The sequence below is a fragment of the Pelmatolapia mariae genome, linkage group LG6 (genome assembly GCF_036321145.2).
Source record: "Pelmatolapia mariae isolate MD_Pm_ZW linkage group LG6, Pm_UMD_F_2, whole genome shotgun sequence".
In the NCBI taxonomy this organism is placed as follows: domain Eukaryota; kingdom Metazoa; phylum Chordata; class Actinopteri; order Cichliformes; family Cichlidae; genus Pelmatolapia; species Pelmatolapia mariae.
Genome location: NC_086232.1, coordinates 4623462 through 4911819, shown reverse-complemented (window position 1 = coordinate 4911819; position 288358 = coordinate 4623462). Strand labels below are relative to the sequence as shown.

At 41.6% G+C, this 288358-nt stretch overlaps 3 protein-coding genes and 1 pseudogene across 12 annotated transcripts; 2 read left to right on the top strand and 2 right to left on the bottom strand.

The window, feature by feature from the left end:
• Positions 1 to 66520: 66520 nt before the first annotated feature.
• Positions 66521 to 221811, bottom strand: kcnh1b (potassium voltage-gated channel, subfamily H (eag-related), member 1b). Of its 9 annotated transcripts, none has more exons than XM_063475686.1 (12): positions 219170 to 219779; positions 215855 to 215978; positions 215646 to 215752; positions 209113 to 209241; positions 205597 to 205715; positions 204525 to 204917; positions 180924 to 181353; positions 172402 to 172601; positions 171180 to 171432; positions 133589 to 133785; positions 75354 to 75501; positions 66521 to 66976 (listed from the first exon to the last, which is right to left on the bottom strand). In XM_063475686.1, exons 1-12 carry the CDS (start codon positions 219240 to 219242, stop codon positions 66789 to 66791), a joined length of 2361 nt encoding a protein of 786 aa, XP_063331756.1. In that variant the 5' UTR covers positions 219243 to 219779; the 3' UTR covers positions 66521 to 66788. The 9 variants fall into 9 exon arrangements, 6 of the variants coding, with proteins under 6 accessions (XP_063331756.1, XP_063331757.1, XP_063331755.1 ...); XM_063475687.1 differs by having other exon boundaries at positions 66854 to 66976; positions 75361 to 75501; XR_010094028.1 differs by lacking the exon at positions 66521 to 66976 and adding an exon at positions 128427 to 128685 and having other exon boundaries at positions 75400 to 75501.
• LOC135933184 (G2/M phase-specific E3 ubiquitin-protein ligase-like) lies at positions 102646 to 103999 on the bottom strand (annotated as a pseudogene).
• A 1318-nt stretch (positions 221812 to 223129) lies between the features above and the next one.
• On the top strand, positions 223130 to 247264 carry rcor3 (REST corepressor 3). 2 transcript variants are annotated; one of them, XM_063475680.1, is made up of 13 exons: positions 223130 to 223558; positions 223661 to 223717; positions 225210 to 225287; positions 225413 to 225465; positions 230106 to 230267; positions 230456 to 230580; positions 231115 to 231193; positions 233121 to 233219; positions 237096 to 237311; positions 240502 to 240579; positions 240792 to 240849; positions 241707 to 241951; positions 242183 to 247264. In XM_063475680.1, the coding sequence occupies exons 1-13, from the start codon at positions 223435 to 223437 to the stop codon at positions 242561 to 242563; spliced, it is 1755 nt and encodes a 584-aa protein (XP_063331750.1). In that variant the 5' UTR covers positions 223130 to 223434; the 3' UTR covers positions 242564 to 247264. The 2 variants fall into 2 exon arrangements, with proteins under 2 accessions (XP_063331750.1, XP_063331752.1); XM_063475682.1 differs by lacking the exon at positions 233121 to 233219 and having other exon boundaries at positions 223132 to 223558.
• Positions 247265 to 249706: 2442 nt separating this feature from the next.
• traf5 (Tnf receptor-associated factor 5) lies at positions 249707 to 272943 on the top strand. Its single transcript, XM_063475059.1, has 10 exons — positions 249707 to 249999; positions 250317 to 250380; positions 251972 to 252073; positions 253193 to 253357; positions 254465 to 254542; positions 256822 to 256896; positions 256982 to 257074; positions 257531 to 257671; positions 271508 to 271673; positions 272357 to 272943. Exons 1-10 carry the CDS (start codon positions 249707 to 249709, stop codon positions 272941 to 272943), a joined length of 1764 nt encoding a protein of 587 aa, XP_063331129.1.
• Positions 272944 to 288358: the final 15415 nt, after the last annotated feature.

Below are 288358 nucleotides of genomic sequence, written 5' to 3'. Positions count from 1 at the left end.
TGGATGGTATTGGCCAGCACCACAAGGCCTGGTGTAATGTGAATGGCCTCAGCCAACTCCACTGGCCCTTGTGAAATGTCGATGTTATTGTCATGGCCCTGTGCCTCCCCGGCTAGCCCAGTCTGGCTACAAGTGTTTTTGCCTCTATTGTCCCTTCTCTCTTCCCTCTCGTGCCCAGCGCTTCACCGGGGCGGAGTCTCTGTGGGCTCCCACCCCTGGCTCCCGCACCTGCAAACAATCTCTGGTGATCAGCGCTCACACTAGCTCGGTACTTAAGGAGATGGCTGGAGGTGCCTCGTCGCTGGATTATTGTGTAACACTCGTCAGTGTCATTGCAAGTCAAGCTTTCTCTGAGTTTCTCTCGTGCCGCAACTTACCTGTTCTCCTTTCCTGTGCCAGACTTATTGCCAGCCTGAGGATCACTGTTGGTGAGCTAAAGCCGGAGTCCGAGCTAGCCTGAGCGTCCGTGGAGGACTGTACATAGCCCGTGTGTTCCTTCCCCGTGCCTGTGTTCCTGGAGACCCCTCTTCCCGTGACCCCCCCTCCCCCTACTTGTATATATTCGCACCTGGTGTCTGTTGTAAATAAATTGTGAACTTTTGAGACGGTCTGCCTCTGAGTCGCTCCTGAGCCTGACAGAATAATCCAGCCACGAAATGGACTCCGCAGACCCCACACCTGCTGCGACAGCCGCGATCCCTCTGGAGGAAATACTGCAACGTAACGTCACGAACAGATGTTAATTCAACTTGGCGGACAAGTGGCAGCATTAACTCAGGCTCTCGTCCAACATATTCCGCTGCCGGAAAGCCCGCCTCCCGCGGCATCTTTGCAGGTAACTCCTCCTGCCGTCGCTACGCCTCCTGCTGCAGCCGCTCAGGCAGCTGGCGTCATAGCCCCGTTAGCTTCGGCCTTTTCACTAGATAAACTGTTGCCTACACCTGAGCCTTTTTCTGGGGAACTGGGGAAATGTGCGGGATTTTTAACACAATGTACTATGCAGTTCCAACAGTTGCCTAATATGTTCGGTGGCGATGGTGTCAAAATTGCCTTCCTGACCCAGCTGCTTCGTGACCGAGCTTTGACCTGGGCTCAGGCACTGCTGCAGGCCAGCCCCGGAATTTCTTATGGCAAGGCAAGGCAAGGCAAGTTTATTTATATAGCACAATTCAACAACAAGGTGATTCAAAGTGCTTTACAGAGACATTGAAAACAAAAACAAATAAAAAGCATGATTTGAAATTGATTAAGACAAGCAAACAAGCAAACAAACACAAACAAACAAACAAACAAACAAACAAACAAAACAGTATATAAAATGAAAAATCAAAACAGTAGATAAAATCAGGACAGTAGATAAAATCAGTAGTTAAAATGTAAGTTTTGAAATTTAAGCTTAAAAGTGTGGATTTGGTGCTTTATTCAAAAGCAGCTGAGAACAGGTGAGTCTTCAACCTGGATTTAAATAAACTGTGTGTTTCAGCTGATCTGAGGCTTTCTGGGAGTTTGTTCCAGATATATGGAGCATAAAAGCTGAATGCAGCTTCTCCGTGTCTGGTTCTGACTCTGGGAACTGATAAAAAACCGGATCCAGATGACCTGAGGGATCTGGAAGGTTCATACTGGGTCAGGAGGTCACTGATGTATTTTGGTCCTAAACCATTCAGAGCTTTATAGACCAGCATCAGAACTTTAAAGTCTATCCTCTGACGGACAGGCAGCCAGTGTAAAGACCTCAGAGCTGGACTGATGTGGTCCACTTTTTTGGTCTTAGTGAGGACTCGAGCAGCAGAGTTCTGAATGAGCTGTAGTTGTCTGACTGATTTTTTAGGTAGACCTGTAAAGATGCTGTTACAGTAATCAAGCCTACTAAAGATGAATGCATGGACTAGTTTTTCCAGGTCCTGTTGAGACATCAGATCTTTTATCCTTGAAATATTCTTGAGGTGATAGTAAGCTGATTTTGTTATTGTCTTAATGTGTTTTTCTAAGTTTAGGTCTGCATCCATCACTACACCCAAATTTCTCGCCTGGTTTGTGGTTTTTAGGTGTATAGATTGAAGTTCTCTGGTGACCTGTAATCGTTTTTCTTTGGCTCCAAAGACTATTACTTCAGTTTTGTTTTTGTTTAGCTGGAGAAAATTGTGGCACAACCAGTCATTAATTTCCTCAATGCATTTACCAAGAGCCTGTACAGGGCCTCGGTCTCCTGGTGACATTGTGATATATATTTGTGTGTCATCTGCATAGCTATGATAGTTTATTTTGTTGTTCTTTATAATCTGTGCCAGTGGGAGCATGTAAATGTTAAACAGAAGGGGTCCCAAGATGGAACCTTGGGGAACTCCACATGTGATACTTGTCTGCTCAGGTGTGAAGTTACCTATTGATACAAAGTATTTCCTGTTTTCTAAGTATGTTTTGAACCAGTTTAGTACAGTTCCTGAAAGACCTGCCCAGTTCTCCAGTCGTTTGAGTAATATGTTGTGGTCAACTGTATCAAATGCTGCACTGAGATCCAGTAAAACTAAGACTGACATTTTTCCACTGTCTGTATTCAAACATATGTCATTAAACACTTTGGTCAGAGCGGTTTCAGTGCTGTGGTTCTGTCTAAAACCTGACTGGAAGGCATCATAGCAGTTATTCTGTGTTAAGAAGTAATTGAGCTGTTGAGAAACTGCTTTTTCAATGATCTTACTTAAAAATGGGAGATTTGAGATTGGCCTGTAGTTATTCATTTGTGTCTTGTCAAGATTGTCCTTTTTCAGTATAGGTTTTATTACAGCAGTTTTTAGTGATTCTGGAAACACACCTGACATTAAAGAAAAGTTTACGATCTGTAACAGGTCTGACTCCAAAGTCTTTGAGACCTTTTTGAAAAAACTTGTTGGCAGGACATCTAAACAGTAAGAGGAGGAGTTCAGTTGGCCTAAGATGTCCTCCAGGTCTTTGCTGTTAATAGGGTGAAACTGTTTGATGGTGTTTAAACAGTTTTTTGGTGGACACAGTACATATCCTGGATCTGCTGTTGATGTACCAATTGCTTGTCTAATCTTTTGGATTTTTTCTGTGAAGAATTTGGCAAAGTCATTGCAGGCCATGGTCGAATGAAGTTCAGCTGCCACTGACACAGGAGGGTTTGTTAGTCTGTCAACTGTAGAAAATAAGACCCGAGCGTTATGACTGTTTTTAGTGATGATGTCAGAGAAGTAGGACCTCCTTGCACTCCTCAGTTGTAAATTATAATTGTGAAGTTTCTCTTTATAGATGTCATAATGAACCTGGAGGTTTGTTTTTCTCCATCTGCGCTCAGCTTTCCTACACTCTCTTTTTTCATTTTTCACCAGTGTGGAGTTTCTCCATGGAGACTTTTTCCTTCCAGAGATAATCTTCACCTTAATGGGAGCAATAGTGTCCATTACATTTAACATTTTAGCATTGAAGCTAGTGACGAGCTCATTGACTGAACCTCTGGACAGGTCAGGTGTTAATGGGAAGACCTGGTTAAAGATCTCACTACTGTGTTCAGTTATACACCGTTTTGTGATCACTGCTGTTGATATATTTGTGTGGGCTGAAATTTTACTTTCAAAGAAAACACAGTAATGATCAGACAGGCCCACATCAGACACAGTAACCTTTGAAATGCTCAGGCCCTTGGAGATCAGTAGGTCAAGAGTGTGTCCTCTATTATGTGTGGGCTCTGTTACATGCTGAGTCAGCCCAAAGTTGCCCAGAGTGTTACTCAGGTCTTTAGTCCCTTTGTCCTGAGGGTTGTCCACATGGATGTTAAAATCCCCAACAATAATTACACAGTCGAAATCAACACAGATCACAGACAGCAGTTCACTGAGGTCATTAAAAAAGTCTGTGCAGTATTTGGGAGGCCTGTAAACATTAAGAAACACAACTTTGGATGGGGCCTTCAGCTGTAAAGCCACACATTCAAAAGACTGAAAACTTCCAGGAGATAGCTGCTTACATTGAAATGATTCATTAAATAAGACAGCAACCCCTCCTCCTCTCCTGCTCACCCTGGCCTCACTGATAAAACTGTAGTTAGGAGGGGTCGTCTCGATGAGAACAGCTCCACTGTTACTTTGGTCCAACCAAGTTTCAGTTAAAAACATAAAATCAAGGCTGTGCTCAGTGATTAAATCATTAATTAAAAATGTTTTCCCAGCTAAAGATCTAACGTTTAATAAAGCCAACTTAAGTGTTTTAGAGGTATTATTTGCCCCCTCGTGTTTGGGAGCAGTCTGTGGCACACAAGGTATGTTTACTATATTTAAAGATCTTTTAGAGTGCAGCTCTCTGTGTTTTGACCAGGCCACACGTCTCCTTCTGTCACCTAAAAGTACAGAAATTTTAAAACCTTCTAATAAACAGGGTCCCAGCTTCTCCTGGGAAAAGTCACCACTGCCATAATCCTCGCAGCCCGGACCCTCCACACATCACACATCAGACTGCGGAGACAGAGCATGAAGGTGGTAAGGAGGAACTAAGGGGGGCGAGGCTGCGCAGTGTAACTTTGATTGCTCTGTTGAGGGCGGGGCTCGATGGCGAACCTTTGGCTGCTCTGGTGGGGGGTTTATGGGGGACAAAAAGGGATTGGGCCGGGGGGTAGATCTGAGCCCAGCATTGACCCGCTCCATCATCTCCTCAGTGAATTTCAGGTGTGGGGAGGAGGGAGAAAGGGAGGGGGAGGGGGGTGATGGCCTGTCAGGGGTTTGGGGGACTGGGGATGATTGTGGTCCCTGGTCCTGGTCGTTGGTGTTGTTGAGAGAGTTGGAGGCAAATAGGGACCCCTCTTCTTGCCTCTGATGTCTCTCCTTTCTGAGGCTCTTCCCGGGTGGGGGCAGATGGAGCTCCTCCTCAAGGTTTCTGCTGGGCTTTGTCTGTTCTTGGAGTACTGTTTGTTCCTCTTTATGAGATAACTCCTCGTTTATCTCAGCCTTGGCACCAAGCACAGATGGGTGACGTATGGAATAAAACAGGTTGGAGGTGAACAGTTTCACCCCTGACTTGTTAAAATTAAATCCATTTGCTTTAAACAGATGCCTGCGTTCCCAAAAAATATTAAAGTTGTTGATAAAATGCACTGAGTGGTCAGTACATGTTGATATAAGCCATTTATTCAGTGCAAGCAACCTGCTGAATCTCTCGTCTCCTCCTCTGACAGGCGGTACAGGCCCACTGATGAATACAGCTGCATTCAGAGAGTTTACAGTATTTAATAATCCAGTAAAGTCCCGTTTCAGAACCTCCGACTGTTGTTTGGACACATCGTTTGACCCTGTATGCAGAACAATATTTGTCACAGTTGGATATTCATCTGCAATCTGAAGAATTCTCTCCTTCAGGTTGTTGACCATATCCTTAGGAAAGCAGAGGACTTTAGTGTTCTTACCGCTCATCCTTTGTACATCCTTTACGACAGAGTCACCCACAATCAGAGTTTCAGGCCTAGCCTGTAGCTTTCCCTGTGACCTGTTACTTTTCAACAGATTTTCAGACCTTACTTCACTACTTTTAGATGGATGGTTGTCCGATATAGATCCAGGGTCCTTTGATAGTGGAGCAAATCTGTTCTGCAGTTTCACATTCAGTTGTTTTGGAGGTTTGTTGTTAACCTTCCTATTCACGGTTGTCCAGTCCTGTTTCCTCCCGTACACAGGGGTAGAAGAGCTTCTCTGTCTCGTAGGAAGTGAAGGCCAGTCGGTTTCAGAGATTTCAGCTCGCTGTGCTCTGCCTGTGATACGTCCTCCCCCTTCCAGGAGACATGATTTATGTCTTGGTTTTGCACCAAGACAGTCCAAGGGGGGATTATCGCTTGAGGATTTATAATAATAATGCACAGAGTCTACTTTCTTGGTCATGTTATCTGTGCTCCTTAGCTGTGTACTAGCTTGCTCATTGCCATTGCTTTGAATCAAAGGCAAGGTTGTTTCATTTCCACACAGTCCATTTACCTCCACGTTTACTTCTAAGCGATGAATTTTTGTCTCCAGTACTGCAATCTTCTGCAGAAGGCTGTGGTAGTCATCTGTGGAGAGGGAAGGCATCTTGTTGCTAGTTAGCCTAGCGGTTAGCACCTTTCCAGGCTATTGAGGCTGTTCGGTGTCCAGACGCTGTAATCAGGCTTCAGCTGTGTCTAGGCCACAGACACACGGAGCGCTGAGGATAAGGTAACTAAAAATGTTGCTGTTTCTGTTAAGAACACTTTAGTCCTAATGATCTATAAGTGTCCAGAAGCTCTCGCAGGTAAGCTCATACAGAAAAAAGGGAAAAAATCAGCATAAAAATCAATAAAAATCAATAAAAGAAGCAAAGCATTTGAAGAGCAAAGAGAGGAAGCGTCCACACTCACAAAAGGGGGGCGGAGTCGCAATGATGACTTTCTGGCCCATTTCAAGGTAGTGTTTGAGTCGCAATGATGACTTTCTGGCCCATTTCAAGGTAGTGTTTGATAAAGGCTCTAGTGCGGAGGCCGCTGGCCACTGTTTAATCAACCTAAAACAAGGTAGGCGCAGTATGGCGGACTATTCCATTGATTTTTGGACCCTGGCGGTGCAAGCTAAGTGGAGCTCTGAGGCTGTTAAATAACGTCAATGAGGAACTGAAAGATGAAATTATGATGCGTGAAATCCCTTCCTCTCTGGAGGCGCTTATGTCACTATGCATCCAGGTGGATGACCGCCTACGGGCGTGCCGCACCTTACGGAAACAGCTGTTTCGGGACCAGCCTGAGTCACGGGAAGCCCGGAGTACCAGGGAGGAGGAGGGGGAACAACCAATGCAGCTTGGTTGTGTGAGGATAAAGGAAAATTGCTTCATTATTACAATATATTTCATAGCTTTGTCATAGCATTAATCACACAGCTTATAGCTTTGAGATGGCCTTGAGACATTTAAACATACTGACACCATATTAATCTTTCACAGGTGCAGTCATAACCATTTTTATATTGTTATATCTTTACACACATATTGCAGCTCTATGGCCTTAAAGAGTTGAAGCTTTCCCAGGTAATTAAAGGTCACAAGCTTCATTCAGCGCTATGTCTGGGTGATCCATCGGTTAAGAAAGCTGGGAGCTTAAGAAAGATTGCACACATGCTTACGAAACACATATATACATTACATATAACCTAGAAACAGATTTAAGTAGAGGCCTGAAGGCACTCAGTTAACATACTGCACTGGAGCTTCTGTCTTGACAACAGGTGACGAGTGGAGAGGACCGGCCCCTGGAGACCACAGAGGCCTGAGTTATTGCCTTCTTTGGAAGAAGATGCCAAAAGAGGAACTTCTGTGTCTGCAGTTAATTCTTAAAATACATAAATGTTCTGTACATGCAAATTATGTGATTGTAAACGCAAGAGGGGGCGTCATAATACTCTGATGCTATAAAAGCAATCTGAAGTATAATTTTGGTGAAGACCCTTGCTGATGTATGCAGTGACTGTCTTCCCGCGCGTGAACTTCAATAAAGATTGCTTTGACTCAGACCTTCTGGACTGTCTTGGTTTTGTACTCTCCACCAATTTCGGACCCACAACAGTTGCTCACGGCTCTCACCTGCGGAACGTCATCGCCGTTTTGCAGCAGGTGAGTGTTTATATTGTGGCCGTAAGGGTCATTTCATCTCCGCCTGTCCCGCATTGGCAAAAGGGCCCGCCCACCAGTAATTGAGAGGGTACTGGTGGGCGACCTCTTCCACGTTTGTTACTGGCCGCTAGACTCTCTTTTCGGAATGAAGCGCATTCACTCTCCGCTCTGGTAGATTCAGGAGCGGAACAAAACTTTATTGATGCCTCACTGGTTGCTAAGCTTCACATTCACACCAAGTCTCTGCCTCACCCCCTCCGGGTGTCAGCTTTATCCGGTCAACGTTTGCCAGACATAACTCTTGTCACCTTACCCATCGCCCTCACCCTCTCTGGCAATCACACGGAGAATATTTGCTTTTGTGCTTTCAAGGCTCCCGTCACCCCCCTCGTGTTAGGCTACCCATGGCTCATGCAACACAATCCACACATTGATTGGCAAAAGAAGCAGGTTACGGGATGGAGCACGGAATGCCATATGAACTGCCTTCGGGCTGCCACACCACCCGTGCCTCTCTCCTCCCCAGGGGAGCCCCCTCTGCCTGCAGATCTGTCGTCAGTACCCAGTGTCTATCATGATCTAGCGGCGGTGTTCAGTAAAGATAAAGCTCTATCTCCCGGCTTCCGGTAATGGCGTTTACTGAGTAGACGTGTTTTAGGTCCGCTCCGCTACACGGCTCAGCATTTACCTAACGAACCTACTTCTTTGAGATTTTGATTCCCAGTTTTGGATGTCTTTTGCCTTTGTCGACTACCGAAGATTTAAAGAATGTCAAAGTCAAAGGGCAAACAAGAACGAGACCGAGAAACCTCGACACCTGTGGCGCCTGTAACTGCAGCCGAGATTAGCTTAATGCTCGAGGAGCATAGAGCTGCATTGCTAGCGGACTTCAAGTCATCCTTTCAGGACTTGTCCTCTAAGTTAGACACTGTGCAGTCTGCAGTGCAGGACCACGGTCAACGCATTAATTCTTTGGAATCGACATACACTGAATTTGACCAACGTCTGGACCAATTAGAGTCCGAATGCTCTACGCTTCGCAAAGACAACAACTGGCTAAAATCCAAGGTGGCAGACTTGGAAGGTCACAGCAGAAGGCAGAATATACGACTTGTGGGACTACCTGAGGATATTGAAGGCCCACGCCCGACAGCTTTCTTTTCTCAGCTCCTCGTCGATGTTTTCGGAGCACAGGTGCTTCCCTCACCGCCCGAGCTGGACAGGGCGCACCGGAGTCCAGTTCCGAAGTCGGCGAAACCACGGCCGGTTATTCTGCGATTTCACCGGTACCAAATAAAAGACCTTGTAATCCGTGAAGCTCGTAAGAAAAGTGAGCTCAGCTACAACGGCCATAGGATCCGGCTATATGAAGATTACAGCCCGGAGGTGGTGAAGAACCGAACTGAGTTTAAAGACGCAATGTCTGAACTTTATAAGCGGGGATTTAAACCTGCGCTCCTCTTCCCGGCTAAACTGCGCATCGTTCTGCCCACAGGGGAGAAAAAGTGGTTTACGTCTGCTTCGGAAGCTGATGCGTTCGTGCAGGGCCTGGGGAACGAGGCTGGAGCTCAAAGGCCACAGTGACTGACAGCTGCGAGTAAAGTGACTTGAATCCTTGTTGACTTACAGGCAATCGGACGATTACAGAGAAAGCAGGCAAGCACTGTATGTTTCTGTTATTTCATGGTATACTAGTTGTCACCGTTTTAACACCTGGTTCCTATGTTTCTTTTGTAATATTTTGAATTAATGTTCACAGATCCCTAGAAGGTTCGATTTATACTGGGATATACACTTAGTACTTCAAAGTTAAGGTTATATGGAGTTTCTATGTAGCAGGAGTTTGGGCTAGGAGGTTGAAGTTGTTGGGAATAAACTGCGGTCACCTTAGTTCAGAAATGGGACCTAGTGGGTGGGAATGGGAATTATGGCCCACGGATGTGGTTGTTACACCTTGAGTTATTGTTCCTAGGTTTGTTTGCTTTGGTTGTATGTGGGTTTGGCTTTTTTTTTGTTGTTGTTTTGTTTTGTTTTCTCGTGTCCCCTCCCATGTACGCTCATCTTGTCATTGTCACCAGATTTCAGTAAAACATACATATGGCTAGTTATAGCACTAACAATAGTACTATTAGATTTTTGTCTTGGAATGTGAAAGGCTTGAACGGTCCGGTAAAGAGATCTCGGGCTCTCAGCCACTTAAAACATCTCAATGCAGATGTAGCTTTTCTCCAGGAGACTCATTTGCGAGTCAAAGATCATAAAAGACTTAAACCTCCATGGATAGGTCATATGTTTCACTCAAACTTTGATGTTAGAGCCAGAGGAGTGGCAATTTTAATTAGGAATAAAATACATTTTTCTCTCACTAAATTGATTGCTGACAAAAATGGACGATATCTAATTGTTGTAGGGACCCTCATGAATAACCCAGTTGTCTTAGTGAACGTCTATGCCCCAAACTTTGACAACGCTCTGTTTGCTAATAATCTTTTGAGGATGATTCCTGATTTAAATACACACCTCCTGATATTCGGAGGTGATTTAAACTGTGTTATTGACCCAGCTTTGGACAAATCTGCCACTGGCTCTAAAGCATCATCTGCTATGTCCAGGGCTTTCTCACACTTTATGACCCAAAATGGATACATTGATCCTTGGAGGTTTTTTAATCCCCAAGCCAGAGAATATTCCTTTTTTTCAAATGTTCATCACACATATTCTCCCATCGATTACTTTTTTATAAATGGCTCCATGGCTTCTAAAGTTTGCAACTCTGAATATCTCCCGATTGTTATATCTGATCATGCTCCATTAGTCCTGGATATGGCTTTGTCTCATGGCTATAGACCTCAGCATCCATGGAGGTTGAACTCTCTTCTTTTGTCTGATTCAGCTTTCTGTGACCATATCTCATTTGCAATTGATAACTTTTTAACTACGAATGAGTCTGAGGACATCTCAAATTCTCTATTATGGGAAACACTTAAAGCATGCCTCAGGGGCCAAATAATTTCCTATTTATCTCACCTATCTAAATCAAAGAAAGCTAAGCAAAATGAACTTTCTGCCAAAATTCAAGCTCTAGACCGGCAGCACGCTCAAACTCCCTCACCTGAAATATATAAGCAGCGTCTTAACCTGCAATCAGAGTTCAGTCTCCTGTCGACCCATGATGCAGAGCAATTGTTATTACGGTCCCGTGGCAACTATTATGAACATGGTGATAAAGCCTCTCGTCTGCTAGCCCACCAACTACGTCACCAATCGGCATCTCGCCAAATTTCGCAAATTAGAAATGAATTGGGAACTTTGACTTCTGATCCAACGGAAATCAACTCAATTTTTAAGTCATTTTATAGTTCTCTGTATACATCAGAGTTCCCCTCTAATTCTATAGATATGAACCAGTTTCTTAACAAATTGGATACCCCTACAATTACAGCCTCAACAGCAGCAGAAATTGATGCACCGCTCACTCTGGATGAGGTTGTATCATCAATCACATCCTTACAGTCTGGAAAGTCCCCTGGTCCCGATGGGTTCCCTGCCGAATTTTATAAAAAAAATTCCACTTAAAACTGGCCCCTTTGCTGCTGTCGGTTTTTGAGGAGTCACTGAAACGCGGCTCTCTCCCTCAGACTCTAAGGCAGGCTTCTGTCTCATTACTGCATAAAGAAGGAAAGGATCCTACCTGTTGTAGCTCCTATCAACCAATAAGCCTTCTTAATGTAGACTTTAAAATCTTATCCAAACTGCTAGCAACCCGTTTGGAAAGAGTTCTCCCTTCTATTATATCGGATGAACAGACAGGCTTTATTAAAGGAAGACATTCCTTTTTTAATATACGGTCCCTTCTTAATATAATATACTCCAAAAATCATAGCACCGTCCCTGAGGTGGTGATCTCATTGGATGCTGAAAAAGCATTCGATCGAGTGGAATGGGAGTATCTTTTTGCAGTTTTGAGGAAATTTGGTTTTGGTGACAGTTTTATATCTTGGATTCATCTTTTATATTCTACGCCACTGGCATCTGTTTGTACTAATAATGTAAATTCTGAGTATTTTACTTTATCACGTGGTACACGTCAAGGTTGCCCACTCTTACCTTTACTTTTCACTTTAGCAATAGAGCCTCTTTCTGTGACTCTCAGAACCTCGCCTCTGTTTCAAGGGGTTATTCGTGGTGGTACGGAATATAGGGTTGCTCTGTATGCAGATGACTTATTACTATATGTGACAAATCCAACAATTCATTTATCCTCTATAATGAAAATACTTCTGAGTTTTGGCTCATTCTCTGGGTACAAGATTAATATACAAAAAAGTGAATGTTTTCCTATAAACCCAGCTGCAAAAGAGCTCAGGCAGACAGATTTTAATTTCCACCTAGCTTCTTCAGGTTTTAGATATCTAGGAGTGCATATTACCAGTTCATTCAAAGCTTTGCGAACAGCAAATTTTAACCCTTTGCTGACCTATGTAAGGTTGGCTTTTCAAAGGTGGGCAAATCTTCCTGTATCACTTCTTGGCAGGATTAATATTATAAAAATGAATATTCTACCTAAATTCCTCTATCTTTTACAGTGTATCCCATTGTTTCTACCTAAATCATTTTTCAAATCTGTGAATCGAATGATTTCATCATTTATATGGGCAAATAAGACCCCCAGGATTAGTATGACCTCACTACAACAGGGTAAGCTCAGTGGGGGTCTTGCTCTGCCCAACTTGATGTTTTATTATTGGGCAGCCAACATTCAGAAGTATACCTATTGGCTGAATGATCCTCAGGCTTCTTGGTGTTGCCTTGAGGCTCAATCATGTTTCTCCTCCTCACTCCCAGCACTATTATTTTCATCCCTTCCTGTTTCCCTGTTACGATTCACAGACAACCCTGTTCTAATTGGCTCTCTAAAAATATGGTATCAATTCCGGCGTCACTTCAATTCAGTCTCTGCTTCTGCTCTGACCCCAATCTGCAACAACCACCTCTTCCCCCCGTCCCTGGTGGACTCCTCCTTCCGTATATGGGCAAGAAAAGGTATCAAATGTTTTTATGACTTCTTCAAAGATAAAATTTTTCTCAGCTTTAGTGACCTTTGTTCTTTGTATGATTTGCCCTCGTATCATTTGTTCCGCTACTTTCAAATAAGACACTGTGCATCTTCTATCTTGCCAGAGTTTCCAAGTCAGCCTCTCAAGCCTTGGTGGGAAGACTTATTCCAGTTGAAGCCTCACAGTAAGGCTCTAATATCACAAATATATACTTTAATTATGGCATCGGGCGATTACTCAACCAAGAAAATTGCCTCGAGTTGGGAACAGGAACTGGGTCTTCAGTTTGTTGAAGGTTACTGGGACAAAGTAATTGACAGAATTCATTCCTCAGCCTCATGTGCAAGACTCTCCCTTATTCAGTTTAAGACGATATACAGATTACACTTCTCAAGATCTAGACTATCTAAAATATACCCCAGCATACCTGACCTGTGCAACAGATGCAACACCTCCCCCTGTGATTTAACCCATATGTTTTTTGCCTGCCCGTCACTTCAATTATACTGGACTTTTTACTTTGAAGTGCTCTCTCATGTTTTGAGCGTTACTCTCAAACCATGTCCACTAGTTGCCATTTTTGGTGTTTCTGAGGACGTCACCCTGAACCTTAGTCATAAGCAACTGGATATTATCGCTTTCACTTCACTGCTGGCACGACGTCGAATTTTGCTGTCTTGGAAAGCTCCTCACCCTCCAGCCCGATCACGTTGGCTGGAAGATGTTATGTTCTTTTTAAAAATGGAGAAAATAAAATTCAGACTCAGAGGAAATGTTAATAAGTTCTCACAGATGTGGCAGCCTTTTATCATTTACTTTAACTCATTGAAAACTCTTACAATAGACTAAACTTTTGTACCATGGGGTGACCCTTTTGTTATGGTTTTGGGAGGGAGTTGATTGATTTTTTTATTTTTTTATTTTTTATTTATTTATTTTTTTATTATTGTTTTTTTTTGTGTGTGTGTGTTTTTTTGTTGTTGTTTGTTGTTTTTCTTCCTTTTCTCCTTTTTTTCCTTTTCTTTTTTCTGTTTTATTGTTATCATCCAAATTTTAATGGCCTAATCTGTTTTGATATATGTCTTTATATCGGTTGGTACTTGCTGTTTTGGGCCTGTTATGTCAAATTACATGTGCAAAACTTTATAAATAAAGAGGAAAAAAAAAAAAAACAAGCTCTATCTCCCACCTCACCGGCCTTACGATTGCGCCATTGACCTCCTCCTAGGGGCTCCCCTGCCCTCGGCCTGCCTCTACAGCCTCACCCAGCCCGAGAGGGAGGCCATGGAAAAATATATCAATGACTCTCTGGCGGCAGGCATTATTCGCCCGTCATCATCTCCGGTGGGAGCAGGTTTCTTTTTTGTCGATAAGAAAGACAAGACTCTCCGTCCATGCATAGATTTCCGTGGGCTTAACAAAATTACTGTAAAAAACAAATACCCCCTACCGCTTCTGAATTCAGCCTTTGAATTGCTTCAAGGGGCCACCGTGTTTAGCAAGCTTGACCTCCGTAATGCCTACCACCTGGTGAGAATCCGTGAGGGAGACGAATGGAAGTTCAATACACCCCTTGGGCACTTCAAATATCTGGTGATGCCCTTCGGACTGACCAATGCCCCAGCAGTATTCCAAGCTCTCGTTAACGATGTGCTAAGAGATTTCATTAATCGATGATGGATGATATTCTGATCTTCTCCAAGTCTCAGGCAGAACACGAGGTCCATGTCCGACAGATCCTTCAACGTCTCCTGGAGAACAGACTGTACGTGAAAGGTGAGAAATGCGAATTCCATGTTGACACTGTGGCATTTCTGGGATACATCATCACCCGGGGAGATCTGAAGCCTGACCCGGAGAAGGTTCAGGTTGTAGTGGACTGGCCTCGACCCCCCAACCGTCTCCAGCTCCAGCGCTTCCTTGGATTTGCCTATTTCTATCGGCGCTTCATTATAGACTTCAGTAAGATCGCCTTACCTCTCACCAAACTCACCTCTCCAAAAATCCCTTTTCAGTGGGACCCACCTGCTCAGGAAGCCTTCGATCTCCTGAAGAAGAAGTTTGCCACTGCTCCCATCCTCCGTCAACCTAACCTCCAGCAGCAGTTCGTGGTTGAGGTGGATGCATCTGACACTGGGGCTGGAGCAGTTCTTTCCCAGATGTTTGAAGGTAAACTTCACCCTTGTGCTTTCTTTTCACGTCGCTTCTCGTCCGCAGAACGCAATTACGACATTGGGGACCGGGAGTTATTGGCAGTTAAGCTTGCCCTAGAGGAGTGGCGGCACTGGCTAGAGGGTGCTGAACAGCCTTTCATCGTATGGACTGACCATAAAAATCTGGAGTACATCCGGCCAAGTGCCTCAACTCACGTCAAGCTAGGTGGGCACTCTTTTTCTCTCGATTCAATTTATCTATCACCTACAGGCCCGGATCCCGCAATGTAAAGCCAGATGCGCTCTCCCGGCTGTACACCAACACTGAGGAGTGCACTGACCCTGAGCCCATCCTTCCTGCTGCCTGTGTGATCGGAGCTGTCACATGGGAGATCAAAACTCTAGTTCGCCAGGCTCAGGACACTGACCCCGACCCAGGTACAGGTCCCCCTGGCCGGCTGTTCGTCCCTACCTCCGTCCGTGCCCAAGTTCTTCAGTGGGCTCACACCGCCCGATTCACCTGCCACCCAGGGATCCAACGCACTGTCACCTTTCTTCAACGGTATTTTTGGTGGCCGACTTTGGAGAAAGACACTAGAGAGTATGTTTCTGCCTGCACCACGTGCGCTCGGGGCAAACACCCCAATCTCCCACCATCTGGACTGCTTCAACCTCTGCCCACGCCCTGCCGACCTTGGTCACACATAGCCCTGGATTTCATCACTGGCCTTCCACCTTCTTCGGGTAATTCCACTATTCTAACCATTGTAGATCGTTTTTCTAAAGCTGTCCATTTTGTTGCCCTCCCAAAGCTTCCGTCTGCCTTGGAAACAGCACAGTTACTTACCACCCACGTCTTCCGGCTCCATGGTATCCCGGCAGACATCGTTTCGGACAGAGGACCACAGTTCACTTCCATAGTGTGGAAGGAATCCTGCACACAGCTTGGGACAAAGGTTAGTCTCTCCTCTGGCTTTCATCCCCAGAACAATGGACAAGCTGAGAGGACTAATCAGGAACTCGAAGCAGCCCTGCGGTGCATAGTCTCCCGCAACCAAACCACCTGGAGTGAGCAGTTACTGTGGATTGAGTATGCCCACAACAGTCTTACCTCATCTGATACAGGACTGTCCCCATTCGAGGCCTCCATGGGTTATCAACCACCCCTGTTCCCCGCTGTTAAGAGATTTTATTTAATTCAACCGTTTAATGTTTTGTCAAGTTACATGCTTTCCCCAAACAGGTTTGCGAATGTACAATGATGTTCACATATTTTATACTACATGTATCTTGTCACTACATATGCACATGAGCCCTTGCTGACTTCTAAGAAAAACACGTAACCCTATTCTGCCGTTGGAAACAGGAACCAACTGGCTTCTGTTTCCCTTAAGATAGGCTGGACCAGTTCCTGTTGTGACAGTTGAACGTATATGTTTTATGCTTATCACCTTGTAAGGAGTTGTATGTTCTTCTTACATGTGTTTGTGACGCAAACATGCTTGAGTATAAATAAAGGCTGACAACTGCTGCAGGGTGTGAGTATCATCCGATCACTCACCCGTGCACGTAGCTCTGCGAACTAACTCTGACTGTCTTTGTATTCTTTCAATGTGTTTTAAAAATGTCTTGCCACTGACACCCGCTATTGAAGGTGAGCACACCGTTCCCTCTGTGCAACATCATCTCCGCAGGTGCTGCCGGGCCTGTTACGGACCAAGGAACGCAACAAGGTTCTTGCTGACCGCCGCCGGATCCCAGCCCCGGACTTTACGGTTGGTCAGAAGGTTTGGCTCTCCACCCGTTTTGTGCCCGTTCATACAGAATCCAAGAAACTCTCTCCTGCCTTCATTGGTCCGTTCGAAATCGAGGCTCTGATCAATCCTGTGTCTGTCCGGTTAAACCTACCTCGCAATATGCGTATTCATAACGTGTTCCATGTTTTGCAGATCAAACATGTGCTCTCCAGCCCGTTGTGCTCTCCTTCCAGGCCCCCTCCACCCGCCCGGCTCGTGGATGGGCAGGAAGTGTTTGACATCACCAGCATTATGGACTCTCGGCGGCGGGGGAGGGGTGTTCAGTACCTGGTGGACTGGGAGGGCTACGGGCCAGAGGAACGTTCCTGGGTGCCCCGGTCGGCCGTTCTGGCTCCAGGTCTGCTCCGTGAGTTCCACCGGCGGCATACAGGTAAGCCAGGTGGGTCGCCGGGAGGCTCCCGTTGAGGCGGGGGTACTGTCATGGCCCTGTGCCTCCCCGGCTAGCCCAGTCTGGCTACAGCCAGCTAGCCCAGTCTGGCTACAAGTGTTTTTGCCTCTATTGTCCCTTCTCTCTTCCCTCTCGCGCCCAGTGCTTCACCGGGGCAGAGTCTCTCTGGGCTCCCGCCCCTGGCTCCGGCGCCTGCAAACAGTCTCTGGTGATCAGCGCTCACACTAGCTCGGTACTTAAGGAGATGTGTTATGTGGATGGCTTCAGCCAACAGCACAAGCCCTGTTGAAATCTGGTTTGCTCCAGCCAGAAGAACAGGCCCTCGTGTAATGTGGATGGCCTCAGCCAACAGCACTGGGCCTGGTGAAAGGTGGATGGTATTGGCAAGCATCACAGGCCCCTGATGTAATGTGGATGGTATCAACCAGCAGCACAGGCCCTGCTGTCGTGAAGATGGCCTCACAGGAAGCACTGGCCCTGGTGGTATGTGGATGGTATCAGCCAGCACAACAGGCCCTGGTGCAATGTGGATGGCTTCAGCCGACAGCACAGGTCCTGGTGTGGTGAAGATGGCCTCACAGGAAGCACTGGCCCTGGTGTTATGTGGATGGTATCAACCAGCAAAACAGGCCCTGGTGGTGTGAATATGGCTTCAGCCAACAGCACAAGCCCTGTTGAAATCTAGTTTGCCCCAGCCATAAAAAGAGGCCCTAGTGTAATGTGGATGGTATCAGCCAGCACCACAGGCCCTGGTGTAATGTGGATGGCCTGATACAGCAACACAGGCACTGGTGTGGTGAAGATGGCCTCACAGGAAGCATTAGCCCTGGTCAAAGGTGGATGGTATCAGCCAGCACCACAGGCCTTGGTGTAATGTGGATGGCTTCAACCAACAGCACAGGCCCTGGTGTGGTGAAGATGGCCTCACAGGAAGCACTGGCCCTGGTGTTATGTGGATGGTATCAACCAGCACAACAGGCCCTGGTGTGGTGAAGATGGCCTCACAGGAAGCACAGGCCCTGGTGGTATATGGATGGTATCAGCCAGCACCACAGGCCCTGGTGTTATGTGGATGGCTTCAGCCAACAGCACAGGCCCTGGTGTGGTGAAGATGGCCTAAGAGGATGCACTGGCCCTGGTCAAAGGTGGATGGTATCAGCCAGCACCACAGGCCTTGCTGTAATGTTGATGGATTCAGCCAACAGCACAGGCCCTGGTGTGGTGAAGATGCCCTCACAGGAAGCACTGGCCCTGGTGTTATGTGGATGGTATCATCCAGCACAACAGGCACTGGTGTGGTGAAGATGGCCTCACAGGAAGCACTGGACCTGGTGGTATATGGATGATATCAGCCAGCACCACAGGCCCTGGTGTTATGTGGATGGCTTCAGCCAACAGCACAAGCCGTGCTGAAATCTAGTTTGCTCCAGCCAGAAGAACAGGCCCTCGTGTAATGTGGATGGCCTCAGCCAAAAGCCCAGGCCCTGGTGTGGTGAAAAAGGCCTCACAGGAAGCACTGGCACTGGTGTAATGTGGATGGCCTCAGCCAAATACACTGGGCCTGGTGAAAGGTGGATGGTATTGGCCAGCACCACAGGCCCTGGTTTTATGTGGATGGCATCAGCCAACAGCACAGGCCCTGGTGTGGTGAAGATGGCCTCACAGGATGCACTGGCCCTCGTCAAAGGTGGATGGTATCAGCCAGCACCACAGGTCTTGGTGTAATGTGGATGGCTTCAGCCAACAGCACAGGCACTGGTGTGGTGAAGATTGCCTCACATGAAGCACTGGCCCTGGTGGTATATGGATGGTATCAGCCAGCACCACAGGCCTTGGTGTTATGTGGATGGCTTCAGCCAACAGCACAGGCCCTGCTGTCGTGAAGATGACCTCACAGGAAGCACTGGCCCTGGTGTTATGTGGATGGTATCATCCAGCACAACAGGCACTGGTGTGGTGAAGATGGCCTCACAGGAAGCACTGGCCCTGGTGTTATGTGGATGGTATCAACCAGCAAAACAGGCCCTGGTGGTGTGAAGATGGCCTAACAGGAAGCAGTACTCCTGGTGTAATGTGGATGGCCTCAGCCACATACACTGGGCCTGGTGAAAGGTGGATAGTATTGGCCAGCACCACAGGCCCTGGTGAAATGTGGATGGTATCACCCAGCAGCACAGGCCCTGGTGAGGTGAAGATGGCCTCAGAGGAAGCACTGGCCCTGGTGTTATGTGGATGGTATCAGCCAGCACCACAGGCCCTGGTGTATTGAAGATGGCCTCACAGGAAGCACAGGCCCTGGTGGTATATGGATGGTATCAGCCAGCACCCTAGGCCCTGGTGTTATGTGGATGGCTTCAGCCAACAGCACAGGCCCTGGTGTGGTAAAGATGGCCTCACAGGAAGCACTGGCCCTGGTGTTATGTGGATGGTATCATCCAGCACAACAGGCACTGGTGTGGTGAAGATGGCCTCACAGGAAGCACTGGACCTGGTGATATGTGGATGGTATCCGCCAGCACCACAGGCCCTCGTGTTATGTGGATGGCTTCAGTCAACAGCACAAGCCCTGCTGAAATCTAGTCTGCTCCAGCCAGAAGAACAGGCCCTCGTGTAATGTGGATGTCCTCAGCCAAAAGCTCAGGCCCTGGTGTGGTGAAGATGGCCTCACAGGAAGCACTGGCCCTGATGAAAAGTGGATGCATTCAGCCAACAACACGAGCACTGGTGAAATGTGAATGGCCTTATCCCATAACACAGGCCCTGGTGTGGTGAAGATGGCCTGACAGGAAGCACTGGCCCTGGTCAAAGGTGGATGGTATCAGCCAGCACCACAGGCCTTGCTGTAATGTTGATGGCTTCAGCCAACAGCACAGGCCCTGGTGTGGTGAAGATGCCCTCACAGGAAGCACTGGCCCTGGTGTTATGTGGATGGTATCATCCAGCACAACAGGCACTGGTGTGGTGAAGATGGCCTCACAGGAAGCACTGGACCTGGTGGTATATGGATGATATCAGCCAGCACCACAGGCCCTGGTGTTATGTGGATGGCTTCAGCCAACAGCACAAGCCCTGCTGAAATCTAGTTTGCTCCAGCCAGAAGAACAGGCCCTCGTGTAATGTGGATGGCCTCAGCCAAAAGCCCAGGCCCTGGTGTGGTGAAGATGGCCTAACAGGAAGCACTACTCCTGGTGTAATGTGGATGGCCTCAGCCACATACACTGGGCCTGGTGAAAGGTGGATATTATTGGCCAGCACCACAGGCCCTGGTGAAATGTGGATGGTATCACCCAGCAGCACAGGCCCTGGTGAGGTGAAGATGGCCTCAGAGGAAACACTGGCCCTGGTGTTATGTGGATGGTATCAGCCAGCACCACAGGCCCTGGTGTATTGAAGATGGCCTCACAGGAAGCACAGGCCCTGGTGGTATATGGATGGTATCAGCCAGCACCCTAGGCCCTGGTGTTATGTGGATGGCTTCAGCCAACAGCACAGGCCCTGGTGTGGTAAAGATGGCCTCACAGGAAGCACTGGCCCTGGTGTTATGTGGATGGTATCATCCAGCACAACAGGCACTGGTGTGGTGAAGATGGCCTCACAGGAAGCACTGGCAATGGTGTTATGTGGATGGTATCAGCCAGCACCACAGGCCCTGGTGTTATGTGGATGGCTTCAGCCAACAGCACAGGCCCTGGTGTGGTGAAGATGGCCTCACAGGATACACTGGCCCTGGTCAAAGGTGGATGGTATCAGCCAGCACAACAGGTCTTGGTAAAATGTGGATGGCCTCAGCCAGCAGCACAGGCACTTGTGCAATTGTGATGGTATGAGCAAGCGCCACAGGCCCTAGTGAAATGTGGATGGCTTCAGCCAACAACACTGACCCTGGTGAAATGTGGATGGTACTGGCCAGCACCACAGGCCCTTGTGTAATGTGGATGTCCTCAGCCAACACCACCGGCCCTGGTGTGGTGAAGATTGCATCATAGGGAGCACTGGCACTAGTGCAATGTGGATTGCATCATCCAGTAGCACAGGACCTTGTGTATTGTTAATGGCATCAGCCAGCAACACAGGCCCTAGTGAAATGTGGATGGTAACGGCAAGCACCAAAGGCTCTGGTGTAATGTACACGGCATTAACGAGTAGCACTGGCCCTGGTGTAATGTGGATGGCTTTAGCCAACGCCACTGGCCCTTGTGAAATGTGGATGGTATTGGCCAGCACCACAAGCCCTGGTGTAATGTGGATGGCTTTAGCCATCAACACTGGCCCAGGTGAAATGTGGATGGTATTGGCCAGCACCACAAGCCCTGGTGTAATGTGAATGGCCTCAGCCAACACCACTGGCCCTTGTGAAATTTCGATTTTATTGTCATGGCCCTGTGCCTCCCCGGCTAGCCCAGTCTGGCTACAAGTGTTTTTGCCTCTATTGTCCCTTCTCTCTTGCCTCTCGTGCCCAGTGGGCTCCCGCCCCTGGCTCCCGCACCTGCAAACAATCTCTGGTGATCAGCGCTCACACTAGCTCGGTACTTAAGGAGATGGCTGGAGGTGCCTCGTCGCTGGATTATTGTGTAACACTCGTCAGTGTCATTGCAAGTCAAGCTGTCTCTGAGTTTCTCTCGTGCCGCAACTTACCTGTTCTCCTTTCCTGTGCCAGACTTCTTGCCAGCCTGAGGATCACTATTGGTGAGCTAAAGCCAGAGTCCGAGCTAGCGTGAGCGTCCGTGGAGGATTGTACATAGCCCGTGTGTTCCTTCCCTGTGCCTGTGTTCCTGGAGACCCCTCTTCCCGTGGACCCCCCCCCAATTGTATATCTTCGCACCTGGTGTCTGTTGTAAATAAATTGTGAACTTTTGAAACGGTCTGCCTCTGAGTCTCTCCTGAGCCTAACAGTTATAGTCTAGCACCACAGGTCCTGGTAAAATGTGGACTGCCTCAGTCAGCAGCACAGGCCCTTGTGTAATGTGGATGGTATTTGCCAACAACACTGTCCCTGGTGGATTGTATCACAAATCACCACAGGCCCTGGTGTAATGTGGATGGCCTGATCCAGCAACACAGGCACTGCTGCGGTGAAGATTGCCTCACAGGAAGCACTGGACCTGGTGAAATGTGGATTGTATCAGCCATCACCACAGGCCCTGGTGTAATGTGGATGGCCTCATCCAGGAGCACAGGCCCTGCTGTCGTGAAGATGGCCTCACAGGAAGCACTGGCCCTGGTGTAATGTGGATGGTATCAGCCAGCACCACAGGCCCTGGTGTAATGTGGATGGCTTCAGCCAACAGCACAAGCCCTGTTGAAATCTAGTTTGCCCCAGCCATAAGAACATGCCCTGGTGTAATGTGGATGGATTCAGCCAACAGCACAGGTCCTTGTGTGGTGAAGATGGCCTCACAGGACAGCAGCACAGGTGAAAAGTGGATGCATTCAGCCAACAACACTGGCCCTTGTGAAAGGTGGATGGTATCAGCCAGCACCACAGGCCTTGGTGTAATGTGGATGGCTTCAGCCAACAGCACACGCCCTGGTGTGGTGAAGGTGGCCTCACAGGAAGCACTTGCCCTGGTGTTATGTGGATGGTATCAGCCAGCACCACAGGCCCTGGTGTAATGTGGATGGCTTTAGCCAACGGCACAGTCCCTGATGTAATGTAGTTCGCCTCAGCCAGAAGCACTGTCCCTAGTGTAATGTGGATGGTATCAGCCGGCAGCGAAGGCCCCGGTGTGGAGAAGATTTCCTCACATGAAGCCTGACCCTGGTGAAATGTGGATTGTATCAGCCATCACCACAGGCCCTGGTGTCATGTGGATGGCCTCATCCAGCGACACAGGTCCTGCTGCGGTGAAGATTGCCACACAGGAAGCAATGGCCCTTGTGGTATGTTGATGGTATCAGCCAGCAGCACAGGCCCTGGTGTAATATGGATGGCTTCAGCCAACAGCACAGGCCCTGGTGTGATGAAGATGGCCTCACAGGAAGCACTGGCCCTTGCTTGATGTGGATGGCCTCAGCCAACAGCCCAGGCCCTGGTGTGGTGAAGATGTTTTCACAGGATGCACTGTCCCTGGTGTTATGTCGATGGCTTTAGCCAATGGCACAGTCTCTGGTGTAATGTGGTAGGCCTCAGCCAGAAGCACTGGCCCTAGTATAATGTGGATGGCCTCAGCCAACAACACTGGCAATGGTGTAATGTGGATGGTATTGGCCAGCACCACAGGCCCTGGTGAAATGTGGATGGACTCACATATTTATGGCTTTACCTTTTAGAATTCAGCATCCCCGTGCTGGGGATATAGGTTTTGCAGCTGTTTGAGCAGAGAGTTTCAAGTTATTCACAAAATGAAAACCTATACTTTGTTTTGGGCGAGAACTCCATTCAAATGCATGTAATAGCGAGAAACGCATTGACTCGGTAAAATAAAGCGTTTTTCTAAAACTTCATAAAGATACCTGTAACTTTTGATAGAAGACTCAGACTTACATATTTATGGCTTTGCCTTTTAGAATTCAGCATGCTTCTGGCTTAGGCGAACTACATTACACCAGGGACAGTGCTTCCTTTGAGGCCATCTTCACCACACTCGGGCCTGTTCTTCTTGCTTGGGCAAACTAGGTTTTAAAAGGACCTGTGCTATTGGCTGATACCCAGTGGCGGTCCTAGCCTGGGCAAACACTCCCTTTGCCCCCCCCCCCCCCCCCCCACACACACACACACACACACACACACACATATGAAGAGAGAGAATGCATAGTATGCAAACGGCTACTAAACAGACATCATAATTCTTCATACAATGAGAACAGGACAAATCAACAATTGACACTGACTAATTAATATTATATTATTGTATATATTGTTTGGAGTTTAGTCTGTTACTGTAACTATTTTTACCATTTCTTCTTGGAGGAACTGTAACCCACATAATTAAGAAAGGATACATGACCTGCCATTATCTAATGACACATCTGCTTGCCTGTATCTTTTGCTCGTTTCTCCTTGTAGGAGCCATAATTAAATGTATTGAATTTTAATGATCACTGGGTTTTCATTTGTTTGGTTGCTATGGTGATGTGTAACGGGAGTCACGTGGGTGCTAGCGGTGACATTAAGAGGGCGTTGTCAGTCTGTCTTTCACTGGTTTGATTTTGACAGAGAGGAGGGCTGGGTGGCAGTATTTTTTGTTGACCGCAGCACAACGAGTTTCCCCTTGTTGCATTAGAGTCTGTGATGTTTTAAGAGTTTGAATCGCGAGCCGATAACATTGCTCTGTAAACTTTTCAAGCACTTTAATAAACAAGCAAGCAATTCCACCTCTCGCATTATTGCGTAAAGTTGACAGCGCGTCAGGCAGGCTCAATCCCCGGCCTCTAGCGACTGTGGAAGTCGCTACACTCCTCCTCTTCTTTTCTCTTTATTTTAAACTTTAAAAACGGGTTGTGTGTGAGACTTTAAATAAACAAAATATAAAATATACATTTTAAATTGTTATTGATCCCTTTACCCCTAGTCCTAAAGTATATATTAATTTTTTTACTCTTAAATATTTATCGTTCGTTTACTTGCACTGCTGTAACTGGAGCCTCGTCGTCTCGTCTCTCTCTATACTGGACTGTATGTAGCGGAGATGACAATAAAGTTTAATTTGACTTCAGCAGCGAGCAGGCGCACCGAGGGCTCTCGCGCTCACTTTTCGTGTATTGATTGATTGATTATACTTTATTCATCCCGAGGGAAATATAGAAAAACATCGGTGCAAATTATAAGTCTGTATCATAATGTCTGGTGTTTTCGTGTTGTTGGTTTGTTTTTATTTTGTTTTATTTTGCGAGTTGGTTATTAGATGCTGCTCCAGCCAGCCAGAGAATCCCCCGCCGCCCCGCCCTCTCCTCCCTGTGCCGCAAGCATCAGGCGCACCTCGCAAACGGAGGGCGCCCTTACGCCCAGCAAATGGGCGATAGACAACCGATCGGCGCCTATGCCATCCCCAATATGCGCTGGCATGATGTCGGGGCAGCATGAGTACGAGCAATTTTTTTTTTTTTTTTTGCAGATGCCCGTGATGCCGCCCCCCACCACGATGCCGCCCCGGGAAACCGCCTGTGTCGCCCATATCTAAAACCGCTACTGCTGATACCATCCACATACCTCCAGAGCCAGTGCTTCCTGTGAGGAAATCTTCACCTCAGGAGGGCCTGTGCTGCTGGATGAAGCCATCCACATTACACCATTGCCAGTGTTGTTGGCTGAGGCCATCCACTTTTTACCAGGGGCCTGTGATGCTTGCCAGTACCATCCACATTACACCAGGGCCTGTGGTGCTGGCTGATACCATCCACATTTCACCAGGTCCAGTGCTTCCTGTGAGGCCATCTTCACCAAACCAGGGCTTGTGCTGTTGGCTGAATGCTTCCACATTACACCAGTGCCAGTGCTTCCTGTGAGGTCATCTTCATCACACCAGGGCCTGTGCCTTTGGCTGAGGCCATCCACATTACACTAGGGCCAGTGCTTCTGGCTGAGGCGAACTACATTTCACCAGGACTGAGCTTTTTACTGAAGACATCCACATTACACTAGGGCCTGTGGTGCTGGCCAATACCATTCACATTTCACCAGGGCCAGTTTTGTTGGCTGAGGCCATCCACATTACACCAGAGACAGTCCTTCCTGTGAAAACATCTTCACCACACCAGGGCCTGTGTTGTGGGATGAGGCCATCCACATATCACCAGGGCCTGTGGTGCTGGCCAATACCATCCACATTACACCAGTGCCATTGATTACTGTGATGCCATCTTCACCACACCAGGGCCTGTGCTGTTGACTGCGGCCATCCACATTACACCAGGGCATGTAGTGCTGGCCAATACCATCCAACTTTCACCAGGCCCAGTGTGTCCTGTGAGGCCATCTTCACAACACCAGGTCCTGTGCTGCTGGCTGATACCATCCACATTACAATAGAGCCTGTTCTTATGGCTGGGGCAAACTAGATTTCAACAGGGCTTGTGCTGTTGGCTGAAGCCATCTTCACACCACGAGGGCCTGTTCTGCTGGTTGATACCATCCACATCACACCAGGCCCAGTGCTTCCTGTGAGGCCAACTTCACCACACCAGGACCTGTGCTGTTGCCTGAAGCCATCCACATTACACCAGGGCCTGTTCTTCTGACTGGGGCAAACTAGATTTCAACGGGGCTTGTGCTGTTGGCTGAAGCCATCCACATAACACCAGGGCCTGTGGTGCTGGCTGATACCATCCATATACCATTAGGGCCAGTGCATCCTGTGAGGCCATCTTCACCACACCAGGGCCTGTTCTGTTGGCTGAAACCATCCACATTACACCAAGGCCTGTGGTGCATGCTGATACCATCCACCTTTTACCAGGGCCTGTGCTTCTTGTGAGGCCATCTTTACCACACCAGTGCCTGTGTTGTGGGATGAGGCCATCCACATTTTACCAGGGCCAGTGGTATTGGCTGAGGCCATTCACATTACACCAGGTCCTGTGGTGCTGGCCAATACTATCCACATTACACCAGTACCAGTGATTACTGTGAGGCCATCTTCACCACACCAGGGCCTGTGCTGTTGGCTGAGGCCAACCACATTATGCCAGTGCCAGTGCTTCCTGTGCGGCCATCTTCACCACATCAGGGCCTGTGCTGTTGACTGCGGCCATCCACATTACACCAGGGCATGTGGTGCTGGCCAATACCATCCAAATTTCACCAGGCCCAGTGTGTCCTGTGAGGCCATCTTCACAACACCAGGGCCTGTGCTGCTGGCTGATACCATCCACATTACAATAGGGCCTGTTCTTCTGGCTTGGGCAAACTAGATTTCAACAGGGCTTGTGCTGTTGGCTGAAGCCATCTTCACACCATCACGGCCTGTTCTGCTGGTTGATACCATCCACATAACAACAGGGCCAGTGCTTCCTGTGAGGCCATCTACACTACACCAGGGCCTGTGGTGCTGGCTGTTACCATCCACATTTCACCAGTTCCAGTGCGTCCTGTGAGGCCATCATCACCACACTAGGGCCTGTGCTGCTGGCTGAAATAGGTCTTGCAGTTGCTGTTGCAGACACACATATTTATGGTTTTGCCTTTTAGAATTCAGCATCTCCGTGCTGGGGAAATAGGTTTTGCAGCTGTTTGAGCAGAGATTTTCAAGTTATTCAGAAAATGTAAACCTATACTTCAACAGTCTCTGGTAATCAGCGCTCACACTAGCTCGGTACTCAAGGAGATGGCTGGAGGTGCCTCGTCGCTGGATTATTGTGTAACACTCGTCAGTGTCATTGCAAGTCCAGCTTTCTCTGAGTTTCTCAAGGAGACGCCTCTTCCCTTGACCCCCCCCCCCCCCCCCCCCACACACACACACACCCCCACTTGTTTATATTTGCACCTGGTGTCTGTTGTAAATAAATTGTGAACTTTTGAGACGGTCTGACTCTGAGTCTCTCCTGAGTCTGACAGAATAATCTAGCCACGAAATGGTCTCCGCAGACCCCACACCTGCTGCGGCAGCCGCGATCCTTCTCGTGGAAATACTGCAACATAACGTCAAGAACACATGTTAATTCAACTCGGCGGACGAGTGGCAGCGTTAACTCAGGCTCTCGTCCAACGTATTCCGCTGCCGGAAAGCCCGCCTCCCGCGGCATCTTTGCAGGTAACTCCTGCTGCCGTCGCTACGCCTGCTGCTGCAGCCGCTCAGGCAGCTGGTGTCATAGCCCCGTTAGCTTCGGCCTTTTCACTAGATAAACTGTTGCCTAAACCTGAGCCTTTTTCTGGGGAACTGGGGAAATGTGCGGGATTTTTAACACAATGTACTATGCAGATCCAACAGTTGCCTAATATGCCAAGAGCACATTCCCTGGTGTAATGTGGATGGTATCAGCCAGCACCACAGGCGTGTAATGTGTAACGTGGATGGCCAGAGCAAACAGGACAGGCCCTGTTAAAACATACTTTGGTGGGCCAAAAGAACAGGCCCAAGTGTAATTTGGATGGCGTCAGCCAACAACACTGGCCCTGGTGAAATGTGGATGGTATTGGCCAGCACCACAGGCCCTGGTGTAATGTGGATGGCTTTAGTAAAAAGCACAGTCCTGGTGAAATGTAGTTCGCCTCAGCCAGAAGCACTGGCCCTAGTGTAATGTGGATGGAATCAGCCAGCACCACAGGCCCTGGTGTGGTAAAGATGGCCTCACAGGTATCACTGGCACTGGTGTAATGTGGATGGTCTCAGCCAAATACACTGGGCCTGGTGAAAGGTGGATGGTATTGGCCAGCACCACATGCCCTGGTGTAATGTGGATGGTCTCAGCCAACAACACTGGCCCTAGTGTAATGTGGATGGTATTGGCCTGCACCACAGAACCTGGTGAAATGTGGAAGGTATCGGCCATCACCACAGGCCCTGGTGAAATGTGAATGGCCTCAACCCACAACACAGGCACTGGTGTGGTCAAAATGGCCTCACAGCAAGCACTGGCCCTGGTCAAAGGTGGATGGTATCAGCCAGCACCACAGGCCCTGGTGTAATGTGGATGGCCTTAGCCAATAGCACAGTCCTTTGTGAAATGCGGATGGCCTCAGCTAACAACACTGGCCCTTGTGAAATGGGGATGGCTTCAACCAACAGCACAGGCCCTGGTGTGGTGAAAATGGCCTCACAGGATGCACTGGCCCTGGTCAAAGGTGGATGGTATCAGCCAGCACCACAGGCCCTGGTGTAATGTGGATGGCCTTAGCCAATAGCACAGTCCTTTGTGAAATGTGGATGGCCTCAGCTAACAACACTGGCCCTTGTGAAATGGGGATGGCTTCAACCAACAGCACAGGCCCTGGTGTGGTGAAAATGGCCTCACAGGATGCACTGGCCCTGCTCAAAGGTGGTGGTATCAGCCAGCACCACAAACCTTAGTGTAATGTGGATGGCCTCAGCCAAGGGCACAGGCCCTGGTGTGGTGAAGATGGAATCACAGGAAGCACTGGCCCTGGTGTAATGTGGATGGCCTCAGCCAAGGGCACAGGCCATGGTGTAATGTGGATGGCTTTAGCCAATGGCACAGGACCTGGTGTAATGTAGTTCCCCTCAGCCAGAAGTACTGGCCCTGTTGTAATGTGGATGGTATCAGACAGCAGCGAAAACCCTGGTGTGGTGAAGATGTCCTCACAGGACGCACTGGCCCTGGTGAAATGTGGATGGTATCAGGCAGCAGCACAGGCCCTGGTGTGGTGTAGATGATCTCACATGAAGCACTGGCCTTGGTGAAATGTGGATTGTATCAGCCATCACCACAGGCCCTGGTGTAAAGTGGATGGCCTCATCCAGCAGCACAGGCCCTGGTGTGGTGAAGATGGCCTCACAGGAGGCACTGGCCCAGGTGATAGGTGGATGGTATTGGCCAGCACCACAGGCGATGAATGTAATGTGGATGGCTTTAGTAAAAAGCACAGTCCTGGTGAAATGGAGTTCGCCTCAGCCAGAAGCACTGGCCCTAGTGTAATGTGTATTGTATCAGCAACACTACAGGCCCTGGTGTAATGTGGATGGCCTCATCCAGAAGCACAGGCCCTGCTGTCGTGAAGATGGCCTCACAGGAAGCACTGACCCTGGTGGAATGTGGATGATATCAGCCAGCACCACAGGCCCTGGTGTTATGTGGATGGTTTCAGCCAACAGCACAAGCCGTGTTGAAATCTAGTTTGCACAAGCCAGAAGAACAGGCCCTAGTGTAATGTGGATGGCCTCATCCAGCAGCACAGGCCCTGCTGTCGTGAAGATGGCCTCACAGATAGCACTGGCCCTGGTGGTATGTGGATGGTATCAGCCAGCACCAAAGGCCCTGGTGTTATGTGGATGGCTTCAGCCAACAGCTCAAGCCGTGTTGAAATCTAGTTTGCCCAAGCCAGAAGAACAGGCCCTAGTGTAATGTGGATGGCCTCAGCCAGCAGCACAGGCCCTGGTGTGGTGAAGATGGCCTCACAGGAAGCACTGGGACTGGTGTAATGTGGATGGTCTCAGCCAAATACACTGGGCCTGGTGTAATGTGGATGGTATAAGCCAGCACCACAGGCCCTGTTGTAATGTGGATTGCTTCAGCAAACAGGGCAGGCCCTGTTAAAACGTACTTTGCCCACGCCAGAATATCAGGCCCTAGTGTAATGTGGATAGCCTCAGTCAACAACACTGGCATTGGTGAAATGGGGATGGTATTGGCCAGCACCACTGGCCCTGGTGTGGTGAAGAAGGCCTCACAGGATGCACTGGCCCTGGTTGTATATGGATGGTATAAGCAAGCGCCACAGGCCCTAGTGAAATATGGATTGGCTTCAGCCGACAGCACAGGCCCAGGTATTTTTATGAAGTTTTAGAAAAACGCTTTATTTCACCGAGGCAATGCGTTTCTTGCTATTACATGCATTGTAATGGAGTTCTCGTCCAAAGCAAAGTATAGGTTTTCATTTTGTGAATAACTTGAAAATCTCTGCTCAAACAGCTGCAAAACTTAGTTCCCCAGCACGGGGATGATGAATTCTAAAGGGCAAAGCCATAAATACGTAAGTCTGAGTCTTCTATCAAAAGTTACAGGTATCTTCATGAAGTTTTAGAAAAACGCTTTATTTCACCGAGGTAATGCGTTTCTCGCTATTACATGCATTGTAATGGAGTTCTCGCCCAAAGCAAAGTATAGGTTTTCATTTTGTGAATAACTTGAAAATCTCTGCTCAAACAGCTGCAAAAACTGTTTGCCCAACACGAAGATATTGAATTCTATAAGATAAAGCCATAAATCTGTGTGTCTGAGTCTTCTATCAAAAGTTACAGCATACTTTATGAAGTTGTACAAAAACGCATTATTTTGCCAAGACAGTGCGTTTCTTGCTATCCCATGCATTTGAATGGAGTTCTCGCCCACAACAAAGTATAGGTTTTCATTTTGTGAATACCTTGAAAATATTAGCTCAAACAGCTGCAAAAGCTGTTTGCCCAACACGGGCATATTGAATTCTATAAGATAAAGCAATAAATATGTGTCTCTGAGTCTTCTATCAAAAGTTACAGCATACTTTATGAAGTTGTACACAAACGCATTATTTTGCCAAGACAGTGCGTTTCTTGCTATCCCATGCATTTGAATGGAGTTCTCGCCCGAAATAAAGTATAGGTTTTCATTTTGTGAATAACTTGAAAATCTTAGCTCAAACAGCTGCAAAAGCTGTTTGCCCAACACGAGGCATATTGAATTCTATAAGATAAAGCCATAAATATATCTGTCTGAGTCTTCTATAGGGTTTTGGAGTTGATGTCACGCCACAATATATTAAAAGTAGTTTAAAAGAAAAAGGACGTTACAGAGACAGATTGCGTCCAGATTTAAAGAGACAGTACTTGCAGAAAATAGTGTGCATTTCCAATGCACACTATTGGGTATGAAACACGGCCGTGGAGTAGAAACCCTGAAGAACTCCCGCTATTGACTTAGCCTGATATATTTTCGTACCTTGTCTGTGGAGTCAGCGTATACAAGGTGAACCAGTTTCGCAATTACAAATCTCTGGAGGGACACATCCAATTCACCAAAGATTGGGTACAAGATTTGTGAGTACGTCGTCATTCAAACAAAGGTGAGTCAGCTCGAGTACTGTGAGTAAAATGCGTTTGATTTTCCCCCAAACATTCGAATTAGTGCAAGCATAAATTCAATCATGAGGGGGAAATTACAGTGAGAACATGTGGAGGCTCTGTTAGAGGGATAACATATTGAGTTCAGTGCATTGATGTGATATTGTCCTGAAGGATTTAGTTATTTTGTGTGGTTAAAGAAGTTGCAATGATTTATTAATGTTTATTATAAATAATCCTAATTATATATCTTGCTTCCGTGTTTGTGTCCTGTGTCACTAAAAATACATTTTATTTTAGTTTTATACATTGATTAATGACCTGCAGAATCTCCTTATCATAATTGTCGCTTAACGTCGAACTTTATGCTTTCTCCATCTTGAAAGTGATTACATCCTTGCATGACATACTTTAGGTTCATTTTCTGCAAGCGGGTTTCTGAAAGAGAACAGTCAGATTTAGAATATAACATGCAGCGTTCTATAGATGATACATTAAAAAAATGAAAAATTACATGTATGTGCTAATTTTCTAAACACTTTGTTACATTTATGATAAAGTAGATTAAACACATTTGTGTCGGCCTTGGCTCATTAAAGTCCTTGTCTTTAAATTAACTTTGTGTGTGTTTCAGGTACTGCAATGTCAAACACTGAATGAACTAGCATTGCAGCCATGGGTCATTGTGAGCATCACAGGGAAGGTTGAAGCCGCCCACTACACCTGTATGGCCGGAGTCGTGGAGACCTGCACCCATGTCACTGCTCTTCTGTTTAATGTAGAAGCACTTGTAGACTTCTCCTGTTAAGCTGCCCAAAAAAGGCTCTTGATCAAAACATAAACAGACCATCCGTAGTGACAGGTAAAAGGAGCCGTCCTCAAAAACGAAAAATCCCACCTGCTACTGTGGAGGAGTTGTCACCGCTATTGGATACTTTGCTGGAACACGTATCCAATAGCGTTGGTGGTGTACACTTCTCAAGTGTACACCACTTTGTATCATGTTTCACGTGGAATTCCAATAAAATTGATTCATGTGTGTGGCTGTAATGTGACAAAATGTGGGAAAGTTCAAGGGGGCCGAATACTTTTGCAAGCCGCTGTAACACTATAGATCAACTTACCTCAAAAATATATAAAGCATATAAACAATTACAGCAATGTGATGCAAAAAACTCAGCAGTACTACTAATCCAAAATACTCAAAGCTTCATATAACTGAAACAAACGTGGACATTTATTTTTAGGTCCATTCTGCTGCTGTAACATACTTTAGGTTTCTGAATATTAAACTTGTTTCTGCCTTTCATAGTGAAAGGCCCTTGAAGGCCCTGAGTACTTTCTCCCACATTGAAAACACTGGCATGATAAAATTATTTGAACATTAACTAATAAGACTGATTCAGGACAGACAATTAGTTATTTTAAACTTTTCTAGCAGTCCTTCACAAACAGGGACTAGTCTGTCTGTTCTCGCCATCTGTCAGCTGGTGCTGGCTCTTCCTCCTCCTCTTCCTCACACACTGCTGAGTTTGTCCTGGTGGATCATCAGGGGTGCAAAGCCTCACAGATGATGTGCAGCAGTGGGTCCCTCAGTCTGTCCTCACTCTGGACACTTGTGGACAGTTGTCACACATGGAAATCAAATGTGTGATAAGCTGCAGGATTCAAACACAAGTGTAACTTATAAATACATGTTCATACTTTTATTACACAATCAAAGAGAAAGAAAAGGAGAGAGAGTGCAGGACAGACAGACAGGTGACAGTATCAGGTGTATACACTGCTACAAAACAGCTCAAGAGAAGGAGGATTTAGTGTTTGTGTTATTACGAGTGCTAAACAAGAAGAGTTCCCAGATGGTACAGTGGACACATGTGTGACTCCTGTGATTAAAGCATCTTTCTTTCAGCTTAACGAGTGAACCGTCAGCTCGTTCAAACAACCGTTAAATTCTGACACCACGGAAAAGAGGCAGCAATATAACATAGCAAACATTAACAGTGTAGTGAATCCTGCTTGTGCCGTGATATTCAGGACCGCAAACCGAGCAGCATTCACTCACTTTCAGCTTGTTGTGTTTGTCTTTGATTTAGTCCGTCTTTGACTTTAATTATCCATAATTATCTTTAATTATCCATTAAATCATCACATTCTCTGCAAGATTAAGTTCAACTATTGAACAGCATATATTTTAATGTAAAGGCTTTAAAACCAAGTTAACCAAGTACTAATGTCACTAATGTCACATAACTTTGCCGACAGGGTGGCCAACAGTAATGTTTTAATGTGTTCATTATTAAACATTTGCACATAAATAAGTGACATAATATTCAGTACTTACTTTTAAGAGCCTACTCTTCGGCCACTCCGCTTCAGCTGTCCGCCGTTTTTTCTGGCAAAATTATCCACACCCACCGCCTCGTTATGAATTGTGGGATATGTTGGGCCATGAAGTCTACACCGACCCTTAAAATCCGGAGAAATTAAGGACACATTTGAAGGCCGCATTTCGTGCAGCCTTTGAATTGGGACAGCCTTCGTTGCGTCGCTGTGACGTAATCGGCCTTAAAATGCGGCCTTTAAGTCTGCAGACCCTGAATTCGGATATAGCCATTGTGTTGGAAAGAAGATTGATACAAACCATACTTAAAAGCAGCTTAAAATAAAAAGGACGGTATAGAGACAGATTGCGTCCGGATGCAAAGAGTAGTGTGCATTGGAAATGTGGACCCGTATGAAATACGGCAGTGGAGTAGAAACCCTGAAGACCAACCGCTATTGACTTAGCCTGATATACTTTCGTACATTGTCTGTGAAGTCAGCGCGTACAAGGTGAACCAGTTTCGCAATTACAAATCTCTGGAGGGACACATCCAATTCACCAAAGATTGGGTACAAGATTTGGCTATTTTTAAGCCTCCACGTCGTGAATACGCCGTCATTCAAACAAAGGTAAGTCAGCTCGAGTACTGCGAGTAAAATGCATTTGATTTTTCCCCGAACATTCAGATTAGTGCAAGCATAAATTCATTCATGAGGGAGAAATTGAGTGAGAACATGTGGAATTTCTGTTAGATAGATAACATAGTGAGTTCAGTGCATTGATGTGACATTGTCCTGATGCATTTAGTCATTCTCTATGGTTAAAGAAATTGCACTAATTAATTCACATTTATTATAAATAATCCTCATTATACATATTGCTTCATTGTTTGTGTGCTGTGTCACTAAAAATACATTGTATTTTAGTTTTATACATTGATCAATGACCTGCAGAATCTCCTTATCATATTAAGTGATTCATAATTGTCACTTAAAGTCGAACTTTATGCTTTCTCCCTCTTGAAAGTGATTACATCCTTGCATTACATACTTTAGGTTCATTTTTTGCTGGGAGACTTACAAAAGAAAACAGGCAGATTTAGAATACAACATGCAGCGTTCTATAGATGGATACATAAAAAGAAAAAAAAATTACAACTATGTGCTAACTTTCTAAACACTTTATTTGTTACATTTATGATAAATGGATCTGAAAGTAGAGCAGGGTGATATGACCAAAAATATTTATCACGATATACATTTGAAAATTTGCGATAATGATATAACTGACGATATAACTGACACTAGACACAATACTTTACAACTCCACAACTTTATTAGTGCAAAAAAACCCCATCAATGTATTTTCACTTAAACAAGCAGCTGTTTTTTATGTGCATTAAAGTTATATAAAAATTTAACAGTGCAAATGCAAATTCCTTGCTGACAGTTTAACCAAAAGGCATTTCTAGTGGAAATATCCTCAGCATAACCATGTATAATAACCACAAAACTTAAAAAGAGGTTATACACACACAATACGGTAATACTATGTTGAAGCACAGTAGGTATCACTCCGCGAGGCTCCTGCCTACGATAGCCGTAATGCTCCGATAATCCATCAAGCGGTGCGGGTTCGTAGCTTAGCAAAGCACATTTGACAGATTTTCGATCGCCATGTACCACATAAAATCGTTTTAAGGTCAGTAAACACAACCAGAATTCATGCCGTATTTTCCAAAAAACACGGTAATAACGACGGCCCGCTAGCATGCACTACCAAGAACAGTGCTTTGTTGTGTATCTAATGGACGAAAGCTAAACCAGTTCCACATCACTGAAATTGCAGCATTTTTACAAACCAATTCTGGTTCGTCCGTTTTATTCAACGATCCACTTTTGGCCTACTCATTCTCTGGCGCAGCCATGCTTTTTCCGTCATGTGCGTATGAAAACAAAGGCACTGCGCATGTGCGTTTTACCCATATTCTTTCGCGATATTTCATTTTCTTATCGTTGCCCATCATTATACCGGTATTACCATGAACGGTACACTGTTAAAAAAAAATCCTAGAAAAACAGTAATATTCCGGTAGCTGGGGTGCCAAAATAATACCATAAAATAACAGAAAATAATTTTCTCATAAAAATATGGTTATTTTCAATAATGACAATACAGTTTGTTGCCCTAATTTTACATGGGATTTTGCCTTTTTCAAGTGCTTTTAAACATTAAATTAGGAACATTTTAATGTGATTAAACAATGTAATTACCTATAAACAAGGTCAATGAATGTGGAAATATGAATAATAATACTTAAATGTACAGAAATATACAGTTAACAGTTGGTTTAAATAATAATGGATTGCATGCCCTGGGACAGACTGACAGAGGCAGTCGCACCATCGGGCCCATTACCAGTAGGCGGTAGGTGAAGTGTCTTGACCAAGGACACAACGACCAAGAGTGTCCGAGCCGGGACTCGAACCGGCAACCTTCTGATTACAAGGCGAGCTGCCAACTCTTGAGCCACGATCGCCCTGAATAGCAATAATAGTAATAATTATTTGATGTTAAAAAAGTTTATAAGAATCATTTCATATATTTTTCCATAGCATTACATTTGAATTTAACAGTTCAATCTTTCAAATAACGGACGAATATTTGTGAAATCATGATACATTTGTGAATGTATTTTAACAATCTAAATATGCATATGTACAGACAAATACATTTAAAAAACAAGAAAATTATGTTTTATTACATTACAGTGATTTTACGTTAATTTACATTTGAAATGTGAAATCACAGTCTATTTATGTAAATTTAATGATATTCTAGAAGAACAGAACAAAACTGTAAAATACACAGTAAAATACTTTTATATTAGGACTTTTTCTTACGGTGTATGATATGGCCCAGCCCTATTTGAAAGTAGATAAAACACATTTGTGTCTGCCTTGGCTCATTAAAGTTCTTGTCTTTAAATTAACTTTGTCTGTGTGTGTTTCAGGTACTGCACTCTCAAAGACTGAATGAACCAGCATTGCAGCCATGGGTCATTGTGAGCATCACAACTCTACTTCTGTCTTAATTTGTAACATTCCTGATGTGATTTTCCATCCATCTTTGGTCATAGTTTTACCTTTCCTTAGCTGTATTGTCATGCATTTCAGTGACAAACTGTGAGAAAAACAGGTAATTTGTATCTTTAGCAAATCTTGCATCAATGTTGAAAAGCCTTGACTTGAAGCCTTGACTCACTTGGTGTGAGTTTAAGATGTCTCTTTTCATCCAGTGTATTCTGACCAGTAGGAAACTGCACAGGAAATGCCATGGCTTCCAAATGAGGAGTTCTGAAGAAGCTAGCAGGATTGTTTCTTTCTGCAGGAGCCACACAATAGGTGTTATCAGTGAAACAGAGAATCTCTTCTGAAATGTCTACAGGCTGCAGGCAACTTTCTAGAGCAAAACCTCCATTGTTCAAATCACTTTCTGGTTCCTCTGGATTTTGTTCCTCTGGTTGTTCATCACAGGATGCCATACTAATATCTTGTTCTATTTCAGACTCGGTTTCACTCAAAAGGGCATCTTTTTCATAGTTGTCAATTTCCATTAAATCTGTTTCATTATAATCATCACTTGCCATGCTGGCTTCATCACTGATGTCATCATCAGGTAACGTTGGATCACAAAGCAATGCATCATCTCTGATAACAATATCTGTGTACTGTGGATGAATTTGTTTCAGTTTACGCAGGGCTTGGATCAGTTTAGACCAGGTGACAGTCTGGAACAGCTGATGGCCTTTGTAGCACAGTCGTCTTTTCAGCTTTATCCTCATTATCTGTGATTGGTTTCTGAGCCTCGGTAAACAGTCAACTGTTTGTTGGACTTCAGATGGTACACACACCACATTACCACGTATGAGTCTTTGTCTGCCCTTTGGAAGTGGAATAATCTTTGCAAATGGTATGCATTTGGCAATCAGATGTCTCTCCAGAATGTTGAGATCACACAGTTCAGCTGGAATATCCTGCAGTTCTAAACTGTTGACAGCAGCAAGCCTTGGCATGCGTCCACTTTTGAGGGAACTGTGACATGCGTGACAGATATACTCTTTCTTTCTCTCAACAGGAAAGCTGCAGTGATCATTACATGCTTCATCACACACATGAACAAATTTACCAGTTAGACACTGCTGAGCTACAGTTTGGTGTTTTGAGTAATTTTCTCTTTTGCAGATTTTCACCTGATTAGGAACAGAAGCTTTTAGACAAACAGTACAAACATAAGATGGTGCTGACTTAATGTTTGATCTGAAACGAGATATGGCCTTTCATTAAACTGTTATCTGGATGACACTGTAAACTTTCAGCTTGTTGATGCATCTGGCGATATTTTCTTTTTATGTTCATTGCACATCTGATATTATGCATCTGTCTAAAAGAAAAACTGTTCCAATATTTTACTCTCATTTGTTCTCTCATATTGTCCTTGTGTTGCTGCTGAATTTGTGTCTCTTCTCTATAACGTTTAGTCATGTAAGATCGTTTTTTCTGTTTAAATTCTTCACTTTCTTTATATACATTATATACATATGACCTGATGTAAGCTTTATGTTTCTCTCTGAATCCAGCACAAGTTCTGTAATTTCTTCTTATACGTTCCTTCTGCTTTTCTCGGAAAATGGGAGATTCTCTATATGTTCTTGTTATACGTTCCTTCTGCTTTTCTCTGAATAAAGAATCTTCTTTATACATCCTTATGACACGTTCTCTTTTTCTCTCTCTAATTTTAGCACTGTCTCTATAGATTTTTCTAAAATATTACACACTCTTTTTCTTACTGTGATCAGAATCATGAGACTTTCTACTAGAATCTTTTTTCTTTGCCTTAAAGCTTTCATCAAAAGTGTACATCTGTCTCTCTTTCTTTTTCTCATTTTCCTTTCTCTGTGGTAGTTTTTCTTGGACCAATAGTCGTCTCCTAATCTTTCTCCTTTGCTGTTTATTATGCTTCAACAGTTTATGTGAGAGTTCCTCTGTTGTCTTAGTTAAACAGGAGGCAGTGTTTAAATCATTCTGAGGAACAGAATCTTTTGTTACCTGAGTGTCTCTTACAGAATATGCAGAGGTTTCTATTTCTAAATAATCAGAAGGACGATTGTTCAGCTCAGCAGCTGGCTCATTTGAATAATCCACTCTGGATGACTTCACTTCAGTGGCTAAAGTGTCGGTCACAGTTTTCTGTGTCTGCTCAGTGGATTTTGGGGTTTCAAATTCAGGTTCATTTAAAGCTGGTGCTGGAACAGTTGTAGCTGTTTGTCTGTTTTCATCAGCATCTCTTTGGTCAGCAGTGTTTTCACTGTGAAACTCGACAGGCTGTAGCCCATAATTGCTGGTTGGTGCGATGCTAAACATTCGGTACAAGCGTTTGATCCTGTCAATCATGTCATTAAGACGTGTGAATTTTAACATAACTGCAGTTCCACCACTTACACCTAGCGACAATGGCATTCCTGTAGACTTACGTGGGTGAGGGTCAAAGTATGCGTATTCACCTGAAGTCAGCCTGCAAACTGCGATGACCGTTCCTCCCATGACTAGCAAAGCGTAGCGAACCTCTGAAGCCAAACACTGTAGTCCCTGTTCAAGGCTCGGAAGATGATCTGTACCATCAAATGTGCCATAACGAGCAAACTGAGACATGTCCACTTGATACTCATGTCTGCGGCTGGTGACCACTGTGGGAAGCTCATCACAGGCTAGAAACACGCTGTTCACAAACCTCTTTCTGGCATCTGAATACATGGCATGGCCTTTGTCCAACACACGGTTAAGATCTGCTCTGGTAATAAATTCATCCTCGTGTAAGAATGACAGGAAAGCCAAACTGTTCGCCATGCATTGCTGATTCCTGTACTTTCCATACTTAACAGAGGCCTGGCTTCGGGATGCACAGATGCTACTCACTCGTGGACGACTTTCACTGTTTGTAACCTGTACATGAGACGGTCCTGGAGCTTCTCCATCATGCTGCGTTTGCACAGTTACCTGGGGTTCAGTCTGGATTACCTGCTGTACTTTAGCATCTGGCACACATGCTGAGCGAACACCTCTCTTTACCACATCTGCATAAGACACTGCGGCTGTCTGAGCACTGCTCTGCACTTCTGGACTGGGAATAGTTGTAACAGACACCTTTACCTGCTCACTGCTCTGAGAAACATTTACCTGTTCTTTCTGCTTTTGCCATCTAAGCTTCTGGGACTGCGACCTTTGACCTTTTCTTGGCATTTTGTTGAAGTACAAACTGGACCTTATATGTATTTATACACAAATGTAAACAAAACTCAACCTGTAAACACTGAAAAACTAATGACTTTAATGACTATTAAATCAGAGATTTATCAGAATTGATGTAAAAGGCTGACTTAAATACAAACTCAATATAAAAGTTATTTAAAGTTCTTTGAAAACACTTTGGTCTGTTTTATTGTAGCCTTTTCAAAAACTGTATATTATTACTTCTTATATATTTTTTTTAACCAGACTGGATAACAAATAGGTCTATACTTCTGTAATGTAATATGCAGAATAAATCTCAACAATCAATCAACAGGCTATAATAAAACTCTTAGCTTTTAAGTGGACTTTGTGTAAATCTTTCAGATATTTAAAATTTAAAGCAAATATAAGGAGCTGTGATGGTGTGGTGATCAGATGACAGGCGATGGGGATTCTTCAGCTGGATGTTCTGCAGCAGTCAGGAAACAGGAAGTCTGGGTTCTCAGGGCAGCCTCTAGATGACAATTGTAATTGAATACTTACACTGAGTGACAAAAAAGGGTTTGTCCTTAAATAATAATAGTATAAACTTGTAGTCAAATGTTATAGCCAATGAAACAGACTTGAAAAATGTATTTGAATCAAATTTAATATTTATGTGAATATAGCACACTGAATATATTACAGAATAGTCAGATTATCTTATTACAAATAAAACTTTCAAAAGGTGTATATTTTATATAATGTATCAAAGTAATTGCACCAGTAAGCCAAACTATCAGTGTTTATTCCAAAGTGTAATGCCAAGTTAAAACTACAAATGTAGGGCTGTGTAAGTAGTTTCTACTATAAGTTCTATTGTACTGCAATTCTACTACTGTATATTCAACTTTCTAATTGTAATTTCCAGCAAAATGACTGGAGAGAGTTTAATGACAGGAAAGAAGGAGCAGTGAGAGCGGAGATCTCTCAGAATTCTGAATACAGATTGACAAAGTTCTGGTAACTTCAATTGCCAAAAACAGGGATCTGGGAAAACTTGGATTTCTGAAAACGAGATAGAGTGCTTGGGATAGATTGATACAAGCTTAGAATGGCTGTCAAATTAGATAGAGTCGGGAGAGTGATAGGATAGACAGAATTGCTTGATAATGATAGAGGGAGAGGGTTTTCTGCAGCAGGTCACCTGTAAGACACAAAAGGACTGGAATTAGTCATATTTCCAATATGCTTGGATTTACCATATTCTTCAGACTATATGGCGCACCTAAAATCCTGTCATTTTCTCAAAAATATACAATGTGCCTAGTGTATCGATTCTGGTTATGCTTACTGACCTTAAACTGGATTTCTGTGGTACACAGCGATCCAAATTCTGTCAAAAATTTTAGTAAAAACTTTGGTAAGCTACAAAGCTGCGCCGCTTGATGTATTGTCAGAGCATTATGGCTACCATAGTCAGGACCCTCGTAGAGTAATTCGTACGGTGCTTCAACATAACATTATGGTGTGTGTACAAAGACCTGGCACGTGTTAAGAGACATGCTTATGAAGCAGATTTCAAACTGATCAACCCATGCAGAGTTTGATGGATTTGTGGATGAGGAATGAACTGAAAAAGTGAGTGTATTGTTCTGTATTTTATGTGTTACAACTGAACAGTGTTGAGAGTTGTTGTGAATGACTTGAATAAAGTTTGACTTATCTGACTGTTTGTTTGGCTTAATGTGCCTTAAAAACAGACTTGTTTATTGACATTATGCCTTACAATCTCAAAAATACAGTACATGTAGGGCTTTAAATACTAAAGAGTTCTACAGTAAATTATTGGACTGAACAGAATGACAATGTTTAACAAATGATGGTAGAACTGTTATAAGGACATTTTTGCATTCTATTAAAACAATAAACTAAGTCTATAAACTCAAACCAAGACGTGCTGCTACAGTAACTTACTGTAAATATTATATGGTCCAAATAAACCCGCACACTGAGGTTACAGCAGACAGTTTCAGGCCTCCTGCTTTAAACACTTTATATCCATTAAACTCAAAATTTTTTATTGACTGGCCAAAAAGAACACAAAACCTTTCTCACATTTGCCTAAAAACATCTTGATGATCAGCAAGAGCTGTGCAGACTCACTGTGCTAAACTGAATCTTCTAAAGTGAGAGAAATATTTTAGAAAAACACCAGCATTAAAGTCAAACATAGTGCTGTTACTGTGATTGTCCAGAGTTCCTTTACTACTTCAGGACCTACATCAACTCATCAGGTCCTGAGCTTAAGTTTAATCACACTTGGGATTTGCAACAGGAAATTGATCTAAAGCACACAAGCAAGTCCAACTGACTAATCAGAATCTCGACTTTAATGAAATTGAGATCCTTGAAATGATTTCAAAACACTATTTCTGACCTTAATTAAGGCAACTCTGAAATTAAAGTGGACCAAAATCCCCCAGTGATGTAAATCAGTCATTACTAGTTACTATAAATGTTTGATGGTAGTTGTTGCTATCAGGGCTTTCACAGCTGGGTATTAGAGAACAGATAGCTCTGGTTTGGTTTTCTCTGCTTCATACATGAAATCATCACTTTAAAACTGCTTGTATTTATCCAGGTCATCCTTGTTAGAAGATTTGAAACATGTGACAAAAAAGCATAAACAAAATAAATCTGCAAGGAAGAAAGACTTTTCCCAGCACTGTACCTCAGACAAAACCTATACTTACCAGACTTGAGACGATCAGATCAGTAGTCTAGACAAAGGAAACAAAACATCAGATCACTGTTTAATGATTCAGACTGTTGAGCCTCTTCACACACAATCCAATTTACTGTGACATTAAATAACTAGTAAAATCCTCCATTTCTTCAAGCCTTTATGAACTCACTGTAGTATAAAGAGGGCACAATTTAATTGCAGAGTCTCAGATGGCTTTAACATGTTTAATAAAAACATTCGTACTACAGAATTGCAAAGAATAGGCAACAATATTTGTTGGCACAAATGCAGGATATACCAAATATTTTGTACACAGAAGCTTTGTGGCTTCAACATTTTCTATCACAAGTCAGTTCTAATAACATGTGAAGAACTTTTAATCTCATTTCAGATTAAAAATGTTGAATACAAATTAATTATTTAAATCAGAAGCAACAGAAAACCACAACAACAACAGTGGCACACCATTTTTTTTAATGAAAATTTCTTAAAATATTACACTAAAAGGTCAGTCCATTGTACTTGTTGCTAGCAATATTTATGTGTTTTGCAGTATATCCCTTTTTGGCAACATTTATATTTAATTTTAAAACATTGGCTTTAATGTACCTACTCACAACTGTACTTCTCTTACATTTTATTATTGCTTAAGTGTTTAAGCTATCACTTACAGTCACTCAGGCAAAATACTTCTAGTGTTTCGACTTCATGCTAATTCATAAGTGGAATGAAAGAGACAATAAAAATCGATGGCTGTGGTGCTTTTAAGTGTTTAAGGTACCACCTATACTCACCTAAAGCACTTTCATAGTTTTGTTTGATACTTAAATCCACAAACATAAGGAGAAATCAAACAACTGCATAAAGATATCTCTGACATTTAACTATGTTTGGACTTGATAAGCCATCAAAAATTAAAATCAGAGAAAAATGGGCTATTAAACTTCATTGACATTTTCAGGGGCAGTCAGTGGTCCTGTGTGGGGGCTTTGCTGCTACAGATTCTAAATCCTGACTATTTGTTTTTGCCCATGAGTGAATGGCAAGATGACACAAATAGCCAAACTACTGTAAGTAAATTACTAAACATTACCATTACTGTCTACTTACCAGCAAAGGCAAAACCAAAGATCTGTTCACTCTGTGTAACAAAAGACAAAGAACAAAAATACAGGATCAGACAACTCCAATCAGCATTAGAGTCAATACTGCATCACTCTCTGTAGTCAAAAAGATTCCGGAAACTTCTTTGTTTACCACAGCTGGAATACAAACAACAACTCTCCTCTGTTTTCTTTTTCTGCACCCTAATAAAGATTATCATCTTCATAAAGGTAATATGTAGTTTTATCCATTTGCAATAAGCCACACAAGTTTCTTAGTCATGTAATGCTCCAAAATTTAGGTTCGATTACTTAAGAGAGTAGATATCGTAAACAATGATTTGCAACACCTAGCACAGCACACTTTATCAAATGGTGATGTCACAATTTAAAAGTAGGCAACAATCACAAATGATAGCTTGTATGGAATGTTTGTAGGCTTTAACATTTGAGGTGGCCTGAATTCAAATTCTATTAACACAATAAAAACAAACAGAGTCTATAAACTTACACCAAGATGTGCTGCTACAATAACTTACTGTAAATATTATATGGTCCAACAAAACCAACACACTGAGGTTAGAACAGACAGTTTCAGGCCACTTACTTAAAATTTATGCCACATCACATGTTCCTTAATCCCCAAAGTTCTCAAATCCCTGTTTCTGTGTGTACTTACCTGGGACAACAGTACATCATAATATCTGGGCACACGGAAACAGGGATTTGAGATCTGTTAACATAAAAGTAAACAATACTTTATTCAGTATGACTTTTGGCAAAATGAGAAATTTGGAGATGGTTCCTACAAAGCAGTTTCTACATATTTCAGTCACATTTGGGGTATGTTTAATACACAGCCATAAGCACTCCACTGAATCTAGGACGTACTTACAATGGCCGATTTAAAGGCCTAATTAAAAATGTAGTATGATGATAATTTCTTTGTAGATCATTTAATCATAAAATACAGAAATGAGTGCTGTATCTGTGCTTTTGATTTTTTCCAGTCATCAACAAAATCTTTAATTAACCCTCTGGGGTCCAGGGTATAATTGGCCGTTTTTGACTACTTTTGATTTTACCTCTATATTTCACCTTTAAAATATGTTTTTCTTGCCTTGTTTGGTATCATTATTTTCAGCACAACCTCAAATATCTGAAATTTGAGTTATTTTTTCATTTTGGCATACTATATTAGCACAGTTGATCTAAATTCAGACAAAAAATTCAAAATCCGAGTAGAAAAAAGTTATATTTTTTACTGTAAAACCCACAAACATGTTTAACGAATCATTTTCATAACTTGAAATGCAAATAGAAATTGTACATTTCTAAAAATTATGCACAAGTTTTGCAAACAACAAAGTTATACGGTAGTATTTACCTAAAAATGCAGCAAAGGCCTCAGGCGTTTTTTATATAACCATTTAAATCTATTTACAGAACAATCAGGTGTGCTGCATCAAATAAGAAGGCACACAAATTATTTGTGCCAGTCCAAAAAATGTAGTTTGTGTTTAGTATAAGACAGAGGAGAACAGCACAGGCCTAAACCCTGCAGGTCTGACAGCAGGAGGTGCATCAGTCCAGTTTTCCATGTGGGAACAGCGTTTGCACTGGAATCTGCCTTTGACGGCTTTTTTAGAGCAAATATGAAATTTAGCAGTCTAACTGACACACAGTACAGGACAATAACTACACAACACACTAACTATAGCCTCCAAACACGCTAAACGTCACTAATGTCTCACATATGAAAACTCGCTCTCTCTCTTTCTTTCGCTCGCCCGCTTTCCGTCGCGGGTGTCACTCCTAAAAACGTCCCCTTCTCCCTAAACAACCAAGTGCCACATGTTGCCATATCATTTTTTTTGATTGGCTGACATGGTAAACTCTAACACCAATAGGGAAGGGGTATTTTTTCTTTTTCTTTTTTCACTCGCAAAGGGAGAGTGTATGCTAGCGCTGTCTGTAGAAAACTTCTTCCCGCTGTAAACACCACTGTTTTGTTCAGAAAAAAACATCGCGTGTATTTTTTATCATAACTCTGGTTTTACATGGCCCATCGACACAATTCAAAAACTGGTATGTAGTTTGAAGTCCGCACTTTCGACCCAAGTTGAAATGGAGACTCTGACGTGCTGCATCTTGTAGCTATGTCGTCTTAAATTGGTCATGTGATTTTGACGCGCCGGCGCGTCCAGCGACCCCAGAGGGTTAAAAGACTAATTCAAAGAGCAGTTTTCAGACAGTGACTTAATTATTGAAGGGAAAGAAGCTTTTGAAATCCACAAGGTCCTACTTGAAGACTTAATTGTACCTAAACTGCTGTTCATGAGCTGCTCTAATGTGAAAAAATATGCGCTGCTACAATAACCTACCGACCTCTGTAGGTCTGGAAATGTTTACACAGACTTTTCTAGGATTTGATGACTTTTGATGATCACCAATAGCTGTGCTGACTCACATCACTACACTAAATCTCCTATAATGAGAAACATTTCCCAGCACTGCACCTCAGAAAAACCTTTACTTACCAGACTTGAGACGATCAGATCAGCAGTCTAGAGAAAGGAAACAATTCATCAGATCACTGTTTGATGATTCAGACTGTTGAGCCTCTTCACACACAAGCCAATTTACTGTGACACAAATTAACTAGTAAAATCCTCAATTACTTTAAGCTTTTTTAAGTTTACTGCAGTCTAAAGAGGAGATAATTGAACTGCAGGGTGAAAAATAAAGTGTGAAAAACCAAAACTTTTAATGTCCTTTCAGGTTAAAAACATTAAATACAAAGTAATTCTTTAAATCAGAAGCAACAGAAAACCTCATCATGTTGGTTAGTCTGATATGAATATGCCTAAAATACATGTAAATATTGACATGTTACAATAACAGAGGTGCAGAATGCTTTGTGATTAAAATGAAATGTCTTAAAATATTACACTAAAAATTCCTTTCATTGTACCAGTTGCTAGGAATATTTATGTATGTTGCAATGTCCCTTTTTGGCAACATTTCTATTTAATTTTAAAACACATTATATTCACTAAATAAGTAATAAACTAATTCGACACATTGGCTGTAATGTACCTAACAATTTCCACTCACACCTCTGGTTCTCTTCGTTTTTATTATTATTATTTTCTTATCGTTTTTATTATTGCTTAACTGTTAAAGCTATTACTTAATAGCGAGTCAGGCAAAATACTTCTACAGTGTTCTGACTTTAATGGTAAATGGCCTGTATTTGTATAGCGCTTTACTAGTCCCTAAGGACCCCAAAGTGCTTTACACATCTAGTCATCCACCCATTCACACACAGGTGATGGCAAGCTACATTGTAGTCACAGCCACCCTGGGGCGCACTGACATAGGCGAGGCTGCCGGACACTGGCGCCACCGGGCCCTCTGACCACCACCAGTAGGCAACTTGTGAAGTGTCAAGTGCCCAAGGACACAACGACCAACACTGTCCAAGCTGGGGCTCGAACCGGCAACCTTCCGATTACAAGGCGACCTCCCAACTCTTGAGCCACAATCGCCCCATTAATGTAATACATCAGCAGAATTTGAGAGACAATATAAATCAATACCTGTGCAGCTCTTAAGTGTTTGAGCAACCACTTATACTCACTCCCCTAAAACACTTTCATTGTTTTGTCTGCTACTTAAATCCACAAACATAAGGAGAAAATGAACAACTGTATAAAGACATCTGACATTTAACTGTTTGGATTCAATAAGCCATAAAAAATTTAAATCATACATAAATGGGGTATTAAACTTCAGGGACATTTTCAGGGACAGTCAGAGGTCCTGTGTGGGGGCTTTGCTGCTACAGGTCACAAATCCTGTGTTTTTGCCAATCAGTAAATGGAAACATATCACAAAAATTCAAACTACTGTATGTAACTCGTCAAATGTGCTACGCAATGCCAGGTTCATACTGCTTCAGTTACAATCACTGTTTACTTACCAGCAAAGGCAAAACCAAAGATCTCTTTCACTCTGTGTAACAAAAAACAAAGCACAAAAATACAGAATGAGACAACTCAAATCAGCATCAGAGTTACACATCACTCTGTGTAGTCCAAAAGATTCAGTACACTTCTTTGTTTACCACAGCTGGAATATAAACAAAAATGCTTCTCTTTTTTTCCACACCTTATTAAAGATTACTGTCTTCATTAAGGTAATATGTGGTTTCATCCATTTGTAATAAGCCACACAATTTTCTCAGTTATGTGATAGCTCTATTAGTTAGGTGCTATTAGATAACACAGTATATTTCATAAGCAATGATTTGCTACACCTAGCACTGCACACTTGTTCAAATTCTGACATCGCAATTTCAAAGCATGAACAATCATAAATGAAAGCTTGGGTGATATATTTGTAGGCTTTAACATTTGAGTTGGTCTGCATTCAAATTCTGCTTCCTAAAAATATTATCACCTGCACACAGTATCATTTAGTATCATTTAATATGCTGTTGTTTTAAATATCTACATATCATATTAATAATATTAATGGCGCACTGCTGCATTTTATTTATTTGAAGGTGGCCTTTTTTATATTTCATTAATTTTTCACAAAGTGAGAAGTTAAACAGAGCTGCAGGTGTAGGTTTTATTTAAAAAACAACCTGCACAAACAAGTGTTTGTTAAACAGTTCTTAAAAATTTAACTAAAAAACTAAAATTAATTAATTAAAAAAACTTCTTCTTGTTAAGAGATGTTATTATTCTTATATTATGTGTTTTATCCTCACTCTCTCTCCCTTCTGTTAATTAATCCACAACACAGACACACCCGCACAGGCAAGTGAGTCTTTTTCTCCCGGCCTTCAGTCAGAAGCGGTAAAATGTCTCCTTTGAAGTTGCCGACCCTGCTGCTTCAGTAGCTAATCAGTCATTCTGAAATGGCGGCTCATTACTAGAGCAGGGCGATATGGCCAAAAATATATATCACGATATATATTTGAAAATTTGCGATAACGATATAACTGACGATATAATTTCTGCGAGACAAAATACAACTCCAACACTTTACTAGCGCAAAAAAAACCCCCATCCATTTATTTTACTTGAACAAGCAGCTGTTTTTTTTATGTGCATTAAAGCTATATAAACATTTAACAGTGCAAATGCAAATTCCTTGCTGAAAGTTTAACCAAAAGGCATTTCCAGTAGAAATGGGCTGACATATCCTGAGCATAACCATGTATAATATCCACTGAAGTTAAAAAGAGGTGCTTTGCTACATTAAACTGCAGTGTGCCAAATAAAAATGTCAAATATGTATTTTTCGGACCGTAAGGTGCACGGGATTATAAGGCAACAAAGCAGTCAGATAAATCAAACTTTATTCAACTCATTCTTCTTTCTTCCTCCACTTCTGTGCCATTGATTCATTAATGCTGTATTCTATCACAGCTGCTCTATTCCCGTGTTGTTGCAGTATATTAATGACTAACCTCGTATTGTGGAGGGATTATCTCAGTTGTTCTCCTGACTGAAGTTTGGTCCGTTTACAGCGTCCTGCCATGTGATTGCATTTGTCGCTAACCATCAGGAACCTTCACGTTAACTTTTATCGAGTGGAAAAGTGTTAGCGTTCATCCTCCAGCTTCACTGTTTATGTTATGCTAACATAGCTGTGTCGCTAGCGATCACGTAGCACATCATTAAATACCAGCTAGCCCAACTTCAGTAACCCTACAAACGTCACTGCTGTGTAGCTTCCTGTCTTCATTTATGTTGGAAGTGATAGCAGAGCTGTATGTTTGATTTTTTTCAGAAATCTCTCAGTCAGAACATGCTATATCATGCTTAGGTAACTAGCGAAACTAGCGAGCTAACTTCCGCTAACTTCCTGCTAACTTCTAACTCTGTTAAATGTAATGAATTCTGTTTTCATGGATGCCTGGATGTTAAACATCATCGTTACACCTGGTAAAGCAGCAACGCTGATCGTTTTATTAAAGATGGAAGAATTTAGACAGTTTTTAACTCTCAGTGATGTTCGTTTGACTTCGGGACCTTAAAGGACAGAGTTTAGGACCCAGATTACTCCCAGATTTACGAGCACCTTATTTCGACAAATACGGCAATAACGACGGCCCGCTTGCATGTTCTACAAAAAAATGTGCTTTGTTGTGTATCTGACGGACAAACACCAAACCAGTTAAGTTGCACCATTTTTACAAACTAATTCTGGTTCATCCGTTTCACTCAACAATCTGCTTTCCCCATTCTCATTCTCCGTTACCGCCGTGCTTTTTCGGCACTGCGCATGCACGTTTTACCCATATTCTATCGCGATATTTCATTTTCTTATCGTTGCCTAGCATTGTACCGGTATTACCGTGAACGGTATAATATGGCCCAGTCCTACTCATTACCTTACAACCTAAAGAATAAGGCCGTTTTAACTGACTGATTTGTGAAGAGGAGAACTAACTTCAGCTTCCCTAAGAGACTCAGAAAAACTAACACACCAAATGAACCAAATAAAACAACACAATAACTGTATTATACAATCAAATGAACCATATTCATTTCACACTGGGCCTATCCGGTCGTTCAGTGATGACGCGACGAATCCTACTTCCGGGCCTAAACGCTCCTGTGTTCAATATGCCGCAATGCTGTGTTCCTCGTTGTTTTAACCAATCTGGTTCAAAACAACAGTCTAATCTGTCATTTTACCGGTTTCCTTGTGAAAAGAGAGAGAAGAGGAAGTGGCTGAAGTTGATAAGGTATGTTACAACTCGTAAGTGAATGAATAAATTTGTAAGATAAGAGCAAGTGGGCTCTTACTTTAGTTAGCTAATGTAGCTAGTGATGAACAATTAAAACCCGCTACTAAAAGACAAACTGGCTTTTACCAGTAATTTTACTTATATTTACAATGGATTTTATTGTGTTTTTTTTACTACAAAGACTTTGTTGCATTTTTGAAGTCATTTTAATTTCTCCAAGCAAAGATTGAGAGCTAAGGGTCACTTCGCTATATATATGAACCTTAGTTAGCTTTCGACGCTCAGAGGAATAAAAATTACGTCCAAAAAGCGATGTCTATGTAAGAAAATACATTACAATCCCCAGCCTAAGTGCCAGTTAATTACCAAAATAAAGACCTAACCAACAAATAGCTAGCAAAAGTTGCCAGTACTTATCTTTCTGGTAAGCTTAAAAGCAAATTAATATAACGATGTGTAAGATTTGAATAATTCTGGTCACTGTCTGTGGCCAGTCATCCAGGTCATTGTAGTCCAAGGAGCTTGGAAAGAAAAGCATCTGGACTTCTTTAAGTTTCTTGAAGCTTCTCTCAACTGGATGAAAGAAGCTTCTCTCTATTATTTATCTCTATTTTTTTTTTCTATTAATCATAACTAATGGAGGGCTACCGTATGATCTGAAATTTCTCTCTGCCTTTTTAAACACTTCCACAGACGTGAAAACTTCACCCCAAACTGCAACTCAAGAGTCTGCAGTTGGCACTTCCCTCAAGGAAAAGCTGTGGGGCCAACAAGATTTGCATGGAACGACGGGAAGTCTTTTCAGTTCCCAGATGACCACAACCCTGTTAGAAAAAAGAAGAAAAAAGAGCAGGTCCCAGCTATTGGTGAAAATCAGAGTGAAAGATCAGATGAGCTACATCATTCCAACAATGCAGATACACAGACAGCTACTGCAAGTTCCACAAGTTCTTCCAAAAGTCTTCTGGTGCTAGAGATTCAGAATGACATACTAAGAATAGAGAATGAAAAACTTAAAAAACAAGTAGAGAAGCAGAAGCAGACTTTCTCATTCAGTCAAATATCTGACAATACTGAAAGGGTCCAGTACTATACTGGATTGCCTGATGCTGCTTCTGTCCTGTTTTTAGAAGCGCTTCTTTCCAGATTTGATCTTAAATATCATTCTGATTGGACTGTCCAAATGATGCCCCTAATTGACCAGTTATTTCTAACCCTGATGAAGCTCAAACTTAATTTTGGTCATGCAGACCTTTCAACAAGGTTTAACTGCAGCAGATCCACAGTAACTAATATTTTTACAACAATTGTTAGTGCACTGTATGACATTTTGTATGTTGGCATGCTGGAAAACAACATTCCCTCGAGAGCCAAGAATCAGACATCGCTGCCAGATTGCTTCCAACCATTTCCTAACTGCAAGATTGTGCTTGACTGCATGGAAGTTTCTGTTTCTAACACAGAGAGACTTGACACACAAAGTCATTTGTACAGCCAGTACAAAGGACGGACCACACTAAAGGCTCTAATTGGTGTGGCTCCTAATGGTGTAATAACCTTTGTAAGCAACTTGTACGGTGGAAGTGCCTCAGATAAGGCCATAACAGCTGACTGTGGAGTACTGCAACATCTACAACCAGGTGACATGGTCATTGCAGATAAGGGCTTCACAATTCGGGACATCCTACCAGAAGGGGTCTCACTGAACATTCCGTTTTTCCTCACCAATGGACAATTCACACAGGAGGAAGTGAACAACAACAGGAAGATTTCCTGTGCAAGAATACATGTAGAGCGTTCCATTCAAAGACTGAAACTTTTCTCAATTTTGCATCACATCCCACATCAGTTAAAAAAAATATTAATAAGATCTTGAAAGCATGTGTGTGTCTTACAAATTTACAAACACCTATTCTTCGTGAAATTGAATAAATTATACCTGTGAGAGTTCAGAGGTAAAAGTACATTGTGTCATTTTCTAACTATTTGTGGACCAGAAAATACAACTGTTGAATAAGTTTACTTTTATTATTTATAACTCCTAAGTGTTCTGGATTGTTTTATGTGTATACTCAGGATGTTACATCATGAAAACAACTTAGTTGCATAGTTTCAAATTGAGAATGGTCTCATTTGTGATTCGTAAAATGTTTTACTCTGTTTTTATCAATGGCTTGTTACATTTTTCATTCCATTCCAGCTTCCTGATTACTGCCTAGTTTTCTTGCTAAACATTTTCAATTAAAATGAAGAATACCAGATACATGTGTTACTCTTTATTTTCAGGAACAGTTTGTCCAAAACATTTTATTTTTTCAAATAAAAAATTAATATAATTTAAGAATTTATCTGAATATATTTACAAAGTTACAATGACAAAAAATGTACAATTTACAAATATTTACAAATAGTTTTAAAATTAACTATAAACATTTGGACTGATAAATTACTCATGCTGATATGAATTCAAAGCTGCGATAAAATATGGGGCAAAAAAACTTCCCGGTAGAACGTTTCCAAAGCTTCAATGTTAACAGCCCAAGTTTGTTCTCTATCCACATGCAAGATGAAAAAGTCACATGGAGTCCAAACAATAAAGTGACAGTTTTTCGCCCCTGTGAGATAGAGGTTGCCCTGGATCTGATGCCAGTAGTTGTGATTCTTTTTTAATACCAGGGAACCACTTGCCTCATCCAGCTGTAGGAAAAAGTCCTTACTTTCTGCAGCCTCCAATACAGTTTTGGTTCTGGCTGACCATGGGCATTTCACCTCAATGATGCACTCATTAGAGACAGTCCCATCTGGAGAACCACCAAGCAGGCCACTGTTAGATAAAAACAGTCCCCTCTCCTTGATAGCTGCACCAGTACAGTCAGTGTACAGCTGCTTGGCCTTTGGCTCATGAAGGATCCCCCAATCACATGCCTTTGGGGATGAAAATACAACTTAGTCATAAAGGAATTCTTAGATGCACAGACCCTTTTTACTAACAACTTACTTTAGATCCTTCTGTCAGGTTGTACTGTCCAAGCAGAGTCTTAAATAAGGAAGGGGGGTATGAGCGCCGCTGGACTGCACTCAGGACCATACCGAAGTTGCTGGCTGTGATTCTCTTCTTGCGATATGCTGACCTTTTATAAAGAAACACAAATTAAGAGACACAGTTAACTAAAATTTCTTACTTAACACTTAACAGAATTAATTTCAAAGCACTTTCTTACCACAATGCATTCTTCGTTTGCCCAACTGTTGCTTCCTCGATCTGTTTCTTCTCTTCGTCAGACACAGCCAGTGATGCTAAGAGATAACGAGCCTTGTCTTCTGCTTGGGGAAATCCCAGGTTCCTCAGCACTCCATCAAATGTCTTGGCTGGTTTAGTCTAGATTTAAAGCAAAAGGATTTTAAAGGTTTTAATGGAACCAAGCAATTTTGACCACAGAATAGACAAAGTCAGGTACAGAGTATATAAAATACACATACATCAGTGCGAGACACATTCTTCTCCACCCAAATCAACAATGCCGCCATATGATGGCACTTATCATTGCCAATCGGGCACTCACAGGAGCTGAACCTGACTGACTGACCCTCAACATGCACCTACATTGAAAGAAAGTTAATGCTTACCCTAAACATTCTAACAAACACTTGCAGCGCTGCTCTGTGTACTGGTACTAGGTTAACTAGGCTAATATAACTGGTACTAGGCTAACATTACTAACTCTCCAAAACCTCCATGTTATGTAGATTTTCATCTTCGTTTACTTCCACTGTTAAAGCATTGCTGTACGTGTGTGTGCTTTATGAAATACATCAGAATACAGAATATCTCATGTTTAATCGTCGGCTAGCTAGCTTACTCCTAGCTCACCTCAACATTGTAAATCTTCTTTTTCATGGATGCCTGGACACTTCCCTTTATAATTCCGCCTGGGAGAACGGTTACACTGACCACTTTACTAGAGTTGAAGGAATTAAGACCCTTTTTAACCCTAATTGGTACTTCGCTAAAGAAGAAGGTAATCGTGAACAAAGTCACTGGCTCCGCCATAGTTGTTTCTTGAGGAGCAGTTAGGCCCGGAAATACCAGCAACGTCATCCGTGACGCCTGACTGAATGACCGGATAGGACCGCTAGGCGTTAGCGCTTAGGTTGTTAGGGCTAGCTTACCAAACACTCCTTTTAAATACTAAAATTACAACGTTTCACTAAAAAAGCAGCCATTGTGTTACTTTAATATGACTTGTACTTCAACTGGCTTTATAAGTCACTAACAACAACTCGGTAAATGACTCAAACAGCTTATAGACATTTAATTTCAGAGAAGAGAAGCAGAGCAGCAATTCTTACCGGCAGTGATCTGTGAGAAAGTGGGCGGAGATGCAGGAGTGAGCCGGAGATGTAAAAAAAGAGGCATTCATGGGTAGTGGGAAACTCCGGTATTACACAAAATTGGCATTGAAAACGTGAAAAATATATGTAAATTTAAATATTATTATACTAGAATTCTTTGCAACAGAAAACAGCTAGCAGAAATTTAATTCTATAAGTTGAATAAATATTTCAAACAGGATTATTTGAATTTGAAATAATGGTTAAAAGTCATAAATGAATATAAGGTCATTATGTTAAAATGTAGTGTATTATGATAAATTTATTTAACTGGCTGGAGTAATAAGAACCGTCTTCTCCTGAACACCAACACCAAGGGGCTGGTGTTGGTGTTCACCTAAGCATCCTCACAGGACAATAGGAGCTGCAGAGGCTCACCTCACTGCACTGCAGGAGTCAGAGGTTCAGGAGGTCCTTTAACCCCACTGCCATGAGACTTTTTAACAGTGACTGCTGACATGTTCATTGCACATTTATTTATTTTATTCTAATACGTATTGGTTGTAATCATATGAATTGCAAAAAGAGAGGTTTCCTCAAAAGATTATTTGTTGTTCAACTGTGAAAAATTAGCAGAAAATTTAGAAAGTTACAAAGGAACTAACAGCAGATACACAAAGCTAAGGCAAAGATGAAATGCCTAGCAATGTTTACAAATAGGGACACACACACAGAAACACAGTGACACATAACCCATTTTCAGAAAACAATGTGTACAAACATGGATGCAAGCATAAACACAGACATACAAACATACACACACAAGGGCAAACAGAGCATGAAGTGTCCTGTGTGTTTCTATGCCAGTCAATCAGTCTGAATCTGGTCATGTTGAATCCACTAATGGGATGCTGGTCACCAACGAATAAAAACTGAGTCACACACACACACACGCACACACACACACACACACACACATACAGGTGCTTCTGTAAAGTTATTAGAAGTTCAAAAACTTTTTCACATACTGACATCGGCTTCTTCAGGTTCTTTCAGCTTTATATTTTCTGCTGTATCTATGAGAGTCAAAAAGCCTGGATGTGCTCAGTTGGAATCCACCAATCAGAGCTGCCACTTCTGTCTGCTTCATCAGGCTATATAGTTGTTCCTGTAAATGCAGCTGCATCACTCGCTCACACAGACAGAGACATGGGCTTTCTGTAATGTTTTTCAGACATGGAGCATTAACATAACATCTTAGCAAAAAAATTGTGACTTAAGAGAAACATAAAAACATAGCAGAAATACTATGATTTGGTCAAAATACTATAATTAAGCAGAAACACTGGATTTCGCACAAATCGTATAAAATAGCAGAAATACTATGATTTGGTAGAAATACTATGATTTAGCAGAAATATTATCATTAAGCAGAAATACTATATTGAGCACAAATCCTATAAAAAGCAGAAATACTATGATTTGGTAGAAATACTATAATTAAGCAGAAACACTAGATTTCGCACAAATCGTATAAAGTAGCAGAAATACTATGATTTGGTAGAAATACTATGATTAAGCAGAAATACTATATTTAGTAGAAATATCATGATTTAGCATAAATATTATAATTAAGCAGAAATACTATATTGAGCACAAATCCTATAAAAAGCAGAAATACTATGATTTGGTAGAAATACTATAATTAAGCAGAAATACTATATTTAGCACAAATCCTATAAAAAGCAGAAATACTATGATTTGGTAGAAATACTATAATTAAGCAGAAATACTATATTTAGCACAAATCCTATAAAAAGCAGAAATATTATAATTAAAAAGAAAAAATATATTTAGCACAAATACTAAAAAGTAGCAGAAATACTATGATTGAGCGTAATAGTAATAACTTAAGTAGAAATATTGGAAAAGCAAAACGGACAGCTGAAAAAATGCTGAACATGGTTAGGTTCTATCAAGTGTACTTGTTCAACTGTGAGAAATTCACAGAAATTAAAAAAAACAAACAAAAAGAAATAACAGCCAGCAGATACACACAATTACAAATATGGACACATATGGCAACACAAATGCACAGAGGAACACACACACAAGATGTAATCCAGTCAACCAGTCTAACTATAATGAATTTGAATCCTACAATGAGATGCTGCCATAAAAAGGGTCTCTTTCTCTGTCTCTCTCTCTCTCTCTCTCTCTCTCTCTCTCTCTCTCTCTCTCACACACACACACACACACACACACACAGCAGCAGCAGCAGCAGCAGCAGCAAGTGAACAGGGGCTGTTAACAGCATGTTTCTAGGTCAGTCAAACAGCTGCGAGCTGCTCAATTTGAATCCACCAATCAGAGAGGTTGCCTGTTTGCCGCCTAAACAGCTACTACTGGTGCAGCGTTTTACACACACACACATACACACAGAGAGACTGGCTTTTTGCAGTCTATTTCTCATATTGAGGATTCCTCTCAAACAAATGGCCATAATTTCCTAACCGTATGGGCTAGAACTGTCATTCTTAGACCGTTTTGTTCAGAAGAGATGGGGGAATCCTTAAGTGCTGACTATTTAAAATACAAATATGAATTATTAGAGATATATGACATAGATGATTGGTTGGCTTAGAAGCCATGAAGGCCTCAATATGCAAACTTGGATGTCTCAGCCCTCAGATATGATTGGCTGGTTGGGAAGCCGTGCAGGCCCTGATATGTAAATTTGAATATTACAGTCCTCACAGAAGATTGGCTGCCTGGGGACCTGGCAGAAATATATAGAAATACTATGATTATATGATTATTATTATGACTATGTTTTAGCAAAAATACCATAAAATGGCAGAAATACTATAATTAAGCAGAAATACTATATTAAGCATAAATCCTGTAAAAAGCAGAAATACTGTACTATGATTTGGTAGAAAAACTATAATTAATCACAAATACTATGTTTGGTAGAAATACTATGTTTTAGCAGAAATACTATATTTAGCACAAATCTTATAAAATAGCAGAAATAGTATGATTTAGCAGAAATACTAAAAAGCAGCAGAAATGCTATGACTTAGCACAATAGTAATAACTTAAATAGAAAAAGTGGAAAAGCAAAATGGACAGCTGAAAAAATGCTGAACATGCTAAGAGTCGCTCAAATATACTTGTTAAATGAAAAAAATTGGCAAAAAAAATATAACAGCCACACAATCACAAATATAGACACATATGGAAACACACATGCACAGAGAGAGACACACACAAGATCCAATTCAGTCAACCAGTCTAAATATATTGAATTTGAATCTTACAATGAGATGCTCCCATAAAAAGGCTTTCTCTCTCTCTCTCTCTCTGTCTCTCTCTCGATCTCTCTCGCACACACACAGACACACACACACACACACACACACACAGGGAGAGAGAAGCAAGTTTCTAGGTCAGTCAAACAGCCTGGAGCTGCTCAATTTGAATCCACCAATCAGAGAGGCTGTGTACTTTTTCCCGCCAAAACAGGTGCACCTGTTTTTACACACATGCAGCACAGAGAGAGACAGGATTTTTGCAGTCTATTTTTCATAGTGAGGATTCCCCTCAAACAAATGGCCATAATTTCCTAACCGTAGGGGCTAGATCTGTCATTCTTACACCGTTTTGTTCAGAAGAGATGGGGGAATCTTCAGGTGTTGACCATTTATCATTAAAATATGAATTATCGAAGATATTTGACTTCTACTGCACCATAACTGAGTAGAGGCGAAGCAAAAACTGCATTGACTTGCCTTCAAACAACGCTTTGTAACTCTACATCTATATGGAGTATCGATATCATTCTTTCACCGTAAGACACAGCAGGCTTTGGTGAACAGTCATGGAAATTTTCAAGTTTCTGTGGAAATCCATCAAAAAGATATGATGAGAGAAAAAATTGCCTCATTTTCAGAGTTTGAAATCTGAAGAAATCTGAGCGAAGGATGTATTTCCTACCCTCAAGCAAACCCAATTCATGGCCAAACGGTAATAGGTGAGAAAAAATTCTTGAATTGTGAGCGTCAGGAGTGTCTGAAGATATATTGGCACAAGCCTCATGTTTTAACTTCGCTTCGTTAGGGAGATATGACGATTCGAAAATGCCTCTCATTAGAGAAATCCAGCGGTGATTTTGAACAAACTCTCCATTCACTTTCCATCGGGAGTTTTGAAACTTTGCATTGCTCTGAGGAGATTTGCCAGAATTCTTTAACTCCCACAACAATGATAGTGACATTTTCTGAAAGCCAGCAAAAATATCTACGTTTTGATATATAATTTGTGGGGGTTGAGTGAAAATTGAGCAAGTAGCAAGAAGTTGTTCGGACAATAAGAGAATATTGCGAAAGGATCTGTGTCTCACTCAAAGCCCACTGCATAGCAACCTTAACAACGCATGTATTTTCTGAAAAATCACAATTTTGCAACTCAAAACTTAAAGAGGGATAAGATGAAAATGGTAACAGATATGAAAAAGCTGAATCATAGATGAATAGCCCAATAATTTCAGAACATTTTAAAGTTTGAATGGTTGTTCTAGGTGAAAGTATGAGGAAGTAGTTAAGTTTCAAAAACAAGCAAGTTTTAGCAGAATTTTGGAAATTTTCCATTCATTTCAATGGAACAAAAAATTGCATAAAAAGCTTAATATTTTAAAAAGTATAATAGCAAAAAATACCAAAAGTCATAGCCATCATTAGCAGAAATAGCAGAATAGTTTAAAATTTGAACGGTGAAAATCGGCTGAAAATTGTGGAAGTAGTTAAGTGCCAAAAAATGTACGGAAGCAACTAGAATAACTAGAAAAATTTGCATTTCCTGCGAAAATGCTGTGTGGATGCCTTAACGCCGAAGCTGCCTGCTGAAAATAGCTGAAAAAGATGAAAAGTTGCAAAAAATTGTATGGCGGTGAAGAACTGAAAATTCTACTGAAAACAGGTGAAGAAGCACACATTTTTGCTGAAAAGTGGTGAAAAGCCAAATATTCTACTGAAAAGGGATAAAGACAGAGAAATTTTTGCTGAAAAGTGGTGAAAAGAAATTTTGCCGTGAGCAGGATTTGAACCAGGCCCTCCTGGTCTCAAGGCAGGTACGCATCTCACTGAGCCAAACTCATTCTCTCAAAGAAGAGGTGGATAGACTGACAATTCTGCTGAAATTATCAGAAGCTGCTGAGAATTGTGCTGATAAGAGGCGAAAAGGATGAAAATTTTGCAGAAAAGAGGCAAAGAAGCAGAACGTTGCGGTGAAAAGAGGGGAATCAGCAGAGTTTCTGCTGAAAAGAGGTTTTTTTTTTTTAAAACAGCCAAAAAAGCTAGATTTTGTGCTGAAAAGTGGTGAAAAAAATGAAAATTTTGCTGAAAAGGGGTGAAGAAGCTAAAGTATACCAAATAAAAGTATTTGTGCCAAAACATAGTATTTCTGCCATATTGTGGTATTTGTGCCACAAAAGTTACTACATTACAACATGAACATTACAACCAGTGGCGGTCCTAGCCTGTTTGGCGCCCTGGGCGAACACTCCCTCTGGTGCCCCCCCGCCCCCCCCCCCCACACACACACACACACACAAAAAAAAAAAAAACATATTAAGGATTGTACATTAACAAAAAACTGTTGTAGGAACCATACTGAATTTCGCTAGAGAAACACACACACACATGAAGAGAGAGAGAGTATGCATCGCATGCAAACGACTACCAAACAGCCATCACAATTCGTCATACAATGAGAACAGGACAAATCAACAATTGACAATGACTAATTAATATTAAAATCTGTAACATAATGTATTGTTTGGAGTTTAGTCTGTTACTGTTACTATTTTTACCATTTCTTCTTGGAGCAACTGTAACCCACATAATTTCCTTAGGGATTAATAAAGTATTCTGATTCTGATTGTTTCAGGATGATCTGCCATTATCCAATGACACATCTGCTTACCTGTATCTTTTGCTCGTTTCTCCTCATCTTCTTTTCTATTTTTTCTAAACTGAGCACCTGATGGCTTTGAACTTTTCTTGTCCATCTTCCATTGGTTTTAATTTTGCACTCCAGTATGAACACACATCCCCCAACCCGAGGATCACCACAACATAACCTAATAGACCTACACCTTAGTTCACAGATTCAGTTTGTCAAGGGTTTATTTCTGGGATTTCGCACAACCCAGGATTCAAATCATGGACACATAATGGGCTTGGATTTACAACATTATGAATGAAATGTGCTCTATTTGGAAGCAGCCGCCCCCCCCCCCCCCCCCCCCCCCCCCCCCCCCCGCTTTCTACGGGTTGTGTGTGAGACTTTAAATCATCAAACTGTAAATTATAAATTTTAAATTGTTATTGATCCCTTTACTCCTGGTCCCAAAGTGGGTATTTATTTTCTTACTCTTCTTATATTTATTGTTTGTTTACTTGCACTGCTGTAACTGGAGCCTCGTCGTCTCGTCTCTCTATATACTGGACTGTATGTAGCGGAGATGACAATAAAGTTTACTTTGACTTCAGCAGCAAGCAGGCGCACCGAGGGCTCTCGCGCTCACTTTTCGCGTATAGAATTTCAAAAAATCATCGGTGCAAATTATAAGTCTGTATCATGATGTCTGGTGTTTTCGTGTTTGTTGGTTTGTTTTTATTTTGTTTTATTTTGCGACTTGGTTATTAGACGCTGCTCCAGCCAGCCAGAGACTTCCCCGCCGCCCCGCCCTCTCCTCCCTGTGCCGCAAGCAGCAGGCGCACCTCGCAAACGGAGGGCGCCCTTACTCCCAGCAAATGGGCGATAGAAAACCCATCGGTGCCTATGCCATCCCTAATATGCGCTGGCATGATGTCGGGGCAGCATGAGTACGAGCAATTTTTTTTTTTTTGCCGATGCCCGTGATGCCGCCCCCCACCACGATGCCACCCCGGGCTACCGCCCGTGTCGCCCGTATCTAAAACCGCTACTGATTACAACACATTACAACATTACAACAGTCAGCCTCCTACTTAGCCACTACGTAATACAGCGATATTACAGTGTACAAATTCACATAAACTTGCAGGGGGAACAAACAAAGCAGGAACAAACCCAAAACAATCAAATAACTGGGCTGCCATAGCTATCGCTAACTAGCACATACGCTAAAGGTAACTAAAACCAATACACACAAGTAGCAGGGTAAACATCTTAAGCATGGAACATTAACTCACGTTTATGTGACACACACCATCCCCAACAAATACAGGATGGGCTATTTGCTCCCCTTCCCAGCAGTTCTCTCCTCAATCGTTTGCCCAGGAACGAACGAAGACCATCTAGCTCAGAAGTCCCATGAATTCCCTCACTGCTCAGAGGCTGCTGGGTAATGTAGCTCACAATAACACAGGTTTTTATACAAGCACAAATACTATAACAGTGGTTATAAGTAGGGATGGGTATCATTTAGGTTTTATCCGATACCGGTGCCAAACCGGTACTTTTGAAACGGTGCCGGTGCTTAAACGGTGCTCAAACCGGTGTTTAAAGAATGGAGAACACAAAATTGGTCCAAAAACCTCTCATGTTCAGCTGTTTTTTTTTGTAAAAAGATAACAATGTTAGCCTTTTCTGCAGCTATAGGGCATGTATGGTATCACTCTTGGCTGGAAGCAGTGCTTAATCAATGGAAAAAACACAAACTTTGTCCAAAAACCTCTCATGTTTAACTGTTTTCCACTTTTTCTTTGGTCATTTTAGCCTTTTTGGCCAGGGTGAAGGGAGTATCTGCCATCAAACAAGAAGACAGCCGCATGTAACTACGACGGTGTTTGCTAGTTCACCTTACATGCATTAATGTAATAATGTGGTTAGCGTACTCAACGTAAATTACACACGAACAACATTAAGCTACTTACGCAGAGAAGAACGGCTGCTGCTGCCATCATCATCCGTCATCATTTCTGCTACACTGGCAGGGCTAGGGGCCAGGACTCTACTCTTCGGGTTTTTGGGGGATGTTGCTAACTCCGGGTCCGATAACAGGCACCACACCCGCAGTAGATGTGCATGGTGTGAGGTCTCGCAGCAAGCTATCAAACACGGCGCATTTCTCGGCTTTAAAAAAAAACGCTATGCGTCGCCAGGTGTTTCATCGGATTTGAGGTGTTACCTCCTTTGACAGCATCACAGTATCAGCTTAAAGCACTTGTTGCAGGCTGCTGAGTTTGCATCTTTTGCTGTGAAGTACAGCCAGACTTTTGACCGCTTCGTCTTGGGCATTTTTAATCTGTAGCTCTGCTCTAAAAGAACGTACGTACCTGGACCCGCCTACTATCCTCGGAAACGTAAAATGATTGGCTAGAATTGGCTCAGGAAAAAAAAGCACCGAAATAAAGGCACTGAAATGTGCGCTGCTTTTCGGTCTGGTTACTACCGTTTATGTTAGAACCGGACACCGGTACCCATCCCTAGTTATAAGTGGTTGAAAATTCTGCAGAAAAGAGGTAAATCAGCAGAATTTCTGCAGAAAAGAGGCAAAGAAGCAGAACATTGCACTGAAAAGAGGTGAATCAGCAGGATTTCTGCTGAAAAGAGGTGAAAAAAAATGTTTTCATCAGCAGCATTCAAACCTGGCCCTTCTAGTCTCGAGGCGGCTACTCATCACACTAAGCCAAAGTCACTCTCAATGAGTCAAAGTAATTCTCACAAAGAAGAGGTGGAGAGCAGAAATGAGCAGAAGCTGCTGAGAATTGCGCTGATAAAGCGCCGTTTTTTGGAGTTACAAAACGTCATGTAACTCAAAAACTAGGAGGGCTAGCAGCATAATTCTTGTACCGGGTGAATCAGCGGACTTTGGTGTATTTTGACTGCGATTTTCATAGCTCTTTGTACCTCTGTTACGGAGATATGACGAGAGAAGAAACGGCTTCATTTTCCGAGGTTGAAAACTGAGAGGAGGACAGATTTCCGCACCTTAAAAAAACGTAATTCATTGCTCAACGGTAAGATAATTGTAAAAACTGCTTCCACTGTGAGTGTCAGCAGTGTCTGAAGATATATTGGCACAAGCCTCATGTCCTAACTTTGCTTTGTTATTGAGATATGACGATTTGAAAATGCCTCCTGTTACATAATTTCAGCTCTGAATTTCAAAACCTCCCCATAGACTTTGAATGGGGAGTAACCAGACCATGTGTCACTTCGAGGTGAATTGCGAAAAAACGGTAAATCTCACAATAAAGATAGTAACATTGTCTGAATGCCAGCAAAAATACCTACGTTTTGATGTATAATTTGTGGGGGTTGAGTAAAAATTGAGCGAGTAGCAAGAAATTGTTCAGACATGAAGAGAAAATTCAGAACAGACCAGCACACATTCTGAGTTAATTGCATAGCAACCATAGCAACGCATGTATTTTCTGAAAAATCACAATTTTGGAACAGAAAACTTAAAGAGGTATAAAATTAAAACGGTAGAAGGTCTGAAAAAGCTGAATCACACAGGAATAGCCCAATAATCTGAGAACATTTTAAAGTTTGAATGGAGTTTCTAGGTGAAAGTATGAGGAAGCAGTTAAGTTTCAAAACCAAGCAAGTTTTAGCAGAATTGTGGAAGTTTTCCATTCATTTCAATGGGACAAATTAAAGGAAAAAAGTGTAATTTTTAAAAAGTATAATAGTAATAAACACCAAAAGTCATAGCTGGAATTAGCAGAAAGAGCAGAACAGTTTAGAGTTTGAACTGAGAAAATCGGCTGAAAACTGAGGGAGTAGTTAAGTGCCAAAAACGGGGGAGCAACTTGAAGAATAAAGTTTAAAGAGAAACAGGAACTCAATAGTGTGGATGCCTCAGGCATCCACACAATAAAGTATAAAGAAGAAAGAGAAACAGGAACTCAATAGTGTGGATGCTTAATCAGCATCCACACAATAAAGAGAAACAGGAACTCAATAGTGTGGATGCTTTAAAGAGAAACAGGAACTCAATAGTGTGGATGCTTAATCAGCATCCACACAATTGATAATAACTAATAATGGCACACAGTGAGGTGAAAAAGAGGACTGAAGAAAAAACACTTAATGCATCCCCAGCATGGGGAATCCCCCAGCAGATGTATTCCAGAGTAACTGAGTGAGGATCTAGGGTCACCTGATCCAGCCCTGACTATATGCTTAATCAAAAAGGAAAGTTTTAAGCCTAACCTAAGTATAGAGGGTGTTCTATATCCTAACTGGAAAGCTGGTTCAACAGAAGAGGGCCCTTAAAGCTGAAGGTTCTGCCTCCCATTCTACTTTCTCCCATTCAAATTCTACTTTTATATACTCAAGGAACTACTAGTAAGCCTGCAGTCTGAGTGGGAAGTGCTCTAATGGGGTGATATTGCACTATAAGGCTATTATGACAAGATAAGGCCTGATTATTCATCAGCTTGTATGTGAGGAGCAGGATTTTAAGTGCATTTCTGTATTTTTTCTGCTCTGTCTTTTTAGCCTGTCAGTAGTCTTGCTCCAGCATTTTGGATCAACTAAAGGCTTTTCAACACATTTTTAGGACATAATAACACATTCCAGAATTCCAGCCTAAAAGTAATAAATGCATGAACTATTTTTTCAGCTTCATTTCAAATTTGAGCGTTATTGCGCAAATGGAAGAAAGCAGTCCTAGATATGTTGCATTGAAGCACATATCCTTTTTTTAAAACCCATTTACTGAAATTTTTTAAGTAAGCACATCACTACACCACACTTCAGTAAGACCATTTCTCAGAGCTCATACCTTCTACTGTTTGATATTTTATTTCTGAATGGATCTGTTGTTACAATAGGGACTGTACACTTATTATCCAAGCAGAGAACACCTCACAAACTTTAATTTTCTGATGTTGTGAGAGGATTTTATTATGTCAGGAAAAGTAATTCAATTTAATTCCATGTTATTCCATATAGTACCAAATCACAGCAAGTTGCCTCAAGGTGCTTGTGTAAGGTTCCAAAACTTTTTCTATGGAAATATGAAAAAGAGTTGTCCTCCCAAATTTGCCTAAAACCTATAGGCTGTAGTCTGAAAATGTTCCTCTAATAGTCAGGTAACAACTTAATGTTACTTGAGTGCATGTCTTGCAATGACAGCACAAGTAATTAAGCAACTGTATTATTTGCAATGTTGTGATTATAGACATGACTAGTAAATGTATTTTTGCTCCTGTTTCTCAGTCTAGAAACTGAGAAATTTGTAAATCACCTATATATGAATGTGCTGATGTTCATATTTTCTTGGTTTGTAGGGCTCCGTACTTTGTGGAAATTAGCTAATTGAAAAGTTTTAATCTGACATAAGAATGTGAAGCAAGAGTTGATGCCCATCAAAAAGTTTAGACAGCAGGGTATGAACACAATGTCAGCTGTATTTGTTCTACTAAGAGTTATTCTCTGGACAGGAATAATGTAGAATAATTTAGAAGCTACCACCATTAGCGTCTCATGAGCCAAAACAGATGCATATTTGAAGAAACAGGTGAAGTTGGTAGTCCAGGTCTGGGTCTAATAACGATTAGTCCGGAGGTTTCAGTCTGTGTGGTTTATCCTCTAGCTTCATTCTGTTTTGTGGTTCTCTGATATTAGTTCGTTGCTGGGGCAAAGATCCAACACACAAGTCTTCTTTTTCTTTCTCTTCCGTATCCAGGAAGTACATCCTATCCTTTAAGGACTCAGGTGAAGTGGGGCATTCGGCTGCAGGTTCTGGAAAAAGAAAAGATACCTCATCAAAGTTTGTCATAGCTAGTATTCTTTTTTCACAAATACAATCAGCAAGATGAACAGAAATTACTGACAAAAAAGTAAGAAAAGTACATGCACAATCAGTAATGAACACATGAACCCCATTAACATCAAATAAAGAATAATGGAATGACTGTGTTGGAAAAATGTAAAAATGGAGCCAGGCCAATGAAGGCTGCATGAGAGAGAGCGCCTGGTAGCCAGGCCAGGCTGAAGAAGAGACAAGGGCCCACCCTCCTGTATGCCCACTACCCACTGGAGACACCCTAGGGCAGGGGTGTCAAACTCAATTGCACAGGGGGCCAAAACTCAAGGCACACTTTAGGTCGCGGGCCAAACAAGATAAATATTTATTGAACACACTAAAACAATGTTTTTTAAATATAAATATGAATAAAAACAGACAGGAATATTATTCCAGAATAAATAAACTTAGAAAAAATAAACTTTAACTTCAACTTTAAATATTTTGCTCTCTATAAAAATATATCCTGTAAAAATTATAATATGTAAAAAATAAATTATAGAAATATGAACATGCTGCCAAAAAACCCCAGAAAAAAATGAATGAAAATTGTGCTTTTAAGTAAACGCTAAAATAACAACAAATCAAAAAAATCAAAACAATGAGATTTTGTTGCTATTATGCCATATATTAAAAAATAAAATAAACTTAAAATATTTTGCTCTTCATAAAAATATCTCCTGTCAAAATGATACAAATTCAAACTATAAAATATGAACATGATGCAAAAAACAAACTGTAAATATAAATAAAATTTCTGCTTTTCAGCAAAAGTTAAAAAACCCCCCAACAAATCATAACATTCAATTTTCTTTGCTCTTATGCCATTTTGTCAGAGCTAGATCAGGAGCTGGCATCTTTTAAGATGACAAGCTCGTTTAAGTTTGGTGTGAGGTCTTGTGTTGTAAAGATTCTCAGGATGGACTGCAGGTGTTCATCAGTGAGACGACTCCTGTGTGCTGTTTTGTTAACCTTCAACACTGAAAACAGCTTCTCACAGAGATATGTGCTACCAAACATACATAAGGTTCGAGCCGCATGTAGACGGAGCTGGGGCATTGCTTCAGGAATGGAACAATAAACTGTGCGGGCCCTTCAGTGTCGTACTTTGCCTTGAGTGTGTCCCATTACACTGCAGCTCCATCTGAATCTGCACAGGTGCAGTTTCCATGTCAACTGTAAATGGGTTGCGAAGCAGCTCGAAATTCTCTTTTTGTGCATCAAAGTCACCAAAGTGCCGTGCGAACTCAGTGCGCAGTGCACTCAATTTATCAGCAAAGTCCGCATTTGGGAACACTGTTGCACTGACTTGGTTCAACATTACTTGGCTACAGGGAAAGTGAGGGAAGTTGCACTGGTGCATTTGTGACTCCCATAAGAGCAGCTTCACTTGAAATGTCTACACCGCATCATACATGCCATGTCCATGAACTGACAGATTTCCTTGCTGAGCTAAAAAACTCTATTGAGAACTTTCCCCAACTCAGCCAACGGACCTCTGTATGATGAGAAATGTCGGCAAACTCTGAATCTATTTCCCCCATAAAAGACTGAAATTGCTCGGATAAAATTTACAGTTTGTGTTATGGTGCTCATTACATGCTCCATTTTTAGGACTTTACCACACAGCGTTTCCTGGTGTATGACGCAGTGATATGCTGTTAACTCACCAGTACAGTTCTCCTCCTGCATCTTTACTTGCATCCTGCCGACTAGTCCACTTTTTTGTAAGTCCAACAAGTTTGTCCCAGGGCAGTTTCATGTCGGTTACACTTTGACATATGTTTTCAAAAATGTATTTTCCTGTCATTGTCCAGTGCATTGATTTAATGTCCAATATTTCCTCTGTAACGCGCAAATTGGAGTCCACTCCACGGATGAAGATGGTCAGCTGTGCAATGTTCATCATGTCTGTACTTTGTTTCACAGCAAGAGAGTATGCAGTAAAGTCTTTGCTTCTTTCATACAACTGTGTTCTTAAATCAGTGGCCGTCTCACAAACCCAATTAACAATCATATTTCTGCTCAGGCTCACATTTGCCAAAATCTGCGTTTTTTCTGGACACAATACGTCGCACACCTTCATCATGCAGCTCTTCAGAAACTTTCCCTCGGTAAATGACGGGGTTGATTTGGCTATCTCATCTATCACAGTAAAACTTGCTTTCACAACAGCTTCACTTTGCGATTTTGCTCTGGTGAAAAACATCTGCTGAGATGTCAGATTACTCTTTAGTTCTTCTACTTTCTGTATTTTCTGCCCTGCATTTAGGTTTTTTGGCTTATCCCGATGTTTTGTCTCAGAGCACCATCTTATATTAAATTCCACATTAGCACACAAATAAGACACGTGACATTAGGTACTGGCCGATAGGTACTGGCAGGCCAAGCGGAACATGGCTTGGGTAGTGATGAAAACAAAAACGCGAATTTGGGAGGAGGAGCAGGCCAAGGAAAAAGACTTTCAGGCTGCCTCAAAGAGATTTTGGCAAACTGTTAGGTGACTTAGGAGTGGAAAAGTTCCAACTGAGGATATTGTCATGTAATGTAAGGAATACTGTGAGGACCTCTTCCCACAGACATGTCTTCCATAGAGGAATCCGATTATCTGGGGACAAGGGGTAAGGCTCGTTTATCACTGGGGATCAGGTCACTGAGGCAGTTAAACAACACCTTGGTCTAGAGCCCCTGGGTTTGCCTCTACAATGTTCATGGAGATGGTGAGTCCCATCTTCAGAAGGGCATGCTCCAACCATCGGCGGACCACACTTCTATGCCAGGGTGCTTGAAAGGAGAGTGTCTGTTAGTTGAACCTCAGATACAAGAGGAATAATGTGATTTTCATCCAAGTCACGGAACATCGGACCATGTCTTTACCTTCTCTAGAAAATTTGAGGGTGCATGAGAGTTTGCCCAACCCCTCTACATGTGTCTTGTGGACTTGAAGAAGGAATTTGACAGTGAGTATTCTGTAGGAGGTGGTTCAGGTTAGGTGCTAAGGACATTCAGCCCTTATGTAAATGTTGCAAGAGCTTGATGAGTATTGCTGGCATTACGACAGACAGATTACTGTCTGCTTTGGCATGTCCTAGTATAGGTGTATTCTAAATATAAGGGCAGTTTTGTTTTGTTCCCATCTTACTGTATTTACTGACTTACATTTATCAGAAATATGTGGTAAGTTATTATCTTAGTTCCATAGATTCTATACACCGCGTTCCAAATTATTATGCAAATTGTATTTAAGTGTCATAAAGATTAAATAAGTTATTTTTCAATTAAACCCATGGATGGAATTGTCCTCTTTGGATGATTGAAATCAATCTTAGACACCTATGATCATTAGTTTGCCAGGTGAGCCCAATTAAAGGAAAAACTACTAAAGAAGGATGTTCCACATTATTAAGCAGACCACCATTTTCAAGCAATATAGGAAGGAAAAATGATGTCTCTGTTGCTGAAAAGCGTGAAATAGTTAGATGCCTTGGACACGTAATGAAAACCTCAGATATTTCACGAAAACTTAAGCGTGATCACTATAATGTAAGAGATTTGTGGCTGAGTCACAGCACACATGGGTTCGTGCAGATAAAGGCACAACGAGGAAGGTTTCTGCCAGACAAATACATCAGGTTAAGAGAACAGATGCTAAAAGGCCATTACAAAGCAGCAAATAGATATTTGAAGCTGCTGGTGCCTCTGGAGCCCTGCGAACATCAAAGTGTAGGATCCTCCAGAGACTTGCAGTTGTGCATAAACCTTATATTTGGCCACCCTAACCAATGCTCACAAGCAGAAACGGCTGCAGTGGGCCCAGAACTACAAGAAGACTAATTTTCAAACAGTCCTGAGTGCCGTGCAACCCTGGATGGGCCAGATGGATGCAGTGGTGGATGGTTGGTGGACAGCTAGCATGCCTCAACAGGGCTGCAACATCAGCAAGGAGGTGGTGGAGTCATGTTTCGAGCTGGAATCACGGGGAGAGAGCTTGGTGTGAAAAAGACCTTTGCAAAGTATGTGGAGTTTCTGACTGACCACTCTCTTCCATGGTAGAAAGAGAAGAACTGTGCTTTCTGCAACAAAACCATCTTCATGCAAGACAATGCACCATCTTATGCTACAAGGAACCTCTGCATCTTTGGCTGCTATCGGCATAAAAGGAGAGAAACTTATGGTGTGGCCCCCATTCTTCCCTGACCTCAATCCTATTGAGAATATGAGGGTGGGAGGCAGTTCACATCCAAACAGCAGCTCTGGGAGGCTATTCTGACATCCTGCAAAGACATTCAAGTAGAAACTTTCCAAAAACTTACAAGTTACATGGATGCAAGAATTGTAAAACTGATATCAAACAAGGTGTCCTATGTTAATATGTAACTTGACCTGTTAAGATGTTTTTGATTGAAATGGCTTTTGATTTCAGTAAAATTGATCTACTAATGCTGCAAATTCAATAAATGACCATTTGCAATTCTTTACAACCTATAAAATGTTTTGAAACTCTGTGTGCTAAAAAAAAATCGACTGACTGTACTGCTGTCTTTATTGGCCTAGATTCTTAAAAAGAGAGAGTTTTAATCTCACAAGTCTTATTTTTTCCCATTGGCCCGTTGGTATGTGTAATCTTCAGCAAGGCTGAAGAATCCATGCCGGCAAGGGTGAGACTTTATTTTCATGGGCACACTATGCGGCCAATCACATCCAAAGACAGACTGGTATCATATCATTATGTGAAAGAAGGAAGGGGAGCAGACACTCCAAGACTGCAAGTGTAGTGATACAGGCTGAGTACACAGAGAGAAATGGGAGCAGGGCCATTTTACAGTTCAGTATTGAATATTACATAAAATACAGTATCCCAAAAAGATGATTCATCTGGACATAGTGTTTTCAGTGGGAGAAATGTTTCGTCACTCATCCAAGTGACTTCTTCGGTCTCAGCTGACTGCAGGTTTCCCCAACCTTATAAACAGTACATTTGCATAACGACAAACTAGAACCACTAGGGGTGGAGTCAAACCCGAATACGGTATTCGGAAAGGCACAAATAATGTGTGTTTTTTAAGAATACTTATTTTGAACAAATACTTTAAAAAATATTTGTATTCGGGAACGACTGCAGTCGGGTCTCTCATGTTCGTTTTGTTTACGTAGCTCTGTTAGCTCGGTAATTTACAAATAGGCTATTGACAGAGTAACGTTAACGTTCGGTTTAAAAGGTTAAAACGATGCTTGTGTAGTTGTGTTGAATTTTATGCACTTGTGGGAGTTATATGGTACGTTTAAGTTAGTTTAAGTTAGTTTTGCAGACAGCAAGATGTAGGCTATAGAGTAATTAACTTTAGCATAGCTTCCCGTCACTCATTAACTTAGCTGAAACTCCCCACATGGATTTGGGTAATCAAATAGAAAAGAGTGTTGCTGTGTGGAAGAATTTTACAGTCAGTACTGCAGATTAAACCAAAGTGATATGTAATGTGTGCAAAAGTCAAATCAGCAGAGGCAGATATATCAAACATCTGTCAACATCTGCTATGCATAATCACATGCACTTAAAGCATCCTCTCCTGGTACTGTCTGCCAACTCCCCCCACAAGCATCAGTCCCCCCACCAGCACCAATTCATCATCACAACCATGTCCTGCCCCTGCAAGTCAGTTTCGCTGTCTGTTCAGTGTCCTTCAACAAGGAGGTGGTGGGGTTCATAATCTTCACAATGATATTTTATCAGTTGGTGGTTTAACCATGGATGAGGCAATTGCTGTTATTTTCTTTTCGATGATGTTCCTTGTTACATATTCATTGCTGGATTTATGGAAAAACATCAACTAATATTGCATATCCATAATTATTATAATGGATATAATTAAAGAATACTTACACTATAAAGTTAATTCGAAGTTAAACGCAAAAAAACTTGATTTTTATGCCTATTTAGAATTTTACTCGAATGCAAATACAAATCCTTTCCCCCCCCCTTAACAAATACAAATACAGATACAAATACGCCTGCTTTGCACATCTCTAAGAACCACTGAATGAACAATGGGCTGGGAGGTTAGTTCCTTGATCATTAGTATGCAGATTGTCATGACCGTTGATGAACAACCACTGATCAACACTCACTGATTAATGCCACTGATCAGTGGCCATGAGTACCATTCACAGAGAGTTGGGGAATAGCTGCAATCACAGCATTGTAAGATGGTGAAAGATGTACCCTTAGGTCCCCTCCTCGATTCAGAGATGGTCTTTCCTTTTTCACGTAAATGGCCTCCTTGACTCCGCGCTCAAACCAGCGTTCCTTCCTGTCCAGGATGTGTACATCCCCATCGCTGAAAGAGTGTCCACTGGCCTGTAGGTGTAAATAGACTGCAGAGCCCTGGCCTGACGAGGTATCTCTTCTGTGTTGTGACATCTGCTTCGCTGGAGGTTGTTCGGTTTCCCTGATGTACAAGCCAGTTCTCAATAAAAGGCACTATAGTTTGCAAAAGGTACCCGAAGGAATCTTAGACCAAAACAAAATGTTCAGGTCTAATGAAACAAGAATTGAACTATTTAGCCTGAACGCAAGCATCAGATCTCTAGGAAAGTCAAAGTCAAAAAAACTTTATTTATCCCCAAGGGGCAATTAAGAGAAGAGAAACCCACTCATCACCAACAATGAAGCATGATGGTGGCAGCATCATTTTGGTTTTTTGTTTTTTTTTTTGGTTGCAGTAGCTGGGAGACCAGTCAAGGTTGAGTGAAAGATTAATACAGTGTAGTGGGGTTTGGTTTGAGGCTCAGCTGCAGGGGAGGGATACAGCAGCGTGTTCAGAGGACAGCTTCATTGCAGGTTGTGCAGCAGTGTTGGTGGTGGGGGCAGCTGGGACATTTTCCCCAGGAATACACGCTTACAGAGGTCAGGCAGGTGTTCTGTGTTGCTGAGGGATCAACACCCTCCCTCAGTCCAGGAGGGACGTACAACATTCTGGTAAGATGCTAGGTGGTATGGGCTATGGTGGATATAGTGGATATAGCCGCCAGGCTATGATGGAATTGGGTTGCATGCAGACCCTGGTTCACCAAACCATGGTTTGGCCTGGGACATTGTTGGAGGCGGAGTGGGTGAAGGTTAGATTTATGTATGGAGACATTCATGAAACAAATATTAGGGCAAAAGCTAGTTGTGAAGGCTGCACATAGCCCGTGCCTGACGCTTCCTATAATTCGGGGAAGAGATTCAATAACTTGTTGTGGTAGTGCATGGGGATGCTTTAGCAACCTTTAGTGGAGTGTTTGTGCTGCTCACAGCATCAATGTGGTGTTGTGCGACGCTGACTCTGAGGAGGAGGAGACAGCGGGGCCTTCTTGCTCCACAGAAGATTTTCGACTAGAGCAGTCTTGACAATACCCTAGGCTCAGCCTTCCACCAAGTGATAAAAATTGATGGTCACTTGGTGCGCCCTGAAGCAGCACGCACCTACTAGCACTTTATATTGATTAAAGATAGGCTGTTTCAAGTGAGTTGTGACACTCGCACAGAAGAACATATAATGTTGTTGGTACCTAAAAGTCGCCAGGAAGTTAACCTCTATTTTTTTTCTATTTTTTCAGTACAACCATACGGCAAGGCACATTGGATATGTTAAACACACATAGATATCACTTATTATTTGTTCTGGTAGACTTCTGATATCTGCCTTTTTTAATGAAGGACCACAATATTCATAGCTCTATGCAATGAGGATGTAACACTACTTCTAAAATAATCTGAAGAAGCAAGATTTATGTAATTGTTCTGCATTATGTTGGCACTGAAAAAGACAATAGTGCCAGAATAACTTCCTTAAACTTGCTTACTTTACATAGATGCACTCTAATGACCTTTATTTCCCACTGCTGTGTAGTCAATTACTGTAAATTTACATTTTATTATTAAATAATCAGCCAACAGAGGATTTACAGGGAATATTGTTATAGTAAACCACTAACCAACCAATAATAGAAAACCTGCTCTACCTCCTGAGCCACAGCTATGCAAAAAAAACAAAAACATGTAACACATGCACATGTAACTACTGGTCCGATCAGCGAGAGAACCAGAAAGAATAATAGATTACAACACTGTTTTAGCAATAGCCAGTCTATTGACATTTATTTCGACTGATAAATGAAAATTGAATGAATGACAAAGATAAGAATGCTGTCACCTGATTGGATCTGTAAAAATATAATCTTATTTTGCTGTGATATTTTTTCAATTTTCAATTTTCTAAAATGTCACCGGTTGGTTCCAGCATTTCTCCATGCAACATAAACTATATTTACCGCTTACGTGGCCTTTGCTACTTTTGTGCGCTTCATCCTTTTCCGCCTCATGAGGGTCACCTGAGGCCTCTTCAAGCCTGCGATCAGCAGCAGCAACCTGGGCCGCGACTTGGTGAGCCAGCTTCTCAGTAGCGTCCCCTTGGGAAACCTGTAGAAATAGCAATACATTACAGCATGGAGAGCCACACAGCACTTTTTCATGCTTTCTGATTTTTTTCTTCTTTTTAATACATAAAAGATTCACAAAAAACACAGATAGTATAAACGTTTTTCCAAATCTCTTTAGCAGCATTTATTTAGTATACCTTAATTCATAGATGGATAGATAGTAAAGCATGTAAAATTTATTCATATTGCACTTTTCGCAGAAAAAAAATCAGTGTTACACATTTATACCAGAAATGAAATTAGAATATATCATCACATTCAATGGAGTCTGTAGAGCGTAAAGATAGAGGAAGAGAATTCCACAACGTTGGTGCCACTGCCTGTTCCCCACAAGTTTTGAACTTGAACACAAGTTCAACTCACAGCAGAAACTTGTGAGTTGAACAGCTCAGGATGAAAACTGAGGTTTCAGCAAATCACAGATATACTGGAGAGCGTGACCATGAAGTACCCTAAAAGTTAAAACTAAAAATTGAAAGTGGAAAGTAATATTTACTGGCAAACAATGAAAAGAAGCGAAAACTGGAGTAATATGTGATCTTCTGTTGGTGCAGTTAAAAATATTGCGGCAACAAAGTTGACTTGTTTAAACAAGTAACAAGAACGTTACAATAATACAAACAGGAAGATATATGGTAAATGGTAAGCTCTTTACACAGCAAGATTAACTTCTTGTCTTTTATGCAAATATCCACGTGTGGTATTCAAAGAAACCTTAGCATCTCAGCTAAATCCTCATATAAACCATTTTTCTACAACCACCAATCACAGCGAAAACTAACAATGAAAAGTCTACTAAACACAAACAACCAAGCAACAAGCTCTCCCAACTTCATGTAATTGGGTATGTAAAGCCTGGTTAGCTAGTTGAGCAGATGCCAAAGTGAAATGTAGCAGATAACAGATTCCAAAACACCAAGTTTCACCAGGATCTGACCAAAATACAAGGAACAAGGCACAAAAGAAGACTACAAAAACACAAGCGTTGCATATCTGCTAAGACAAAAATTTACTTATTGGATCAGTTTCCTCCGTTGTTTTTCGGTAGCCGATAACCACTGTAACTCCTGATAATAGTGGCGCTAACAGTACACATCTTTGGCAGTTCCATCAGCAATCGACATTTTCGGCCCAGTTACAGACATGTGACTGGATTACGCAGCGCATCGCCTTGCAACTTCTGATTGGTGGAACCGACATGAACACAGCATCATTACTGTGATTCTATTGGCTCAAACAACTAAAAAGCAGTGTCAAAGATGCAAATTGGCCAATAGAAGCCGAAGTTACAGCACCCTCAAAATTTTAAGCACCAGAGTCCATTTAAACTCTATGTGCTAGGCAGAAAGGGGAATGTGTAGTTAATTCTTCAAAAATATTCAAAAAACAAGCATTTTTTTAGGCATGATAATGAAATCAAATAATTTCTGCTGTTTAATACCTAAAAAAATTCAATTCATATATGGTGTCCAAAGTGTGCATTTATTTATTAAAAGTGCTGTAATTTTTCACTGTTTCACTTTAGAAGCACAGACATTGTCTGTGCAAAGACAATGTTTATATGTTAATTAGTGATTTTCTGTGAACTAAAATATATTTATGAAGGGGCTACATGCTAAAAAAAAATACAAAGATAATTAGGCGAGGAAAAAATCTACTTACATTGTACTGAGGCTGCATTCCAGCCTCAGTAACTATGACGCAGTAACATCTGCTGCAATATTTACACCTCTATGTAAACAATTTTGGTATCAAAATAAAGCTAACACTTGTGAGATTTCATCAGTTTGTAATTGCAGAGAAATATTACACTCATTTTGGGCATTTCATTTTTGAGCAGGAAGCTCTGAAAGCCCTTTCATCATCTTAAGTTCAGTCTTTTACACTAGTATCCTGAGTTGAGAAATATTTCTCAGATGATAATAAACAGTTCAGAACCAGTCTTGATGAATTCTCAATCGTCCTGGTAAGGAAACCCCCCAAAATTTATTCTGTTCATCTGGACTTACGCTTTCATTGGGAGAAATGTTTCGTTACTCATGCAAGTGACTTCTTCAGTCTCAGCTGACTGCAGGTTTCCCCAATCTTATAAACAGTACATTTGCATAATGACTGAAACCAGCCCACTGAAGGAACAATGGGCTGGGAGGTCAGTTCCTTAATCATAATTATGCAACTTCTCATGACCATTGATTAATAACCACTGATCAAAGCCCACTGATTAATGGCCATGAGTACCATTCACAGAGAGTTGGGGAATGGCTGCAATCACAGCATTGTATGATGGCGAAAGATATACCCTTAAGCCCCCTCCTCGATTCAGAGATGGTTTTTCCCTTTTCACGTAAATGGCCTCCTTGACTCCGTGCTCAAACCAGCATTCCTCCCTGTCCAGGATGTGTACATCCTCATCACTGAAAGAGTGTCCACTGGCCTGTAGGTGTAAATAGACTGCAGAGTCCTGGCCTGATGAGGTATCTCTTCTGTGTTGTGCCATCCGCTTCGCCAGAGGCTGTTTGGTTTCCCCAATGTATAAATCACAGGAATCCTCCTGGCGCTTAGCATCGTACACTGTGTTACTCTGTTTGTGTCGGGGGGGCCTGATCCTTGGGGTGGACCAATTATTTGGCACGGTGTGTTTTGGGGTTTAAAAGCCACAGAGACGCGGTGTTTATAAAAAATGCGTCTCAACTGCTCCGATACTCCTGACACATTACGAGATCACTACAGGTTTTCGTTTAGGCAGCGGTTGTCCTTCTCTCCTGGATCAGCTGGAGCTTTCTTTGGTGCCTTCCCAGCTTTGACAAAAGTCCAGCTGGGATAACCACATTTACTCAGGGCCTTCTTGATGTGCTGTTCTTCTGCTTCCCTGTCCGCTGTGTCTGTGGGGATGGTGTTCGCTCTGTGTTGTAGCATCCTGATGATACCCAGTTTATGCTCCAGTGGATGATCAGAGTCAAACCTTAAATACTGATCCGTATGTGTAGGTTTCCGGTACACATCGGCTTTTAGATGTCCCCCATTACTGATGGAAATCTCACAGTCTAAGAAGGCTAACCTGCCACTTTTCATATCCTCCCTGGTGAATTTGATGTGTCAATCCACGGAGCTAATGTGATCCGTGAATTGTGGTATGTCCTGAGATTTGATTTCACCCAGGTGTCACCCACATACCTGAGTCAATGGCTTGGTGGTGTTCCAGGGTAGGATAGCAAAGCCCTCTTTTCCACTTCTTCCATGTACAAATTGCCCACGATGGGTGAAACTGGGGAACCCATGGCACACCCATGTTTCTGCCTGTAGTACTGACCCTTGTATGTGAAGTAGGTGGAATTAAGACACAGTTCCAAAAGCAAACACACATTTGGTCGGTGCTGAGAGTGGTCCTGTTGCTGAGGTTGGGGTCATCCTGTAATTTCTTATGGACTACCTTCAGTGACTGGAACACAAGTGAAGAGAGATGTAACATTGTCCGAGACCATAGTTTCATCTGCCACCATAATGACACCTCTCACCTTCTCAACAAAATCCAACGTGTACTGTTGCTATGTCCAGATGAACAGAATCAATTTTGGGGAGTTCAAAACCAGTTTTTTTAAGTAATGCTCAAGCGACATTGAACTGTCAAATGTGACATCCAGTTTCCTGAGATTCAAAAGAACCCAAGAGCCCAAGAAGCTCGGTATCACGATATGACTGAATGTCATCAGCATAGAGATAAGAAATATTATTGTAACATCAAACTATTCAGACAACATTTAATTAATGCAAACAGTAACTGATAAAACAAAACGACAAGTCCTTAAGTTTGTCTATCATGATAATGTGATCAACAGTATCAAAGCAGAGGTGAGATCCAGTAGAAACAGAACTGCGTACTCTCCAGAGTCTAATGCCATCAAAATATGAGTAGGCATCTTAAGGAGTTAAGTGGTAAGTGGTTTCGGTGGAAACGGGAAAATATCCTAACATTTTAAATTGTCCTGATTTTTTCTCCAAGAAATAGTTAAGTTCCTCTGCTACTTGTCTTTCCAAAATATTTGACACAAAAGAGAATATGGCTGTTGGAACAGATGGAACCAAATTAATTTCTATGATGTTGTCTTAACAATAGCTGCTTTAAAGAAGCTAGGAATTAAGCCATAATAAAGAGAATTCTACAAATACAGGAGTGCATAGTGTCAAACGCACTCTATTGAAAAAGAAGAAGTACATCAAGGGGGCTTGAAGTTGGTTTGGTTGACCAAGAAGAGCATAGATGTCCTGTAAAGCAACGGTCCCCAACCTTATAGACCTTTTAGTTTCTTTTAACGCTTCAATTCGTGATGCAAGGGCTGCTTATTTTTCAAAACTAGTCTCTAGGAGCAGAGGTAACCCTATGGTTCTATTTGACACAATTAGGGATATTGTTGCTCCGGCTTCTGCTGCTGTCCCTATTTCTTCGAATGAAGACTGTGAAAATTTTCTTTCCTTCTTTGTTGAAAAGGTTAGCAATGTAAGGAGCAACATCTCTCCCTCCATGTACCATTTGCCTGTTCTGATTTTACTTAAGCCTGTCATATTTGAAAGATTTTCACCAGTGTCTTTACCTGAGTTGTTGAGGCTGGTTACTTCAATTAGATCATCCTCTTGCCCCCTTGATATTTTATCTGGGTCTTTATTTAAAAATGTTTTTGAGTCTATTGGTCCTAGTGTTCTTAAAATTATTAATGCATCTCTACTCTCTGGTCAGGTCCCTGTTTACTGTAAAAGTGCTGTCATTCAGCCACTTAAAAAAAAAACTAAACTTGATCCTTCTTTGCTTTCCAGTTACAGACCCATCCCAAAATTGCCTTTTGTTGCCAAGATTTTAGAAAAGGTTGTGGCCAAGCAACTCACGGTTTTTCTAGATGAACACAACGTTCTTGATAAATTTCAATCTGGCTTTCGTAAGGCTCACTCTACCGAAACTGCACTTCTTAGAGTGTCTAATGATATTTTGATGAATTATGATGCTGGAGAGTGCACTGTTTTGATGTTGCTGGATCTGACCTCTGCTTTTGACACCGTTGATCATCTTATTTTGTTAGATAGATTAAACCACTGGGTGGGTGTATCGGGTACCGCATTGGAATGATTTAAATCCTATTTGTCAAATCGATCTTTCTCTGTGGCTACCTCTAAGTTCAGATCCTCCGTCAGCTCTCTTGCCTATGGGGTGCCTCAGAGCTCTGTCTTGGGACCGTAATTGCTTTTGTTGTATTTACTCCCTCTTCTGCAACTTCTTAGCTCTTTCTCTGATATTTCATATCATTGTTATGCAGATGATATTCAGCTATATATCTCTTTTAGGCCACCTGATGTTTCTAAGCGCCAAATCTTGCAGTCCTGCTTAGATTCTGTTAGAGATTGGATGGCTGGTAATTACCTTCAACTAAATGCTGATAAAACGGAAGTCATTGTCTTTGCTCCTGAGAAATTTGTTCCCCTTGTGGTTAAAAATCTAGGCCCTCTTGCTTCTTATATTAAATCATCCATTAGGAACCTTGGTGTTACATTTGATCCAGCTCTGATGCTGGACACACACGTTAAATCTTTGGTTTCGCTCTTGTTTTTACCATTTAAGAAATATCGCTAAGCTGAGTCCCATTGTGTCACGTTCCGAATTGGAAATGATTATTCATGGTTTTGTTTCATCTCGCTTAGATTATTGTGATTCCTTGTTTACTTGCTTAAGTAATGCCTCCCTAGAATGACTGCAGGGTGTTCAAAATGCTGCTGCTAGGCTTCTGATAAAGCATCACAAATACTCCCATGCCACTCCCCTGCTGATTCAACTGCATTGGCTCCCTGTCAAGTTCAGGGTCCATTTTAAGATCATAATCATGACTTATAGGGCCCTGCACGGTGTAGCTCCAACTTACATAAGTGATCTTCTTCTTCCTTATCACCCCAGCAGGTCCCTGAGGTCTTGTGACCAGGGGTTGCTGGTTGTCCAGCATACAAGGTTAAAAACAAAAGGTGACAGAGCGTTTGTATCAGTGGCTCCCAGACTCTGGAACTCGCTCCCTTTGAGTTTGAGATCTGTGGACTCAGTCATGTCTTTTAAAAAGCAGTTAAAAACGTATCTGTTTAAACTTGCATTTGGTTGATTTTGTTTTGTTTGAGATTTTAATGTCTGTTTTCTGCCTCTGTAAAGCACTTTGTGATTTTATCTTGAAAGGTGCTATATAAATAAAATTTTACTTTTACTTTACTTACTTTTTTGCGCCACGACCGGTTTATGTCTGACAATATTTTTACGGACTGGCCTTTAAGGTGTCAGGGATAAGTACAACAAAATAAAATCAGTACCGGTACCAAGAAAAAGAAGATTTATTCATAACACATTGGGAAAAGACCAGGGGAAATTAGTTAACGATAAAAACGATAAAACCCTGAAAACCATAAATTTCATACCCAAGCCTCCACTCTCGCAGGCTGGTACCAAACAGCTCATAGACCGGTACCGGTCCGTGGCCTCTCAGCAGGTGTGTCGTTAAGTGACAACCCTAACCCCTAACCCATGTCTGATTAGGTCTATGCTTCCTTGTCACCATCACTCAGCTATCCTGTTTTCCCTGCTGCTTGGGACAATCTGCTGGCGAAAGCTCTCTGAGGCTACACTACTTTCAGCTGCACCTTCTAGTGGAGCCTGGCTAGCTACAGGTTTTTCAAGGGTGTGGAGCCGGGTCTCCAATTCTTGTGTCTGTGAAGGTCCTCAGTCATCCAGGTCATAGTAGCCATAGGAGCTTGGAAAGAAAAGCATCTGGACTTCTTTAAATCCTCCATACACGGTAAGGGGCTTTCTTATGATGTCAGTGGCATCTTCTTTGCCCATCTTATTATCCCAATAGGGGATCTGATGCCTGTCAGGGCATAGGTATTGTCCAGATCTTGTTCTTCCCAGGACTCAGGACTTGGCTTCCTCTCTACACATATATGGTTGGTGCAGTCTCTTCATGATTTCCTTTTGCCTACAATGATGCCGTTTGGTAGAATGATCCATTAGACTACACAGTCTACAGCAATGACATTTCAGTGTTGTCTCATTTTAATGTGACATTTGTTGTATTCTGTATCCATCTCTAATAATCGGCTGTTTACCACAGACCTTCAGAGAGCCCTGATGAAGGCTCTTAAGTTCCTGTTGATCTTGTACAGTTTTATGCATTCCAGGATCCATGTGTGAGACCCACAGACTCAGCTTCACTGCTTTTCCTTGGAAATGTGGTGCCATTTACTGAGTGGGTCTTTGTTGTTTGGCCTAACTGGACTAAAATAAGAAAAATCTACCTGTTAGCTGTAATGTTAGGGTTTGTAGAAGACTATAAATGAGGACTGTGCAGATGAGAGTCTGTGTAGGTCACCAGACTGACAAGTTGGAGTCTGACAGTATGATTTTCCCCCCTCGGGCCGGGTATACTGAGCTGCACAATCAGCTGGCAAACCACATGTTCGCAAGACACACTCAGAGCTGTTTTATGCAGTAACATAGTCTTGTTTAGCAAGCAGAACCAAACAGTACACAAAACAACAGTTTACTACATGCACATCAAACAAAAAACATCACTATATTTCCTAACATCCATCAGCATGTTCGCAGGAAAAAAAATCTCAATGTTACACTCTTCTTCCCTTACATTTGGGCTTTGCTTTTCCTCATTTCTTATATCCAGTAACCGTGTCAGTGAAGTGATGTGAGAGAAAAAAAAGGTCTCCAATAAGTGTAGCATCATTTTCTCTGATCTTCCGTTTTGTTTTTGTTTTTTGTCCATCACACACATCAATCGTTTTTTCTTTCATACATGCTAACAACATCTGTTGTTAATTTCATTAACACCAAAGCAGCTGAAACTGATTAACAACCCCCTCTGCTGCAAAACTGGCCAGATCAATATTCCAGAAGTTTGACTGACTTGATTAAAATGTGTTATTTTTGTTATTATTATTATTATTATTATTATTATTATTATTATTATTATTAATAATAATAATAATAATTTATTGACAAATTACCCAAAAATTTGTTTGAATAACTGTTTTCTCTTTTACTTTACTTTACTATATATATATATATATATATATATATATATATATATATATATATATGTATGTCTTCTACAGTTCTTATCTTTCACTTTGTTTGTAGTTCAACACTTTGGACAAATAACCGACTGACCAATCCCATTCTCACCTAATGGTATATTACATATAAACTGGCACAATTCAGAGAAATCTCTGTTTTTCTCTGAGTCAGAAATAGAAAATAGGGCAGTACCTTAAAAAGAAACACTCCTCACCGAAGTACCATCATAGCAAAGGTTTTAGCATCCTTAAGACTCCAGCTTCACATTCTTGACAATCAAGCAGCAGTTTGTCAATATAAGAGCTGTGCAGTACCATGAAGCACCTGCAACCTTTGTGTCTTTATATGAGTTGAGACCTGCTGGGCACAATGGAAAACAGGAAAAAAAACCTCCCAATTGTTTTAACTTTGTGCTGCCCAAGCACACTGAAATCAGCCAGAGAGAAATCTAGAAACGTTCAGACCGAGAAGAGTCTTGCTGACACCATTGTTGTCGCCTGCTGGGCTCAATGTTAAATGTACCGAGGGTAACTGTTTGTGTTGTCCCCCCCAATCTTTAGTCTTCATCCATTTCATTGTCTTCATCTGATTATTTCTTGTTTAGCTTCTTTCTCTCTTCAAGTGCTCCTATAGGCTTCAGAAAGTGAGGGAAGTTGCATCTTTACTTTAAAATGAGTTATGTAAAGCGATCTAACTAAGCAGCTTCAGTACAAAACCTCTTGACTCATCTCAATCATTTCTCCTGTTATTTGTTTAATCTTAAATTGTAAATTATTTTAATCCCTACCCAAGCCTACTACATCTTCCTCCTTCACAACAGCTGTTTTTTACTGCCTGGTTGCCAGCATACTTAAGAAATCAGAGGAACCAGTTAATATTCTCCTTGTTTGTCCAGGATGTAGCAGATAGCAATAGCAGCTCATTATTATCTGAGAATAATCTGGCTGGGCAAATCATGAGCAGCAATGTCACAAAAGCTCCCTTCTGTCTGTTACAGCATGAAAAGAACCATTCATCTTAAAGAGAGAACTATTACTAAGTTGTTTAAAATTTATAAGCAGATCTACAAGTTTACAGGACTGTCAAACCAGAACACATGCGTCAAATTCATCAGGAGTTCTCACTCTGAATCTCTTAAATAGTTTAAAAGTTAGCAGTTTTAAACTGCAGGAATCCCAGTCATTGTTCATTCATATCCAAGCAGTTTCTTACCTAATCATTCAACCTAGCAGTATTCCCTACTTCTGCATTACAAACACAACAGAAATAAGTCCTTACCAGTTGACCCCACACATTTGTTAGGTTATGCCCCCGGCAGCCCTGCAGAGGTAGATATATGATCCCCACTGCAGTTTTTTCCTCACACACCAGAAGGTTCAGCCAGGATGCAAAAACAAGTCTGATAACAAACAGAAGGCCTTGACCTGTTCAGGTGGTGTGTATGTGTGTTGGGGTGGGGGACAGGGGGTAGTGGCATACACACACACACACACACACACACACACACACACACACACACACACACACACACACACACACACACACACACCTCTGTAGGGGCAAAGGCGTACTTTAAAAAGGAGGGCCCACTCAGCAATTCTGACTGCAAATGGCAATGGGTGATCCCGAGCTCAGCTAGCCTGTTGACAAGTTAAGCCAAATATGCAGGTGAAATGCTGCCTTTCCTATTTTTAACCTGAAAATAAGTTTGAAGTAGCGATGGACTGAACTGAACTCTGCATTCATTTAACTGATTTCAATGCATTTGGAGAGTTTAAAAATGAAAACTGTTCAGCTTTTTCTGTGCTCTTTGTGGAATGTGACGGTTATCAGGGCCAGATACAGTGAAACTCCAGAAGAAATATCCACGCCGCTGGTAAGCTAAAGATGAAAGTAATGAAATGTGAAACCAATTAAATTGCTTGTTTCAAATATTCAAAACATTTGACATCTAAGTATTTTTGCATTTAATTCCTAATTGCTTAAACAGATTGTTAAAGTTTAATGTCAAGATGACTACAATGACTATGTTATAACATAAGTTTCACTAATTACTATGCGTTTAGGTAGCAGCCTGATTACTAAAGTTGTGAAGCAATAGCAATCCTGAGTTTAATGAGTTCAAAAACACTCAAATTTAAGCTCACTAGAATGTTGTGCTGTAGACACTAAAGTATCTTTTTCAAACTATTGCCAATGTGTACATTCTTATTTCCATATGAGTTATTGTGTTCATGTTCATGTTCATCTAGCTAAAACACTTTTTCAAGTTAAAGTCAAGGAAAATGTCACCACTGTTAAGATTTCATCAGGGATTTATTATTTACTGCCAAATATTCTTACCAAAGCAATACATTTTAGACCTGCACTATTCAGTGTCTGTCTTAAAATTAAACAATAAACTTTAAATATATTTTTTGGTACTGTGAAACTACTAATTTTATTTATACATCTTTTTATTTATCCATCCATCCATCCATCCATCCATCCATCCATCAGACCATCCATTTTCGTCTGCTTATCTGGGACCATATCATGGGGGCAGCAGCCTCAGCAGATAGGCTCAGACCTCCCTCTCCCCAGGCACCTGAGAAACATCACAGCAATCCCAGACCAGGCGAGATATATAAACTCACCAGCATGTCCTGAGTTAGAACACCACACAGGAGGAGCCCAGGTGGCATCCTTGTCATCCTTTAAACATATAATAAGCTTATTTTCCAAGTGTCTAATTGATTTTTAAAATGTCCCTGGTCTAAGAAGAAGTAACCTGCAGGAAGTGGAAGCTGTTTATTTGTAGCCCTCTAGACCATGCTATGGCATGAGTATAATACAGAAAGGATGGAAAAACGGGAAGTTGGTTGCAGATGTATTTTTTCTTCTCAGTCTGAGAGGATGACCCTCTTGTTTGTTCTCTGCTGCAGTGAGGAGGAGGACTGGCACTGCAATACAGATCATCAGTTGAGCATGGTGTCCCTGAGGCATATGTCAAATGGATACAGCTGCTCCATGACAACGTCACCAGTTCAGTCCGATGCGCCGCTGGACTATCACCTCCCTTCCCAATTAGTGTTCGGGTCCACCAAGGATCAACTCTGTCACCCCTCCTCTTCATTCTATGTATGGATACTAGGGGTTTGTATTGGCAAGAATCTGGCGATACAATATGTATCATAATACAAGGTAGACGATACGATACATTGCGATACTAAAAGCCAGATGATATTTGTGTTTAGTAGGACTGAATTTAATTAGGAAAACTCACAGTAAACAGTCCAAACTGTTAAATGCTTGACATGAAACATCTGAAACAAAAACACTCTCTCTCTAAGTTCAAAATGAATGGAGAAATTAACATCTGCCTTATTAGAAGTCATGTCAAATAAACAAACAAAAACTACTTTACTGAACTATCAAGTATTTTTTTTAACATGAAAAAAGTAAACATGTAACACTGAGGTCTTTCTAAGTACTATGATTGTAAAATACTTATCCAAAATCTGCTCTATGGAGCATCAAAACAAAGCACTTTTTATGTGACCTTAACATAAACAAATATAAATCAAAAATGAAATTGCTTGAAGAATCAATCCAAGTAAACATTAACAAACAATGTAAAGTGCTATTAAAATTAAGTGTTAATAAAATAAAGTACAGCTCTGCAGTGTCCATCAATGGAACACTTTTAGTACAACCTGAAAAAAGGAATTTACTCATCTAAATAAAAGTGCTTATGAGACTCAACCAAAATGTCAAACATTCTCATATCAGAGATTTTACATGTTGTGTTTTCTCAGTGGTTATTTTTCAATTTCCAGATTTTGGTGCAGGAATACAAGCTGATCGACATGGTCAGCTCTCAGGACACTTCTCTGTGCATTTACTATGTCTCCTGCAAAGGAGAAAACTCTCTCTGCAGAGACACTTGTTCCAGGAATGCATAGGAAACTCCTTGCTACTTTGGATAGCTGAGGGTATTCCTGTTCATGGTCCTTCCACCAACTGAGAGGATTTCCTGTGAGAGGCAAAGGGGTCTCATCTCTATACCTCTTGATCTCAGCTGCAGCAACATCATGCTCTGATTTAGGTGCAGTATTGTCACTAGTAGAGGCAAACGTAGCTCCGAGCAAGTCCACCAATGCACATGAGGACCTCTGTCTCTTTAGGGGTGGCCGAGGAATGGCGTCAAAGCTGTCTTTGATATGTAGGTGATGAGCCTCCTCTGTGGCATTCTCTTCCTCCACCTGTTTGTCAGTCTCCTTATTCTTTTGCTGCTGAAAAATGTCAGAAAGTCAAAATTCAAATCCAAGATTCACCCTTTTTTTCACTAATATTTGATGACAAATGTCATCAATATGCATTTTTTTTTTGTTTTTACTTTATTCACTTGCTTATAACTTCAGTTGGATTTTTCCAAATAAATTAATTTATTTACTTACATTTTTTTCCTTCTTTATCACAGTCACCACAGTGTCCAACAGTCTGGAATAGGTCTCACTGGTCTCTGCTTCAGACAGGAAGGGCAGGTCCTTAAACCAAGGATCAACAGTTGATGCCATCCATAGTGTCTCCCTCTCATTTACATATCTCTTTCCCAGATCTTCTGCTATGGCAGTCTTAATGTCCCTTACTGTCGGTGTATCATCAACACTTTCTTGTGCACCCATCACAAGCTTGGCATGAAGAGGAGCAATGATGGACAGGGTTGGCATGCTCTCCTCTGACATCACCAGGGTGGCGTCCTTCATAGGCTTGAGTGCCCTGACAACTCCTTCTGCACATGTGATGTCAGACTCACTTAATGTGAAAATTTCTTTTTCACTCTTCCTAACTTCTGCAGAAAGCAGAGCTGCACAGATGGCTGGTTGCTGTTCTAAAAATCGTTCTATCATATCATAGGAGCTGTTCCATCTTATAATTATGTCCGTGATCAATCTGTGAGCTGGTAGCTGAAGGAGGCACTGTTTCTGCTTCAACTGATTGCTGGCTGTGGTGCTGCGCCTGAAAAAGGCTGTTACACGTCGGATCCTCCCGAGAAGTCGCACCACGGATTGTATTTTCAGTGCTTTCTGTGATGCGAGATTGAGACTGTGTGCAAAATATTGTATGTGCGTCATGCCTGCAAGTCTAGCTGCGAGAGCCATGTTTGGTGCATTATCGGTAACAACAACAAGGTCCTTTGCGTTCAATCCCCATTCAGCCACGCTGCAATGTGCTCACCTGTGTGACTGTTATGCATGGCTCGGATTTGTAGTACATGAGACTGAAGGTTCCACTGGTCCGTTATGTGATGTGCTGTAACAGTTACGTACGATTCAGTGGCTCTCGAAGTCCAAGCGTCGCATGTCAAAGCAACTGTCTCTGCCGAGGTGAGAGAGTCCAGCACTGTCGCTTTGACTTCTTGGTACAACTTTGGCAGAGCGATGTCCGTGATGTGTTGTCGAGAAGGAACGGTGTAACGGGGCTCCAGCGTTTTAATCATATTACGAAATCCTTTATTCTCCACAACACTCAGAGGGCGCATGTCTTTGCAAATAAAAACAAGTACTGACTGCGTTATTTTTGTTGCACGAGTTGAAGTTGCTGGTAGTTTCTAAAAGTTAACTTCTTCAGTTGTCGGTTGAGCGGGGTCACCTCGTTTCGTTTTAAAATGAGCATTTGACGCTACGTCGCTATGGTGTCTAGACACGTGTGTTCGTAACTTTGTTGTGTTACCGGAATATTTGACTCTGGCGGTGCACATTTTACAGACTGCATAGTTCTTGTCATAGTCTTTACTGCCTTCTTTTGTCCTAAATCCAAAATAAGTCCACACATCAGCTTTGAAAGCTGCGGGGGCCGGCTGTATCCTCTCCTTTTCAGTCATCAATTAGCTAGCACAATTGGCCACACATCCACTGTTCTACTTCGTTGGTTTTGGCAAACTAGACGCTTCTACAGTTATCGCGAGACCTCGTTTTTACGTCATAGTAAAGGCGGTAAAAACTGCAAACCAGTGGCCGGAATTTGAATTGCAACATACAAAAGAAATAAACAGTAAATGCATGTAATTTTTCAATTACAAAAAAATCGATAACACTGATTTTGAATATCGATTCAGTATCATTGCACAAAATATCGCGATATTTCATTGTATCGATATTTTCTTACATCCCTAATGGATACCATCACGGCTGACCTCCAGTTACCTCATCCATGGTCTCTCCTCTTTGCTCGCCAGCAAAGACAGAGAAGAGACCCAAACGATGACTCAACTCTGGAAGACCCGGCTCGATGAATATGGAATGCAGCTCAATACGAAAAAGGCCGAATACCTGGAAGGAGGCCCCCAAACTGATGGCACCATCATAACTGACAGCGAAGAGTTGAAGAAGACAGAAGACTTCCGCTACTTGGGGTCAGTCATCAGCTACGATGGAAATATCACCTCCGATGTCTGAGCTCGAATAAATGCAGCCTGGTTAAAATGGCGACAGGTCACTGGTGTCCTTTGCGATACAAGAATGCCAGATCAACTCAAGGGAAAAATCTACAAAACGGTGGTCCGCCCAGTAGCCCTGTATGGCTCCGTATGTTGGCCCGCATTGACCACACATGAACAGGCCCTAAACACCATGGAGATGCGCATGCGCCGATGGAGCTTGGGAATTACAAGACGGGACCGTGTTACGAACAAAGACATATGGAAGCAACTAGGCGTAGCCCCAATTAAGGAAAAGATGCTTGAGTCCCACCTGAGGTGGTATGGACATGCGATTCGAAGCGATGAGAACTCTGTAGCAAAAACGGCTATGATGATCGACCCAGAAGGATGCACCTAACAGGTGGGACTAAATGTTTGGTCACACCTGGTGAGACCAAAGGTGGGAAAAAAACCATAATGTTCATCAACGTCAGAAAAAAATTATTTTGCAAAGTGAATAATCAACAAAAATAAATTGTATTGAAACATTCAACACAATAACTTTTATACAGTTATCTATTTAAAGTTGGTTTTGTCTTTTTACCTTTAAAGATTTTAACTGAAATACATTAAGTCGCAACAAAAGGTTTCTACTTCTATCTGTGTCTGTTACTGTGAGCAACAACGTTCTTCTTCCAAAAAATAAACAGCAAAGATACAAGTACAAAGTGTCTTGATGACATTTGATGTGATTTTATCACACATTTATTTTCTTTGTGCTGATACAGTGTTACTTCATAACAAGTGAAAAAATGGAAACAGACCTAACAACAAACAAACAAAAACAAAACAAAATCTATCTATCTATTTATTGTTATCTATCTATCTAATCTATCTATTTAAACATTTAGGTGGTCATCATGCACAGGTGACAGTCGCAACATATATGTGACTAACAGAAAATGGTAACGTTTAGAGAAGAGGCTTCAGAGATCCAGCCAGGTAACAAGTAACAGTAGTGAAGTAACAAGGCATTCAGCTAGATTTAAGCATTTCCTTTAGAAAAACACATTTCAGACACAAGCTTCATGCAGGGATGACAATCAAAATGCATCAGTGTTGATAGCAGTTCCCCCGCAGGACAACATGACCTTCACAACTTCACACAAATAACAACCAGTCTCTCCATAAACACAGCATATATGACAATAGTTGCATATTATGACATATTATCACACTGAGAGAGGACACACCAGGTACCAAGTTGGGATACATACATCTCAGGTTATTATTTAGACAAGTCAAGAGGGTACATTTTTGACATTTTTTGAATGACACACTTTATTTTCTGTGCTTATAATTAATACTTTATCAGATTTGTCATGAAGCCTGACATTTGAAATTTTACTGTAAAGTTTTCAGTTAAAGTTTATAGTTGGTACACTTTTAGTGTTTTCTTCATGCTTGCAGACAACACAGAGCTTACATAATTTACATAATTTCCTAGGGATTAATAAAGTATTCTGATGCTGATTAAAGTTGCAGAACAATATGCATGATGCATTCTTTAATAAAGGCAATATGTCTATGTTGGTTCTCAATCATCCAGGTAATGGTAGTCTAGGCAGCGTGGAAAGAAAATTAAAGAAGTCCAGTTGCTTTCTTTCCAAGCTAATAGAGACATTTAAATGATGTGAGGAAAAGTTCAGTGAATAAACACCTTCTACAGCTTAGTATGAAAGAATGTACCACATGTACATTCTGTTTTGTCAGTGGAGACCCTTGTTTACATAAGAAGACAATACAGTTTACAATTTATGTGGACACATGATGTAAAGCTTATACTTCAATTTGTTCAACTGCATGGTCCTGTGTGCTGTAAAGTCCATATTTCTTCAGATATTGATCAAAATTTGTATAATTAAAAGTTAATTATAGAAATAATTTTACTAGGTAATAGGTGATAATAGGTGTCCCTACCTACCATAGTAATGTGCACATCTAGCTAAGGTTTGGCCCATCTTTGGCCATATTAGGACTTTCACTAGCTTACAAACAGTAATTGATGAGAAAAAGAGATGAAATCCAAACTGGAAGCTGGCTCCATAGTTGAGGGGCATGAAAGCTGAAGGCTCAGCCTCCCATTCTTCTTTTAAATACTCTAAGAACAACAAGTAAGCCCACAGTCTGAAAGCGAAGTGCTCTTATGGAGTGGTATAATACTATAAGACCATTAAGATAAGATGGGACCTGATTATTCAAGACCTTGTATGTGGTGAAAAGGATTTTAAATTTGATTAGGGATTTAACAGGCAACCAATGAAGAAAAGCCAATATAGGACAAATATGCTCTCTCTTTCTAATCCCTTTAGGTACAGTTCCTTCAGCAGTGTGGATAAACTGAAGGGTTTTCAGGGAGTTTTTAAACATCCTGATACGAACGAATTACAGTAGTCCAGCCTAGAAATATTTTAGAGATATATTGTGCAAATGGAAGAAAGCCGCTACATATTTGTTCAATATGCGCATTGAAGGACGTATCCTGGTCAAAAATTACTCCAAGGTTCCTCACACACACACACACACATATATATATATTTAAAATTCTTGTATTTTTAATGTTTTTAAAGTTAAGCACTTCGATCAGTCCTTGACCTTCAACAACCATGACCTTCACCTTTAGCACAGTTTAGATGAAAAATCATTAGCGCATTAGTGTGTGTAACTTGGCCTCCCAAGGAGGGATAGCGATTCTTATGAATTGTTAAAGGATGATGGACACTTCGCAATGACATAAATTTTGTCTTTTGGCTAGATAATCTAAAATGTTATTGTGGCCTGGAATTTTTCCACTGCTGTGAACACACCTTAATATTAGTGAACAAAAAAAAAAGAGAAAGAAAGAAAAAAAGAAACTAATGAGAGTTGATGAACTGTCTTTGCTAAAGTAAGGTAAAGTAAAAGAATATCTGGCAAGTGATTTTTTTTCATAGGAACTGTTTTAAATTACATATTAAATAGTAAATTTTAAAAAATCCAACAAAGATTTAGGGGTCAGAAGAGAGAACACACGTCTCTCCTGAAGGAGGCACTGACTGACATACACAGAAATATCTTATTCAATAGCTCTAGTAATCTAAATGAAGAGACATTATCTAAAATCTTTCTGTCAAAATGGTGTCAAATATGAGTGAATGCAGCTTTAACTATTTGTGTGATATTAATTGCATAAGACCTTAAATTTAATCCTCATTTTAGCTTTTTAATATTTTGTATAGTATGTTATTCTATCTTATCTTATTCTATTCTATTGTTTTTTCTTTTTCTTTTTTTAATTTTTACTGCTCTTAACTTGTGCTTTCTGCTGTGACCAAAATATTTCCTACGTGTGGGACTCATAAAGGTTTATCTTATCTTACATGTGGATTGCGTTTTCTTTTTAAATTAGTTTTAAGGCCCCTTGCTGCTTGTGAGGGCATCTACTCATTTTAATAAATCCCTTGAAGCAACAACACACATAATCTACAGTAGGTTGAGCAGGTTTTATGACATAAATGAAACGTCACCTTCAGAGTGTGAACCATCTAAAGACAACAGATAGCATTTAGGCAGTAAAAGCCTAACTTTGTTACCATTCAGTGTCCAGTACCTCAGCTTCTTTACAAACAAATCAGTAGTTTAATAAGTGTACAATACTTGCCAAAACGTGGTTCTCTGCATATATTTTAGAAACACATAGGATTCTACAAAAAGTCAAAGACAAAGATTATGACATAAGGTCAGTTAAAACCAGCTCAGAACAACAACATCATATACTTTATAAAAATCCTATCTTTATCTATTTTCTAGAATGAAAAAAAGTAACCAGAAACAGAAAAGTTGCCTCCTACACCACCCTAAATACAAGCTACAGTGAGGGCCTTTCTAAGCAAAAGGGAAAAACAAAGTGTCCTATATTGACAATATTGGTCAAGATAGCACCAGCATTAGCAAGTTGGCTCTGATCATCTCGTTATAGTAAAAGCTTACCAAGTTAACTTTTGTGGCCCTTGCTTTAAATATGATAGCTGTCTAGAGTATTCTGTACCACTTCACTTTTTTTGTCTAATTTGCATCTTGAAGTCACCTCACATGCCACAGGTAAAACTACAGCCTTGTGATGCACAAACAATATGTGCATCATTGTAGGTGAGATTATTAGTAGGTGGGAATAGGGTGGGAATAAAAAGACGCTTAGGTTTCTGTGTGTCAAAGTCAACAATCAAGAGAAGACTTCACCAGTGTGAATACAAAGGGTTCACCACAAGATGTAAACCATTGGTGAGCCCCAAAAACAGAAAGGCCAGATTAGATTTTGCCAGACACCCTCTAAAAATCCTTCACAGTTCTGGAACAACATCCTATGGACAGATGAGACCAAGATCAACTTGTACCAGCGTGGTGGGAAGAAAAGAGTATGGTGCAGGAAAGGAACTGCTCATGATCCTAAGCATACCACCTCATCAGTGAAGCATGGTGGTGGTAGTGTCATGGCGTGGGCATGTATGGCTCCCAGTCGAACTCGTTCTCTTGTATTTGATGACGTGACTGCTGACAAAAGCAGCACAGGTTAAAATATGCCTTTGCCTTTTTAATATAAAATAAAAAGGCAAAGGTTAAAATATCAATACTACAGTCTAAATATTAAGAGAGCAAATCAATATGCTTTCAGATGTGTGGCTACATGTTGGTGACCTTTGTTTCGGGCAATATTATCTGCTCATATTCAGCCAAATGCTTCAGAACTCTTTGGACGGCGCTTCACAGTGCAGATGGACAATGATCCAAAGCATACTACAAAAGCAACCAAAAAGTTTTTGAAGGGAAAGAAGTGGACTGTTTTGCAATGGCCAATTCAATCACCTGACCTGAATCCGATTGAGCATGCATTTCACTTGCTGAAGACAAAACTGAAGGGAAAATGCCCCAAGAACAAGCAGGAACTGAAGACGGTTGCAGTAGAGGCCTGGCAGAGCATCACCAGAGATGAAACCCAGCGTCTGGTGATGTCTATGTGTGTGCTGTATTTGACTGCAAAGGATTTGCAACCAAGTATTAAAACGTGAAAGTTTGATCTATGATTCTTATTCTGTCCCATTACTTTTGGGAGGCACATATGCAAACTGTTCACCTGATTTGGATGTAAATACCCTCAAACAAAAGCTGACAGTCTGCAGTTAAAGCACATCTTGCTCGTATCATTCCATTGAAATCCACTGTGGTGGTGTATAGAGCCAAAAATGTTAGAATTGTGTCGGTGTCCCAATATTTATGGACCTGACTATCTCAAAAAGAAACGTAATGCTGAAAACATAAAAGGTGCTTTTGCTGTCTTTATGTCCCAGGTATCATATGGTATATGATACCATACAGACAGCATAGGATGAGTATGCTGAGTATGATATGACAATGATGAATCATCACTAACCACAATTATGTATGTATCCGAGCCATCTAATTTAATTGAAGCTGTCCTTATCAGAGTCAGGAGATGGTGGCCGAGAGAACTCAAAAAAGGACCCAGATGATTTCCTTGATTTAAGAAGTCGTAGCACCTCTGTAAGCTGTGTCTCCAGCACTGTCATGCGACTGTTCAGATTTCTGATGTCTCCTTTTAATTCTTGTTTGAACTCGAGGATAGACGCTTGCACACTCTGCTCTGGTATTGGACAAAAGACCCTCTTTTCATCAGACTGGACTGGGCTCCGCTCCTGTGGTGTTCTGACACTGCCAACATTATCTAAGCGGAGATCACTCTTTGTGATGCCACTGTCACATGAATCTGTTTTCCTTAGAGACACCTCGTTGTGACACTTAGTTCTATCAGTCAGCATTTCCATGGACTCAGCCTTGGAGACACTGCTCCATGACTCAGCTTTCACAACTGACTCTTTGAAACGTCCCCACCCTTTAGCTTTGGGTGGCTCTGCAGATTTGCAACCAGTTAGGCTGCCATTTTGGATGCCGGGAACATGAAACATGGCTTGGCTGGATACCCTGGATGATGAAGATGTGGAAGAACTGGTGGTTGCAGCTTGGTTCTCAGTTACTATGACAATACTAGTAGAGGCAAGCCTCTCTGGACCTCTGGATGGCTCCAGGTGAATAACACCTTTCTCGACATCACCAGTGGCCTGACTACCCCGCTCAGCAGCGAGACGGGCTTCCTTCTGCTGCCGGAAACGCTGAAAGAGTCGTCGAACTGGGTGGTCTGGTGGGAGGTTGAGAGGAGCCTCATTCTTCCTTTTCAGCATCTCTTCCTCTTCACGTTTCACATCACTGATCTTCCGAAAGATAATCTGTTAAGAGATAGACCATAGTTATTGCAGCTCAAAGAATCAGTACTGTGGTACTGATACTGATGAATCTTCTTTGTTAGCTTTCCTATCTGGCTTTAAAGGTACTTTATTTATAACGATTTTCCAGTCTTACTGACCACCTAAACCATTTAAATGACACATAAATTCACTCCACTCCCACATCTAAAACACTTACACTGTCACTTTATGCTGCAGTTACTGTGTTGTTTTAACCTATAATGTGTTTAAATTCTTTAGACTTTTCTACTATTACTTATTTATTTATTTATTTTTAGAAACGCAATGGGCAGTAGACTTACCCATTTTCTTTATTTTGCTATTTTCTTGGTTATATTTTGCCAACGAACTGTTTTATACAAGGCAGCTTATCAGAATCAGAATCAGAATACTTTATTGATCCCTAGGAGAAATTATTTTTCGTTACAGTGCTCCATTATAAACAAACATTAACAAAGACAGACAATACACTAACTAAGAATAGCACAATATGTACAGGCATATATATATACATAAAAGTCACTATATATACATAAAAGTCACTTATTAATAAATAGCTGAAAAAGAACATGTGCAAGAAGGGTGTAGCTGTTGCAGTAAACAGTGTGTTAGATGGAGGAGTTGTACAGGGAGATGGCCACAGGCAGGAATGATTTCCTGTGTCGTTCAGTGGTGCTTTTCGTCCAGTGATACATGGTTGAAGTCACCCGAGATCGCAATAAAGGCACTCGGGTGCTGAGTCTGTAACCGGGCTATGGCAGAGTGGATAGTGTCACATGCAGCTGTGGGATTAGCAGAGGGAGGAACATAAACAGCCACCAAGATGACATGAGATAATTCCCTGGGTAAATAATACGGCCTGAGTCCAACAGCACACAGTTCAATGTCCGGGCAACAAATCCTTTCTTTGATTGTTATGTTGGCAGGTTGACACCACCGGTTGTTAACTAAAACAGCAAGCCCACCTCCTTTCTGCTTACCGCTAGCAATGCTGTCCCTGTCCGCCCGAAGAGTGTGGAAGCCTTCCACGGAAGCATTCTCGTCGGGAATGTCCTGGTGCATCCATGATTCAGTGAAACACATCAGGCTACACTCTCGGTATTCCCTCTGACTCCGTACCAGTGCTGAGAGCTCGTCGATTTTATTTGATAACGATCGCACATTTCCCATTACGATGTGTTTTTCTCCAAATTTCAGCTGGTACTTCTGCGGGTCTGGCCAGCGAGCCGGCCGGCATCAGGGCGATTAGCTGATCTCTGGAGTAAACAGTCAGTGCGTGTAGAAGATGTGCCGCGGCCCCGTTCCTTGATAAAAGTAATAGTTCCACGGCCACCAGAAGAACAAAAACTCTCTCAATCCACATGACTGAGTGAAAGATAATAAACAGATGAAAATACAAGTCAGAAAAAAAAAGAATACGTAAGAAAACAGAGCTAAACTAAGAGAAAAAGCAGGAGCAACTGTAACAGACTGCACGCTGGTTGGCGCATGCGCACTCTTATAGCTAGAATTGTAAACTCGTTGACTCATTGGGTTGTCTAGAATGATTACTGAACTGAAGCCAGATGACGAAAAGATATCCTGGGTATAGCAAACTTGTTTTATTGTACAGGCCCCATGTATTAAACTGGAAAATTTATTAAAATTCCCCAAGAATTTAGGTTTGTCTTCATACAGTTTTCTCGTCAATGAACAGGAAATGTAAATTATTGAATAGCCTATTTAATATCAGCCTTTGTTATCAACACAAAAAGAAAATTTGTGTTTAGTCAATTATTTATTTGCTGTAACAATGCTTCTTTGTAATAAATTTGTTTCCTCTTAAATGATGCCACAGTTGTTGGAAAATGCATTTGTGGCTTCAGCTGCAGAGTTGAAAAATAAAAAAACTTGCAAAATATTTTCTGCCAGTGCCACAATATGGCGTTATTTTTGTGCTACTATTCTGAGTGCACGTAAAAATAATTTGAGCGCACGTAAAAAAAATAATTGCAGGTGCAAGTGTTGCATTTTGAGGAGAAATTTATTTTGAGCGTACAAAAGCTGAATTTGAGTGAGCGAAATTCATTGCTGCATGCAAAAAATATATTTCAGTGTTTGCGCTTATCCATATACACACACAATAGCAGCCCCTCTCGCTCAGTTTTTTCATTTGCGCTTGCTCGCAATGTGTTGCTTGCGCTCACAACATTCTCTGCTTCGTGCGCGCTCAACTCTCTGTACACCGTTATAAGTGTGCCACAAAACCAACCACAGACTTGGTTTCAAAAATTCTGATTGGCTCTTACGGTCTCCAATCAGCTCGCTAGCTACTGCATTCCGGAAACACTGTCCGAAATGTAGCTAAATCCAGCTAAACTCTATTAAACCCCAATTTGCGGATAATATCTTTAATTATTTTATTTTAAAATATATTATTTTTTAAGACTATCGTTGGTGTAGTATAATGTAGTTGCGTCATACAACCATGCCAACTGACTCGTTTTTCCAAATTATATTTGAGTAGCTCTCTTTTATGTCGTTGAATACTGAACAGCAGCACGAAAACAGCATGTCCCGGCCACATGTAAGTAACATAAAATCATTTTGTACATTATTATTCGCTTGATAACTGACGTTAGCTAGTTTGCAAACTATGCAAACTTGAAAAATGATGTACCTCATATGTATTTCGTTTTATGGGTTGTTTATTTTTGTCTGAGATACATCATTTCATTGTATTTTTCTAACTACTTGTCCATGTTCTTTGCTGCTTTTAACAGGACATACTGAGACAGCAAATGATGCATAGACTCCTCTCTAAACTGGAAGCTGCTTTAAACTAACAACCACTAAATCTGGATTATTTGGAGTTCTTGACTCGTTATGAGCTTGTTCTGTTTGAATCTTTCTCTGAGCAAATAGGCGGTCTGTCAGAGATTACAGAGGCTCTACAAAACGTTCATCATCTGGTTCAGTGTGAAATTAACATCAGCTCTGTGGCCATTATTGAACTGGAAACAGAAGTTAGTTTGGGACCTGGCCACCCCAAAACCGTACTAAAGAGAGAAAAACTGAAGAACTTGTTGGACACTCAGCTGCCAGTCAGCTGCATTGCTAAATGTCTTGGTGTTTCAAGAAGAACAATCTTCAGGAGGATGCAAGAATTTGACTTGTCTGTGAGAGGAACATACAGCACAATGAATGACCAAGAGCTGGACAACATCATATCGGCTATCAAAAATCAGATGCCAAATGCTGGCTATCGAATGGTTCAAGGACATTTGGTTTCTATGGGTCTCCGTGTTCAGTGGTGGAGAGATGATGGCCTCCATGCATCGAGTTGATGCTGTAGGGATCTTCACACGGATCACAGAACTAGGCTGTGTTGTGCGAAGAAGCTACTCGGTGCGAGGCCCTCTCTCCCTGGTCCACATAGACACAAATCACAAGCTAATAAGGTAAAATACCCACTTATATAGCTCTAACACAAGTTGGGCAGAAAGATGCACGTTATACTTTAAATCTGCTTTAATCAACCTTATCTGATAGGTCTTTCAGTGTATTTATAATATTTTAAAAAGCACTTGATAGAGTAATATTAAGTAAAAGGATTACAGGATGTGTAACAAAACCAGTAATATTGTTAATTGTAAATTTTCTTGAGCAATTATTTAGACTTTGTATATCGATATTTTCCATGATAACAAGCCTATCAACACATAATATGGTAAGTGCTCCAGAAAAACAAAATTCATTACAAGAGAACTAAAATATTTAGTCTCATTAAACTTATCCACTTTCACATATAAAAATGTTGGTATTATTTTCAGCACACCTGACAAGTGTCCAGTTTAAATCAGTGGCAAGTGTGCATACTGAAAAATGTATTTTCAATGTCTTACATGTTCTGCAAATCAAGCCTTAGTGAGATTGTTTTCCCTCTGAAACAGGTGCAATGTTGTGATCTTTGGTGGAGTGGATGGCTACTCAAGGAAGGTAAAATTTTAACTGTTATGTAGAATATTTGGTAGTTTTGAAATGAGAGCTTTATTAGGTTATTTTTTTATGAACATCAATTATTCAGCAAGCCAACATAGTGGACGATTTGCAATTTTTAAAAAAATTTATAATCAGTTCTTTACAAAAAAAGGTTCAACTAAAAGGCCATTTTTATTTTTTGATAAGTACTACCAATATTTAGGTATAGACTACTCAAGCTTTGAATTATGGTTATGAACATAGAACCGTACAATATTCCTTGAACACTTATTATGAAAGTGCATTATTAACTGAAAAACTATACATGATCTGAAACCAGATCTTTAATTTTCCATTTGCTTTTACTGCAGGTCCTGTACTTGGATGCAGCAACTAACAACAGGGCAAAAACTGCATTCTCATTTTTCCTGAGATCAGCCCAGCTTCACGGCTTGCCATCAAGGTTTTATGCCCTGATTAAATTTATATGCTAGCAACAAGTTTCATTAAAGAAAACTTTAAAAATTCCTTAAAAATTAATTTTTTATCATAGGGTTAGGGCAGATCAAGGAGTAGAAAACCTGGACATTGCACATTTCATGTTTGCCACAAGAGGAACAGGAAGAGCGAGTTTCATATCTGGAAAGAGTGTCCACAATCTTTTGATGTTTTTTATATTATTATTGACTGCATGGGTAGATTGTTGTAGCAGTTCTGATATTGATTTGAAGCATGAAATACCTGAAATCCAAATTCAAATGTATTTACAGAGTAGAACGACTTTGGCGTGATGTCTGGATTGCAGTCACTAGCAAATACCATGATATTCTTCACTCACTCGAGGAGGATGGCCTGCTTGACATTTCAGATGTCATTCATCTCTTTGGTGTCCACTACATCTTTGTCCCTCGACTCCGAGCAGATCTTGTCACCTTTGTTGGAGGATGGAATAATCATCCCCTCAGGACAGAAGGTGGTCTCACTCCTGAACAGCTCTGGTGTATGGGACATCTACAAGAGCTGGACGAGGGCGAGAGACTTGAGGTACCAGATCATAATCAGATTTTTTTTTAAAATTTATTTAAATGTTGAATTTCAAAATTTTAGTTAGCAGTTAACTCTTCTGAAATTAACAAATTAAACACTTGTAGCACATCTGGGAGATGCCTCTGGTGATTTTATACATTCTTGCTTTTCAATTACCACTAATCTAAATTACAGTAAGAAGAACATGAAAACAAAGGCATTCTTTTTAAATTGTTGTATTTAATGGAAAAAAACGCTTACACAAAATAACATTACTCCCAAAAGTACCTATTCTGGAATAAAGACTATTATATATGTTTGTGGATTTGAAGGAGCTTCAGGATCCAGGCATTGACTGGGAGAGTGCTGTACTGCAAGAAGAATCTGACAGCACAGTTGTGGTTCCTGAAGTTAAATGCCCACTGGATGAGGACCCCTGGAGGGACTTCAGAGAACAATTAATCCCTTGGAACATTCTGAGTCACACGGTCGTGACCTGTACATACAATTCTTGCTACAGGTGTCAAACCAACAGTGACATTTAACATGGACGTGAAAGTCAACGCTCTTTTAAGTTCTGAAATACTGGATTTCTTTGCTAAAACATTCAGATTACAAGCAAGCAAACAAAGCACTTGCTTATTATCTATCAACGTAGGACCCTACACAAAGTTTTGAAGTCTTGTCATTTTCATGAAACAGCTACGAACATCTTAACAGCTAATGTTTAGAAACATTTTTACTCATTTAGTTTCCAAATTACAAGACAACAATGTGTTAAACTCTGTGGAATCCACCACCATATCTAACTGCTGCACTCATTATGGTTCTAAACACTGTGTAAGTGTCCAGATGCTGCACTGGAAAAGTCACAGTACAAGTGCATGCACTCGCAACTGGGTAACAAATTGAGTGGTCTCCCAGCCGCTCCTTACATTCATGGTCAAACTTGCATGTTATTTTGAAATGTCTCTTTTCATCAGGAAGGATGGGAACATGGGACTGGCCGGTCATCCACTGGAACACATGCTGGACAGCAAGAGACTCTGATTTTTCACCACCTGCACCGCCTGTGTTTCCATCTGTGATGTTTGAAAATGTTTATGAAGTCTTTTCTAAATAAAAAGAAATCTGGATTACAATGTTTTAAATTAACAACTAAGAATACTTCCTAGTGCCCTGCATGTTAAAGCAAAAATATTTAACAGATGCATATGGTATATATACAATACTATAGGTATATACAGCTAAAACTATATAGTACCTGATACTTCAATCTCCTTGCAAAAAATTTATGATCTTCCTCTCAGTTCTCTCCCTAGATGTCCCCTTTTCACTGAAATGTGGTTGGCAGCTCATCATAATGAAATCAGCGTCTGGCTGTAAATACGGAAATAAAGTAGATTATATTATAGATATATTGTTCATTCAAAACTAATAAACAAATACAGGATAACTACAGTACAGATAAGTGGACTGTCTTCGGATCAGACTGAAGGTGCTATGTTAATACTTACTTTGAGGATTTTCCCAGGAACAAACAAACTGTGGCAAGCTTCAGGATTTACAGCCATCAGGTTTACAAGACCATACAGTTCCATGCCCTTTCTGAGCTGCTGTAGCATTGGAATCAGTCTTGTTGTTGAGTGTAAGACAATAGCACTTAAAAAAAACAAACAAAAAAAACAAAATGAAAAAGTAGTTGGGGATGGGTTAATGATCTCTCTGACTTTTTCTCCCTTATCGGATCATGCTTTCCTTACTATCCATCTTTATCTGGTTTGTGTATCCACAGCTGACAATTTCATCAGCCCACATCATCAGAGACTGTATGTCTGCTGCATCTTCAACCTGGAAATGTATAATGTGAAAGAGGAAATACAGAAGGTTAAAAGTGTTTAAAAACACCATACTCATAATATATCATGTGCCAGAGCTAAACCAGGTGCTCACTTTGCTGATGAGCAGGGAAGATTCCACATCTGCAACATCCTCCTTAGACAGACAGCTGAAATCAACCTCTCCTGAGCAGAGGACATTGTAGCACCATTCTTTGAAAAAGGCAGGAGATGGGCCTCCTTGGGTGAGGCTGACTGCAATTATTTCACCAACAGTTCTGTGTAGACAAATGATTATAATTCATTTTCAGGTAACATTTACAAAAATATCGGATGCGTATCAAATGTAATACACAAAGCTCGTATGTAACCAACCTGAAGTTTTCATTATCAAGATCGGTCAGAGAATACTTGGGGGTTTTGCCCTTGTTCTCAGGTCCTTCAAAGAATCTGCTTTCAATATCTGAAATCATGTCTTTCATACAAAAAATATCCGCATTTTTAAGTTATCCATTATTTATTGACACTAGGACAAAACAGGTAATAGGCAACTCACCACTCAAAAACTCTTTCCTAAGTGCTCCTGTATCCACGCCTGCCTCTCCAATGAAAACCACCCTAAGAACACTGGTGGGAGATGCAGCTTTTTTTCTCTGTCACTGGAGAATGCCTCTGTCTGGAAGGTCTTCTCTGTCCACACACAACTTAAATTCTGTTGTGGTGTCGACTTGTTGTTCAAGGCAACGCAATACATCTTCCACGCTTAACAAAACCAGGGTAGAAAACATCCTAAATTCTCAAAGAAAAATAATCATCTTTAGATTAAAAGAGGCTACCACATTAAATGTGATTAGAAATTATTGCAGCATGTTCTGTGCAACAACCTTTAACAATAATTTAAAGTAGTGTGATCATAAAATGTTTTATATGAAATTAAACCCGAGTTATTGTGTAAAAGATCTTACACATAATTTTAACAAATGGTTCTGCATAATAGTGTGTATATGAACTATAATAGAGCAAAAAGTACCTGTCTGTTGTGCACACTGAAGTTTGAGCTGGTGTGCATGTAGTTTGGTCATTTTCTTCAGGCACCATGCATTGAAAGCTGTTGACGAAACAAAGTTAAACAAAAAAAAAAAACTACATATGTTTGCGTGGACTGTTACTGATTAACATTTTTTCATAAACGGCTGAAAAAAGATTAACTATCCCCACACAGACTCGCGTGGACTGTGATCTCATCTTCAGGAAAGTCCTTAGTGCATATTGGACAAATAACCTACAATTTCAAAAAAGGGGTACATGTTATGCATAGTGGGAAAAAGATCATTACCGATACAAAATTCATTGTAGTTACTATGGTTTTTAGTAATGTGCTAGGTTTACCTTGCATTTGCTTTTCACAATGCATAACTCAGATTCCTGCAGAATTAAAAAAACAGTAATTGTGATACTACATTATTTAATCAAAATTGCTCATTTTGATTTCATCAAAATTGTCTCACCTCATCATCAGTCTCATCAGGAGAGAATTTTCCTTTGCACGTATTGATGTGTACTGCAAGCATCTGCAGAGGCATAACTTCATTACACTGGTAACATATCTTCTTTGGCATCTTTGAAAAGTGCTGTGAGTAGAGGAGATGTGTCTAATGTTTCCTGAAGAGGTACAATGTAAAAAGTGGATTTGCCACCTCCTGACACAGCTTTCAGTGTTTTGACAGAATATCCTTCTGTTTCAGGTGGAATTACAGTGAGCTTTCGTCGACCACTCCCACCTTTATTGACAGAAAGATAGCACAAACAATCAAGTAGCAAAAGTATCAACTACATAATCATAATGCAGTATGACCACGCAAGAATGCCAAAAACACACATAAAAACTGAATTAACAACAAACCTGTTGCCTTATGCAAGAGCCATCCTCGACAAAGATATTCCATTTTTGGAAAGGTTTCTTCCAGAAGTCTAGAAATCTTAGTTAAAAACACAGTTAAGCAGAATGGAACACTAAATGGACTGTGGCATATGATTCAGGCTAAATGCGTCTGCCAATGACTTATTTTAATACTGACTATACAAACTTACCTCTGCATGGTCACCATCTTCTGGAAGAGACACTGTTTGTCTCCCCATGCCAGCTTGTAGGAGTTCAAGCTCCTCAGCTGGCAAAGGTGTGTGGGATGTGTTTTTTGACAGCAAATAAAAACTGAGGCCTGTGGTCTTACTGTCTGCCTTAACAAGCTGCTTAGTAGATGTTAAACATCTCTTTTTACCACAGCTCAAGTTTGATTTGAAATATCCTGGAAATGATCTGTGGGATGAAAATGCATGAGTTTAAAAAATGCAGTGTTGCATAACATAAGGGTTATTGTTTAATAAAGTTATTAAATATGACATCAGTCCTTAATAGCACATTTTAATTTAAAAATCTATGTTGATAAATCGACAAACCAAATAACTTTAACAGAAAAGATTGCAAAAAGTTTAGAAAAAAAAAACACACAAAAAAAGCAAAAACCTTGTCATCTCTTGCTGGATAGTCAGATTTCTAGGCTCCGGCTGCCCACTCTCTGTTGGCCTCCCTGAAGGATTTGTGGATATGTTGTTAAGCAGCAAAGACACCAGATTTCTTACTGCTGACTCAACTGCACCATTACCCTAAAAAACATGGTTAGGATACACTGCCTCAGTAAGACAACTACGCTGGTAATTACCCATAAGGTTAGCTTAAACTCTACAGCTGCATCTGTAACTACAATTTCACAGCATATTAAACAGAAAGGACAGCAAATTACTAAATTCACAAAAAAAAAAAAATTAAACTCACCAGATGCTGTGGTGTAGTATTATTGGAGCCATTGTTTGATTCTGCCATCTCTTCTTTAGCTGCAGAGTAAATCAAAAATCCCTCTATCTGCAAGAAGCGAGGCTGAGTGGACAGTGTTTCTGGTGTCCGGGAGGCAGTAGCTAGCGAGTTGATTGGAGACCGTAAGAGCCAATCAGAATTTTTGAAACTAAGTCTGTGATTGGTTGGTTTTGTGGCACACTTATAACGGTGTACAAAGAGTTGAGCGCGCACGAAGCAGAGAATGTTGTGAGCGCAAGCAACACATTGCGAGCAAGCGCAAATGAAAAAACTGAGCGAGAGGGGCTGCTATTGTGTGTGTATATATGGATAAGCGCAAACACTGAAATACATTTTTTGCACGCAGCAATGAATTTTGTTCACTCAAATTCAGCTTTTGTACGCTCAAAATAAATTTCTCCTCAAAATGCAACACTTGCACCTGCAATTTTTTTTACGTGTGCTCAGAATAGTGGCACAAAAATAACGCCATACCACAACAGACTGATCTGTTCGATTATTCTCTCAAACATAAGGATTATGAAAAGTTACATTCAAGCTGTCAAAGATCACTCAGGTAGGAAGGATGTGTACCAAAGTTCAGTGCATATTAACACTGAATTCAAATCAAAAACAAAAGACCAACACCAGTGAAGATTCCACAGGGCAGGATGCTAATCCAAAGTACAAATGCTATTCCAGTACAGTTTGTGTCTTTGTCCCATAAACAGAGACATACACACAGAGAAAGAGAGAGAGAGGAGATAGAGAGCACTAAAGGAGAAAGAGCCAGAGAGAAAGTGGTGAGCTGACACAGAGAGGACCATAACAGTATCTACCCCCACCAACAGGACCAGGAGACTGCCAGTGACCCACTGACCTTGTGAGAATGTTGAGATGTCTACAGTACGGTGTACATTTTAGGACATCCTCAGGTCTCAGGAAAAAAGCTGTCAGGTCTAAGGTCTCAGACAAAAAAATGTCAGGTTTCAGGAAAAAAGCCATCAGGTCTCAGACAAAAAGTCATCAGGTCTCAGGTCTCAGACAAAAAGTCATCAGGTGTCAGGTCTCAGACAAAAAGTCATCAGGTGTCAGGTCTCAGAAGTCAGGTGTCAGGTCTCAGAAGTCAGGTATCAGGTCTCAGGTGTCAGGTCTCAGAAGTCAGGAGTCAGGTCTCAGAAACCACGTGTCAGGTGTCAGGTCTCAGGTGTCAGGTCTCAAAAGTCAGGTGTCAGGTCTCAGGTCTCAGAACACAAGCTATCAGACAGAGAGAAGCCTCCTTCAGGTGGCACTTTTGTCAGGTCCCAGCCAATGACTGTAGAAAACATGGACGACACTACAGCACTTACTCCCATTGCATAAAAATGAAGCCAAAATATCCCGCTTGTAGACGCTGCCATGTTGCACTTTTGGAGCCAGTCTGCACAGTAGAGACTTGAGGTGGCGTGACGCTCCCGTCCACACACCTGCTGGATGTGACCACAAACAAGTCCCCTACACTTTTTACGTAGCCCGGCTGCTCCAGTTTATCTAGTGATGGGTTTACCGCGACTGACGACTCGTCCAATTAAGGTAAATACAACCATGTCACTATTATCAAAAAACCACACAGCTTATCATCTTATAGTTTTACAGCATCTAAAATCACTCTGTTGTTAATTCGTGTGCTAGATTAGCCGCTAGAATATACAATGCAGGGCTCTAGACTAACTTTTTGCCATGGGCGCACTGGTGCGCCTAACTTTAAAAACTCAAATGGCACTCAAATTTTTCAACCGCATTGCTTAACACCGCAGTTTTACATGTGCACTTTTTGGGGGGGAAAATTGCAGTCCATACAGACAATATTCATTTCTAAATTATTATTATTAATAATAATAATAATTAATTAATAATAATAATGGATTGCATTTATATAGCACTTTTCGGGGCCCTCAAAGCGCTTTACAATTCCACTATTCATTCACTCTCACAATCACACACTGGTGGAGGCAAGCTACAGTTGTAGCCACAGCTACCCTAGGGCAGACTGACAGAAGCGAGGCTGCCATATCGCGCCATCGGCCCCTCTGGCCAACACCAGTTAACTAACAATCTTGTGCTTAAAGTGCTTTGTCAATATTGTAGAAAATGTTAAACTTAATCATCATCTTGTCCTCCTCTGATGACCTGTTTGCTGTTGCATGCTGCTGAAAGGCAGTGGGGAGAGGGGACACTTGGGCAGTGCATTTATTGCAGCATATAATGTGTTTTCTGGATACACTGTGCTTTTTCAGCATTCAAAGATTGATGGCACCGTGTCAGAGCTGGCTATGAATTTCAGACGGATCAGGCAAAATCCGTTAAATACTTCACAAAAAAGTTCTTTTCATCTATTCTTATTACCCACAGCTACATTTACTTCTGTCGGGCCTAGGTTGCTCACTAGGGCTGGGTATCATCACTGATTTCTATAATCCATTCGATTCCGGTTCTCAAAGTCCTGATTCGATTCAATTTAGCCTCAGACAGTCAGAAATATTATAATTCTAATCATTCATCAGTACTGATACATGTGAGACTTCATCAGAATTGTGAACATCACAGCAGATGCCTTTGTGTCAAAGTAACTGAGAATAAAACACAGAAAAACATGAAGGAGATTTTTCTGGTCTGGCTTTTTATAGCAGATAACCTTAAAAATATTCTGCAATATTCTGCATAATTTTAAAAAGTTTAAATTTCTTCAGTATTGAACAGCAGAAATTAGGCTTTCTTGTCCGAGGTCATTTAAGTGTAAAAAGAAAAAGACAGCGCTGTAAACAACGGTAGACTGGTGGGTAATAAGCGAATGAATAATGCAGAAAACAGAGATTTGAGACGGGAAACTGTTCTTGAAGTAGACTGAGAGAGAGAGAGAGAGCTGTGCATGAAGTGTGATTTTTATCGTGGTGGAAGCAAAACAGCAAAAGTAAGAGGGAATTCATGACGATATTTATCAAATGTGAAGCGTAGTTTGCTGCTTCTTTTAATGCTGGCTCGGCGAATTTTGGTTGGAGAGAGACAAAACCTGCAGCTCAGAATCAGCGCAAAAAAGATGTAAACACAGCGCGGACCCGACGCATCAGAATCGGTGAGCCCCGACGGCGTGTCCGTCTACGGGCCGTCGGCTGAGAAAGCCGAGAAAGACGAAGCTGATTCTGATGCGTCGGGTCCACTCTGTATTTACGTCTTTGTGTGGAATCCGTGTACCTGCTCTCATTTGCTGTTTGGTGGTTGTTGAAATAGTTTTGTGAGCTTTAATCTGAGAATCTGGCGTTTCTGGCAAAACACAGTTATATTTAAAAGTCAATTCAGGATTTAATGAATCGATATCGCTTTATTCAAGCTACTCACCTCCCTCTTCCAACTGCACTTTCAACTGGACCACGGCCAATCAGAGAGGTCCCGCCCCTGACTGATTGGTTTAGTCCACGATAGGGGCATAATGTGTGTCTGTTGTTGACCACACGGAGAGTTGCAGAGATTTTTTTTTTTGTTACCCGAACAGTTGGTTGCACCGGTGCGACCAAATATTTTTTTTAGTCGCACCATTGAAAAATTTGGTCACATTTGCCACCAATTTGGTCGCACTCTAGAGCCCTGCAATGTGCTGGAGGCTTGTTGCTAGCTAGTTAGCGATGCTACACACCTGTTACTCTAATAGTCTGCAATAGTCTGCAAAGTGATTCAGCACTCCTTAGTTTTTGTTATCCAGTTTTAGACAGAGATTAGATCAGCTGCCCAATCCACAGAGGCCCAGGGTTACTGTTAATATAAAAAATGTAATGCTGTGAAAAATGCTGTGAAAACTGTGAAAGAATTCCAGATCGGACGTTTTTAGTTCAACATACAAGTGACAACCTTTGACCTTCATCAGGTTTTATTTAATTGTGTCAGAGAAAATCTCATGTGGTCTTCATGCAGCTGAGTACATTCAGTGTTTAAAACAGAAGCTGTGCAGGTCTGAGATCAGCAGCTTTCTGAAATACTAAACTGAGGTACTGTTAATACTGATATTTAGTGACACAGTTACATGGGTGATCCTTTTGACTTTTTGTCTTTAAATTTATCAATAAAAACAGCTGCAGCTTTCACTGACAGCACATGTGGTACTTGAACCTTTGTACTGTTTTCATCAGTTCATTTTGTACACTGTTCCAAAAAATAGTAATGTCAAAGTATTTTACTGTGTATTTTACAGTTGTGTACTGTTTTTCCACAATATCATCAAATTTACATAAATAGACTGTGATGTCACATGTGAAATGTAAAATAACATAAAATCACTGTAAATGTAATAAAACATAATCTCCTTGTTACCCAAATCTATTTTTCTGTACATATGCATAGTTAGATTGTGAAAATACATTGCACCTGGGGTGAGGGCGCGGTCATGAAAACAATGTGACATGCCATTGGATGTTCGGACACATAACGACATGACCATAAACATCGGCCAATGAATTAGAACTGACAACCACAAGGTCGCGGGTATGGCTGTGGAAAGCGCGGTGGAAGAGAGAGATTGAAAGATCATCCACGCAGTGCTGCAAGGCAAGTATATCAAACTCAGCTCAGTAGAATTAACTTGGCATTGCTTGACCACTATGGCTCGTAGTTTACTGAGACGGTAAAAGGCATGGAATCCCTAGCTATGAAGGAAAAGCACATTGTCTGTCAGTTTAAGGTGCAGTTAGCGGCTGGTCTAGCTCTACACTAACTAGAGTTGTTTTTCGCTGATTTGTCAGCTGCCCGCTTTATGTGACCGTGTAAACACAGCAGTTGCTACGCGGATAGTTTCTACACCGCTAATACGCGTTAGGCGGCCCGCAACGAAAGCTGTCACTGATACATTTGTCTCAATGTGAAATGAAGTGTGCAACATAACAGCTAATAGGCGAGCTGTTCCACTCCAGCAACACACCTGCACTCCTGTAGAGAGCTCGTGTGCGCCTAGATGTGCTGCGTGATGAAGTGAGAGAAATAGGAAGTAGAAGTAGCCCACTGTGCTAGCTTTGCCCTGTAAAATGTAATGGACATGTAAAGGATAAGCCAAGTATTACCTTTTATTTTGTGGAGAGGAAGTAGGCTAAAGCACCTGAGGCGAATTATTAGACTACATATAAACGTACATTGCATACATGCAGCATACAGTGTGTGAATGTGTGTGTGAATAACTGAATGTAGTGTAAAGCGCTTTGGGGTCCTCAGGGACTAAGTAAAGCGCAATACAAATACAGGCCTTATTTTGTTTTTTTTTACCATTTACATGTATTTTGATTTTGGCAGGTTTCATGATTCATAAGGGGTTTTTTTCTGTCTCTGCAGATTAGTGGCGTGTGTTCTCAGATTTACTCAGTAAGTTGTAAAGGTGAGTATTGTGCTGCATTTAAGGATGTCAAAACATTACACCTGTCGCAGTTGTGGTGCTTCAATGAGAACCCTAAAAGGGTATGTTCAGCATCAAGGGCTCCATAAAAATGAGCCACATTATCAGTTTGTGTGTTGTATAGAAGGTTGCAAGTTTCAGTTCAGAAATTATAATTCTTTTAAAAGTCATGTTTACCGCCATCATCAACGGTCATCTGCTGTGTCACAGTGTCCGACTTTGCAAGCACCCTTTATATGTGAACAACCTCATTGTCAGAAACAGTTGATTGATCTGAAAGACCTATTCTGTCATCTAAAATCGCACATTTCAAGAAGAGAGGAAGTGCGTTGCCCTTTTAAAAACTGTGAAAAAGCTTTTTCAGTGGTGTCGTCTTTCACAGCCCACTTATCTAGAAATCACAAACACTCTACAGCTGTCCATGTCTGTGGTTCATACTGTTTCCCATCAGTTCCTAGTGAAGTTCAGTCCCCTGTTGCTGAAAGCCAGTTAGATGAAGGGTCACAGGATGATGTCCCTGAGGAGGAGGATGTACTAGACATTGCACAAATGAAAAGTTTGTACATGAAGAATCTGTGCATGTTTTACATGAAATTGCAGGCAAAACACCTCATCCCTTCCTCTACAATACAGCTGATAATAGAAGAAATTAATACTCTCAATGGAATGTGCCTGCAATACACCAAGAATCAACTTAAAACAGTGTTACAAACAAGAACCGAACTATCTGAGACAGAAATGAAAGATGTGTTCAAGACCCTAGATGAGATAGATATCCATGCATCCTGCAGCTCAGTCCTTTCCACAGAGTACAAAAGACAACAGTATTTCGAGGATAATTTCCCGTATGTACATCCACAGCCCATATTTTTGGGGTTTGACGAAAACAGAAAGGAGCAATATGCTCAATATGTACCCATAAAACATACATTGAAAGCTCTGCTACAAGATGTTGGTATGCTGGACCAGGGTTCTACATCAATGAATGAAAGTGCACCTCATATTTTAAATGATGTATGCGATGGATCTGTATTTCAATCCAATCTTCTTTTTTCTGAGTCAGGTCTCACTTTAAAAGTGATACTGTATCAGGATACTTTCGAGGTGGTCAATCCCCTTGGATCAGCAAAGAAAAAACACAAAATGCTGGGTGTCTATTTCACTTTAGCAAATTTTGATGCTTTTCATCGATCCACTGTTGACAACTTGCAGCTTTTGCTTTTGTGCCGAGAAGCTGATTTCATACGTTTTGGCCATGAGAAAGTTTTTTCTGAATTGGTAGCAGATCTTAGAGAACTGGAGATAGATGGACTGAATGTTCATGGAAACATTGCCAAGGCAACTGTCTTTTGTATTGCTGGTGACAATTTGGGGTCACATAATGTCGGTGGATTCACAGAAAATTTTAGTACCTCTCACCATTTCTGCCGTTATTGTCTCATAACCAGAAGTGAGCTAGAAAATTCCCTGCCCTATGCATAGCCAAGAAAACAGTCCTCATGAACTGGAAAAATAAAAATAATCTTAATTCTAACCAGTATAGAAATTATCTATTAGATTACATTAGTCTTGATACAGCCTCTGCCACCACATCAGATCAATTGCTCTGGGCTCCTTTGATCAGCTCCATCACCTAGTGGGGGTGGGGGGTCATAGTTTGGTCCCACCTTCACTGTTGTGATTGGTGTGGGGGTAGGGACAGGCTTAGGGCGTCGGGGGGTTCCCCAGGAGCATCTTCCTTGGGGGGCTCAACCCGGGGTAGCGGTCATGGCCAATTAAGGGCTCTGTTGGCTCTTAGGTGACGGTTTCCTCATGGCTGCGTGCAGCGGGGCTAGGGGAGGGTCTGTGCTGACGGACGTGGGTTACTGACCTGGTAGCCTGGCTGCCCCTGGGTGGGTCCGGGACAGGCGTGAGGTTCTGGGGGCGCTCCGTCTCTGGGCTGGGGCCCTGGCCGGGCCTCGGGGGCTCGGGTCCTGGTTGGTGTGTTGCTGGGGTTGTGGGCGGGTGGGTATATGGGGGCCCAGTCCTGGCGCAGGGCGCCGCCGGTGCATCGAGCCACCTGGGGGACTCTTCAACTGGTGGGGGAGGTTGTCACATCTTGCAGGAGCTTTCCTCTCCTCAGGAATTCTCTCTGCAGGAGGGGGAGATATAGGAGAGGTGGAGGAAGATCTCAGCCTGGGCGTCTATTGTCTTGTGTAGTCTGGAAGATGAGTGGATGATGGGGTGGGTGCAGTTTTCTCTGTAGTGGGGTCGGGTGGGCTGTCCCGGGCTCTGTGGGGCCGGGCGGCGCTGCTGCACTGGGCCCTGGTCCGGATGGGCCTGGGCCCCCTTTCCCTGGCGGGTTGCAGAGCATGGGGGTGCCTACTGGGGTCAGCGGGGGAGCTGGCCCCAGGGAGGGGTCACTTGCCCCTCCCTTTCTTCCCTCCCCATCTCCAGCTGCCTCCCTCTTCCCGCTCCACCACAATCACCCACACATGCAGGGCCTTGGGGTAGGGGTGTGTCACCAGGGTGCAGAGGAGGCATCCCCCCCCTCTGTCCCCTTCTGGCTGCCTCTGCCTCAATTTTATCTCACAACTTAGACATTCACATTACTCACACTCTCATAACACATACATATAGGATCTTGGGGGTGGGCTCACAACACGGACTCCAAATTACCATCAGGGTGTACACCGCACCCCTGGCGTCGTTGCCCACCTCTCAATTTTAAATACACGTAGACATTCAGGGCTATCAGGAGGGGCTATGCGCTTACCTGCTGCTCTCTGGCAGGTAGCTCCATGCCCTCCTGGGTTTTAATTGCACCTTAGAACACATATACATCAACACTACATATGAGCGGGTGGAGGGAGGTTTGGAGTCTCCTCACACCCCCAGTCTCTGCGGCCTGCTGGAGCGGGGGGGCTAGGAGGAGGAGTTGGCCGTCCGACTGGGGTCTGGTGTGTGGGGCCTCCCTGCTGCTGCGGAGTCGGGGCAGTCTGCTTCTCCCCACTGCAGGGAAAAGGGTAACACCACCTGGGTCTGGGTGCAGTTTCCCCCTCCAGGGGCAAGGGTACCTAGACCCGGTTCTTAGAGTACGCTTGGGGAGTGTGATTGTGTGTACAGCGTCTCTTTATGTCTGTCTCCACGTTGGTTGAGTGTGGAGTAATTGCCTATGAGAGCATGAGGGTGGGAATGGATGTTTGTATTTGAGTGTGCCTGTATGTCTGTGTCTATATGTCAGGTTGGGTATCAGACGCCACCTCTCTGGGGACATCTCAGGCCCTCCAAGGTTTGGAGGCCTATCTCCCCCCACCACTTCCCCTGCCGGTGGCAGACGCCCTCAGACATCGATGCGTTGGTGGTTCTTTGTGTCCGGGGGTGGGCGTCCGGGTACACACCGGCTCACTCCTTGGTGGCTGCTTATCCGGGCCTGGAACCTGGGGCTCGCTCGGGCCACTTCGGGGGTGGGGTGCCCTCGGCCTCTCGGCCTGGGGCTCGGTCACTCAGGCACAGCTGGCTGCCGGCGGAGCTCACGGGCACGTCACTGCAACCCCCCCTGACTTCTGCTCCGTGGCTGCTGAGTGATCCCTCATCTGGGACTCTCCTCAGCTCTTTCTGGGACAGTGGCGCGGCTGCCCCTCTGTTGGTCTTCCTTGGTCTCTTGTGTTCTGGGGGCCTCTGGATGTCTGGAGTTTTGATCTCCTCCATACCTGCTTCATGCCCTGGAGGATGGGACTGTGGCCCCCCACACCCTCTAGCAGATCATTACATTAAGGAACCTTTTAAATACAAGCGCGCTCATGCTCACAGGTGTACACACAGGTGATCACACACACAAACTACACCCTTTTTGGCTCCTACCTCAAAGCACACTGTGCGCTGTCGATCTTACGTGCTGCACAATAATGTTTAATATTAAGTATTTAGTGTTATATTCCCATATATCATTGTGATGTTGTTTATTCTATTACTCTCGTTTTCTTCTGCTTGTTTTCTTTTTTCTTTCTCAACAGGTGATCCAGGTGATCGATATATGTATTTTTTGTCTGCTTATTTTGTTGGTTCTTGTTTTTTGCCCTTTATCCCCGTCCCTCTTCTCCGCTGTTTTTTTTGTTTTGTTTTGTTTTGTTTTGTTTTTTCCCCCCTCTTTCTTTCTCCCTTTTCTTTTCCCCTGTCCCGTATCTAGCAAGTAAAAAAAAATAAAATAAAATAAAATAAACAATAAAAGGTAAATCAAATGGACCATTACGGCAAGGCTGGGATGGTCCATTTGGTAAAGTAAATCCGTTGGGCATCTTTCTTCGCCTTTAGACAATAATTCTGATGGCAAAAGAACCAAACGGGACAGGTTTAAAAAAAAAAAAAAGAAAATTCTGAACACCATGCCCCAATCCGTACAGTACAGGAGTACAATGACACTGTTCAAGAACTGCAAAATGGTGATGCAAGTGTAGTCAGAGGTTTGAAATTTAACTCTGTCTTTAATTCACTGGCATTTTTTCATGTTTGCCAGCCAGGCCTCCCACCCTGTATTGGCCATGATCTGTTTGAGGGTGTAGTGGCATCTGACCTATCCATTTACCTGAACTATTTTGTCAAAGTGAAGAAACTCTTCACATATTCACAGCTTAATCGTAGGATCAGACAGTTTAGTTACCAAGGATCTGATGGTAGCTCTAAACCAGCTGAAGTTCCAGAAAAGGGTGTAAAAAGATTAGGTGGCCAGGCAACAGAAAACTGGTGTTTGCTGAGGCTCCTCCCCATTATCATTGGTGAAAAGATCACAGACACAGAGAATCCTGTTTGGCAACTGACTGTCCAGTTGAAAGAACTAGTGGAACTGATTTGTGCCCCAACCATATCAGTATCTCAGGTTGCTTTGCTAAATGTTCTAATTGGTGATTATCTGGAGGTAAGGAAAGAAATGTTTCCTGCACAAAAACTAAAACCAAAGCATCATTACCTCACTCATTACCCTGCTTTAATACTAAAGTTTGGCCCACTCATTCGACTGTGGACGATGAGGTTCGAGAGCAAACATTCCTATTTCAAAAGATGCCTGAGAAGGACACAAAATTTCAGAAATGTATGTCACACGCTTGCAAAGAACCATCAGCTACTGCAGGCGTACCTACATTCTGGCTCCTTTTTTGCACCCTCATTGGTGGTTGTGGACCCCACTCCTTTCCATGCTGAACTGTATAGCGAAGCAGTGCGCACTGCAGTTGGACATACTTTAGTCAAAGAACCCAATGTTTTGTCAACTACTGAGGTGCAGTGGAAAGGCACAAAATACAAAAAGGGACTCTTTCTGTGTCTAAACCAAGGTGAGGCACTTGAATTCGGACAGATCGAGCTCATGCTGGTGAAGCAGGATCAGCATGTTTATTTTATTGTTACACCTCATGATGTGTCCTATATGCCAGAATTTGGATTGTATGAAGTGAAAAAAGCAAGGCAGAGCATGACGTGTTGTAAACCTGGGCTGAGACTAGATTATTATCCTTTGCCTGTGTACAAGCTGTGTAGGACAAGAGTAATTTCACTTAAGCATAGCATTCTTGACCCAGAGTAAAGATCAAGTTTCTGACATTTCACACCCATGCTCCAAAAAACAGTCTCTCATCCCTTCTAGTCCTCCTAGTCATGGATACAAAAAGTGCGCTTCTGTCCTTCATCGAGTCAAGTCTACCTAAACTGAAAGACCCTGAGCCTTTGCTTGAGCGTCTACAAGATTTAGGAGTTGAGGGACTGGAGGACCTGAGCTATCTGCAGGAAAGTGACCTCCTACCTGTCCTTCGGCCAGTTGAAGTGAGAAAACTTCTCTTACAGTCCAAACAGACAAGTATGTATTCCAAGTCAGTATTTAACAAAACTTCCATGTCAGAAAAATATGCATAGTCAAATAAACTTACTGGGCACACTTATTGACACAGTCAATAGTGGATGGTAGTTGTGTTTTACTGCGCGGCATCATAGTGAGAGACGAACACTTCGAAGTGTATCAATTGAGCTGAGTGTACAATTGCCTTACGTATTGATATTCCCAGATTGAGCTTTGTGATGTCTGTGTACAAATGTAATTCCAGTACAGTGTCCCTTATTAGGCCATCAAGATGTGTTTGACAGTCCTCCAACCAACCAACAGTACAGCAGAGCTAGTACCAGTACAAGTCCAGTGACACGGTCTGACGAGTTGCTCAGTTCTGGTGAGTACAAGCCTCTGTTTAACAGAAGGACCCTCTTGAAGTGTCAGCATAGATAGGTTATGAAGGCTGTAAGATCACTCATGAATGTTTTTAGTGTTCTTCCTTGTGGCTGCAAGCAGCGGGGCTGGGGGAGGGTCTGTGCTGGGTAACTGACCTGGTAATCTGGCTGCCCCTGGGTGGGTCCGGGGCGGGCGTGGGGTTCTGGGGGTGCTCTGTCTCTGGGCTGGGGCCCTGGCTGGGCCTTGGGGGCTTTGGGCCTGGTTGGTGTGTCGCCGAAGTTGTGGGCGGATGAGTGCATGGGGGCTCAGCCTTGGCGCAGGGGGCCTCTGGTGCATCGAGCCAACTGGGGGCTCTTCAACTGGTGGGGAGGCTGTTGCAGAGGGTCTCTGGTCACAGGGACTTCACCCTGCAGGTGGGGGAGAGACTACAGGAGAGGTGGAGGAAGAGCTCAACCTGGGTGTCTATTGTCTTGTTCAGTCTGGGAGATGGGTGAATGTTGGGGTGGGTGGAGTGTTCTCTGTGGTGGGGCCGGGCAGTGCTGCTGCTGTGGGCCCCGGTCCGGATGGGCCTGGGCCCCCTTGCCTCTGGTGGGTTCCAGAGTGTGGGGGTGCCTACTGGGGTCAGCGGGGGAGCTGGCCCCAGTGAGGGGCCTCTTGCCCCTCCCTTCCTTAACTCCCCATCTCCAGCTGCCTCCCTCTTCCACCACAATCACCAACACACGCAGGGCCGTGGGGTGCAGGTGTGTCACCAGGGTGCAGGGGAGGCATTCCCCCCCACCTCTGTCTCCTTCTGGCTGCCTGTGCCTCAATTTTATTACACATCTTAGAGATCCACATTGCTCACACACTCATAACACATACATACAGGACTTTGGGGGTGGGCACGCTACACGGCATCCAGAAGATCGACAGGGTATACAACCTCACCTCTGGCGCCGATGCCCACCTCTCAATTTTAAATGCATCTATACACCATGCCCCCACTGGGTTTTAAATGCACCTTGGCACACACATGCATCAACACTACACATGAGCGGGCGGCGGGAGGTTTGGAGTTGTCACACACCCGTGCTCTGTTGCCCGTCGGGGCGGGGGGGCTGGGAGGAGGAGTTGGCCGTCCGATTGGGGTCTGGAATGTGGGGCCTACCTGCTACTGCAGAGTGGGGAGCGGTCTGCTTGTCTCCACCCCAGGGAAAAGGATGACACCTTCTGGGTGTGGGTGCAGTTTCCCCCTCCAGGAGCAAGGGCACCTAGACTGGGGGTATAGAGTAAGTTTGGGGAGTGTGATTGTCTGTACAGTGTCTACTCCTGTAGACACTGAACAAACTACTTATGTAGGGGAAGAGGAGATGGATGTCCGTATCTGTGTGTGCCTGTTTGCCTGTGTCTATATGTCAGGTCGGGTATTAGACGCCACCTCTCTGAGAACATCTAAGGAAAGTATGGAGGCCTAGCTCCCCTCACCAATCTCCCTGCCGGTGGCTGATGCCCTCAGACATCGGTGCGTTGGTGGTTCTTGGTGTCCGAGGCTGCACGCTCAGGTATGCACCGACTCACTCCCGGTGGCTGCTTGTCAGGGCCTGGCACCTGTAGCTCGGTCGGGCCCCTTCAGGGGGTGGGGTGCCATCGGCCTCTGGGCCTGGGGCTCGGTCCACTGTGGCACAGCTGGCTGCCGGCAGAGCTCACGGGCACGTCACTGCAACCCCCTTTAGCTTCTGCTCCGCAGCTGCTGAGTGATCCCTCATCTGGGGCTCTCCTCAGCTCTTACCAGGAGGGTGGCATGGTTGCTCCTCCATTGGTTGTCCTTGGTTCCTTGTTCTCTGAGGGTATCTGGATGTCTGGAGCCTGGATCTCCACCATGCCACCTTCATGCCCAGGTGGACACGGCTCTGGCCCCCCACACTCTCTAGCAGATTATTACATGAAGGGACCTTTTGAATACAAGCGCGCTCATGCTCATAGGTGTACACACAGGTGCACACAGACACAAACTACACCTCTTTTGGCTGCTACCTCAAAGCACACTGTGCGCTGTTGATCTGACATGCTGCACAATAACATCCAATATGTAGTATTTACTGTTGTATACACAGATTAGCATGATGATGTTGTATATTTTATTGCTCTGTTCTTTGCTTGTTCCCTCTGCCTTTTTTATTGTCGCCCAACAGGTGATCTGTGTGTGTGTGCGTGTGTGAGTATGTGTGTGTGTGTGTGTGGGGGGTATAACTAAAAAGGTCAATGAAATGGACCAAAACGGCAAGGCCGGCACAGTCCACTTGGTAAAGTAAATCCGTTGGGCATCCTTTATGGCCTTTAGACACTAATTCTGATGGCAAAAGAACCAAACGGGACAGACTGGAAAAAAAGGAAACCCAAAGTACAAAATAATGGAGGTCATATCATATGAATTGCTGGCTTCAAAGTGTTGTATTATTACGTCCAAACAGCCTCTGTTCTATGTTGCTACTCGTCAGGTGGTTCTAGCTCAGCAAGTACACTCTCACCACAGTCAAGTGGTTCCATGGATGTGGCTTTCAGACCTCGTCGACTGCCTGACAACAGTTGGCATTTTCAATTTCAAATTCCTTGGCAGAAGACTCCATCTGATGTCATCAGGAAGCTGGAAACAGGGAAACGGCCAACAAGATGTGAGAGACTTGAAATCATCCGACTCATTGTCAGTGAAATTTTGACCATATGCCCAACACCTGGGAAGAAACACCTCAGTGAGATAGCAAGACGGATGACAAAGACCTACCCTGTGGCATTTACTGATGTAATTGAAGGGGAAGTTGTAGGCAGTGGGTATGACGCTCTCACCAAACAGATGGTCAGCAGAGTGGATAACCTTAAGAGAGGAATGACTTCACTTGCCATAAAGAGACAGCTTATTAGCCGCAGTGGAGGAGAGGGTAGCGCCACTCAAAAGAGAAGGCTAGACAGTTATGGATGCATAAACTGGCAACCAACACTGCTTCCGCCTGGTGAAACCCCTGGGTCCCAAAAATGTGGAAAGGAAGAGTTACAAAAAATGTACAGAGAAAGATGCTGTGACTCCAAGGCTATTGAGAATATGATGAGGGTCACATTCTTCACTCAGAGACAGGACATTATTAGTGGAACTGAGACCTCTGACTTGACGGAGGAATGGCCATATCTGTTTGAGATAACTGGCATGAAGATTCATTTTGAAGAGCTCACCGGCATGGACATAGATGAGCATGACATAGCAAATAAATGTGCCAGAGTTGTTTCATTCCTTAAACACAATGACAAGACCGAGAGAATGGCAGCCATATTCAGAGAAATGGAAACATCTAGCAAGAATGTTGCAGACATCAATGTTGCAGTGTTTCTTCCACTACTGCTCAAGTACTTCAATGAAGAGGAAGACCAGATGTTCTTCAAAATGGATCAAACAACCCTGCCCTCTGAAGTGGACTGTACTGAACTCCCAAGTACACCATGCATTGTCCTTTGTGGTATTAATATTTGTCTTTATCTATTTAAACATTTTGTGCATGATACCTCTTTATATTTTGGTCACCTAAAACTTAGAGTTTACACTTCTGAGTTGCATTGTGGTCTGATTGGTTGTTGTGGCTTTCCTCCATTCCATAGTAATGGTATAGTATAATAAGACCATTGACATTTGATGTGATTATTATACTGCTAATTTCTGTCTGATTGGCTTAAGCATTCCTGGGATTTCCCTATACACAAAAGTTTGGGCACCTTGCAGTTGACCGGGGGGCCCAAGCTGCGTGCCAGTGTATGTAATTGATATACATCAGTTGTAACACAGAAGTTGTTTGAGTCATGTGTGGATTTGTTTTTTGTCTTTTTTAAATGTCGTTGTCCCCTTGTCTCTTGTTCGTGTACACAACAGGAAACTCTACTTTGGCGGCAGAGCACTACATGTTATCTGTGGACCAGATCATTGTGAATGGCCGTATCACTGTCTTCAGCAAGGCACTTATCCTGATGTTTGGCTCTTACTATTGCATGAACATTTCCTATCCAGCAGGCCAAGCAGCAACCTTGGAATTCTTGCAAAGGTAAGGCGGCACCAGTCAATTTTATACATTGAAACATCTCCTTTCATTTGCAGCTAAAACGCACATGACTGAGCAATGCTAGAGTGTTGGGAAGATTTGTAGATTGATAAATCAACATATGCTCAATATTTGCTTTTCAGATGGCTGTCTCTGAAATATCCTTGAGTAATGCTCATGTCAAGTTATAGAGAGAGACCTTTGAGTAGTAGATGTTCACAGATGTTTCACTACCCTGAAATAGTATTTGCAATGGATACTCACAGGTTAACCAAACATCGTTGCATCACCCCTCTGTTCCACAATGACCTGTATGTCCAAACACACACTCAAAAGCAAGCTCAATCTACACTTAGATTATTTGCAAACGTAAAAAACACATACAGTCCAGTCCTGTGTTTTTTGATTAAGTTGTTGTTTTTCATTTGACAGATGCCTCTTTAAGATAAACCCCGACAAGGGATCCAAAGTGGTGCAGAACACATCTAAGACACACCTCGCGGTCAATCCAAGGGTCCTGACGTTGATAACCAAAATTGTGGACTACGAGTGGAGAGCCTAAAAAGGTCTTATTTTCATCCTGTGGTTGACATAATCTGGTGTTCAGTAGCACTGGTCTCTGGTTCACAGCCAGTGTCAACAGCACAGGTGGTCCACTTGATAGGGGAAGAGTGAAATATAAGCTGCAACTCCTATTCACATTTAGTTTGCATTCGCGCTAGCCAGTTTGTATGTTACTGTCTGCTGACAGGTATCTCTGTTCATGCTTCAGGTGTAGCATTGTCTTAAGTATTATCTTCATTTCAGTTTATTTTAAAAGGCTATACATTGACACTTGTGGTGCTTACTCTGCAAACACAGTACCATCCGTTCAGTTATTTTCATGAAAGTTTGTATTACAGTGACAACTTACAACATATCAATACTTATCAGTTTATAATCAGCATAACACTGAGGCTTTTGTTTTACTCTATTTGTTCTTTGCATATAATTCCATTTCACAATTCTCCAGGGGAACCCAAATGGCCAGCAGAATCCCTAACTGGGAGACTTTATGACAGTTTTTTTTTTTCAATGTGCCTTTGTTCAGCACAAGTGGTAGTTCTTGGGTTGTTCCAGGAATGGTTGTTTTTTTGTCATTAAAATTCATGTTACTGATTGAAACAATGTCTCCTGTCTTATAAGTAAGATACACATCTACAGACTGCTCATACACAGCCAGTGATGGGAATAACGGCGTTACAAGTAACGGCGTTACTAGCGGCGTTACTTTTTTCAGTAACGAGTAATCTAACTAATTACTATTCCTATCGTTACAACGCCATTACAGTTGCTAACAAGGAAACGTGGTCCGTTACTATTTTTCAACAAACAGACGGTTGAAGCTGTGTTCAGCTTACCGCATCTTATATCAGTAGCACGGAAGTAGCTGACTACGTAAGTAATCTGGACGCTACAGCTTTAAGCAGCTGCGCGCGCTCCCGCGGACGGCAATCACGATCACTGTCTAGCACAACACCTGGAGCTAAGGGGGCAAAACAATCGCATGAGTGCTGCTGTTTGACTGAGGAAGAATAAAGTAGTCGTGGTAAGCCAATCACACGACCACTTAAAGACAAAGCAACAAGGTGATATATACCAGTTTATAAATTATGTTGATAGGCCACGTAAAACCAGAGTCGTGATAAACAATATATACGCGGCGTTTTTTCCTCAATAGTTTCGTCACGTTTACTGTCTAAGGACAGCACTAGCAAGCACTCTCTGCTTATGACCAAAACAAAAAAAAAACAGCGGAAGTTTTAGGAGTAATGGCGAGAGAGAGAGAGAGAGCAGAAAAAGAGAGAGAGAGCGAGTTTTGAGATGTGAGAGATTTGTGACGTTTAGCGTGTTTGGAGTGTGTAGTTAATGTGTTGTCTTGTGTAGTTAGTGTGTAGTGTTGTGGATAGTTTTGTGTTGTGTGTCAGAACAATAAGGTGACTGCTGTCTCCAGGGAGAAAAAGGAGTGATACACCTGCTGCTGTCAGACCTGCAGGTATCAGGCTGTGATGTTCTCCTTTATAGTGGACAGAAATTATTTTTTTGGAGTGGCACAAATAATTTGTGTGGCATCTTATTGAATGCAGAACAGCTGATTGTTCTGTAAATAGTTTGAAATGGTTACTTAAAAAAAAGGGTAAAAGTAAACTTGTGCATAGGATTTTAAAATTGACAATTTATATTTGCATTTAAAGTTATGAAATATGATTCATTAAAGATGTTTGTGGTTGTTACAGTAAAGAATATAACTTTTTCTACTCGGATTTTATGGTTTTTGTCTGATTTTAGATCAATTGTGTTAATACATTATGTCAAAATGAAAACATAACTGTAAATTCAGACACGTGAGGTTGTGCTGAAAAGGATGATACCAAACAAGGCAAAGTAAATAGTTTTTAAAGGCAAGATGTGGAGGGAAAATCAAAAGTAGTTAAAATGGCCAGTTATACCCTGGACCCCAGAGGGTTAAACTTTTTTTTTTAAAGTAACGCAATAGTTACTTTTCAAGTAATTAATTACTTTTAGAATATTGTAACTCAGTTACTAACTCAGTTACTTTTTTGAAGAACTAGTAACTATAATTGAATTACTTTTTCAAAGTAACTTGCCCAACACTGTACACAACATATGATAGAGAATTAACATAATCTTGATGTAATTATAATCAGGGGTTGACAGATATGACCCACAATCTTACAGTGAGTACACTTAATCCAAACTGAAAGTCTAGTAAGTATTCAGGAAATTTATGTTAAATTACACTTAAAATCTAAATTTACATGTGATATTATGTAGTATTGACAGTGAATTGTAGTTTTGAAGCCAATATCTAGTTTTTTGACATGTTTTGACAGATAAATCAAATTATTTTGTGCTGTGTAATGTAGTATTACATCAAATATGATTGAATATACAACTTTTTTACATCAAATTATGTTATTTAACCCAACTGTTAACTGTATATTTCCGTGGCTTTAAGCATTATTATTCACATTGCCACATTCATTGACCTTGTTTGTAGGTAATTTCATTGTGTAATCACCTTAAAATGTTCCTAGTTTAATGTCTAAAAGCACTTGGAAAAGGCAGAATCCCATGTAAAATTAGCGCAACAAACTCTCATTTTCATTACAGAAAATAACCGTATTTTTATGGGACAGTTATTTTCGGTTATTTTACGGTAGTATTTTGGCGCCCCAGCTGCCGGAATATTACCGTTTTTTTTTCCTATTTATAGATGATTTCAATGTTTAATCACATTAACATGTTCCTAATTTAATGTTTAGAAGCACTTGAAAAAGGCAAGATCCCATGTAAAATTAGCGCAACTAATTGTATTTTCATTACTGGAAATAACCGTATTTTTATGAGGAAGTTATTTTCGGTTATTTTACGGTAGTATTTTGGCGCCCCAGCTGCCGGCATATTACCGTTTTTTTAAGATGTTTTTTTTAACAGTGTAGTTAACATGTGAACATGTTGGATGATCTGTCTGCTGTCACTGGATGGTGCTGAGGTCTGAATCTGAGGGCAGCTCCTGTAATCACAATGAGAACAGAATCATCACAAACGGAAATATAAAGTTTATCCCTCAAAATTGAAATAAAAGTGATCCTTCTCTGTCTTCACACTCAGGATCTGAAGTTCTATTCTTACATTTTTTCAGTTCTACATTTCTGCAGACAACAAACATTAATGCTTCAAATGATTTATTTCAAAGGTGTACTGAGTACTATACATTTAACTGTGAACAATACTTCATTAAGAATTACCCAGACTGTTTTTAACCTGAATATTTAAAACTTAGTAAGAAAAAAAAGTCAGTGCTAAGAAAGTCATCAGTGGAAAAATTAAACATAAATATTAAGCTGCCAAACGGCCGTAGATGGTTTCAGTGCATAAACGGACTTTACAAAACAAGTTTCCCCGACAGCCGAGTGCTCATCTTAGCTAGGTCTCAGGAACTAGCTGAGGACGGTAGTTACGGATTAGCTTACAAACATGTTTAACTTACCGAAAAAGTGCGGCGGGGCCTCGGGTTCTTCTGTCGGGTAGTCCAGTTTACTGAAGAACACCTCAGGCTGTCAGGTTAAAACAGTCAGCCGTGGTTTTGTAACGTAAACGCTGGAGCTCCTCTCTGCACCCCCGCTCTGACACCTGACTTTTGAGACCTGACACCTGAGACCTGATTTTTGAGACCTAAATTCTGAGACCTGACACCTGAGACTTGAGACCTGACTTCTGAGACCTGACACCTGAGACCTGACTTTTGAGACCTGACACCTGAGACCTGAACACTTTTTCTCTGAGACCTGACGACTTTTTTCCTGAAACCTGACATTTTTTTGTCTGAGACCTGAGGATGTCCTAAAATGTACACTGTACTACAGTGGAATTCTTTTACCATCCCTTTATCCAGGATGGCAGAATGAGTAACCTGCCGTTATAGTTTGACTCCACCCTCCCAGTCCACTAACTACTAGATGCCCCTCCCAAGGTGTCTAGCTTCCATTTTGCTGGCCACCAATAAACTGCACTGATGGCAGGGTCCTGGAAGGATGGCACAAAGGACTCGACAGGACAAAGGATAACTGGGAAATATGAAAAACTTTCTGAATTCTTTGTGACTCCTCATACTTATTTCAGGTGAGCAGACACAGGGTTGATCGTGGACTTGATTTCAATGGACCAATGAATTTAGGAGAGAGATTCTTAGATTCAGAATGTAATGCGAAGTTGAAACGGGTGAAGGATACCTAGGTTGATGAATGTTCAAGCGCTTAGCTGACTGCAGGTAGACAAGGTTTTTGTGACTGGACAGGTTTTTCGCCCCCTGCAACCAGTGTCTCCATTCCTCCAATGTCAGTTTTATACTGAGTAGCTCATGGTCTCTGATATGATAATTCCTTTCTGCGGGAGAGCGATGGCAAGAACAAAATGCACATGGATGCATTTTACCTGTGTCCTGTTGGGAGAACACTGCTTCTAATCTGGAGTCAGAGGTGTCAATTTCTACGATGTTTTGACAGATCTGGTTAATTAAGGATCAAAGCTGTGGAAAAATGTTACCTGAGGTTATTAAAGGCCTCTTGGGTGGGGGGGTCCCACTGAAACACTGCTCCAGGAGAACTGAGATTAGCCAAGGGTAGGTGTGATGCCTCAAAGGCATTTATGTCATTTATCTTTAATGTTTGCTTTAAAATAATTCATTTGTATGTATTTAAGTTAGGAAGAACATTAAAAAGATTAAAAATGTTAAATAAGAAGATTTTATTTTGAAGGTGAACTTGCTAATAACCTCACTTCCTGGTGGGTTACCTGTATTGCTTCATTTCCTGTTTACTTCCTTTTCCTGGTTGCTCTAAGAGGGAGAGTGACATGCGGTCATGCTCTGAGGCTTATCCACAGCCATCCACTTGGGAACATTGTTCAGGCAACGCCGTAAGTGTATATGAAGGTGTTAAAAAAGCATAAATAGCGGTATTTGTTAAAAACTATATTTTATTTGCAGTTCATGAGGGTTGATTTGTACATGTTAAAAAAGGCATTAGTTTTGATGATCATTACTGTTGCTCAAGCTAATATGAAGATGTAAAGTCATATTTTGAGTTATTTCGTGATGCAATATTTATGTAAACATGGTCATTTTTTCTATTTTGTATTTCTTTTCAAGTACAGTTTTCACCACTTGTCAAATGAAGATTCTGAGAGTAAAAAGTCAACTCTACTCGGACTCCTGTATTCATTGACAAAGGTTTAGCTTGGTGTTTAATCAGAGTTGCTACACTCTGCAACAGAACTCTACAGTAGGGCTATTTCGCTGAAATTGCAACTGAATCAGTGGTAGAAATCTGGAAAACACAGAAATCCCTGACGCTGTTTCCTATACACTTAGGACGTAGAGAATCCCCCTCCTTTATTCACACCAGATGGTATGCACTATGCAGGTCCAGTTTGACAAAAATAGTAGCCTACTGAAAGAGCTCAAAAACAGAGGACACCAGAGGTAACTGTAACTTTGTAAAGTTCTGAAATAAATACTAGAATAGTGACTTATCTTTCCTTTCTTGCTGCCTGTACATTGGATTTTTTTTCCAGTGAATGTAAAAAAAACCCTGAAAAATTAAACTAAGTTTGTTCCCTGTGGCTTTCGGATAAGGAAATATGTCCATTATTCACTTATGTTCAGCGCATAAGTGTTGTCTGCACTTATGCGCTGAACAACATTTCAGTATCTGTCCTGGGTTCCTGGGTGGGGTGCTCGTGGGTGTTCCACCTGGAGACTCTGTCATCCTACTGGGAAACCTCAACTGAGCTGTCAAGTGATCACCACCTAGTAGTGAGTTAGCTCAGGTGGTGGTGGAGGAAGCTGGACAGGACATCTAAACATATAGACAGGGTGCTCAGGTAAAGCCTAGCAGAGGCTCCGGTCCATGAGATCTTCAACTCTCACCTCCGGCAAAGCTTTGACAGCATTCCAAAGGAGACTGGGGACATCGAGTCCAAATGGACCGGAAGGCCATACAAAATTGGGGCTCAGGCAGTGTCTTCAGACAAAAACTTAGGTTTGGCAGGAGTCCCCAAAGCAAAATCGTCAGGTGACTAAGTAGGGTAAAGCAGTGGTAGGAGTGCAGTTGATTTCTGTGGACGAGTGGGGACAACTCACTGCATCACTGACGATGAGGTCACTAAGGCAGTTAAACAACTCCTTGGTGGCAGGGCTCATGGGTTGGATCGACCTGAGTTCCTGAAGGCTCTGGATGTTGTAGCACTGTCTTAGTTGACACACCTCAACAATGTTGCGTGGAGACCTGGACTGGTAGACTGGGGTGGTGGTTCCATCTTTAAGAAGGGTTAGAAGGGTGTGCTCCAACTATAGGGGGATCACACTCCTCAGCCTCCCCGGGAAAATCTATGCCAGGGTGCTGGAAAGGAGAGTCCATCTGTTAGTTGAAAGCTTAGACCACTGGATCAACTCTTCACCCTCTTGAGGATATTTGAGTGTGCATGGGAGTCCAAGCAGTCTACATATGTTTGGAGAACATGTGGATTTGGAGAAGGCTGACTGTATTCCTCAAAGTATTCTGTGGCAGGTGCTTTGGGAGTATGGAGTGTCTCGCCTGTCACAACAGCCATTCAGTTCTTAGGCAACCATTGCAGGAGCTTGGTCTGCTATTGCCAGCAATAAATCAGACTTATTCACATGGGTGTTGGATTTTGCTACGGCTGCCCTTATAAATAGATATAAATACAAATAGATTTGGAAACTGGTCAGCTTGAATGTGAAGTAAACCAGGCTATAACAGATTATAGTATAGGAACTGAAGGTTACTTTACAACTGCTCATGCTGTAAAACCTTAAGAATGTTGGTAAATGACTTTAATGTACAATAATGCTGTCTGTGGACTACTAGCTACCAGTCACTTGATGTGACATCTGACAGCCCTTTAAGAGTGTCTTTATTATTCAGAGACACTGCATGTTTGTGGCTGTTTACAGCTTTTCTTACGGCAATGTCATCACTATGTTGGACACAAAGCCATTTAATGAACTCATGAACTCTGGTCAATGTCACTGGACAATTCTGTCAGAGAGCTCTCAGATGAATAGATTAAGTGAGAAAACTAATAATGTTTAGTCGCTGCTGATTAGTTTCTTCTGATACAGTATCATAAAAATCATTTTGCCATATTATTTCCATCAGTACTGTATACTTAATTCCTGTGTTCATTCAGAAACTCCAGTTTGCAGGGATTTTAAAGACAAATCTAGACTTTTGGACATTAAATGTTCCTTAACAGGTTGCAACTTGGACATATAATTTTAGTTTGACCACTTTTTTGGGAGAATTAGTAGAATTGGTTAATTACTACACACAGCGATTCATTACATCACAATTAATCATGTTAATTAAGACAGTTATTATGAAACACGAATAAGAAGATAATTAAAGACTCATCCATCTGATATAACTATGGGTTTCATTTATTATATAATAAATAGACTGATACCGGCACTTTCTACTACATTTAAGCACTAAATGTGGTTTCAGTAGCACTTTCTATTACAGCTCAGTAATAAAAAGGTAATAGTAAGGTAACAAAGGGAAACTAGAACGTAATAATGTAATAATAATAATAAAGTCATTACCATACAATTACCAAAGTAATAACTACTAAATAGTAATATCATGGTAGAAACAATGGTAATAATTACGTAATATTACGTAATATGAATAATACTAAGTAATATGAAATTTATGTAAAAGGAAAATAAGAGCCCAAATATTTAGGGTAATAAGATGAAAATACAGCTTAAATAGAGTGGTAATAGTAGGGCAAAAAGGAAAAAACAAGAATGTAATATTGTGGTCATTTTAAAAGCTATTAGCATTAAATTACCCATAGTAGATTCTGTGTAACAAGCAGGAAACAGAGCTGCAAAATGCAAAACTGCCTATTTCCACTTAATAACACATTAATAACTTATTAAAGCAAAATCTTAAAAAGTGTGTTTAGTACTGGGCAATATCTCTGGTAGTATCTGTGTCATAAGCAGAAAACATATTAATAACCAGGTAATAATCTATTAAAACAAACATAAAGAACTTCTAGGACTGCTTTCTCCCATTTGGGCAATATCTCTAAAATTAGAAATATGCTACCTCAGAGTGACGCTGAAAAACTAGTTCATGCATTTATTACTTCTGTTTTCCTTCTCTCACCCCAACCGGTCGCAGCAGATGGCCCCGCCCCTCCCTGAGCCTGGTTCTGCCGGAGGTTTCTTCCTGTTAAAAGGGAGTTTTTCCTTCCCACTGTCGCCAAAGTGCTTGCTCATAGGGGGTCACATGATTGTTGGGTTTTTTTCTCTGTATTATTGTAGGGTCTACCTTACAACATAAAGCACCTTGAGGTGACTGTTGTTGTGAGTTGCCACTAATCAAGGATTGACAGAGGTGATTATAAATAAATATTAAGAGTGTTGACAGGAATATCTCTTGGCTGAACACGGAACACACACACACGCACACATATGCATGTACACTGACACAGACCTACACTCACCCAACCTCCCCAAACGCCTTCGAAGCTTATGTCTTCTATGTTGTGAGATGTGATGATTCAAGTGCTATGTGTTTTTTTCTGTTCTCAAAATGATCTCCCTGTTGGAGCTCAGTCTGGGGGGAGTTCTTTTTTTTCCCTCGACTTTCCTCATGTTGTGCATTTTCCATTGTTCGGTTCCGGGTCGCTGTTCGTGCGGTCAACCGGCCAGTCAACTGAGCAGTTTTGTGTTCTTCAACGTCATGCTGCTCTGTTGTATCTTAATTGCCCCATGGGCATAAATAAAGTCTCTCTGACCTGTATTACAGAGTAGAAAAGAGCGTCTGCAAAAGGATGTAACTATTGCAGTGTTTACAGTGTATTATAGTGATGTGTCGGTCGCGAACGAAACGGCTCTTAGAGCCGACTCTTTGAAGTCGACGCGAGCCGGCTCCTTATTGGGAGCCGTGGTTTTTTTTTTCTTCCTCTCACCCTCTCTCTCTCTCTCTCTCTCTCGCACTTTTTTTTTCGCTTCACTCGGCACGCGAGCCTTGTGCTTTGCGATGGGAAGAGGGGGGAGGGGCGGTAGTTACACTTGCAGTAGCACAGGAACAGAGCCGGAGGGAAAGAGAGAGAAAGAGAGCCAGGGACAACAACGTCACATTAGAAAGGTATAATAATCATCCACAACTGAAAATAGTTGTGGATGATTCAGAAAGTTTATTCATACAGGCCCATATGACAGAGAATGTGCATCTTCTTTTTGTTTTCATATTTTTTCATATTTATATTGTGTTGTGGTTTGCAGTGTTTTGTGTTGTTTCACTTTAAATTTGTTTAAAAGGAAAAAGCTGAAAATTTAAATAGTTAAAAGTTGAAATGTAAATAGTTGATTTTTGTATTATATGATTTATTTATTACATTTCATGTGGAGTGAATAAATAAAAGTATATTTACGGTGGCCTCTAGAGACAAAACACGTACACACTCCAAAACACTTACAAACTCTGAAGCATGTACAAATCCCGAAGCACGTACAAACTCCAAAACACGTAAAAACTCCATAGCACGTACAAACTCAGAAGCACGTGCAAACCCCGAAGCACGTACAAACTCCAAGACACGTAAAAACTTCCAAAACATGCAAAAACTCCGAAGCACGTACAAAACACAACAGAGGTGCTCCAGGATGCTAGGGGCTGTGTTGAGCTTTTGTTACCTAGTGGCTACACAAGCCAGGAAGTACCAGCGAACGGATTTGGTGTGTGGTAGTAACAGGTAAATGAACATTTTTTTTTAAATTATTTGAATATATATGAGTGCTTGTGAATAAATACACAAACAATACGCATATGCTTTCAATTGTGTAATTTAAGTGATCTATTTAGCTCTGTTTTGGAAGTTCAGTTAACGTTAGAAATGTGTTTTGGAGTTTGTACATGCTTTGGAGTTTGTACGTGCTTTGGAGTTTGTACGTGCTTTGGAGTTTGTGTGTGCTTTGGAATTTGTATGTGCTTTTTGGAGTTTGTACGTGCTTTGCCTCTAGGGGCCACCGTATATATTTATATATAAACATATATAAATAAAACCACGTTTTTTAGTAATTCCTTTTGTGCATAATTTTATATTGTTGTTAATAATAAATTAATTAAAACAACAAAACAACCTGAAGAGCCGATTGGGAGCCGAAGGAGCCGGCTCTTTGTAGTGAGCCGAGCCGAAAGAGCTGGTTCTCTAAAAAGATCAGTTTTTAAAACCTTACTATGTAACTATAGCCCATCCCATGCAGCAGTATATTAATGACTAACCTCATATTGTGGATGTATTATCTCAGTTGTTCTCCTGACTGAAGTGCTGTCCGTTTACAACAGCCTGCCATGCGATTACATTTCTCCCTAACCATCGGGAACCCTCACATTAACTTTTATCAGCGGAAAAAATTTAGCGTTCATCCTCCGACTTCACTGTGTTTATAATATGCTAACCATAGCTGGGTAGCTAGCCACCACATGGCACATCATTAAATACCAACTAGCCCAACATCAGTAACCCTACAAATGTCACTTCTGTTTAGTTTTCTGTCTTCATTTATGTCGGAAGTGATAGCAGTGCTGTACATTTTCATTTTTCAGAAATCTCTCAATCAGAACATGGTATTGTGGTGTGTTGGGAGCGGCTAGTTATCTTCGATCATGCCTTAGGAACATGTGTTGATGAGGAAGATGAGGAAACTGTGTTATTTACATCTGTTATTGTTATGTGACTCTTAACTGTACCTGTTAATTTTACAGTGTAAATTTACTGGCAGTTATTGTTATTGTATATGGAAATAGATGTTTATACCATGAGTGAGTTCATGTGCTTGATCATTAAGGCTCTGAAGCATCATGTAATGCAGTGAGTATCTCACAAAAGGAGTCCTCCCTTCTTCTTTTTGGAGTGGAATAGCTAGCTCAACCTCTACGTGGGCTTTTTATAGTAAAGACGCTTCACCCCACCACAGTATATTATTAATGTGGAAATTGTTTTGAGAGATTTCCTGTATACCACTAGAGGGAACTCAAGTACCACAGTTTAAGAACCACTGCTGTAAAGAAAGCCTGAAATTCATCCAAAATGATGTGAGAGTTTTAATTTCACATGCTTAAGGAGCTTTTACAATGTACTGAATCACGTGGTAAATTAAATTTTTCTTAGGACTGCATAAAGTCCTGTGAAAAGGTTTTTTTGGCATGACTTAAAATAAATGTCATAGATACTAAGTATACATCAGTAAAGCAAACTCACCCTTTTCCTCAGGTTGTAAGTAAGCACCAGGTTCCTGGCAAAGTGGTTTGCAAAGTTGGCGTAAAACTCCAGAACTTTTTGCAGCGCATCTCTTTTGATTATATGGAGGTCACAGTAGGTCAATGCTCGGACATTAGCACAGGACTGAGCCAGTGTCATCTCCTTCCAGAACACGTCACCAAACACATCACCTTTACCTGCAAAACAAACACAGTTAGGGCCACAAATATTTTTTTTTTTTTCATGTTTTGGATGGACAGAAACATTAACAAATATACAACAGGAATAATCATATTGTCAGTTCTCTGTCCGTTTCTTAACAACAACCAACAAATAAGGGCTAACAATAACTAAAGAAAACCAAAAGGGAGACAAACAAACAAACAAACAAAAAAAACACCAGGAGAGACAAAATAAGAAACCGCCTCCTGGGAAACACCAGCAAAAACAAAAGCAAAGGGGGCAAAACACCCAGGTGCCTAAAAACAAAACATAACCTTGACCACTGATAACATTAGACAATTTCTTCCCTCTACTGGCTTTCAAAGTAAAAGAACAACAACAAAGATACCAACGACACATGAAAAACAACCCCCCCCAAAAAAAGAACACTTATCACAATATCTAAGAGACATTGTCGATGTACAACAAAAAAGGACCCCAGACCTGCTCAAAAATATCTTCTCTCCCCTTAATTCTGTACATAACCCGTTCATATAATGCCATCTTAGACATTTGTTCAGTCCATTCCCTGAGAGAACGGGCTGGATGACTTCCAGTGCCTCAGTATTATCCTGCATCCTGTTATGAAAGCCAGACGCGTCCACAGTCTCTGTCTTTTGGAGAGGATACTGTTGTCTGGTAACAGGCCCAGGACACACACAGCTGGAGACTTAGAAAGATTAAGTTTAAAAATATCATTCACCAAGTTAATGATCCCGTCCCACAAATAATCATTTTTCCGGCATGTGTACAACATATGAACTAGGGTCCCGGCTTCCTCCTGACATTTCCAACAGGTGTCATTATCCACAAGCTTCAGCCTGACTAATTTACTGGGAGTCCAGTAATTTCTGTGAAGCAACTTGTATTGGATAAGTTGAGACTGTGTTTCAGGTGAGCAAACATACCATGATGAAACCAGCTTCTTCCAACTATCCTCTAAAATCTGAATACCCAGATCCTTCTCCCAACACTGCCTCAGCCCCTCCAAATTGGGAGAGTGCGCCTCTCTGAAGATCCCGTAGAATTTGGATGCCCTGATTCTATTAATGCCAGGAGCTGCAAACATCTCCTGAATACTAGATGGAGGGTCTGGGTTATTATTCAAAATGGTTTTAATACAGTGTCTAATTTGAAAAAACCTCCAAATTTCCCTTGGATCCAGATTAAATTCTCGTCTAATTTCTGCAAACGATTTCATGCCAGTCTGCCCAAATAAATCCCCCATCTGATTGATACCTGCCCTAGCCCAAGCCTCCCACCTGACCGGTTTCTTACCAATTAATATTTTCTTGTTATGCCAGATAGAGGCTCTAGAGGTAAGATAGGGGCTAATGTTGGTATATTGGTGAGCTCTAAACCAGGTCTCTTGTACGAAAGCCAATACTGGATCTTTAAACGGTACTGGTCTTCCCCTCTGAGTGAGGAAGGCCTCTAAAGACGAGGGAGCCACAAGACTTTCCTCAATCGCAACCCATGATGGCTTCTCCGTAAGGGAATTATGTATCTTAACTAACTGAGAGAGGGAGAAAGCATAGTGATACCAGACCATCTTGGACATTGCCAACCCGCCACTATCTTTAGCAGCATATAGTTTGGACCGATTAAAAGATGGCTTTTTGCCTGCCCACACAAAACCCTCCACACATGTATTATAAAGCTTTAGCAAATTATGTGGGACTGCTATCGGTAACATGTGAAGAAAGTACTGAAGTTTAGGGGCAATAATCATCTCCACCAAGTTAATTCTGCCCAGGGGGGCCACAAATATTTCAACAGATACAACTTTTTTCTAATTTTGGTTCTGTACATTACAATGAATTTTAAATGAAACAACTCAGATGCAGTTGAAGTGTAAACTTTTACCTTTAATTCAATGGGTTGAACAAAAGGATTGCATAAAACGTGAGGAATTAAAGTATTTTTTAACACAATGCCTTCATTTCAGGAACTCAAGGGTAACTGGACAAATTAAATAACTAAAAAAAAATTAAATAAAATGTTCAATTCTGATACTTGGTTGAAAACCCTTTGCTACCAATGAAAGCCTGACATCACCAGATTTCCTTCTTTTCCGTGCTCTGCCAGACCTCTACTGCCGCGGCTTTCAGTTGCTGTTGGTTTGTCGGTCTTTCTTTCCAAATTTTAGTCCTGAAGTAAAATGAATGCACATTTGGGTAAAGATCAGGTGACCGACTTGGCCTTTCAAGAATATTGCACTTCTTTGCTTTAGAAACTCCTGGGTGGCTAGGTTATGTTTTAGGTCATTGTCCTTCTGTATGAAAGGCCACCCAATCAATGTAAATGCGTTTAGCTGGAATTGCTGTCCTGTGTCACATCATCAATAAACACGAGTGTTCCACTTCTACTGGTAGCCATGCATTCCCAAGCCTTACCCTGGCTCCACCTTGTTTTACAGATGATGTGGTATGCCTTAGATCATGAGCTGTTCCACGTCTCCATACTTTTTTCATTTTGGTAGATGTTGATCTTGAATTCTTTCCAAAGAATGTTTTTCCACAACTGTGCTGGCTTTTTTGGAAGTTTTTAAAAAAAAAAAAAAATATGAGTGGCTTGCGCTTTGCAGTGAACCCTCTGTTTTTACTTTGTGGGAGTCTTCTCTTTATGGTAGGTGGATATTGATATGCCTACCTCCTGGAGAGTGTTGTTCACTTGGTTGACTGTTTTAAAGGGGTTTCTCGTCACCATGGAAATTATTCTGCAATCATGCACAACTGTTGTCTTCTGTGGACATTCAGGTCTTTTTGCATTCACCAATACTTTCTTTCTTTCTTTTTCAGGATGTACCAAAGGGTAGATTTTGCCACTCCCACTATTGTAGCAAATTCTCAAATGTTACTCAAAGAGTATTATACAGAATAGACACATGTATTAAGTTATAAAAAACATAAGTTTAGAGAACAATGTTTAGAACACAGATAAAAAACAAAACACACATAAACTTAACATCAGTACCTGCTTATATAAATGCCTAAATGTGTGAGTCAACAGGAAGTTAATAATAATAACCAACGGCAATAACAACATGCTGCTTTCTAGTTTTCACACTAAGAGACACATTAAAACGACATAACACTGAAATACGGTACAGGAAAACATTTTTAAGGGAATTGCCAGTTAAAATTTAAATTTTCTTTGCAGCACAATTCAACCAAAATAAAAACACTACATGTAAATGTACAAAAAAGAAATTTCCTTCGTGAAAATAAATGAATTCTACCACAATTACTGATTTGATTTACAGCCAAAATGGCCTGTAATTTGAACTCAGTGGTTCTTCTTAAATAATAATGTATAAAATGTGCTTGATTTTCTGTAGCTTTTAACAGTTTCTGTTTACACTGGAGTGAATGATGAAATAACTGCACCTTAATTACTTTAATACAGACAAGAGCACTGGAATTCTTAGGTTGGATCTTTTTGGCCATAGGGTATATGCTGCTTTATCCAAAGGGCTATGATTTCCGAAAACAATAATTTCAGTCTTGTTTTCATTTAGGGTTTAACTGTCATGTAGACAGTTAAACAGAGGCTGCAGTGTGACAGAGGCATCCCATTTCATCAGGAAGTAAATTTGGATATCATTAGCATAACAGTGAGAGGGAATATTATATTTCCTGAAAATCGTTCCCAAAGGCAGCATGTGTAAAGATAACATAGCGGACCACAACAGACCCCTGTGGTACATCACAACTAATAGGGACAGAAGAAGAGGAGTACTCCCCAGTTGCAACAGAAAAAGACCTCTCTGACAGATATGATTTAAACTGTGATAAAACTGTACCTTTAAAACCAACAACATGTTTGTGTCTTGATAAAAGAATGTTATGATCGACTGTGTCAAAGGCAGCGGTTAGACTGGAACTCTCCACAAATCCCAGAAAGTTCTCACAAAGTGCAGAGGATGTTCACATGAACAGCATCACAGGGGTTAAATAAAAAAATTCAAAATATTAAAAAGAACTCGGGGCTGGTGACTGTTGCTGTTGCTACTGATTTTATAGCTTTAACAGTCAAGTGATATATTGATGAGTATTGTATCAAAGGTCAGCTTAGGGTTATTGCTTTTGTTAATCGAGGGCTTTCCAGAAGTCAAATCTAGTATCCAGCCTGAATTGGTGTTCCTCATTTCAAAATGCTCGGTTACATTGAGTGCCGGTTTAGATCACTAGGATGAGCTCTCAGCCATATGGCCATGTGACTGGGATCATACCTTTATGTGAAAGAAGGAAGGGGGGCAGACATTTCAAACACAGCATTTATAGTTAGGTACACAGAAATACAGGGGAGTTGGATTTAAATGAAAAGTTGGGAAAAAAATGAAAAACCAAGCGAAAATGTTAAATGAGAAGCATCTGGCTGCATCTCAAACATATTGGAGAACTGCAAAGCTGAGTGCAGAATTAGTATCAGGAGCTGGCTAAAGTGATGCCGGTTTTTATTTTGAAAACTAAAAACTAACACGAACCTTGTTTCAGAGAACAAACATGGCTTACTCACAATTCCTTCATTGTCTTATCCTGAAATAAAGGATAAACAAAGATCTGATCCAACTATCAGAGAAGTCATAGCACAGATTGTACTGGAAGAAACACCTCACCCCACCTCCAGCAAAGAGCTCCCTGATTTCCCATTTTTGCTGTGGGAGTTAAATCGCTTAGAACTACACAACGAGGTAAAATACAGAAAAAGGCAAGATGCAGGACCAAGTGACCTATCAATTGGTTCTCCCTGAAGAGCTCAGAGCCCTAGTGGTTCACAATTTGCACATGGACCAACTGGGTATTCCCAGAACCCTTGTTGGAACTAGGTTTTATTGGCCGCTGCAGAAAGAGTCCTCTTGAAAAAGCAGCTGCTCTGGTAAACATTAAACTTCTCAACCATTAGAACTTGTCCATATGAACTTTCTCAATCTAGAACCAGACAGCAGTAACCCAAAGAACATCCTTGTAATGACAGACCATTTCACTAAATATGCAGTTACCATGCCTAGACCCAACCAGAAAGTTAAGACTGTTGTTTGGGGGATAACTTTATTGTCTTCTATGTTGCCACGCAGTGATCAAGGGCCTGATTTCGAATTCACACTCACAGTATACACAAAATCTCAGGTCAACTTTAGAGAAAAGTTACAATCTAGCTTCTCGAAATGCACAAAAAGCAGCAGATTAAAAAAAGGCCCATTTGACGGAAGGGTAACAATTTCACATCTTGAACTTGATGACAGAGTCTTAGTGAGAAATGTACAGTTACATGGCAAACACAAATTGGCTGATAAGTGAGAAACTGAGATCCATGTTGTAAATGGTAAATGGCCTGTATTTGTATAGCACTTTACTTAGTTCCTACGGACCCCAAAGCGCTTTACACTACATTCAGTCATTCACACTGGTGATGGCAAGCTACATTGTAGCCACAGCTGCCCTGGGGCGCACTGACAGAGGCAAGGCTGCCCGACACTGGCACCACTGGGCCTTCTGACCACCACCAGTAGGCAACGGGTGAAGTGTCTTGCCCAAGGACACAACGACCGCGACTGTCCGAGCCGGGGCTCGAACCGGCAACCTTCCGATTACAAGACGAACTGCCAACTCTTGAGCCACGATCGCCCACTCCAGTAGTTAAACCTGCTGGAGACCTCCCTGTCACTATGTCACCCACACGTGACATAGTGATCTCCTGCTTCCCTATGGTTTTCCAGCTGTCAATCACTAGTTTTTATATAAATAACCAATGTGAATAAAGGGTTTCCAAAATCAGGGTAAGTTATTGTTTCAATGATTAAGACAGCCCAGTAGAAATAGAGAACCATATTTTATTCGATTTTGTTTTCCTTAGTATTGTTATTATATTATAATGTTATATAATATTATTATATAAGAAGAAGAGTAACACCTTTGGATTACAAGATAATTTATTAATTTATGTATTGTCTAAGTTGACAATTTCTTGGTTTAAACGGTTTTATTGGAATGAGGGAGGAGACTTCACCTGCCCCTTCCTAGCATTCATGGTCAGCCAGAGCAGGTAGAAAATGCAACGCATGCAACACGAGAACTGAGAATTAAGTTCGCAAAAAGAAGGAGAAAGAAAACCAAGCATTTAGGATCTCTGAAAGTATTTATAAGTAAAAGAAAAAATGTCTGAGCTGACAGGCAATCACCTTAATAAAGTTGAACTACTTTCTGACCACCTTAGCTGGATTTTTCTTGGACACCTTTTAAAACTCCCCTCCACGAATCGCTACCTTATCATGGTGGAGGGGTGTGTGTGTCCCAGGGATCCCAGGGGGTATGTTGTCTGGGGGGTTTTTGCCCCCTGGTAGGGTCTCCCATGGCAAATTGGTCCTGGGTGGCAATTCAGAAGACCCCTATGGGAAGACCATCGAGGGAACAGTTCACTCTGACCGGAATAGAGTTACCGGGGCCCCGCCCTGGAGCCAGGCCCGGATAGGGTGCCCGAGGACGAGTGTCTGGTGGCCGGGCCTTAGTCCATGGGGCCCAGCTGGGCACAGCCCGAAAAAGGGACTTGGACAAAAAGGGAGATCTTCCTGAAGTGGGTTGGATGCATTGTGAGCAGGACAGTGGCCAGGAGCAGGGGTCCAGGAGCCTGAGTTAGTGCGTGAGCGGTACCGGCTAGATATAGTCGGGCTTACATCAATGCATGGCTTGGGCTCCGGAACCAGTCTCCTGGAGAGGGACTGGACTCTGTCTCAGTCTGGAGTTGCCCCTGGTGAGAGGCGGCGGGCTGGGCTAGGTATCCGGGTATCCCCCTGGCTTGCTGCCTGTATATTGGGGTTTCTCCCAGTGGATGAGAAGGTTTTTTCCCTGTGCCTCTGGGTCGGGGAGTCCCTGGATGGGGAATTGGATGGTGCTCCGCCTGGGGACTCTGCTGTCCTACTGGGAGACTTCAAACCTCACGTGGGCAACGACAGCGAGACCTGGAGGGGAATGATTGGGAGGAACGGCCTCCCGGATCTGAACCCGAGCGGTGTATTGTTTTTGGACTTTGGCAAACCACAGTTTGGCCATAGCAAACACCATGTTCGAACATAAGATTGGCACCAGGACGCTCTGGGCTGCAGGTCGATGATCGATTTTGTAATTGTATCACCAGACCTGCAGCCATATGTTCTGGCCACTTGGGTAAAGAGAGGGGCTGAGCTGTCAAGTGATCGTCACCTGGTGGTGAGTTGGATCAGGTGGCAGGGGAGGATGCTGGAGAGACCTGGCACACCTAAACGCATAGTGAGGGAATGCTGGGAATGCCTAGCAGAGGCCCCAGTCCGCGAGATCTTCAATGCACACTTCTGATAGAGCTTCAACAGCATTCCGAGGGAGACTGGGGACATTGAGTCCGAATAGACCATGTTCAGCACCTCCATTGCCGAAGCTGCTGCAACTACCTTGTGGCCGCAAGGTAGTTGGTGCCTGTCGTGGTGGTAACCCCCGTACCAAGTGATGCACACCAGAGGTGAGGGTTAGCAACCAAGCTGAAGAAGGAGTCCTGTCGGGCTTGGTTAGCCTGTGGGACTCCAGAGGCAGCTGATAGGTACCGACAGGCAAAGTAGAATGCAGCGCGGGCAGTGGCTGAAGAAAAAACTCGGGTGTGGGAGGAGTTCAGAGAGGCCATGGAAAAAGACTTTTGGACTGACTCGAACAGATTCTGGCAAACCGTCAGGCAACTCAGGAGGGGAAAGCGGTGCTCTACTTGTACTGTGCATAGTGCCAGTGGAACGCTGCTGACTTCAACTGAGAAAGTTGTCGGGCGGTGGAAGGAATACCTCGAGGACCTCCTTAATCCCATTGGCACATCTTACATGGAGGAAGCAGAGTCTGGGGATAAGGGGATGATCCGCCAATTTCTGGGAGTCAGGTCATTCAGTCCTTATACAACCGTTCCAAGAGCTTGGTCCACATAGCCAGCAATAAGTTGGACTCATTCCTGGTGGGTGATGGGCTCCGCCAGCCCTAGCCTTTGTCACCAATTCTGTTCAGAATTTTTATGGACAGAATTTCTAGGCACAGCCAAGTGGCGGCAGGCTTTCACTTGGGTGGTCTCAGAATCTCATCTGTTTTTCGCGGATGATGTGGTTCTGCTGGCTTCGTCGAGTCGAATGACCTCCATCTCACTTTGGAATGGTTCGCAGCTAAGTGTGAAGTGGTGGGAATGAGAATCAGCACATCCAAATCTGAGGCCATGGTCCTAAGCCAAAAAACGGTGGAGTACCCACTCGGGCTAAGAGACGAGTTCTTGCCCCAAGTGGAAGAGTTTAAGTATCTCGGGGTCTTGTTCATGAGTGACAGGAGAGGGAGCGGGAGATCGACAGATGGATTGGTGCTGGGGCTGCAGTGATGCGGACACTGTACCGGTCTGTTGTGGTGAGGAGAGAGCTGAGTGTGCAAGCGAAGCTCTCAATTTACCGGTCGATCTACGCCCCTACCCTCACCTGTGGTCACGAGCTGTGGGTAGTGACCGAAAGAACGAGACTGCAGATACAAGAGGCAGAAATGGGCTTCCTTCAAAGGGTGGCTGGCCTCTCCCTTAGAGATAGGGTTAGAAGCCCAGCCATCTGGGAGGGGCTCAGAGTAGAGCCACTGTTCCTTCACATCAAAAGGAGCCCGTTGAGGTGGTTTGGGCATCTGACAAGGATGCCTCCTGGGCCCCTCCTGGGTGAGCTGTTCCGGGCATGTCCCATCGGGAGGAGCCCCAAGGGCCAGACCCTGAACATGCTGGAGGGATTATAACTCGGCTGGCATGGGAACGCCTTGGTGTTCCCCCGGACAAGCTGGAGGAGGTGGCTGGGGAGAGGGAGGTCTGGGCTTCTCTACTTGGGCTGCTGCCTCCGCGACCTGGCCCTGGATAAGTGGAAGAAGATGGTTGGATGGATGGAAGTTTTGAAACTCCCTGGAGTTGGAAGCTGGATTTCTTAATTGGCCTAGGAGGTGGTAAGCTGCCAAGAACTCACTCTTTCCATCTAACAGAGAAGAAACCCACCAATTCCTTCGCCTCCATCAGTGGAATGCTCTAATATAGCAGAACTAACACAGCCCACATACTGTTACTGACTATTACTATTGGATGCACCCATGAAGAAACAACTGAATTGAGATCATTTATATATGATGTCGCTCCACGGGACAAGACTCAGCAGTCCATCTGCACTTAAAGGACAAAGGTCACTCTTTCGAGGATGCCAATGTTCACATTTTGGACAGAGAGGACAGATGGTTTGAAAGAGGAGGGAAAGAAGCCATTTATGTCCACTGTGAGCGACCATCTTTGAACAGAGGCGGTGGTTTACGACACCAACTGTTTGCCATCTATAATCCAGTTTTGAGATCCTTCCCCAGATGCCTTAACGCCCACTCACACCCTGGGCCATCTGACCTCAGGAAATCACATGATAGGGTGGGGCCAGGTTTCACAATGAGCTCACCCGAAACCCTGGCTGATTGTGACACACACCCGTTTTCACACCTTGGCTCATGTGATTAGATAGAGAATCATCAGGGGGTCCTTTGTCCCTCTTTGGGCGGAAACTCCCACTGGGTTTAAATCTGGGACTCTCCACCATTTGACCCTTAAAACTGAAGAAGCTTCTCGGATGAGAGGTGAACGTCTTCAAGCAACTTAAAGAAGTCCAGACGCTTTTCTTTCCAAGCTCCTTAGACAACTGAATTGAGACTTGACTCTACAGTTTGGAGAACCAAACAGCGATGCAGTACTGACTAACCCCTTCTTAGTTGTCAGACTAAAGAAGTATTGACTGCAATGAAATTTGTAATTAAACTCTAAAATCTAATGTAAGACAAAGAACTTCTAAAAGTCTGTAATGAGATAATCTGTTAAGAGCTTCCAAGCTACTAATATCTTGCAGAAGGCACAGACCTGCTGCTATGGGTTAGGTCAACTGATAAACTAACATGTGAGACAAATTTTACTTGATACTTTAAAATCAAAAGAGGAGCAGATTCAACAAAAATTTATATTGCGTTAGATGACAAAACTCTTCAAAAGGTGACTGAATTCAATGAGAAGGCCTATCTAGCACAGCAAAAAGTCTAAGACAAGGAAGGAGAGGAAGTCTGATCTATTTGTTGTGCACCAGAAACATCTGCACACTATAGTGTCCAACCCATCAAAAAATAGCCAGAAAATTCAGATTTTTGGAACTGAGATGTTTATTAACTCTTATAACAACATCCCCAAAACTTTTTTGCTCTATCATGTTATGTATGATATATTTTTATTATATATTTATAATATATTTTTTGTATCGCATTTGATTGTTTTTAGCAAATTTTTGTTAACAACAATGTTAATTTTGGGCAAAAAAATAGTTTTTCCATAACATTTTGAAATTACGGCAAGTATAGATCATGTTGATTAGATAGAGGTCTCAGAAACCCATGTACCAAAATATGATACGAAGGGCATAATATGGTTAAACTGCTAATAGAGGGATCGATATCAGACACACACAAAGAATGTAGACAAGTAGGTGAAAAATCTGTCTGACAGACAGAGGGAGGCATCCTTACAAAAACCTTGAAGTTTTCTGTCATGCTGAGAAAATTTTTGCTACTCAAAATCATCACAGCCACAGAATCAGAAATTGGAAACAACATTGCAGATGTTGTTGCAGAAGTGTGACAACTACAGATGAACGTTTTAGCCTGTCTCAGCAATGCAAAGCACCCAGCATCCAATATTACCATCAAGGAGAGCATCAAGGAGTGGAAGACACTTATGCACCACAGTAAAAAACAAAACAAACAACAACATCATTGCTTACTTATTTTTTTCTGAGCCATTCAGAGGTGGATTGGTGTGTTTCGGGTCATATTCCTACTGCATAATCCAAGTGTGCTTGACCTTCAGGCCTCAAACTGATGGCTGGACACTCTCCGTCAGGATTTTCTGGTAGAGAGCAGAATTCATTTATATATGATGTCGTGTATAATGTTAAATATGAATACCGGTCAATAGTTTTAGAAAACCCCAATTTTTCCAGTTTTTTATTGAAAATAATGCAGTTTAATGTCTCATTATGAAAATGACAGTATAGTACAAATAAGAAATTGGAGTTAGAAAAGAAATCATGGATTCAATATATAGACCTAAACTTATTGTATTCTAAACTTTTGACTCATGCAAGTAGCCACCTTTGGCAGATAAAACAGCTGAACAGCTCTTCTCCTATCTTTTGCAGAAGTTCCCATAAATGTGTGGCCCTTGGCTTTCACTCTGCTGTCCAGTTCATCCAAAACAGCTCGATGGGGTTTAAGTCTGGAGACTGTGCTGGACACTCCATGTTTTCAAGCTCACCATCTTGTTCTTTTTTCCTGAGGTAGTTCCGGCAAAGCTTTTACACATGGCTCTTTGCCTTATTCTGATGTAATCCTAGCATTGGCTTCCTTGCTGCAACTCGTTCTGTCACACCTGCAGCTCGAAGCTTTCTCTTCACATTTGAAACTGAGACTTGCTTACTATGACCACTATTAAGCTGTGCTTGAAGCTGTTGTCCTGTGAGCCACCTATCACACAACTGTTAATGTTCAGAAACTTGCCCTCTGATTCAGTTGTGGCTTTGGGTCTGCCAGACCTCTTCCTGTCAGAGGTTGCCCTCAGTACTCACTGACGCCTTGACTTTCTTTGCAAACTCTGGCAGTTCATCGCTTACCTTTGTACCATTTCATACTCTTCATTGGACTTTTGAATTGCAATGAATAACTAGAAAAATTGGTGTGTTCTAAAACTTTTGAACGGTAGTCAATTATTGTCTAACAAGAAAAAACTGCAAACATGAATATTTTTTTTTCTTTCTACTCTTAACTAACTGAAGCCTTTAATTGAAATTCCAAATAAACAAATTGATACTCTCTTTCTAGCCAGACACATGGCAGCACTTCTGCTCTAATTTTGTTCATATTTAACAAAATTTTGACCTCCAGCAGAGATGTTCCTCTATACTATGCCAGCCACTTGGTTATGGCATTCTGTGTATGCCCTGTCTACCAGCATCTTGCAGCTCCTGTTGTGTGCTGGATTGTCTCAGGAGCAATTCATTCTGCACCTGGGGTCTTGTGGTGTGGTAGACCCCAGCCTCTAAGGATCTTGTGCTCACTGCTCAGAGCATGTTCCTGTGCTGCCATGATTAGTGCCTCTGTGCTGTCTTTCAGTCCAGCTTACTCCTGCCACTGGCAGGAGCCATGTGTGGGGCACTGAGACATAGACCTTCTTGTAGCCATTTCAGGCAGTGCACAGGTTCGTCACTTTGGTCTTGCAGTCTTGGGCGACTGCTCTGTCTAACAGGAGCTGGTGTTTTGCTCCTCTTATATTGCTGCCAATTCCTTTCTGTGCCCCCCTCATGCATTGAGCCATGTGCCTGTTCATCTTAGCTGCTATGATCCCTAACAGGACCTTCCACGTGGTACTGAGGCAGATCCTTGGGGATCAGGAGTGTGAGGGACTTGTACTGTTCAACTCTTCATACTGGAGACCCGTTCTTGGATGTATGCCACTGTGACAGTTACTTGACCCTGTTGAGGGAGGTTGCTATCGTCTGGGCTTAGATCCACTAGCTACTGAGCATTGTGGTTATGGGTTGCGTCCTTCTCTCATATGCTCCATTACTGCTCCGTCTCCAGTCCTGGTGGGGCTGTTCTCATATTGTTCCCCTGCCAATGAGCATATAGCTTGGATGGTTCCATGGAATACAGCTGGTTTATTCTCCTACCTTCTATTTTTGTGGTATACCCCAGGACTGTTTCTCCGGGCACATGGCTGGTCTCTGACTAATTTTGTTTTGGTCTCCTGCTCCTGGCATTTTGACTTTTAGATTCTGTTTTTCTAGACTCCAGCATTTTGTTTGTTGCGAACTCTGTTTTTTGTTTGTTTCTGGACTTTTGACTGTAGTATTGAATGATTAAATATTTTTAATCCTGGGTTAAGGCAGTTGACACCCTTAAAATGTCATCAAGGAAATTTGGTTTAAGGCAGTTGATGCCTTTAAAATACAGTCAAAGAATCGGGTGGAGGTAGGGGACGTCCTCTAAATGTCGTGCGGAAAAAAAGAGAAAAAAAGTTAAAGTAAAATAATGTTAAAAAATTTAAGATGGGAAGGTGACTGCCTCAAGTTTATCATCAGCAGAAGCAGGTAGGTGATGGACTGCAAATACTGTCAGGAAAAAAGCAAGCCTAAGAAATTTTTATATGTATAAAAAGAAAAGATCAAATAAGAATGTCAGTGAATATTTTAAAATAGAGATTATGGGTGCTGACCCATGCAAATTCTTAGGTTACTTAGACAACAACTGTGTCTGTAAGCATGTGTGAGATCAACTGAAGCCTGGAATGTGATATTGTGTGGAGATTTAAAGTTGCTGGTAGATATTAACGGTGTCTCAGCTAAGGCAGAAGACAGCAAACACTGCACAGTGTCAACAAACTGTCTTGGCTGTGGAAACTGAAGCAGTGCCTAGCTGATTGGGTCAGTTGCTGAAGTGTTCTGCCAAATAAAATGACTGGCTTTTAAGGAAATATTGATTATTGCAATTTAAACTGTATGAGAGCATGATTGTGAGTGTCCTGAGTAAAGCTGTGATTAGAGTGTGAGGGGAGAAAGGATCAACTGCCCTGAAGGTGAAAAAGAAGATGATTGAAAAAAAGGGGGAGTAATTTAATGCAGTGTAAAAGATTCTTTTTTGACAAAAAAGAAGAAGAAGAAGAAGAATCAGAGAGGGAAAGTGTTAACAGTGTTAACAGGATGAAAAATTATATTTTTTAAAAGTCTCAGTGTGTCAGTAGCAGGTAAACCTGGACCTGGATCAACCCACCTACCCACATCACTAACATAATTAGAACTACACTCAGGCTCAGTTTTTGGCTAAACATTTCACAGCTTCAGCTTGTATGAACAATCATGGATAAAGAGATGCCCTCCAAATTACAAGCTGGCAAGTTGACCTGCAATATCACTGTGTGTGAAAGGACTTGGAAAGAATGTTCAAGATTTGCCACACAAGGAGTAAAGTTTCAGAGGAAGAGACTGAAAAATATGACAAGGCTGAAGAAAAACTGCCCATGGGACAGTTGAGAATGTACATGTCACAACTATGAACTGCTGCAGGATGTGGGAGAGGCAGACAGCAGTGGTGAGAAGGAGGAAGAAGATAACAACGAGGGAGAAAAGAACATGGAGGAATAGCCTGAGCAGGGATAACACAGTAGGTAGACTGGTCAGGGGTTCGAAGGCAACGAACGGCTACTCTGATGTATCCTTGAGCAAGGAAGGTACCGTCTCTACACACTGCTTCCCGGGTGCTGGATCGGTAGCTGCCCACTGCTTCACTGAGTGAATGGGTTAAATGCAGAGGACAAAATATCCCGCGCATGGGACTACACGGGGTTGAGAAATATTGAAGGCTGTTTTTAATGTGGGAACACATAAAACCTGGATGATTAAGCATTCAATTCAAAGTGTTTATTGTCATGTGTACAAAGAAAAGCATTTCTCTGTGCAACGAAATGCTTTCTTTGTTGTCCACACACAGATGTCGGGTTAATATGTACAAACAGAACTAGAACAGATAAAATAGAAATACAGGGTGGGCCATTTATATGGATACACCGTAATAAAATGGGAATGGTTGGTGATATTAAAGTCCTGTTTGTGGCACATTAGTATATGTGAGGGGGCAAACTCCTCAAGATGGGTGGTGACCATGGTGGCCATTTAGAAGTCGGCCATCTTGGATACAACTTTTGTTTTTTCAATAGGAAGAGGGCCATGTGACACATCAAACTTACTGGTAATGTCACAAGAAAAACAATGGTGTACTTGGTTTCAACGTAACTTTATTCTTTCATGAGTTATTTACAAGTTTCTGACCACTCATAAAATGTGTTCAATGTGCTGCCCATTGTGTTGGATTGTCAATGCAACCCTCTTCTCCCACTCTTCACACACTGACAGCAACACCGCAGGAGAAATGCCAGCACAGGCATCCAGTATCCGTGGTTTCAGGTGCTGCACATCTCCTATCTTCACACCATAGACAATTGCCTTCAGATGACCCCAAAGATAAAAGTCTAAGGGGGTCAGATCGGGAGACCTTGGCGGCCATTCAACTGGCCCACGACGACCAATCCACTTTCCAGGAAACTGTTCATCTAGGAATGCTCGGACCTGGCACCCATAATGTGGTGGTGCACCATCTTGCTGGAAAAACTCAGGGAATGTGCCAGCTTCAGTGCATAAAGAGGGAAACACATCATCATGTAGCAATTTCAAATATCCGGTGGCCTTGAGGTTTCCATTGATGAAGAATGGACCCACTATCGTTGTACCCCATATACCACACCAAACCATCACTTTTGTTGTTCCAACAGTCTTGGAGGGATCCATCCAATGTGGGTTAGTGTCAGACCAATAGCGGTGGTTTTGTTTGTTAACTTCACAATTCACATAAAAGTTTGCCTCATCACTGAACAAAATCTTCTGCGTGAACTGAGGGTCCTGTTCCAATTTTTGTTTTGCCAATTCTGCAAATTCTGTGCGCCGATCTGGGTCATCCTCGTTGAGATGCTGCAGTAGCTGGAGTTTGTAAGGGTGCCATTTGTGAGTAGCTAATATCTGCCGAAGGGATGTTCAACTAATGCCACTCTCCAGTGACATGCAGCGAGTGCTACGCTGTGGGCTCTTGCTGAATGAAGCTAGGACAGCCACTGATGTTTCTTCATTAGTGACAGTTTTCTTGCATCCACATTTTGGAAAATCCAACACTGAACCAGTTTCACGAAACTTAGCAAGCAGTTTGCTAACTGTAGCATGGGAGATGGGTGGTCTCGTAGGGTGTCTTGCATTGAAATCTGCTACAATGACCCGGTTACTGCGTTCACCAGATATCAACACAATTTCAATCTGCTCCACACTCTTCGACATGTCAATGGCTGTGAACAAAGAGAAACTTGTAAATAACCCATGAAAGAATAAAGTTACGTTGAAACCAAGCACACCATTGTTTTTCTTGTGACATTACCAATAGGTTTGATGTGTCACATGTGTCACAGTTTACATTTCCTGTACATTATTATGTTCACCCTAGTGAGCTGTTTCCTCATGTGTCTCCACTTCCCCTGATAACCTCATGTGTGTATTTAAGTCCTTTGTCTCTTACTGTTCATTTTCAGGACATCTACCAATTTCCCTCATGTCACCTAGTCACAGTCATAGTTCCTGTCACAGTCATAGTTTTACCTTTTGTTATCATGGTCAGTCATAGGCTCGTCATAGTTTATCATAGTTATGCTTGGTGTTTCATAGTTTCATGTTTTCAGCCGAAATAAAGGCTCGCCTTCAGTTTGCAAACCAGCTCCTTGCCTCCATTTCTGCTTTTGGGTCCACTCCAACAAACACACCGGCACACCCCGCCGTGACAGTACTTCCTGACCATGACGGACCCAGCGACACATAGCAGAGAAGTAATCCAGGCAGTGGAGTCATTATGCTGCCAGTGGAGGCAAAGCTCTAGAGAGGAGGAGAGGGAGGAAGTTACTTCACTCATTGCGGGTAAGCGTCAAGGCTTTTCCCTAGTTATAAGAAGCGCTACCCCCTCTGATCTCGGACTACTTCCGCACCATCCTCCAACCCCGTCCACGGCAGCATCAGTGGCCTGGTGCGCGGGCTGCATCACCACAGCCCCGCGGCTGCGCAGCCTCGCCACTGCCAGCTGTAAGCGTGCGAGTTGGCACGCTGAAGTTCGCCACGGCGCGACACTCTTCTGCGCCCGCACCGCCCCTCAGCTCGCCGGTTTCCACTTCGCCGTCACAGGATGCTGAGGATGCTGTGGAGGTCATGGATTTCGACCTCGAAGAGCAGCAGCATGTTGCATGCGCTCAACTAGAGGAGGAGCTCCGGTGGAAGCCGTGGCTCACTCCTAACTATGAAGAGATTTTCCTGGGAACTCGCCTGGCTCTTGGGGGTCCCCTGAGCTGCCGGGAACCTACCGCTCCGTCAGCACCCAGCTCCCCAGCCTCTGCAACACCGCCTGGTGCCCATGAGACACCGCTGTCTGGGTCATCGGAAACTACCATCAAAAAGAAACAGCGTTCGCATCGCCGTCACACTGTGCCTGACCGGAGGTGAGTGAATGCAGTCTTTCATCACCAGCCTCCATTGAAACATTAGAAGTTGAACTAGATTCAGAATTACAGATTCAAAAGTCAAAGTTAAAAGAGACTCATAGTGTGAAGATGGCTGACTCTAGTACTGAGAATGGTGTGGTCTGTTCGTCTGGCTTCTATGAACAAGGAGTAAGACCCACACGGCCTGTGAATTCTAGCATTGGAGAGTTTCAGCCTGTGTTCTTGTCACCGCCACCCGAACAGGTGTTTGACTGTCCAGCCTCTAAGCTGACCGGGGAATCCCCTGTTTCGTGTGTTTCTGTTAGTGAAAATAAAGACACTGTTTCAGAATTAGCCAGTGCTAACTTTAACTGTAGGCTGAGTAATGCTCTGCTAACCGAGCCACAGCTAAGAGAATTTGTTTCAAAGATGATCATGGACAAACCTAGTAATCTTGTAGGGACCTCTGACGCTACACTTAGATTGAAAGAGATTTCCACAGGCCATAATGTTAATTGTGTGGGGAGTGGGGTGGAAGTGTTTTCTTCTGTGTCATTTAATGTGCCTGGGGTTCCATCAAAGACTGAGTTATCTGTGGCTAACGCCTCCCTTCCTGACTCTGCTCTGCTCACCAATGAGCTACTTGGAGAAGGCCCCTGTGCTTTCATAGCAAGTAAGGATATTTCAGAGGAGGCAGGTCATGAAATAAAGTATGAAAAGACTGAGTGTGAGATAATGTTGCTGTTCCTATTTTCAATGAACTGAAAATTGAAAATGCCGATCATGAACTCCAGTTGAAACTTGAAGATGACAATATGGATTCAAATCATGGTAACATGAACTGTGAAACGTCCCAACCTGACTTCTGTTTTCCTCAGAATCTTAAGCAGGGTGTTTTTGGACTGTTTACCTCCAGCACTGCCACCTCCAATCAGAAGACTGTGGCCCGGGCTGCCTCCACGTCGCCGTCCACACGGTCGGCTGCCCAAGCTGCTCTGTTATGGACTGTTGAGCCGTCGACCTCCGGGTCGGCCCCCGGAACCTGGTGTTTATGGACTTTTGTGCTATCGTCCTCCGGGTCAACCCCCTGAATGTCCACATCGTAAACTGTGTTCTTTGGACTTCTGGAGTCAGGGTTCTGTACCTTTTCTGTTTCTGTTTGGGATTCCAGGTTATTTGTTTTTTGTTTCTTGTGTTCTTGGTCTATTTCGGACCAAGTAAGCATCATTAAGCCATTAAAGCCAGAAGCAGTGAATAGAGACCCGCACTAGCAGACACAGAGACAGTTTCTACCCACAAACCATCAGGCTTTTGAACTGTTGACATTCTGCACATACCATTACACACTCACTTCAACTACTGGACTCTACACATTGTCACTTAAACCACTTTAAGTCCTCACTTCACAGTTTTGCACAAACTACTTTAATACTTTTAGTGCGGGAGATCATATGACCGTGCAGCATTTAAAAGCGTGGAAGTACTGACCTTACTTTGAGTTTGATTCTGTAAAAAGTGACAAAAACATTGGCGTCCACTGTACGCTGCGTGGGAAGAAAACGTCTTTAAGTTAAAAGTTAAAAGATTAAAACTAATAAAACAAGTTTTAAAATGAGACTTTTTCATTTGATTACATTTTATATGATGGATTATGCAGAAAAAGTAGAATTGGGCTGAAAGATCTATCGCTTTATTACCTATTCAGGTTGTAAATCATGTTTTTAAAAAGTAACTAAGTAACTAATTACTTTTGAAAATAAGTAATCAGTAAAGTAACAGGATTACATTTTTGTGGGAAGTAATCAGTAATTAGTTACTGATTACTTTTTTCAAGTAACTTGACCAACACTGGGTACATGTGACTAAACAGAAGGTTTAGTAAACACGTCGCAACGATACTCCTGTGTGAGGCTCAGTCATTTCATTTTTGTTTTTTGAAGATGCAACACTTAAGAAAAGCAAAATACCTTTATATTCATTACATGACATAATGAATTTACAGTCGCATCTCCCTTTAAACATCAATCAAACAAACAACAACAAAAAAATAATTTTATTAATGCAATAATTTTGAATACTGCAATGCATGCCTTAGCATAAGCATGGACAGAGAAGGGAGAGGAGACGGAGGAGGGAGAGGAAACAAAAGCAGGGCTGCAGGTCCGGTGTCATGCTAAGGAATCAACCACACAAGCCACCTCTTCCGAGCCTATATCTATTCAGTGCCAGATCCCTTGTGCATAAAACGGATGACCTGAAATTGCAACTAGTGGGAAATTGCTATGTTCATGACTGCTGTGCCTTGTTCATCATCGAACCCTGGCTTAATCCGGAATACCCGATGCTAGCGTGCAGCTGGTCTGCTGGGGCAGGATAAAGGACTCCGGTAAGAGCAGACCAGAGTGCGTCTGTATTTATTTGCAGGAAAGCTGGTGCAACAATGGGACAATTATAGACATAAACTGCTCCCCGAACCTCATGTACATATCTGAAAGATGCCAGACTTTTTTTCTAAACAGAGAACTGACAGTAGTGATCATCACGGCTTTGTACATTCCACCCGACGCCAGTGTAAACATGGCGCTTCCCATCCTGCTGAACACCACTGACAAACAACAGTGGGCCCTGATGGTGCCTGATAGTGTTCACATTGTTGCAGGTGATTTTAATAAGGTCGACATGAAAACTGTACTCCCAAAATTCTATCAGCATGTCAAATGTCCCAACGGGGAGAGAACACCCTAGATCATGCTTACTCCAACATTAAGCATGTATATAGAGCCATACTGACTGGGACAAAAAATCGGCCCAGGCATTTTGACTAGAGACTGGCTCACCAGGCATTATAGGAAAAACCAAAGAGGCCTTTGAATGAAAACAAACACTGTTGTGACAGTGATGTACACTGTCTTGTTGGTATATATGTATCAGTCTAATAAACTTAAACCTACACCATTCTCCCTATTCTGGTATTCAAAACAGTACTTAGCTGAAACCCAAACACTGCTTGGTCGAGTTAACCTCCTGAACTATCTACAACACATAGTGGAAACCTGACATTAAGACAGAGAAGACTACAGGTGAGACATGATCATTACTGAATATTAAAAATAATAAATGACAGATTTAGTGATATTTTATTTACCACATCAATAAACAGCATGGCAGGCAAAATATGTTTTCTAACATGGCAACCTTTAAAAAGTGAAAGGAGACAGAAAACAGGTGAGAAAGAATAAAACCTAATTGACTTTTTGATGGCATTTTACACACAGTACTGGTACAGAATCTAGAAAATGTGGGAAATACTGGCATCATATACTGTACTGACTTCTGAAGAAATTATGATGGGACCCTGAAAAAAAATTACTATGTACAATAATGGATTTCTATACATTTTACATCAGATGAAAACATTGGTTGTAAGATTCAGATAATTATTCATTAAAAGCTAGACATTTTAAATGAAAATAAGAAAGAAGGGTATTTTGTTTATGCCCCCCTTTTCCTGTTAATGCCCTACCTGGCCCCCCTGGCAAAACTTTGCTAGACCCGCCCCTGCACAGTTACCAGCTGTAAGCTACAGAGGTGTTATTTGTCTCTCAGAAACAGTTCATAACTTCCCTTCAACTCATTCATGTCACCAAAAGGTAAACCTGTTTCTCCATCACCTGTTCAGCTCTGATGATTCAGTAAGGACATCTCCTGGTTTCACCTTCATGTTTCTCTCTCACCACATATCCAAACCGACATCATGACCAGCAGCTTTTACAGCTGTGGCTCCAGCAAACATCAGCTGATACTAGAAAGTAATATTAAATAAATTCTAACAACAGCTGATCAAGCTTAAACATGCTGCTGTTGTTTAGCACGACATCCGGTTTCCTTTTTCTGGTGCAAAATGGGTGATAAACAAACAAGAGAGACTGGACTTGTGACAGAAAAGCCGATCACCTGATTGTTGATCAGTTTCATGATTGAAGTAGCAACAGGAGAGGGAGGGGAGAGAATGAGAGAAGAAGCAGCTGTACAGCATAAAGACAGAATAACTCCAGCTTTGTGTCTTGTTTTCATTCTAGCTTAAGTACTGGACAAATCACGTTCCTTTTCAGCTCAATACGAAAGGCGTAATATTTTCTCTGAATACGGGACGATTCCGTTTTTTACGGGACGGTTGGCAACTCTACTAACTAACCTTATGAACAAAATAAAGTTCACTATCAGTAACATCATATCACCCGCCCAGCTGTATAGAAACTCTGTCATGCTAGCTAGTACAGTCAGTCAGTCCCCTCCCAATGATACATGGGAGGGGACTGACTGGACATGACAGATTACAGCGGACTGATGACACCCAGACAAAACTTTTACTGATTTAAAACTACAGACTCCACCTAGTTTAGAATTACCCTTTTGCTGTAGGAGCAGGGGGAATGACAGAGAACAGACGGTCAAAAGACATTGTAGGTTCACATGAGTTGTGGGCCATTCAGACTCAACCCTTTAGCTCCCACATTATATTCTGTGTCACTGATTAATGTAGAGAAAAAATGATGTATTTACTAGCTGCATGTTGGTTATGGTATCACTTTGTGTTTATTAAAAAATATCACAGTTAAAGGTCATTGCTTCTCCCACAGCAGCAGATGGTTAACCACATGATTTTATAGGAGCCATTTCGGGAATCTGCGCATTCAGAGCTGACCCATAGGACGTGCCGCTGGCTAACTCTGAGGGTCTTTGTGGATGATTCATCATCATGCAACCCAAAAAATAAAGCAGGATAGCAATGGTCACAGATCACCTTAGCATGAGGGGATGCTCAGGTGGCAGAGCAGATCACCTACTAACCGAAAGGTTGGTGATTTGGTTTCCCTGTGTGCTCCAGGTTGCATGCATGCAAGTTGCTCTCCAATGCATCCTTCGGAGTTTGTGAGCGAGGCAGGTTGTGTAGAGTGCTGAGCTTATATTGACTCAAAGATTCTATTTTTCTGCCAGTTATAGGGTGGATCCAGGGGCAGAGCAGGAGTCAAACAGAATATGGAAATTAGACCACAGAATTAACATGAAAACCACACTAACTTCATCTCTTAACATAGATTTACAGGCCAAGAGTCAAGATACCCAGGAGGAGAAGCCCTGATGTTGCCCAAAAGACAATTCATCTAACTTTTTTCCTTTACTCATTCTCCTTATGATGGCAAATTGACACATGGGAAGACCCATGTGGGGGAAGACCCCACATAAGCAACTGAAGTTCGTAAATACAGGTAACAATGTACAGAACTATGTATATAAAAATTGTATGGAGATATGTATAAAATGCAGTGATGGGAATAATGGCGTTACAAGTAACGGCGTTACAAACGGCGTTACTTTTTTCAGTAATGAGTAATCTAACTAATTACTATTCCTATCGTTACAACGCCGTTACAGTTGCTAACAAGAAAATGCGGTGCGGTCATGTTACTATTTTTCAACAAACAGACGGCGGAATAGACTATTATAATTATAGTATGCAAATTTTACAGCTACTTCACTAACAAATTACTTGTGCACATTCTGTATAGCTAGACTCTTTAATATGGTAATGCCAATTCCTGACACCTTACAAACCTGCACTTCAAATCCCTCCCTTGACCTCCCTACTCATTTCCCCAGTAAATATAACAACTACCTCTGTGAGCTCCTTTGTGAATTCTACTGAATTCTAAAACTCTAAAAACAGAATTCTATGGTCTGTCTGTGAAGGTTCTCGGTCATCCAGGTCCTTGTAGTCTAAGGAGCTTGGAAAGAAAAGTATCTGGACTTCTATAAGTTTCTTGAAGGCGTTTCACCTCTCATCTGGGAAGCTTCTTCAGTTCTAAGAGCAATTGGTAGAGAGTCACAGATTTTTAAGCCCTGTTGGGAGTGTCCATAAGAGGGTTGTGGACCCCCTATTTATCCTCTGTCTAATCACAAGAGTCAAGGTGTGAAAATGGGTGTGGGTCACAGCCAAGATTTCAGGTGAACTCATTGTAAGAGCTAGCCCCACCCTATTATGTGACTTACTAAGAACAAATGACCTAAAATGTGAGTGGGCATTAAGGTGTCTGGGAAGGGAACTCAAAACTGGATTATAGATGGCAGACAGTAAGCCCTGTCCTCTGTTCAAAGATAATTGTTAACACTGGACAATAGCTTCTTTCACTCCGCTTTCAAACCATTTGTCCAAAATGAGGACACTGGCATCCCCGAAAGAGTCCTTTAGATGCAGATGTACAGCTGAGTCTTGTCCTGTTGAGGTGGCTCTTCTATGTTGTGCCATGCGTTTATGAAGTGGCTGTTTGGTCTCTCCAATGTAGAGGTCTGAGCTTTCCTCGCTGCACTGCACAGCATATATTACGTTGTAATGGTTTTTGTGTGGGAGTTTTGTCCTTGGGATGAAGCAGTTTTTGTCTCAGTATATGGCTGGGTCTGAAGTACACTGGGTGGTCGTGCTTGAAGGAGACTCTCCTGAGTTTCTCTGATAAACCTGTCACATAAGGGAGGACAATACTGTTCCATTTTGTCCATCTGATTCTCCTTAGTTGGTTCTTTTCTGTGCCTCTTTGCTGATTTGATGAAAGCCCACTTAGGATGACAACGTGTTTTAAGAGCTTTCTTTACCTGTGTGTGTTCCTTCTTTTTCCCTTCAGGCTTAGAGGGAACATTTTCTGCCCAGTGTTGTAGGGTCCTGATTACTCCAAGATGATGGTGGGAGTCAAAGAGTAGGGACTGGTCTGTGTGTGTGGGCTTCCATTAAACTTCCAGTAACATTCTGTGGTCATTTCACTTAATCAAGTGATTTGAGTAGGCCACAAACATGATCTGAGCCATCAGAGGATGAACTGTTCTTTCAGAACTAAATGGAACTGACTGATTTATTTTGCTGAGTGGCACCACTGATGTGGGCACAGTAAATGCCAATTAGGATGTTTGAAACTGCTATCATAATGATATTGATGCTGTTATATCAAATTGATTACCATACTACTACTAACAGCTATATTAATAGGAAAAACTTAAAACTACATGAAACTACAATCTTTTTAAAAGAAGAGGTGAGCCAATGTGGTGAAATAAAATGCCCCTGTCCCAAGATTTCGTTTTTAAAAGATGTGTGTCATAATAATAACGCTTTTTAAAAAAAAAAAAATTTAAAAATCAGCCGCTGTTTTTGAGTCATTGAGTGTTTGTACACAAATACATGCATGAGGATGCCTGAGAGCCTCTATATCTCATCTTCCACAAACACGCTGAAAAAAAGGAGTCACATGACTCATGATTAGCTTTTGCCAAGGAGACACTGTGGGGAGTGTGGAATGTCATCTGTCCCTGATTGTGCCTGAACCCTTCATTTCACTAATACAGACCTTGGTTTCTTGTCTAATTCTCCCTCAGATAAATAGGTTTCATCACGGGCAGAACAACGTTACTCCGCGTAACACAGTGAGGTCAGAATCTTATGTGTTAATCACCGGTAAGAAAATCACAGTTGTGCTATAACTATGAACAATGTGTAAGTCTGCCCATTACAGTATACTACATTAAGCTACATCAATGTATTACACTTCAGTAAAAATCACAAAACACTGTATAGGTAGAAAAGGGACCATCTGTCACTCTGCTGCAAAATCCAGATCTTGAAGTATCTGATGTATGGTGGCTATGTGGAAACACATGGCTGCTTCTGGTTTTACCTCAAACTGTGAAAAGCACTAGTATCAAAGTTAGGTCCTGGTTTGTTATATTAATTTATCCACAGGTTCAGTCGTAGGCACCATCCCCTCACTGATTATAAAGCACAAAATCAAATTTACTTTGAGTTTTTCATTTTCTGAACATGTGATAAAAACCGACAAAAGCACAAAGAGGATAATTGCATGTAATATGTTCAGTAAAGATTTGCTGATTCCACTAGACGTAGACATTTGCTATGAGAGCAAATGGAATAGAATAGAATAAACCTTTATTATCCCATGGATGAGAAATTTGGGGGTTACACAGCTCCTATAGCAAGAGGAATATAAAATATAAAACGAAAACACAAAGTGGCCCCACATAAGCAACTGAAGTTCGTAAATACAGGTAACAATGTACAGAACTATGTATATAAAAATTGTATGGAGATATGTATAAAATGCAGTGATGGGAATAATGGCGTTACAAGTAACGGCGTTACAAACGGCGTTACTTTTTTCAGTAATGAGTAATCTAACTAATTACTATTCCTATCGTTACAACGCCGTTACAGTTGCTAACAAGAAAATGCGGTGCGGTCATGTTACTATTTTTCAACAAACAGACGGCGGAAGCTGTGTTCAGCTTACTGCATCTTATATCACTTGCACGGAAGTAGCTGACTATGTAAGTAATCTGGACGCTACAGCTTTAAGCAGCTGCGCGCGCTGCCAAGGACGGCAATCACAATCACTTTTTGGCACAACACCTGGAGCTAAGGGGGCAAAACAATCGCATGAGTGCTGCTGTTTGACTGAGGAAGAATAAAGTAGTCGTGGTAAGCCAATCACATGACCACTTCAAGATGACAAAGCAACAAGGTGATATATACCAGTTTTTAAATTGTGTTGACATGCCACGTAAAACCAGAGTCATGATAAACAATATATACGCGGCGTTTTTTCCTCAATAGTTTCATCACGTTTACTGTCTAAGGACAGCGCTAGCAAGCACTCTCTGCTTATGACCAAAAAATTTAAAGAACAAAAAACAAAACAAAAAACAGCCTGATCGTGTTGGTGGAAAAATGTACAATGTCGACCAATCAAAAAATGATATGGCAACATGACATTTGGTTGTTTAGGGAGAGGGGAAAGTTTTAGGAGTGACGGCGAGAGAGAGAGAGAGAGAGAGAGAGAGAGAGAGAGAGAGAGCAGAAAAAGAGAGAGAGCGAGTTTTGAGATGTGAGAGATTTGTGACGTTTAGCGTGTTTGGAGTGTGTAGTTAATGTGTTGTCTTGTGTAGTTAGTGTGTAGTGTTGTGGATAGTTTTGTGCTGTGTGTCAGAACAATGAGGTGACTGCTGTCTCCAGGTAGAAACAGGAGTGATACACCTGCTGCTGTCAGACCTGCAGGTATCAGGCTGTGATGTTCTCCTTTATAGTGGACAGAAATTATTTTTTTTGGAGTGGCACAAATAATTTGTGTGGTATCTTACTGAATGCAGAACACCTGATTGTTATGTAAATAGTTTGAAATGGTTATTTAAAAAGGGGTAAAAGGTAAATGGCTGCAAATAACTTTGTTGTTTGCAAAACTTGTGCATAGGATTTTAAAATTGACCATTTACATTTGCATTTAAAGTTATGAAATATGATTCATTAAACATGTTTGTGGTTGTTACAATAAAAATATAACTTTTTCTACTCAGATTTTATGTTTTTTGTCTGATTTTAGATCAATTGTGTTAATACAGTATGTCAAAATGAAAACATAACTGTAAATTCAGACACAGTGAGGTTGTGCTGAAAAAAATGATACCAAACAAGGCAAAGTAAATAGTTTTTAAAGGTAAAATGTAGAGGTAAAATCAAAAGTAGTTAAAAATGGCCAATTATACCCTGGACCCCAGAGGGTTAAACATTACGCAATAGTTACTTTTCAAGTAATTAATTAATTTTAGAATATTGTAAATCAGTTACTAACTAAAGAAAAGGAAAGGAAAAAACACCACGTATATATTGTTTATCATGACTCTGGTTTTACGTGGCCTATCAACACAATTTAAAAACTGGCACCTTGTTGCTTTGACATTTGTTGCTTTTTAAAGTGGTCATGTGATTGGCTTACCATGACTACTTTATTCCTCCTCAGTCAAGCAGCAGCACTCATGCGGTTGTTTTGTCCCCTTATCTTCAGGTGTGGTGCCAAAAAGTCATCATTTGCCAGAAAGTGATTGCCGTCCGCGAGAGTGCGCGCAGCTGCTTAAAACTATAGCGCCCAGATTACTTACATAGTCAGCTACTTCCGTGCAACTGATATAAGATGCGGTAAGCTGAACACAGCTTCAGCCGTCTGTTTGTTGAAAAATAGTAATGCGACTGCACCGCATTTTCTTGTTAGTAACTGTAACAGCGTTGTAACGTTAGTAACATCGTTACTTGTCACGCCGTTATTCCCATCACTGCTGATCAGTAAGATAACCTGTGTTATAGAGTCTAAAAGCTGCTGGTAAGAATGACCTGCGGTAGCACTTCTTCCAAGACTGTGGGTGTAAAAGTACACTGCTGAACGAGCTCCTCAGTGTGAGGATGTTGTCTTAGCTTAGACAACATCCTCTCCTCCCCAACCTGCTCAATGGACTTCAGCGGACAGTCCAGGACAGAGCTGGCCCTCTTGACCAATTTGTTGAGTTTCCCCCTGCCCCTCTCTGCCATTCCACCACTCCAGCAGACCGCAGCCTAAAAGATGGCAGAGGCCACCACAGTGTCGTAAAACATCCTTAGGAGTGTTCTGTTCACCCCGAAGGATCTCAGCCACCGTTGCAGGTGGAGACAACTTAGACCCTTTCTGTAGAGTGCATTTGTGTTTGTGGACCAGTCCAGTTTGTTATTGAGGTGAACAACGAGGTGTTTGTACTCCTCCACCGTTTCAATGCCGAAACCCTGGATGTTCACTGGTGTAATAGGGGTTGGTGGTCTTGCTGAAGTCAATCTGTGGCATTGATGCTGTTACGCCCCTAGTCTAGGCGTGTAGAGACGCACATAAAGGTCGGAGGAGAGAGAGACAAGTACCCGCCCTGATTCCCAAGCCAAACATCCAAGACCAGTTGTGAGTAAAAAAGTGATTTTATTAAAGGTAATGAAGCATAGCTCCAGGGTGAACCCAGGCCAAAATAATAAACAAAACCAACTAAGTCCCACCAGAGAAAACTAACAAAACCCTAAGAAAGAAACAGAACAAACAAATGACGATACTAACCCTCGCTCCCTAACCCGGAAAACTGGAGAAAACTGTTCCAAAGAAAAAGGCGGCTCACCCCTTCCGCTTCAGTCTATGGGTGCCTACGCACTAAGTTAACACACCAGGAGCGGCTCTCACAGAACACACTCACACAAATACACAACAAAAGTATAGGCTGGAAACCAGGGCCAAAACCGCGTCGGCTGTCACACTGCTCGCTCGCTCGCTTCTCTCTCTCTTTCTCCCCCGACCTTTATGTGCGTCTCTACACGCCTAGACTAGGGGCGTAACATAAATGGGGGCTCATCCCTTTTTGTTCGTGTGGTTGGTTCGTTTCCTTTTCGCGTTTGTGGTGGGGGGGAAGCGTCTTCGGGTGTGACAGAGGACGGAGAGTTTCATTCGTCTATGCGTTAGCCGCGAGTGTTGCGGCCCTGGAGTGAGTGGATGCGGTTAGTTGTCTGTAGAGTTGTGTTTTTCTTTGTTGCTTTGCTCGTGATGTCGTTTGACATGGATGATTTTGCGCGACAGCCCTCCATTGAAAAGTTGGAGCGGTGCACAAAAGCAGATTTGTTAGTAGTGGCTAATTTATTCAATGTGGATGTTCCGTTGCATTCTAAAAAGGCGGAAATTAAGACGTGTTTGATAGAGAAACTGGTGGACAGGGGAGTGTTTGGGAGGCTGAGGACTTCGCCAGGTGGGTCTGGGAGTTTGGAGACGGCAGTGGGGGCGGAAGCTGCTGGGGCCGTCCCGAAACCTTCCAAGGGGCGAATGACGTCGGGGGCGGAAGCTCCTGTCGCCGTTCAATCTCCTAAATTTGACCCGACTGGCCAGGTTGCGGCGGGTTTGGTGACGGAAGATCTCAAGCTTGCCCTTCGCTTGAAGGAGGTGGAGCTGGAGGCTAAGGCTAAGGAAGTCGAGCTCATGCATCTTCGCATACGAGCTATGGAGCTGGATCCTTCTCAAGCGAAAGACGCTGTTCCCGTCCCTCTAAGTACAACCCCCGACACTTCCATCGTAGACCAGTTTAACGCTAGCAAGCAAATTGTTTTGGTACCTCCTTTTAGGGGGGGGAGGTTGATTCCTATTTCACTGCTTTTGAGCGCATCGCAACCACTTTAAAATGGCCAAAGGATGTCTGGAGTCTGTTGTTGCAATGCAAATTAGTAGGAAGAGCGCAGGAGGCTTGTGCGAGTCTTTCCATTGCTGACAGTCTGGATTATGAGATTGTCAAATCCACTATTTTGCGGGCTTATGAATTAGTCCTGGAGGCATATCGGCAAAAGTTTCATGCCTGTAGAAAATCCGACAGTCAAACGTTTGTGGAGTTTGCACGCGAGAAAGCTGTCTTATTTGACAAGTGGTTGGCTGCCAGTAAAGCAGAGAACTTCACTCAGCTGAAAGAGTTGATCCTGTTGGAGGAGTTTAAGACATGTCTCCCTGAAAATATTGTGGTGTACCTTAATGAACAGAAGGTGGGGTTACTGTCTAAAGCCGCTGTCCTTGCCGATGAATTTATGTTAACTCATCGTGCAGCGCTTTCGACGGCGCGGCGTGAGTACGCTTCTGCAACTCATTATGCCAAAAGTTATAGGGTTTCTCCTAAGCGACAGACACGTTCTGCTGCTATTCCCGTGTCAGATCGCAAATGTTTTTATTGTCATGAAATCAAGTCGCTGCTTGTCCATCACTACAGCGCAAGGAGCAGGCTCACACTGTAAGGAAGCCGAAAAGTGTGGGTTTCGTTCATTCTATGTCTGCTTCCACTTCACCGAGCAATGAAGTGAGAAGTGACAGCCTTGATGACAGCTACCTTCCCTTTGTGTCGGAAGGATTTGTTTCTTTGAACGGAAAAGAGGCGGTGCCGATCACGATTTTGCGTGACACTGGAGCCGCGCAGACACTCATTTTGAGGGGTATTTTACCTTTTTTTGATGACTCTTTTTGCGGTTCGGATGCTCTTGTCTGGGGAGTAAAAATGGATGTGTTGTGAGTGCCACTACACAATGTGTTTCTCCAATCGCCGCTCGTTTCGGGTTCGGTAATGGTGGGAGTACGCGATCATTTGCCAGTGCCCGGAGTTGCAATGATTCTGGGGAATGACTTAGCGAACAGGAAAGTGTTTTCTACTCCGAGAGTGGTTGAGAATCCTGTGCCTGATACTTTGTTATCTGACCCTGCTGCTGAGTGCTCACTCTCTGTTTTTCCTGCCTGCGCCTGTAACTCGCACGCACAAGCGCAAGTATGGTGATGTTGATTTGTCTGATTCTTTTCTCTGCGCTGATGGTGAGCCGGAGTCTGAATCTAAAACCTGTGACCCGATGACGGGCGACTCTGAGGTGATGCTGTCTATTAGCCCATCAGTGACATCTCAACTGCCTTTGGAAGTTAACAAAAAAGGATTTTGTTTTGGCACAACACAGTGACCCGACTCGTGTGGGTTGTTTTTCAGCTGCCAACTCTAGTGACCAGTATCCTCGTGTTTATAGTGTTGAGGATGATGTGTTGATGCGTACCTGGTATCCGCCTACAGCTGGTGATCTGGGCTGGAATGTGTCTAAGCAGGTTCTGGTGCCTCAACAGTACCGACACAAAGTTCTTAGTCTTGCCCATGACAATTTTTCTGGACATTTGGGTATTAGGAAAACCTACCATCGCATTCTGCGCCATTTCTTTTGGCCAGGACTGAAGAATGACGTTGCTAAGTATTGTCGTTCTTGCCATACCTGTCAGATTAGCGGTAAGCCTAACCAAGTCATTCCACCCGCTCCATTACACCCGATTCCAGTTTTAGGGGAACCTTTTGAACACATACTCATCGACTGTGTTGGTCCACTTCCTAAAACAAAATCGGGCCACCAGTACCTCTTGACTTTGATGTGCATTGCTACACGTTTTCCTGAAGCAATTCCGTTGCGCACCCTCAAGGTTAAATCAGTTGTTAAGGCGTTGGTGAACTTCTTTTCTACTTTCGGGTTACCAAAAGCTGTCCAAACGGACCAAGGCTCTAATTTCATGTCTAAGATTTTTCCTCAAGTTTTGCAATCACTTGGTATTAAACATCAGAAATTTTGTGCCTATCATCGAGAGTCTCAAGGTGCACTCGAGCGGTTTCATCAGACATTGAAATCTATGATGCAGAAATTTTGCCTTGAGTCTGAAAAGGAATGGGATGAGGGGTTGCCACTGCTTCTTTTAGCGGTGAGGGAAAGCGTGCAGGAGTCGCTAGGATTTAGCCCTGCTGAGCTGGTGTTCGGTCACACAGTGCGTGGCCCGTTGCGACTGCTCAAGGAGAATTTTCTGTCCAACACAGATGCTCCTAAGGAAAATGTGTTGGATTATGTGAGTTCTTTTAGAGAGCGTTTGCATAAAGCATGTGCAATCGCACGCGATGCTCTTGTTGCAGCGCAGGGCAAGATGAAAAGGAAGTTTGATAAGAAAGCTGTGCAAAGGAAATTTGAGGTCGGTGACAAAGTTTTAACACTGCTACTGGTCCATGGTTCTTCTCCTCAGGCAAAGTTCAGTGGTCCGTATACAGTGCAGGCGAAATTGAGTGACACGGATTATGTCATAGACACCCCAGAGCGAAGGAAAAAGTGTCGTGTGTGTCATATTAATATGATGAAGCCCTACTTTGCTAGTGGTGTGTCAACAGTTGCGACTGTGGTGGTGCCTGGTTCCGAAGCCCGGTATGACCCAGTAAGTGACGATTTAGTTTTCGGTTGTGCGGAGGACCATCCTCCAATCAAACAGCACGCCTATCGGGTGAATCCCACTAAACGTGCTCTTTTCCAGACAGAAGTTTCTTATCTGTTGGAAAATTGTCTTGCTGTTCCTAGCTCTATTGCGTGGAGTTCCCCGTGTCTCCTAGTGCCTAAAATGGATAAGACCCCACGGTTTTGTACAGATTTTGTATAGAATGGAAGATTGTGTCGATAGAGTCGGTTCTGCGAAGTTTGTTACTAAGCTGGACTTGTTAAAGGGCTATTGGCAAGTTCCTCTAACATCACATGCAGCCGAAATCTCTGCCTTTGTTACTCCTGACCATTTTCTTCAGTACACTGTCATGCCTTTCGGGTTGCGCAACGCCCCCGCCACATTCCAACGGCTCATGAATATTGTGCTGGGAAGCGTTCGCAAGTGTGAAGTGTATCTCGATGATATTGTCGTCTACTCAGACACCTGGTCAGAGCATATGGAAACACTCATCGATGTGTTCCATCGCCTGGAAAGGGCATCCCTCACCCTCAACCTCGCCAAGTGTGATTTTGGTAAAGCCATGGTGACATATTTGGGGAAACAGGTGGGTCAGGGCCAAGTGCGCCCTATCTTGGCCAAAATCCAGGCCATACTGGACTTTCCTGCCCCTCGTACTAGGCGTGAGCTCCGCCGTTTTCTTGGCATGGTGGGCTACTACCGGGGTTTCTGTCGAAATTTCACGGAAGTGGTCGCACCCCTCACTAGCCTCACTAGTGTGTTGAAACCTTTTGTGTGGTCCTCTGCGTGTCAGAGTGCGTTCCTGGTTGTTAAAACTCCCCTGTGCAGTGCGCCAGTGCTGGCTGCCCCTGATTTTGCACGCCCTTTTAAATTAGTGCAAACGGAGCAGGTGCCCTATTGCTACAGGAAGACCAACATGGTGTGGATCACCCAATCGGCTATTTCTCAAAGAAATTCAACGTCCATCAGCGAAGGTACAGCACGATTAAAAAAGGAGACGAATACCAGAGTGTAGGTGAGAAGAGGGTTTTACTCTTACAATGGCATCACAGGTTGGCTAAAATGGCTGGTGCCCCCAAAGCAAAGACAAGTGAGCTCTCTGGACGCTTGCCTCAGGTATGCTTTTATCCACACCTGACTAGGTGTGGCCAATTAGCACCAGCTGAACACATTGAGATGATTAGGGGCTGCAGAGGGACGTAACAATGCGAAGTTCTGTTCACAGCAGCTGACGAAGTCATTGATGACCCCTCCTGTATTCCAGTTTGTTTCCCTTTGACACCTGACCCGCAATGGCGGTGTCGTTTGAGAACTTCTGGAGATGGCAAGTGTCCGTGTTATAACTGAAGTCTGCAGCGTACAGGGTGAAGAGGAAAGGGGCGAGTACTGTTCCTTGTGGGGGCCCGGTGCTACAGACTACCACCTCAGACACACAGTCCTGCAGCCTCACATACTGGGGTCTAACCCACTGCAGCTTCCCCCTTAGCACTGAGGGTTGGATTGTGTTGAAGGCACTGGAGAAATAAAAAAACATGACTCTCACAGTGCACCTGGTGCTCTCCAGATGAGAGAAGGCCCAATGCAGCAGGTAGATGATGTTCGGCTGGTAGGCAAACTGCAGCGGGTCTAGGTCTCTCCCGACTAATGGGCAAAGGTGGTGTAGTATGATCCTCTCCATGGTCTTCATCAGGTGTGAAGTCAGTGCAACTGGTCTGAAGTGGTTCGGCTCCTTGGGGTGCGTTGTCTTTGGGACCGGCACCACGCAGGAGGTCTTCCACAGAATGGGGACCCTCTCCAGACTGAGACTGAGGTTAAAGATGTATGTGATAGCCTCATAAAGTTGATCTGCACAGTCCCTCAATAGTCTGGAGCTGATTCCATCCGGACCTGTGGCCTACCTGGTTTTCATCTTCCTCAGCTGACTCTCTCCTCATTTCCTCTCTGTTTCCAGATCTGAAAGCCCTCCAAAAATTGTGGCATAGGCACATTTTTTTCAGGTCATCTCTGAATAAGCCTATGATTCAGAAGTTCATTCATGAGGATGATTGCAATTGGGTTGCTGGTGAGACCTGTTGACAGTGTAGGAGGTGCCCCAGGCATCCACAGGATTTTCTCCCTTTCTCCCGGAGTTACTGTCCAGCAGAAAGCTGTGGGGTTGTTGGACCTGGTTAAAGAGAGCTGGGAGGAAGGTCCAAGCCTGGCTAAGAATACGATTCAATACATCCTGGACCTGAGAGCAAAGCTGCACACATTGGGGAGGTTATGACCTTTAGTGGTCACGTGGCAAGTGGGTGAGGTAGACTACGAGGTGGTGCGGTGAAACAGAAGTGGAGCCGCACAGGTATATCACCTCAATCTCCTAGAAACATGTAGAGAGGCTGAGAGGCTTCTCTGATGAGTCTGAAGGAGAGAGATTAGTTGGGGCCAGAGGTGCCAAATTCAATCATTCCCGTCTTCCTCCATTGTGATGACCATCTCACACAGGTCCAGAGAGCAGATGTTGCTACACTGCAACAGGAGTTTGTAGATGTGTTCCCCCCTGCCCAGCCATATGATTCCCATGGAGTGCCACTTTGAAACACAGCCTGGTGTGACCCTGCATTCACAACCTTACAGGTTACCTGAGCACAAGAGACAAATGGTTCAAAAGGAGTTGGCTGAAATGCTAAAGCTGGGAGTAATAGAAGAGTCACACAGCACGTGGTGTAGCCCCATTGTTTTTGGAGTAAAGAAAGATGGGGCTATATGGTTCTGTGTTGAATATCCCAAGGTGAATGAGATCTCACAGTTTGATGCCACGGGTTGACGAGCTCCTGGACTGGTTAGGCACTGCTCACTTTTTTTACAATGCTCGATTTAACCAAGGGCTACTGGCAGATTCCCTTGTCTGTAGAGTCTTAGGGAAAATTGTACCAACTTTTCACACTTCCGTTCGGCTTGTGTCAGATCCCCAGCCACTTTCCAGCTCCTCATGGACTGCATACTGTGTCCACAAGCTACATATACTGCTTCTACCTGGATGATGTTGTCATCCACAGTGAGACCTGGGTGGAGTATGTGCAGTGGGTGGCAGGGGAGACTGGCTTTCGCAGCTGGTGAGCATCTTCTAATCATGCCTTCCCTATTTCAGTAGTGGCCATGCCGGAAAGGAAAAAGGAGTTGTGAATTACAACTCCTTTTTCTGTGTATTACACAGACAGATTTTATCTCATCAGTCCAAAAAATATTTTCCCAAAAGACTAATCAAGATGTTTTTTGGGCAAATGTGAAATGAAACTTTGTGCTCTTTTTGGTCAGCAGTACATCACAAGGTTTGGACAGCTGATGTGTGACCTTTTTCTATATTCTAGTGGTAGATGAATAGTAATAATAGTGGTAGATGAACATTTGACTCTAAAATGTATGTTTCAGGGTTCCTGGGTTGTTGATCCAGTGTTTTCAGTTTGTTTATGTTCACTGTTTATAGTCCATGTGTTTCCTGTCTTAGTGTGGTAACCTTCTGTCTATGTGCATTATGTCTAGTTCCACGTCCTGTTGTGATTAGTTACATTAAGTTCAGCTGTGTACTCAACACTCTCTTATCATCATCATCATTAGCCTGTGTATTTAAGTCCTCAGTTTCCCTCAGTTCCTTGTCTTGTCATTGTAGTTGTCAATTCCGCATGTGTATTTCAGTTTAGTTTGTCCCTGCTTCGTCTCCGCTGCCAGACGTTTCCGCACCTGCTGGTCCTGCTTCATCTCCACCACCCACAGCTCCCACGCCATCACCTGTAGCTCCTCCACCCGCGACTCCCATGTCGTCACCTGCAGCTCCTCTACCTGCAGCTCCCACGCCATCGCCTGCAGGATCCACCTCGTCTGGTCCTGCATGCCAGCCACCTGCCAAGCTGCCCAACAGCCTCCATTCACAGCTTGCCCTGTGTTACCGCCATTTTCTATGCGGGCTGTCCTCTGGATCGGCTCTAGCGCTGCTGTTGGCCACGGGGCTGCCCGACTGAACTGATTCAACTCAGCCGCTGGCAACGGTGCAGTCCTACTGAACTGATTCATCTCAGCTGCTGGCCATGTGGTTGCCCACCTGAACTGATTCTTCTGGCCACGTGGCAACCCACCAGAACTAATCAATTTTGGACAGCCTTCTTTCTCATCATGCAGAAAGTAACAAATAATCTGCCAAGTGTGTGTGTCTAACTAGAAGCAATAGCGTTTGAAAGACACCATTGATCTGTTATTTATATTTGGTCCACATAGTGGAGGGTTAATAGCACTACTATGAGAGCGTACAATGGACAATAAATCATTTTCGTTTCAACAAATGGGCTATAAAAAATGTACAAATTAGTTACTTGGCAATGGGGAAGGTGTAATATAATTAGCTGACAAATTAGCCTATAATTACCTCATTTGCCTAATTATAGGCCAACTTCCAACTTTCCTTTCTATCTAAAAAATTTGTGAAAGAGTAGTGGTAAAACAGCTAACTTATCATCTGAAGAGGAATGGTTTCTTTGAAGAGTTTTTTCCTATCTGTGCTAGGATCAATTCTGTTTCCATTATATATGGTTCTCTTACGCAATATCAATAAAAGGCATAGCATACATTTTCACTCCTATGCAGGTACCCAGCTTTATCTAGCCACAAACCAGATGATACACATCAATTAGTTAAACTATAGGACTGCCTTAAGACACAAAGGCCTGGATGATCTCTAATGCTTCTAAATTCATATAAAACTAAAACTCCTAAATATCTTTGAATTTTTGAACAGGATATGGCCTGCAATTTGCATATTAAATTAACATGTAGGATTCCTTTCTTTCATATACACAATGTTTCTAAATTAGAAACATCTTTTCTCAGGGTGATCCTGAAAAACTAGGTCAGGCAAGGTTAGACTTCTTGACTACTGGAATTCATTATTATCAGGCTGTCCTAGAGACTCCTTTAAAAGCCTTCAGTTGATCCAAAATACTGCAGAAAGAGTAGGGGATGAGAACTAGAAATGGAGAGCATATTTCTCCCACACTGACTTCTTTCAATGGTTCCCCGTTAAATCCAAAATCGAATTTAAAATCTTATTCTATTACTGTATTACCCCAATAGAGCATTTAGCGCTCACACTGCTGGTTTACTTGTGGTTATTAGGATAATTAAAAGTAGAATAATAGTCAGGCCTCTCTTCTGTGGAACCAGCTCCCACTTTGGATTTGGTAGACAGACTTTTTAGATTAGGTTTAAAATTTTTCTTTTTGACAAATCATAAAGTTAGGACTAGATCAGGTGAACATGAATCCTCCCTTAGTTATGCTGCAGTAGCTCTAGGCTACTTAGATACCATTAATTGCTGCCTCTCTTCCACAGCATGTCTCTTGTCCTGTCTTCCCCACTCTCATCCCCTATGGTCGCGGCAGATGGCTGCCCCTTCCTGAGCTGGGTTCTGCTACAGGTTTCTTCCTACTTAAAAGCAAGTTTTTCCTTCCCACTGTCACGCTGTCCTTTAAAAAGACTAAAGCTTCATTTTTTAACAATCTTAGCCTTATTCTCTAACTGAAGACCCTCACCTAAAATGGCCACCACCTCATCGTCCTGGATGACCTCCAGCGATCCTGACACAACGAAGCAAAGGCTGTCCACACTCTCTCCAGCATGATAGATAAGGTCACCAGGGGCACTGTGGATGGTCTGAAACTCCATGGCCAGAGCCCGCAGGCAGCCATCACTGGCCAGGCGAAATGCCGGGTGTTCCTTAAACACCTTCCTGTTGAGGTGGACACAGATGTCTGCTCGCATGTCCTTTGGACAAATCTGCAGCACCTGCAAACAGAGTTAGACCAAGGTGAGATCACATAGAGCCAGATAAATAATGATCATTGCTAAAATGTCAGCAGTAGTTATATTCAGGATTTCCTAGGCTGACGTGAAAACAGAAATACAGTTAATGCAGACATAATGATGCTGCCATTTTTATGCTTCATTTCCATGCTGATGAACTACATTCTACTTATTGTTCACCAGCAGTTCACCAGCAACTTTTATTTGCCAATATTCAATTTTTGAAACATATGAAATCCTTGTGATTGTTTTTCACTGTATCATCAAAACATTTAAAAACTAATATCAATAAAAACTGAAGTTGCACATGGAATAAACATTGTTCCACTGCCAAACCTTTTGGTCATGACTGCCTGAAGTATTGACTAAATACAGGATTGACTGTGGCACCTTCCTGATGTATTCATGGATCTTTGTTGTTTCATCCTGGACAACAAAGACACTAACTAGTTCTTGGCCTCCTTCCTTCTCTTTAGCATACAGTCTCAAGATGCTCGATTTAGGGTTTATACCCTCCATGCATGGTAATCAGCTTCGTTGTCTTGATGTCAGTGGCTTCTATGTCCTCCTTTGGCCATATTATTATTCCAGCAAGGTATCCGGTGGCCAGTGGGGCATAAGTGTCAATTTGCCAGATCTTGTTCATTTCATTCAGCTGACTGCTCAGGACTTGCCTTACTCTTTGCAGGTATTTAGTGGTTGCAGTTTTTGTAGCGGCCTCTTCATGGAAATATATTGTGATTTATTTGTGCAGAAGAGTATGAATGGTTCCATTTTTTCAAAACTAACTTAAAACTTTAAGAATTCTGGTTTCAGTTTGGTTGGGCAGTGATGCCACTGCTAAAACTGTAGCTATAACTGTATAGAAGCAAAAATTCATAATAAATAAAAATACAACCACAACCAGCTGTTTCACTTCCAATAACACAATGATTTGGACTGAATTCTTACCTTGTCAGTATCAATGCCTCTTGACATGGACCAGGTGGACACAATGTAGTCCATCACACGCTCACTCAGGCCTTTAGGGACCTGGTAGAGCTTGAGGAAGTCTCTCACGCTGTTGAGCATCTCATGGTACCTGTTGGTGTTGGCATACATCTGCTGGAAGATGGTGGTGACGTTACCAAAAATGGTGGCATACAGCAGTGCTGTAAACAGAGGACAAAAAACATTAAGTTCTTATACTTCTCTACAAAACCTACTGTTACATTGTAGATGTTATATTGTCAAACCTGTCTTTATTATTCACAGAACAGAATTTCAGTGTTGCAGCAATCGCTTCAGTCACTTGTAGATGTGGTCAAATACCATATTATAAGCTATGAAATACTTTATTTAAAAACTTATTGTGTTACAGAATAAGTTTAAACAGAAAATACAAAAATGTGAAGACCATACAAAAGTCCAGTATGAGGTGCATGAAATGCCTTTATCCATTAACTATCTAATTCCATTGACCACTGCCACAGTCATGCAAATAAACTCTGCTTAAGCTGACAGAGGACTCTGAAGAGTCTTTTGATTCAAACAACGACAAATTACTCTGATAAATAATATGAAGGCGTCACATCAGACCACAGAAGATCTAACTCATCAGGCCAGGAATCTGCAGTCAATTTTCACTTACAGCCCTGTGACTGCTCTTTCAATGATGAGGATGCACACATCCTTGACAGGGAGGAATGCTGGTTGAGGCCATTTATATGAAAAGGGAAAGACCATCTCTGAATCGCAGAGGGGGCCAAAGGGTACATCTTTCACCATCTCCCAATGCAGTGACTGCATCCTCTCTGTCAATGGCAATCATGACCATTGATCAATGGTCATTGATCAATGGCCACTGATCAATGGTCAGTGGTCACTGACATATTAATGACCATGAAACTGACCTCACGGCCCACTTTTAATCAGTGGTGCTAGGTTGGGTAGGAAATTTCTATCCATAGCAATGCTAGAATACTTGTACAAATTGTCTGAAATTTCTGAAACTCCTTATTATATCAGCTACAAATAGCTTCTCATTTAGCTCCTAGTTCAAAGAGATTGAAGTGAAAGATAATAAAAAGTGACAGGTTTTTGAAAGGTTTTTTGAAATCAACAGCAGAGAAAAGACCAGATTTGTAAAAGCACATCAACATGTTGTGTGATTCACTTAATAGACCTCAAAACACTCTTTGAAATAACAATGACAAAGAAGTGTTCCAGAAAGAAACATAATTTCAGTTTTATCATCTGTTTACATTCTGTTAATCAGGCACTTAAATGTAAATGCTCAATAGTTGCAACTGATTTTTTATGGTTTAAGGTTTTTGTTCAGTGAAATCACAGTAGAGGACAGTGCAGAAGTTTAGTAATCTTACAGCATGAAAGGTTTGAATCTCCTTGTTGACTCTGGCCTTTCTTTGTGGAGTTTTAATGTTCTTACTGTGTCTGTGTGGGCGCTCTGACTTCCTCCCGCAGTCCAAACATATGCTTATAACAAATACCAAGTTAACTGGGGATTCTAAATTGATCATCATTATGAGGGAGATAAAAACTTTTTGTTATAAAGCGCTGTGTGACTGTTGTAACTGTGGCTTGTGTACTACATTACAGGACTGGGATTCATTTTGTGCTGTAAATCATACAGAGACATTAATTTCCCACCTCTGAAAAATCTCTGATTAGCTATTCTCACCTCATGCAAGTGATCATTTGAGAGGTGCTCTTCAAAGCGACTTATAGTTGGCTATAAGCAAGAGGACATTTCTAGCAAAAAGGCAATTTTTTTTTACTCTAAAGATGTTTCTTTGGAAAGTTCTGTTGTCTTTCCTACAAGGTAATGAACATGTGCACTGGTGTTTCTCTGTATAAAAAAATTAACCTTTAGCAAATCCACAGCTCAGCCCATCAATGCCTGCTACAGTCTATCCCTGACTCAGCTGCTCTCCCTCACTGCCTGTCAGCAGTATGCACTCTGGGTCATCAGATCAATGCCGACCCCATCCAGCATGCAGCAGGAGCCTGCTGTCATCCACTATGAACACAGTCAAAGTGTGGAGCTGGCCGCAGCATAGAGAACTTGCTGTGACCTCCCGAAAGGTTACTGTGCAGCCTCAGCACAGAGGTGGAGCTGAGTTGGTGTTAAAACAATAACAGCAGGTTCAGAACAGATGCCAGGTCTAGAGGTCCACTACTGAGCTGTTGTGCGCAGCAGTTAAGATGTTTCTTATTTTGTAACATTAATTTATTCACAAACACACTCTAAGCTGAAACTTCTCTCCCATCTACCAAAGCAGTCAAGCTGCTTTAAAAAAAAACTTAACTAACTTAACTCGTTAACTTCATGTTAAATTACTGTGCCTTTTTCATGTCTCAGCGTTTCGCTGAGAAGCCTTCCCTATGTCTATTCCTCGCCACTTCCCAATTCTTATATACAGTCGTGTAAATATTTGTGATAGATCTTGTCAGGTTATTGTGGATTTGGGTGTCTTCTCACTTGGGGTTCGTCTCACTGAATAAAACACGTGTGATTTGATCGCTGAGTTTACTGAGCCTGCTTTTGGGTCCTTTTAGTTGTGCAGGCCTCTGGGCCGCCCTGTGACAGTACGGACTGGTCAAGCCATGGACCCAACAGACCCGGTTCGCTCTGCAATTGCCAAGCAAGGTGTGTAATTAGGACAATATGAACAGGTTCTACAACATCTAACTGAACAATGTAAATCTATTGGGGGTAAGCAGGATGAGATCTTACCCAACATTTGGGAATGACAAACTGCAACTCACCCCGAGCTGGTTCTGTGCTGAACCAGGGGAGGAGCACTGGCTTAGGCTGGAGTGTTTCTCACGTTCTGTCCAGTTTCCATGTGTCCGTATGATGTTATTCTGGGTGAGTTTAAAAAGACCTTTTCTCATCTTGCTTTTGAGGGCAGTGCGGCAAAGAGATTAAATGAAATTAAATCTCAGGCAGGGAAACGCAGTGCAGCAGAATTTATTATTGATTTTTGCACCGTGGGGTTTTCCATCATACCCTGAATGATCAGATGCAGGACCACCTGGCTTCCTGCAATGAGCTGGCCACATTCGAGGATTTGGTCGAGAGGAACTACTGAACTACTGAACCTAGTGATCTTTCTTCCTTTCCACTCCCATTTCTGGTTCCGGTCCAGTTATTTCTGAAGAAAGGAAAAGGTACGAGGTACGGGGATACGGGTAGGCAGATCCACGGTTAGCTCTAAGCCCTGTCTAATGCTCCCTGTGACTATTAGCTTGCCCCGTGTGTCTCAGTCATTGAATGCGCTCGTAGATTTGGGCACTGAGCAGAGCTTAATCGACTTCGATTTAGTCAGTGAGCTTTGCCTTCCACCATTCCTCTTGACTATCCCATCACAGCAGCTGCACTCAATAATCAAGTATTCCCACAGATTACTCATCGCACCGGGAAGATGGATCAACCTGCATATCACACCTACTCAGGTGAGAAGAGAGCGCCACCGGGCCCTCTGACCACCACCAGTAGGCAAACATGGGGTTAGTATCTTGCCCAAGGATATTTGGCATGCAGCCAGGAGGCAGCCTGGGATCGAACCACCGACCTTCTGATTAGTGGCTGACCTGCTCTACCACCCGAGCTACAGCCACCCCGAGCAAGTCACAAGACCCTCTGCAGTTTGCATACCAGCCCCACTTAAGGGGTGGACAATGCAGTGATACATCTGCAGCAGAGAGCGTATTCCTTTTTGTCACTTTTTACGGAATCAAACTCAAAGTAAGGTCAGTACTTCCATGCTTTAAACGCTGCATGCTCATACGCTCTCCGCACTCGTTATATTATCCATTTTTGATCTGCACACAGCTGTTGCCACGAATGTCGCACTCGCTTACGTCATTGAATTGAGACACTCTCGCAAAAAAATCATGGTTTTCGTAACACAGTAACGCAGCGTGCTTACGGGAAAGTAACAGTAATCTAATTACCTTTTCTGCAATAGTAATCCCTTAATTTACTCGTTACTTGAAAAAAGTAATCGGATTACAGTAACGCGTAGCCCATCTCTGGTGGCCACCCATGGCTCCAATACCATTGTGAAGTTTGCTGATAGCACAGTGGTGTTGGGCGGCCTACATGGATAAAGTGGATCTCCTCAGACCTGGCATGGTCTGCCCACATTCAGGTCTAATCCAAAAAGGCTAGGCAGTGCCTGTATCATCTCCGACAACTGAGGAAGTTCAGGGTCTCTCCAGGGATCCTCAGGACTTTCTATACAGGCACTGTGGAGAGCATCCTAACACAGAACATCACATCCTGGTATGGGAGCAGCTGTGTCAGAGAGCTGATCCATATGGCAGAATGCTGCTGCAGGGAAATTGAAGGCACCATCCGTCTCACTCTCAGAGAGGAACCAGACCCTGGCACAGGTCTACCCAATCGTCAATATGTACCACGAGCTACCCATGGAGCCGCCCTCCATTGGGTCACCCAGGTGTGAGTTGAACAACTTCGCTATTAAAACATCATTTCTGGTGGGTGTCATTGGTTTTCCAAAGGAGCACATTTTGTTCCGTCACATAAGCTACCTACAGCCACTGAGACCCCCCTGGATAGGAACACTATTAGTTGAAAACTTGCCATATTTTGGCATGGTGCGCAGTTTGTTCTCAATAAATTTGAGGAAACTACACAAATTGTAAACGAAAGAACAAAAGTCAGACCTAAAGCAGCAAATGAGCAGTATCTGAAAGACAAAAATTCAAAAAAGACCTAAGTGACTATCAAGAAACATTTCTTACAGAATTGAAATAGGGAGAAAAAGCTAGGCTATGTCAAAATACAGAAAAGATGGACTGAAAAGCAGTGGCAACAAGTTATGGAGTGATTAATACAAATTTGAAATTTTTGGTTCATTGTTAATATTTACAGAGGAGATCAGGAGAGATGTACAAGAGTGAGTGTCTACACCAATCTAATATAGTGAAAGCGATGTTATGGATGGGGCTGCATTTCAGCAAGTGGTGCTGGGGATTATAAATGCAGTGGCTTAATTTTTCAATATGACAAAGATCCGAAACACACTGCCAGTGCAGTAAAATTTGGATAGAGAAACACAAAATGGAATGATATTGGTCACGCAGTGACTCCCCAGAGCTCAGGCTTTAACATTATTGAAGGGATCATTTTGACAGAAAACAAGTAAAGGCATTCAACCACCAAAGAACAGCTTTGGAATGACCTTTTTCCCAAAGATTATTTAAAAAAATTACATGAAAGCAAAAGAGAGAAAGAAAGCTAAGGCTATGAAGGAATAAAGAATAAAGGATACAAATCAAGAATTGACTTTCAAGTTCATTAGGAAACGTTTTTGATTATGTCAAACATACTGTATTTTGATGTATGCTTTTCCATGTTTCAAGAAATTGCTGGACCTATTTCCCATTTTTCTAGCAAAATACATAGAAATGGGGGTGGCTCAAAACTTTTGCAAACACATTTATCAGTATGAATGCATGTGTGTTTTTCACATTGGGTCATGTAGGTTTGATTCCCCCCCCTTAATAATAACATCTTCATTTAGAAACTGAATTTTGTGTTTACTTGTGTTATCTTTGTCAAATATTTAAATCTGTTTGATGATCTCAAACATTTAAGTGTGGTAAATAAACAAATTTGGGAAATCATCAAGGGGACAAACACTTGTTCACCAAACACTTGTTCACACCACTCCTCTTTTAAGCCATCTATCTTCTCTGGCCAAAATGTGAACATTGCCATCCTTGAAAGAGAGACCTTTATCCTTTAGATGCAGATAGACAGCTGAATTTTGTCTTGTTGAAGTGGCTCTTCTATGTTGTGCCATAGGTTTACTGAGTGGCTGTTTCTTTTCTCCAGTGTAGATGTCCGAGCCTCACTGCACTGCATAGCATACACTATTTTGTTTGTATGCTATGCAGCTATTTTGTTTAGCTTGTGTTTGATAGTTTTCTCCTTGGGATTAACCAATTTTTGTCTGAGGGTGTTGCTGGGTCTGAAGTACACTGGGATGTCATGCGTGAATAAAATTCCCTTGAGTTTCTCTGATAAACCTGATAAACAAAGAATGACAGTGTTGTTCCGTTTGTCATTCTGTTTGCCCGAAGTTGGTGTCAGACCTTCTTTCCTGTGCATCTTTGCTGATTTGATGAAGGCCCAGTTGGGTTTAAGAGTTTTCTTTAGATGTGTGTGTTCCTTTTCTTTCCCTTCTGGCTTAGAGGGAGCGTTTTCTACCCAGTGTTGCAGGGTCCTTATTACTGCAAATTTGTGTTCCACAAGGTAGTGGGAGTCAAAGAGTAGGCACTGGTCTGTGTCTGTGGGCTTCGGGTAAACTTCAGTGTTAAGGTTTTCCATTCTCCTCAATGTGCACTGCAAAACTATTATTCTGTAACTACTGTACTCTGTACCACCATTTGGTTTTAGAGCTAAAGAAGATTCTTGGTTGAGAGATGAAACGTCCTTAAGAAACTTAAAGAAATTTCATGATGAGGTTCTTTCCAGGCTCCTTAGGCTACATAAAATGGTGAATCTCTTGGTATTATCACAGAAGTGATGAACAATATCTCTGATGTAGATATCACAGATGTAGCATGTTCTGGAAAGGAAATTAACCATCTATTTTTGTCTTTCCTGCAGATTCCAACCTGATATTGCAGTTAGCATTATAACTCTCTCACTCATATTCCTAATGACCCAAACTGATTCTCCAGAGGCTTTTAGCCACTTTGTGGACAAGAAAGGTGTGCTAATTACAGCTTTCATTCCTTTCGTTCCTTGTGAATTCTAATGGGAAACCAAATGGTCTACCCAGACCAGACTGCTTGGTAGCTTCAATATAGTCTCAGTACAGTGTCTTTACAAGAGTTTCAAAGGGACAGGCTCTCACAGCCACATAAATCGCTGCACACTCAAAAACAGCAACTTAAACTGGGTTAGAAATGGATTTTCATTAAGCACTCTGGGGCCTAATTTCAGAGGTATTTCATTGCTGCCTAACAATGCCATCACAAATCAGATATTTCCATTATTTTCAATTTACAAGCGAAGCTTTAGACACCTATTTGATTTGATTACCCTTTCTGCAACATTAGGTGTGTGAAGCTGATCTAGGCTAACAGACTGTAGATTCTGATATGACACAAGGTGACAGGAGCTTCCGATCAAGGAGACAAATTGTCAACACTACAGCTCCTCATTCTTCAGCTCAGTGAGGAAAAGCTTTACGTGCAGATGTCCTCTCTGCTCTGGAAAACATCAAACTGTCTGCTTGCCTTTACTTTCAGCAGTTACATTAAATAGACTGTTATTTATAGTGCAAAGACAAAGACATTAAAATAGAAAGATTTATCTTCTGCAGAGTAGGAATGGGAACAGAACATTTTATGATATTGTTGGTGGGAAAAAGAAAAAGAAATGTATCTTCTGGAGAGTCTGAATACCAAGAGCAAATGCAATGGAAGCCTAACAATAGTTTCTGGGAGGGGTCAGCAATTCCACAAGAAAAAAAGACAGTGGTATTGTCAGTGGTATTTCTAGTACACTAAACTAGATGGAGATGAATAGTTTTCTATATTTAAATGTATATATTTTTTATATATATTTAAACACACTCAAGTTGAAGAACACAGGATGTTACATTAATTTTGCTTCGAAAGACAGTTGGCGACTAACAGGACGATTTTCTATAAACTAAACCTGAACTTAAAAACACAGACATTGCACACAGTCCTGTGGTTTAAGTTTACCTAGTCCTGCATTTATATGCATTAATATAAACCAAACACACATAAGAATAGGACAGGATATTTGATCATTAAAATATTATTCACGTGTAGGTTGACTGACTATGAATCATAATATCCTCTCTCTCTGGATGTTTCATTTTGACAGTGTTGTGAGAAGCTTTTGCTTATATTAACAATGACGGTAACAAAGGCTGTATGTTGTGAAAGGCCTCTCTGGTAGCAGCTGACTAGAGCTTAAAGAGCATGCTTTAGCTCCTTACTTTTCGGGTGTACAGTATAACTATAGATATTCCAGGATTTACCAGGTTGTATACTGTAACATTAGGTTGCTTAAACATGGCAAAGCCTAGACTAAGAAGTTTCAGATTGTTGAAACTGCCTTAATATCAATGGGGAGATGTTTGACAATCCAGTCAGAGTCATAAAGAACTAAAATAAGTTGTTTTGACAGGAAGAAATGATTTACGAGCAGTACAAAGAGAGTGCAAGAGATAATCTGGAGACTATAGAAAGAGACCTGGTCTCAGCATCATGGAGTCTGTCTGGTGTAACATAAGAAAAAAAAAAGACACTGAGAGAGTCAAATCCACAGAAAAACTGGTAAGTTCAGCAATTTTCCTGCCAAGTACCTTGATAAACTCAAAAAACAACTGGAAGGCAGAAATGTTTTGCATATTTGGCACAGAGAAATAAGTTGAAAGGAAATGACAAGGACTCACATCCAATCATCATCATGGCTACAGCAAAGATCTTCTCTCCATCTGTGTTTGGTGCTATGTTTCCAAAGCCAATACTGGTCAGACTGGTCATGGTAAAGTACAACGAAGTGATGTAGGCTGAGTCTTTACTGGGCCCGCCCTCCCAGACGCCTGAGCTCGAGGCATTGAATCTGTATGGCGTCCCAACTGTCTCTCCTAACAGGTACAACCAGCTGTCCATCCTCACAGTGTTGGTGTTCTCATCAATCACCTCATAGTATCCGATGCTGTACCAGATACAGGCCAGCCAGTGGGCTGCCAGGCCAAACACACACACCAGCAAAACCAGCACAGCAGCACCATACTCAATGTAATGATCCAGCTTTCTGGCAACTCGACCCAAACGCAGCAGACGTACCACTTTGAGAGAGCTAAACAGGCTGCTGATTCCCTGCAAGTGAAAGAAGAGATAAAACAGATAAGAGAAAATATGACACCGTAGGAGGGAGGGGGACAAATAAAGAGAAAAAAGGTGAAAGAAGTGTACAGAAACAATTAATTTTATGAAAGATTTTTCTTGTTTCAAATATTCAGCTCATCATGGGAATCTAAGGGGCATTTTCCATCAAACATGCTGGCATCAGTTCACACAAACTGTGTGATAATAATAATTTTGCTATTATTGTTATTTTTGCTATGTAACCTATAATGATGCAGGATCACATCACCATCTAATCAGTATGTGACATGTCAGTCACGTATCTTGTTATGTGAAGATCTTGTTGAATGAGTGTAAACTTGAACCAGATTTCAAACAAAAGGCAACAGATCTTATCAATAAAAACAAACTGTGAAATATTAATGTCTTTGTCTTTGTTTTTGCTGTCCATTGCATCTTTTAGCCTGCATCAATCTCTATTGTAATTTCTCATGTAATAAAACACTTTTAACTTTTATTCCACTCAGTGTTACGTATTTATATTGGGGCCTCTCTTTGTGTTGAGTGGAAACTGAGTGGAGACTTTCATTGATGCTTTTTATTTTGGAAATGGTTGACCTGAAAATTCACTTCATTACAAGCTGTTTTCTTGCTCTTCCTTCATTTATTTTCTTTGATTTTTTTTCAAATTATTATATAAACTGCTGTCATCCACAGGTGTTTTATTTAATCTAATTTCATGAATCAAATGTATATTATGACAATCCTGACATCGCAATTTGTCATATAATTGCTTTGCTGACTTGAGGAGTGGTCCTGCTGGATCAGATCAGTTCATGCATATCATTTTCTGTGAATCCTATAAGCCACTGCTTAATGAAATTCAAACATAGGAAAGGATATAAAGAAAATCACAGTCTGATATCTGGAGTGTCAGCAGTTTCATTTTTAATATAAGCATATTTTGAATTTGATACCAATAACATATTTCAGACAGACATGTTCCCACTGTTGTTGTATGATTTAAACATTTGTGTGCAGAAAGAACTTGCTTAACTTATATAATTGCTATGTATAAAGTTTTGAGGCTTCTTCCTTGGCATGACATTAGTTTGGGCAGTTTGAGATGTTTTATTTTATTATAAGTTTATTTTATAATTCTTGTTTTTAGGCCACCAACATTAGAAGAGTTTATCCTTTTGCCATCACAAATAGCTTTGCAAAATTTATTGCAAGCTTGTGTTAGTCCCGCATCAGGTTGGTGACCTGTTCAGGGTGTACCTCGCCTCTCCCTATGGTAGCTGAGATAGGCTACAGCCACCTTGCAACCCTAACAAGGATAAGTGGAAGAGAACGGATCAATAGATCTCTTTATTCACCGACTTTTTTTCCCCTCATTTCTAGGAATACCAACAAATCATTTGTTTGATGGCAACATGATGGCAACAGTATTGAATCCCATTGTTGAATCACATTTATTTTAGTTTAGTTGAATTTGTTTTTCTTTCATGCCTCTACAGTCTTGCGTGGCGATCAGGGGTGGTACCTCTGGATTGGCAGACCAGGGGTGTGGTTCCCATCTTCAAATAAGGGAGACCGGAGGGTGTGCTCCAACTATAGGGGGATCACACTCCTCAGCCTCCCTGGGAAAGTCTATGCCAAGGTGCTGGAAAGGAGAGTCCGTCCGTTAGTCCAACCACGGATACAGGAGGAACAATGTGGTTCTTGTCCCGGTCATGGAACACTAGACCAGCTCTTTACCTTCTTGAGGTTACTTGAGGACGCCTGGGAGTTTGCCCAACAAGTCTACATGTATTTTAAGGACTTGGAGAAGGCATTTGACCGTACCCCTCAGACTGTCCTGTGGGAGGTGCTTCAGGAGTATGGGGTGTCTGGCCCATTGCTATGGGCCATTCGATCCTTATACAACTGCTAAAAGAGCTTGGTCTGCGTAGCCAGCAATAAGTTGGACTCATTGAGTGTTGGACCCCACCAGGGCTGCCCTTTTCTGTTCAGAATTTTTATGGACAGAATTTCTAGGCACGGCCAAGTGGGGGAAGGCTTCTACTTGGGTGGTCTAGGAATCTGATCTCTGCTTTTTGCAGATGATGTGGTTCTATTGGCTTCATCAAGTGACAGCCAGCAGCTCCGAGTTTGAAGCAGCGGCAATGAGAATCAGCACCTCCAAATCTGAGGCCATGGCCCTCAGTCGGAAAAGGGTGGAGTGCCGACTTAAGTGCAGGGATGAGTTCCTGCCCCAAGTTGAGGAGTTTAAGTATCTCAGGGTCTTGTTCATGAGTGATGGGAGAAGTAAGCAGGAGATTGACAGGCAGATTGGTGCTGCAGCAGCAGTGATGCCCTGTACCGGTTCGTCGTGGGGAATCGAGAGCTGAGTATAAAAGCGAGGCTCTCAATTTACCGGTCGATCTATGTCACTACCCTCACCTATTGTCACGAGCTTTGGGTAGTGACCAAAAGAATGAGGTCGTGGATACAAGTGGTGGAAATGAGCTTTCTCTCAAGGTTTACCTGGCCTCTCCCTAAGAGATAGGGTGAGGAGTTCAGCCATTCGGGTGGGGCTCAGAGTAGAGCCGCTGCTTCTCCACATCGAAAGGAGCCAGTGAGGAAGTTCAGGCATCTGACAAGAATGCCTCTTGGGCGCCTCTAGGGTGAGGTGTTCTGGGCATGGAATGAGGCTATGGGGTAGACCCAGGAAACACTGGAGGGATTATTTTTCTTGGCTGGCCTAGGAAGTCCTTTGACAAGCTAGAGGAGGTGCCCAGGAGAGGGAGTCCAGGGCTTCTCTGCTTAGGCTGACCCTGCAACCTGGCCCTGGATTAGCTGAAGAAAATGGATGGATGGATGGATGGATGGATGGATGGATGGATGGATGGATGGATGGATGGATGGATGGATTTTCTTTCTTTTTCTTCAGTCTGTGATACTTCATTCTGTAATAGGCTGGCCAAAACAAAAATGATAAGTCAGTGTTTAATTTCACCAACAAATCCATTACAGTGTAAAATGTTGATTCTATTCTTTTATTGTCAAAATTGTTTAGATTAAAATGAAATCAGTTATACTACCCAATAAGGTAAAAGACGAAATGAAAAAAACAAGTCAACTTGTTCTTATGTTGATGTACTGAACACTGCAGCTCCTAATAAAAAAATATTAGCTGCACAAATTGTGCTAATTCATAAGCAACAGCACTATTAAAGTATTTTACAATCAGTAAGATTACAAAATAGAAACAATCGAGGAGCTCACGTGACACTGTAAAAATCCAGCCAGGTCTGCTAAAGGTCAAGGTGAAAGGAGGGGTAAAGATGTTGGTGAAATAGCCACAAAAAGATAAAGACAGTCAGTCCAGATGACATGCCTATGGAGGTATGGAGATGTGTAGAAGAGCAGGCAGTGGACCTTTTGACCAGGCTGCTTAACATAATCTTAGAGAGTGTGGAATGGGGAAGAGTACTCAGAGGTGCCACCAGGGATTTGGGGCCCCATGAAAAAAAATATTAGCCCAATTTGTTGCAAATCATGGTGGCCCTAAAAATATAACACTGTGCAAAGATTGGGTTTTAATCTGATTTAGCTTAATGAAAGCTCTCTTCACCTGCATTAGTCATCGACAGTGTGCAGAATATATCCAGAGCAATACACACTTCTCCAAAAACACTCAGGTTATGTGGGTTGTAGTGATAATATACTATTATCACAAAATAAACTGTGTGTAGAAAAAATATGAACATAAATATAACATATGTTCAAAGGGTCTGCCTGCACCAATTACATGTCGGCTAAAAAAAACCAAAACATTATTTTCCATTAGAAATGAAGTAAGGTAACTAATACTAGGGAAGTCGAGCAGTTTTTTTCATATTGACTTCGATATGAGTGTAATTTCCACGTGTCTCTCTTTTCTTTTTTGAAACCCAGACTTCCCTTTTCACTAAGCTATTCTATTTTCTTACCACTCGCGCAGTGGGCAACACCTAGGAGCACTGGCAACTGTACCAAACCAGATCTTGACATAAGGAAGGACAGCCAGAAGAGTAAGATTGTATTCTTTGTTGCCAAAAACAAAACAAAACAAATGGTAGGAAACATAAAAGAAACATAAAACCCTCCTTGACCATGCATGGAGGGTTTCACCCCAAATCCAGCATGCTGAGACTGTACACCCAGCAGAACAAGGGAGACTGAGGACTGATGAGTGTCAGAACCACTTTCCAGGATGACACAACACACATCCATCAGGAAGATGTCCACAACAGACTGTGTGCTTAGTGAATACATCAGGCAACAGAAACCTGAGAAAGAAGAGGAGCAAAGAGAAAAATCATCAGGCCCCTGCATAGTACCCCTGGCAGATAGAGGAAGTGGCTCTCAGCACAAGATCATACCACGACAGGCAAGACCCCAGATGGAGGCAGTGTAAAGTGCCCCTGAGACAGCCCAGCACATAACAGCAGAGCTCAAGATGCTAGCAAGCAGGGCATAAATGCCATAACCACGTGGCTGGCATAGTATGTAGGAACATCTGTGCCAAGTATGACCTGTAAGTCCTGAGGTCAAAATGGGACAGGAAGAAGGAACATGAGGAGCTAGAGAGAAGAACTCGAGTAGATGTGAAAGGTGAAGGCAATACCCAGTGGTAATCAACGCTCTTAGTGCAGTGACTCCCAAACTAAGGGAGTGTCTCCAGCAGATCCCTGGAACAGCATCCAAGATCTCTATCCAGAACAGCACAGTCCTAGGAACAGCAAAGATACTGTGGAGGTCCCTCAAGCTCCCACGCCTCTGGCAGAGGACCCGAGCTTGAAGGATAAAGTCCGCCAGCAGGGGCAAGAGGGAAATTTTATATATATGCATTTTTTTTGCCTTTTAGTATATTTTAACTAGAAAGTAATATACACTACCAGTCAATTTAATTAATTTCATTTAATGGTTTTTCTTTATTTTCATGACTATTTAAATTGTAGCTTCTGACTGAAGGCATCAAAACTATGAATAAACACATTTGGAATTGTGTAGCAAATGAAAAACTATGAAGTAACTCAAAACATAAATTCTAATGTTTTAGGATTTAGATTCTTCAAAATAGCCACCCTTTGCTTTGATTACTCCTTTGCACACTCTTGGCATTCTCTCATTGAGCTTCATGATGTAGTCACCTGAAACAGTTTTCACTCCTCAATCTATCTCATCCCAAGCATCTCGATTGGGTTTAGTTTAGGTGACTGTGGAGGCCAGGCCATCTAGAGCAGCACTCCCTCACTCTCCTTCTTGGTCAAATAGCCCTTACCCATCCTGGAGGTGTGTTTGGGGTCATTGTCCTGTTGAAAAATAAATGATGGTTCAACTAAACGCACACCAGATGGGATAGCACATCTCTGCAGGATGCTGGGTTAGCCATGCTGACTCAGTGTGCCTTCATTTTTGAATAAATCCCCAACAGTTTGACCAGCAAAGCACCCCCATACTATCACACCTCCTCTTCCATGCTTCATGATGGGAACCATGCAAATAGAGACCATCCCTTCACACAAAGACACTGTGTCTTTGTGTGAGGAGATGGTCTCCATATGCATGGTTGCAAAGATCTCAAATTTGGACTCATCAGACCAAAGCACAGATTTCCACTGGTCTAATGTACATTCCTTGTGTTTCTTGGCCTCCCCTGAACAGTTGATGTAGAGATGTGTCTGCTACTGGAACTCTAATCTGAGGTGCTCTTGACTGGCAATTTTTGAGGCTGGTAACTCGGATGAATTTATCTTCAGCAGCAGAGGTGACTGTTGGTCTTCCTTTCCTGGGGCGGTCCTCATGTGAGCCACTTTCATGATAGCATTTGACGGTTTTTTCGACTGCACTTAGGGGCTCATTCAAAGTTTTAGCAATTTTCCGGACTGACTGACCTTCGGTTCTTAAAGTCATGATGGACTGTTGATTCTCTTTAGCTGATTGGTTCTTACCATAATGTGAATTCTAACAGCTGTCAAATAGGGCTGTCAGCTGTGTACCAACCTGGCTTCTGAACAACACAACTGAAGGTCCTAACTCCATCAAGAAGGCAAGAAATTCCACAAATGAACCCTGACAAGGCACACCCATGAGGTGAAAACCATTTCAGGTGACTACATCATAAAGGGCATTGAGAGAAGGCCAAGGGTTTGCAGTGCAAAGGGTGGCTACTTTGAGGACTCTCCAAAAGTTGATTCTGTTCATCTGGATGTAGCGTTTTGTGGGAGAAACGTTTCGTCACTCATCCAAGTGACTTCTTCACTCTCAGCTGACTGCAGGTTTCCCCAGATATTATAAACAGTACATTTGCATAATGACTGAAATCAGCCCACTGAAGGAACAATGGGCTGGGAGGTCAGTTCCTTCATCGTGATTATGCAAATTCTAATGACCACTGATCAACAACCACTGACCAAAACTTACTGATCAAAGACCACTGATGAATGTCCATGAATACCATTCACAGAGAGTTGGGGAATGGCTGCAATCACAGCACTGTAAAATGGCAAAAGATGTACCCTTAGGCCCCCTCCTCGATTCAGAGATGGTCTTTCCCTTTTCACGTAAATGTCCTCCTTGACTCCGCGCTCAAACCAGCGTTCCTCCCTGTCCAGGATGTGTACATCCTCATCATTGAAAGAGTGTCCACTGGCCTTTAGGTGTAAATAGACTGCAGAGTCCTGGCCTGACAAGGTAGCTCTTCTGTGTTGTGCCATTCGCTTCGCCAGAGGCTGATTTGGTTTCCCCAATGTATAAATCCTGACAATCCTCCTGGCACTTAACAGCGTACACTATGTTACTCTATTTGTGTCGGGGGGACCGGATCCTTGGGGTGGACCAATTTTTGGCGCAGCATTTTTTGAGGTTTGAAACCCACAGAGACCCGGTGTTTAGAAAAAATGTGTCTCAACTGTTCCGATACTCCTGACACGTATGGGATCACTACAGGTTTTCGCTTCGTCAGCGGTTATCCTTATCTCCTGGATCGGCTGGAGCTTTCTTTAGGTGCCTTCCCAGCTTTGACAAATGTCCAGCTGGGATAACCATATTTACTCAGGGCCTTCTTGATGTGATGGTCTTCTGCTTCTCTGGCCGCTGTGTCTGTGGGGATGGTGTTGGCTCTATGTTGTAGCGTCCTGATGACACCCAATTTATGCTCCAGTGGATGATGAGAGTCAAACCCTAAATACTGATACGTATGCGTACGTTTCCGGTACACATCGACTTTTAGATGTCCCCCATTACTGATGGAGATCTCACAGTCTAAGAAGGCAAACCTGCCACTTTTCATATCCTCCCTGGTGAATTTGATGTGTCGGTCCACTGAGTTAATGTGATCCGTGAATTGTGGTACGTCCTGATTTTCACCCAAGTGTCATCCACATACCTGAACCAATGACTTGGTGGCGTTCCAAGGTAGAATAACAAAGACCTCTTTTCCACTTCTTCCATGTACAAAATTTGCCATGATTGGTGAAACTGGGAAACCCAAGGCACACCCATGTTTCTGCCTGTAGAACTGACCCTTGTATGTGAAATAGGTGGAATGAAGACACAGTTCCAAAAGCAAACACACTTTTTCGATGCGGAGAGTGGTCCTGTTGCTGAGGTTGGGATCATCCTGTAATCTCTTACGAACTACCTCCCTTCCATGACTGGGATGCAAGTGAAGAGAGATGTAACGTCGTACGAGACCATGGTTTCATGTGCCTCCATAATGACATCTCTCACCTTCTCAACAAAATCCAAGGTGTTCTGGATGTGGTGTTCAGAGCTGCCTACCAGCGAGTTGAGGACCGAAGCCAGAAACTAAGAGATGTAATAGGTAACCAAGTTGATCATACAGACAATCGGTCTTAAAGGTGCACCCTGTTTATGTATGTACGGTACGGTAAACCATACAGACTTGGTGTAGATTCCTCTGGGTATAGCCTGTGGTATGAGGTCCAGTCAATAGCATTGTTCTGTTCTAACTGCTTCAGATGGTCTATCACCCTCCTCCTGTAGTCACTTCCTGGGTCTCGTTTCAGGGACTCATAAGTATTTTCGTCACTAAGCAGTGACAAAATTTTCTCATGATAGTCTTTCTGGTTTAGCGAAACTGTGCACCTACCTGTCTGTGTAGGTTCTCTGTCATCGTAGACTACGATGACCATTCTCAGTCTAAGGAGCTAAGTCTAAGTAGACTAAGGAGCTTGGAAAGAAAAGCGTCTGGACTTCTTTAAGTTGCTTGAAGACGTTTCACCTCTGATCCGAGAAGCTGGGTGTAGGTCAAAATCAGCCAAGGTTTCGGGTGAGCTCATTGTGAAACCTAGCCCCACCCTATCATGTGATTTCCTGAGGTTAGATGGCCCAGGAGCGGGCATTAAGGCCTTTGGGAAGGGATCTCAGAACGGGCATTAAGGCGTTTGGGAAGGGATCTCAAAACTGGATTATAGATGGCAGACAGCTGGTGTCGTAAACCACCGTAAACCACTGTTCAACGACGGTCGCTCACAGTGGACATAAATGGCTTCTTTTATTCCTCTTTCAAACCATCTGTCTTCTCTGTCCGAAATATGTGTACATTGGCATCCTCAAAAGACTGACCCTTGTCCTTTAGATGCAGATGGACCGCCGAGTCTTGTCCCATGGAGGTGGCTCTTCTGTGTTGTGCCATGCGTTTATGAAGTGGCTGTTTGGTCTCTCCAATGTAGAGGTCTGGGCATTCCTCGCTACACTGTACAGCTTGTGTTTAGGAGTTTTGTCTTTGGGATTAACCAGTTTTTGTCTGAGTGTGTTGCTGGGTCTGACGTACACTGGGATGTTGTGCTTGGAGAAGACTCTCCTTAGTGTTTCAGATACACCGGCTACATAGGGGATGACAATGTTGTTACCTTTGTCTTTCTTATCTTCCCTAGCTGGTGTCTGATCTTCTTTTCTGTGCATCTTTGCTGACTTCATGAAAGCCCATCTACGATAGTCGCTTCCTTTACATGTGTGTGCTCTTTCTTTTTCCCTTCAGGCTTAGAGGGAACATTCTCTGCCCGGTGATGTAGGGTCCTGATTATTCCAAGTTTGTGTTCCAGAGGGTGGTGGGAGTCAAAGAGGAGGCACTGGTCCGTGTGTGTGTGGGCTTCCGGTAAACTTCAATGTTGAGGGTTCCATTCTCTTCAGTCCAGAAAAGGCAAACAGTTATCCTTTGTGTCTTCCCTGGTGAACTTGATGTTTTTATCCACAACGTTAATGTGAGCAATGAAGGATTCCACTTCTTGTGTTTTGATTTTGACCCAGGTTTCGTCTACATATCTGTACCACTGGCTAGGTACTCTCCCTTTAAAAGAGCCAAGAGCCTTTCTTTCCACTTCCTCCATGTAAAGGTTGGCTACAAAAGGTGACACCGGGGAGCCCATGGCACAGCCATGTTTTTGCCTGTAGAAACCCTCGTTGTATTTGAAATATGTGGTGGTAAGGCTGAGGTCTAACAGTATGCAAATCTGATTGGGGGTAAATTTTGGTTCTGTCTTTCTGACAGTCTCCACTGCCTCCGTAGTAGGTATGCAAGTGAAGAGAGAGACTACATCAAAGAACACCATGGTTTCATCTGGATCCAGGGTAAGTTTCTGGACCTTGTCGGTGAAGTCGGTGGAGTTCTTGATGTGATGTGGCGTGTTCCCCACAAGAGGTGCTAGGATGGTAGCAAGGTGTTTCAAAATGTTGTAAGTGGCTGAGTTTATGCTGCTAACAATGGTTCTGAGTGGGACACCTTCTTTGTGGATCTTAGGAGGTCCGTAAATGCAGGGTATGGCTTCCCCTGGGTGTAGGCAATGATATGTTGGGCGGCCAATGATTTTGTCCTTTTCAAGGTCTTGAAGGCAAGCTATAACTTTCTTTTTGTAGCTGCTTGTGGGGTCTGGCTTTAAGGCTTCATAGGTATTGTTGTCATTGAGGAGAGTAGTGATCTTTGTGTGGTAATCCGTTGTGTTTAGAACCACGGTGCACCTTCCTTTGTCAGCTGGAAAGACAAACGCAACAACATTGTCATCCCCTATGTAGCCGGTGTATCAGAAAAGACTCAGGAGAGTCTTCTCCAAGCACGACATCCAGTGTACTTCAGACCCAGCAACACATTCTGACAATCATCCCAAAGACAAAACTCCTAAACACAAACTTAACAATGTAGTGTATGCTGTACAGTGTAGCCCAGGCCTTTACATTGGAGAGACCAAACAGCAACTTCATAAACGCATGGCACAACATAGAAGAGCCACCTCCACGGGACAAGACTCAATGGTCCATCTGCATCTAAAGGACAAGCCTCACTCTTTCGAGGATGCCAATGTACACATCCTGGGCCATCTGACCTCAGGAAATCACATGATAGGGTGGGGCTAGGTTTCACAATGAGCTCATCCGAAACCTTGGCTGATTGTGACCTACACCCGTTTTCACACCTTGGCTCATGTGATTAGGTAGGGGATCATTAGGGGTCCATTGTCCCTCCGGGGGGATGCTCCCACAGGGCTTAAATCTGGGACTCTCCACCATTTGACCCTAGAACTGAAGAAGCTTCTCGGATGAGAGGTGAAACGTCTTCAAGCAACTTAAAAAAGTCCAGACGCTTTTCTTTCCAAGCTCCTTAGACTGTGCACCTACCCTTGTCTGCCGGAAGGAGGATAACGTTGTTATCATTACTAAGTGATGTGAGTGCCTTCCTCTCCTCCATGCTGATGTTGGATGCTGGGGGCTTTGCATTGCTGAGACAGGCCAAAACCTTTGTCTGTCATTGCTCTGCTTCCACTTCTGCAATATTGTTGTTTTTTCGAATTGCTGTTTCTGTTGCTTTGATCAGTTCCAAATCAGCAGGATTTGTTTCGGCGTGACAGGAAAATTCAACCCTTTAGCAAGGATGTTTTTCTCTGTTTGGGTGAGCTGTCTGTCAGACAAATTCTTCACCCACTTGTCAACATCCTCGGTGTCGCATCCTTCTCTCTTCTGGCTTTTGAGGACACTCTCCGTATTTTGCTGTGGTTCCCGACGTAAGTCAAACTTCCTTTGTTGCCTGGTCTTAGATGAGCCTTCTCAGTGAAGTCAAACACCTTTTTAAGAGTACTCTCATCTAGAAGCATCATAGGTCTCTGTCGGATCCGCTCCTCTTGAGATTTTAGCACGTTGAAGGTAGAATTTATTTGCCTCACCCGTACATTAAACAGCTGGTGCTGTGCCTTCTGGAGGATTTTTGTTGCCCGGAAGCCTTTAACTGCAGAGCTCATTTGCAGACTTTTAGGAGTAATCCTGTTTTGTCTGGATCTGAGGCTGAATCTCAGGTGGTTCCTGTAATCCGCCATCTTACGTACTGTTTGCTCATACTGACGTACAAGCTTTAGGCAGTTCAGCTGAGACTGAAGAAGTCACTTGGATGAGTGACGAAACGTTTCTCCCACTGAAAACGCTACGTCAGGGGTCGGCAACCCTGGGCACATGTGCCACAGCTGGCATCCGAAGGGTTAACTGATGGCACGACCATAGCTGGACTGGCCATCCGGCATACCGGGCATTTGCCCGGTGGGCCGATGGTGATTTTTCATTTTTATGGGCCGATGTTTTTTGGGGGGGTTTTTTGTAACAGTATAAACAATGAAAAGTGGTGGATTGTCAGATGCTGGCCGATATATAAAAGTAACTCAGTTGTTTGGTGGTGACTATGGCGGCGCTTCCACAGAGGCCAGCAGGTGGATGAGGGAAAGGGGAGGTAGGAGGAGAAGAGACCCGAGGCTGGTGCCGGTCCGAGTGTCAGGTGAACTGAACTTCAGGTAAGAAGTTATGACCTGCAGTCTATCTGGGTCAGATATTAACCAAAGTAGTACTAATGTGTCTATGCGTGCACCACTGGCCCGGCCATTTATTTTTTAATGCACCCTTTCAGATTAATTCACTGCGTGTCGTGCCCAGGGCTGGACTGGAACAAAAAAATCGGCCTGGGCATTTTGAATAGAGACCGGTCCACCAGGTATTAAAGCCATAAAGGCTTTGCATGAAAACAAACGCTGGTGTGACAGTGATGTACACTGTCTTGTTGGTATATGTATGATTTCTATACATTTTACATTAGATAAAAACATTGGTTGTAAGATTCAGATAATTTTTTTTATAAAAGCTAGACATTTTAAATGAGAATAAGAAAGAAAAGTATTTCTTTGTGCCCCCCTTTCCCTGTTAATGCCCTACCTGGCCCCCCTGGCAAAACTTTGCTAGACCCGCCCCTGCACAGTTACCAGCTGTTAGCTACCTAGAAAAGGATCTCAGTGTTATTTGTCTCTCAGAAACAGTTCATAACTTCCCTTCAACTCATTCATGTCACCTAAAAGGTAAACCTGTTTCTCCATCACCTGTTCAGCTCTGATGATTCAGTAAGGACATCTCCTGGTTTCATTTTCATGTTTCCCTTTCACCAGATAACCAAACCGACATCATGAGCAGCAGCTTTTACAGCTGTGGCTCCAGCAAACATCAGCTGATACTAGAAATTAATATAAAATAAATTCTAACAACAGCTGATCAAGCTTAAACATGCTGCTGTTGTTTAGCGTGACATCCGCTGGTTTCCTCTTTTTGGCGCAAAGTGGCCGATAAACAAACAAGAGAGAAAAGCCGATCAGCTGATCATTGATCAGTTTCATGATTGAAGTAGCAACAGGAGGGGGAGGGGGAGAGAATGAGAGAAGAAGAAACAGCTGACAGTGTAAAGACAGAATAACTCCAGCTTTGTGTCTTTTTCCATTCTAGCTGAAGTACGGAACAAACTGTTCCTTTTCAGCTCCATACGGAACGCGTAATATTTTCTCTGAATGCGGGACGATTCCGTTTTTTACGGGATGGTTGGAAACTCTAATAACTAACCTTATGAATAAAATAAAGTTCACTGTCAGTAACATCAAAGCACCCACCCAGCTGTATAGAAAATCCGTCATGCTAGCTAGTGGCAGTACGCAGTTATAGTAACTGACTGTAAAAAGTTACACAACAAAATAAACTCCACCTAAACTTGATTAGTGTTAATACGATGGCGGCAGTCCAATATGGCGACCAACCAAACCGGTTTGACAATCTGTTTGACAGGTTTCGTGTGTGTACGCATGCGTGTTCAGGTGTGCTCGCTTTGATGTGTGGAAACACCCAGGGCGGCTGCAGGGGTTATATGTGTTTATGTGTTTTTAACTGTGTTTTAATTTAATCAAACCATAGGGTTTTAATTAAACAATTTTTATGGATTTGACGTGTCTGAACATTCAGTTATGCAGACATATGTGTTCTTAAAAGCAATTCTTTGTTTTTGCGTGGAGGAGTGTAAGCTGTTTTGTTTCACTGTGCACCTTAACAAAGGTGGAAAGGGTAGTTGCTTTTTATTTACATCTAGTCAAAAGTGTTACTAATTTTAATCACACTAATTTTGTGATTCTGATGTCTCATTTTATTTAAAAAAAACGGCACAAATGGGAATTTCTTCTGTTTGGGAAATATCAGCCTTCACGACTGTTCACAAGTGTTTCATTTAATCAAACCACTAGTTTTAATTTAACTAGTTTTTACGGATCTACTGGGGTTTCTTTCACGAGGTGATGCGATCATTTTATTTAAAAATCTGGATTTCGGAATGCCTCTCCGTGAATCGCTACCTTATCGTGGTGGAGGGGTTTGTGTGTCCCAGGGATCCCAGGGGCTATGTTGTCAGGGGGCTTTTGCCCCCTGGTAGGGTCTCCCATGGCAAATTGGTCCTGGGTGAGGGACCAGACAAAGAGCGATTCAGAAGACCCTTATGAAGAGAACATCGAGGGAACAGTTTACCCTGCCCGGGATAGGGTTACCGGGGCCCCGCCCTGGAGCCAGGCCCGGGGAGGGTGCCCGAGGGCGAGCGTCTGGTGGCCGGGCCTTAGTTCATGGGGCCCGGCCGGGCACAGCCCGAAGAGGAGACATGGGCCCATCCTCCCGCAGACCCACCACCCGCAGGAGGCGCCATAGGGGTCGGGTGCATTGTGTGTCGGGCGGCGGCCAGGAGCAGAGGCCCTGGCGGACTGATCCCCGGCTGCCAAGACTGGCAATAGGGACATGGAATGTCACATCTCTGGTGGGGAAGGAGCCTGAGTTAGTGCGTGAGGTTGAGAGGTACCGGCTAGATATAGTCGGGCTCACCTCTACGCATGGCTTGGGTTCTGGAACCAGTCTCCTGGAGAGGGGCTGGACTCTGTCTCAGTCTGGAGTTGCCCCTGGTGAGAGGCGGCGGGCTGGGGTGGGTATTCTAATATCCCCTCGGCTTGCTGCTGGTGCGTTGGGGTTTTTCCCGGTGGATGAGAGGGTTTGTTCCCTGCGCCTTAGGGCCGGGGAACGGGTCCTGACTGTCATCTGCGCTTATGCGCCGAGTGGCAGTTCAGAGTACCCAGCCTTCTTAGAGTCCCTGGGGGGGGGGGGTGCTGGAAGGTGCCCCACCTGGAGACTCTGTTGTCCTGCTGGGAGATTTCAATGCTCACGTGGGTAACGACAGCGAGACCTGGAGGGGCGTGATTGGGAGGAACGGCCTCCCTGATCTGAACCCGAGTGGTGTTTTGTTATTGGACTTCTGTGCAAATCACAGTTTGGCCATAACGAACACCTTGTTCGAACATAAGAGTGTCCATAAGTGCACGTGGCACCAGGACGCTCTAGGCCGCAGGTCGATGATAGATTTTGTAATCGTATCACCAGACCTGCGACCATATGTTCTGGACACTCGGGTAAAGAGAGGGGCTGAGCTGTCAACTGATCACCACCTGGTGGTGAGTTGGATCAGGGGGCGGGGGAGGACGCTGGACAGACCCGGTGCACCTAAACGCATAGTGAGGGTGTGCTGGGAACATCTAGCAGAGGCCCCAGTCCGCAAGATCTTCAACGCACACCTCCGGCAGAGCTTCAACAGCATTCCGAGGGAGACTGGGGACATTGAGTCCGAATGGACCATGTTCAGCGTCTCCATCGCCGAAGCTGCTGCATTGAGCTGCGGCCGCAAGGTGGTTGGTGCCTGCCATGGTGGTAATCCCCGAACCAAATGGTGGACACCAGAGGTGAAGGGAGCCACCAGGCTGAAGAAGGAGTCCTATCGGGCTTGGTTAGCCTGTGGGACTCCGGAGGCAGCTGACAGGTATCGACAGGCCAAGCGGAATGCGGCTCGGGCAGTGGCTGAAGCAAAGACTCGGGTGTGGGAGGAGTTCGGAGAGGCCATGGAAAAAGACTTTCGGACTGCCTCGAAGAGATTCTGGCAAACCGTCAGGCGTCTCAGGAGGGGAAAGCGGTGCTCTACCTGCACTGTGTATAGTGCTGGCGGAGCGCTGCTGACGTCGACTGAGAAAATTGTCAGGCGGTGGAAGGGATACTTCGAGGACCTCCTTAATCCCACTGACACGTCTTCCGAGGAGGAAGCAGAGTCTGGGGATGAGGGGAATGACCCGCCAATTTCCGGGGGCGAGGTCACTGAGGCAGTTAAACAACTCCTTGGTGGCAGAGCCCCTGGTGTTGATGAGGTCCGCCCCGAGTTCCTGAAGGCTCTGGACGTTGTAGGGCTGTCTTGGTTGACACGCCTCTGCAATGTTGCGTGGAGATCAGGGGCAGTACCCCTGGACTGGCAGACCAGGGTGGTGGTCCCCATTTTTAAGAAGGGAGACCGGAGGGTGTGTTCCAATTACAGGGGAATCACACTCCTCAGCCTCCCTGGGAAAGTCTATGCCAGGGTGCTGGAAAGGAGAGTTCGTCCGCTAGTCGAACCTCGGATACAGGAGGAACAATGCGGTTTTCGTCCTGGTCGCGCAACACTGGACCAGCTCTTTAGCCTCTCGAGGATACTTGAGGGTGCATGGGAGTTTGCCCAACCAGTCTACATGTGTTTTGTGGACTTGGAGAAGGCATTCGACCGTGTCCCTCGGTGTGTCCTGTGGGAGGTGTTGCGGGAGTATGGGGTGTCTGGCCCATTGATACGGGCCATTCGATCCCTGTACAACCCTTGCAAGAGCTTGGTTCGCATTGCCGGTAATAAGTCGGACTCGTTCCCGGTGGGTGATGGGCTCCGCCAGGGCTGCCCTTTGTCACCGGTTCTGTTCATAATTTTTATGGACAGGATTTCTAGGCGCAGCCAAGTGGCGGAGGGCTTTCACTTCGGTGGCCTCAGAATCTCATCTCTGCTTTTTGCGGATGATGTGGTTCTGTTGGCTTCATCGGGTGAAGGCCTCCAGCTCGCACTGGAACGGTTCGCAGCCGAGTGTGAAGCAGCAGGAATGAGGATCAGCACCTCCAAATCTGAGGCCATGGTTCTCAGCCGGAAAAGGGTGTAGTGCCCACTCCGGGTCGGGGATGAGTTCCTGCCCCAAGTGGAAGAGTTCAAGTATCTCGGGGTCTTGTTCGCAAGTGATGGGAGAAGGGAGCCGGAGATCGACAGACGGATTGGTGCTGCGGCTGCAGTGATGCGGACGCTGCACCGGTCCGTCGTGGTGAAGAGGGAGCTGAGTGTAAAAGCGAAGCTCTCAATTTACCGGTCGATCTACGTCCCTACCCTCACCTATGGCCACGAGCTGTGGGTAGTGACCGAAAGAACGAGATCGCGGATACAAGCGGCAGAAATGAGCTTCCTCCGAAGGGTGGCTGGCCTCTCCCTCAGAGATAGGGTGAGAAGTTCGGCCATCCGGGAGGGGCTCAGAGTAGAGCCGCTGCTCCTCCACATCGAAAGGAGTCAGTTGAGATGGTTCGGGCATCTGACAAGGATGCCTCCTGGGCACCTCCTGGGTGAGGTGTTCCGGGCATGTCCCACCGGGAGGAGGCCCCGGGGCAGACCCAGGACACGCTGGAGAGATTATATCTCTCGGCTGGCCTGGGAATGCCTTGGTGTTCCCCCGGATAAGCTAGAGGAGGTGGCTGGGGAGAGGGAGGTCTGGGCTTCTCTGCTTAGGCTGCTGCCCCCGCGACCCGGCCCCGGATAAAGCGGATGAAGATGGATGGATGGATGGATGGATGGATTTCGGAATGTTGAACCAAGAGGGAGAGAGAGGCTGCTAGTTTTTTTTTAACACAGCAGATGGTCGCAAATAACATTCAGCCCCTTTTAGAAAATAAACACTATTGTGGTAGTTCTAAAACACGTTGCACAGGATCTCGGCTTTTGTCAGAAGCAGTCAGTATCACTCTTTCAAACTAATTGTGTTTTAATCACACTAATTTTGTGTAATAATTTTGTGTAATAATGTAATAATGTCTCAGCATGTGGTGATGCATGCATTTTATTTTAAAAAACGGCACAAATGGGAATTTCTTCTGTATGGGTATCAGAGTGTACTAGTTTTGACGCAATAGGTTGTCACAAATAACATTCACCCCCTTTAGAAATAAACGATGCTGTGATACTTCTAAGACCAGTCGCACAGGCCCCATCTGTCTTTTCAACCACTGCTTAATTGTTTGAAATTGTTCAGGAATGCAAAAGCCCATCGGGGGTATCATTTAATTGTTGTGATTCCTTAGGAAATGGTAAAAGCCAACAGGTGTACCAGTCGAGCGGGGTCCCAGCCTATTGTCTGAAGTAGCCAGTATCGTTTCTTTTGAAATTCTTTAGGAAAGGCCAAAAGCCCCGCAGATGTACCAGTCGAACAGGGTCCAGCCTGTTGTCTGAAGTCGCCGGTATCAATTCTTTTGTAACTCCTTGAGAAGGCAAAAGCCCCACAGATGTATCAGTCAAGCAGGGTCTCGCCTATTTTCTGAAGTAGCCAGCAACAGTGGACCCTTAGGCCTATCTCGGCCAGTTACACCGGAGCTCAGCAACTGCGTGCCCCACCCTCATTGTTTTAAACTTGCACAGCAAGGTGATGCCTTGCCGGTGTATCGACCCCAGACTTATTGGCCCCCCATCTATTGTTTTTGGAAACACTCGGTCCTATATGAAGCAGATGGCACAACACAGAAGAGCTACCTCGTCAGGCCAGGACTCTGCAGTCTATTTACACCTACAGGCCAGTGGACACTCTTCCAAGGATGAGGATGTACACATCTTGGACAGGGAGGAACGCTGGTTTGAGCGCAGAGTCAAGGAGGCCATTTACGATTTTGATCAGTGGGTTTTGGTCAGTGGTTGTTGATCAATGGTCATGAGAATTTGCATAATTAAGATTAAAGAACTGACCTCCCAGCCCATTGTTCCTTCAGTGGGCTGGTTTCAGTCATTATGCAAATATACTGTTTATAAGATTTGGGCAAACCTGCAGTCAGCTGAGACTGAAGAAGTCACTTGGATGAGTGACGAAACGTTTCTCCCACAAAACGCTACATCCAGATGAACAGAATCAACTTTTGGAGACCCTGAGTCAGTACTTTGTAGAACCACCTTTTGCTGCAATTACAGCTGCCAGTCTTTTAGGGTATGTCTCTACCAGCTTTGCACATCTAGAGACTGAAATCCTTGCCCATTCTTCTTTGCAAAACAGCTCCAGCTCAGTCAGATCAGATGGACAGCATTTGTGAACAGCAGTTTTCAGATCTTGCCACAGATTCTCGATTGGATTTAGATCTGGACTTTGACTGGGCCATTCTAACACATGGATATGTTTTGTTTTAAACCATTCCATTGTTGCCCTGGCTTTATGCTTAGGGTCGTTGTCCTGCTGGAAGGGGAACCTCCGCCCCAGTCTCAAGTCTTTTGCAGACTCCAAGAGGTTTTCTTCCAAGATTGCCCTGTATTTGGCTCCATCCGTCTTCCCATCAACTCTGACCAGCTTCCCTGTCCCTGCTGAAGAGAAGCACCCCCAGAGCATGATGCTGCCACCACCATATTTGACAGTGGGGATGGTGTGTTCAGAGTGATGTGCAGTGTTAGTTTTCCGCCACACATAGCGTTTTGCATTTTGGCCAAAAAGTTATATATATATATGTTTATGCTTTTGGAGTGAGGGCATCTAATACACATGTTGTCACGGTGTTTTGTACTACCAGCTGTGAAGGCTCTGCTTTTACTTTGAGCAGTCTGTTTTTATTTTGTCTCGTGAGTATGTATTTTTCAAAGGAGATCTTCATCAGGTTGATTTTGCACAATCTTGTTGACAAGATTAAAAGACACGTCCATCAGAGTTCAGCAACATTTCAGTTTGATTAAATTAAAGTTTTTAAGCTGCACAGGGATTTATTTTCACGACACGCAGTGAATTAATCTGAAACGGTGCATTAAAAAATAAATGGCTGGCCCAGCGGTGCACGCATAGACACATTAGTTGTGCCGCTTCTTAATGGTGGTATCTTAGCTAAAAACCCCAACTACCAGATTCAACTTGTAATTGGCTAAAAATAACTTAACCTACCGGTGAGAGGGACGTTGCTAGCTGGCAGTTTTTTCAAGCGATGTTAAAATTTCCACATTCCGACACTTCAAATGCTTCAGGAGCTGTCCGCTCAGTGCAGCATCAGCACCGCGGAAATACACGGATACATCCATAGACTCGAGACAAAATTCATAATGTGTTTTAGGGACTTTCCCTAACATTGGTGTGGACCAGTGTTTTCTTTTCTAATCAAACCAGAAAGCTTTAATGAGCAGCTGGATTTGTCTCGCATTAACTGGCTGGACACAGAGGACATCGAAATTCAGCTGATTGAACTGAAAAGCTTGACTCTGTGGGGGTCAAAGTTTGCAGAACTCCGAACGCAGCTGGAATCCACAGCTGTGCGTGTTCATGGAGCTTGCATTTTCACCTGCTGGACATCACTACCTGACAAGTTTAACTGTCTTCAGAACATTGCAGAGGCCTTATTGACAGTATTTGGCTCTGCATATCTGTGTGAGCAGATTTTCTCTCACATGAGTGTCCTCACGTAGCCGTCTGAATGCTGGACACTTGGAGACCTGTGTCTCTGAGTGGGAGACCAGAGATCAGATTAACATGTGTATCTCTGTATTAACAAACATGCCATATTTGCGCAGTTTATTTTTGTTATCATTGTTGTGAGGAGACCATAAATAGCATTTGCATTTTCTGTTGTACAGTTCATTTGCTGTTATGGAGTTCTTGTTATGGATAAAAAAGTGTCTTTTTTGTTTCAAAATAGCTGATAACTATTCGCTGATAGCTGCCAACATCTGCGAACAAATATAATTGTATAAAGTTGTACTATACAGTGTGTAACTGTTAATATAGCGCGTTATTAAATTTATTGCTAATGCAATCATATGGCACATTGGCTTCTGAGGAAATTTTAGACGGCACTCATCATCAGAAAGGTTGCTTATCCCTGCGCTACGTCCAGATGAACAGAATCAACTTTTGGAGATTTACTTACCTGGATGATTGAGAATGCATCAAGATACTTTGAGGAATCTAAAATCTGAGACATATTTAGAGTTTCCTATCAACTTTTTCTTTGCTACATAATTCATACATCTTTCTTCATATATTTGATGTCTTCAGTTTGTATCTCCAATGTAGAAAGTAGTAAAAATAAAGAAAAACCGTTAAATGAGAAGATGTGTCCAAACTTTTGACTGGTTCTGTATATATGCATTTTTTGCCATTTAGTATATTTTAACCCAAATATCTGTATATTTAAACTTCAGACCATAAAAATACAGAGATGGTGGAGCAGTAAATATTCAAAAAAATTGATGATTTGAGATTCAAGTGATCCAGGTTTTGAAAATGACAAATATACACAAATGTAACTAAATTATCTTGAAAATTATTTGATGTGTGGAACTAAAATTTCAGACGGTAACTTTGGGAATGACAGGGATGACTTCCCTATCAGTGGGGCCGAAGTCACTGAGGCTGTTAACTCCTTGGTGGCAGGGCCCCTGGGGTGGATGAAATATGCCCTGACTTCCAGATGGCCCTGGATGATGTAGGGCTGCCTTGGTTGACATGCCTCTACAATGTCGTGTGAAGAATTAGAATTAACATTAGAATTGTCAATTGTCAGTTTCACTTGCACAGCACAATGCAGTTGCTTCTGTCCTGGATACACACAGACTGAAATCTGATTTTAGTTTGTGTGCTGGAGGAGGAAAATAGTGGTGCAGTCTACAGCATGGATTTGGACATTATTTTTTTTATTTTTATTGTCAAAGAGGAAGAGAGGGTGAAGTGCAAACTGCATCCAGGACACAAGCAATTGCTTTATGCTGCTACTTCAGCTTTTTGCAAGCATCCACACAGACAGAATGCTAATTCAAAGCTTGCAAATAACCCAGAATGATGTTAACCTTTCGCACCCCAACCCCCCAATATTGAGGGCAGGAGTGGAAACATCCGGTTTCATGGGCCATTATGCCAGGACTTTTATGATGTGTGTGGTATCCACAGAAACGTTTGAATCTCAGCTGAAAGGTCATAAAAACAATTTCTACACCCACCAACAGTTAAAACAACAAACAATTTAAAAAAGCAGGTAAACACAAGGAACGGAATCCCCTGTTCATCCAAGGGCATGTATGCTTAAAGCAATACATCTACTCAAAAGCAGAAAGCTTATAGATACCCAAACTCGAAGTTTTGTCATGCTTTGACAAAATTGACTGAACCAGCTGCAAAAGAATATCAAAATTATGCTTTACGGTTTACACTTGAAAAATAACAGATCCAACCTGGCCCAGGATAATCATTAGAAAATTGATGGATGGATCAGTGCTAGTAAGGTGTTGTATTTTAAATGAAAAAAAAGAATGATTTAAGCCTAATGGCAGGTGCTTGCCAGATTTTGTGGATAAAAATAAGATTCTATTATGGTAATATAAAAAAGATACACTTTTAGAAGGCATTACATGTGGATAAAAGGTAAAAACTATTATTTTTGCCCCTTGGTAGGTGGTCATTGGACAACGTAATGACAAGATAATATGTGACATGTTCTTCAGAGTCTTCAAGGGCCTGTAATGGACCTATGTGCCAAGAGAAATTTGAATGCATTACAGAAACTACTTCCTCATTACCAAATATTGTTTAAACTATAGTATTTAAAATTGATGTCTTTCTGAAAGACACATATATGCAGGTCTCAAAAGAGTAACCAACTTGTTAACTGTGTGTAAGCCTATGTTAAACTGGAAGTTTATAACTGTTACATTTTATATGTATATTTTCTGTTGAGAAGTTACTATGCATTAAATAAGCCCAAGTCCTCTGTAGAATTGGGTTCATAACAAACTGCTTGAGTAAATTAAAATTCAGGCCAATTTGCAAAGACTTAAAAACACATGAAGTAAAAAATAAAGTGAGCCTCTGAGATGAAAAATCCATTGTAGCTGCATTCTCACATTAATACTGAAAGAAAACACAAATAAAAGAATATGAGTTGGAAGCCGGCACTCTTTTCTACGAAAAGTCAAAATATAGCTGCTACCATAGGCGTTTTCTCAGCAAAATTCTGTCATACCTATTTTAGTCAAGGCACACCCAAATCATCACACTTCCACCTCTGTGTTTGAGCTTTGATTCTACAAGCTGAAGTTTAAGGGCCTGTGCATAACATAGGAAATTTGTTATAAAGACAATACATTACATCTTGCTTTGTATACACTGTGCTTTCTCATGTCTTCTCTAGAAACTCCAGTTTCTCCTGCAATCAAAAATTAGACTAGGCTAAATACTTCCAGTCTTAGCCCAAAAAATATTCAAATTCTCAAGAGTTCTATTTGCTGGTCAAACCCAAACATGACATAAATCAGCCAATTATATTTTTTGGTTTCAAAGATTTGCATAACAAGAGCTCATTATATCTGACTTCTCAACAAATATGATTTGAATTGCTAAAGGTTACAAATCACTTATAATCATTTAATACTGTTATGATTATGGAAAGTCTTAATCAACCAAATGCCTTTGGATTTGAATGGAGCTGAATGATAGATTCATTGATAATTAAACACAGTAGTTATTTTCAATCTAAAACATCATCAGCATATGTCCCTAAAATATCCCCAAATTCCAAGAGACTCAGTTGCACTGAACAGTTTATTAAGTCTGCTCATCTTAGGTACTACACACTGATTAGTTTTAAATGATGACTCTGGTCTGTGACAGGAACACAGAGTGTTCAGTCATGACTGCAACCTCATGACTGAACAAAGAGGATGTAAAAACATAGCATTCATCTTAAATAAATTATAATAAAAAAAACCCACAAACCTCATCCACATTCTCAAAAGCGTTGATAACATCATAAGGCAAGCAGGACAAGAGGTCGATGACAAACCAGGTTTTGACATAGTTCATGCGAATTAGTTTGGGATCAGAGATAACCTCTCCAGCTGGACCAACAAACGTAGTGTGGAAATTGAGGACAATGTCCACGAGGAAGATGACATCCACAATGCTGTCCACCACCAGCCAGGTGACATTGTTCTGCTTGGTCTTAAATGAGACATTGTAGGGCACCATGATAGCAGTGTAGAACGTCAGGATGAGGATAACCCAGTCCCACGTGGTCTTGAAAAGGCAATAGTGGAGAATGATGTGTGGTGGTGTCTTTGGGGTTTCCTGTTTGTACTGAGGCAAGATATCTGAACCCAGCTGGAGAACCTGCAAAACACACACACACACACACACACACACACACACACACACACACACACACACACACACACACACACACACACACAAAAGAGTTAGGCTGGGCTTAAAAGCAGAAAGAATATATTACCATAATGTGAACAAGAGATGCAGTGTAGTACAACTTGTTTTTACCTAAAACTGTCCAGCCTGAGACTGAAATACTTTGCTAAACAGCGCATTTGAGCTATCTTACAGTATTTTCAGTCCTATAGTAAGTAAGACATAACTTACTTACTATAGGACTGACATAAAAACTTATTTTGGGGCAACAAACCTTTTAGCTTAGCACAATTCTTCTTGTTATTTAGATGTATTTATCTCTATTTTTGGCATGGTGACTATTACAAATTTAATTCAGATAATTTTTTCAGCAAACTGACAAAATGAGCTCATAATCTTCTATCTTCTATACATGGCTGATGTGTGGCAAAAGATGTCTCTACAACTCGTTTTACTCCTGGGTTCCCTGTCTGTTTTTCTGTATTAATGTGTGTCCTTTGTGTGGCCCACCCTCCTGCTACTGTGCCTGGCACACATTCTCATAATCACCTCCTCAACCCTTGCAGTACACATTCCCGGTGTTTTTTGTTTGTTTGTTTTTTCATTAGGGAGAAAAAAGACCTTATTGTAGGGGAAATGGTGTTACCTCTGCCAGGCGTGAATGTTTATGAACATTCTCTCCTTTATGGACAGCTGGGGCAAGCTGCTGAAGAACTCCTCGACTGCTGGTTAGTGCACGAGTCAAACGAGCAAATTTACCCCACCCTGTCAAGGAGATAACACAACAGCATCAAGACACTGAAAACTTATCTTAACATTAAACATCATGAATGACTAAAACACTGCTGGATTTTGAAGCAACGATGGTTAACCCAGTTAGCCATAGTAGGCTAGTTTTGTTGGTTTGGTTCTTTCCTTTTTTAAACTATTTTAAATATTCCAACCATTTAATGTTAAAGACGGATAGCTTTCCATGACAGCAAACCGTAGTGGTATGACCCAAAAGTATAGTAACATCACCTGAGGTGAGACTTTCCCTAGGAAAGTACAAGGTATATGAATGGTCAGAATGGTTCATTTGTTATTGAAGGGCAAGATCAGAGAGGCTAAAGACAATTACAGGAGAAAGCTAGTTTGGAAACTCCAGCAGAACAGCATGAGAAAGGTGTGGAGTAGCAGGAAGACAATCACTGGATTCGGGCCATTCAACAGCAGAGGAGCTGGGGGCGGTGAGGACAGAGCTAATGAGTTGTATGTGTTTTTCAACAGATTCATCACTGCAATGAATGATCACCACCCTTCTGACTTGCCTCTAGTCAGCGTGTTATACACAGCTACACCACTCTTTCTCACTTTCTTTCCACATGGCACCATTGCCTCTTGTAATAGTTCTGACACCCCTCCCCCACCTATCACTTTCACTCATGACCGGGTTCAGAGACAAATGAGAGGACTCCACTCAAGCAAATCTGCTGGACCAGATGGGGTGAGTCCCTGTGGCTTCAAGACCTGCACTCAGACATCATGCCTCATTCCTGTATCAAAGACACAGAGGGAATGAGACACACTGGGGTCCCGGTGGCCCCCAGGATTTCAGACCTGTGGCACTAACTTCCCATGTCATGAAGACACTGGAAAGACTTATCCTTGACCAGCTCTGACATATTGTCAGGCCACATCAGGATCCCCTTCAGTTTGCTTACCAGCTACAAGTACCTGGGAATCCCACAGGCAAATGGGAACCATGAAGAGGCTACTAGAAAAGCTGAACCCAACAAGTACCTGCAGAGGGTCAGGGAAGTCCTGAGGTGTCAACTGAATGGGAGAACCACATTCGGGCTATCAACAACTACGACCTGCTTGTGATCAGATACCCTTCTGCAATAATAAACTGATCAAAGGAGGTAGAAGACACTGACATCAAGATGAGGAAGCTCCTGACCATGCATAGAGGGTTTCACCCCAAGTCCAGCACCCTGAGACTGTACACTAAGTGGAAGAAAGGAGGCCAGGGACTACTGAGTGTCAGTACCACAGTTCAGGATGAGACAACAAACATTCATGAGTACATCAGAAAAATGGCCACGACCAACTGCATGCTCAGTGAATACCTCAGGCAGCAGAAACCCAAGAAAGAGGAGGAACCGTCGTGGAAGGACAGGTGCCTTCACGGTATGTACCACCAGCAGATAGAGGAAGTTGCTGACATCCATGAATCCTACCAGTGGCTGGACAAAGCTGGACTGACAGATTGTTATCTGTCAGTCCAGCTTTATCTGTCAGAGGCACTAATCATGGCACCACAGAAACCAGCTCTGAGCACAAGATCCATAGAGGCTGAGGTCTATCACACCAGGCAAGACCCCAGGTGCAGGGTGTTTAAAGATACCCCTAAGACAATCTAGCACATAACAGCAGGGTGCAAGATGCTAGCAGGCAGGGCATACATGGAACGCTATAACCAAGTGGCCGGCATAGTATATAGAAACATCTGTGCCGAATATGGCTTGAAAGTCCCGAGGTCAAAATGGGTGGTTGAGAATGACCGAGCTAAGATCCTGGGGACTTCCAGATACAGACAGACAAAATGGTGATGGCTAACCAAACAGACATAGTAGTAGTGGACAAGCAGAGGAAAATGGCCGTAGTGATAGATGTAGCGAAACCGAATGACAGCAACATCAGGAAAAAGGAAGCTGGAGAAGTTCCAATGACTCAGAGAAGAGAAGATGTGGAGGGTGAATGTAACAGTGGTCCCAGTGGTAATCGGAGCACTCGGTGCAGTGACTCCCAAGTTAGGTGAGTGGCTCCAGCAGATCCCAGGAACAACATCCGAGATCTGTCCAGAGCAGCTCAGTCCTAAGAACAGCAAAGACACTGTGCAGCACCCTAAAGCTCCCAGGCCTCTTGCAGAGGACCTGAGCTTGAAGGATAAAGACCATCCACAGGGGGGAGAGGGGAATTTTATACATATGCATGTATACTCCAAGATGAGGATATACGCATCACGGACAGGGAGGAACGGTAGTTTGAGCAAGGAGTCAAGGAGGCCATTTACGTGAAGTGGGGAAAGACTATCTCTGAATTGAGGAGGTTACATCTTTCACTATATTACAATGCTGAGATTGCAGCCATTCCCCAACTCTCTGTGAATGGTACTCATGGCATGTCATGATCAGTTGTTGTTGATTAATAATCATGACAATGTGCATATTAATAATCAAGAAACTGACCTCACAGCCCATCATTCGGCAGTGGTGCTAGTTTCAGCAATCATACAAATGTACTCTCTATAAGGTTGGGGAAACTTGCATTCAGCTAAAACCGAAGAAGTCGCTTGGATAAGTAAGGAAACACTGAAAATACTATGTCCAGATTAACAGAATAAACTCTTCTGAAACTTAGCTAAAGTGTACTATTGAGTAAGGACATTATTCTATTCTGCGATGTTGTGGAAGAAGAGATGAATTGTCAAAATCCAGTAATGCCCCAAAGTTTTGATAGTGGCACCACTGCCAATTTTTTATTTATTTACCTTACCTAAGGCTGAGGCTGTTGTGGCAATAGAGTTCTGTGCATTGTTCCTCTTCAATAAATGCCCAAATGTCAACAGAAGAAATGATTTTCTGAAACAGGGTGATAAATCAGTATTTATGAATTCCTGTTCATATTTGAGATTTCTATCTCGTCACTTTTCCCAGGTAAGTTCACAATACTTTTAGACATCTTTCTTCTTCAATATAGTAAATATTTATGCTCAGTGGATGACTCTGAGTGAATGCGAATGAAGGCTAAGGTGATCCTTATAGGATAATAGCTTTTTGACCCCTTTACACTTCTGGCACACTTGCTGTTGGGGCTGTCTATGTTATGAGTTTTGGGGTTTTTGGTTCTTTCTAGAGTTTTATTTTTTGAAAGAGGATTATGTATTGTTGGAATTGAGCTGTCAGCCATTTCCTAGTGTTTATATGTCTATGTTTATTTTTTCCCTACACCTGGTACAATTTCCTTTGATATTGTTATTTCAAGTCTATAGTTTTGAGTTTCTGTTTCTTATATCCTTAGGTTAATCCCGCTGTGTGCTCCTATTCTGTTCCTCCAGCCTTTTCTGTGTTTGCCTTTTGTCTCTGTCAAGATTACCCACACTTTGGAACCAACCCACCTTTAGAAGATTCATCCTCAATCGGTTGCTTGAAGGCAGTGATGTCACTGAAAGTGCAGAGAAACAGGACAACTTTGTCCTGCTCATTTCTGATTGGGGCAATCTTCATGAAAAACCAAACTGGCATCCCTGCGGAACAGAACAGGAAGTGAAGCACTGTTTCTCACAAGAACAATCTGTCAACAAGGAAAATATAATAATGCAAAATTTTAAAAAATTTTAAAAAAGAATAACAAGTAGACAACAATTTATTTGTGATTTGTACTGTTTCACTGCAGTACTACATTTCCTCTGGGCATTGGCATGTTGACATGATGGTGTCAGAAATTCAAGTAACCATCGGTGGGACCACTCCATTTTAAATATCCAATTTAAAAATTAATTATACAAAAAGGTTCTTTGAAACAATAAAATTCTGATATTGACACCATCTGATAATATTGTTTGTATGCAGTCTACAACCTAAATGTTTTTTGTTCACACTCTCTGAACTTCAGTGAGTGATCACATGCACCGTAACCCACTGCTATATGGGTAAATCAACAACTTTATGCCTAAAGCTGTATATACACCTGCTAGTCACTTGCAGACATCGCAGGCTCTAATGTATTTACTACCATGTCATATGCATACAAAGGTCTGCTAATCCTTTTTGTCTATACAATATAATTTGTTACAGCATCTGGATATCACTACATTATTTAACTGCTCCCCAGCCTGCCCTAACTCACAGTCCAGTGGAAGACTCCAAATTGCTGTTAGGTTACAATAATACTAACAGAACACTACAGGGCTTAATACTGAAGCTTGTTTACCTGTTAGGGACAAGTGAATTTTTCAGTGGACAAGTAGAATAGAAATTTCTTTTCATTATCAAATACTAATACTGTAGATTTTCATATTATTTCCTAATCACTACTTTAAATTTACTCATCACCCACATAGAAATTCTCCAATTGTCATTTTACTACAAGATTTTGTGTATACATATTAAGGTTTATTCATTCATATACCGCAAAATTACAACAATTGCCTCAAGACCCCCATAATAAATATATAAAATGTAAGGAAATTTGTGTTTGGCAGAGCTGAAATGGGACAAAAAAAGCCCTGGCATTTCTGGTTCAGACAGCAATATATGTAATGTATATATGTATATATTTCATCTTGTTTGATTGATTGAAACAAGTTGGAAATCTGTGATACTCTCCCTTCATAATTATGTTTCTCCATCTATTTTCTTACCACATTCATTTCACCTTCTCCATCTCTCCTTCACTTCTCCACAGTTGGTACTAGCAGGGGTGCCTCCAGAATGTTTTCATAGGGGTGGCCAAATGTAGGCCACTACAAATATTGGGGGGGGTCGCACCAAAAACAGAATTTCCAGGGTTTTTTTATGTTGTTGTCAAATATAAGTTACTTGAAAAATTAGGCAATAGAAAAAAAGAATATGTATAGAGTTAATTCCCTGCTATTAAAGTTGATATCATTGAAAATAGGTACATATGAAAACCAAATAAGATTTTGAAATCCATAATATTCTGTTTTAATTGATCGATTGATTGATTGAAGCAGAAGCTGCTTCTCTAATTGGGAGGGATCTAGCAGAGGTGGAGGATAAACCTAACCTTGGTGTCTATTGTCTTATGTAGTCTGAGAGTTGACTGAATGTAGAGTGGGCATTGTTTGTCCTCTGCGGTGGGGACAGGTGGGCCGCCCTGTGCTCTATGGGGCTTGGTGGTGCTGCTGCTGTGGGCCCTGGTCTGGATGGGTCCAGGCCCCCTGCCCTTGGTGGATTTCGGGGGAACAGGGATGTCCATGGGGGTCAGCAGGGGAGCTGGCTCCAAGAATAGGGTACTTTGCCCCCACTGCCAATCCTTTCCGCCCCATCCACAGTTGCATCTCTCCTCCCGCTCCTTCACACCACCACACATGCAGGGCCTTGAGGTACAGGTGCATCACTGAGGTGCAGGGGAGGCATTCATCCTTTTTCCTCTCCAGGCCACCTGCGCCTCAATTTTATTCCACCACTTAGAGGCTCACATTACTTACACTCTCATGACGCATACACATTGGGACTTGGGGATGGGCACACTAAACCGTGTCCAAAAGACGGTCTGTTTATTCTGCCTCACCTCTGGTGCTGGTGCTCTCAATTTTAAATACATGTAGACATTGAGGGTTCTTGGGAGGGGCTGTGCTGACACCAGCTGCTGAGTATATGTGAGATGAGGGTGGGAATGTATGTTTGTTTGTATCTGAGTGTGTGCATGTTTGTCTATGTGTCGAGTGGGGTCTTAGACTCCACCTCTCTCGGAACATCTCAAATAACTAATAAACTAATAAACTATGACAGTCAAATTGACCACTATAGCAATCTGATGGGCTTTTTTCTTGGCCTTCAGACAATAATGCTGATTGAAACAGTGCTGGATAGAACAGGCAAAAAAACAAAACAAAAAGAAAAATGATAAATGAATTCTCACAAAAAAGAAGAAAAATGTTGAGGAAAGACAAATAAGTGTTAGATCTTGTAAGAGTATGGACTGTTGCCTGTCTCTATGTTGGACCTGAGATGCCCCAGTGATCTGTATTGGCATCTGCTTTTCTGCAGCCCTATTACATTATTACCAAGATAGAACAGGACGGCTTGGTGCTAGCAGCAGCAGCTTTCTGTGACTGTGAGGCCCGTTTTTTGTTTTTTGTTTGCCACTTCTTCCACACTAAACTTTTTCTACAAGAAACGTGAGACAACAGCGAAGGTAGGGGAGGGGCCGGTCATATTGAGAGATTTAATTGGGAAATCCACTGTCAGTAATGAAAATGAACCAACGAGCTGCTATCAGTGCTTGTACGGTTGCTGTGCAGCAGCCCTTCAGGCTGGCACATCGGCCCAAAAGTGCGATGGCCCACCGGGGAAATGCCTGGTATGCTAGACCAGCCCTGGTGTTTGGTCAGTTATCTTTGTTGTAACCATCCTTCTTCTTATATTGTTGAAAAGCCTGTTTATTTCCCCCTAAATTGTGCCACATTTGTAAGGAAAACATAAATGAAAATGGAAAATGCGCAGTTGCCAAACCTTCTCTGCCAATGCCAAGCAGCTGATTCTACTATATACTGTTACATTAGGTGCTGACAATTAGGTACCTGATTGGTGCATGATACGCAGCAACTTTAAGCATGGTCCCTACTACAGTGGTCAGTTGAATTCATTTCAATTCAGTTTTATTTATATATTATTACTTTTGCTGCAGCATTTTCGATCAACTGAAGGCTTTTTGGGGAGTTTTTAAGACAACCTGACAATAATGAATTATTGTCCAGCCTGGAAGAAATAAATGCATGAAGTAGTTTTTTCATACAAAATATTTCTCATTTTAGACATATTATGCAATCAAAAGAAAACAGTCCAACATATTTGTTTAATATGCACACTGAAGAACATACTGTGGTCAAAAAAGATTCATTTAAAAATGATTCTTTACACTGTTACTGGAGGCCAAGGTAATGCCATTCAGAGTAAGTATCTGGTTAGAAACCATGTTTCAAAATTTTTTAGGGCAAAGCACAATAACCTCAGTTTTATCTGAATCCAGGTCATCCAGGTCTTTATGTTTTAAATACATTCCTATAATTTAGCTAATTGGTGTGTGTGTGGTGTCTGTCTTCATGGATAAAGCTGGGTATCATCTACCTAGCAATGAAAACATATGCTGTGTTCTCTAATGATACTTCCTAATGGAAGCATGTGTAATGTAAACAGAAGTGGTCTTAGCAAGGAACCCCGAAGTGGAGTGGAGAGGATGACCTGGAGTCCAGATCTCAGTGCTATTGAACAGTTGTGGGATCGCCTTGGGTGTGCTGCTTATGCCAGATTGGTCAATACAACTGCACTGGTGACATATGGCAAACGCTGGGATGCCATCCCACAGCAAGCTGGCCAGCATGAGCAGTAGCGGTTTTTGATACGGGGGACACAGGCGGTTGCCCGGGGCGGCATCGTGGTGGGGGTCGGCATCACAGGCATCGGCAAAAAAATAAATAAAAAATTGCTCGTACTCATGCTGCCCCAACATCATGCCAGCGCATATTGGGAATGGCATAGGCACCGATCGGTTTTCTAACGCCCATTTGCTGGGAGTAAGGGCGCCCTCCGTTTGCGAGGTGCGCCTGCTGCTTGCGGCACAGGGAGGAGAGGGCGGGGCGGCGGGGTATTCTCCAGCTGGCTGGAGCAGCATCTAATAACCAACTCGCAAAATAAAACAAAATAAAAACAAACCAACAAACACGAAAACACCAGACATCATGATACAGACTTACAATTTGCACCGATGTTTTTTCGAAATTCTATACGCGAAAAGTGAGGGCCAGAGCCCTCGGTGCACCTGCTCGCTGCTGAAGTCAGAGTGAACTTTATTGTCATCTCCGCTACATACAGTCCAGTATATAGAGAGACGAGACGACGAGGCTCCAGTTACAGCAGTGCAAGTAAACAAACAATAAATATAAGAAGAGTAAGAAAATAAATATACAGTTTAGGACTAGGGGTAAAGGGATCAATAACAATTTAAAATTTATAATTTATAGTTTGATGATTTAAAGTCTCACACACAACCCGTCGAAAGGGGAGGGGGCCCTGCTGCTTCCAAATAGAGCACATTTCATTCATAATGATGCAAATCTAAATCCATTATGTATTCATGATTTGAATCCTGGGTTGTGCGAAATCCCAGAAATAAACCCTAGACAAAGTGAATCTGTGAACTAAGGTGTAGGTTTAGTAGGTTATGTTGTGGTGATCCTCGGGTTGGGGGATGGGTGTTCATACTGGAGTGCAAAATTAAAACCAATGGAAGATGGACAAGAAAAGTTCAAAGCCATCAGGTGCTCAGTTTAGAAAAAAGAGAAAAGAAGAGGAGGAGAAACGAGCAAAAGATAGAGGTAAGCAGATGTGTCATTGGATAATGGCAGGTCATCCTGAAACAATCAGAATCTTTATTAATCCCCAAGGAAATATGGGTTACAGCTGTTCCAAGAAGAAATGGTAAGAATAGTAACAGTAACAGACTAAACTCCAAACAATACATTATGTTACAGATTTTAATATTTAATTAGTCATTGTCAGTTGTTGATTTGTCCTGTTCTCACTGTATGACGAATTATGATGGCTGTTTGGTAACCGTTTGCATACTATGCTACTATGCATACTCTCTCTCTCTTCGTGTGTGTGTGTGTGTGTGTGTGCGTGTGTGTGTGTGTGTGTGTGTGTGTGGGTGGGCGGGGGGGGGGGGGGGGGGGGAGTGTTCGCCCAGGGCGCCAAAGAGGCTAGGACCGCCACTGAGCATGAATGAGGATGAGTTGCTAGGCTTGTTGTATGGTTCTTCCACATGCTACTGAGGCCCCTGTTTGTTAAATGAATAAACTGTTAAACTATTAATATGTCTTGTTTCTTTAGACTAATCATCCAACCACCAAAAAGGAGTCAATTGGAAAATAACCTGTTTGGCATTGGCAGAGATGATATGCCAAGGTTTTCATTGATACAACCCACATACTCAACTCTGCTGCTCAACAAACCAATGAAATTTCCTTATAAATGTTACACCATTTAGGGGAAATGTGTTTTCCAATGGTATAAAATCTACTGCCAAGAAGCACTGTTACAACAAAGAAATATTCAATAATGGCAAGTGCCTAAAAATGGAATGTCAAATGCTGCATCCCATGGAAAGCCCAATTTCAAGCTTTGAACTTGAAAAGTAAACGTATGCGATCTGCAGCTATACATAGCTCAGTGGCATTAGCTTGATATCTTCTATTCTAATTATGTTATTTGCACCCAAATAGAGAGATTTAAATTTCACTGATAACTTTCTATCCAGGCAGAAAAAAACCCTAATAATAATAATAATTATATAATAATAATAATAATAATAATAATTTTTTCATTGATCCTTTACACAAAACAACCCCTAACTGTACAACTTGTCACCAACAGAGAAAAAGATAACATGGGAGCCAAGTGTTTCTGTTGATATGCAGCCTCCAGCAGCCTTGACCTATTGCAGCATACCTAAACAAGTGTTCTGGGTCACCTGATCCAACCATAAATTTTATCAAAAAGGAAAGTTGTATAGTATAATCTTACAACTTAGAAGAGTCAATACCATTTTAAAACCAAAGTCTTGTTAAATACTAAGTTATTTTGTATGATGTGTGAAGTTTGCTTTAGGTGGTGTTATGCTTATAAAAATATATAAAAACACAGAAATAAAAAATAAAGGAACCTTCACCTTCTGAATTCTTTATCACATACGTTTTTTCATTTACTGGCAAAAGTTGTTTGCAAATGTAATAGGCTAGGTAATTAAAAGACTGTGAGCTTTTGGCATGGTGTGTCCCAGATTAGCATATATACAATTTCTATATTTCTTGAGATCCTTAGGTATCTGGGTTTTTGAGGAAGCAGGTCATACAAACATTTTTGGATGCAGCTTACACGGTCATATCCAGTACTATTAAATACTCACGGTTTTTCTTGTACATCAGAATCTCAAAAGAGTTCATCTCGTAGTTCTCAAAGGTCTGTCGAACCTTCTCACTCATTTCCTTGTCTGTCAGCTCTCCATACATGAAGCTGCAGAGGAAAACCAAGTATTTGCATTGATACAGTATGCATTTACTTGAGATAATCAGTCCTCAATAATCCATGCAGTGGTATCCATGTGTGTTGTGGTACCTGCAGGTGCTGCTCTTTTGCATGACCTCAGCCCGATGGTAGCCAGAGAGTTTACAGAAGCCATCATTGCTATAGACGATAGGCCACTCCACGATCTGAGCGTTTCCCAGCACAAAATTGGTATCTGACCACAGAAGCCAATAAGTGATAGTCTGCCCTACTTCGCAACATCACATGACTGAAAAATTATAAGAATCCTGCATACACAATATTTCTCCACATTTCACGAGGACTACAACAACTAGTTTAAAAAAATGCTCATTGCAGCCTTCCAGAGTCCACATTATTCTTATAAAATATTTTGGCTGTCCAATAGCACCAAACCCAATACAGAAGTTAAGCTAACTATTACGTAAGTAATTATTACTAATCAATTAAGTGGTGAATTAAAGTAATAAATAATTGCCTCACTTTTACACCTGTAAAATCAGTGTTAAACTAATTATGATGATTCCTTTTATTTAATAACCAACTGGCCTACACTTAATACCTGTGCTATTAAAAGACAGTCATGTTTCAATTCAGTTCAATTCAGGTTAATTTATAAAGTGCCAAATCACAACAGTGTTCTCCATGTGCGTTTTATTGTAAGGTTGGGACCCTCCAATAACAGAGGGGAAACCTCTAATAGTGGATGGGAATTAATAAGAATTTAGCAATTCCAATACCATTATTAATATCACTTATCAGTCGAATTACTTATTGATTCTCTTACTGATTTGTTTGTTACCTGTTGAAGTTCAGGGTCTAGTTGCTGGAACAGGGATGGGATTCACTCAGCTTTAGCATCACTCTAGGTTCTTAGCTAGCTTAATGTTAGCATGTTGTCTGTGCAGGTACTTGCAAAGAGATGAATTTGTGTTGGCAGCAAAATGCGTTTGTCCTGGATGGAGGTTCCACTTACTCTTGTACTCTTTTTGTCCTTTTGTGCATTAAAAATAAAAGTAATGTCTATATCCACCTTTAAGAATGTGCCAAAATCAGGTGATTGTAGTACAAGTGCAAGTGGAATCAATGAGCAGGCACACAGACTAACAGTTCAAAGGAATTGAACTCCTGGGAACTGGTTCTTGATTCCTATCCCATCCCATCCCCCAACAATCAGATGTCCTATGAGGAAATAAGGCGACGGCAGAAAGGAAAAACTCTTTTTTTTTCTGCCTCACATTCTACTTTTACCTCAGGAACCAGAGGCTGAGAAAGTAATTAAGTAAGTAACATTTATTTATAAAGCACTTTTCACAGAAAAAATATGGATAAGGTAAAATGGGGCCAGATTATTCAAGACCTTACATAAGGAGAAGGACTTTGAAATTTGATTCTGGATTTAACACGAAGGCAATGAAAAGAAGCTACTATGGGGGAAATACTGTCTTGCTTGTTACTTCCTCTAAGTACTCAAGGAGCTTGGAAAGAAAAGCGTCTGGACTTTTTTAAGTTGCTTGAAGATGTTTCACCTCTCATCCGAGAAGCTTCTTCAGTTCTATGGTCAAATGGTGGAGAGTCCCAGATTTAAGCTCTGTGGGAGTAACCCACCAAGAGGGACAATGGACCCAATGATGATCCTCTACCTAATCACATGAGCCAAGGTGTGAAAATGGGTGTGGGTCACAATCAGCCAAGGTTTCGGGTGAGCTCATTGTGAAACCTAGCCCCACCCTATCATGTGATTTCCTGAGGTCAGATGGCCCAGGATGTGAGTGAGCGTTAAGGCGTCTGGGAAGGGTTCTCAAAACTGGATTATAGATGGCAGACAGTTGGTGTCGTAAACCACCGCCTCTGTTCAAAGATGGTCGCTCACAGTGGACATAAATGGCTTCTTTCCCTCCTCTTTCAAACCATCTGTCCTCTCTGTCCAAAATATGTACATTGCCGTCCTCGAAAGAGTGATTTTATTCAATTCAGTGAGGTGTGATGGTAATGTTAGCTTACAGCAAAGGTAAATGTAGTATGTTACTATACAGGCTGTGATTTAGTAAAATAATTATTCCCCCCGATTAGTGTGGCTACAGTTAAAGCAAATACGCCCACAGAGAGCAGCAAGTAACAATTAGAAAATTTTCGTAGTTTTATAGTGTACATATTATTTATTGATGCACTTTGCACTTACGTACTTTTACTGTTTTTAAGTGACTTCATTTTTACTTTTCTTTGTTTTTAGAAGTAGGGTGGACCCTGGATAACTGGTTTCTTTGTCTTGTTACAGGCCTACACACCGCTGCTGTCTTGTACCCTTTGTTGCTTTGTTGCTGTCGTGTTTGACTGGCATTGATTGGTTCCTTGTTTTATAGTGCTTTAGTGTTAACAGTTTGTTATATTTTAATCATGCTTTTAGTTGTACTGCTAATAATTGTATTTTAAACACACCGTTTAAAATACAATTATTAGCAGTACAACTGTGTGTGTTCGTATTCCTGTTTATAATATTTCCTGAGTTTTGTGTTCTGTATTGCTTGATATGCATGTTTATTTTAATTTTCTTTAATGAAGACACGGCCGCTTGCTGGGGGAGGGGGCCTAGGCACGTGTGGTGGAATTCCCTTTTGTGGATTGGAGTGTACATACCGGGAAACAAGTATAAAGGACCATTTAAGTTGCAGTGAGAGTGGTAGTGAGGATTTCAGAAATATTGCACGGGTGAGTGATTGGTGGCACCCTTGGTCACTCCTCCCTGTAGGTTGCCTAGTGGCTAGTCTTCACCATTTTAGTTAACTATTTTATTGAGCTGCTACTTTAACTAGGGGCAGCATCATGGCAGTGAACCTGGTCCTTTAAAGTAATGTTTATTAATAAAGTGTCTTGACGGTTTGGTACTGTCAGCCCTGCTATTTAAGTTGTTTTCTTCTCTGCAGCTCTGAATTGGTAGTTGTTTATCTAATAAACTTTGTTCTATGAAATTGATTTGCCATACCCCTACTTGTTAATAAGGAGCCTATGTGCCTTTTGTAACTGTTACAATGTGAGAATATATATATATATATATATATATATATATATATATATATATATATGTGTGTGTGTGTGTGTGTGTGTGTGTGTGTGTGTGTAGGGAAAGAGAGGGAGAGGGAGAGAGAGATAGAGAGAGAGCGAGAGGAATAGCCATCACTGAAAGTAAAGAGCTACCATAATAAATTTAAACCATAATTACTTGTGGTTTCAGTACTACTTAGGTTTTTAACAATTGCCCATGTGTGTTTATGTGGCTATGCCTGAAGGCGAAATGAGCAACAAAATCACAAAACATTATATATAAGAAATATATTATCACCATTTGAAGCCAGGTGCAGAATAGATCAGAACCGGATCGTATCTTACCGTTGGACCGGCGGACGATGTTCTCTAGAAACGTGTTCTGAGGGGCCACGAGACCCCGCCGTCCTCTCGCCATCCTGCCGTCCTTCTGCAATGAGCAGAACGAGCTGCTTCCTGCCGCTCACATATTACATATAAACACGAGCTTCGCACGCTGTATAGTATGTGCTTGTGCTCGCTCTCTCCCCACCTCAGCAGGCTCGCTATTGGCAGATTATTGCTGCACAAGCTTCGAGATGGGCCAGAGACTGGCTGTGATAGAGCGAGCTTCAAACATATGTGGGGAGAGAGGGTGGATGCCAGAGGAGTGAGAGAGGCGTATTAATGCTTTATACAGTGCGCATCATTACATTATCATCACGTCACTGATTGTAATTAAAAACACTGCAGATCATAATATTTCGGCATTAAGAAAACGTACCACAGTAAGTAATTGCACCTGTAGTGAAAACGAAAGGTTTTTGTTTTTTTTACTTTATGCTGAAAATGTAAAGTGGGGCCACCTAAACGGAACCAATGTGCTTCAAAGTGTTGCACCTGGGTTTCCCGAGGTGAGGGATTTCGCTCGCTTTTCGAAAGAGAAATAGTTTTCAAGTCTTCAGCCCTCTGACAGTTTCACCGTTTTTTCTAAGGTTAGTATACAGTGAAATCACACACACACACACAGACACCCACCCACCCACACACACACACACACACACACACACAAAAGAGAACTACGTTTGTAAGCTAAAACGCATTTCTACTGTACCGAGTTTGCGGCCATGTCATCGTAACTGGAAAAGGCACTATGATATTGTGATAGTGCGCATTTATTTTCTGCACGACAGCTGTGTCATTTTACCGTTTGTCCCATTTTAATAAACCAAAATTTCAGCTGTTATAGTTGCAAAGGCTGGGTCGACATGAGATTGAACCTTATGGATTAAGAATCAGATGATACCCAAGATCATATGTGTCTTACAATAGACGAGCGAATACTTGAATGCATATATAAGAACACATTCACATGGGATACAACTTATATCTGGAAAGTATGTTTAAAAGATGTTCAGTTTGTGAATTTATGTTGGTGTAACTGCAATTTACTGATCTTATCAAAGAATAGAGTGAAATAAAATAGATTTATATTTAACACAAAATGAAGCCTACATGTTATTAGTTCTACAGGTGTTGAGTACTAGTGGTACAGATTTGATAAAGACGTTATTGATACAGGGGCTTTGCTGTAAATAAGAATGTTTCCATTTTACCAATAACTGAATGCCTGTTTAACCCTAGAACACTATCGCTATAAATAGTAACACAATCACTAATGCCGGGTGATTTTACCCGATATAATATGACCAACCAAAGTACTTGTCATCAAAATATGTCAAACACATGACAAATCAGAGTGGTCAGCTTTTACTTTCAACTGTGCCATGTCTAACAAAATGAAAAAAAAAAGTGTCATGGGGGATGCTAAAATAATGCTCCAAAATTACAGAAAAATCTGGAATTCAAGAACTAAAAATTCCTAAAAAAAAAAATGACGCTGGAAAGCTGGTCTTTGATACACCCATTCCTGGGACATTTGAGACTTCCCTGGTGAAGGCACAATCTCCTCGACACACTAACAGCTGCAGGAGAGAGAAATCATGTAAATGTATTTGCTCGGGTGAAAATCACCCAGCGATAGTGTTCTAGGGTTAATAGCGATTACTGTAAATATCAATTTATTTAATTAAAAAAGGCCTGATAACTTTTTGACAGATTAGCAAGCTGTGCTGCTTGTTTTTAGAATTTTTCTTATAGTGCAAGTATTTTGTGACTTTTTTTTCCATCTTGTTCAAAAGTTTTATTCAAAAGTTTTAGAGAAGAGCTCTCGCTCTTTCTCTCTCCCTTTCTTCTCCCTCTCACCCTTCCTCCCCAGGGCTGACAGAGTTGTTGCCATGGTGAAGTGGGAGGAGTTGTCTGCTCTTATCTTGCAGGACAAGCCCAGTGCAGAAGATGAAACATGACCAAGGGATGGACAAAGACCATAAAGGGAGGGCCAAGTTTAAACCCCTGCCTTGGCCCAACGTTTTTAACCAATCACATTAATGCCTTTATTGTTCCATATTACAAAAATTCTGTTCAATAGGCAGTGGCATCCTTTCCAGTTTGTCTGCTGCCAATAAATACTTAATAATCAATTGTGAAAACTTTAAAATTGTTTGTCAGTCCTCACTACTTTGCAGGCATTTGTGGTGCATAGCACTGGCATTACTGTACTGGTCAAGATACTCTCCATAATGCAGCTGTAGAAGCTGCTGAGGATTTTAGGCAACATACCAGACTACTTGGTATTACACGTCCTCACTGATGTAGATACCAAAGCAGCTTACCCTCTCCACTTCCAGCTCCCAGATGACCGGTGGCAGGTGGAATCTCCTCTCCTTCCACTATGATCTCTTTTGTCTTGGTTGTGTTGAGAGTGAGGTTGTTGTTCTCGCACATACACATCAGACCTCCCTTCTGTAGGTCGCTTTGTATGCACCAGTAATGTGTCCTATCAGTGTGGTGTTGTCCACAAACTTTAAGATGATGTTATCTTTGTGATAGGTAACACAGTTGTTGGTGGACAGAGTGTAGCGGATGGGGCTGAAAATGCCTCTTTGTGGAGTGCCCATGTTTATAGTAATACTGGCTGAAGGTTTATTACCAACACTGACAGACTGAGGCTTCCCAGTCAAAGAGTCCAGGTGAGGTACAGGCCAAGTGTAGACAGTTTATGGGTGTGTTTGTGGGGAATGACCATGTTAAAGGTGTTGGCGTTGTTGTTAACGAAAGTGCTAATGTACCCAATCACATACTTAACGTAATCCTGTATGTTGATGCACAACCAGTTATTTACAGTCCTCATAGAAGTTATTTACAGCATCTTCAATCAAGTAATTAATCACAGACTATATTTATAAATTGGGAAAAGTAACTCTGTTAGTGAATCAAATTTACACTTTTAAATCCATGCAGACACAGAATCTCCTCCTTGGCTCTCTCTCACTCACAAAAACACTTGGCCAGGGAAACATCCAGGCTTCTGCACAGAGGAGATGACGAATTAGCAATCTTCAGAGAAACAATAGAGAAGCAGCCTTAAAGGACAGAGACAATCACTAACACTTATAGTGCAGCGTTCAGGTGAAAACTGCTTTGCTCCCAGCCGATGAAGAACAGGTACTTTGTCATCAACTTACATGGCCCTGTGTTAGTTTTCACCCAGGGCTATGTAGGGTTAGGATTTTTCCCCCTTAATAATAAGCACCATTTACAAAGTGAATATCGTGTTTACTTGTGTTTTTTTCTCTCTAATATTTAAATTTGTTTGATGATCTGAATCATTTAAGTGTGACGACCATATAAAAAAAATAGAAAATCCTGAAGGGGCCAAACACTTTTTTCACACCACTGTGAAAAAGTGATTAAATAAATCACGGGGAGTCTGAAGGCTTATATACCTGCAAGTATCTTCGTTATTACAGATATTATGTGTTAGTGGATTCCTTTAGCTTACAGTGCAGTTTAAATGCTTCATTGTTGTGCAGGATCTTTCTCTACTGGTCGCAGAAGTCCACGCAGAAGGGTAATTAATAAGCAAATTTAAAACAAGAATAACAGGATAACAGGTCGAATAATCATTAAGTGTTGTCAGTGGTAGGACATACAATATACAGTCTGTAATAACCTGACATACGATATAAGAATAACCTGACATGAATTTATTTTAAATTATGACATTTACAATGTGATTTATTGGTAATATTTACAGTTTCCGGATATTGTGCATTCACCGTTGGGTTATCCTAATGCTGAATCTGCATTTTGTTGGCACTAAACCTCTTGACCGTTTTTTTTTCTTCTTCAGTTTGTCTCGGCGGAGGAATCTCATTTCAACGGTACCGCAGCAGCAGGAGTCGCACTACCGCACCCAAAGGTGCGTAAAAAGACTTCCGCCGCCATGGTTAGGTCCCCAGCTACAGGTCTAAGCAACTAAAATATCCCTCGGAGGAACAATTTGGATTAAAGATTTGCTAAAAACTAAGAAGAGATTGCTCGGTTGTTAAACATAGCGTATCGCAGCCGGAATTAACCGTGCAAGCACGGTGAGAGTCACGAGAAGGGTTACAGCGACACGGATAGAGCTGCGGCGACGAAATAAACAGCAGCAAAAGAAAAACGTCCAGCTCCTGCTGACATTTTATATCCCGACATAGCAGCTAAAATCGGTGAATCAGAGCGCAGAGATGCCGGGCATGATGGATAAAGGCTCGGATTATTTAGGGAAGGGTCGCTCAAATGGCACCAAAAGTCCATCCACAGCCTCTAACGGACATTTTTCTGACGAAAGTGGCAGCGACGACGAACACGGTGATATAGCCTCGAACAGCTTCTTACCGCTCCCGATGTCCGTATTTTGAATATGACTAGTTAAATTAAACTGTTTTCGTGGTTGTTGTTTGTGTTTTCCAGATGTAGGAATGCGTGTTGGAGCAGACTACCAGGCCACAATCCCCGATTTTGAGCCCGGTGAGTTTTTATTGTTTTCTACCTGAGTGATGAGCCGTGGTAGCCTCGGTATGTGTACAGTATCAGACTGTACTGTACTACGCTCACTGCCTATACGTTAGTTTGCTAGTGGATTAAAACTGACTGCAGTAATAGTTAAGAGTCCGATTTTCAGTCGGCTTGCTGTGGTATCAGCTTGTTTTAAAGTCAGCGTAAAGGCCGCGGAGGCAAACATGAACCGAAGTTACACAAACTTCACTGACAGCTATGACTGTCATGTTTCTTCCAATTTATTAACAATATAAAATGTCAGGTGGAAAAGTACGACTGGAGTTTGATCATGATTACAGTTCGTTTTGAGTCATATAATTAACAATGATCGTTTTATTAAAAGAGTGCTGTGCAATTCTCGACTCACACCTCATTTCTTCATTTATTTAGCATTTAGATAATTTAATTACATATTGTGAAGGTAAAATAGATTTTAAAACCTGCTAAAGAATGTCCTACAGCTAAATAATTTAATTATTGTATTAGAAGAGCATTATGGCAAAGTATTTTGGATAAGGTATGGTATTTGCTATGCTAAGAAAAAAAAACGGAGTGCTTACTGTGAAAGATTGAACCGGCCTGAAACCCCTTCAACTGCTCTGCTCCAGATTTCACTCTTCATTTGCTCATTGTACTTCCCCACAGTCTGGACTCTCTGGTAAGTTCAGCTATGGTTCCCCCCCTGCTCTGTACAGCCAGCGACCCGTCCGATTTTCCATGTTGTCTGACACAGCTCAATATTGCATCCATGACCCATTAAGCCTGCAATAATGAACATCAACTACATAGCTGTTAGTGGGGTAGAGGCCTTTCTGTTTGAAGCCATGTTGTGTTACGATAATTATTTGGAACAATAAGTGCCATATTTGCTTCATTCAGCTGAAATACAGCTTAATTTTAAATTAATTTTAGTATTGATGTTTTCTTTTTCCTCCTTGGACAACCGTACTGAGGAGAACCTTACTGAGACTATTGTGTCCAACTATTGGAATACTCTGCCTGTTCACTGAGGTTTGCTGAGTCTGTGGAAGTCAGCCAGAGATATATAGTCTGGCATTTCAGTAGAGTGTGTTGTGTGAGTTCTGCTTTAGTGCAGTATATGTTTTCTCATCGAGTCTAGTATCTTTTTTACTTTATATTTTTTGGTGTCTTTTAATTTCTTCTACATTTTTGTTTATTGTTTTACCTGCTATAAAATTTTCTGCTGTTTTTCATTATTTTCATCACAGCACTTGATGACTCCTTTTTATGGCAAGTGCTATATAAATAAATATTGCTTGCTACTGAAGTGGCTCAAACAGAAGGAGTAATAGGAATAGTTCTTCCCTGATGATATTCTGTAATAACATATGTACAAACTGTATCTGGTGTATATCACTGGTAAAATAACTTATAAGTGTTAAATTAGCAGCAGCTGAATAAAATCTGTTATTTTGATCATTTTTCTATAATGTTTGTCCAGGTGCCACCAAGTACACAGATAAAGACAGCGGAGGGATGCTGGTTTGGTCTCCTTATCACACCATCATTGACTCCAAACGTAATGTTAACATTGTGTTTGACTGAAAATATTTAGTCCACCTTCTGTGATTTCTTTTTTTCTTTCTTCTTTTTGACACAAAAGATCAGATCCATCTAACAGTGTGTGTGTGTCTCCCTCCACAGTTGATGAATACATTGCTATTGCCAAAGAAAAACATGGATACAACGTGGAACAGGTGAGCTATACAGCAGCTGACTTTTCTTTTAAACATGCCACAAAGTTTAACTAAATGTGGTCACAGTCTGTATAGGGGAAAAGTATTATCTTGTTCATTCCCCAATTGACAAGCTGCAGTAACAGCTGGTTGTGAAAAGTCTTCAGTTGCTGTTTTCAAAAAACTATAAAACAATGAAAAAGAATGTGGTAGACATGCTAGAGATATGACATTTTTTCCTTTGTCTCACATTATTATTAATGATATGACAACTTTTCCATCTCAGCCCCATATTTTTTCACTCATGTTAAAAAAAATTGGATTAGAAAATTGGATAGAAAATCCCCCACTGTACTCAATGTAAAAGATTGAGGCTGTATACAGAATGACTCTGGTATTTACTAAACCCAACATAAGAGTCACTGAAGTGAAACAATACTTTCCTTGGTCCCAACCTAACAGCTGTAGAGTGCCAGCAGACATTTTTCAGTTTTGGGCTGCCTTCTTGTAGCAACCTTTGCTCACCTTGTGAAACTCACATGGAATGTAGCTAACACGCCATCTTTACATTTTTGTGACAGTCACAAAAGAAAAGAAATTACCAGTTTTAACTTTGTACAGCTCTCAAGTGTAATGACATGCTGGCTTTACTGCTAGAACCAAGTTGAAAATTTACATTTGTTTTTTCTAATCATAGGTAAGGTTTTACAAAATAAGAATTTAAGATTAAGTTTTAGGGGCTTTGTGAGTTGTACAAATGGTTTAGATTATTTCAGTACAGATCTGAACTGTATATTAGAATTAATTAATACACAAAGGGTTCATCACACAGCACAATAGTTAACTCATAATTAGGGATGGGTATCGTTTAGGTTTTATCCGATACCGGTGCCAAATCGGTACTTTTGAAACGGTGCCGGTGCTTAAACGGTGCTCGAACCGGTGCTTAAAGAATGGAGAACACAAACTTCGTCCAAAAACCTCTCATGTTTTTATTTTTAGCAGTCTCTTTTTTTCTGCAAAATGATAAGAACCGTAACAACATATAAACATCATCTGTGCAAAGATTTATGTTTTTAAAGTGAAACAGTGAAAAATTACAGCGCTGTCAATACATGAATATCCAGACGTTGTTCAAAAATGTCCAATTCTGGCACACAATTGGACACCATGCCAGTTGATTTTTTTAGGTATTTAAGAGCAGACATTAATAAATTTTATTAACATGCCTAAAAATGCTTTTTTTTAAAAAAATACATTTTTGAAGAATTAACCACACATTTACATGGTAATGGGCCTTTTCTGCCATGGAGCGCTTAATTGGCCTCTGGCCCTTTAAACTCTGAGGGGCTGTAACTTTGGTTTCTTTTGGTCAATTTGCATGATTGACACCTCTTTTTAATCGTTTGAGCCAATAGAATCACAGTAACGATGCCACGTTCACGTTACTTCAACCAATCAGACGTTCCAAGGCCAAAACCCACGTGGGCCCAAATTTACTGCATGTGACGTCTGTCCAGTCACGTGTCTATAGGTGGGTCTAAGATGGAGGTTGTTGACGGAAAACGATTCTGATGTGGCTAGGTAGGCGTGGTAACTGCTGATAATCATGTGGCTACCGGCTACCGGCTACCGGCGAAAATAACGGAGGAAATCAGGACGGTAAGCCAATTTCTGTCTTAGCGCATTTGCGCCGCTGTGTGTTTTTGTGGTCTTCTTTTGCGGCTCATTCAGTGAATTTTGGTCAGAGTGTGGTGAAACTTGGTGTTTGGAATTGGTGATAACTCTGGAAGATAACCAGCCTGTCTTTAACCGGTTACATGAAGTCTGGAGAATTTCTGGTTCGTCTTGTTTGTTTAGCGGACTTGTGTGCATTTACATAACTGCTCGTTTAATCATGGCTTGTTTTCGTTGAGTTTGGTGGTTGTAGAAATGGTTAATATGACATTTTAGCTGAGATTCAGAGGTTTCTGTGGATACCACACATGTCTGGACTTATATTTCCCACCCCGTGTTATAACCGATTAAACGTGATCTCCTCCTTTTTGCTCGCGGTACCGGGGGCGTGGGGCTTAAAGCACTTGTTGCAGGCTGCTGAGTTTGCATCTTTTCCCGTGAAGTACAGCCAGACTTTTGACCGCTTCGCCTTGGGCGTTTTTAATCTGTAGCTCTGCTCTAAAAGAACGTACGTACCGGCCCGCCTACTATCCTTGTAAAGGTAAAATGATTGGCTAGAATCCAAAGTGTATGACATCTCAAGAAAAAAAAAAAAGCACCGAAATAAAGCACCGAAATGTGCGCTGCTTTTCGGTCTGGTTACTACCGTACCGGTACCCATCCCTACTCATAATATAAATAATTTAATTATTGTAGAAGGAGAAAGTTATGAATTTTGGATAAAGTAAAATTCGCCAACTTAGGATCGATCTGCAAGGGTCTCTGCCCCTTACATCCACCCAATCTACATAGTGTCTGGGTCAGGGATGAGTTGTTGCCCCAAGTGGAGGAGTTTAAATATCTCAGGGTCTGGGGAGAGTGAAACAGTAGATTGACCGACAGATTGGTTCAGCGTCATCTGTGATGCAACGCTGTACCAGACTGTTGTGGTGAAGAAGGAGCTGAGCGCGAAAGCAATGTTCCTACCTTGGCCTATGGCCATGCGACCCGATATCACAGCAAAATGTGTAATGGACATACTGGTCCAACATGTCCATTTCATGATTGAAATGTACATGCTTGCAGTAAGTTGCAGTAAACTGCAGTAACAGCAGGGGGAGACATTTTATTTCAATCCAACATGAAAATAATAATGAGAAAGTGTAGACATTATTATATGCAAATACATATTAGCCGCCTAGCTTAATAATTTTTGGTAATTGAGGACCTCATACTCGCTTTTTTTGCTCGCTACCAACTTCTTGGCTTTAAATATTTACCCCTGCTGGTAATGCAACTTCTGCATGCAGTAATGCAACTTCTGCATGGGTGTCCATTTCACATTTTGGATAGGCAAGAACCGGCATGTCTATTACATGCTTTGCAGTGAAACTGGGTTGGGCCATGAGCTCTGGGTAGTCACCAAAAGAAAGAGATTGCGGAAATGAACACCTAAGGACCTCCTTTAAAGATAGTTGGAAGAAGTATGGCCATATGGGAGGAGCTCAGACTAGGCCCACTACTCCTCCACATCAAAAGGAGCCAGTTGAGGTGATTTGGGCATATGGGAAGGATGGGTGCCTTCTGGGCATAGTGTTCTGTAAATGTCCTTCTGGGAACAGGCCCCAGGGTAGGCTCAGGACACATGGAGAGCTGCAGGAGGTGACTGGTCAGATGGAGATGTTGGCGTCCTTGCTTGCTTTCTCACTCTTAACTCACTAAAGCCTTTCATTGAGCTACCAAATAAACAAATTGGCACTCTCTTTCTGGCCAGACACAATGCAGACATAAGTGTACACATTAGTTTTTGAATGCTACTGAAAATTGTTTTCTTTACAAATAACTCACTGAACTAACACAGTCAATCCCTTAACATGTTTATACTCTCTGCTCATGTTGCCTTTATATTAAATAATTTTTTGATTTTTAAAGAACTTACTTTTTTGTTAGGGAGGATTTGTTTGTTGTTGAGTGCAATGTTAAAATAACTGTAAGGGCCAAATTGCATTATATTTCTTCAAGTCAATATATGGGCCGTATCTAGGGATGACGTGGGCCTCAAGTGGTCCCAGGCCACGAGTTTGAGACCCCTGTTTTAACACAATAAATATTACAGCAAGTTACTGTGAAAGCTCATCAGACTGTCCACAAGTGCCTCCACGTCACCAAATCTGCAGCCTCTCATCCATGATCCACACTGCTTCATCACACGTCTGTAGCTCTTCAACTCCAGAACTCTGCTCCTCAGGCCTGAGACACAGATCAGCCTGCTTTGGCTGATCTACTCTTGATAGTTTTCCACACCCAAGTCTCGTTTGCTGTTTTACATGAATTTCTATGGGGTCAAAATGACATTGTTGGCAATTCTTTTCAATCCCACACGTCCCAAATTCACCATATAATATATAAATTCCTTCTAAAAAAGTCATGAAATATAAGATGATGATGTTTTACTTTAACGGAGTTACATGATTGTCAAAATGCAAAGGAGTAAAACTGACCAAACTATTAACAAGTGGTTGTTAATAGTTTGGCACTTGGGCATGTTTCATTTGGCATGATGATTCTACAACTGAGAGCAGACAGCCCAGAATCTTTTCCCATCATTAGCAAGTACTATTTGAGTGTAAATAGGCTACTGAAATAGTTTTTATGTCTTGAAAATATCCTATTAGTTAAGTAAACAGCAGAACTGTTGTTATGAACTTGGCTTTACTGTAGGTTGATTATGCCAAACCATTTCCTTGTTTATCTGTAAAATAAGGATTTTTTTTTACACAGTTGAAGAATGACAGCTGGTGTATGACTACCATTAGGTCATTATTTCAAACTCATGTAGAGAACAGTAACAAAGAGTGGGTAGCTACAGAGTTAAAGTCAGTAAAATGAGCACCTGCTAATTAACATGGGATTTGGCCAAATGGCTTCATCTTTTAGCCTAGGCGGTTGCTGCTTTAAGCCTGTGGTATCTGTGTTTTGGTAACCCTTTGTGTGTGTGTCTTCAGGCTCTTGGCATGCTCTTCTGGCACAAACACAATATTGAGAAATCTCTGGCCGACTTGCCAAATTTCACCCCATTCCCAGATGAGTGGACAGTGGAGGACAAAGTGTTGTTTGAACAGGCCTTTAGTTTCCACGGAAAGAGCTTTCACCGCATCCAGCAGATGGTAACCACTTAACACAGCAACATCAGTGTTTCTGATACAGTAATGTAATGTTTCTGATATTAACAAATTTATTATGGCCATAAAGATTTGGGGGAGGGTACTGTACAAACAGTTTTGAGGTACTGTTTCTATGAAAATATCACATGTGTTTTGTTTATTTTATTTTATTTATTTATTTTTTGCTTCAGTTACCGGACAAATCCATCTCCAGTCTGGTGAAGTACTACTATTCATGGAAAAAGACGCGTTCCAGAACAAGTCTGATGGACAGACAGGCTCGTAAATTGGCCAATAGGAGCAACCAGGATGAGAGGTACAGCACATAGATCAACACTACTCCTTGAATCTGACTATAGTCTTTTGTTTTGAAAAAAAAAAAAAAGTTTTCTCTTTTTTTGCTGAAAAGAAGGCATTTTGTCTTGTCAAAGCGTGAAGCACTCTGACACCCGTTTGTCCACAGTTTGTGGACATACCTAAGTTAAAAAATCTAGGGCGACAAGAGAGCATTTGTTAAGCAAAAAGCCCATCTCACCTGTTAAGCAAAAAGCCCGTCTCACAGTCAGACCTACCTGTCCCTGCCTGGAAATTGAAACTTTCCTGGGACATTTTGGGAATTTTTATGCAGAAACCATTGCAGACCCATGGCCTTGAGATTTTTTTTAAATATGAAAAATCATTAAAATTGTTACTTGATGTGTCTGTTTTTATTGACTGACATCCATCATCATTTCAGTTACCTAAGAACGTAAGCTCACAAAGAGTTAGTTTTGGATTCTGCTGCGTCGGTGTGAGGTTGCTGTTGTGTGACGACATCCAGTGATTGGATTTTGGCTTATTGTTGCTGCAGTGATGAGGAGATAGAGGATGCCAATCCCATTGAAGCCAACGACAGTGACTATGACCCCAGCAAGGAAACTAAAAAAGAGGTAATTTGAACACACCTTATTCCATTTTTTTTGTTAAAACCTTTGGAATCTAAAATGAAACTTTACCATATACTGCTCACAAAAATAAAGGAACACTGTTGAATCAGAGTATCTGAAATACCAAGAGGTGGGCATGACTGAGTTGGTGATGGATCAGTGATGGTCTGGAGAAGTATATCCATGGAGGGATACGCAGACTTCTACAAGCCAGGCAAGGGTACCAGTATATCATTTGGGGATCCTTGGACCCACTGCAGCACGTAGGGTCTGACAGTGGGTCAGACCCTACGTGCTGCAGTGGGTTGTGGGGGTCCTTCTGGTGCACGACAGTGCCCGGCCTCATGCTGCAAGAGTATGCAAGCAGTTCCAGCAGACAACCTGGACAGGTGGCAAGTCTGCCACAGGGCTAACACATAGAGACAGAAAACCATTCACGCCAACATTCACACCAGGGTTATATGTTAGGTTACATTTTTTTCCCTTCTTGGCAGTTATGTGTTTTTGTTTTGGTTTGTTTTGGGGTTTTGTTTTGTTTTTGTTTTTTTTGGGGGGGGGAGGGGGGGCTGTCACCCAATATTCTTTCTTTTAGTTCATCTGGAGACATACATAGATATTTTATCCTGTACTGGAGTAAGACAAAATGAGTACACGAAAACAAAAAACATAAATAAAAAATAGGAGATAAGAATAACTTCAGAGCGGGTTTTGTATTCTTATTGTTTTTTGTCCCTCCGTTTCCCTTCTCCTCCCCTGGTCTGTTGATTTCTGCGGTGGCAGTGGTGATCTTTTTCCTGTTTTTCCAGTTGAGCAGTATTGTTATACATAATTTCCTTGTGGATTATTAAAGTATTCTGATTCTGATTTTGATTGTTTTCTTGGTGAGAATCAGGGCCACAAGAAGGGGTGTTCTGATCTGTTTGGAGTTTATGCTTCTTCCAGATCACCAAACAGAGAACGGGGCATTGTGGGATGTTGTGGTCAAGGATGTGGGATAATTTGGTAGTTGTTTCTTTCCAGAAGTTTTGTATTGGTGGACAGAGCCAGAATGTGTGAAGGTGGTCATTAGTGGTGTTGATTGTGCAGTTTATGCAAACTCTGATTCAGTCAGTCCCATGACATGTATCTTTTGCTGTGTGAGGTGTGCTCTCTGTATTAATCTTTATTGTATTACTTGTATGTTGGTGTTGTTAGACATGGTAAAAATATTATTGCGGACTCTATTGTCATTTGTAAAATAACAAATGACAAAGTTCACAGGTTAGAGTTAAATGTCAACCATATATCTGTTATCCATCCTTCCATTTTCTTCCACTTATCCGGGGCCGGGTTGCGGGGGCAGCAGCCCAAGCAGAAAAGCCAGACCTCCCTCTCCCCAGCCACCTCCTCCAGCTTATCCGGGTGAACACCAAGGCGTTCCCAGGCCAGCCAAGAGATATAATCTCTCCAGCGTGTCCTGGGTCTACCCCCTCCTCCCGGTGGGACATGCCTGGAAAACCTCGCCCAGGAGGTGCCCAGGGGGCATCCTTGTCAGATGCCCGAACCACCTCAACTGGCTCCTTTCGATGTGGAGGAGCAGCAGCTCTACTCTGAGCCCCTCCCGAATAGCTGAACTCCTCACCCTATCTCTTAGGGAGAGGCCAGGCACCCTTCGGAGGAAGCCCATTTCTGCCGCTCCTGGCCGCCACCCGACTCACACTGCACCCGACCCCTATGGTGCCTCCTGTGGGTGGTGGGCCTGCAGGAAGATGGGCCCATGTCCCTTTTTCGGGCTGTGCCCGGCCACCAGACTCTCGCCCTCGGGCACCCTCCCCGGGCCTGGCTCCAGGGCGGGGCCCCAGTAACCCTATCCCGGGGAGGGTGAACTGTTCCCTCGATGGTCTTTTCATAGAGGTCTTCTGAATCGCTCTTTGTCTGATCCCTCACCCAGGACCAATTTGCCATGGGAGACCCTACCAGGGGACAAAAGCCCCCAGACAACATAGCCCCTGGGATTCCTGGGACACACAAACCCCTGAACCACGATAAGGTAGCGATTTGCAGAAGGGAATCTGTTTTATTCTTGATATTTACAGTTGAGCAATTTGTATATAATAGTGCTATTTCTTACATTTGTAAACTGTAATATATTGTATTATTTAATTAGTTTAGTCATTTACTGTTACTGTCTTGGAGCAACTGTAACCCACATAATTTCCTTGAATTAATTAATTCCATAAATTCCAAAATGGATTATCTGCGTGGATGTTTAGGTCTTTTTCCCATTTGTTGATTGGAGTGTGTGGTGCATTGTCATTAGAGAAGTGGTTCTCAAACTTTTCAAAATGAGTGCCACCTCATAAAATATATGGCTCTTAAAAGTACCACCCTTATGACTGACATTAAAGGCCAGTAGTATTGGCCTATATAACACCATTTACACGAGACAATTTATTTCTTATATGAATGTTATTTATTTTAACTGTCATAAAAAGGATGTGACAAGGGATAATAATAACAACTGTACTGCATTAAAACATTCACAGCAGGTGGGATATCCGTTCTTTAAGTGATGAGGTATGAATAAACTACTATGCGTTTATCAAGGCTGTTGTGTTTTTAATATGTTTTAATGCTTTGTATCTTGTTTTATTTAATCAGGAAAAACCCCTAAAAAAAGTCAGCAATCACTGTTGGCCTTCTCAGTTTTTATTACCACTGTTCATTTTAAAGCTCAGTTTTTAAAACCTTACGATGTAACTACAGCCCAGCCCATGCAGCAGTACAATAATAACTAACCTCGTAATGTGGATGGATTATTGCAGTTGTTCTCCTAACTGAAGTTTGGTCCGTTTACACCATCATGACATGCGATTGCATTTGTCCCTAACCATCGGGAACCCTCGCGTTAACTTTTATCGAATGGAAAAAAGTTAGCATTCGTTCTCCAGCTTCACTGTGTTAATGTGTTTGTATTACGCTAACCATAGCTGTGTAGCTAGCCACCATGTGGCACATCATTACATACCAGCTAGCCCAACTTCAGTAACCCTACAAACGTCACTGCTGTTTAGTTTTCTGTCTTCATTTATGTCGGAAGTGATAGCAGAGCTGTACATTTGAGGGATTTCTGAAAAATTAAATCAGAACATGGTAAATTATTTCATCTTAAAAATTTTGCGGCAGACTTCCCGCATACCACCAGAGGGAGCTCACATACCACCAGTGGTATGCAGTTAGAGGATATTAGTTTATTTAGTTTTGTGTTTTTTATGACTTTGCAGTTTTATTGATGCTGTCTAGTAGTGATGGTTGTAAGTAATTATCAAAAATGTAATTTATTTGCAGTGAAGTCAGGGTTATCCCATATGGGTGTTTGAGTTGTAGGTGAGAATATAGTGTTTTTTTTATTTTATTAATCTTCCACCAAGCTATTGCACTTGTGATGTCTGATTGTATTGCTTATAAATGGTAAATCTTTGATTGATATGTCTTTAATAAAACTTAATATGTCAGGGTGATCGTGGCTCAAGAGTTAGCAGTTCGTCTTGTAATTGGAAAGTTGCCGGTTCGAGACCCGGCTCCGACAGTCTCGGTCGTTGTGTCCTTGGGCAAGACACTTCACCCATTGCCTACTGGTGGTGCTCAAAGGGCCCGGTGGCACCAGTGTCCAGCAGCCTCACCTCTGTCAGTGTGCCCCTGGGCAGCTGTGGCTACAATGGAGCTTGCCATCACCTGTGTGTGAATGGGTGGATCACTGAATGTAGTGTAAAGTGCTTTGGGGTCCTTAGGGACTAAGTAAAGCGCTATACAAATACAGGCCATTGACTATTTTACAATCAGATTGTTCGATGTCCATCCATGAATGAAAGTGATGGGTTGAATGTATCCATTTGATGAGGTATTGTAGTTGGTTGGCTAAGAAGTACTGGTGGAAATTTGGTGCTTTTAGGCCTCCTTGAAGTTTTGACTGTTGTAATGTTGTTAGTTTTATTCTGGGCTTTTTGTTTTCCAGTAAAATGATGGTGTTATTATGTCCAGAATGGAAAAAAAAATCTCCCTGGGAATAAGTAGCTGTTTCGGCCCATCTAACGCCACCACCTGACTGTCCAGGTGCTCAGTGATCCCGTGATCTGGGTGGGTGATCTGGGAGAAGCTCTCCCAGGAAAACATCCTTCATCTCATTAGTAGCATGCCCCAAAGCTGTCAGTCATGCATACAAGTACATGGGGGCTATGCAAACTACTGAGCACCATTTTGAAGTGCTGTAATGAAATTTCAGCAAAATGGATTAGCCCGCTGCATAATTCTTTCACTTTGATTTTCGGGGTGTCTCAGTTCAGCCCTCTGTAATTTTCATTTCCAAATTATGGCAACCTTTATTTCTAACACATTTCCTAATCTACATCAGTATAGATATCCAGCATGAATTGTCCCCCCATTGACATCTGGTGTTCTGTCTGTACAGTAAGCACACCAACTTGAATAAATAAATTTAGGCATTACTATACATTTTGCAAATTTTGAGAGGTTCAAGTGCCTTATGTTCATACCTCAACAAAATATTAAGGATAGTGACCAAAGATAAGTGACATCATATTTTTTTATTCCAAAATGATCTCAATAAACTGTATATAAAGGATGTAGCCACCCTGACATCACCCAAAGGTTAGTGAAGTCTCGTTTGTTATCATTTCAATGTTTTCAAACAGGACGTGATGATTAAGGAGCGGATCTGACTCCTAAACCAAGAGCCACTGGTAGGACTGCATTAAACCATACATCTTTTTGACATAACTGGGGACCATAATTTAAAAATTAATGTAATTTTGTATTCAGTTAGGCTTGAAATTAGTGATGGAAGTCAAATATGTTATAGTAGATTTTTCCACAGACTTCTATTACATGGGCTTCTTTTTGTAATTTTTTATAACCTTGTATGCAGTAGGAAAAATGCAGAGTTAAGACACTTCTATAATGACTCGGACAGTTGAGAGTAGTCTCAATGTACATTTTTAAACTTTAAAGTTGAGAACTTTGATATTTTTCCCTTAAAGAAACAGTAAAAAGCAATAAATGTCCATGCTCCAACTCAAGGCTTGCCAACAGATGTACAGACAGACAAATTAAGGCCATTACTGATGTACCTCCTGAAAGGAACATATTTAGTAAATAATGAAACCTTTTTGTAAAAAACCAAATTAATGAAAATGTAATAGTTTAATTCTAATTCTAAGGTTTAATTCAAAGGTTGTGTGTAGCAGGCTATAATGAAAAAACAAACAAACAGGTAAATACAACCTTGGATGAGCAACAAAACATGACATATTATGCCATGTTATTATTTATTTTAAAACAATTAAGCCAAAATGAAGGAGCGAACTGGGAAAGGTTAAGTGCAGCCTTATTGCTTACATAGAAATTAAAAGCGCAAGCAGCAGCCAGGTACTTAACAAATTCACATTCAATTGATTAACTGATCATCAGCAAGTGTGAGCACTTCTATAAAAGCAGAAGTTTTGGCTCTGGAGCTTTCAGAATTAGAATCAACTTTATTTGGCCAAGTTTGTGCACACAAGCAAGAAATTTTGCTCCCATTAACTTTACCTATTTAAACTATTTTTAAATAGGCATATGCAGACAAGAAAAATATAAATACGAAGAGAAGATAAAAAGAAAACCTCAATGTACTGAAGCAATTTTGTAAAGAAGAGTGGGTGACAACTCCTCCATAACAAAATGAAAGATATATTCATTATATTTCAAATTACTGCTGCTAAAGGTAGGTTGACAGATTATTGAGTGATGGCGTATATTTAGCTTTTTTATTCACTGCTTCTGCATTTTAGTTAGTTGTCAATGCTATTTTTAAGGCCTCATATAACTACACTTTTATCAATGTTTAAAATCATTCTCTTACCTTCAGAACCAGGCAGAGCCCCCAGTGCCAGGATCTAAGGTAGCTTTGGGTCGGAGGGAGCATCAGACCCTGCAGCACCGGCATCACCAACGCTCCCGCTGTCGTCCCCCCAAAGGCATGTACCTGACCCAGGAGGATGTTGTGGCCGTCTCCTGCAGTTCCTCCGCTGCAAACACCCTTCTGCGTCAGCTGGATATGGAGCTGGTGTCTCTCAAGAGACAGGTAGCCCTCATCCTCTTGACTACTGAACTACTAAACCTAAAAAAATTTTTTGTCTCCTAACATCAGACACTGGTCACAAGTTTTCTTTGTGTCAAAATAACCCATTAATATTTGTCTGTGCAACCGTGGGAATATTTTGAACTACTAACAGACAATCATAAAATGGGTTTCCAGTTGTAGCCCCTTGGTAAGTAACAGAATGCTTAGCAGCATTATTCTTTGTTTTTAAAATACATAAGAGAACACTGTTGAGTTTATAGTCAAAATAACTTTTGCTGGATGTACTGCTTACATGTGTGTGTTAGTTTACATTTTGAAATGGGAGGGCTTAAATTTGATCCAAGTGCTATTTATCACCTTTCCTGTAAATATTTAGAGAGGTCTTCACGGTTGTATTGATGTACGGAAACTTGAAATGCTTAAAAAAATGGCACTACAGCATGTAAAAATGGTGATACACAGCAATCACAATGTACTGACATCAGTGAACTCGAGTGAAACTAGAAAGACATATAAAAAGATTGTCAGACTTAATAGACTGTCACATAACCCACAGGTAAGTGTAGTTAAGCACTAACAAAGCAGAGTACAAAATAAGCATCCTGTAGAAGTAATACAATTGTATCATTAGTTTACAAGATATGAAACTACTAGACTTGTAAAGAGTGAGAAAAAAAATGTTGTAAAACACACTAGTGCAGTCATGCTTTCTCAAAGTTCTCTGCACTTCCTGTTTCCTCTTTCCAAATATTAAAATGAAAACTCTACACATTTCTGACAGCAAACAACCGAAGTACAATTTCCATGGCTATTTATTTGTTTTTATTACTTTATTTGCAGAAAATATTCATTTCAGTTTTGTGGTCATTTCTGTCACACTGGCCTAAAAAGTCTATATAATCCGACTTTTAATAATTCTTCCAATTTGTCCACCCATCAGTTATAACACGTGCAAATTTGTCCCATTTCAGCCCAAACCTATCCAAGCGTTTAGCTCCATGAACAAATTAGTCCTTTTGAATGATTTCTTTCATTGAATGCGTTCTGCCAGCTCGTCCATAATCTCGAACTCTTGTTATCCCACACACAAAGATGAATGTCGTCAACATCACAACACTTGTCCATTGCCAAGAAGAAAAGGCCAAAATTGTCCAGCTTGTTTTTAAACTGATGCTCCTGATTTCCTGCAACGTCTTTATTGTTTGTCTTATTGTTTGGATTGACTAGAGAAGGGCACATTTTCAAATGCGTCTTTTTTCAGGTCATATTGGCACAGCAATGTCCAGGAAATACTTTTTGATAAACTCACCATGAGAGAACTGTTTACTAACTGTTTTATTCAACTTTATGGCAAAAAAACCCCCCAAAAAACAAACACTTTATGGCAAAGCTCACCATGTCTGCTACATCCCTTAATGTCTAAAGCTTGGTAAAAAGTCCCTGTTGCTTTTGCAGTTTTGCTAGCAAATCTTCACATCCATTCCCACGCTGTATCAGTCAAGTTCTTGTATTTCTCTGTATAATGGTGATTCAAATGATAATTCTCAAACACAGCAAACTGCTCTCCACAAACAAAGAACACAGCTAGAGCAGGGCGATATGACCGAAAATATTTATCACGATATACATTTGAGAATTTGCGATAACGATATAACTGACACTAGACAAAATACTTTACAACTCCACAACTTTATTAGTGCAAAAAACCCCATCAATGTATTTTCACTTAAACAAGCAGCTGTTTTTTATGTGCATTAAAGTTATATAAAAATGTAACAGTGCAAATTCCTTGCTGACAGTTTAACCAAAAGGCATTTCCAGTGGAAACTGGCCGACATATCCTCAGCATAACCATGTATAATATCCAGAAAACTTAAAAAGAGGTTATGCACACACACTATGGTAATATTATGTTGAAGCACAGTACGTATCACTCCGCGAGGCTCCTGCCTACAATAGCCGTAATGCTCCGACAATCCATCAAGCGGTGCGGGTTCGTAGCTTAGCAAAGTCGCACTAAAACATTTGACAGATTTTCGAGCGCCGTGTACCACATAAAATCGTTTTGAGGTCAGTAAACACAACCAGAATTCATACATAAGGCACACGGGATTATAAGGGGCACTGTCGATTTTCAGAAAAATCAAAGGATTGATTTTAAGTGTGCCGTATTTTCCAAACAACACGGTAATAACGACGGCCCGCTAGCATGCTCTACCAAAAATAGTGGTTTGTTGTGTATCTGACGGACAAAAGCTAAACCAGTTCCACATCACTGAAGTTGCAGCATTTTTACAAACCAATTCTGGTTCATCCGTTTCATTTAACGATCCACTTTCGCTCTTCTCATTCTGCATCGCTGCCATGTGCATATGTAAACATAGGCACTGCGCATGCGCATTTTACCCATATTCTATCGCGATATTTCATTTTCCTATCGTTGCCCAAAATTACACCGGTATTACCGTGAACGGTATGATATAGCCCAGCCCTAAACACAGCTTTACCTCTTACTTCACTTACTAAATACTCTTAGACCATACAACTCTACAGTCTGCATCAAATTTTATTTTTTTCTATCGAGGTTAGCATACATCCCTCCTAAATGTCTGTTACAATATATTTGTAGAGAAGCTGCATTTGTTTGGACACACTGAAGTATGTCAACTAAAAAAAAACCTAGTGACCTTCAGAATGACAGCAATAAAGTTTGATAAATATTTCCTCAACATTCTTCTGTTTTTTGCATTCTCTTTATTATAGACTTTTTTCAAAGACAGAGTTTATTAAAGAGTGTTTGGCAGCTGAAATGGGACAAATAAATGCTAAATACTTATTTACATTTGAATCCTACTTTCCTACTGACTTCATACAGCCTGGACAAGGAGCAGACAATGCCCAGGTCTGATATAGGTGATGGTGTTTCTTCAGTATGATGTGTAGGAGGCAGGACAAAGGTCACGCATCTCTGTGGAAATTTATTGAACAGTTACCACAGCTGTTCTGATATGGGTGAAATTGGACATCACAGATTTTTTGCACCATTAATCTGAGATGGTAAAAAATTTCCAATCCAAACGACTGGGAAATGGCCAATCCCAGTGAGACATCTGAAAACAGCTTCAGGTTTTAAAGGGTTTTCTGGGAGTTTTGTTAATTCTCACCTTTGACTTTCTCATCTATTCTTCAGGTCCAGAATGCCAAACAGATGAACAGTGGACTGAAACACATGTTGGAGTCTGGGATCGAAGACTTCAGACTACCTGAGGTACAAATACACTGAAGATGACTGATATTATGATGATTAAATTGCATGAAACTCCTCAGTTGAAGCCATTTATGGTAATGAGTTTTCTGCTATGATAAAGTTATATTCTGATAAAGTATATATGTAAATGAGGATCCCTGTTGTGGAAAGTAGAAATCTTTTTATATCTTTTAATTTGTCGTGCGTTTTAACTTTAATATTCAATATTGTAGTGTAACCAGAAGGTGAATGCCCGCTGGACTACAGATGAGCAACTCCTGGCTGTTCAAGGTAACCTCCATGTAGAAAAAGCAGCTGCTTACAGGTTTTAAAAGTAAAATCCACCAAATGGCATACATGAAAGAGAACTTCTTGGCTTTTATATGGGCTGGTTCTCACTCTTACAGCCATTTTTGACCACAGCTATATATGTATATATATATATATATATATATATTTATATATATATATATACGTGTATTATATTTTTATATTTTATACCAAATTACAACAATAGTCAACTCAAGATGGTTTATATTGTAGGGTTAACCTTACATTACTTTTAGGGTAAACAATGAGACAACCCCATCAATCAGACAACCTCGTGTTAAGCGAGCACTTGGCGGCAGTGGAAAGGAAAAACTCTCTTTTAACAAGGAACACACCTCCAGCAGAACCGGGCTCAGGGAGGGGTAGCCATCTGCCATGGCAGGTTGGGGTTGTGGGGAGGGAGTTTTGTCAAAAAGAAAAATTTGAAGCCTAATTGTAAAGTAGCAAGGGTGTCCGTCTCCTGAATACAAACTAGGTGCTGGTTCCACAGAAGATGGGCTGAAAGCTGACCGCTCTGTCTCCCATTCTACTTTTTAAATATCCAAGGAACCACCAGTAAGCCTGCTGTGAAACAATGAAGTGCTCTGTTGGGGTGATAACAGATTATCACAGTTAGAGCCTAACTGGTGAAAATAGAGGAGCATTTAAAAAAGGAGCCAGAGGTGAACACCAGAGCTAAAAGTGACTACATTTTTACTTTATGTACAAAAACATACCTCTAAAGTGTAATGACTGCTAAATGGTGCTCTCATCCATTTATGATTTTTCCATTGCATATATTTGTGTAACTTTAAAAATCCATCTGTGTTGTTGTACAGGTGTCAGGAAGTATGGAAAAGACTTCCAAGCCATCGCAGACGTAATCGGTAATAAAACGGTAGGGCAGGTGAAGAACTTTTTTGTGAACTACAGGCGGCGGTTCAACCTGGAAGAGGTCCTGCAGGAGTGGGAAGCGGAGCAGGGAACCAAAGCTCCCAATGGAGACAGTGCCACTTTGGGAGAGGAGGGAAAGAACAGCTCAAACACTCCATCAGGAAAGAGCACAGATGAAGAGGATGATGAGGTGAGGCTTCGTGAATTTAGTCTTGATTATTATTGAAATCATACTGGGTGGTGTTAGTAGATGTTTGAAGACACAGTTATCCAGTTTGAAGTCCAGTTATCTTGAATTGAACCATTCCTAGAAGTTGGTGGTTTTTCATTCTCTAATGTTATGTAAATTATCTTGGAACTAACTTCCAGAGCAGGATTATCTGCTTGACCTGTGTAAGTAACTCATTTTTGTTCTTTGCAGGGTCAAGTCACTTCATTAGGTGCATCCCCTGCTGCCTCTTCATCATCTTCAGCTCAGACTCCAATGATATCTAGTACCTCCTCCTCTTCCCTCCACCAACCCCCTCCCCTTCTGCGCCCCTCCCTCCCTGCCACACCTTCTCTGCACCGTCAGCCCCCACCACTCCAACAGCAAGCCCGCTTCTTGCAGCCCCGATCCACGCTGCAGCAGCCCCCGCCTCTTATCCGTCCCTCCCCAATGCCACCCCGCCTTAACCCCCGACCTTCTGGTCCCTTGACCCTCAGTGGAAACCCTGCAGGGTCAGGTCTAAGCTCTGCCCAGCAGTGCTCCAGCCTGACTGTCCACCAGTCGGACACAACCTCATCTTCCTCTATCCACTAACAAATGACACACTATTTTTGTTTAAGAAATGTCTAAGTCTTAACCTAAAGCTGTCTGAAAGACTGCTGCATTCAGGTCCTGTGGGAATATCTGCTCATATCCCTCAAAACATTAACAGTGACTTTCATTGCTACTGCTAATAACCAGTTCTTTTATGACATAGTGATATACAGTCAGGTGAAAAAGAAAGTACAATCTCCTTCAATTCTTAGGTTTTAAGTATTGGGAAAAGGGCTGTCATGATACTTAAATTTAATAACAACCTCAGTCACGATATAATAAAAAAAAATCATCTAGACCTTCATGTGGCTCTAAGATGATTTCAATAAAACATTAGATGAACAACAACATTTTACAGTTACACATGACATACACTACCTTCAAAGGTTTGGACACACCTTCTCATTTAATTGTTTTTTCTTTATTTTCATGACTACTTACAATGTAGGTTCTCAATGAAGGCATCAAAACTTTGAAGGAACACATATAGAATATATATGTAGTAAGCAAAAAAGTGTAAAATAACTCAAAACATGTTTTAGAATTTAGACTCTTCAAAATAGCCACCCTTGGCACTCTTGGCATTCTCTCGATTAGTTTCATGAGGTTGTCACCTGAAATGGTCTTCCAACACTCTGAAGGAGCTTGCAGAGATACTGAAGACTTGTTGGCCCTTTTGCCTTTACTCAGCGGTCCATCTTATCCCAAGCCATGTCGACTGGGTTTAGGTGAGGTGACTGTGGAGGCCAACGCTCCATCACTCTCCTTCTTGGTCAAATAGCCCTCACACATCCTGAAGATGTGTTTGGAAGGGATGGCATGTTGCAGTAGGATGGTGTGGAGCCATGCTGGTTCAGTGTGCCTGCAATTTTGCAAAAATCCCTAACAGTGTCACCAACAAAGCACCTGCAAACAATCACACCTCCACCTCCACGCTTCTCCATCAGTTCTTAAAGTCATGATAGACTGTCATGTCTCTTTACTTAGCTGCTTGGTTCTTGCCATAATATGAATTCTACCAGTTGTCAAATAGGGCTATCAGCTATGTACGAACCTGACTTCTGCACAACACAACTGGTGGTCCCAGCTCCATTAAGAAGGCAAGAAATTCCACAAATGAATCCTGACAAGGCACACCTGTGAAGTGAAAACCATTTCAGGTGAATACATCTTGAAGCTCATTGAGAGAAGGCCAAAGGTTTGCAGTGCTGTCAACAAAGTAAATGGCGGAAGCTAAAATATAAGACATATTAGGAGTTATTATCAATTTTTTCTTTGGTACATAATTCCATAGATTTTGCTTCATATATTTGATGTCTTCAGTATGTATCTAAAATGTAGAAAGTAGTAAAATAAAGAAAAACCATAAAATGTGAAAGTGTGTCCAAACTTCTGAGTGGCATTGTATAGGCAGGGGTGCACATAAGTGGTCTGCAGGTGCGTATGCACTGTCAAAATAAAAAACGCGCACCAGATAAGAAGTTGCAACGCGCGATTGCGTACATAAGATTTTCTGGAGGAGGACAGACAATTGTTTAGAACTCTTAAAGAAGTCGAAACCAAAGTAATTGCTTAAAGGAGCTTGCTTCTTCAAGCAATTACTTTGGTGTTCCTCCACCTTCAAAGAAATGTCAGAAGGAGTCCGAACCGCAAAAGAAGCGCGTATTCTCGGAAAACCGGTTGCAGGAGGTGAGCTGGCTTCACACAAATGATGAACACACAGAGATGTGGTGCAGAATATGCCGTGAAAATCCCACTCTAGCGGACAACTTCTTATCTGGTGCGCATTTTTTATCTTGACAGCGCATGTGCACCTGTGGACCACTGATGTGCACCCCTGTGTATAGGAATGGGCTTCATAGCTGGTATGAGGTGTTAGGATATGAGGCGTTTGCCATGTGTTGTTGTTCATCTACGGTTATATTTATCACATTTTTAGACCAACCTTTTAGATCTCCTAATGACAGGATTATTTCCCAATACATAAAACCATAGAACTGAAAGGAGGTGTAATTTCTTTTTTATATGAATGGACAGGCAACACATTTGTACAAAATATGAACTTCAGTTTTTAGTTTTTAATATTGTGTGCTGGGTTCATATTTGTCTTTCAACCAGTACATGTAGTTTCATGTCTACCACACATACTGGTTGAAGGGTAGGTTTTAAAGTTTTTGTTTTGAAAAGAACAAAGACTTTTGGAGTCTTTGGCTTGAAAGTCAAATGCATGTAACAAAGTGTGTTGATTATTAAATGAGAGCTTTGTCATCATCACCTATTTCCCTAATAGAAAATGTGGTATGCCAAAGGATTCAATTCTCTATCCTTTTGTTGTCAGCCCTTTATTTTCCTTGGACACAACTTAATTAGCAGCAAAAATTCAGCATGGCAGAAGTTAGTCATCTATAGAAATCGACTTGTTGATATAAGACGATTAAGAGTCATGTTAGCAGCTCTGTGAGGCTGTATTTGGGCGAAGCTTTGAGCTACACTACACATTTCCAAAATTATTCCGTCACCCATCCAACGCATTGAGTTAAGGGGTTCCACAGGTGTATAAAAGCAAATACCTAGGCATGCAGACTGCTTCTGCAAACAATTGTGAAAGAAGTGGTCACTCTCAGGAGCTCTGCAATGACAGCATGCTAAGATGTTCACATTGACAATATTTAATAGGTTTACCTTGTAGCTACCATCTATCTTAATTTAGTGTGTTATTAGGCTATATTTTTAATTTGTTTTGCAGGGATTTTGACTTTATAGTGGCTCAAGTTTAGTTGCTCCTTGAGATAATAGCTGGCCCTTCATAAATGGTAAATTGAGTGGTTCTTATCGAGTGCTTTTCTACTCTGAGCGCTTTACACAATTTCCTTGATTCACCCAAGCACTTTTTTTTCTATCCTCTTTCTATGTAAGTTCTTCTATCTAACATTCACACATCGATGGATGTACTGGAGAGCAACTTGGGTTTAGTATCTCGCCCAAGGATATTTGACATACAAGACTGGAACCACCAACATTCCGATTAGTAGGTGACCAGCTCTACCACCTCAGCTACAGCCACCCCAATTGTCTTAGCCTATTAGTAATGGCTATTAGGCCAGCATCTTGAGTAAATGACTTTATTTTAAATTGTTGTGTACTGCAAAAGTCCAAAGTAGAACTGACTGTTGGCCTGCAAATAAATAAATGCTTAAGTTAGTGTAAGTACACTAGTCCGCCATTATTAGTAAAACCATTAACAGATTACATAAATAATCATCCTCTTATTACAGTGCATTACTCTTTTGGTAAAACTGTGGGCTGTGCGTTTTCTTTGACAGGTACTGCCCATGTACTTGTATCTATGTCAGACTAAGCCCATCATCCTATGGCAACGGTATTTCTTGGTGCAGCTTCCTCCAGCAGAACTCATACTCAGAAAAATATCTGTTTAGGATTGGCTTAAGAAACAAGCATCCTTCAACTTCTCTGAATCCTTTGGCTCTTGTGAGTTCTAGGGTGGGCCTCTTACATTGGAACACTGTCTACGTTGCCATATACAAATATATCCACCAGTGTTTACAGTCTTTGTACCAGTACTCAAACAGTCCTTGTGTTCCCTTTGAAGTTCAAGTTTCACTGATTTCTGATTACTGTATGTCATTTCCCACTCATTATACCTCAGGGCATTTTTTTTAAATCAATTAATTAATTAATTAACTTATTTGTTTGTTTTCGTTTTTTGGATGGGGTGGGGGGCAACAAGATGTTGTTCCTATTGTAGCTCTAATAAAACTGTGGCCTCTGGGGGTTCCAGCAGGGCTATAAACTGATAGTTTTGTGTTAAACTCTGGTGACTTACGTTCTTTTCCTCAATGTCACCGGCAAGTACCACTTACAAATCTGTACTTTTAGCAGACTTACTGCGGCTTTTGGCAAATAATTGGGAGAAAACAAAGAACTATTAATTAAGAACAATTTTTCAGCAGAGGATTTATCCAGTTTAGGGGTAGCAGGTGGGAAAATATCCACGATGAAATATGTCGCTCAGCATAACAGTACCACTTTGAGTTTGCACATAGGAAATGGTTGAGTATAGTTTCTGACTTGTCAATTAGCATAGCGATGTACTCATGATATCAGTGGTACATAATCTTTCTGACAGGCCTTGTAATTCTGCACAAGACAACAATGTGTAAAGTTCAGTATATTCTTGAATAATTTTGTAACCTAGTGTGCATCCAGTGGACTGTTAGTAACTTGTTCAATAACACTGATAAATCCTGCTGTACACTTACACTTGGTCATGTAGTTAATTTAATGCTTTTTGAAAACACTAAACAAAATTTTCACATCAACATCTTTTACATTTGTAGAAACATCTCCATCAGTCCAAGTAAAAGTTTTCCTTTAATTGTTCTATTGTTGTTGTTTTTTCCCATTATGTTTAGATTTTATTGGGTAAGTAAAAGTAAGCCATTTGAGTGTCTGCTATTTATTCTCTTTCTTCCTGGTGCTACCACTTTGGACTTGGTGTTTAAAAAAAGAAAACTCATTGTGCAAGTGCTCTTAATGCTTTTTGGAATCACAGCATTCAATGTAACCAGAATCATAGAGTCCTTTGAGTTTCAGTATGGTAAAAATATTGATGTTAACATGAAGCTCCTGACATGTCCTTCTGAGGCCATTTGCCAATGTCATTAAAAAAATATATTTGTACCATGACTGGTTTTATTCATCTTCTTCTTCTTCTTCTTCTTCTTGTTAGTATTAATAATAATAATACTAGTAAAATAATAACGCTTTATTTATTTAGCACTTTTCAAAGTCCATGTTACAAAGACATTTACAGAGACAACAGATTAAAGCAAAAGTAATAAATGCAAGAAATAAAAAGACAATTCAAAACTAATTAAAAAGTCAGAGAGGGCCTTATCTTAAACTTCTTGACTTAAAGGTGTGTTTTAAGTCGGGGTTCCGCCGACCTGATTTCCTTCAGAGCCTACAAGATCTCTACTAGTACGGGGTAACAACAGGTTCCGGATGTCGCTATGAGCAGGTACTTAAAAATAACCAATAAAATATCAAAGTCAATTATAAAATACACTGGGAGTCAGCGTAAAGGTGCCAACATGAGAGCGATGAGATCCGATCTCTTTGCTCTAATGAAAAAATCAAGCCGCTGAGGTGAAATTTAGCCGGAGGAAATTATTTGATATTCAGTTCTGAATCTCACAAAGACAGCCAACATACCAGGTTCAAATGGTCTAAGTGGCAGGTATAGCTTTGTGTCACCAGCGTAAAAATGTACAAAAATCTCACTAAACAGTTAAAAAAAATAGCCTACGGTAACAGCAGACAGATTCAAGAGAAGAGCCCTTAGATTTGCACTGCAACTTCATTAGGTACGCTGTATTTCGTTGGAGTGATGTAGCATATCAATCTAGATTACTGGATTTTAATCTGAGTAAATGTTCTGAGTACTTCTTCCAACAGTGGCTGATATTAATCTTGTAACTTGCCTTTCATTACAGTTTGAATGAAACGATCTTTCTTACCTCGTGTGAGCTGCAATAGGCCTATAGCATCGGGCAGCAGCAGGTTGTTGAATCACTTCCTGCACTAACGTTTCCTTCTCCTGCTGCTACGGCTGCGCTGCCTGTCATAGGATCATCAATAGCGATCATTAACATTGATCTGCTGGGACTGCATGGATCGCTGTGTTGAAGTGTTTTAATGTCTTCAGAGAGATTCACTTACTGAGGTAAGAAAACCAAACGCTGAAGCTTGGACTCACAGTAGAAAATGAAAGTAAATCAGCCGTGGTGCTCAGAGGGAACATCTGGAGTTCGAAACTTTTCAGAGGATAAACGCGTTAAATATCCGAAAGGTGCTTAAAGTTGTTTGAGAGATGTATAGCAGTAAGTAAAACGGCCTCCAGAGCATTAATTTGAGCTGAAATGTAAAGAAAGACGCAGCAGCGGGGATTCCCCAGTAGACTGAGCACAGACAACACAACGACCTCTGTCTCTTTTACTTTAAATACATTTAACTCACAATTAACGTTGTTTTTACGGTTTCATAGCAGTATAGTAGCTGCAAAGATAAAGTTCACGTGTACCTATCATTAGCATGTGCTGTGTATGACGCCCCACTGTGTGCTGTAACTGTGCGCACACACCTAGAAATGTACAATGTCTTGTTCTTTTGATGATAACGGGATGATTGATCCGAAATACTTTACTTTTAGTTATGATTTCCTAATGCGTTGTAGAGGTTGGATTTGTTATTAAAGCCTATAGTTTTTTTTTTTTTTTTTACATGCATTACTATATATGCTACAGACTTTGGGGGAAAGCATGTTATGGTGTCAGAGATAGTAACGGTAGATGAGTTTAAAAACCTGGGGGCAACCATTGAAAGCAATGCATTGTGGACAAGAAAGGTGAAGAAGAGAGTAGTGGGTTGGGATTAGTGTCAGGTGTGATTTGTGACAGTGATACCAATGAAAGCGAAAGGAAAGATTTACAAAATGGTAGTGAGACCTGAGGTTGAGTGGTTTGGAGACAAAGTTAGAGAGACAAGGCTGGCATGTGCAGAAGAGGAATAGTGGATATATTAGAAATGGAGACAGTGGATTTTGAATATAGACCTGCCAGGCAGGACAAAAAGAGGAAGACCACAGAGAAGATTCATGGATGGATATGCAGAGGGTTGATGTGACAGAGGAGGATGCTAAACATAGGGTGTGATGGAGTCAGATGATCCACTGTGGCAACCCCTTAAGGTAGGGAACAAAAGAATTTTAATTAGTTAATTCATTTTGATGGTGCAAATTAAACTAAGAACTAAAGTAAGTATCTCAGCTGTAGTTACACCTGCCTGCAGCCGCACCCATAGTAGATCACAGAATTACTTAGATGTAAATGATGAAAGAATGAAAAATTGTGGTACTATTTAGAAAGTCGTGTTACTTCATAAAAGACCCTTGGAAAGGTTTTCAGTTTTATGCCTAAGTGTGTCACTTAAATCTTACTATGCTGAGATTATTATGATTTCTTTTTGCGTAGTGATGCCATTTTGCACTGCACAGTTTTCTATATCATATTTCTATATTTCAATCACCTATACTAGCTCTTTATTCTGGCCTCCTGCAAGCTCATGGCAACAGCAAATACAAATCAGGGAGGATCCCCGGAGGAGTCAAGCGTTCCCTCTGAGAACTACTCGTTGAGGTCCGAAGACTCGAGGCTGGGGTCTGAGGAATCCAGAAGGAGGTTGTCGGGCCCCACGGTCTCCTGGGATTCAGAGCTGGCTTCCATCAGGCACAGGTTAAAGTTTGTGTTGAAGCTGAAGGAGGAATTTGTTTGTCCAATCTGCAGAGGGGTGGTGCTCAATCCCCAGCAAAACTCCTGTGGTCACATCTACTGCTTCCACTGTCTCCAAGGACTATTGTAAGAGCTGGTACACCTTAAGATGCACACACACTGGCACAGTTCACATAAAACCACATTTATACTGACACGAGCCTTGTAAAAAATTTGATATAGTCTCCCAAAAAACACACATGAAACTGAAAAGAACTAAAAGAAAAGCTGTTCAAGTTAAACATATTGGACTTACAGTCCATTTTTTAAAAAAGTTTAGTCAATTTAAGACATGAACTGGTTGACATAGCACCCTTACTGACACAGTCTACCTTAAAACACACTTATTTTAACACGTCCTCCTTAAAAAATGTATGGTTGGGTCATTGTGCTTGGTGTTGCAGGGAGAGTTCATCACCGTCCAACCCAGTTTGCCCAGTGGACAGAGCTGTGATCACACCAACTGAGGTGAGATGGAGGGCAGCTGTAATTTGTCAGGCAGACCTTTAGCTTCTGCAGAAGCTAGAGCTGTGTCATTTACGTTTTTCTTGGCAGGTCCAAGTATGACATGCCAATACCAATTTTTACTGATTCAGAATTTCTTCATAGGAACTATAATTGACAGCATATAAAACGAAAAACAAACTTTTTTTTAATAGAAACATTTATTTTCATAGTAAAATTAATTATTAAGATTTTTAATTTAATCAGGATTGCAATAATATATAGGATTGTCTCTCACTGAAACAACTGAAAATAAAGTGTCCTGCTACTGGAAAGAAGTAGGCCTCAAATAATGAACTAAAAATGAGTTGCTATACACCCACCTTTACCTGATATGTTTTACCTTTTTTTAAAAAAACAAACAAACAAAAAAAAACAAAAGCAAATTTAAAAGATTCATATAGCAAAATAAATGCCCTATAGGTCAACAAACATGATTGATACCCTGATGTCATCTCCCTGGTCAAGACTGGTTATGGTACAACAGTAATATTTACATTTCCACATAGAATAGAGGTGGGGTCAGACTGTCTCTTACAAATTGAAACAGATCATTGCAATAAATAAATTAAATCCATTTGTCTTTTTTTTAAATAAACACACAATATCTTCTGCATACACATAGACTAACATCACAAGAGCCTGTGTTTTTTAAGCGATAACATTGAGGTTTCAACAATATTTGCTATGTCTCTAATAGTTGTAGTGTACAGTAGAATGTTTCTCTTAAATTAGCCACCTGAGTGGCCAAAACCTATGTAATGAAAGTACAGAATCTAAACAGTAAAGCAGAGGACCAGCTGCAAACAATGACATATAAAAGTAAATGAGTTGCATAAAGTGATTTGAATACTCATGTAGAGTACAATAGCAAGATTTAAGAATCAGTCCATTTGCCATTATGTGAAACTAACTGTGAAGAAGTACATGTTTTACTTCATCATAGCATACATTCATCATTATTCAATATTATTTTTGAGCTAGTTGATAAAGAAGTGTTTGTGGCTGAATAATGAAAATTTCACTGACCTTTGCTTCAGCACCACAATCAGGTCAAGATTTCCGGTTAAATAATGTATAATTTGTGTGATTTCTCCTGTCTTCCTTCCCTCACCCCCAACTGGTTGCAGCAGATTGTTGTCCCTCTCTGAGCCTGGTTTTGCCAGAGGTTTCTTCCTGTTAAAAGGGAGTTTTTCCTTCCCGCTGTCGCCAAAGCATTTGCTCATAGGGGGTCATATTATTGCTGGGGTTTCCTCTGTTTTCTCCGTTTTATTGTAGGGTCTTTACCTTACAATGCAGCTTGAGGCAACTGTTTTTTTTTAATTTGGTGCTATATAAATAAAATTGAATTGAAGTGACTGTGTGTGTTCAAATCCATGCTCTCAAATGTAACAGTATGGTTCTATGTTTTTTTGGACATCAGTGGAGCTCTTGGACACAGAAGGAAAAGATAAACTGACAACACATGACAACACATGCAAACAGTGTTGTCAGTGTTAGTTTGAAAATGCACTTTTGATTTGTTGAAGTTATAAAAAATCTTTTTTCCATGCAGGTTTTCCTGGATAACTGCTGCAAACGTGAAATTTCCAGTTTAGAAGTGTACTGCACCAATGCCCCAGCATGCACGACTATTTTCACATTAAACAATCTGCAGGTAAACTCTATATATGCAAATTTTAGTCTAACAACTCGTGGTTAATAGATTAGGTGTTCATGCTAAATATGCATATTGACTCTCTGGCCCACAAGGACACACCACGTTTTGCATAGCAGAAATAAGGTGAGAATGGTGTTTTTAGCTAAAATTTGTGTGCTAGTGTTGATAACAAGACTATTGAAGTTTTGGACATTGCCACTGCAATCTCACTCTTTGGTTTTTGAAATAGCTGAAGTCATGTTTGGTGTTTAAGGTGATTCCACCTTGATTTCATTGGAAGCAAACAAACCATATTCATGGGATAATACAGTATACCTTCGCAAAAGATTTGACATCAAACAGTCAAGATGAAGCAGTCTTTCAGCTTTAATTCGAGGTGCAAAAATATTGGAATAACCAAAATTAAAGCCAATGTTATACACTATGTTCGTTAGTGGCTTAAATATAATTGGACAGATTAACCAAATCATAAATAAAATTTGTATTTTTAGTGCATTGTTAAGAATTGTATTACTGTAGGTTTTACAATATAAAGCCTTGAGGCAACTGTTGTTGTGACTTTCACTATATAAATAAAAGTGAATTGAATTAACTTTAAACCTTTCAGCAATGAGTATCTGAAGGCATTTTTATACAGGGTTTCCTTCTTTGTGCTCCTTTGCCAGGACTTTACTGTAGCTGTCTTGAGTAGATGTTTGATCATGGGTGTTTGTAATTATAGCGTTGTCTTCAGAAATAAATGAATGAAATTGCATACTTGATGTAGTTTAGGTGCAAGTCTTTGGCTTAGCCATTGCAAAATAATCTGATTCTTTAGCTTCTTTAGAGGGTTGCTTTTGCAGTATATTTTAGCTAACTGCCTATCTGTACTGTAAAGTTCCATCCAGTCAACATTTCTGTACCTGAGCAAGCATTTTACACACTTCAGAATACACATGACTGCTTCTGTTTCATCATTCATAACACATCATTCAATAAACACTAATGACCAGTGCTAGATGGTAGCATGTTAATGGAAAAAGAAATATACTGTAATCATGTTTTCTTTGAGCAAACTGATGAAAACACCTATGGCTCAGATCTATACAACTGAGGTAATCTGTTCACTCTCTGCAGGAGCACCTGAAGTCATGTCAGTATGAGCAGGTGCAATGCACCAATACAAGCTGCATTGCAGTGTTACAGAGGAGGCACTTGCAAGAACACCTGACCAACATCTGTCCATACCGCAGGGAACCCTGCCCACACTGCAGGCAGCTGTTCCAGCTCAGCCTCATTCAGGTAAAGTCCACTGAAACAGCACAGAAGAGGAACAACTGCACCTTTTCTTTTACCACTGAGAATGGTGATCCAAATCTTTCCAGCTGTTCTTGGTCCAGCTTTCTCAGGTCAGGATTGGTACTAATTACTAGGGCTGCACGATTAATCGTTAGAAAATCGCGATCTCGATTCATACTTATGTGCGATCTCATTTCCAAATGACAACGATTTAAAAAAAAAAAAAAAAAGACGACGACGATTGTACCGCATTTTTGATCCGGGACGTAATCTGCATGAAAACAAGCGCTCACTCTTCCTGCTCAACAAATGACAAGGGCGGAGCCTTATACCACGTGATACAGAAGCTGTGCTGTGATGCTCAAATTGGCAGGGAAAAAACAACGGAGAGCACATCAGGGATGACGAGAGAAAAAGTGACAGGAGAAAATTCATCCCGGTCAACCACCCAAACATCAATAACGGGAACCTTATACAGCGCTTCCCTATACACGTCGAACTCCCGCAGGCACAAAGAAATTACGGAGGCTATTACTTATCACCTGACCAAAGATATATCAACACTGTGCAAAACGAGGGATTTAGGAAAATGATCAACACCCTAGACAAACGCTACACAGTGCCGTCCCGCAACTATTTTTCTATTGTTGCACTACCTGCTCTATACACGCAGTGTCGAGCAACGGTGGAGACGGAATTTCAAGCAGTACAACATTTTGCGGCAACCACAAAATGTGAGGCATTTATTGTTTTTATGTTCAGTTTCAACTGTTACGAAGTTGATGTGCAGTTAATAAGTGCAATAAATATTTATATTGGAAAAGAAAATCGTGAGAGAATCGTGATCTCAATTCTAAGCAAAAAAATCGTGATTCTCATTTTATGCAAAATCGTGCAGCCCTACTAATTACTAAAGGATTTCATTTTCTACACTGTAATGTGTCACTTTAATTAAGGGGTGGACTTTATCTCACCAACGAGAATACACAGCAAAAATCTAATTGAATCTGCAATGATGCTTCTCTTCCTGAAGTGTAACTAATTTACTCTTAAAATACATTACAAGTATACATTTATGATGTGACTTTGTAGTGACTCTGTGCTCCATAGGATCATGTGCAGAGCTTGTGTCCAGATGTGAAGGTAGACTGTCCTGAAGGCTGTTCTCAAAAGGTCCCCAGACACAAGGTGAGCTCATCTTCTGAATCACATCATAGCTCTGCAGGAACAGTCATCATCTAACTGTTGCTGTTTCAAACAAACAACCAGCTGTAGTACACAAATATTCTACCAGAGCTGGTTGGTTGTTTCACTTTTTTCTCAGTTTTAGTACTAAATCAGACATCATAACAAAACCAGAAGGGTATCAATTCACGATGAGTCCTGTAACCACTATCCTGAAGTTAAATGGTTTTCAGACCATTGACAGTCTACCTGCTCACTGAAGGATGGGGGTGAAGAAAGAGATCAACTTTAACCAAGAAGATATATGTCCATATTATTCAAATAGCAACTCTTGTATGTCAGTGGCACAATCTGAAATAATTGGCAGTTATGTATATCCCATCCCCTGCATTCAGTATATACATCATTTAGTTGTGCCAAACAAAACAGTGGACAGCTTAGTAAAAAAAGCACTATAGTGCTACCAGAGTCTAAAATTGTGAAAATTATTAAAAGGACATTGTTGCTGTAGTTATACAGTAGCTTGCAAAAGTATTCGGCCCCCTTGAACTTTTCCACATTTTGTCACATTACAGCCACAAACATGAATCAATTTTATTGGAATTCCACGTGAAAGACCAATACAAAGTGGTGTACACGTGAGAAGTGGAACGAGAATCATACATGATTCCAAACATTTTTTACAAATAAATAACTGAAAAGTGGGGTGTGCGTAATTATTCAGCCCCCTGAGTCAATACTTTGTAGAACCACCTTTTGCTGCAATTACAGCTGCCAGTCTTTTAGGGTATGTCTCTACCAGCTTTGCACATCTACAGACTGAAATCCTTGCCCATTCTTCTTTGCAAAACAGCTCCAGCTCAGTCAGATTAGATGGACAGCGTTTGTGAACAGCAGTTTTCAGATCTTGCCACAGATTCTCGATTGGATTTAGATCTGGACTTTGACTGGGCCATTCTAACACATGGATATGTTTTGTGTTAAACCATTCCATTGTTGCCCTGGCTTTATGTTTAGGGTCGTTGTCCTGCTGGAAGGTGAACCTCCGCCCCAGTCTCAAGTCTTTTGCAGACTCCAAGAGGTTTTCTTCCAAGATTGCCCTGTATTTGGCTCCATCCATCTTCCCATCAACTCTGACCAGCTTCCCTGTGCCTGCTGAAGAGAAGCACCCCCAGAGCATGATGCTGCCACCACCATATTTGACAGTGGGGATGGTGTGTTCAGAGTGATGTGCAGTGTTAGTTTTCCGCCACACATAGCGTTTTGCATTTTGGCCAAAAAGTTCCATTTTGGTCTCATCTGACCAGAGCACCTTCTTCCACATGTTTGCTGTGTCCCCCACGTGGCTTGTGGCAAACTGCAAATGGGACTTCTTATGGTTTTCTGTTAACAATGGCTTTCTTCTTGCCACTCTTCCATAAAGGCCAACTTTGTGCAGTGCACGACTAATAGTTGTCCTATGGACAGATTCCCCCACCTGAGCTGTAGATCTCTGCAGCTCGTCCAGAGTCACGATGGGCCTCTTGGCTGCATTTCTGATCAGCGCTCTCCTTGTTCGGCGTGTGAGTTTAGGTGGATGGCCTTGTCTTGGTAGGTTTACAGTTGTGCCATACTCCTTCCATTTCTGAATGATCACTTGAACAGTGCTCCGTGGGATGTTCAAGGCTTGGGAAATCTTTTTGTAGCCTAAGCCTGCTTTAAATTTCTCAATAACTTTATCCCTGACCTGTCTGGTGTCTAAATCCAATCGAGAATCTGTGGCAAGATCTGAAAACTGCTGTTCACAAACGCTGTCCATCTAATCTGACTGAGCTGGAGCTGTTTTGCAAAGAAGAATGGGCAAAAATTTCAGTCGCTAGATGTGCAAAGCTAGTAGAGACATACCCTAAAAGACTGGCAGCTGGAATTGCAGCAAAAGGTGGTTCTACAAAGTATTGACTCAGGGGGCTGAATAATTACGCACACCCCACTTTTCAGTTATTTATTTGTAAAAAATGTTTGGAATCATGTATGATTTTCGTTCCACTTCTCACGTGTACACCACTTTGTATTGGTCTTTTACGTGGACTTCCAATAAAATTGATTCATGTTTGTGGCTGTAATGTGACAAAATGTGGAAAAGTTCAAGGGGGCCGAATACTTTTGCAAGCCACTGTATATAGTATAAGCTGATGTAACAGTTTCTGATTCACATATACAGACCCCAAGAATTGCTGACCAATCAGTTAAGTATTCCACAAAGTCATCTAGTAACCTGATTATGAGCTTTCTTTGCTTTCCAGCTGACCAGTCATAGACAGTTATGTCCTGAAGTTAACAATGACTGCTGTTTTAAGAAATTTGGCTGCTCTGTACAGGTTAGTTCAACTGATGAAATAATGAAATTGGTTGCTTGGACGTTTAAGATCAAGTGACTTTTTTCTGTTATGCTATGATTCACAGGGTAAAAGAAGGAATGCCAAGCTTCATGAAGACAAAGCTATCAATCACCACATGCTGCTGGTCCTGAGGAGCAATACCCACCTGGAGCAACAAGTATTTCCACTTTACATAATGATATTGATACTGTACAACAGTACACATATATAACAGCAGTCATTGGGTTAGAGGCATGATGGTGAGGTTCACATATAAGCTCATGTTGACAGTGGTCCAGGAGTTATTAAAGGAATTAAAATGTGTAGACTCCTGCAGAATAGCACGTGAAATATGAAAAAATCTGCTCCGTTTCAGAAAAACTCATAATTCACAATAATAATCAAGATTTCTCCAATAACATATTTTTCTTTTCTTGTGAGAGTTTAGGATATTCTGATTTTATAAGTAACTTAGTAAAAACTTGAAAAAGTTACATTAAATATTCAAAGGATTATATCCAAGATTTTCTCACCAGCATAGCTCATTTAGTATAAGATGACAAGATAAATGTCTAAGAGATAAATGTGACAATAAGCTGTGTGTTTACCTTTGACTGTTCTCTCCCTGTCTCAGATGGAAGTTTTCCAAGAGGATTCGCTGCTAATGCAGCAGGAGGTCCAGACAGACACTTTACTACTTACTGGTCTGCAGAAGCAATTCAGACCACTTTTGCAGCTGAGCAGCAATCATGAGCATGCGGTCTCCATGGCTCAGGTTAAAACACGGCTACAATCTGACTTGTCAACTCTCCTTATACTGTCTTTACTTTTATCATATTTGTAGTCAGGATGATGCTGATGAATTTTATTTCAGTTTTACTTTTATTTTTTCATAATGGCTATATTTAAACTTTGAGGAGCTTCTTTGAGTTTCGGTCTTACAGTGCATCTGGAAACTATGCACAGCAGTTCACCTGTTCCACATTTTGTCATATTACAGCTATATTCCAAATTGGATTAAATTGATATTTTACCTTAAAATTCTACACACAATACTGCCTAATGACAAAGTAAAAAAAGTTGCTTGAAATTATTGCAAATTTATTAAAAGGGAAAATAAGAAATATAACACCTACATGAGTATTCAAAACCATAACATTTAAAATTGAGTTCAGGTACATCCTATTTTCATTGATCATGTTTCTACCACTGGCTTGATCTGCGGTCAATTCAGCTGATTGGATATGATTTGGAAATACACTGTCTATATAACATCCCATAGAGTTTTTTGGCCTTTAATTGGCTTTTTTGATATGGAGAGTGAAAAATCAACAGGAAAGCAAAGGGTGAGAGAGAGGGGAAGACATGCAGCAAAGGGCTGTGACTCAGACTCAATGCCCAATGCCATTCCTACAGTGAAGCATGGTGTTGGCTGTATCATGCTATAGAGATTTTTTTCAACAGCAGGAATTGGGAAACTATTCATCATTTAGGGAAAGATGAATGCAGCAATGTACAGAGACGGTTCTGTAAATATCCTTGAGTGGTACAGCCAGAGACCAGACTTCGAACTTGATTGACAGATCAGGTTGAACCTGACTGCAGATCTCTAGAGAGATCTGTGCGCTGACACACCCCATCCCTCCTCCCCACACGATAGAGCTTGAGATTTTCTGCAAAGAAGAAACTGCAGAAAAAAAGGCTTGTTGCATCATACTCAAAAAGATTTGAGGCTGTAATTGCTTCAAAAAGTACTTCAACAAAGTATTGAGCAAATGTTGCATATACCTATGTACAATTGTTTTTTACTTTTACTAAATTTCAGAAATTTCAAGCAAACTTTTTTCACTTTGTCATTAAGGGTATTGTGTGTAGAATTTCAGGCTGAAAATGAATTTTATCCATTTTTAATAACGCTGTAACTAGGGATGGGTATCGTTTAGGTTTTATCCAGTACCGGTGCCAAACCGGTACTTTTGAAACGGTGCTGGTGCTTAAACGGTGCTCGAACCGGTGCTTAAAGAATGGAGAACACAAACTTTGTCCAAAAACCTCTCATGTTTAGCTGTTTTTTTTGTAAAAAGATAACAATGTTAGCCTTTTCTGCAGCTATAGGGCATATATGGTATCACTCTTGGCTGGAAGCAGTGCTTAAACAATGGAAAAAACACAAACTTTGTCCAAAAACTTCTCATGTTTAGCTGTTTTCCACTTTTTCTTTGGTCATTTTAGCCTTTTTGGCCAGGGTGAAGGGAGTATCTGCCATCAAACAAGAAGACAGCCGCATGTAACTACGACGGTGTTTGCTAGTTCACCTTACATGCATTAATTTAATAACGTGGTTAGCCTACTCAACGTGAATTACACACGAACAACATTAAGCTACTCACGCAGAGAAGAACGGCTGCTGCTGCCATCATCATCCATCATCATTTCTGCTACACTGGCAAGGCTAGGGGCCAGGACTCTCCTCTTCGGGTTCTTGGGGGATGTTGCTAACTCCGAGTCCGATAACGGGCACCACACTCGTAGTAGGTATGGTGCTTTTCTCGGCTTTTAAAAAAACGCTATGCGTCGCCAGGTGTTTCATCAGATTTGAGGTGTTACCTCCTTTGCACAGTATCACCTTAAAGCACTTGTTGCAGGCTGCTGAGTTTGCATCTTTTGCTGTGAAGTACAGCCAGACTTTGACCGCTTCGCCTTGGGCATTTTTAATCTGTAGCTCTGCTCTAAAAGAACGTATGTACCTGGGCCCGCCTACTATCCTTGGAAAGGTAAAATGATTGGCTAGAATCTGAAGTGTATGACATCTCAGGAAAAAAAAGCACCGAAATAAAGCACCGAAATGTGCGCTGCTTTTTGGTCTGGTTACTACCGTTTGTGTCAGAACCGGTACCCATCCCTAGCTGTAACATGACAATAAAGGGAAGTGAAGCGCTGTAAATACTTTCCAGATTCACTTTAAAACAGTGGACACTGGAAGTTAAACCCAAAGAGGTTAAACCCAAAACAGGCCCCTTAAAGTTCAACTATACTGTAAACCCCCAAAAGTTACCAGAACCTAAATTTTTTTTAAGTTGAAGCTTATCAGAACTTCAAGAGTTTGAATACATTTGACATGTACCTTTTGACTGCAATAAAATTAGCACATTTTTTAAAATATGTTTATTAAGATTTTTGATATAAAGAAAAAAAACAAAACAGACAACACAACAGCAAGGGCAAAAAAAAAAAAAAAACAAAAGGCAAAAAATTACACTGCATCAAACAAAGATACTACTTCAACACTGGCAAGATACAAAAATAAAACACTAGGGTGGTAGACTGAATTATCGATCAAAGAGGACTTTGTTTTAATACATGATCTAAAAATGGCTGCTGCACAATAAAAAACGTACTAAGTTTGTCCTCTAATGTATACCTAATCCTCTCCATATGCAGTAGAGCAATCAGTTCTGCCAGCCACATTTTGAATTGAGGTACAATGTCAGACTTCCAGAGAGCCAAGATAATTTTCTTAGCAATTACCATTCCAAACAGAATTGTAGTTTGTGCAGCAGAGCTGAGGTGTAAAAGGGAAGAGGAGGATCCAAACAATGCAGTTATTGGGTCTGGCTCTAATGTGCAGTTGTACATATCAGAAAAACATTTAACCAATAGTTATGCAATTTGGGACAAGTCCAGAATAAATGGGTAAGAGAGCCTTCTCCAAGTTTATAACGATCGCATATTGGACTAATGGAAGGAAAAATCCTATGCAATTTAGTTTTTGAATAATGAAGTCTGTGAAGCACTTTGAATTGAATTAACGGATGCCTTGCATTTATAGAACAAGAATGGATCCTACACAGACTCCTCTCCCAAACCTCATCTCCAAATAGCAAACCAAACTCTTCCTCCCATGCTGTCTTCAAAAAGTCAGATTTAAAAGTCAAATACTCTGAAAAAGCATTCACAAAACCAGAGACCAACTTTTTAGAAGCCGGGGAGCTCAGAAGGAGCTTAAAAATTGGCTCCTCCTCCGGAAGAAATGGAAAGTTGAGGATACTCTGACGAACATAGTTTCTTATCTGTAAATAATGGAAAAAATGTGATGTAGGGCGAGAGAACTTATTCTTCAACTGGGTAAATGATGCAAATTGCCTATCAATATATAAATCTTTAAGAGTAAATATACATTTCTGTGTCCAGACCTCAAAAGAGGCATCTAAACATGAGGGTGGAAATGCATGATTACGATATATTGGAGTATGGATCGAAGTGTCTGGTAGTGCACAACCTTTTTTGATCTGACTAAAGATTTTAACGCAGTTTAAAACTATAAAATTATTGACCTTGGTTCGCGGATTAGAAGACGAAAGAAGAAGAGCAGGGAGGGAACTATTCTCAACCCCACCACTCTCTACAACCACCCGGGGGCGGGGTATTAGCAGACGCGGCCTTTTTGTACTCTTCCTGCCAGTAAGCAAGAGTTCTAGCATTCACAGCCCAATAATAAGACTGAAAACGTGGCAGACCAAACCCCCCTTAAGTTTGGATTTACATAGATGAACTTTTGATATCCTGTGAGTTTTAAAGCCCCAAACAAATGGTAATACTACTGAGTCGGCAAATTTAAAAATAGATATAAGAATTTAGGGAGAGAAACCATTTTGATTACGTTAATGCAACCTACCATGGAAATAGGGAGAGCCCTCCATTTCCTTTTTCAGTTTTTCAACTTGTGCAGAATAATTCAGCTTAAAGATCAATTTATGATCCTTAGGCAAAGTAACACCCAAGTATTTCAATCTATCTGTAATTTTAGAAGGCAAAGTTTTCAAAAACTCAACTTCTAGGTTTGCAGTCAAAGCCACAAACTCACTCTTCTGCCAGTTAATTGTATAACCCGAGATTTCCCCAAATGACCTCACCAGATCCAATAGTACAGGAACAGATCACTCAGGATTTGACAAGAACAAAAAAACATCATCCGCATATAAAGAAATGTAGGGCTTGATATTCCCCAATCGGACAGGGTCAATGGAGGGCTCATTCCTAATGTCTACTGCAAGAGGTTCAATAGCAACTGAGAAGAGCAAAGGCCTCAAAGGGCAGCCTTGTCGTGTCCTAGAAAAAGGCGCTGATCTATCTTGGTTAGTGAGAATGGAAGAAGTGGGTTGTCTATATATCATATCAACCCATGATATAAACTGTTCGCCTAAACCGAACTTCTCCAGTATCCCAAGCATATAGGCCAACTCGACCTGGTCAAATGGCTTTTCAGCATCTAAGCTCAGTACTGTGATCTTGCAAGTCCCCCAATGCCTATGATACATAATGTTCATCAATCTCCGAACGTTAAAAAAGGAAAACCTCTGGGGCACAACCCCAGTTTGATCCGGATGTAAATTAGCACATTTAATATATAAATTAAAAAATATTCAGCTCCTGCTACTTAAAGTTATAACTTAAAAGGAATAGCACAATAGAGTCACTTTTTCAATTTAGAAAAACTCAGTTTTCAAGCAGTCTTTTGAATTAAATAAAAGTCAAATATCTGGACATTTTCTTGGTCTCCGGCAATAACACAATGTGATGTTATTATTCAAGAAATTATTTAAGAAAATAAAATCATTTCCTCAGGGATTAAAAATGTATTCTGGAACACAAAGCAAAACAGAGCTGATAACAGAGAAAAACACAGTTCTGGGGGTCATGTGGGAAGCAGCAGCGGTGGCAAAACAAGTTCGGAGGCCGACTGCGTGGGAAACAGCGGTGGTACAGGCAAAACAAAGGCCGCCATGATGGCGAAGAAAGTGCTGGTGTGGAAAGTGGCTGGTGTCGGTGCAACTTGGCGGCCATTGGGCTGGTTGCGGCCTGGCAGACGGCTGGTGTGCAGGGCCAGACGAGGCAGGACCACATCAGGCAGGACCAGATGGCGCACTGACCTCTGGTGGAGATGGAGATGGAGGAGGCTGTGGCGTAGAAGCCGCAGGTGCTTGAGCTGATGATTCAGTAGTCAGCAGCATGGAAGCTATGGGTGATGGAGCTGCAGGCGGTGGTGTGGCACTGCAGATGGTTGTGCTGGTGGTTGCGCGGGAGGTGACATGGCAGCCACTGGCAGTTGAGCAGGTGACGGCTGGGCGGACTCTCCTAAGGCCCCGGCGGAGACGGATGGTGGCTTGGAAGCCGCAATCAGCTGGAGCGGCTCTCCTGAGCCTCCAGTGGAAACAGACATCAAACCAGCAGGTGTGGAAACCTCTGGCTGAGGCGAAGCTAGCTGGAGCTGCGTAGGGCACAAAGCCAGCTCAGGATGCTTCTCAGCCTGCAGAAATGTTAAGTCTTTTGCAGGCTGGATGAGCTCGCTTGAGCCCTCAGCTGACAGAGGAGGAGGCTGGGGCAGTTTGCATAAGCTCTTAGCCGATGATGAAGGTGTCTGGGTTGGCTCACCCTAGCTCTCATCTGAGAAGGCTGGCAGAGCTCCCAGGTGGAAACAGCTGCAGGAGGTTGAGATGGCTCTGCTGAGCTCTCTGCTGATGGTGGATGTGGCTGAATAGACTGCATAGTCTGAAAGGGTCCAGAGTCTGCTGAGGTGAGAAGCTCAGCCTCTGGAGAAGCCCTGGGGAGAGTTTCAATCTCTGAAACAGCCACACACAGTTTGAGGATACATAAATGATTGTTAATGATGGAACAATGGACAGAGGAAAATACAGGGCTTAAATACACAAGGGAGTGTATTTAGTAATGAGGGACTCAGATACAGGAGGAGAGCAGGGAATAATCAAACATAATGAGACAAAGGGGAAGCTAAACTCAACATACTGAACACAGGACAAGGACTATCAAAATAAAATAGAAAGTATGAAACGGACACAGACTGACACTGAGACTCGGGAACAAAGGAAACATGAAACACAGAGACAAAAGTAACTAGATGTGGAACACAGGGAAGACATAGTGACAGAGTGCTAAGACTCAGAACTAAGCATACAACACACGCAGACAAAATAAAGAGAACAAGAATACAGAACTAAACCTTCAATAGATACATGACACCAAGAACACAGCACAGAAACAGAACACAAACTAGGAACTATAAATATAATACAAGCAGAAAACAATAATTCAAATAATATAACTTAAAAAAATTTCACAGACCCAGTACTATGACAACCAGCTTCCAGACCCCTGTACTCGGAATGATTACAGCGGTGTTCAGTCCTTGGGATAACTATAGTAGTGTAGGTGTAATGCATAGATCACTCCAAATATTATCAAGAAGCATTTTTTGGAGGCCTCCAGTCTCTTTGATGGCAGACTTTCACAGTTTGGACATGTGCAGAGTTGGGCTGGTAGATATATTTGACAAAGAATGTTAGATATTAATGAAAAATGAAAACAAAGTGGACCATTGCTAGAATTCAAAATCTCACTTTTGGTTTGAGGTTCATGCTAAATAATCTCTTTCCATTGTGAATTTTTTAAAATTCAGCCATAACTTTTGCTGACTTGCTGACCTGTTTTGGAAGCCCACTATTTGAGTAGTCATTGGTTTAATAAGACAACTGTTAAGTTTGGTGTAGATGTAGGCTTTCCCAACAGTCACCTCAAGGTGCTTAAAATTGTAAGGTAAAGCTTACAACATTAAGCACCTTGAGGTGACTGTTGTGATTTAGCACTATATAACTAAAATTAAATTGAGTAGAACAATTCAAATTAGTAGAACATGTTAAGCATACTCTGTTTTAACTCTCAGTTCACCTACATTGGAAAAATAATAATAATAATAATAATAATAATTAGTCTTTCAGAAGAAAGAGAAGTAGAATTTTGGATGGCTACTATCTTTTTTTTTTAATTCATGTTTTGGATGGACAGAAACATATACACATATACAACAGGAGTAATAATATTGTCAGTTCTCTGTCCGTTTCTTAACAGCAACAAACAAATAAGAGCTAACAATAGCTAAAGAAAACCAAAAGAAAAAAGAGAAAAAAAAAGAAAAAAAAACCCAGGAGAAACAAAATAAGAAACCGCCTACTGGGAAACACCAGCAAAAACAAGAACAAAAGGGGCAGAACACCCAAGTGCCTAGAAACTAAACTCGACCTTGACCACTGGTTATATTAAACAATTTCTTTCCTCTACTGGCTGTCAAAGAAAAAGAACAACAACAACAATGACAACAACATAAGAAAAACAAAATAAGAAAAAAAACAACTTATCACATTATCTAAGAGACATTGTCGATGTACAACAAAAAGGGACCCCAGACCTGATCAAAAATATCTTCTCTCCCCTTAACTCTGTACGTAACCTGTTCGTATAATGCCATCTTGGACATTTGTTCAGACCATTCCTTGAAACAACCGGGGCTAGATGACTTCCAGTGCCTCAGTATTATCCTGCAGCCTGTTATGAAAGCCAAACGCACCCATAGTCTCTGTCTTCTAGTGAGAATACTGCTGTCAGGTAACAGACCCAGGACTAGGGATGGGTATCGAAAACCGGTTCTTGTTGAGAACCGGTTCCCACTGTTTCAATTCCTTGGAATTGTTTGCCATTTTTGCAAACGATTCCCTTATCGATTCCAGTCGCCCCGAATGACGTCACCACGTTGCGGAGCGTCATTTACCTGGCAGGAAACACGGCGCCTAAGCGGCTCAAACGCTCAAAAGTTTGGTTATACTTTACGAGAACGGATGACAACAGGGCAACTTGCAATACTTGCAAAGTAGATATTTCATTTAAGGGAGGAAACACTACGAATATGCAAAAGCATTTGCTCACAGAACACGCGATAACCTTAAATGAATGTCGTGTTTTTAATTCTGCTCCGGACTCGTGAATCTCAACCCAGCAGCAGCGGTAACGTTTGCACGTCCTCTCCCATTAATGCGGCAGGTAAATAATCAACTAACAGTGCATATTATGTTAGCGCGATCTGCCTTATTACAAAACCTGCCATTACTGTGCGCTGCATTTAGGTGACCATGATGAGAGAGACAGACAGAGTCTGGCTGGCTCGGATGCTGGCAGTTCTCGCTGCAGTCTACTGGTAGCGTCTCCTTTCAGGCCAGGATAGACGAATGTCACCGAACAGTGACTAAGTTTGTGGTAAAAGGCTTGCACCCATTTGCCACAGCAGATGCCCCCGATTTTCGGTAAGTGAATGTGTTTAATTGTAGGCAGGGACATTACTGGATATTCTTGTGTAATTGCTACAGAATAATTTATGGTATACTTTGTTATTGCTACAGAAGAATATTTATTTTATTATTTTACATTTACAATTTTTTTCCCCGGGATCCCTGTGACACCCCATTGAAGAGCCGTAGGCTGTGGATCTCTTAAGATCTCACTGTTGGGTTTGTAAGGCCATGTTACTCCTAAATTTCTATCTTGTTCAAAGAGAAGATATAAAACAAAGTTCTAAGCTAATCGAGCTTAGTGTTCTCCTTTTTTAAAAAGAATCGATAAAGAATCGAATCGTTAAACAGAATCGAAAATGGAATCGGAATCGTGAAAATCTTATCAATACCCATCCCTAATGTCGACCCAGACTGGAGGTGTTGTTGGGCAAAAATAATGGGTGGCTGATGTTAGTTTGGCAGCCATATAATACCGTCTGAGGCGGGGGACTTGGAGACTTCTTTCATAGGGCAGGTAAAGTAGCTTTAGGTGGAGCCTTGCCTTCCTATTACTCAAAATAAATTGGTTAAATAGTTTTTTTAAACTGTCAAAAAATGATTTGGAAGTGTTTGGAAATAATATAAATATTTTGGTTAGATTTAACCATCAGTTTAGCGTTTCTGTGACTTCTTCTACAAGGGGGTCATAATTAATTGAGGTTATGTCCTTGAGGTTTGGGCCATAGGCTGTGGATCTCTTAAGATCTCACTGTTGGGTTTGTAAGGCCATGTTACTCCTAAATTTCTATCTTGTTCAAAGAGAAGATATAAAACAACGTTCTAAGCTAATCGACCTTAGTGTTCTCTTTTTTTAAAAAGAATCGATAAGAGAATCGATAAAGAATCGAATCGTTAAACAGAATCGAAAATGGAATCGGAATCGTGAAAATCGTATCAATACCCATCCCTACCCAGGACACACAAAGCTGGAGACTTAGAAAGGTGAAGATTAAAAAGATCATTCACAAGGTTAATGATCCCATCCCACAAATAATCATTTTTCCGGCATGCATACAACATGTGAACTAGGGTCCCAGCTTCCTCCTGACATTTCCACCAGGTGTCATTGTCAGCAAGCTTCAACCTGACTAGCTTACTGGGAGTCCAGTAATTTCTGTGAAGCAACTTGTATTGGATAAGCTGAGATTGTGCTTCACGTGAGCAAACATACCATGATGAAGCCAGCTTCTTCCAACTATCCCCTGAATCCCCATCCCCATTTTGACCCAATTCTGCAAAAGCGGGCGAATGTTTTGAATCACTGGGGAGATATTTACTTGCATTATGTTATCTAAACCAGGGGTCAATTTAATCCCTAAGTAGGTCAAACCCTCGGGCATCCACTTGAACTGCCATGAGCTCCTAATGGCTGGAGGACACAGTTTAGAAATGGGCATAGCTTCGGACTTAGACCAATTTATGGTGTAACCAGAAATTGCAGAGAAAGAATCAATAATTGAGGAGATTGCAGGAACCACCCATTCTAGGTTACTTGAAATCAATAAAATGTCATCCGCGTACAAAAAAGTTTTATGTTCTTCTTGACCCATATCCACCCCTCTGATCTGCTTACTTTCACGTAGTGCAATAGCCAGAGACTCCAAAAACAGGGCGAAAATGAGAGGTGATAAGGGTGAACCTTGTCTAGTACCCTGACTTAACGAAAAGGAGGGTGACATTATCCCATTGGTAGTGACTGTAGCCATTGGATCTGTGTACACCACCTGAATCCACTGCCTGAAAATGGGACCAAAACCAAATCTCTTCAACGTATAAAACAGAAAGGGATACTCAACTTTATCGAAGGACTTCTCTGCATCTAAGGAGAAGGCGACGGCAGGATCTAAATTATTCCTGCTCTTCCAGAATATATGCAATATCCTATGTAAGTTATCTGCAGAACATCTGTTTTTCACGAAACTGACCTGATCCCTATGCACCAAGCAAGGAAGTACCTTCTCAAGCCTCAAAGCTAGTGTCTTGGAGATAATTTTTTCGTCCACGTTGATTAATGAAATTAGGCGGTAATTCCCACAATACTATGGGTCTTTCCCTTTTTTGTGTAATAACGTGATTACTGCCGATCGCATACTAAGTGGTAATCTCCCCTTTTGAAGCGCATCGTGATACACCGACAGTAGTCTTGGAGCTAATTCGTCCACAAACACCTTATAAAAATCTGAAGGAAATCCGTCATTGCCTGGAGATTTGCCCAATCTAAGACTACCAATTGCCTGCTTAACTTCAGCTAGTGTGACCTTTCCTTCTAATACAGTTCTTTGGTCTTCTGACAGGCTGGGAATTTTAATAGAAGAAAAGAAATTTGACAACCTCTGTTCCTCCACCAATCCACTGGAGGTGTACAGCTCCTGATAGAATTTAGTAAAAGCATAATAAATTGATGCTCTAGCTAATATATATGTCTCTAGCTAATATATCAGGCCAAAGATGACTGTCATATAATTGAAATAAATAAGTGAAATTTAATGATATTTTTAAGTGGGATTTTATTTTTATTTTTTTAATAAGTTGAGCTAGCTCAAATGGAAGAAAATGTTAAATGAACCTAAGCTATTCCTGTTGGTAGGGCTGTTTAAAAAAAGATAGGTTTACATAATTTAATTTATTCAACTTTGAACACTTGGGTTTACTGTTTAGGATATATCACCTTGGTAACTGCAGGTACATTATAAACAGCATTCTATCAGGATCTGGACATGCATTCTCAATAACAAGACAAATGATAATGTTTAGCTTTCCCATGTGATGCATGATACATGTAGTGATGATAACAACTGCAATCATACAAATATTTGTTCATTTCCAACTGAATTTCTGATGGACCGTGGTTTTTCATTAATTTATCATCACTGTATAAACCCCCTGGTTCAGGCATTTACTGCTTTGGCACATAACCATTTATTCTTTGTCAGATAGTTCTGAGCATGTTGCACATTTCCCTCGGGAACTACTGGTACTACCACTTTGCCTCCTTCTCTTTTACCTTTTACATCCCTACACTTTCTTTTCATTCTCATCCATATCCTCGTCTTCCTTTTCTTCTTGTTTCTACTTCTCCTTCTTCTGATTCTTCACCTCCTTCATCTTCCAACATTCTTTCTTCTTTTTCTCTTACTCCTTCTATTTAATATTTTCTGTTTTTCCCCGCCTGCTTTTTTTTCTTTAGGGCTATTTCTTCCTTTTGTCCTCTTATCTGAGGGGCTGTAGCTCAGGAGGTACATCTACTATTTGGAAGGTTGGTGGTTCAATCCCTGGCTGCTCCTGTCTGCATGCCAAATATCCTTGAGCGAGGTACAAGATTTGGGGTTAACAAATTCCTTTCTGATGCATCGATCAGAGCATCATTCTTAAGCATAAGAAAAAAAAGTGCTTGGATGAATGAGGCATGTTGTATAAAGTGCTCAGGTAGAATAAGAGATGACTATATAAGAACCAGTCCATTTACCATTTTCCCTTCATTCGTTTCATCCATTCTATTCTTCTTATTTCTCCTTCAACTAGACATTATCAGTCTTGTCCTCCTTCCCCTTTTTTCTTCATCGGCTTTTTATTCTCCTATTCCTGCTTCTTTCTCTCTTTCAATGTATTTTTGATTTCTGTTATCTCACTTTTTTCTTCTTGCTCTTCTTTTTGTTGTTGTTGTTTTTGTTGACCGACTAGGCCACTTCATGACCAGAATGTGCTTCTTCTTTAACGACTTCTTTGTTTCCTTGCTGGTATGTTTTGGGCCATCCAAACCCATCTTCAGTGTTGTGGCTGAGGGAAAGAGTTTCTCATCCAAGATTTTACAGTACATCCCCCTGTCCATTTCAGCCTCACTCTCAATATAGTGAGGCCATTCTGTACCCTCAGTAGAAAACAGCCCCAAAGCATGTTTCCACCAGCATGCTTCCACCTTTCTCATGATCATCTTCATTCCATGCCCTTGGTCTGGGATGGAGCTCCAGATCAAGGGCAATTCAATTCAGTTTAACATGGAACAAATGAAAAGACTACATAACCTTCTGCACCAACTCCATTGTTCCAGCTCGGACTGCCCATTGTTGCCCAAATAACAAATCGTGGGTGACTAAGTAAATGTAAATGAACTGATTCTTATATGACGCTTTTCTACTGTCCTGGAGCACTCAAGGCGCTTTATACAACATGCCACATTCACCTAATGATGTTTCTTCTATGCTTTTCAGTGATTCCTACCTAACATTCACACACATTCATACTCCGATGGATGCATCAGAGAGCATCTTGGGGTTAGTATCTTGCCCAAGGATACCTGGCATGCAGACTGGGGGAGCTAGGGATTGAACCTCTTACCTCATTGCCCCCAGCTCATCTGCAGTTGGATGGGCGTCAAAGCACTCCTGAATGACAAGAAGAAGACCTTTAGTGTGGGTAGAGTGGGCAATAGAGAGGAGGTGATGATGGTTCAGGTGTTACAAAAGGTAAGATCAGAGAGGCTAAGGACAATTACAGGAGAAAGCTGGAGTAGAAACTCCAGCAGAACAGCATGAGAGAGGTGTGGAGTAGCAGGAAGACAATCACTGGACTGAGGCCATCCAACAGCAGAGGAGCTGGGGCGGTGAGGACAGAGCAAATGATTTGAATCTGTTTTTCAACAGACTCAACATTGCCATAAATGCTCACCCTCCTACTGACTTACTTGTAGTCAGTGTGCAATCCACAGCCACAGCACTCTCTCTCCCTCCCCCTCCACATGGCACCATAGCTTCGGGTAAAAGTCCTGACACCCCTCCCCCACCTATCATTTTCACTCATGACCAGGTTCAAAGACAAATGAGAAGATTCCACTCAGGCACGTTTGCTGGACACATAACTTATTTATTTGAAGAGTTTCAGTCAGGTTTCAGAGCTCATCACAGCACAGAAACAGCTTTAATGAACTTTACAAATGATCTTCTTATTTCCTCTGACAGTGGACTAATCTCTCTTCTTGTCCTGCTAGACTTCAGTGCAGCATTCGATACTGTTGACCATAATATTTCATTAGACCATGCTGTAGGTGTTAAAGGCACTGCACTACAGTGGTTTAAAACATATCTATGTACTAGACTCCAATTTGTTCATGTAAAAGAAGAGTCCTCTTCACACGTTTCCCAGGGTTCTGTGCTAGGACCAATTCTGTTTACGTTATGCATTCTTCCCTTTGGCAGTATCATTAAAAGGCATAGCATTCGTTTTTACTGCTATGCTGATAATACCCAATTTTATCTACCCATGATGCCAGATAACAATGTTTTTTTCTGGAAAAAAAAAAAGTTTTTCTTTTTTGTTGATTATATTCTGTCTTTCTTAATTTTAACTACCATAAAATTTAGAGAATGTTTTATTTACATTTGATGTAAATAAACACACAAATTACCCCACTGTACCCATGTCTGTCTGTGTATAATCAGAGAACTCTTAGAAGGCAAGAGGATACCCTATCTTCTGTCCAGCTGGACCTCCAGCAGGTGTCTCGGGGGCTTCATCCTCATCTGGAGGAGCTAGCACAGCTCAGGAAGTCTCTGGATGTTGCGATGCAGGAAGTGTCTGAAGTTGAGGCCCTTAGAGAGCATCTAGGTAACTGAACCTCAAACCTCTTTACCACAGTAAATGTAACAGCGTCTTCCCTGTATTAATAAATTGTTACTTGGTCAGATATGAAATATTTAACACTGCTGTCTTCATTTAGCAACAGAGACTGCAGCTAGACAATGTCAAGTAGTCTGGTGCGATCCTCCAATAATATCTTTCACCATCCACCACTTGTCTCAACAAGGTTAAAAGAAGATTCCAGTTCTCCACTTTCTTTACTTTCATGTTTTCAAGAACATGAAAAACGTTCTTAACCGTAAATTGAAACAATGAGTAATTTCTGCATTGATGCAATATAAAATGAAGAAAAATATCAGTTGTCCTCCTTCCAACATTCTGTGCCTCTGATTTTGAAATTTAAAACACCAGATTAGGACCCTTTATGGACTTTTATGGATGTAGTTTAGTCTGAGCTCATTTACTATAAACTTTCTGGATAAAGTCATTAACACATAAAAGAAATGAGGTAAGATCCTAAGGCTGCAACCAATAGTTATCTTCATAATCACAATCTGGAATCTGAAAAGGTTAATCCAGCCTTGGTGGTTATTGCTCTGTTTTTCTGAACTAAATGAACAGTAAAATAATTTAACAATGATTGGGCGTATCTAGACAGTAAAGAATAGTTCAGGATTTCGCTAAATGATCTTATTATGTTCTTCAACCAGGAACCTTGGAGGAGAACTTAAAGCGTCACTCAGGCCTCCTACATCTTCATGCTGCTCAACTTAATCTCAATAAAAAGCACCTGCAGGAGCTTGAAGCAACATCCTATGATGGGAAGTTGATCTGGAAAATTGAAGACTTTGGGAAGAGGAGTGGGGCAGAGGCCAATGGTCAGCTGTCATGCCTGACAAGTGTGCCATTCTACACTGGACGCTGTGGATACAAGATGGCCATTAAAGCCTATCTGAATGGGGATGGGGAGGGAAGAGGTACTCACCTGTCACTTTATGTAGTCCTCATGCCTGGAGACTTTGACACTCTTCTGCCATGGCCTTTCAGACAGACTGTGTCTCTCTCTGTTCTGGACCAAAGTGGTGCCTCTAATCATCGGAGTCTCAGCTTCAGACCTGACCCTACCACCAAAAGCTTCCAACAACCCACTCCTGAATCCCAGACCAATGTTGCTGTTGGATTTCCTTGCTTTATTTCCCACAATATGCTGCAAACTCCCCAAAATGCTCTGTATGTTAAAGACAACACGCTATTTGTGAAGGCTAAGGTGGATATGACAGGTTTTGAGCAGCTGTAAAATTTCTTCATTATCTGATGATAAGCTTAAATGACAATATTAACAAAGATATACCATAGGGATGGGGTCACGTGGCCCAGACTTAAGATGGTAGCATAGCAGGATTGCTACTAAGACAGCATACAAACTTTCCATAAAGAAAACCCTTGTATACGCTGTTAGTGTGGTTTGGAATATACAGCATTGAAATGTCTAAAGCTTCATCTGTCAAACAGTGTGAAATCTTTCCCGAAGATGCAAGACAGGCACTAAGACAACAGCACCGAATCCAGCGCACAACACAGATGCTGACATGACTAGTATAGCTTAAGTATTGGATGAGTTCAAATCAAATCTGAGACATATTGAACCAGGCGGCTCATATCGAGGAGGCCGAGGCTTGCATTGTTGAGGTAGAAAGCACACTTGAAAAAACAGAAACATCACTGAACTCTGCTATCAAAAGAATCCTACTTCTTGAAGCCAAAACAGATGACTTGGAAAACCGGGTAAAATGAAAGAACTTGTGCATCTTTGGCATAAGAGAGGGAGCAGAGGGGAAACAACCACTCTTCGACTTTATTAACAACATGCTACCTAAATGCTGGGGCTAGCGCCTGACAAGTCATTCACACTGGAACGAATACATCGCACGCTAGCCCCCGGGAAAGAGAACAGAGCGGTGCTGGTTGGTTTCTTAAAATTCCAAGAGAAAGAACTGGTATATCGGGAAGCAAGAAAACAACAAATTACACAAGATCACATTTGCATAGGATCTGTCTGCGGAAATGGTTAGGATCCTATGGGGATTTTTACCAGGCTGTCAAGCTGCTTATTGATAATAATGCCTTCCATGGATTCCAGCACAACCCCTATAGGCCCAGGATCCTGTACGATGGAAAGATCCACCTTTTCTCAACACCTCAAGAAGCTGAAAAATTCTATAAGAATCTGCCAAAGGACACATGAGAAGATGCCCATGATCAGTAAGTCGTAAAGGACAAGTTACTTAAACAACAGGTTAACCTTTAAGACATTTAATGAGACGGCTCCTGCTCCTACATAACTGATTAGCAACAGAGTCATTGACAGGAGACAGATAAAATCTTGAGTTTGAATTAATGCAACATAACTGGGCATTTTAAAGTGCATATTCGTTCTAAGTTTAATCTGAATTGTTTTAGGATCTATACTAACAGCTGAGCCTTAACTAAGTCATTATTTTTTGCTATCAAGGGTAAACTTTATTTTATTATGGAACAAATTAGTACCTTTATATGATTAGTAGACACTGTCTGATTTTTGGGGCTTTAGTGAGGTTGCGTTGACTAGTTACTCCTCAGTGATGTGGATTAACACCCTCCAAATATTTTGTTCAAGGGAAGGGGGAGGCATTTCTGATAAGTAAATGCAAATGTTCAATCAGGAATTGTTTACAAGTTCTGTATCTGGTATGTGTGAGTATGTGAATGTATGTGCAAACCTGCATCTCCTTTTCCCTTATTTTGTCTATCTTAAGTACACAATCTGATACTATTTTAGGAAGAGGACAACTAAAGAAAACATTTTGAACGTTAACATTCTGACCTGGAATGTTTTGGGGAAAGGGAGTTGGTTAAAATGAAACAAATATTAAACTGACTAAAAAATTTAAATTATAGAATTATTTTCCTACAATTATTTTCCTGCTTGCGTCTTTGCATAAAAAAGATGCAAGCAGAAAAAGCCATTACTAGCATAAAGTCCAAATCAGGTATTATAACAACAGACCCTTTAGAAATAAGCGAAAATTTCAGAGTTTTATAAATCTTTATACAAATCAGAATATATGGGAAACAGAGAAACACAAGATGCATTTCTTGAGCAATTAAAATTCCAAACCCTCTCAGAAGAGGATAAAACAATCCTTGATAGTCTTTTAACAATAAAAGACCTCACAGAAGCCATAGACGATCTGGATAGTGGTAAAACGCCTGGACTTCTAATAGAATTCTATAAAACATTTAAAAATAAATTAATATTGCGACTTCTAAACATGTATCAGAAGTCATATAAATCCGGAATACTCCCAGACTCACTGAGATTAGCTACAATAACCCTTTTATTGAAACCAAATAAGACTCCGACTGATTGCTCCTCTTATAGGGGAATCAGTCTTATGGGTTGTGATACAAAGATTTTGTGTAAAGCACTCTCTAGGAGATTGGATAAATATGTGCTTAATTTGATAATAGACGATCAACAAGGTTTTGTTAAAACGAGACAAGGCTATCATAATAGAAGACGTGTTCTCAATGTACTATATGAGAAAAACAATAATAAGGACACACCGCTGTTATCACTAGATGCATGCAAAGCCTTTGATAGAATAGAATGGATCTAGCTCTTACAGGTGCTCCCCAAATATGGACTGGGTGAAACATTTCTCAGATGGATCTGGTTAATGTATATAAGCCAGACGGTGCAAGTTTTAACTAACAATAACATGTCAAAACCCTTTAATTTACAGCAGTCAACCAGGCAGGGCTGCCCTCTGTCTGTTTGTGTTAGCAATAGAACCTCTGGCTAAAGCTGTAAGAGCAAATACAGGAATATCAGGTATTAGAATTGGAGGAAGAGACCTAATTTATTTATTTGCAGATGATATAATATTCTTATGACTAATTTGAAAGATAGCATCCCTAATCTCTAAATCAAAATTAATGTTTCTTAATGAGGAAGAAAGAAAAAGGCCTGTTGTGGCCAACCTGTTTAAAACAACTATGGTAGGCTTTAAATACTTAGGCATCAGGATCACCCCAAACCTCAAGGACATAACCTCAATTAATTATGACCCCCTTGTAGAAGAAGTCACAGAAACGCTAAACTGATGGTTAAATCTAACCAAAATGTTTATATTATTTCCAAACACTTCCAAATCATTTTTTGACAGTTTAAAAAAACTATTTAACCAATTTATTTTGAGTAATAGGAAGGCAAGGCTCCACCTAAAGCTACTTTACCTGCCCTATGAAAGAAGTCTCCAAGTCCCCCGCCTCAGACGGTATTATATGGCTGCCAAACTAACATCAGCCACCCATTATTTTTGCCCAACAACACCTCCAGTCTGGGTCGACATTAGGGATGGGTATTGATAAGATTTTCACGATTCCGATTCCATTTTCGATTCTGTTTAACGATTCAATTCTTTATCGATTCTCTTATCGATTCTTATTTTTTTAAAAAGAGAACACTAAGGTCGATAAGCTTAGAACTTTGTTTTATATCTTCTCTTTGAACAAGATAGAAATTTAGGAGTAACATGGCCTTACAAACCCAACAGTGAGATCTTAAGAGATCCACAGCCTACGGCTCTTCAATGGGGTGTCACAGGGTCCCCAGGAAAAAAATTGTAAATGTAAAATAATAAAATAAATATTCTTCTGTAGCAGTAACAAAGTATAACACAAATTATTCTGTAGCAATTACACAAGAATATCCAGTAATGTCCCTGCCTACAATTAAACACATTCACTTACCGAAAATCGGGGGCATCTGCTGTGGCAAATGGGTGCAAGCCTTTTACCACAAACTTAGTCACTGTTCGGTGACATTCGTCTATCCTGGCCTGAAAGGAGACGCTACCAGTAGACTGCAGCGAGAAATGCCAGCATCTGAGCCAGCCAGACTCTGTCTGTCTCTCTCATCATGGTCACCTAAATGCAGCGCACAGTAATGGCAGGTTTTGTAATAAGGCAGATCGCGCTAACATAATATGCACTGTTAGCTGATTATTTACCTCCCGCATTAACGGGAGAGGACGTGCAGACATTACCGCTGCTGCTGGGTTGAGATTCACGAGTCCGGAGTGGAATTAAAAACACGACATTCATTTGAGGTTATCGCGTGTTCTGTGAGCAAATGCTTTTGCATATTCGTAGTGTTTCCTCCCTTAAATGAAATATCTACTTTGCAAGTATTGCAAGTTGCCCTGTTGTCATCCGTTCTCGTAAAGTATAACCAAACTTTTGAGCGTTTGAGCCGCTTAGGCGCCGTGTTTCCTGCCAGGTAAATGACGCTCCGCAACGTGGTGACGTCATTCGGGGCGACTGGAATCGATAAGGGAATCGCAATAAGGAATTGAAACAGTGGGAACCGGTTCTCAACAAGAACCGGTTTTCGATACCCATCCCTAGTCGACATTGAGCAAGAATCTGTTCCAGATCTTCCCTTAACACTTTTCTATATTCTTCAGACACCGAGACATTAAAAAAGAATACAACGAACCCATTTTTGAAAAATACAATTATAATTTGGCATGCAACACATAAAAATGTGGGCGATCCTCCAGCGCTTTTGCAATTCACCCCTATTTGGGGTAATGAAAAGTTTACTCCTGGTAAAAATGATGGAGGATTTAAAATATGGAAAATTGAAGGGATTCAAAAAGTTAAAGATCTATATGCAGACAGCATGTTGCTCACTTTTGGTCAGTTATGTAAAAAATATTTAATACCCCCAAAGCACTTCTTTAAATACTTACACACATAGCAGACAGGTCTGGCCCGGATCTGGTATCAAGCCGGCACTGCTGGCTGACTTCCGGCATGATAAGACGTATGTCATCCAGATGTGGGCCAGGCCTGTCTATGTGATGGCATGCCATATCTGGCTTGATTGTGGTTTGGTTTATGTGGCCCAGGCCCATAGAAAACAGGTGTGGCCCGGATCCAGCATCAAGCTGGCACTTCTGACTGACTGGTGTCACGGCAGGGTGTATGTCAACCAGATGTGAGGAAGCACTCAGTTAAGAGAAAGTGTGTGATTGGGTGAATGTGGCATGTTGTATAGAGCACTTTGAGTAATCTGGGAGACTCCAAAAGCACTCTATAACAATCAGTCCATTTACTGTGTGAACAGAGTTTTGCCATGTTACTTTTGCACTATTATGTTCCGGCACATGTTGTTATTACATGGCTTGATTAAGGTACACATTAGGCTGACATCTGGGGCCAGAGCTGAAACTGTTCTGGGCCAGCACAGGGCCAGCAGTGTGTCTACAACTGGCGTTGTGCTGGCCCATGTGTGGGCCACATACCGCAAACCTGATTTGGGCCACCAAAGGGCCGTCATTCTTTGCGGTATGTGGGCCCTGTGTAAGCAGATTGTGTGGGTCAGATCCGGGCCATACCAATTTTGCTATGTGGGTACAATTGAAAAATTATATGTCATCAAAATTGCAACAGATTCCTGACCTTCCACCATTACAAAAAATACAGGAGGTATGCGTTGAGAATACAAAAGGGAAGACTTTCTTTCTATGTATTATAACTTATTGATGCTTTCCTCGAAAGACTCAGCCATGTTAGATGCATGGAGAAGGGATATGCAAGAGGACATAGATGAAAATGATTGGAACCAGTCTTGCTTAAAAGCACAAAAACAAACAATAAACATGCACTTTACACTTCTCCGATATAAATGGGTCATGAGAACCTATAAAACACCCATCAAGCTCCATCATATGTCCAATGACATTTCAGACATCTGTACTAAATGTTAAGTTGAAAAGGGAACTCTTCTCCATTGTCTATGGGAATGTCCTAAAATCCAGGAATTTTGGAAAGATGCAATCATATGTCTGTCTGAAGTGTTTAAGGTAAAAATCCCTTTAAAAGGTAAACTCTGTGTACTTGGAATATCCAAGGGAATTTAAGCAACTGGCAAAACAGACTAAATTACTGGACTATGGACTACTTAAAGCCAGAAGAGCCATTGCACTATGTTGGAGGAGTATGGATGCTCCCTCCATGGGACTCTGGAAGAAGGAAATTGCAGACTCTCTAGGCCTGGAAAGGCTAACATATATTGCCAAGGGCAAACAATTGGACTTTATGAATATGTGGAAGCCATACAAGGATATTATAGGGAGTGGAGGTGGAGGCTGTTCATGAGAAAGAAAGAAAAGAAGAAGGGTTTGAAGTATGGATGGGTGTGTGAATGTGAGGGTGTTCAAATATTTGTTTGTATTGTATAAAAGAAAATTTCAATAAAAATATATGAAAAAAAGATATACCATAGGAATAATTTCTTAAAACTTGCATAAATTGAAAATTATCAACATGTTAAATTTTAAGTAATAGAGTGAATTGAGATTAATTCGTTAAAATTGGGAATTGTTCATCCAGAAAATATTTGCAGTGCTATGCCTGTTTCCTTTGGCAGCCTCAAGGCTTTTTGAATAATGATGCTGTAAAGCTTGGGACACCTACAGTGGTGTGAAAGAGTGTTTTCCCCCTTCCTGATTTCCTAGTGTTTTGTCACACTTAAATGTTTCAGATCATCAAAAAAATGTAAATAAAAAAAAAGTAAATACAAAATGCAGTTTTTAAACGAGCATTTCACTGATTAAGGGAGAAAAGTCTTCCAAACCTACCAGGTCCTGTGTAAAAAAGTAATTGCCCCTCTTGTTAAACCATTAATAGTGATTAACCACTTTTAGAAAGCTGAGTTCAGTTTCACTAAACAAACTCGGGCCTGATTACTGGCAGACCTGTTGAATCAAGAAATAACTTAAATAGAACCTGTCTGACAAAGTGAAGCAGGCTAAAAGATCTAAAAAAGCACAACATCATGCCACGATCTAAAGCAGTGGTGGCCAACTCCAGGCCTCAAGAGCCTTGAGGTCCTGCAGGTTTTAGATATGTCCTTGATCCATCACAGCTGATTTAAATGACTAAATTACCTCCTGATCATTCTGGCTTTACTACAGCACTTTGACATCTTACCCACGCTATGTACACTAGCTGTAAATTTCAAGATTGTTCTATTTTATCTTAATTTATACAATGTATATAACTCACCCACTTGCAAATAATGTCCTCTTTGTATATACTCATTCACTGTATATAAAGTTCTCTCTCTTTTTTCCACAGTCGAGGAGCGTATCAGGTCACATTTTACTGTGTTGTACTTGTATAACTATGCACGTGACAAATAAAGAATCTTGAATCTTGAACTGAATCTTGAATCTCAGTGCAGTGACTTCGGCAATGGAGGCCATGAACATGGTCCATTTGGACTCAGTGTTCCCGCCAGGTCTGTTCAGCATCCTCCCCCGCCACCTGATCCAACTCACCACCAGGTGGTGATCAGGTGATAGCTCAGCCCCTCTCTTTACCCGAATGTCCAGGTCTGGTGATATGATTACAAAAATCGATCATCGACCTGCAGCCTAGGGTGTCCTGGTGTCACGTGCACTTATGAACACCCTTATATTTGAACATGGTGTTCGTTATGGACAAATTATGGTTGCACAGAAGTCCAACAACAAAACACCACTCAGGTTCATATCTGCGAGGCCGTTCCTCCCAGTCACTCCTCTCCAGGTCTCAATGTCGTTGAAGTCTCCCAGTAGGACAACAGAGTCCCCAGGTGGAGCATCCTCAAGCACCCTGCCCAGGGACTCCAAGAAGGCTGGGTACTCTGAACTGCCATTCGGCACATAAGTGCAGAGGACAGTCAAGCCCCATATCCTGACCTGAAGGTGCAGGGAACAAAACCTCAAAATACCAATTTTACTCCAAGAGCACATTGACAACGTGTGATGGTCTGGAGCTGTTCTAATGCCTCATGACCTGGAAGACTTCCTCTGGTAAATTCAAGCCTGGATTCTGCCATGAACTGCCATGAACTGCTGAGAAACTGTGGCCATGCCACAGCTTCTCAGCAGTTCATGTTCAAAAACCCTCCAAGGTGGCTGAATTACAACAAATCTACAAAGATGTACCAAAATTTCTCCACAGCTGTAAAAGACCCAGTGCCAGTTATTGCACATGATTGCAGCTGTTGCTGCTAAGGGTGGTCCAAAAAGTTATTAGATTTAGGGACAATCACTTTTTCACACAGGGCCATATAATTTTGGATTTTTTCCCCTTAATAATAAATACCTTCATTTAGAAACGGCATTTTGTGTTTACTTGCGTTATCTTTGCATAATATTTACATTTTTATAATTATCAGAAACATTTAAGTGTGACAAACATACAGAAAAACAGGAAATCAGGAAGGTGGCAAACATTTTTTCACACCACTGTATTTTTGGATGGGGAATGTTGCTGCATAGCCACTTTCAGATTTAGAGAAATTAAATCAGGTTGTTTGTTTGTTTTTGTCAGGTTGTTTTGCAGGATGTTTTAACAATATGAAAAACATAAATCATAATGACAACAGAAAACAACCCAAATCATACATAACCTGAACCTTTTGGCATGCTAACACACACAAGTTGACACACACAGGTTTAAATGACTACTAAAGGTAACTATCCTCCCCTGTGATCTGTTTGCTTGTAATAAGTGTATGTCTATAAAACGTTAGTGAGTTTCTGGGCTTGGGGACATGGTGAAAGCAATAGAATTAATAATAGAAATATTAGTGGGCATAATAACAGCAGAAAGCGCACACATACTTGCTCATATAAGTTACTATGGACACACATAATCAGGCAACAACAAGAACCACTCTCATTTACATATTGCACCCTTGTGGAACCTCTCGCTACACTTTTTTTTTCACCTGAGTGATGTATGTCTTTTATTCTCATTCATTTAAGCATCACACACAGCGAGCAACATTAGCTACACATTAGCTATGGGCACACTAAGGTTTGTCACATGGAATCTGTTGGAGCCAGAGGTTAAGGATAAGAGGTTAAATATATTTAAAAGAAAAAACTACAGGCAGACCTGTCACAGCTACAGATGAATTTAAAACACTTGTGTTTCCTAATGTATTCTCAGCCTGCTATATCTTTAGGGGAATAGTAATTTTAATACATAAAAGTGTTAATTTCACAGTACTCAACAGAGTTATAGATCCAGAGAGAAAATTTCTAATCATGAAATTATCTATACAAAGATATGTATTGTAAGTGTATATGGCCCAAATGTTGACGACATCTTGGTCTTCCACGCTTTTTTTTACTGTAGACTCTGAATATCTAGGTTGCTCACTTGTTCTTGAGGGAGACCTCAACTTTAGACTAAATTAAGAAATGGACAATCTTAATGCAATAATCCAGGTACAGTGGCTTGCAAAAGTATTTGGCCCACTTGAACTTTTCCACATTTTGTCACATTACAGCCACAAACATGAATCAATTTTATTGGAATTCCACGTGAAAGACCAATACAAAGTGGTGTACACGTGAGAAGTGGAACGAAAATCATACATGATTCCAAACATTTTTTACAAATAAATAACTGCAAAGTGGGGTGTGCGTAATTATTCAGCGCCCTTTGGTCTGAGTGCAGTCAGTTGCCCATAGACATTGCCTGATGAGTGCTAATGACTAAATAGAGTGCACCTGTGTGTAATCTAATGTCAGTACAAATACAGCTGCTCTGTGACGGCCTCAGAGGTTGTCTAAGAGGATATTGGGAGCAACAACACCATGAAGTGCAAAGAACACACCAGACAGGTCAGGGATAAAGTTATTGAGAAATTTAAAGCAGGCTTAGGCTACAAAAAGATTTCCCAAGCCTTGAACATCCCACGGAGCACTGTTCAAGTGATCATTCAGAAATGGAAGGAGTATGGCACAACTGTAAACCTACCAAGACAAGGTCATCCACCTAAACTCACAGGCCGAACAAGGAGAGCGCTGATCAGAAATGCAGCCAAGAGGCCCATGGTGACTCTGGACGAGCTGCAGAGATCTACAGCTCAGGTGGGGGAATCTGTCCATAGGACAACTATTAGTCGTGCACTGCACAAAGTTGGCCTTTATGGAAGAGTGGCAAGAAGAAAGCCATTGTTAACAGAAAACCATAAGAAGTCCCGTTTGCAGTTTGCCACAAGCCATGTGGGGGACACAGCAAACATGTGGAAGAAGGTGCTCTGGTCAGATGAGACCAAAATGGAACTTTTTGGCTAAAATGCAAAACGCTGTTTGTGGCGGAAAACTAACACTGCACATCACTCTGAACACACCATCCCCACTGTCAAACATGGTGGTGGCAGCATCATGCTCTGGTGGTGCTTGTCTTCAGCAGGGACAGGGAAGCTGGTCAGAGTTGATGGGAAGATGGATGGAGCCAAATACAGGGCAATCTTGGAAGAAAACCTCTTGGAGTCTGCAAAAGACTTGAGACTGGGACAGAGGTTCACCTTCCAGCAGGACAACGACCCTAAACATAAAGCCAGGGCAACAATGGAATGGTTTAAAACAAAACATATCCATGTGTTAGAATGGCCCAGTCAAAGTCCAGATCTAAATCCAATCGAGAATCTGTGGCAAGATCTGAAAACTGCTGTTCACAAACGCTGTCCATCTAATCTGACTGAGCTGGAGCTGTTTTGCAAAGAAGAATGGGCAAGAATTACAGTCTCTAGATGTGCAAAGCTGGTAGAGACATACCCTAAAAGACTGGCAGCTGTAATTGCAGCAAAAGGTGGTTCTGCAAAATATTGACTCAGGGGGCTGAATAATTACGCACACCCCACTTTTCAGTTATTTATTTGTAAAAAATGTTTGGAATCATGTATGATTTTCGTTCCACTTCTCACGTGTACACCACTTTGTATTGGTCTTTCACGTGGAATTCCAATAAAATTGATTCGTGTTTGTGGCTGTAATGTGACAAAATGTGGAAAAGTTCAAGGGGGCCGAATACTTCTGCAAGCCACTGTAAGTAAATCCCAAAAGGTTGATTCTGTTCGCCAAAAGTTGAATCTGTTCATCTGGACGTAGCGTTTTGTGGGAGAAACGTTTCGTCACTCATCCAAGTGACTTCTTCAGTCTCAGCCGACTGCAGGTTTTCGAACAACATCCCCACTGACACAGCGGCCAGGGAGGCAGAAGAACAGCACATCAAGAAGGCCCTGAGTAAATGTGGTTATCCCAGCTGGACTTTTGTCAAAGCTGGAAAGACACCTAAAGAAAGCTCCAGCCGATCCAGGAGAGAAGGACAACCGCTGCCCAAGCGAAAACCTGTAGTGAGCCCATATGTGTCAGGAGTATCGGAACAGTTAAGACGCATTTTTTCTAAACACCGCGTCTCTGTGGCTTTTAAACCCCAAAATACGCTGCGCCAAAAAGTGGTCCACCCCAAGGATCGGGTCCCCCGACACAAACGGAGTAACATAGTGTACGCTGTTAAGTGCCAGGAGGATTGCCAGGATTTATACATCGGGGAAACCAAACAACCTCTGGCGAAGCAGATGGCACAACACAGAAGAGCTACCTCGTCAGGCCAGGACTCTGCAGTCTATTTACACCTACAGGCCAGTGGACACTCTCAAGGATGAGGATGTACACATCCTGGACAGGGAGGAACGCCGGTTTGAGCGCAGAGTCAAGGAGGACATTTGCGTGAAAAGGGCAATCTCTGAATCGAGGAGGGGGCCTAAGGGTACATCTTTCGCCATCTTACAATGCTGTGATTGCAGCCATTCCCCAACTCTCTGTGAATGGTACTCATGGCCATTGATCAGTGGTCTTTGATCAGTGAGTTTTGGTCAGTGATTGTTGATCAATGGTCATGGGAATTTGCATAATTATGATTAAGGAACTGACCTCCCAGCCCATTGTTCCTTCAGTGGGCTGGTTTCAGTCATTATGCAAATGTACTGTTTATAAGATTGGGGAAACCTGCAGTCAGCTGAGACTGAAGAAGTCACTTGGATGAGTGACGAAATGTTTCTCCCACAAAACGCTACGTTCAGATGAACAGATTCAACTTTTGGAGATTTACTTTCCTGGATGATTGAGAATGCATCAAGACGTTGATTCTGTTCATCTGGACATAGCGTTTTCAGTGGGAGAAACGTTTCGTCACTCATCCAAGGGACTTCTTCAGTCTCAAAGAAACCATAGAAAATGTTGAAATGGGGTGAGACTAAACAGTTCCTGTTCAAGCAAACGCACAGGACCTCCATTACCAAAAACTTAGTCAGTTGTTAGCCAAAAACAAGAATGTGTTTTCAGCAAGAGAAAGTGATTATGGCTATAAGACAGCACTGAAAAACAATCCCATTATCAGGCCAGTGTTGTTCAAGACCCCCGTGATGAGGAAGAGCTCAGGCATTGTGTATTCTTCAACTGGCTACATGCCTTTTTACCCCCTTTAATTGGCCAAGACAGTGTCGGTAATGAAAATTACCAATACTGTTGGGCTACTGTCAGTGTTTGTAGGGCTGGTTCCCAAGTGCGTTGACAAACCAGACAAGTGCCCAACATTCCAGATTACCAGTCCAGTTTCAGTGCCATCCACATTATTTGTTACTTTCTAATTATATCACATTGCATTACCTTATTTACTTACCCCATGTAGAAAGTAGTTAGCTTTTTTGTTAATTGTTTTTCATAATCAGAATCAGAATACTTTATTATGCCCTATGGAAATTATGTAGGTGAAGTTGCAGAAACTAACCTACTGAGCCACTGACTAACAGATTGCATTACTTTGCGTCATGCCTTTGTCAGTTAACCTTCCAGTGTCAGTAGACACATAGGTGTGTCCAGATCACATGGCCAATTTAAGAAGACATGGCTGCAAGACTCAGCCTAGCTGCATCCCTTTAGGATTTAAAAGCTGGTGTAATGTGCAAAATATGCACTTTTGGTATAAGTTGAAACAGTGCAGTTATATGGATTTTATAGTCTATGCTGAGGACACATCTTACTGTAAACAACGCAGAAGCTTTTTAGATGTTTTATGATGTGGTGATGCTATTACACTATGGATATAATACATACAAAAGTAAGAATGTTCTGAAATTATAAAATGGTAAATGGCCTGTATTTGTATAGTGCTTTACTTAGTCCCTAAGGACCCCAAAGCACTTTACACTACATTCAGTCATTCACCCATTCACACACACATTCACAATTTTTTATTTTAGATCATCTTAATTAATATTTAAGAGTGCCGATTTTAGTTTCAGGTGGCTGTATCTCAGGAGGTAGCACAGGTCATCTACTAATCGGAAGGTTGGCTGCTCCAATCTGCATGCCAAATATCCTGGGTCAAGATATTAACTCCAAGTTGATGCATCTCTGATGCAGTAGTAGTAGTAGAATAATGATTAATCCTAATTAAATTTTTTTTTTTAAAAAAAGTAAGAAAATAAATTGTATTAGATGGAGGAGTTGTACAAGGAGATGGCCAGGAAATCATTCCTGCCTGTGACCATCTCCCTGTACAACTCCTCCATCTAACACACTCTAAGCACTGCAATAGTTACACCCTTTTTGCACATGCTCTACAGTAAAATAGCAATTGACAAAGTTCACAGGTTAGAGTGTAATGTCAATCATATATATTCCACCCCTGTAATATTCTTACCTCTGTAATATTCTTGATATGTATAATTGAGTGATTTGTATATATTAGCACTATTTCTTAAATCTGTAAACTCGGTAACATATTGTATTATTTAAATAGTTTTGTCTGTTACTGTTACTGTCTTGGAGCAACTGTAGCCCACCCAATTTCCTTAAGGATTAATAAAGTATTCTGATACTGATTCTGAAATGAGTAAAATACTTTACTAACTCATATTTTATTACTTAATTCGTTATTAAAATACAAAATCCTTTATTTTTATACATTTGACTTTTCTGGTCCTTCATTCATGTCATATTTTGGTTTTTTCATGAGAATTTCATGCAAACCTTTTTTAATTTTGTTATTTGGAGGAGCAGTGTGTGGAATTTTGAGGTCAAAAATGTTTGCAATCCAGATGGATTACGGTTTTAATATTGCAAAATGTGGAACAAGTGAATACTTTGTGTATGTACTGTAAGTGGTGGAGTTGAAGAACTATGTATTACACATCCTTTGCTTTAATTTAACCTTTGCAAAATAAACCTGTCAGGCTACTAGTGTCTTTCTCCCTCTGTGACTTTACCTACCCTCTATATTGGTACACCTAGTGTTCAATGTTAATTTTTATCAGGCGGAAGTGAAGTCCCACCAGGGTCGTGAAATGTGTTGCAGGTAAGACAGGGGAGAGAAAAGGCTTAAATGTGATGTACTTTAGCTAGTTAGGAAACTGTGTTTTTAATTTCAGAAAAGACATCTACATAGCACCACTAGATCATCACTGTCGAGACTTGATTTCACAGAAAGCTGCTATTGAGCACATTTTTAAAGTAAATTTAAAAAAAAAAGAATCAAGCCATGTGAACAGTGACAAGACTGTTCAAAGCCATATGCACTGTAAGAATAAAATAGAAGTTAAAAAACAAAAAAACCCATGATGTCATACATTCTGAACTGAGGGATTAGAGCATGACCTCCCAAACACACATTCAGAGCAGTTCAAACATAGCAGCAGTGGTGTGTTGTGTGTGGTTATAAAAAGGGTGACATTGTGCGGACTGTAACTGGACTCCTGCAGGCTGCAGGATGAGATAGATGCTCACCACAAACACAACTATTCTTAGATATTTTGTTGGTGTTGTACAGACAGCCATCTGTTTTTCCATCAAGACGACAATATGTGGAAGGTCAAACGTGAGTGTCCCATCATTTTCACTGCATGGTTCTTTTTTTTCCATTCACTGTAATAAAGATTGTTTTTGCCATACACTGCATGACTAACATCTTTTATGTTACTAAAACTGAGCAGATGATCTAACTGATAATGTAACCAGTGGTATAAACAGGTTAAAGTCAGAATAACATCAAAAGCTAATATGTTTACTATCAAGTATAGTTACAAGCCTTATACAAACATTAATCAGTATGTACAGTATATTGATTTAGTAGTAAAGAACGCTAGCATTTTAAGTAGAAAATCAAACAACAAGTTTTCACCACTAGATTATTGGTTAACTGAAGTCCTTTCTGATCTTGTCTCTGGACCAATATTTTCATACTTATATGAAGATTTTTAAGACTGACTGTGTTTCTGTCTTCAGTACTGTTAATCTGTTTGATTAAAATTTTGATCTCTTACCTTTTTGACTTCTGCTCAGCTCCAGTTACATTTCCTAAGGAGGTGAAATACCGGCCAATTTTAGAGGTAATTATATCAATGTAAGAATAAGAATAAGCAGTGTGATACAGTGTAATTCAATAAAAAGAAATTGTGTCATCTACAGCTGAAGTCAAACATAGCAACAGAGTATATCAGAAGGTAATTATGGATTAGATATTTTTGATCACTGATCATTTTGCAGACGTGAACTAACAACAGACACTCAGCAGCTTCACTGTTTTTACAAAGTGGGACAGTTCTTAGCAGTTTTCCTGACTGATTTTAAATGCTGTCAAAATCTATTCTCATAACATGAATGCAGTGTAAGATCATAGCAAAAGGTTTATTTATTAAATTTTTCGTAACTTTTGTTAGCTAAAGAAAAAAGGATGAAAAATTTCATTTAAAAAAAGTAACAGAAAGATGACAACATTACATTTGTCATTCAGCATTGTGGCTGTGTTATTCT

Coding starts and splice junctions, on each gene's coding strand:
- kcnh1b (XM_063475685.1), bottom strand. CDS start 219,242: ATGGCGAGAGGACGGCGGGGTCTCGTGGCCCCTCAGAACACGTTTCTA. Junction 209,242..215,645: donor TCTGATGTACAAGAAAAACC/GTGAGTATTTAA, acceptor TCTGTTCCGCAG/GGATGCCAGTTTGGTTTTTC. Junction 205,716..209,112: donor TGAGGATGAATCTTCTAAAG/GTGGGTTGGTTC, acceptor TCTCCTTGACAG/GGTGGGGTAAATTTGCTCGT.
- rcor3 (XM_063475680.1), top strand. CDS start 223,435: ATGCCGGGCATGATGGATAAAGGCTCGGATTATTTAGGGAAGGGTCGC. Junction 225,466..230,105: donor ATGGATACAACGTGGAACAG/GTGAGCTATACA, acceptor GTGTGTCTTCAG/GCTCTTGGCATGCTCTTCTG. Junction 233,220..237,095: donor AACCCCTGAACCACGATAAG/GTAGCGATTTGC, acceptor TCTTACCTTCAG/AACCAGGCAGAGCCCCCAGT.
- traf5 (XM_063475059.1), top strand. CDS start 249,707: ATGGCAACAGCAAATACAAATCAGGGAGGATCCCCGGAGGAGTCAAGC. Junction 254,543..256,821: donor AAAAGGTCCCCAGACACAAG/GTGAGCTCATCT, acceptor TTTGCTTTCCAG/CTGACCAGTCATAGACAGTT. Junction 271,674..272,356: donor GGCCCTTAGAGAGCATCTAG/GTAACTGAACCT, acceptor TTCTTCAACCAG/GAACCTTGGAGGAGAACTTA.